This window comes from Pongo abelii, chromosome 13 (assembly GCF_028885655.2).
Source record: "Pongo abelii isolate AG06213 chromosome 13, NHGRI_mPonAbe1-v2.0_pri, whole genome shotgun sequence".
Lineage (NCBI taxonomy): Eukaryota > Metazoa > Chordata > Mammalia > Primates > Hominidae > Pongo > Pongo abelii.
In genome coordinates this window covers 101,913,195-102,201,552 of record NC_071998.2, presented here as the reverse complement: position 1 = coordinate 102,201,552, position 288,358 = coordinate 101,913,195, and the positions used below count along the sequence as shown (strand labels likewise).

The 288,358-nt window shown below is 38.4% G+C and overlaps 1 protein-coding gene and 1 non-coding gene across 18 annotated transcripts; one reads left to right on the top strand and one right to left on the bottom strand.

Annotated features, from left to right (window-relative positions):
- The first annotated feature begins 66,638 nt into the window (after positions 1-66,638).
- Positions 66,639-236,200, top strand: LPAR1 (lysophosphatidic acid receptor 1). Of its 17 annotated transcripts, none has more exons than XM_063714355.1 (7): positions 67,098-67,188; positions 69,617-69,697; positions 69,804-69,913; positions 133,843-133,920; positions 135,178-135,325; positions 164,978-165,725; positions 233,742-236,200. In XM_063714355.1, exons 5-7 carry the CDS (start codon positions 135,281-135,283, stop codon positions 234,041-234,043), a joined length of 1,095 nt encoding a protein of 364 aa, XP_063570425.1. In that variant the 5' UTR covers positions 67,098-67,188; positions 69,617-69,697; positions 69,804-69,913; positions 133,843-133,920; positions 135,178-135,280; the 3' UTR covers positions 234,044-236,200. The 17 variants fall into 17 exon arrangements, with proteins under 17 accessions (XP_003777472.1, XP_009243011.1, XP_054376413.1 ...); XM_063714352.1 differs by lacking the exon at positions 67,098-67,188 and adding an exon at positions 67,570-67,673; XM_054520438.2 differs by lacking the exons at positions 69,617-69,697; positions 69,804-69,913 and adding an exon at positions 101,395-101,469 and having other exon boundaries at positions 67,067-67,188.
- Positions 204,437-204,545, bottom strand: LOC112135104 (U6 spliceosomal RNA). The gene has a single exon (XR_002916402.1). It is a non-coding gene; the product is annotated as a U6 spliceosomal RNA (small nuclear RNA).
- Positions 236,201-288,358: the final 52,158 nt, after the last annotated feature.

Genomic DNA, 288,358 nt, shown 5'->3' with positions numbered 1-288,358 from the left:
AGTGGGGAAGAGGTAAAGAAGTAGTCTAGGCAGAGGAGCAAGCCAGCCAATACATAATGTCTAAAACTGACAAATCAAGGAATATCGCTCTAAACATGCTACTGAGATATATGGAAATAAATAAAATAATTCACTGAAATAAGTAGTTGTCTTTGGGTAGCAAGAAATGGGAGAGAGCTATGGTACAAAAGATTGTAATTTTGTTTTTTGTTTTGTAATTTACTCTTCTTTTTGTCACAAGCCTTATTAACTTTAAGTTATGTGCAGGTATAATTTTGAAAAAAAGACTACATTTAATATGTGTTAAGATAAAATATTTCAAGTGAGCATATTAATACAAAGGAAATAATTTTGAGTTTATAAGAAAGAAGCAGGATACAAATTGTATATCCAGTGTAAGTTTACCCACTAAAACAACAAAAAAACCCCAACAAATCTAAATATGGGAAGAAAGACGTGAGAGTAATGAGATTGATGTGATTATTTTTTCTTTTCTATAATTTGCCTTGATAACAAATCTTTCATGGGACAAAAACCAACAAAAAACATTGCTGAGCGAATCTGAAACAAGAAAGCTGGCAGAAAACATTGCTCCCATGATACCCTGAGCTGGCTCAATGGCTGTTGCCAGGTATCACGCTCAGCATCCACAAGGCTTTGATCTCTGAACTGTATCAAAGGATAACAAAAAACCCATTTCACAGCCAGGCACAGTGGCTCATGCCTGTAATTCCATCACTTTGGGAGGCCGAGGAGAGTAGATCATTTGTGCTCAGGACTTTGAGACCAGCCTGGGTAACATGGCGAAAACCTGACTCTACGAGAAATACAAAAATTAGCCGGGCCTGGTACACACCTGAAGTCCCAACTACTCAGGAGGCTGAAGTGGGAGAATCGCTTGAGCCCGGGAGGTTGAAGCTGTAGTGAGCTGTGATCACGCCACTGCACTCCAGCCTGGGTGACAGAGTGATACTCTGTCTCAAAAACAAAAACAAAAAACAACTATTTCAGGTGTAGCAGGTTGAATTGTGTTCCCCCAGAAGATACATCTGAGTCTTAACCCCAGGTACCTGTGGATATAACTTTATTTGGAAATAGAGACTTTGCAGGTATAATTAAGGATCTTAAGATGAGATCATCTTGGTTTAGGGCGGGTCCTAAGTCCAATGGCTGGTGTCCTTATTATAAGGAAAAAGAAAGGGAAATTTGAGGTACACAGACACAGAAGAAACACAGGGAATGAGTCCAGGTGAAGATGGAGGCAGAGATTGGAGCTTTGCAGCCACAAGCCAAGGAACACCAGGAGCCACCAGGGAGCTGGAAACGGCAAGGAAGGATTATTCACTAGAACTTTTGGAAGGAGCAAGGCCAACACTTTGATTTCAGATTTCTGGGCCCAGGTCTGTGAGAGAATTAACTTCTGTTGTTTTCACCATCGAAAATGTGTGGTTCTTTGTTACAGTGGTCCTAGGAAAACTAACACAGCAGGCTTATGCTGATGGAGCAGATGCAAGCCTGCGAGCCAGCATGGATTTCCCGGGAACCTTGCTGTTTGCTAGGCCACGTGCTGGCCTCACAGCTGGTGATGAGAAGGCGAAGACAGAGTCAGCTTGACCAAGGCACTGTGGGCTCTGTGAAAGCCTTTGGCTTCATCTTATGCACCAGAACAGACCACTGAAGGGCTGTTAAGGTGAGTTCTGTGCTTTAGAAAAAGAACTTGAGAGTGTGGGGGTAGTAGGAAGAATGGGTTGTAATGGGGGAACTGGAGAAACATCAGTTAGGACAGAGTTTCATCTGGGAAGTGTTTGGCCCCCGTACTGAATATCTTAAAATCTTGGCCAGAACCCTATGATGTCTGAAGAAGAAAATCCAACATGTCTATTGCTTTCATGATATAAATTATAAGAAAAGGAAGCATGAGAAAATCTTTGCTGGTAGAATTATGCAAAAGAGAGCATGGTAAAACATGGTAGAGTGATGGATTTTAAAAGGTTAATAACAATGCACTTTGGCTGGCACAGTGGCTGACGTCTATAATCCCAGAACTTTGGGAGGCTGACGCTGGTGGATTGCTTGAGCCCAGGAGTTTTAGACCAGCCTGGGTAACATAGGGAAACCCAATCTCTACTAAATAAATAAATAAATAAATAAATAAAATTAGCCAGGTGTCATGGTACACACCTGTAGTCCCAGCTACTCAGGAGGCTGAAGTGGGAGGATTGCTTGAGCCTAGGAGGTTGAAGCTGCACTGAACCGTGGTGGTGCCACTGTACTGTAGCCTGGGTAATAGAGCAAGACCTTGTCTCAAAACAAAACAAAACAAAATGCACCTAATATTTTCTGAATGTTTTACTCTGTATTATGCCAAGTACTGTTTGTTATTGCATTTAATTCTTCAATGGCACTATGAGGGACTGTTATTAATTTTATTCATGAGGATTTTGAGGTTTAGGCTTGGGTGAGGTCACACAATTAGAAGTGGCAGAGCTGGAACCCTAATTCAAGCAACTGTGTTCCTTAACTGTTACATGGTACTGCATTCCCTCTGAGAGGTTTGTTACGTGGACCAAAGAATGGGCCAGAAATTATAAGGGTTTGAATGGGGGCAGTGACAATCAGTATTGGTGGAGGGAAACAGATGGGGGGCTATTTTAAAGGTCATATCTATGGGACTTGGTGACAAATTGATTGGGAAAAGGGGAGTTTAAAATGACACAAGCAGAGATATTATAATTTTTTTCTTTCTCCTTTTGAAATAGATGATATTCTATTTCAAATATTAAATTTTCTACAAATATTAAAAATTTTTCAAATATTAAAAATTCTACAGAGTCAACTCGATACAATCTGCCTAAAGCAGTTCACTGTATCTTGAGATACAATGGGAAAAGGCCAAATCTCATCTGAGGCACAGAATGAATATAATTCCATGGAACCCTATTCACCAGTGAATTCTGTAGCAAAGATGATATAAAATCAATTAACCACTCACCAGTTTCTCTCATGGATAGCTGGATACCTAGAGAACTTGTAAATAAGTGAATCCATTTTACATGACACAATTGTGCATCATCCAATACACTTCATTGCAAAACAAGACTGATTTTTTTTTTTGGCCAGGTGTGGTGTCTCATCAGTAATCTCAGCACTTTTGGAGGTCAAAGTGGGAGGATTGCTTAAGGCCAGGAGTTTGAGACCAGCCTGGGCAACATTGTGAGACCCCCATCCCTACAAAACAATGCATATAAAGACTGATTTTGTTTTCATTTAACTTCATCTTGGGGAATTACTGGCACATATTTTTATACCACATTAAGAATTACCTATACAAGGTCAGGTGTGGTAGCTCATGCCTGAAATCCCAGCACTTTGGGAGGCCGAGGCTGGCAGATCACTCGAGGTCAGGAGTTCGAGACCAGCCTGGTCAACATGGTGAAACCCCATCTCTGCTGAAAATACCAAAATTAGCCAAGTGTGGCGGCGCATGCCTCCAATACCAGCTACTCAGGTGGCTGAGGCATGAGAACTGCTTGAACTAGGAGGCAGAGGTTGTAGTGAGCTGAGATTGTGCCACTGCACTCCAGTCTGGGCAACAGAGTGAGACTCTGTCTCCGGGGGAAAAAAAAAAAAAAAAAGGCCTGGGTAACATAGTAGGACCCCATCTCTACAAAAATTTTTAAAAAAATTAGTTCCACTGGTAGTCTAGTGGTTGGTATTCCGCGCTGTCACCGCTGCGGCCCGGGTTCGATTCCCCTGTTCAGGAAACTAAGAAAAAAAAATTAGCCAGGCATGGTGGTACATGCCTATGGTCCTAGCTTTTTGGGGGGCTGAGGTGGGAGGATTGCTTGAGCCTGGGAGCTTGAGGCTACAGTGAGTTGTGACTGTGCCACTGCACTCCAGCCTAGGTGATAGTGAAACCCTGTCTCAACAAACAAACAAACGAAAATGCAGTGGCTCAGGCAAGTAATCCCAGCACTTTGGGAGGCCAAGGCAGGTAGATCACTTGAGGTCAGGAGTTCAAGACCAGCCTGGCCAATATAGTGAAACCCTATCTCTACTAAAAATACAAAAATCAGCCAGGCGTAGTGGCAGGCACCTTTAATCCCAGCCACTTGGGAGATTGAGGCAGCAGAATTGCTTGAATCTGGGAGGCAGAGGTTGCAGTGAGCCGAGACTGAGCCACTGCATTCTAGCCTGGATGATAGAGCACACTCTGTCTCAAAAAAAAAAAAAAAAAAAAAAAAAAAAAAAAAAAGAATTGCCTGTATTGGTTTGTTAGGGTTGCTAAAACAAAGTATCATACCCTGGATAGCTAAAACAACAGAAATTTATTTTTTCACCGTTCTGGATGCTGGAGGTCCAAGATCAAGGTGTCATTAGGTTTGATTTCTTCTGAGCCCTCCCTTCTTGGCTTGTACATGGCCACCTTCCAGCTGTGTTCTTCCGTGATCTTTCCTCTGGGCATGCGTGTCTGTGTCCAAATCTCCTTTTATAAATAAATGGATTAGGGCCCACCCTAAAGAACTCATTTTAACTCAATTACCTCTTTAAAGACGTTCTTTCCCGTGATAATTACATGCTGAACTCCTGGGGGTTGGGACTTCAACATAGGAATTTGGGGAGTGACGGGAACACAATTCAACCCTTAACATTGCCCAGGGTCACAAAGGTTAGAAGGGATGATAAGATCCAGTCACTCAGGCCATTTATATCATCAGAACCAAGCCAAAAGTGACTTCACTGTGGGACACTTAAGAAAGTTACCTCCCTCTTCCTTATTACGTGGCCTGTTTCCCAGGGCTAAATAGAGATTTCAGTCATTCTTTGGCTTTACTGAGAGCCATGGGGACATCTACATCTGATATTGGATGAGAATATGGGTGGGTGGAAGTTGAAACGATTGTTTGTTTAGATACGAGTAATGGAGAGGCTGAATGAAATGGTATGATCTCAGAGGGTGGGTTGGAACTGGCAGGATACTTTGAAGGTCAGTCCTATGGGGCTGTTGGAGTTATGCCACCTGTCCCCTAGTGCAACTCTTCCTATTAAAAGTCTTCACACATTCATCAGCTTCACATCACAGAAGAAAGGCTTCCTCTAACCCTACATATGACTCAGTCTTAGGGGAAAAAATGTTGGAGGGATGTGTATATTTCCCAATAAAACCAAGTGAGGGAAAAGTTTTTTGCTACATTTTATTTGATCAAAATACATATTTCCAACAAATTTGCTTTCTAATTAAAAAAACCACTATAATAACCTTCTATTGTTTGGAATCTTTTTTCTCCCTCCACAGTCTGCTCCCCTGTTTGATGAATGGCCTTCTTTTTCTGCATCACCTGAGGCCTACATATGAATGGTTCCCAAATCTATCTACTGCTAGAATTTTCTCGTAAGCTTCAGGTGCTTATTGCCAGTTCCCTGTAGGTTTTACCACCTGACTACTCTGCCGTGTTGCTCAGGCTGGTTTCGAACTCCTGGCTTCAAGCAGTCCTCCCGCCTCAGCTTCTCAAAGTGCTGGGATTATAGGCATGAGGCACCACACCTGGCTGGTTCATGAAACTCTTAATTACCCAGTTACTCAGATGAAAAACTTGGAGTTGTACCTGCTTTCTTCCCACCTCTCATCTCCCCAATCCAGACACCAAATCCTGCTGACTGTGTGTCTTACACATTTTCTGGCTGTGCTTTCGTCTTCATTCTATTCAGTTTAGATCCCAACCATCTTTCACTGAGACTTCTCCATTTGCTTCTGCATTTGCTTCTCCAGATGGCTCTGCCTATGCCACCCACTGCTGTTTTCATTGGCACTCCAAACCTACGGGATAAATCAACCTCCTTAGCCCAAAAGTCCAGCCTCCCATCCTAGGCCCCACTCCTTATCCTGCATCTTATCCTAAAACACATCCTTTTGCTACAACTATTCAGAAGCAACTTGCTGTTGCTTTAATGTAGCCTGATGTTTCCTGACTCAAGGTCATGGGCTCATCTGCAGTTTGTCCTTGTGGCAAACTCCTGTTTCTTTTGCAAGCATCATGTCCTTGGGATGCCTTCTTTGGTCCACATAGCCTGAACTTGATGCTTTTCTGTGGCTTGTGGCATGTTGTGTGTGTCCTTCACTTCCATTATCAACTCAACTAGACTGATTTCCTTGTCTGTCTCATACATTAGATTTTAGATTCCTTATACCTAGGAATAGTTTTATTCACCTTTTCACCACCAGCATCTAGTCTGTGGATGTCATATAGTGGTCTCTGTGGGTATATTGAATAAGTAAATGTGAAAATGCTTTGAAAAGTTTTAAATTTGATGGAAGTATTGGGGGTTATTTTTACTTTACAAATATTCCTTAAACATCTACAACAAGCTATTGTTTTATTGCAAGACCAACAACAGAATCAGAGTTAGAAGCTTCAAGTGCAGGCTGGGCATGGTGGCTCACGATTGTAATTCCAGCACTGTGGGAGGCAAAGGTGAGCAGATCATCTGAGGTCAGGAGTTCAAGATGAGCCTGGACAACATGGTGAAACCCCGTCTTTACTAAAAATACAAAAATTAGCTGGGTGTGGTGGCGTGTTCCTGTAATTCCAGTTTCTCAGGAGCTGAGGCAGGAGAATCACTTGAACGTGGGAGGTGGAGTTTGCTGTGGCCAAGATCGCACCACTCCACTCCAGCCTGGGCAACAGAGCAAGACTCTGTCTCAACAACAACAACAACAAAAAGAAGCTTCGAGTGCCTGTTTATTGTCTAGCTGGGCTAGCTGTAGTAAGTTTTCTCTACTGTAAAATAAGGATAGTAGAACTACTTAAGCCAGTTGTAAGAATCAAGTATGGTAATGTGGGCAGAATTTATTTCTAAACTATAAATACTATTCTATGAATACATGAGTTAACCACTATGTTCCATTCTTTCTATAACTGGGGATACACACACATACACACACACACACGACTTTTTTGTACTTCATCTTGCTTGACTATCTTGTGTAATGTTCCCTTGAATAGTAAGAGGGTAGTTTTGTCATTTTCAAGGGAGAGCAGTTTTTTTATTAAGATTAGTCCTCGTTATTCTACTCATCATATATCAATGCAACTGAATATAAAAGTGCTGCTCAAAAATTCAACCTGTTCTCAAAAAAATATGAAGATGAAACTGGATCCTATTTAGAGAGAATTGTTGTAAGCCACAAAAGTCAGTGATTGAGTGACCTGAGCACATATCTTTATTTCACCTGAAAGAACCAGTAGGCTCACAAAGCCTTTTGATCTTTTGAGAGCAGGTGGGAGTTAAACACTGATTTTGGACCTAGAAATGAAGAACAGCTTCTCTTCCCACCCCCACAGGAATTTTCTGTTTTTACACAAGGCAGTATACTTCCTGGTGTATAGAAAGTGCTCAATAATAAGGTGGCCATACCTCTCGTTTTTTTCAGAGATGTCCTGTTACGAGTCTGTTGTCTTGGTGGAATTAATACAGCACCCCTTATACTCTTTAAATTGTCTGTTTGGATAATAAATTGTATGTTCATCTCAACCCCCGTACATATTGAATAAATGAATGAATGAATTCTTAGCCTCATTCGACCTGAATAAAACAAACATCTTAGTGATAGCACTGTGTATCATGTCTAACAGAAATTTGACTAGCAGTGTTTTACCCACAAGCATAATTCGACTATAGAAATAAAGATTCAGGTTTCCTAACAGAGAAGTCAAAAGATTCTTCTCTCTCCCCACTTCTCTCTTAACTTTCCCCATTTTCTTATTTAAAAAAATTAACACAGTGATCAGACCTGCCAGAGCCATCAAGCCATTCATGATGTTAAGTTGAAGGGAGCAAAAGGCTGTTGTGATGGAAACAGAGACCTTATAATCACCAGATTTCGGTGTTATTTTCTTATGTGGGATTTTAAACTTGAACCTGGTGGTGAGATTTGTAACATTTATCTCCAAATTTAACATTGGCTCCATTCGATCAGGACTTCGAGTTGCCTAAATCTGAGTTTCAACAATGGGATTAATATTGTGGGTTTATTTGGTTTGCCCTTTGACCCCTCCATTTCAGAACACCTAGAGATCATGGGACAACAAGTCCTTTCACATGTGTAAAACAAACAACTGCTGGCCCTCTGGGAGACTTGCTAAGAATAAATGCACATTTATAGAGGTTCTTTGAATACTCTAAAGGCAGGAGCCCCATGCAGGCAGAGCAGCACTGCTAAAATCCTCTCCTCCAGGCAGAAAGTGTGACACAAGCGCTCCAACTAGCATTAACAGAAGCTGGCAGGCCAGGGGCCCTGTAGTGGACTACAAAAAAAAAAAAAAAAAAAAAAAAAAGCCCTGTGAAGCTATGGGTAATTGCTCCCAGGTATTTACTTAACACCTGTGAGCCGGGGCAAAGGAAAGTTTATGGGGTAGGATCCTGCTAAGGAAACAAATGCCTAAGGGAATGGAGGAGGCTAATTAAGAAGGAAAATCAGAAGCCTGCAGGGATTTCATTTCCTTAAGTGCTCCAGACAATGGTGGGCTGATTTACCAGGCTCTGCTGATGTCATCTTGGGTTCCTACTTTGGGTACAAATTCCCTGCTAAATGTTAGCCCCCAGGCATTTGAAAACATCTGTTGCCCCTGGGACAGCGTATATAATCAGGCCTCCAATCTGAAGCCAGAAACTGTAGAGAATACAGATAGAGCACTAGGCTAAGCGTGAAGGGAAAAGGTCCTATCTCAGATTGGCAGCTAGATCAGATAACCTAAGCAGATGTGAACATAGGATAGCACACAGGGAGGTGTCGCAGGGTGTCAAAGAGCATGCAGTAAAATGTAGAGCCAAGAAGTACTAATAAATAGTAACTGAATGTCTCAGAAATCATTACATGGGTGGGGGTGGAATTGGGACAGTCAGGATCAGAGTTATATGAGGAACAATAGGGCACCTGTTCTGTGTGCCCTTCATAAAGGAAACATGGGGGCAAGGTCTGCAGAGTCCTGGTCAGCAGACAGGTGCACTGGGATAAGGGTGGAGAGAAAAGCAAGGTTCAAGCATGAGTTCAAGTTGGTCGAACAGATTCTTAATGGTTAGTGCAGATTCTTAATAGAGGCCTCCAGTTGGGAAGTAACTTATCTGGCTGTGCCTGACATCCTGAATTATCATTAAAAATGGTACTTCTTAAACGAAGAGATAAATCAGACTCATGTGAATTGAGAAGTCACCTGAGCTCTTGAGTGATTTTCCAATGGCTTCTCAACTTCTTGTTTGGAATTTGTCTCTTAAGAGAAGGAGCTTCACATTCTGTAATCCAAGATTGTTTCAAGAGTTTGAAGACTTATTCTAACATGCCTGTCACCTTACAAATGACTTGTCTTTGCTTATTTTGATACGGAGTTCAAGAGAACATTTGTTGGGCTAATAATTACTGAGGAAGGGGAACATATAAAGTGGTTACAACCTGGGCTTTGGATACAGATGGAAACAGATTTAAGGAACTGCTTTAGACACTTTCTAGGCCTTTTCTCATCAATAAAGTGAAGCTAATAATGTCGAGGGGTTAAATGAAATTTAAGCTTGTGTCTTTATATAGTAAGCCCTCGTCGAATGAGACCAGATGCTTTGTAAATGGATTTATTAGGAAAAAAATTACTGCTGCTCCTTGCCAGTACTGGAGACTGAGATCTGGATTTCCCTGCTTTCCTTACTCCAGTCATCTTTAGGGAGTTATCATTTGGTCAATCGTTGATAGACTGTGGCTTTGCCTGACAATGTTCCCCTCTGCCTGCAAGCTCTTTCATAATAGAGAGAAATCTCATTAAGTGTCCCAGAGCTGGTCTTGACCTCTGAGATGGGTAGGTAGAGATATATAACCCTCCATATCTTATGTTTAGGCTGCACAAATTCTATTATCATAGTAAAAATAATATTGGAGCGCAGGGGATTCAAGGGGCAGTGAAAACACCCTGTATGATACTGTAAGGGTAGATACACGCCATTACACATTTGTCTAAATGCACAGAATGAACACCACCAACAGTAAACCCTAATGTAAACTATGGACATTGGGTAATTATGATGTGTCAACACAGGTTCATCAATTACAACAAATCTACCACTCTGCTGGGGATTTTGATAATCAGGGAGGCTATGCATGTGTAGGGGGCAGGGAGTATATGGGAAATCTCTGTACCTGCCTCTCAATTTTGCTGTGAACCTAAAGCTACTCTTTAAAAAATGTCTTTTAAAAAATCTAACTTTTTTGAATATTTACTGCATGCCAGGGACTATCTTAATGCTTTAAATTCATTTTCTTGTTTAATCCAATAATGACTCCATGAATGGTCAATATTAAATGTGTATTCTTTGTTAAGAAAAATCAGATATAGAGAAAAATAAAAATAAAACCTCAAAAAATAAAAAAATTTTTTCAGGGGGTTGTCAGAGGATTATTTTAAATTGCAAGCTCCTTTCCTATTCTGTAGTCATTAAAAATATCATTTGATTTACCAAAATTCTATATACAATTTTTCTGCATACATCTTTTATATAAGGCAAGGTGCAGTTAAAGATTTTAGGTTTTGGACAGTGTTCTTTCAAGTCAAGTTCTTCTAATTCTTTAACCCAATGGGTGAAGAAGGGAAAGGAGGCTGGTCCGATGGGTTATCAGAACTTATTAACATTAGTGTCACTAAAGTTGGAAGACAATCCCCCACTGCTAAATTTGACTGGCTTAAGAAAAAGGAAGGAAAGAAAAAAAAAAAAAAACTTCAGGAGCCTTGAGAAGAAGCAATTAAAAACCCAAAAGGTCTTTCTCTTGGGGTTTCCAAGACAGTGCTCACTGAGGCACATTGCTGTTCCCCGGGCAACTTGGAGTTGATGAAACAAGAAGTAGCCTGCTTTGTACAGAGCTTGAGCTTTACTGCTCATTCCTAAGAATTGTGCCATGCAGTTTCTCCTTTCTCTCTTTCATCAAACTTTGGAGCTCCATGTTGTGTGCCACCTGCATCACTTCTTTCTGCTCCCTAACCCTTGCTCTGAGAACTTACCCACTCTCCTTTTTCTCCCGTGCCCATTAAAGTCTACTCTCCTATTCTTTTGTCATGCTAAGGCAGTGCTTTTTAAAATGTGGTACAAGAATCATGCATGTTGGTATTCCAAATGGGACTTAAAAAAATGCAGATTCTGGGCCCCATTCCAGACTTACCAAAGAAAACTCTCTGAAGGGAAGGCACTCCGTTGTTGGTTTGCAAATTTTGATAACCAATGCAGAAAATTAGAATAGAGGGTTCTTTCCCAGGGAACCTAATGATTTAACAGAAATGGTCACTTTACACCAAAGACTACTAAAGTAAAAGAAGAAAAAACATCTTTTTATGGCAGTGATTCTCAGCCTGGAGTTTATATTAAAACCCCCTGGAAAGATTTAAAAAATTGTTTGAAAAACTGCCCAGGCCATACTCAAGACCAATTATATTAGAATCTCTGGAGAGAGAATCCACACTCAAGAGCAATCATAATTAGAATCTCTGGAGAGAGGATCCAGGCATCAATATTTTTGAAAGCCTTTCTAGGTGATTTTAATGTACAACCACTGTGAAGAGCTACATTCTCTTCTGCAGAGCAGAAGGAGGCTGTGGAAAAATAGAGTAATGCTTCTCAAACTTAATGTGCATGTGAGTCACCTGGGGATCTTATTAAAATGGAGATCATGATTCTGTGGGTCCGGATGTTGCCTGAGAATCTGTATTTCTAACAAGCTCCTGGGTCCTCAGACCACACTTTGAGTAACAAAGCACCGAGCCCTTGTTCTCAAACCTTAGATTAGAATCAGCAGGGGGGCTTCACAATAGGTTGGTGCCCCAGCTGCACTCTAGACCAATTAAATCAGAATTTCTAGGAGTGGGATCTAGGCATCAATGGTTTTATAAGCTTCTCAGGTGATTCCAATGTACAGCAAGGTCTGGGAACCAGTGCAGAAGAGGGGTGGTCAATTTTTATTAAGTCCCACAGAAGATAGGAGATTTTAAATATACTGAAACCCAAAAGAGCAGAGGAGGTTGATCCTCTGATAATTGCTGATGTCAAAATCTGGCATCATGGAATTTTTAAAATCTTAATTTGTTTCACTTGGTTTATGAAAAAATTATTGTTTTCCCCCTTAGGATTTCCACCTTCCCCACCCCTCCCTTGTTACACCCTCATGGTGGGTGAGTACGCATGTGTTTCTTCAATTTTCTGGTCCCAAGCATGCCTGGGATGAACTTCATGCCCAGTTAGCTTGTCATATCACATTACTTTGCTCAGACATAGGCTAAGCTGGCTTTCTAAATAAGACATCAAGTCCAGAAAATTTAAACACATGTGGGGGTCATAGGAAATCTGTTTAAAACAAACACTTTGGTGCTCATGGAAACAAGAAGTTTAATGACATTCTCTAAGAAAGCTGTCTGGAAGGACTCCTCAGAGCTCTCAAATGGCTCTTGGTTATCAGTTGCTGGGAACATCCCAACTGGCAGGAAGCACATCAGTTTGATGACATGTAGGGGCTGTTAGACGGAAGGATTTTAGAATTTCGCTCCGTGTTTAACTCCATAGGGACATGCTTCTCTCTGTGATCTAACAGAAAATCTTGTTTTTCGAAAAAGGAGTCCTAATAATAAATTCATACCAGGGCTGTTTGATTTGACCTTCATCTTTTCCCAGTTTGTGCTAACATGGGTCTTGTCTAAGTTCTGTAAGTGAACCCCATTTTTCTTCTAAAGTTATTCCAGCAAATGATATAACCAGGCAAGCCTTACCTCATGATTTTTATGCCTCCTGTAGGATATGACATGCAAGTTTCCTGACTCCCTTGCCTGTCTGAATCCTCTGGGTTCTGTCTTGTGATAAAGGTCTCAACACAGTATTCCACACATTTCATGCTCTCCTCTTCGCAGAAACAGGCTGAAAAAGACAGCATGCTTTCAGGAGAGTCCCATTGAGAGAAGATGGACATGGGGTAGTACAGAAAATGCTAATTGAAAGAATAATGATACTATTCTTGAAACCTATAAGCAATTTTCTTCATGCTGAGAAGTGACAAGGGAAGATTTACAAATTCAAAGAATCTGACTTTGTTGACTTCAGAAAATCTCACTGTATCCCTTTTGCTAAGACGCCAGAGGAAAGGGCCTTTTGCCATGATTCCAATAAGTGTGTCCTGCTCTAGTTACAATAGTCCCACCTCCCGGTCCATGCTGAGTCACTGCTGAAGTTTTTAGTCATGGACGGTCAGAAGCCAGTCTGTGTGAATTCTCCTGGCCCCTTCTGGCTTCACCATCTCTTCCTCTTTCTCTAACTCTACTTCTCAGAAGACAATGCTCCTTGGTTTCTAATTTTCTAGAATCCAGAATACTCCCTCCCCTTTAGGGAAGTGAAATAGGGACTCTGGAGATATTCCACGCCCTGACCATCAAAGACAGAGGGAAGGGGTCAGCCTGTGGCTAAAAGCCAGGGGAGATAAGAACCAAGGCCAAGGTTGAATTTCTCTCTGAACTAACCCTCAACTCTGACCTAGAATGTCCCCCTTTTGAGGTTCTTTGTCATAGATGTAGCAACAGCAATGCAGAATCCCACAGAGAGGTCACAGTGTTCTTGTTCTTCCCATTAATACAGGCCAGGATCAGGGACTTTAATTTTGAGATGAACCTCTCACACTTATCTTAGTAAACCTTGTTGCTGAAGTACAAGGTCTCCGATACATAAACTCTCGAGTTTAATCAAATATTAAAATGAGGCTGGGTACAATGGCTTACACCTATAATCCCAGCACTATGTGAGATGAAGATGGGAGGATTGCTTGAGCCCAGGAGTTCAAAACCAGCCCAGGCAACATAGTGAAATCCTGTCTCTAGCAAAAAAAAAAAAAAAAAGATTGAAATGGCAATTATTCCTTTGTGTCTTTCAGAACTAATCTCAGAAGAGTCACTGAGTGTGGTGTAACATGCCCTTTAACTCTGTGTGGCTGAATATTAAGACAATGTTCTCTGTTTTTCTATGCAACCTATAAGTATTGTTAAATGTTGATTATATGAGAGCTTACAGAGGGATCTCTAAACAAGAAATGCCTGCCCTTAAGTATAGACAACACCTTTTGGGAAAGAAGGCACACATATGTGAAAAGATGAGAGAGTGCAACAAGTATAAGTGGAGGGAGTCACCCCTGTGGGCTAAATCATGGACAACTTTGGAGAGAGGTTTTGGAGAAACCTCTGGGGACTTGGTGTTCAGGGGCACCCTTATAGGGATGTGGAAGGGTGATATATGCAATCCTGATAAAATCTCTGTAGATGCAGAAGTGGATTTTATATGACATGTATGATCATATATGTATGTATCTACACATATGTATGTATGTTATGTGTCATAGATGTTGGACTCTATAAAGGCTAAACAATTTTAGGGACCAGCCCCACAGGGTCGGTGAGTTTCTCCCTGTGTGCGGCGACGAGAGAGTGTAGAAATAAAGACACAAGACAAAGAGATAAAAGAAAAGACAGCTGGGCCCGGGGGACCACTACCACCAATGCGCGGAGACCAGTAGTGGCCCCTAATGTCTGGCTGTGCTGTTATTTATTGGATACAAAGCAAAAGGGGCAGGGTAAAGAGTGTGAGTCATCTCCAATGATAGGTAAGGTCACGTGGGTCATGTGTCCACTGGACAGGGGGCCCTTCCCTGCCTGGCAGCCGAGGCAGAGAGACAGAGGAGACAAAGAGAAAGACAGCTTATGCCATTATTTCTGCATATCAGAGACTTTTAGTACTTTCACTAATTGACTACTGCTACCTAGAAGGCAGAGCCAGGTGTACAGGATGGAACATGAAGGTGGACTAGGAGCGTGACCACTGAAGCACAGCATCACAGGGAGACGGTTAGGCCTCCGGATAACTGCGGGCAAGCCTGACTAATGTCAGGCTCTCCACAAGAGGTGGAGGAGCAGAGTCTTCTCTAAACTCCCCCGGGGAAAGGGAGACTCCCTTTCCCAGTCTGCTAAGTAGCAGATATTGTTCCTTGACACTTTTCGCTACCGCTAGACCTCGGTCCGCCTGGCAACGGGCGTCTTCCCAGACGATGGCATCACCACTAGACCAAGGAGCCCTTCTGGTGGCCCTGTCTGGGCATAACAGAAGGCTTGCTCTCTTGTCTTCTGGTCACTTCTCACTGTGTCCCCTCAGCTCCTATCTCTGTATGGCCTGGTTTTTCCTAGGTTATGATTATAGGGCGAGGATTATTATAATATTGGAATAAAGAGTAATTGTTACAAACTAACGATTAATGATATTCACATATAATCATGTCTATGCTCGAGATCTAGTGTAACTCTTGTTGTTTTATATATTTTATTATACTGGAACAGCTTGTGCCCTTGGTCTCTTGCCTCGGCGCCTGGGTGGCTTGCCACCCACAAACAATGACTTACATCAGATTTTTAATTAGGAATTTAACTTTAATAAAGAGTTGTTCAGATTTTCATTTTTTGCATCAGTTTTGCGAATTCATTTATTTCAGCTAAATTGACATAAGCGATTTCTAATTATTTCTTCTTCTTCTCCTTCTCCTTCTTTTCCTCCTCCTCTTCCTCCTTCTTCTTCTTCTTCATCATCAATTTTTGAGACAGAGTCTCACTCTGTCATCCAGAGTGCAGTGGCACAATCATGGCTCACTGCAGACTTACTTGACCTCCTGGGCTCAAGTGATCCTCCCACGTCAGTCCCCCAAGTAGCTGGGACTACATGTGCTTGCCACCATGCCTGGTAAGGGGTTCACACTGTTGTGCAGGCTGGTCTTGAACTCCTGGGCTCAACTAATCCCCAAATCTCTAGCCTCCTAAAGTGCTGTGATTACAGTCATGAGCCATCATGCCTGGCCCTGAGGACTTCTTACTATTTTTAATGTCAATAGGATTCATAGTGATCTCCTTTTTTCAGTTCTTCTGATATTGGTTATTTGTATTTTCTCTTATTCTTGATCAGCCTGATGAAGGCTCTTAATTTTACTAAACTTTACAAAAAGTCAACCCTTAATTTCACTGATTTCCTCTCTTTTTTTTTTTCTCTTTCATTGATTTTCGTTGTTTTATATTTTTTTCTTCTACTTACTTTGGGCTTAATTTTGCTCTTCTTTTTCTGATTTCTTAAGGTGGTCACTCGTGATCAATTTTAGTCTTTTTTTTATTCTAATATAGGCATTTAAAGCTATATATTTTCCTCCAAGTACTGCTTTATCTCATCTCTAAATTTTGGTATCTTATATTTCCATTATCATTCAATTCAAATTATTTTATAATATAATTCCTTTGTGATTTCTTCTTTCACTCATTGCTTTTTTTTTTTCCCCCCAGAGACAGGATCTTGCTTGCCTAGGCTTGACTGCAATGATAATGTCATAGTTCACTATAAGCTCGATCTCCTGGGTTCAAGCCATCCTCCTGCGTTAGCCTCCTGAGTGGCTAGGACTATAGGGATGCTCCACCATGCCCAGCTAATTAAAGAATTTTTTTTTTTTCCATAGAGATGGTGATATGGTTTGGCTGTGTCCTCACCCATATCTCAACTTGAATTGTATCTCCCAGAATTCCCATGTGTTGTGGGAGGGACCTAGGGAGAGGTAATTGAATCATGGGGGTCAGTCTTCCCCATGCTAGTCTCATGACAGTGAATAAGTCTCATGAGATCTGATGGGTTTATCAGGGGTTTCCACTTTTGCTTCTTCCTCATTTTTCTCTTGCTGCCACCATGTAAGAAGTGCCTTTCACCTCCTGCCGTGATTCTGAGGCCTCCTCAGCCATGTGGAACTGTAAGTCCAATTAAACCTCTTTGTCTTCCCATTCTTGGGTATGTCTTTATCAGCAGTGTGAAAATGGACTAATACAGTAAATTGGTACCAGAAGTGGGTAGTTGGGGGTGGCCCCTGAGGAGAATCGATATTATTTTGCCTGGCAACTGCCTCAGGGGAGGCCATCACTGTTGCCTCTGGCAGAGCCGGGTTCATCTCCTCAGACAAAGGTGGAAAGGCTGATGGCAGCATGAGTTGGGGAGGGGATGTTGCCACTACTGGAGATGGGGAAGCTGTTTCTTCTGGCAAAAAAGCTTCATCAGAGTTTACAAACTCAGCATCCCCAGCTTCATCAGGGTCCTCCCACACATCCCCATTCCAAGTTTCAGGGTCCCATTCTTTTCTAATCAATGCCCTCACTTTAACCGTAGATACCTGGCGAGGCTGTGGATGCGCCTTTCATTGCAGGTCAGCCACGCGCATGATAGAAGCTGTGTCTGTCTGTTTTTCCAATTTCAGCTGTTTCTCTATAGGAGATAAGATTCTCACTCAGGGCAATCTTAGCAGATTTGAGGCTCAGTATCTGCTTCTGAAGCCAGGAGACAGAATCCCTGAGTTCATCATTTTCTTTTATCACTTCATCCGCTGAACTTAGGAGCAGCCAACCAGCTTCATTACGTACCTTGGCTCTCCACATATGGTCAAAGGTGTTATGCACAGAGTCACTAAACTCCTTGTCTCTCATGAGTGGTGAATCAGGAGTGTCAAATGCATTCATTTTGCGTAACTCTAAACAGTTTATGCCAAGGACTATCAGTGTTTTCCATACTATTAGAAGTAGAGTCCTTAACAGTTTTGGGTCTAATCATATTAAGCAGCCAACTCCAGAAACCCCAAAACCAACGAAAGAACTCCATCCTTAATATTCTGTTCCTCTAAAACCATTCCTGGTACCAAAATCTGTATTAGTCAAGGTTCTCTAGAGGGACAGAACTAATAGGAGATGTATATATATATGCACATATACATATATACATATATATACATATATAGAGACATTATCTATCTATCTATATATATGACTTTATTAAGTATTAACCTACACAATCACAACTTCCCAAAAATAGGCTGTCTGTCAGCAAGCTTGAGGAGCAAGGAGAGCCAGCCCAAGTCTCAAAACTGAAGAACTTGGAGTCCGATGTTCGAAGGCAGGAAGCATTCAGCATGGGAGAAAGATGTAGGATGGGAGGCTAGGCCAGTCTCACCTTTTCATGTTTTTCTGCCTGCTTATGTTTGCTGGCTGTGCTGATTAGATAGTGCCCACCAGATTAAGGGTGGATCTGCTTCCCCCTGCCCACTGACTCAGATGTTAATCTCCTTTGGCAAAACCCTCACAGACACACCAAGGATCAATACTTTGCATCCTTCAATCCAATCAAATTGACACTCGGTATTAACCATCACAGATATGTTATTGCTATGTTGTCCATACTGGTCTTGAACTCCTGAGCTCAAGTGATCCTCCCATCTTGGCCTCTCAAAGTGTTGAGATTACAGGCATAAGCCACCATGCATGGCCAGCTCATTGATTACTTATCGTGTATTTTAAAATTTTCACCTAGTTGGATGTCTTAGATATCCAATTCTTTTTTATTCTTTTATTTAATTTAATGCCATTATGGTCAGAGAAATCCTCTTTGTGCTTTTAATATTGTTAAATGTATCAAAATTCTTTTCATGGCTCTAAGTATAGTCTATTCTAATAATTATGTACACTAAAAAGAATGTATATCCTACTGGTATTGATTGTATTGTTTTAGAAATGTCAGTTGATAATGTTGATCAAATAATCTATGTCTTTGCTGATATTATGTCTAGTTCTATCAATCGCTGAGACAGGTATGTCAGCAATTAAAATCTCTAACAATATCTCTAGTAATTAAAATCCATAATTGTGAAACTGTCTATTTATTCTTTATGTATTTTGAAACCCTATTACTGGCTGCATACACACGCATAGTTCTTATGCTTTTCTGATGAATCAACTCTTTTATCATTATGAAATGTTCTTCTATATCCCAGGTAATATATTTAGTCATGAAATCTATTTTATTTGATATTAATGTAGACACTCCAGCCTTCTAATGTTTACTATTTGTGTGATACATCCTTTTCTATCTGCTTACTTTCAACCTGTATATGTTTTCATGTTTAAAGTGTTTTTTTTTGTGGACATGATATAGCTGGGTCTTGTTTTTGGTTTAATTCATTCTGACAATTTTTACATTTCAATTGGAATGTTTAGTGTTTCAACATTTAATGTATTGATATGATTGACTTCGGTCTACCATTGTATTTTGTGTTTTCTACATGACTTCTCTGGTTCTGTTTCTTCTTTTCTGCATTTTTTGTTTGGATCACGCTTATTTTAATTTTTTTTTGAATTCCATTTTATTTTCATGGTTAAATACTATACTTTGTGTCATTTTTAAGTGGTTACTATAGGGATTCCAATATACCTCTTCACCCTTTTACAATCCGCTTATGGTTAATAATGTATTAACTCATGTAAAATATAGAGACATTGCAAGCTTTTAAAGTCTATGTACTTCCTATCATTTATGCTATAACTGTTAAATATATTACATCTGATTATATTACAAAACTGATAAGACAATGTTATAATCTGTATCTTAAATAGTTTTGTGGTTAATAAAGAAATTGGCTGGCATGGTGGTTCATATATGTAATCCCAGCAGTTTAGGAGGCTGAGGCAGGAGGATTGTTTGATCCCAGGAGTTCAAGACCAGCCTGGGCAACATGGTGAGACCCCATCTCTACAAAACATACTAAAACTAGCTAGGTGTGGTGGTGCATACCTGTATTCCCAGCTACTTGGGAGGCTGAGGTGGGAGGATCATTTGAGCCTGGGAGGTCAAGGCTGAATGAGCTGCAATTGTACCACTGCACTCCCACCTCAGCAACAAAGTGAGACCTTGTCAAAAAAGAAAAAAAAAAAAAAGAGAGAGAGAGAGAAAGAAAGAAAAAAAGGAAGGAAGGAATGAACTAAGAGGAAAAAGTCAAAAAGAAAAAAAGGTCTTTTGCATTTGTCCAGATATTTACAGTTTCTGATGCTTTCCATTCATTTCTGAGGATGCAGATTTCAATGTTGTATCATTCTCCTTCAAAAGAAACTGCCCAGTCAATTTCTTTATTAGTCACAGAGCTATTTAAGATACAGATTATAACACTAGACAAATGCAAAAGACCTGTTTTTCTTTAGATACATGAAGAATTTCCTTTAGCATTTCTTGTAGTACAGATCTGCTGGGGATGAATTTTCTTAGTTTTCTTTTATCTGAACATATCTTTATTCTACCATAATTTTTTGAAAGATACTTTTCATACATATAAAATTGTAGGTTGACAGCCTCCTCTGTTCTCTCCAATATTCTAAAGACATGGTTCTACTCTCTTCTAGTCTCCACAGTTTCTAATGAGAAGTCATCTAATGTTTGGATTTTTTATTACTCTGTGTGTAGTATGTCATTTTTCTCTTGTTAATTTAAATATTTACTCCTTATCTTGAGCTTTCAACAGTTTAACTCTGATATGCCTCAGTGCTACTTTATGTTTATCATGCTTGGTGTCTATTGAGAGTGTGTGGTATCTGCAAATTTTTGTCTTTCTTCAAATCTGGGAAATTTCTAGCCACTGTACCACATTCTTTCTTTCTCTCCCCACTCCCTTTCTTCTTCCCTCCTTTTCCCTCTCTCTTTTTCTCACCTGCCTCTCCATATTACAATAACATATACAACCATGTATCATCTAACAGGTCCATGAGTCTGTTCATTTTTAATTATTTTTTTTCTCTTTGTTCCTCACTGTGGATAATTTCTATTGCTCTACCTTCAAATTTGCTTACTTTCTACTGTCATCTCCATTCATCTGTTAAGCCTACCAAGTGAACATTTTATTTTATACACTGTATTTTTTAGTTCTAAAATTGCCATTTGTTTCTTTCTTCTTGTTTCCATTGCTTTACTGATATTTTCTATTTCTCTGCTGAGATTTTTATCCATTGTAAACATACATGTATATATACATATATGTTTATATATATGTCTATGTTACCTCATGAAGATAGTTATAATAGCCATTTTAAAATCCATGTATTTGTTACAACGTCTAACTCATTTTGGGGTCTGATTTGTTTTTTTTTTCCTCCTTTACTACAGGTCCCACTTTCTTGGTTCTTTGTTTTATGGGTAATTTTGGATTGGATTTTAGATATGATTAATGTTGACTTTTGGAAGCATGTGGAAGTCTTGGATTCTGTTATTTTTCCCTGGTGGTTGGCTTTTTTCGTTTGTGTTTGCAAGTCTTTTGTTTGTTTGTTTGTTTGTGTGTTTGTTTTGCTGGGTGCAAACTGCAGACTGTTTCGTGAATAGCAGCTCTAGTCTTTGGTTCAGATCTTTCAAATTTATCTGAGCTATGTTGTTATTGTTGTTGTTTTATAATTTCAACCTTTATTTTTAGATTCGGGGGTGCAGGTTTGTTACATGTATATATTGTGTGATGCTGAGATTTGGGGTACAATTAATCCCATCACCCAGGCACTGAGCAAAGTACCCAATAGTTTGTTTTTCAGCCCTTGCCAGCCTACCTCCCCACCTCTAGTAGTCCCCAAGCTGAGCTACTTTGAATCTGTTCTGCATATGCATGGTTTAGGGGTCAGTAAATGATTTGGGTAGAAAAACGTTGTAGAATCCCTTCTCTAGCTCTTTCCCTCCCAAGATTCTTCCACTCTCCTCAGTGGACACAGTTTCCTGACTTCACTCTTACGGTTCCTAGGCTAGAAAGATAGCAGTTTTTTCATAGTTACCCCCAATGCCACTTAGCACATTGTGTAGACTGCACTTAACCTAGGCTAAAAGCCATGGCAATGCAAATATAATATATAGTCATGTGACACATGATGACATTTCAGTCAATGACAGACTACATGTACGACAGTGGTTCCATAAGATTATAATACCATATTTTTACTATACCTTTTCTATGCTTAGATACAGAAATACTTATCATTGTGCTAAAATTGCCTATAGTACTCAGTACAATAACATGCGGTATAGGTTTGTAGCCTACTAGCAATAGGCTATATCACATAGGTTAGGTGTGTAATAGGCTATACCATCTGGGTTTATGTAAGTATACTCTATAATGTTCACACAATGATGAAATCACCTAACGATGCATTTCTCAGAAGGTATCTCCATCATTAAATGATGCATGACTGGGCTCATGAGGCTCTTCATCTCCCCTCCTCCAAATAAATGTGCCCTCATCACCAAAATCTTTCTCTGTACACTTCTCAGTGGTTTACTTTTGTATTTTTGCAAGTTTTATAGTTTGTTTTCTTTGGGAAGAAGCGTCATTCAATGGGAACTATTTGTTACAACCAGAAGAATTCTCCCAATTATTTTAAAAAGAAATGTAAAAACCAAAAAATCTTTTACAGTTAATACCACATTTGGCATATTTATCAAGTTTACTTTTATGACCCTTTATATTTTGCTGTCTTTTAAATTTACTGCCAAGTTTATCATATTACATTATTAAAATGATTAAGTTCTGAGCCAGAACCACCAGCTAATGTATTCTTGGATTCTTGATGCTCAGAAAATATAAAGTAATACATGCTTACTATTTACACTGTTAAATTTTGGGTTAATTTGTTACACAGCAACAGACTACTAATATGGTCATTTAACATAGTTATAATTGCTGTTTTTATGTCCTTGTCTGCTCATTCTATAATCTCTTTCATTCCTGGGTCTGTTTTGTCTTTTTTTTTCTATCCAGGCTGCTGTAACACTGGGTCTGTTTATATTTTCTAATTTTTTTAAACTTGTTTTGTAATAAGAGTTCCAAATAAGAAGAAGAAGAACAAGAATTTCCATACTTCTTGACACATATAATAATAATTTTTAAAAAGTGTGATAATAGAAATCAGTTGCCTGTCTATACATTAACAATGAACTACTGGAAAGAACTTAGGAAGACAATCCCATTTATGATAGCACCAAAAAGAAGAAAATACTTAAGAATAAGCTTAACTAAGGAGGTGAAAGATTTATATACTGAAAATTACAAAACAGAGATGAAAGAAGTTAAGCAAGACACAAACAAATGGAAAGACATTCCATGTTCATGGATTAGAAGACTTAATATTGTTAAAATGTCCACATTACCCTAAGTGATCTGCAGATTCAATGCAATCCCTATCCAATTCCAAAATACATATTTTACAGAAACAAAAATATTCTATAATTCATATGAAACCATAAAAGATGATGAATGGCCAAATCAATCATAAGGGTGAAGAATAAAGCTGGAGGTATCACACATTATGATTTCATAATATATTCTGAAATGATAGCCTCTTCAATAAATGATGCTGGGAAAACTGGATATCCATATGCAGATGAATAAAATTAGACCCCCATCGCTCATTCTATAAAAAATCAACTCAAAATGGATTGAATACCTAAGGATAAAACCCCAAACTATGAAACTATTAGAAAAAAACAGGGGCAATGCTTCAGGACGCCGGTCTGGGAAAAGATTTTATGAGTAAGATCTCAAAATCACAGGCAACAAAAGCAAAATGAAAGCCGTATCCATTAAGCAGTCACTCTTGATTCTCTCCTCTCCATATTCCCTGGCCACCACTAATCTGCTTTCTTTCTCTATGGATTTGCCTATTCTTAATATTTCATATACAGTATATTGAATTCTATACTATTGTAACTTGTTGTGTCTGTCTTCTTTCCCTTACCATAACGTTTTCAAGTTTTCATGTTGTAGCATGTATCAGTACTTCATTCCTTTTTATGGCTGAATAATAGTTCATTGTATTCATATACCATATTCTGTTTATGCATGTATCAGTTGATGGACATTTGGGTTGTTTCTACCTTTTGGCTATTGTAAATAGTGTTGCTATGTACATTGATGTACAATTTTTGTTTGAACACCTGTTTTTAGTTCTTTTGAGTATATACCTAGGAGTAGAATTGATAGGTCATGCAGCAATTCAATGCTTAACTTATGAGGAACAAACAAAATGTTTTTCATATTGGCTGTACCATTTTACATTCTACTGGCAATGATTTCTCCACATCCTTGCCAATACTTTTTATTTTTCATATATTTTTATTAGGGCTATTCCATTGAGTATGAAATACTCTCTCATTGCTGTTTTGATTTGTAATTACCTAATGACTAATGACATTGAGCACATACAGTAATTTGTTATTGGATGCTGGACATTATGATTATTACCTTGCTGAGTGTCTGGATTTTGCTGCCTTCCTTTAATCAATGCTGGATTTTATTCTGGAAGGTGACAAATATTTCTAGATCTTCTTGATCTTTTCAAGGCATTGATCTTTTCAAAACCCTGTTGGAGCATGTTTAGGTAGCATTTACTCTAGAAACTAACCCCATTTCTAGGGGGTACTGATTATAAGGTGCAGATTCTGATAAATGTTCTGAACGTTCAGTGGTGTGTCTCCATTTGGGCTGGTCAGAACTGAAATGCCCCTTGATACTGAGAGTTCTGGTAGTTCAACTTATAGCTGCACATTAGTTTTATTTCTCTAGTAGTTGCTCTTGTTTAGTCTCATCCTATAAATATACAGCTTATTATGTGGTTAAACATTATAAGGTTTATGGAGCAATTTCTCTATGAAACTTATTCTTTTCTGCTACTCCATACAAATTTTAGCCATTTTGGCCTCCTTGAACTCTGATCTCTGTGTCCTCAACTTACTAAGACTTCTGGGCGGGTACAGTGGCTCACGCCTGTAATTCCAGCACTTTGAGAGGCTGAGGCGGGTAGATCACTTGTGGCCAGGAGTTTGAGACCAGTCTGGCCAACATGATGAAGCCCCATCTCTACAAAAATAAAATAAAATAAAATACAAAATTTAATTAAATAAAAAAGACTTCTGTGTTGTGCTTGGATTCCCCCTCCTTGAGTCTTCATGTAGAAAGCTGGGGTAATCACTGGACTGCACTCATTTATTTCTCTTCTTTCAGGTATCATAGTCTTGTGCTGCCAATCATATAATATCAAAAAATAGTTGTTTTATATATTTTGTACAGTTTTCTAGTTGTTTACAGTGGGAGGGCTAGTCTGGTACCAGTTACCCCACCATGGCCAAGGATGAAAATATAAAGTTTATTTTTAGGTACCAAATCACAAGAGCTAGAAAGCTTCTATTCTAAAGCTCCCGTTCATCTGAAAACCTCCATCGCCTTTCATTGGTTAGAGTGGGGTAATTAATATGCTTATATCCGAACCAAACTCTCTGGTGTTCAGACTACTAATTGTAAACCAATCACTCTGGCAAGGTGAACTATATTCCCTAATTTGTTTAATCCTATCAAGGCCTGCTCTTGAAACTGGAGGTGGAGTCAGGTGACCTAAAGTATTTGAACCCCATAATGGAAGAGTGGATACCTGAACTAAAATTATGAATAATGTTTAGTTGAAAGAAGGATGGATTGTATTTTGAATATAGGTAACACATATTCACTACACTCATTTTATAAATGAAACCAGAAGGACAGAGAGGTTAAGTGAGCTGCCCAATATCTCAGAGTTGATAATGACTGAATTAGGGCTTAAACTCTCACCCATTTGACTCCAAAGACAATGAGGATGATGGAACAATATTTGAATAGAACTTTGCAAATTGTAAAACACTTTATGGAACCTTTTATTTTAATTCTTTCATGAATCCAGTGGTTTAAACAAGCCAGACATTGGCTCCATTTTATAGTTGAGGAAACTCTGTCTTAGAGAAGTAAAGAGACTGATTCAAGAATACATGGCTTGTGTAGAACTGGGACTAGAACCCAAACCCTAGTTTTCTTTCCATTGTATATGATCATTCCAACATTCTTTTAGTTATTTAGCCCAGTTTTTGGTCTTTGCCCTTTTTCTCACCTGTTAAAAAGAATAGATTCCAGAACTTCCTTGCAATCCATTTTTTTGGTTGTTTTTTAATTTTATAGCTGAGTTCCTTTCACTGGGAGTTGCAAAGCACATAATGAAAGATAAAATAATGTGTTTATTTTATCCCTTTTCTTGGGGAAAGGTCTTGGTTAATGGGATAAGTTAGCTTCTCTTGGCAATTTGAGATAATCAGAAATTGATTACTTGAATCATTTTAATCTCTATCATTTTAATCTTTTCATGCAGAATTAAAGATGGTCATAAGTCATGAACTACAGACAAGAGTTGCAGTACATTTTTTTTTTTTTCTAAAAGACAGTATCTTAGAAAGAAGGGTTTTGGAGTCTGAGAGATCTCAATTAAACCTCAGCCCAGCTACTCAGTCACTTAACTGTTTTAAGCCTTAGTTTTCTCCATTGTGAAATGAAGACAAGAATAAGCTCTTGGCAGGGTTATTGTAAAAATGGAATGAAATAAATTTCCTGTGTAGCACCATTAAGTAGTCGATGTTCAATAGTGATAATAATTATTTTCTTAATTCTGTGAAGAATTTTGGTGCTTTGGAGCTAGGGCACTAACTCTTATCTCTGCCAGGTCCTTTTTCCCGGCCTCCTTAACACGCACCAGGAAGAACCTCAGGGTCCTCAAGTCTTAGAAAAGCTGGTTAGGTAAGGCTGGGCGCGGTGGCTCACGCCTGTAATCCCAGCACTTCGGGAGGCCGAAGCGGGCGGATCCCGAGGTCAGGAGATCCAGACCATCCTGGCTAACACGGTGAAACCCCGTCTCTACTAAAAATACAAAAAATTAGCCGGGCATGGTGGCACGCGCCTGCAGTCCCAGCTACTCGGGAGCCTGAGGCAGGAGAATGGCGTGAATCCGGGAGGCGGAGCTTGCAGTGAGCCGAGATCGCGCCACTGCACTCCAGCCTGGGCGACAGAGCGAGACTTTCTCAAAAAAAAAAAGAAAAGCTGGTTAGGTAAGATGGTTACCTTCTCTTAGCCTGGAAGCTGTAGTTAACCCTGACCTTTGAGAGTAGAGCGGAGGGTAGTTAACAGGTGCTAGAGCCAGATTGTCAGCCCCTGGCTCTGGAACCTTGAGCATCTTTCTAAGCTTCAATTTCAACATCTGTAAAATAAGGATGTGAGAATAAATGTATCTATTTCCAGAATTAGTTAAAAAGGAAATGAGATAATCTGTGTAAAATATTCAGTGGCTCACACATAGTAAGAACCCAAAAAGTCCTGCCATATTGCTGAAATTGGAGAAGAACTTGGAGTGGAGAATGAAGATGATTTCTTGGTTCTCCATGAACACTGCACTTAACTCCCAATATATAGGGTTTCCCAACTAGATTGAGCTACTTGTTAACGTCCCCTAATTGCCTACATCATCTTTTTTTCTTTGTTTTTTTTTTGTTGTTGTTTGTTTCCCTAAGGGCCACATTTCCCCCACCTCCTCTCTGGATATTGAACTGCAGAAGTTGTAATAGGTACATGCAATAGGAAATGCTATGCAGGGCCGATTGACTCTGGCTAAAGCCAGGAATTCCCCAAAAGAGGATGAGAAAGGTTACTGAGTTAGAAAATGTGGCAAGCAGAAGATGTTGAGGGGCATGGAGTAGTGGCCACAGGGAACTTGTGGAAATGATGTTAACGCAGTGGTGAGAGCAAAAGTTTGAAGACACTGGGAGGGTAACTATGAGGGGCAGAGTAAAAATACATTTCTAGGTCTGAGAATGAATAAATGAGTCAAGAGATTTAAGGAGATCAGATAATAAATTTAACTAGTGGCAGCCCAGTGGGATGCCCAGTGGGAAACAGAGGAGTCACAAAAGGTTTCACCACCCAAAGATCTTGAAAAGAAACTATTTATTTTATTTTATTATTATTATTTTTTGAGATGGTGTCTCCTTTTTTTGCCCAGGCTGGAGTGCGGTGATGTAATCTCAGCTCACTGTAACCTCGACCTCCCAGGTTCAAGCAATTCTCTCACCTCAGCCTACCGAGTAGCTGGGATTACAGGTGCCTACCACCACGCTTGGCTAATTTTTGTATTTTTAGTAGAGACAGGCTTTCACCATGTTGGCCAAGCTGGTCTCAAACTCCTGACCTCAGGTGATTCACCTGCCTTGGCCTCCCAAAATGCTGAGTAGGAAACTGTATTTATTGAGCAGCTGTTATATGCTAGTTAGTGTCACATATATGTCACCTCACATAATCCTCACAGCAACACTGTGGGGTGAGTACTCTTATCACATCCATTTTGAATGAATAGAAGTGCATTTTGAATAATAACTTTTCAAGGTCATATAACTAGTCAATGTTAGAATTAGCCATGTTATTCCATTCACTTTAAGATAGTTACTTGCCTTCTGAAAAACCTGTAAAATAATTCATTATATTTTATTTTATTGATACATAATGTACATATTTTCAGGGTGTATGTAATATTTTGATAAGTTCATATAATATATAACAATAAAATCAGGGTAATTGTGATATCCTTCACCTGAAACATTTCTCTTTTCCTAATGTTGGGAACATTTTAATTATTTTCTACTGGCTGTTTTGAAATACACAATTAATTATTGTTTACTATAGTCACTCTAGTGCTTCATCAAACAGTAGGCTTATTTCTTCTATCTAACTGTATTTTTGTACCCAATAATCAATCTGTCTTTATCTCACCCTCCGCCATCCCTTTCCTAGCTTGTGAAATAATTCTATTAGAGGTGACAACAATTTTATATAAACAAGAATTAAGTAGATACATGATTGCTAAAAACCGGTCACTAAGAGAAACAGCAGTAAGTGGAAAGTAAATTTGTCATAGTGAGGACAATGATTGATAAGCTAGGAATTACATGCACTGTAAATGCCAACTTAGAAATAATCTAAAATTATTTGAGCGTTCAAATGAGGACTATGTGCATTAGAATTGTTTTTAATATAAAATTTACCCTCTTCCCACAACACAAGAGTACTCTCTACTAAATCTGGTATCTGAAACTGAAAGTATCCAGAGAATTTGCTGCCCCACCAAAATCTCCTAGTAGTGAGATTTTGATGTGTCCTGATTTTCTACCCTAGAGCAAAGGAGGACTGTCTTTAATATTTCCCCATGATCTGCCTCTGAGAATAACATTGGGGATGAGAAAGTTAGGTTCTTACTCTCTGCAGCAAAAGAGCTTTGTAGAAGCAAGTTGAGGATTATTTGTTTGTTTGTTTGTTTGTTTGAGATAGGTCTCACTATGTTGCCCGGGCTGCTCTCAAATTCTTGGACTCAAGTGATCCTCCTGCCCCAGCCCCTGACAGTGCTGGGATTACAAGAATGAGCCACGACTGCACTCGGCCTGGGGAAGTATGTAGGACTGGGTTCACTCTCAGGTATGATTTAGCATTTTTTGTTTTCAGGAAATAGAGAGATGCCTTTACACTAAGAAGAGGAACTCATTCTAAAAATCTAATGATTCTTTTTTTTTTTTTTTTGAGACAGTCTCACTCTTGTTGCCCAGGCTGGAGTGCAGTGATGTGATCTCAGCCCACTGCAACCTCCAGCTCCAGGATTCAAGCAATTCTCCTGCCTCAGCCTCCTGAGTAGCTGGGATTACAGTTGCCCACCACCACCACGCCCAGCTAATTTTTGTACTTTTTTAGTAGAGACGGGGTTTTGCCATGTTGGCCAGGCTGGTCTCAAACTCCTGACCCACCCACCTCGGGTTCCCAAAGTGCTGGAATTACAGCCGCTGTCGTGAGCCACTACGCCCTGACAAATCTAATGATTCTTTAGTGTTGTGATGATGAATGTGCATAGGGCAGGGCTGTCTCTTGTAGTCAATGACCAGTCCCCATGGGCAGGGCTTGGATTATAATCCCCAGTAAGCAAGAAGAGGAAGTGAGTAAGAGAAAAAGTTGATGAAGAAAGAAAAATACTGACAGGTTCCAGATTTCCTTTGTTTTTCTTTCTTTTCCTTTCTTCAGCTTAGGGTGGGAGCTAAATCACAACTTTCAAAAGGTCAATATAAATGTTATTCCTTTAGGGCAACAGAGATGGAATCCTTAAAAATAAGTAAAAATAACCAAAAGTAGACATCTTTTGGAGAATTTTCAGTTCATGGACAGTCCAGAGAGAGTTGTAGGATTTCCTTTCCATCCTACCAGAAGCATACTTTTATTGTCTTCCCCACTAACAAATTCTAATAACTGCTACCTAAAATGGTGGAAGTACAAAAACAAAAATATCATGGCAGCACAGGTCAAATTTGAGAAAGTTACTTTTCTTACACATTGTATGGCTGTGGGAGGAAATAGGGATATAAACCTGTGGAGAAATAAATGTCTTGGTATAAGAATACACTTAACAAGGGGGAAAGAAGTGACAGCCTGTGAGATTTGCTACCTAAGGAGAAAAAAAATCATCTGCTGTCTTCATATCAGGCTTTCGCTCTCCTTTCCAGGCCAAGAGTATGGCTAAAAGTTATTTCTTGCTGAAAGGCTGCTGAGGGAAGGGGGAATCCCATAGTTCCAGGGCTTGATTCCTGACTAAAACATTGTCAGTTCAAAACTTCTAGCAGTTCTTTGGTTTTGTGTGTGTGTGTGTGTATGGTGGGAATTAGGCAAACATTTTTTTGTTATGGGAAGACCACCACAAATACCCTATTCTGGATTGGAGAGGAGAGAGACCATGTAGTTTCAAGGAACTAAAATACTCTGCTATTCCTTTTTTTTTTTTTTTTTTATGGAGTCTCGTTCTGTTGCCCAGGCTGGAGTGCAGTGGTGCTATCTTGGCTCACTGCAACCTCCACCTCCTGGGTTCAAGTGATTCTCATGCCTCAGTCTCCCAAGTAGCTGGGATTACAGGTGTGTGCAACCATGCCCAGGTAATTTTTGTTATTTTTAGTAGAGACAGGGTTTTGTCATGTTGGCCAGAATGGTCTGGAACTCCGGGCCTCAAGTGATCCACCTGCCTCGGCCTCCCAAAGTGCTTGGATTACAGGCATGAGACACCATGCCTGGCCAATACTCTGCTATTCCTTTTGACTTCACTGAGGATAGAGTTGGATCTTTGCAGATTTTGTAACCTTTAAGAAAATGTTGCTTTTTAAATATGATTTAGACTGTACTGTTTCTTAAATTTATTTATTATTCTTATGAAGTGTGTGTATGTGTGCTTTCATAGTTATCCACAGGCCACTGGGAGTGGGGTATAGGACTAGGAAAGACCAAAAGCAATGATATGATCAAAGTCTCCCAAAGATCATACTTAGAAACTCATGGTGCTAATTCAGTTAGAATAACCTAGACTTTTGGAAGTATCTTCAAGTCTGACTATTGTATTCTGAAGCTGATAGGCTTTAAATATATGTTTCCTCTGAATCTCACGTTGAAATGCAATCCCCAGTGTTGGAGATAGGGGGCTGGGTGGGAGGTGATTGGAGCATGAGGGTGGATTTCTCATAAATGATTTGGCACCATCCCCTTGGTGCTATCCTTGCAATAGTGAGTTCTTGTGGGATCTAGTTGTTGTAAAGTGTGTAGCACCTTCCTCTCACTCTCTCTTTTGCTTCTGCTCCTGCCATGTGAGATGCCTATTCCCTCTTCACCTTCTGCTATGATTAGAAGTTTCCCGAGGCTTCCCCAAAAGCTAAAATTGGCACTATGCTTCCTAAACAGCCTGCAGAACCATGAGTCATTTAAACTTCTTATAAATTACCCAGTCTCAGGTATTTATTTATGGCAATTCAAGAATGACATAATACAGATGCTTTTGGTATAGAAGAGAAGTTTCCATTGAAGAGACTCTTTGCCATCAAGCAAGAAAATAATTTAGACAGTTTTAACTTGATCATATCAGATGTGATTTTTACATGTTAACAATTTCTAGAAAATGTAGGTTACATGAACTAGTTGTTAGATATTGAAATTAGAAAATATTAAATGAATTCATATTATAATGTTATACTCTTTTGAACTTTACTCAAAAAGAATCTGAATTCTAGAAATGCTTCTTTTTTATTAGGTAGAGCAGTAACTCTGAACTTGTTTTTTTCTTTCTCTTCCTTTTGTAATAATTTGTTTTACAATATCATAGCAGATGTTTGTAATTTTTTGGCTGCCCAATTTGAACCCTCAACCTATATTTGGAAACTGCTTTATATCTGAGTCTTGGTAGCAGGTTGAACCTGAGAATGTTTCCTAGCAGAAGAGGAAATTCTTGCCACCTATAGTTACTGTGCATGTGTGTTTTAAATGAAAATGGAGCATTTTATTTGTGGCCACTGAGAAAAGAATTATTAGTCAAAAAGTCCCTTTCCAGATTTTTATATTGATCAAATAAAGTCACCGAATATACATTTTATTGGTTAGTTAAAATCTGGAATATATGCAATTAGAAGATGATCATTCAACTTTACTAGTGAGCTAAAAAATATTGAATAATGATTCTCCCTGCCTACATATTGGAATCACTTGGAGAGTTATAAAAAATGCTGATGTCTAAATACTACCCTAGAACAAATTAAATCAGTATCTCTGTGGTTGGGATCTAGGAGCTGGTATTATTCCAAAGCTTCTCAAGGGATTTTAATGCACAATCAGGTTTGTGAATAATTGCTTCAGAGCAGAGGTTAGCAAACTTTTTGTAAAGACCAGACAGTAAATATTTTAGGCTTTGCAGGCCTTATAGTCTATGTTGCAACTACTCAATTCTGCCATTGTAGTGCAAAAACGGCCACAGACAATACATAAATAAGTGGGAGTGGCTGTGTTTTGGTGAAACTGTTTACAAAAACAATCCACAGGCCAGAATTAGCCTACCAGCCATGGCTTGTCACCCTTGACTTAGACTAGAGAGAAGGACAAGAGGATTTTTTACAGAAAGAGAAGCATTTTAGCAATGCTGCGGTAGTACCTTCTGTCTTTTACACTATCCTAAAGATGTTGTTGGTTCATACCCAGAATGCTTTGAAATAAATATAACCTAAATAACAGCAGAAATTACCCATGTCGGAACTTAAACATATGAAAAAAAGTTCAACATCACTGATAATTAGAGAAATGCATCTCAAAACCACAATGAGATACCATCTCACGCCAGTCAGAATGGTGGTTATTAAAAAGTCAAGAAGCAACAGATGCTGGCGAGGCTGTGGAGAAATAGGAACACTTTTACATTGTTGGTGGGAATGTAAATTAGTTCAACCATTGTGGAAGACAGTGTGGTGATTCCTCAAGGATCTAGAACCAGAAATACCATTTGACCCAGCAATCCCATTACTGGTTATATATCCAAAGGAATATAAATCATTCTATTATAAGGACACATGCATGCATATGTTTACTGCAGCACTATTCACAATAGCAAAGACATGGAATTAGCCTAATGCCCATCAATGATAGATTAGATAAAGAAAATGTGGTACACATATACCTTGGAATACTATGCAGCTATGAAAAGGAATGAGATCATGTCCTTTGTAGGGACATGGATGGAGATGGAAGCCATTATCCTCAGCAAACTAACACAGAAACAAAAACCAAACACCACATGTTCTTATTCATAAGTGGGAGCTGAACAATGAGAACACATGGACACAAGGAGAGGAACAACACACACTGAGGCCTGCTGGTGGGGGTGGGGGTAGGGAAAGCATCAGGATAAATAGCTAATGCATGTGGGGCTTAACACCTTGGTGATTTGTTGATCTGTGCAGCAAACCACCATGGCACACGTTTACCTATGTAACAAACCTGCACATCCTGTGCAGAATCCCAGAACTTAAAAAAAGGAATTAGCCCTGTCCTCTTGTCCTTGAAAACTTACATAAAATCTAAGAATCTCAACTCATGGCCCATATCCCAGGGACTTGGGAAATACAGATTTTAGCCCATGGTTTCACTTATATTCTCAAGATTACTTCTTGTTCCAAAATTGTCTGCATCACTTTTCCTATGGCTGATCTCTTCTCTCTCTTCCATGACAACCTTTATTTCTCCCCTTAATATGTGCATAGCAGACTCTCCTGAAGTTGTGAGGCAAAGAAAGATATTTATCTTACAGCAATACAAACAACTTAAGTTTGATTATTAATATGTCCCTTCTAAAAAGCCTATTGGCCACCTACGGAGTTTCCCCAAATATTGACATTAAATTATTATAATCAAACTATCTCTCATATTAAAATGATAATTTTTATTCTATGGCATGTAGAAGAATATAGTGCTATATTATGACAACATATGTCCAAACTGGGGTACTATTTCAGTTTTAACAGTAACTGTTTAGATTCATAAACACGTTATCATAGACACACACAAACACAGAAATCCAAACAAAGTAGCTCACAAGGTATATATATATATTATATATATCTTAATCAAATTATATAGTGTATACATCTTATACAAATTATATTTAAATAAAATAGGATATTCCATATTCTATATAGAATAATATACTATGATAGTATATATTATAATATTAATGGTATATATTACACTACATATATATTTTTTATATACTATGTACATCATAGTATATATAGCATATCGCATGATTTCATTTGAATATAATTTTTTTTTTTTTGGAGACAGAGTCTCACTGTGTCACCCAGGCTGGAGTACAGTGGTGCCATCTCAGCTCACTGCAACTTCTGCCTCCCAAATTCAAGAAATTTTTGTGCCTCAGCCTCCCAGATAGCTGTGATTACAGGCATGCATTACCATGCCCGGCTAATTTTTGTATTTTCAGTAGAGACGGGGTTTCGCCATGATGGCCAGGCTGGTCTCGAACGCCTCGGCCTCCCAAAGTGCTCAGATTACATGCGTGAGCCACCACTCCCAGCCTGAATATAATTTGCTTAATGAAAATAAATTGTTAACTAGGTGGTAAGGCATCAAGGAATTACTATCCTTATTTTAACTTTTTCAGAAAATACCTGTAACAAAAGCTGAAATTTCAAGAGCTCTTAGCATACAAAAAATGGGTCAGAACCTTGCAAATGGTATTAAAGGGTAGAGCATAACCTTACTAAAGCCAAAGATGGAAATGTGGGAACAGTGGAATATGAGGGTAACAAGAAATTTAGCCTGAGAGAAATGATGATGTTGAAAGAGGGAGTAGCATGGTGAGAATTAAAAGTGGAATTCAGCAGATAGTGCCAAGCTATATGTGCACAGTGAACTTCGTGATTTGCATTAATGAAAAGGTCTGCAATTGAGAATTTATTATAGAATCTGTATTTCAAAGCTCGAAGGGAATTTGGAAGGAAAAATCACATTTACCAAGGATGAACTATGCACCGAGCATAACATTTTCATACAGGTATTTTCAGGGAGGCAATACCTTTGAAGCCTGTTCATATAGATGCAATTCTTGGCCCTGCCACCTTTAGTGGCCCTGGAGAAATTAATTAACCTATTTAGTTATTTGGTTCCTTTCTTCCTTTCTCCCTTCCCTTTTTCTTTTCTTAGAACTTAATGGAATAGACTGGGCTCACTTTCTTGGAGTTTCTTTTACTCTCTTCTTTCTTATCTCCTTTTTCTCCCTCTCTTCCTCTCCCTCTCTTTGTCCCCCTACTCCAGTTTCCTCATGTATATATATATAGAGAAAGTCTTCTTCTTCTTCTGCTTCTTTTTTTTTTTTTTCAGACAGAGTCTTGCTCTGTTACCCAGGCTGGAGTGCAGTGGCGTGATCTTGGCTCACTGCAAGCTCTGCTTCCTAGGTTCACGTCATTCTCCTGCCTTAGCTTCCCGAGTAGCTGGGACTACAGGCGCCCGCCACCACGCCCAGCTAATTTTTTTTGTATTTTCAGTAGATATGGGGTTTCACCGTGTTAGCCAGATGGTCTTGATCTCCTGACCTCGTGATCCGCCTGCCTTGGCCTACCAAAGTGCTGGGATTACAGGCGTGAGCCACCACACCCGGCCCAGAAAGTCTTTTGCAAGAATTTTGTGTGAATAAAATTGAAGCGATTCTCTGAAGTGTATGGAACATTGTAGCTACCCAGTGGATGTTAATTTTCTGCTATCCTTTTAATAGTTTAGAACACTGAGGCTTACAGGTTAGGTGTCATCTTCGATGAAGAGATTTGGCCAAATTTAGGGGTTTTATTTATTTATTTCCCTGGTTTGATACCCGCCTCCCCGCACCTCAATTATACTTTGTCACCACTCAAGTTTGAATGATGTTTACTAGGTAACCTGAATACATCTGGTGATGCCACATCACTAGGCAGTTTCTAAAAAGGCAACTATTCCTTTCTGTTTCCTAGAAATGTGTAAAAAGTAGTCCTATCATGGAGACAGCAAGGCAGATGACCAGTCAACTGTCCCTGAAGGTACATAATTTAATCCGGTGATTGAATTAGATAGAAAAAAACTGTAAGATATTGTTTAGTAGGAAAGGACAGGCACTTAGATGATCTGAGTAGAACAGTGTAAGTATTTATTAATGAAAAAGTGTTTCTTGATGGGCCACTGGGATGGTGGAGCTAAGCTTTTGGAATCTTGTGGCTATAATATGAAAGCTATTTTTTCCAACTTTGAGATAATATTTCATCTGTCATTTTCTGGCATAATTGGACATTAAGAAGACATTAAACATTGAGCTCACTGATTCAGATTCACACAGAATAGAAGCTTCAAAAAGTCTCTTTTCTTGGGAGAGGTCAAGCTTATCTAAGCACTCTGAGACTCGTGTGGTATTATTCACGCTGGACAGATGCAAAAGGGCACTGGCTCAAACTCCTTCTCTTTCTCCATTTGTTTTTTATAGCAAAATATACAAGGATGACCATGCCTGTGTATTGTACAAGTCAAGAGCCATGTGACTTGTGGTTTTATGAACTTAACTGGTAGCTCTTTCCAATGGGTAATATCCACCCCGCTCCTAGGAATATACCCTAGGGGCAGATACGTAAATTTGTTGATGGCAGACATGAGACATAGTACCCTTTACTGAGGCTGTGGTCCCAGTGGTCAGACAAGAAACAGACATGCTGAGTGGTGTGCTCTCAGACAGTAAATGGAAGGACTGATGTCACTTGATAGTCCATATTTCACAATAAGGCACGAAGTCTAGCTCTCTACCCTTCAGAACTGAATCATGCGCACAAGCCTAAAAAAGGAAAACTAAAAGCAGAACATGAAGAATATGTTCCATTATAAGCTCAGGAGGGGGGTGAAAAGTTTAAGCAAATGAAAAACAGAATCATTGTCAACGGTTGGATATTGTGATTCACATACAAATGCACCAACTCATTAACCAACTGCCAATTGTCTTTTGGAGGCAGAAGAAAATATTACAAGATATAAGATGGATATTTAGCTAGTTTTCCTTAGCATAATAAAATGCAGGCTTTCGATCTTTTCCAACTCTTATGTGCTGTGGAGAAAGGGTTTTAGTAGAGAGTGAAAGAATAGATCCCTGCCACAGGGACACAAGCTGGTATAATCAGAGGAGGGAAAAGACCGTATTATTTAGGATAAACAAGAACGGGAGAGCAATTTAATTGGTTCCTGATGTTCCACATAACACAGGCCAGGGCTCTTAAAACCCAGTGGCTTATTTTTATTTGTGAATATATTTGAGTTTTTAAAAAATGGGTTTTCTGGCAGGGCGCAGTGGATCATGCCTGTAATCCCAGCACTTTGGGAGGCCGAGGCAGGCGGATCACGAGGTCAGGAGTTTGGGACCAGCCCTACCAACATGGTGAAACCCCGTCTCTACTAAAAGTACAAAAATTAGCCGGGCGTGGTGGCATGTGCCTGTAATCCCAGCTACTCAGGAGGCTGAGGCAGGAGAATTGCTTGAACCCGGGAGGCGGAGGTTGCAGTGAGCCGAGATTGCACCACTGCACTCCGGCCTGGGTGACAGACTGAGACTCCATCTCAAAGACAAAAAACAAAACACAAAAAGTCCCACAACAACCGGTTTTCCATCTGTGTTGGTGGAATTCCAGTCAAGGAACTTCGATCCTGGCTGCGTTGATCTTGTGATCACCTTTCAAAACTATAAAAAGTCTTCTCTTTTCCTTTATGTAAAAGTACTTCCAGCCAATATTTAATATGAAAGGGATGTTTATCAGACTTGGGATGGGCATATTGGAGCTATTCAGAAGTTGATGCTTTCTTTCCCTGTCTCTTCTTTTTCTCATATACACACTTTTTTTTCCCTACCAGTCTCAGTGCCTTAACTATATTTCCTGTTGTGGATTTGTACAACTGAGAGAGGTATAGGCAGAAATAAAGTTCTTTTAAAAGCGAGTGAGAAGACTAAGAATTAAAGGGGAATTGCTGCGTAAGAGAGAAATGTGCATTAATTCAATTGCAAAACCTCTGACTGACAGTGAGCTGTGATTATTTCAGAGAGCTGACAATTTCAGTACTGTGTGTTTGCCAGATCTTGATCTGAAGTCCAGACTTAGAGGCGGTATTTGGAAGATAATTCTCAGGGGTGCTGTTGTTACATTTTTTTCCTTCCTATCTCTAGGAAAGCTATGTCTATAAATTATTTAAATTCAGTAAATCAAATGGGTTTCTTTGTGAACTTTTGCAAATAAAAATGGAATTCGTTATTTTAAAAACCAACTGAGGATGATTAAACAGTTTTTTCACATGAAAGAAGTATCTAGTTTCTGGATCACGAAGCCTCATGACCTGAGACAACTCTAAAGCATTACATGATTGTATATCTAGAAAACCCCATTGTCTCAGCCCAAAGCAAACTAACATTTTTCAATCCACTTTCCCCATTTTTTTATAAGCTGTGATACTCATGAGTTAACTTACATATAATTAACATGTTTCTGATACAACGTAAACATACTTGCAGCGTTTGTGTTTATCTCAACCTTTAAAACAAAACACTCAGTGAAAGACATGCCTCTATTTTAAGAAAAATAAATTTTTGTCAACGTTAATTTACAAAATAAGACACAGTAGGATGGATATTTTCATGTCAAAAAGAATTAATTACTTGATCAAAAAATTACTACACAATTTCTTTAAATTACAGACTCTGGCAATACTATTTAAGTATGCTTTTACTAACCATAATTTCATCAACATGTAACTTTTCAGTAACAGATTGCAATAAAGGATCACAACCTTCTAATTAGTTGCGTTTTAACTGTTTTTAATAAAACAACCACAGTCTTTGCCTGTATTACACTTCTGCAACCAACAGTTTTTAAAAAGATATTTTTCCATACTCTTCTAACACAGAACTCTAGTATCACATGGAATATTTAAGCCTTTTTTCATAACGTCTATAGGATGGAAGCTTTCTTGAAAGATAATGAGCTAGTAAAATTATGGTGAAGGATAAAGGTGCCAGGACAATGTCAGCTTTTAAATATCTATTTATCATACATTCCAGATGATAGAAAAGAAATGCTGGAGCAAGAGGTCAGCTGTTTTAATGTTTCTCTCTGAATCAAAGAGGGGAGGGGACTTTATGGATCCCAGCTGTGCTTACTTTCGGGTTTCCTGGCTCGTTACCATTCCGTGTTCTGTAGTCTACATGTCCAAAGCTCAAGGGAGATTTTGATCCAGCAGCTCTTGCACAAGTTAGTTTTCTTTTCTTTTTTAAAATAAAGAATATCAGATACTTGTAATGCTTAGCATACTGCCATGATGCCCTTAAATGCCAGGCCAAGGCAGGGCAGGGGTGGTGGTGCAGGGATTTGGGGGAGACCAGGAAAGGAGGAGATGGGGAGAGGCTGAGAAAAGAGAGATGAAGAAAGAGGGGATAAGAGGAAGAAAGACTCCCAGAAAGTGAGCCCAGTGTGTTCCATTAGGTTCCAAGGATAGGAAAAAGGAAGGGAGAAAAAAAGGAAGGAACCAAATAACCAAGAATTGAGAGGACTAAAGGACCTTATGAATTTTTTAACCTCTTTTCCAGGACAGTAGTTCTTTTTAAAAAATTTTTTTTTGAAACAGTCTTGCTCTGTTGCTCAGGCTGAAGTGCAGAAGAGTGATCTTGGCTCACTGCAGCCTCGACCTCCCAGCCTCAAGTGATCCTCCCACCTTAGCCTCTCTAGTAGCTGGGACTACAGATGTGCACCACCATGTCCGGCCAATTTTTCTTTTTTTGAATTTCTTGTGGAGACAGGGTTTCACCATAATGCGCAGGCTTGTAGGTCACTAGTTCTTGAGTGTTAGTATGCATCATAATCATCTGGAAAACTTATGAAACGCGGACTCCCAGGACCTGCCCAGAGTTTCTGATTTGTTGGGATGGGGCTGGCGTCTGGGAATCTGCATTTGAACAAGGAAATATTTAATAGTAATACCAGTGTTGAAAAGCAGTTCATACAGGTATTGGAGTCTTGGAGAGGTTGCTTGAAGATGGGCTATATGCACTGGATGAAGTCACATACACAGAAAGAATGAACATTTCAGATGGGAACTAGAGGACACGGGGGGAGAAGCGTCTAATGAGCAAAACAAAAGTAACAATAATGAGATGTGGGAGAAGGGGGGTTGAAAGAGGAAGTGAGTAGCTACAGAGATCCATTTTAGATTGTAATATCTAGATTTGCCTACCAAAATGAAATAGAAGATGACCATGTTGATGTTAAGGCATTCATTAAATTAGAACTTACGGCTAAATTTCTTTATCACGTGGTCACATATCCCAGCATTTCTTTTTGAGATACTTACTGCACAACAGAGAAATCATAAGAAAGTACCATCAGAAGTAAATGATTGAAATAATTGCCCTTATTCCCAGAGAGGAAGATGGTATTTCAAAGTAGCTGAAGCAAACCCGTTGCAGAAGAGATAGGATCAAAAAATTCACCTACAGAAGGATAGAAGCCTGTTATTCTCTGCCTCAAAAAAGAAAACTTCAAAGTTCAAGTGCCTGTTTTAAGGGTTTAGAGATGAAAATGGTACCTTGTTAGCCACTGATGATTACAAAATTTTTATGTATAAAAAACTTGGAGGCAGCAATAGTGTTGGAAGGAAGCCTAAAGTTGGATTCACACAGCACTTTACCTAAGTTTGAGAAAGTCAGCTGTTCCTCTCAAAGAATAAGGGGTGACGGAGATTACTGGTATTGGAGTAAGCGTGGGTAAAGCTATCCTAGTCTCTTTTTTTGGTGTGCCAACAAGGATACTATTCCGTGAAGCAGATTCACATGTCTCACTAAAATGTCCATAAAACCACAGAAAAAAAATGAAAACATGAGTCTTCGAAAAGACAAACCATTGTCTGCATTCCGGAGGGAACTCTACATAGACTATCAAGATCTCGGAATAACCTATACACATCTCATCACTGCAGCCTCTTTGTTTCAACAGCATTCACTTGCACTGGTCTGCCAATCTCCTTAGTGTCCTTATGTCCTCCACAGGAAGGCATGTGCTAATGTCAGGTGCCCCTGTATGGCTCACACAAATGTGGGAAGCCATCTATCCAGCCACTATCTCAGCCAGTGCTGCGTTACAGCTCTCATACGTTGTTGGACATCACATTGCCCAAGTGTAGTTACGGGTTCCCCTAGTCCCAAGAAAGCACTCCATGAGCTCCAGGGTTCTCAGTTTCCCTGACACCTTTTCTTTTTTGGGTGTTTTCCTCTGCTCTAAGAGGAGGAAAGTGAGGACACTGGTGTCTGATTTCATCCTCTCCTTTCTCTCAAAACTGCTAGAAAAAGAAAGGATGGACTTTCACTCTTTCCTATGTGGCAGGGGCTTTGTTGAGTGCTATCTACTTTATACTTGTAATGAAACTCTATGATCAAACTAGTGATTATGTAAGTGAGAACTCAGATAATTTAGGCAATCCCCTTCCTGCTGGTCAAAGCCATTTGACAGTCAGAAGCTGAACATTGACTGCTTTCTTTCTCTTGCGCTCCTGCTGTTAACAGTCCTAATCATCCCTGACTATCACCCAAATGGATCCTCAAAAAAGGAAAACCACGTTAAAATAGTTCAAAAAATAATTTTCATATTGCATATTTTCCCCAGTTTATAATTTTTAAAAAACATTCCTTGTTTTCATTTATAGGCATTTTAAAATGTTGTTTAATTTAAATCTGTCAGTCTTTTCCTTTAGGCTTTCTTCCAGTGGTGCCATGCCAAGCCATCCCCAAGTCAAAAGATTTTTTAAAAAATCAATCATATATTTTTCTAATGCCTTTGTATGTAATGTAGGTATTTATTTCATGAACAACCACTGCAGTACCCCCTATCTTAGTAAATAATATTTCCTTTCTTCCTGTTGTTCAGGGCAAAACTTTGGCATCATCTTTAGTCTGTCTTCCTCTTATGTTAACATATTCAATCCCTCAGCAAACCCTCTTAGCTTTTCCTTTGAAATATATTCAGAATCCAACCATCTCTTGTCTGGTCAATTGCAGAAGCCTCCTAAATGGTCTCCTTTTCCCTGCCCCATGGTAGTCTCTTCTCAACATGGCAGGCAGATTGTTTTTTTAATACATGTTATTTTTCTGCCTAAAACCTACCAGATTACCGTCTCATTCAGAGGAAAATCCAAAGTCCTTCCCGCGGGCTGCAAGGCCATCTGTGGTCTCTACCGCAACATACACACCAACTCCCACCACACCCAACCTTCTCTGACTTTCTCTCCCAGACTTCTTTCCCTTATTCCTTTCTCTCCAGCTATGACCTTGACCTCACTGCTGTTCACTGAATAAGGGAAGCAAACTGCCATCTCAGGACTATTGCACTTGCCTTCCCTTCTACCTGGAATGCGCACTCCTGTCCCTTCCTCCTCTTTATCTGCTTTCCTCAGGTCTCTCTTCAAAGGCCATCATTACAAAAGCTTGTTACTGATCACTTTATCTAAAATAAGCACTCACAACACTTATTGCTACCTGACTATTACTTATTAGTGAATTTTCTGTCTCCTCCCATTAAAACAGAAGCTTGAGGGAGAGCTGTGTTTTGTATACTGTCATATCCCCAAGGTCTAAAATGGGACTCTACTACCTTTATTAAGATGTCTTTTTAAAAATATGCCACATTTTGGTATGATTTATGAGTAAAATTACAAGTCACTTTTAAACACCTAAAATTAATTTTATGTACTTATTTTTAAATTTCATAATAATGGAATCTACTCTGTAATGTTGCCTTTAAAACATTTTAATCTATACTTACGTCAGATTGGTTTGCACTTTGTTTTACTGTATTAAAATCTCCTTGTATTTCTAATAATTTTTGCTTTAGATAGTTTAAGGCAATATTGCTTGAAGCTCAAAGGTTCACTACGATACCTTTTTGATAAATTATGTCATGTATTCCTATGAACTGTCCAGGTTTACCTCATTTAATTTTTTCCTTGAATATTACTTAATCTGATCTTAATAATGCCACCCATGAGTTTTTAAATTAGCATTGACTTAGTACTTTCCCATCCTGTTTATTCTTAAACTTATGTTTTCTTTTCATTCTAGGCATGCTTCTTAAAAACAGCAGACTTTTAAAATTCACTCAACCTTTAAAAAAATGTTCAAACTTGTTTTTATTGCTACCATCCATGTGTCCTTCAATTATTTAGAAAGAAATCTCAGACATCATATCATTTTACATTTAAATATTTCAGTTAATATCTCAAAAAGAATTCTTGTAAAACATAACTATAATAGTGTTATCACACCTAAAAATTAATAATAGTTTCTTAATATCATGAAGTACTCAATTACAATTCAAATATTCCAATTGTCTGTCTTTTTTCTTTTACTTTTTTTGAGGTAGGGTCTTGCTCTGTTGCCCAGGCTGAGTGCAATGGCATGATCTGAGTTCAACTGCAACCTGCGCCTCCTGAGCTCAAGCCAACCTCCCACTTCAGTCTCCTGAGTAGCTGGGACTAGAGGCACATGCCACCATGCCCAGTTAATTTTTGTATTCTTTATAGAGATGGGGTTTCATCATGTTTCCCAGGGTAGCCTCAAATTCCTGAGCTCAAGCAATCCACCAGTCTCGGCCTCCCAAAGTGCTAAGATTACAGGTGTGAGCCATCATGTCTGGCTCATTTTTTGAAATATAATTTATTTGTATCAGAATCCAACTAATGTCTAAGCATTGAAATTGGTCAATATGTCCCTTAAATTCTGTTTAATCTAAAGGTCCACCTCTGTCTCTGATTTTGTTTTTCTTACTCCACCCTTTAAATTCCTCACCTAAAACTGTCCCAGAGTGAGTTGTCAAGAGAGAGCCCTTGGACTTAACAACGAATGGTGCATTTCACTGGTAGCCTCTCATTTCTTTTACATTTTCCAGGTTTCATCAACATCTTGGACCAGAGTCAGGTGGAACCAGAGTTAGATACAAACATCATCTTTCCCTGCTATGTCTGCTATGTCCATGGCTTAGTAGTGATTTCACGAGGTAATATGTATAATCAGTGAGAAGGACGTATAGTCATTTACATGAACTTTCTGAAAACTCTTACCTTTCTACTTTCTCTTATTATATACTGAGGTTGGGGGAAAAAGTGTTGTTAATAGCTAGGACATATTATGCCATCTCTTATTACAGCTTGTAAGTCTGCCCCCACTTTTTAGCATCTTTCTTTAGAAAGTGCACACTTGGAAGCTCTTTACTTTCAGCTGTCAACTTTAATTACCCACTTTTGAAAAATGAGAAAACTTATACTCAGCACCATATCAGTTGCCATAAAGCAGTTGATCTCCCATATCTTTGCTTTATATTAATAACAATAGCTAACATTTATTAAGTATTTTATGTCAGACCTGCAGAATTTTGCATAAATTGCCTCATTTAATCCTCATGGCAATTCAGTAACAGAGGCACTACTAGCTCAATATAATAGGTGAGAAAATTGACACCTAGAAAAGTTAACTAAAGCAGTATGAGGCTAAATAGCTAAACAGTAGTGGAGCCATGATTTGAACTCAAGTCTTCTAACTAAATGTTCATGATGCCAGCACAATGCTGCCATGGTCATACTCTGTTCTAGGAGAAGAACAGTGTATACCAGTGGCTCTAACTCATTAATTTGATTTCCAGACTTCTGCTACTTAATTGGTTTTGCTTTTCTTTGTTGGCAGTCATGTTTTTAAATCTATTAGAATTCATTCTTCTTTTCCAATTACTACTTTCTAATACATTCTAATGGAAGTATGTTTTTTATTGTATTTATGCATTATCCAGTAGATTTTATCGGAAATGCCACTTCAAAATTTTTAAAGGCCTTATTTAGTTTTCTTCATTACCATTGTTTCCACTGAGGCCATTTTTTTCTGATTTTAAAAAAATTTCCTTTTCTTTTCTGGTGACTGATTCTTTTCTTTCATCTGGTGATTTTTCACTGACCACTTACTTAGGAATGAGGATTAGAATGATCAGCACCAGTGGGCTTCCCTAACGATCTGGATGGATTGTGTTTAATATTCTTTGGTGGGGCCCTTCCCTCCTTTCCTTTCTTCCCTTCTCTCCCTTCTTCTCCCCTCCTTTCTTCCCTTCTGTTGCCTTCCCTTCATGGGCTTCCCTAACAATCTGGTTGGATTATGTTTAATATTCTTTGGTGGGGCCCTTCCCTCCTTTCTTTCCTTCCCTTCCCTCCCTTCTTCTCCCCTCTTTCTTCCCTCTCTTGCCTTCTCTTCATGGGCTTCCTTAACAATCTGGTTGGACTGTGTTTAATATTCTTTGGTGGGGCCCTTCCCTCCATTTCTTCCTTCCCTTCCCTCCGTTTCTTCCTTCCCTTCCCTTCCTTCCTCTCCCCTCCTTTCTTCCCTTCTCTTCCCTTCCCTTCATGGGCTTCCTTAACAATCTGGTTGGATTATGTTTAATACTCTTTGGTGGGACTCTTCCCTTCTTTCACCCCCTTTTTATGAGAGAGGAGAGAAGGCTGTGGTAAAAGATTCAGAAAATGGGAGTATTAGAATAGGTGTTAAGCTGCTGTAAAAAAAGAACCTCAAAATACCGGGACTTAAATAATATACCAATTTATTTCTCTGTCAAGTAATAGTCTAGTAGTGAGTAGTCCAGGTTGGTGGGGCAGCTCTCCTATCTTCAGTTAGTCATTTAAGGACATTGTTTCTTCCATCTTGTTGCTTCTTCAATCCCTATGGTGTTATTTTAACTGGCTGAAATTAGATCAAGCTAGAAGGAGAAAGTACAGTGATGAAGGGCAAGCAATTTCGTTTCATGCAAATGATACAGAAGCTGCTGCAGACATCTCTTCCACTCACATTCTTTCACACACCTCTTCCATTTCCATTGATAAGAACTAATCACATGACCATAACTGGTTGCAAAGTAGGCTGGGAAGCGGAGGCTAAAACTGAATATCGCTGTGCCTAGCTAAAATTCCACTACTAGGGAAGAGGAGAAGAAAAGATTTCTGGTCACCACTAGCAGTCTGCCACACCAAGCTGATATGTAACAGATCTCTTTAAAAGTATGCAAAGCCAGGTCAATAATGTTTCTCTAAGAGCCCAAAGTCATCTATGTGGCTCACAAGCCAAAAGGTAGTCTCTGAAGTCTGGTGCAGGAGCACAAATGGAACCTCTTTGTTACCACCATAAAACTTAATTGGTTTTTAAACTGTTGAAATAATTTTCTTTTCCCTTCATTCCCAAAGATTCTGTGCAAAAGTGCAGAATACTTTTTCTGATGTTCTAAAAGGTAGCAATCTAGGCTATTTATTTAAATACCCTAAATGAAGAAAGTCTATTCAGGGATATCCTCAAATCCCAACTCTTGTTCTCTCCAGAGCCTTCTTCAAGTGCTCCATTGTTTCCCTTAACAAAGGAAGACAGAGAAATTCTCCCCAAAGGGGCCAGGGACTCTTGGTTCTCTTCCTTCTGTTGGAACTCCTTGGATAGCAAGAGAAAATTTTAAACTCTGAAATAAAAATGGGAATGTATTGGCTTATGCAATGTAAAAGTTCACGGAACAGACAAGAAATACACCTTGATCCAGGGTTTCAAAATAGGTCATCAGGATATGTCTCCTAATGTTACTTTTCTGAGTGTTGGCTTAGCCCTTTGGCAAGTTCTCATTCATGGCGGTCTCCAACATTTCAAGTTTTTGGTTTCACAGCGCCAATTCTATTTTATTTTATCATTATTTTTTGAGACAGGGTCTCACTCTGTTGCCCAGGCTAGAAAACAGTGGCATGATCATGGCTCACTGCAGCTTCAACCTCCCAGGCTCAAGTGATCTTCCCACTTCAGCCTCCTGAGTAGCTGGGACTACAGGCACATGCCACCACACCTGGTTATTTTTTTATTTTATTTTTTTTTGCCTCAGCCTCCCAAAGTCCTGGGATTACAGTCATGAGCCACTGCACCTGACCTCAACAGCCCTAATTCTAGCAAGAAAAGAGAATATACCACTTTCTCATCAGCTCAAGTGAAAGTACCCAAGATCATTAGCATAGACCATTGGCTCTGACTGGATCACTGGTACCTCTTAGAATTTTTCAATTCCATGATCACACTGAATGTTCTTAATGGCCAGTACCACATCATCCACATCATAGGCACCCATAAAGAGCAAAAGGTTAACGTCACACAAATAGTAGAAAGGAAAATCAAGGTACTGTTAGCAGAAGGGAGCTTGGATGGTAGGCAACAAAATAACAACATATGTCCACTACTCATCCATTTGTCTATGGAGTTGACAAATCTGGCTAATCTTAGGATGACTCTTAAATACTTGCCTTTGAATAAGGATGTTCTCTAAAGCCCTTTAAACTACTGAGTTTCCCTGAGTCTTCTTCTTGCAGTGTCTTATTCCAAGTGTTTGTGGTTATCATGTCCCCATGTTCTTTCACTTTCATGGCATATGTCTTCCCCCTAGGACCTACTGATCCTGAGTAATATCACAATAATGACCATGTTGTAAAACTCCTTGTAGTGTTAATTTTATAGGTCACTTCCATTTTCTGTAACTTCATGCCACACTTCATTTCTTCTGCAGATGGATATTTTTTTAAATTTCATGTTTCACTTTAAGAAAATGGGGGTACACCAAGATTCATAGCAAGATAGTTTGTAAAGAATTTTGGGGCTAAAAAACCTTTATTTAATGAACAGAATAATGGATCTCTCCAACATTCTTTTTTTTTTGAGACGGAGTCTCGCTCTGTCGCCCAGGCTGGAATGCAGTGGCGTGATCTCGGCTCACTGCAAGCTCTGCCTCCCGGGTTCATGCTATTCTCCTGCCTCAGCCTCCCGAGTAACTGGGACTACAGGCACCCGCCACCATGCCCGGCTAATTTTTGTATTTTTAGTAGAGATGGGGTTTCACCGTGTTAGCCAGGATGGTCTCGATCTCCTGACCTCGTGATCTGCCCGCCTTGGCCTCTCAAAGTGCTGGGATTACAGGCATGAGTCAGCACGCCCGGTCGGCTCTCCAGGATTCTTTAAAGACTGGACCTATTGATAGGTGGTTGTATACCCTGGGGTTTTCTCTAAGGCTTGGAATAGACAAGCCATTTGTTACAATAATGCCAAGGCTCTGTTGATACTGATGAGGAATAAGTGGGGAGCAGAGAATTTTGTTTTACCGTTGTTCTTTTGCACAAGATAGATTAGTTGGGACTTCCACAATGTGGTGTGTAGCGAGGTGGCTAAGAACACAGACTGTATCAAAATCCTAGTTCTGCCACTTACTGCCTACTTGATCTTAGGTAAGTTACTTGACTTCAGTATTCCTTATTCTTCAATAAAATGGAAATAATAACAGTATTCACATCACAGAGTTGTGATGCTTATAGGAGTTGGTGTGTATAAAATGTTTAGAGTAGTATAAGAACTTGAAAGTAATATAAGAGCCAGGTAAGGACATAGTGAGAACTTTGTTAGTGATTATTATTTTTCATGAAAATTCCTACATAAATATTCAATGAACAAAGTGAAAGAAGTGGCCGGGTGAAGTGTAATCTCATTCTCATGCCTGTAATCTCAACACTTTGGAAGGCTGAGGCAGGAGGCTTGCTTGAGGCCAGGAATTTGAGGCCAGGAGTTCGAGACCACTCTAGACAACAGAGAGAGAATCTATTTCTACAAAACAACAACAATAAAATAAAATAAAATAAAAAGTTTAAAGTGAGAGAAATATGCAGTAGTAAGTTCCTTGAAGAAAAAACCAAAGCACAAAACCCAGATTTTCTTGTTATGAATTCTGCCTAAGTTATCCACTTCTGAGTAAGAAGGTGGAAGTAGCATACTAACGGAAAAACAGGCTAATGAGCTTACCCTAGTTTCACATTCAAGAGGTGGAATAATTTATGGGAAAGCTTTCAAAGCTTCCAAATACTGCAATCAAATCACTATACGGAGAAAGCTACAAAATCAAATTCCAAACAATGAAGACATCAGTTTCTTAATGGAACAGTTCCAACCATCTGGCATTCATATGTTGTTTGTAGGGGTGGTTATTTTACAGATATGATGACCCAGTTCCACCTCTGGGCAAGAAGCTTTCATGAAGGAAGTTTACCCTGGCCACTTGTGGCTGGTTAAAATAACCAGAAGAGTTTTCTTTCCTTTTTTTTTTTTTTTTTAACTGTGCTATCGTTAATATTTCAAATTTGGACCTTTTCCCAGCAAAACACAAAAAGAAGAAGCTTCAAATATATTCATAGAGTGCAAGAAAATGAGCAGAAGGAGATTTCAATGTTTCAGAAAGAAATTTTTTCTTCAAGGCAATTTTTTTTAAAAGAAGTGCCTTATTACATAGGCTGGATCCAGTATTAATGATAATCAGTTATTTTTACTAAACAGGTTTAAACTTTGGATACTTTTTTAAAACTACACCTTAAAAACGGACTTCGGATAAAACTGGAATACAAAAAGCAAAGACAATTCATTTTCCTTTGGATGCACTGCCAATTTTGTTAGCCTAGTGTCTTTTCCATTTACTATGGAACTTGACCTACAGTCTAAGGTTCAATTGTTCATTTAAAATTGATTAATTCAACTAGTATTTACTGTACAACTAGAAAGTGCTAGATACTGAGGTAGGCATATTTAATGGAGTGCAAAAAAGTGGTTTTAAAGAAATTGGAACAGGCAGGTTGTGAAAAGGGTAGGTTGGTACAAAATGTTAACAGCATGAGAGATTTTTTTTAAAAAGATAACCAGATAAGATGAAAAAGAAAATGGAAGACAAAAGGGAGACATGCAAGAAAAATTAAAATGCATTCTAAATAAAATCTATATTGGAGTAATTAAAGAGAAAAATGTTCTGGATAATAGTAACGTGGATTTTACAGATTATAAGCTCTCCTAGGATGCAGTGGGGAAAGGCAAAGAGATAAAAATGACAAGTGAGTGACTGAATGGAGAACATAGATCTCAGAGCCAATATATGGATAAGGCTGTTCTTGAAGGAGACTGAAATGAACAAAAGCAACAATTAAATATATGGTAGAAGAAAACTTTCCTGAACCTATTTTATGAAGGTTTATATGCTTATTTATAATCCTATTACACAAAGACCTATTTGTGTAGATTTGAAGGGGTTTCTTAGTTCCAACATAGTTTTTTAAGAGAAGAAAACATTTAAAGATGTGCCGAGACTAAAACATAAATTATTGCTGGAGTGCATTTGGGCTGCTATAATAAAATGCACTAAAATGGGTAGCTTTTAAACAAAATAAATTTATTTAAAACCGTTCTGGAGGTTGGGAAGTTCAAGATGAAGTCACCAGCAGATTTGGTGTCTGGTGAGGGCCCATTTCCTGGTTCACAGATGGTACCTTCTTGCTGTGTCTTCACATGTGAAAGGGGTCAGGGCATCTCTTTGAAGCCTCTTTTCCAAAGGCACTAATCCCATTCATAAGCGCAGAGACCTCATGATTTAATTGTCTCTCAAAGTTTCTACCTTCTGATATCATCACCCTGGTGATTAGAATTCAACATATAAATTTGTGGGTGACACAAATGTTCAGACCATAGCAACCACCCAGGAGGCCTTGTTGAAAAGTGTAAAGATTAGCCCAAGCAACTGAGTTGTGTACCAAGTCGAGAGCATTTAAAAAGTAGTATTAAGGGCTGGGTGCAGCAGGTCATGTCTGTAATTCCAGTGCTTTGTGAGGCCCAGGAGGAAGAGTCGCTTCAAGGCTGGAGTTTAAGACCAGCTTCAGCAATGTAGTGAGACCCCATGTCTACAAAAAATTAAAAAGTAAATTTAGCCAGGTGTGGTGACATGTGCCTGTAGTCCTAGCTACTCATGAGGCTGAGATGGAAGGATTGCTTGAGTCCAGTTCGAGGTTACAGTAAACTATGATTGTGCCACTGCACTCCAGCTTGGGTAACAGGGTGAGGCTCTGTCCCAGTAAATAAATAATAAAAAATAATTATTAAAAAGGAAGAAAAAAAAACAAACTGAGCATTCAGCACCAGAAAGGAAAGAGGATAACAACATAAACCCAAGGAAGTCAGTAGTTAAACCCAAGGATTTGACTGTAAGCACAATAATTAATGAGATACACAACAGTAAAATGAACAGCATTGATAAATACATCCTGGATCTGATTTTGCAAATTATTTTTTAAAAAAGTATCTACAATACTAGGGTAAACAAACGGATAAAATACAGTAAGCGAATACCATTAACAACTTCAGTTCAGGCAATTTGAAGTCTCAACAAAAAGATTATTACATGAAAATTATTTAAAGATAAATAGAATAGTAGCTATGGAAAAGACTTGTTATAGGGTGAGTTCTCAGGAAGTAGATGGGGGAGATTTAGGAGTGCAAAGGGTTCACTGGGGAGTAACATATGTGAAAGGAAAAGGTAGAGAAGCAGGATAGGGCAGGGGATGCCATCAGATCATGATGCAGACCCTACAAAGTCTTTGCTATCCCAACGTGGATCTTGGGAACAAAGATGGCCCATTAGAGAAGCTTCTCATTGGGCCCTTGCTCAGTCATTGGGCATGGTACACCATGAGAAGAGCATAATCTCGGCTGTCACCTCTTGGCTCATTCATTGGCTGAAAGGATGCCCTGAGAGGAACATGAACCCACTTCCGAAGCTACACAGGACCCTGAAGGCGCTAAATACCATGGGCTATTAGCTAACTACATTCTTTGCAGCTGGTCAGTGTGTTTTCTTGAAAGAGATCTGAATGGCACATTTCCAAGTCTTCAATAGTCTACCCCTTGCTCCATGTGGAGCTATTTCCCCAAACTTGTTGAGGCAGCAGCACCTCCAAGTGTCTGATGGGCCTGTTTTCCTGCAGGAAAACTTAGAAGAGGAAGACTAGCAGGATGAATGTCAGGCTTCATCACAATAGTTGGTCTCAGGACCAAATATAGTACTCACCCTCTTCTTCCCTTATTATACATGCTAATTCTCTAAACCCTCAGTGAACACCACTGCCAGTCTTGCTAATGTACCTCATAGTGTGACCCAAACCCTCATTCCTCACAGGTCTGTGTTTTTGTAACCGTACTCTTCTTTAGTTGTGATATTTGTCCATTCATAGCCATAGCTGGACAAGGAAGTACCAAGAGGCACCCAAGTGGGTCCTGTGAGTTTCATAAATCTTCCTTCCTGCCCCCATTTAATTACAGCAGCCCTATCTCCTCCTGTTAATTATCAGGGTGAATTATTCCTTGAAAGGATGGTGATTGCACTTCTTGTCTGCTGATTTCCAGGCGTAAGGACCACAATTTGCCCAGAAAACGACCATGGCTTGTAGTTCAATGGGAACTTTGCAAGAGTGCAGAACCTCTAACCCCGAAGAGCTTAAAGTTGTGTGAAGGGAGGCACAAAGTGTCACAGGGAGTCACTGACAGTGATGATAAGTGGGGTCACTTCTGCTTCCATCTTCTTGGCCCATGGACCCATGTATTTTTCCTGTTAGTGGCAAAGCACTGCATAAACATCTCTGATCCAATGCATATACTGCATCTGGAAAAATAGTTCCGTATTCTTGCAAGATACTGTCCCAAGTTGGTGCCTTAGCTGCGTCTTCATCGAAATATTCCATCCTTTAGTAGGAAACTTCTGGATGGTGCAGTATGTGATAAGCCCACATGCACCTTCTTCATTGTAAACTAAATGCCCTGGTTGAATGTTGCATGGTATTCCATGCCTGTGAATCAGGCATTCCATAAGCCCTGGATAGCGATACTGGCTGAGGCCCCAAGGGCAGGAAAGGAAATGACATATCCAGACTAGATGTCTATTCCTAAGAAAATGAACTACTAATCTGTCCAGAAAGAAGAGGCCCAACCTAGCAATCTTGCTACCAAGTTGCTAGTTGGTCTCATTGAGGAATCTAGGGGCTGAGCTGGTCTCTGTTGTTAGCAGTTTGAACGCTCAGAAATAACACTAGCTAGATCAGCTTTAGTAAGTGGAAATCCATGCTCTTGGGTCCATGCAGCCTCCCTCTTTGCCATGGTGGCCACTTCATTCATTTGTTCATTGTGTTAGCACTGGTAGCGCTGCTGACAAAGGCTGACTCAGTGTTCCTGCTTGAGAAGATAAGCAGCAATTCTACCTCTTTCCTCTCCTTTGCCTGTTGGAAGAATTATGGAAGCGGGGGCCAGGCTCTCGCCTGTAATCCCAGCACTGTAGGAGACTGAGGCAGGTGGATCACTTGAGGCCAGGAGTTCAAGGCTAGCCTGGCCAACATGGTGAAAACCTGTCTCTACTAAAAACACAAAAATTAGCCAGACATGGTGGCACACACCTATAGTCCCAGCTACTTGGGAGGCTGAGGCAGGAGAATCACTTGAAGCTGGGAGGCGGAGGTTGTAGTCAACCTAGATTGTGTCACTGCACTCCAGCCTAGCCAAAAAAGTGAGACTTTGTCCTAAAAAAAAAAAAAAAAAAAAAAAATTATAGATGGGGAGGATCATGTTCATTCAGGTTCATCTTGGGATTGATTATGGTACTCAATTTAATACACTTGCCAAACCCTAATGGTCAGATCCATGCTCTCTCAATCTAAATTTCTACAAGTCAGTGCAGATCTCTCTCTGGGAAGAAGTCCAGTAATTTCTATTGTTAATCTTTCAGAAAACTAAAGTCTCAGAAAAAGGTTTTAAAGATAACTTTTCATACTCCTTCCTTTCTAGATATTTTCTTAGAAATTGGAAATAAATTATCCTCATCAGCAAATCCTAGTAACGTTCAAGTGCTATCACTTTCTTTCTTCTGATCACATTGCATCTTCCCAAGGGGTTTAAAGTGTGCTCTGTTACTGTTTCAAACTCATTACAGTCAATTTATATTCTGCAAATTAGCAGTGATTTCTGCAAGGTCACCTCTTGTCTGCATAGTAATCCTCTCCAGGTTGTAACTGTCTTATACCAAAGTGGTTCTTACTCTGGGATTTGTAATCTTTCCATGGTGCAGACATGAGGTGCCTAAGGGTTCCTGGCAATCATGGATGAGGACTCCACACTTAGTGGGTATTATAGGCTGAAACATTTCCCTCTCTAAATTCCTATTTTGAAATTCTAAACCCCAGCACCTTAGAATGTGTCTGTGTTTGGAGATAGGTCCTTAAAACAGTAATTAAGGTAAATGAGGTCATACGTATGGGTCCTAATTCAATATGACTCATATCCTTATAAAAAGAGGAGATTAGGACATAGATACACACAGACCAAGGGAAGATGAAGAGAAGATACGAGGAGAAGACAAGCCAAGGAGAATGGTCTGAGAAGAAACAACCCTGCCAACACCGGGATCTTGGACTGCCAGACTCCAGAACTTTGAGCAAATAAATTTCTGTTGCTTAAGCCAGCCATTCTGCAATATTTTGTTATACTAGACTTATCAAACTAATACAGTGGGTTTATTCCTTTTTTATTTATTTAAATTATTTTTAAAAATAGAAACTAAGCTGGTATTGAACTCCCAGGCTCAAGCAATCCTCCTGCCTTGGCCTCCCAAAGTGCCAGGATTATAGGTGTGAGCCACTGAACCTGGCCAGTACAGTAGATTTGAATCACCATCAATAAACTTAGATATACAAGAGTATTTTTCTTTATTTCAGATTAAATTCCTGCTCTGGTACCCTTATTCTTCAGAGTTAGTGGGAAAACAGGAGCTCAGCTCTTTTGGAGTTTTCTTTCATTCTTAGGGAAGAGTTACACATACCTACTCAGGTCAGTCAGCATTCCAGAGTTTTCTGTAGTTGCAACATGTTGGAGAAGGTCCAGCTAGTTCTGGTCCTTAGAGGTTAACTTTGCTACTTCATTTGCCCAAGTCCATTGCCATTATGCCATTCACGGGACATGAGCATCTGTGACTAAGCTATTCTAGGGCACATCTACCTAAGAATTCCTATCCCTTGAAGTCTTTTATTCTCCAGGGTCTTGCTGTCCCCTCAGCCTCACTGCTGGGAAGCAAGGCAGATGAGCTGTCTGCTCTCAGGATACACAGACCTCTGTTTATCACTCTTTCACTTGTAGAATATCTGTTTTTAGTCTGGGGAACTAAGGTCTATTCATACCACTTTTTAAATCCCTTTCTCCTAATCTTTCTGTAAAGATTTTTGGCTCTTCTGTTTTCTGTCTGCCATGTACTTTCCTGAGCAATAAGCACAGAGCATATTACTATTCAACAACGAGAGAGGGAAAAGTGGAAGTACAGGGAGAAGACAATATGGAATAAGAATCTCAAAATAGAGTCCTGTCAATTAATTTTTCTATCCCACTACAGACAGAAAAACTATACACACTGATTATCAAAGTATATTTTATGGTTACATGGAATTAGGATGCTATCTATGAGAAACCACAAGCTTTATACATAGGAACAAACTATTAACTTGTTTCTTATAATTTGTCTTAGGACATGTTTATCGTGTGTCTTGGTTTTACCTAGGAGTACAATCACTTTCTGCTGTTAGGTGTTATAGTGATAATACGTGGTTAATCACAACAGTAGCCCCCAAAGGATCTAATGGCTGAACATTATTCCATAATAGTTTGTTTTAGAAATATTATTGTATGGATAGACCCCAATAATTTCATTTGCCCCTTTTTTTTTTGAGACATAGTCTCGCTCTGTCACCTAGGCTGGAGTGCAGTGGCGTGATCTTGGCCCACTGCAACCTCCACCTCCTGGGCTCCAGCAATGCTGCCTCAGCCTCCTGAGTAGGTGGGACTACAGATGGTGCCACCACACTCAGCTAATTTTTTTGTATTTCTAGTAGAGACAGCATTTTGCTATGTTTGCCAGGCTGGTCTCGAACTTCTGGCCTAAAGTGATCTGCTGCCTTGGCCTCCCAAAGTGCTGGGATTACAGGCATGAGCCATCACAACCTGCCTCATTTGCATTTAAAAATATATTATTGAGGTGTAATTTATGAACGATAAATTCTACCAATCTTAAATGTTCAGTGCAATGTCCTGCATCTTGCTTTATGTGGTGGTTACATATCCCCATGTTAGTGGGATACATATACCCATGTAACCACCACACAAAGCAAGACATACAGGATATTTCCCTAACTGCAGTTTCCTTGTGTGCCTCTTCAGTCAATCTCCACCCCAAAGGCAATCAATGCTCGATTTCTTTCATCATAGATTAGTTTTTTCTATTCTAGAGCTTTATAAACATGAAATCATGTAGTATGTACTGTTTTGTGTCATTTTTTGCTCAGCATGTTTTGAGAGTCACCCATATTGTGTATATCAGTAGTTCATTCCTGATAGTGCTAACTGGTCTTCCATTTGTGTCTTTAAAAAAAAAAATCACTGGAATGTACTCTGTTTCTGTATCTGGCAGAGTATATGTTGGCCTCTGAAAAATGCAGGGGTTTGGCAGGGCCATTCAGTTAAATATAATCAGTGCCTAATCCAGCAGAGTTTCTGCAAAGGTGTCACTTCTCTAACTTGTCCACTTATAGTGAGTGCTCACTGTAGGGGCAGTACATTTGAGTCTCTCCTTTTCTCTGATCCATCCATGATCTAGGCTACAGGGTGTCATTGAACCCCTGAGATTACGTTCAGAAGGTGGGTGAATATATGCATTAGTTAAGCTAAGATTCTCACAATTTAATGGATCAAGGAAATTTCTTTTTTCATATAAGAATCCATAGTGGGTATCCATGTTAGCAGAGAGGTGCTACACCTAAGGATGCTTAGGTGTCAGGACTATGGCTGCTTATTATCTTCAACTCATGGCTTCCAAAGTTGGTGTGGGCATCACCATCTTAGCCAGAAGGGACACACAGCACAGGGGAGCACCCATGGGAGGATTTTACAGGTAGTCTCAGAACTGGCAGAAGTCACTTATGCTCACATTCTACTGGAGAGAACTGTTACATGTCCTCAACTATCTCCAAAAGAAGCTGGTGTCCAAGAGGGCAAGAATGGATATTGTCACTAGAGGCCTCTCCTACAATATGTATATTCTACATTTATCTACAGCTTTGATTAGGTTCTCAAAGGGACGGGTCTATACCCAGAAATGTTTCAGAGCCTGCTGTAAGGGCACGTGGGCACTGCTGCTTCTACCTTGCCCTAGAAGGTATACTGGGCCATCAAGGCAAAACACAGAAATGACATAAAATACACATAACGTAGGAAAATCCTGCTGTTGCACAGGATGACATAATACTGTTCATATTCCCTGGAATACTCATTGCAGAACTTGAGGCCGACATCCTATGAGCTACTAGATCTCACAAAAATCCAGCATATTAGAACAAGCCATATTTTGTTTGAAAGAAAGGAGCAATTTTTTGTGGTATTTTTGTGTCTTTTGTAAGAGATTCTTCTCTACCCCAAAGTGATGAAGATATTCCAAAAATGTGGAAGTTTCACTTTGCAAATTTAGGTTTTTAATTCATTAGGAACGTTTTTTAAAAAAACTTATTTAATACTCATTTTATATATAACAAAGTAACTTTTTAATTAATTAATTAATTTTTTAAAATTATACTTTAAGTTCTGGGATACATGTACAGAACGTGCAGGTTTGTTACATAGGTATACATGTGCCATGATGCTAAGATAATTGGCACTTTATATAGAGGAAAAAATATCAGATCCCTATGTCACACTATTTTTTAAAAGGTTCTTACAGAGGAAAAAATATCAGATCCCTACGTCACACTACTTTTTAAAAGGTTCTTATAGAGGAAAAAATATCAGATCCCTATGTCACGCTATTTTTTAAAGGTTCGTATAGAGGAAGAAATATTAGATCCCTATGTCAAAACCTGTGTTTAAAAGGTTAACAACCTTTTAAAAAATAGTGTGATGTAGAGAACTGATTTTTTTCCTGTATATAAAGTGCCAATTATCTCAGCATCATTTATTAAGCAATAATGTATCTTTTTTTTTAGCTTTTAAGTTCAGGGGTACATGTGCAGGTTTGTTACATGGGTAAAGTTGTGTCATGGGGGTTTGTTGTATATACTATTTCATCACCCAGGTATTAAGTCTAGTACCTATTAGTTATTTTTCCTGATCCTCTCCCTCCTCCCACCCTCCACCCTCCAATAGGCCCCAGTGTGTGTTGTTCTCCTCTGTGTCCATGTGTTGTCATCATTTAGCTCTCACTTATAAGTGAGAATATGTGGTGTTTGGTTTTCTATTCCTGCATTTGTTTGCTAAGGATAATGGCCTCTAGCTCCATCCATGTCCCTGCAAAGGACAAGATCTCATTCCTTGTTATGGCTGCATAGTATTCCATGGCGTATATGTACCACATTTTCTTTATCCACATTTTCTTTAGTCCATCTGTCACTGATGGGCATTTAGGTTGATTGCATGTCTTTGCTATTATGAATAGTGCTTCAATGAACATATGTGTGCGTGTGTCCTTATAATAGAATGATTTCTGTATTCCTTTGGGTATATTCCCAGTAATGGGATTGCTGGGCTGAATGGCATTTCTGTCTTTAGGTCTTTGAGGACTTGCCACCCTGTCTTCCGAATGGTTGAACTAATTTACACTCCCACCAACAGTGTACACGCTGTTTTTTTTTTTCTCCACAACCTCACCAGAATCTGTTATTCTTTGAGTTTTTAATAATAACCATTCTGACTGGTGTGAGATGGTATGGTACCTCATTATGGTTTTGATTTGCATTTTTCCAATGATCAGTGATGTTGAGCTTTTTTTCATATGATTGTTGGCTGCATGTATGTCTTCTTTCGAAAAATGTCTGTTTGTGTTCTTTGCCCACTTTTCAATGGGGTTGTTTGTTTTTTCTTGTAAATTTGTTTAAGTTCCTTATAGAGGCTGGATATTAGACCTTTGTCAGATGCAAAGTTTGCAAAAATGTTCTCTCATTCGGTAGGTTGTTTACTGTGTTGATAGTTTCTTTTGCTCTACAGAAGCTCCTTAGTTTAATTAGATCCCATTTGTCAATTTTTGCATTTGGTGTCTTCATCATGAAATCTTTACCTGTGCCTATGTCCTGAGTGATATTGTCTAGGCTGTCTTCAAGGGGTTTTTATAATTTGGGGTATTACATTTAAGCCTTTAATCCATATTGAGTTAATTTTGGTATATAGAGTAAGGAAAGGGTCCAGTTTCAATCTTCTGCATATGGCTAGCCAGTTATGCCAGCACCATTTATTGAAAAGGGAATCCTTTCCCCATTGCTTGTTTTTGTCAGGTTAGTCAAAGATCAGATAGTTGTAGGTGTGCAGTCTTATTTCTCAGTTCTTTATTCTGTTCCATTGGTCTATGTGTCTGTTTTTGTACCAGTATCATGCTGCTTTGGTTACTGTAGCCCTGTTGTATAGTTGGAAGTTGGGTAGGGTGATGCCTTCAGCTTTGTTCTTTTAAGCAAAATCATCTTTGATGTACGAATTTACATGGACTTGGACATTTACATGTAGTTGCTTCTGAATTCTCTTTCACTACGTTATTTATCAGCCACTGCACCAATACCACATTTTTTTTTTTTAAATTTGAGAAAGAAGCCTTAGACTATCTTGATAGCTGGATGGAAAATTTTCCCTCCTTAAGCTTCTCCATAATTCTCTTGATTATTCTTGGCTTCTTAGGCTTACCCCTGAATTTTAGAATCAAGTTGTCAGGGTCTGTGAAAAACCCTATTGCAATTTTGAGTAGATTGCATTACGTATATTGGAAGTTTTGCATCCACAAACATGGTGCATATTCAGGCCTTTTTATGTATTTTAATAAAGTTTTATAATTTTCCATATAGGCACTGTACTTTTCTGTTAGTTTTGATTAAAGTTATAATAAAGACTTGTTGCTAATATGGGCCAGGCACAGTGGCTCATGCCTGTAATCCCAGCACTCTGTGAGGCCAAGGTGGGCAGATCACTGGAGCCCAGGAGTTCAAAACCAGCCTGGCCAAAATGGTGAAACCCTGTCTCTACTAAACATACAAAATTAACTAGGCGTGGTGGTGCATACCTGTAATCCCAGCTACTCAGGAGGCTGAGGCAGGAGAATGGCTTGAATCCAGAAGGCAGAAGTTGCAGTGAGCCGAGATAGTGCCACTGCACTCTAGTCTGGGCAACAGAGCTAGACTCCATCTCAAAATAAATAAATAAAAATTGTTGCTAATATTGAGATGGTATTTGTTCCCTTGACCTTGACCCCCTTTGTGGACAGGAATGGAGTGGCTCATTTCACTCAGCCGGCAGTCTATGGATGGCTAAGTGTTAACAGCTCAGTGAAGGGTCAGGGTGACAGCCTCCTGCACCTGCCCTTTTTGACACTGAGTTCTTGTTTGGTGTCCAGGGAGAATCAGGTCAAATGAACTGTTTAAAAGATGAATGCAGAAGACTTTATTGAGCAGTGGAAGTGGCTCTTGGTGAAAGGGGAGCTGGAAAGGGGATGGTGCGGGAAAAAGGTGATCTTTCCCTGAAGCCCAGCTGTCTCTGGCTGGGCTCCCTTCCGAAACTGCACCCTCTGAAGTAAGCCACATTTATCCATAGCCTCTGATGCTTAGTTGCTTCTCTGCTCGCTGCTTGGCTGCTTGTATCCCTGCCAGTCAGCTGCTTGTGCTTCTCTTTTCCTTTGTTTTTCTGCCAGCTGGTCTGGTTTTTATGGGCACAGGAGAGGGGGCAGGGTGAGCCAAAAGGCAATTATTTGGGAGGAAAAATGGGGTCAGCTGTTTTCACTTAGGGCCAAGGTTCCAGGCTTGAGGGTGGGGTTTAGCCAGAAGCCCAGCCCTTCAGGATCAGCTGTTTTCACTTAGGTTAGGGGTTCCAGGCTTGAGGGTGGGGTTTAGCCAGGAGCTCAGCCATTCTGTATCAATATGTGTGAGAGGCGTTTCAAAAAATATTTTTTTAAGGGGGTGTGGCTTTTTTGCATATTGATCTCATTCAACAATGTTGCTAAGCTCTCTTTATTAGATACTTTATTGGATTTGCTTGAATTTCTTAAGCAGACAACTATATAACCTATAAATCATACTTTTCTTGTCTACTAATTTTCATACCTTCTAATTTGTTTTCCTTGTCTTATTATATTGACAAGTGGCTTCAGTACAATGTTGAATGGAGATGGCAAAAGCTATCTTTGTTTTGTTGCCAATTTTGAAAGAAAAATGTTGAATGAATTAACATTAAAAATAATGCTTCTGGAGTTGGGTTATTGGTAGCAACGCTTTATCATGTTCAGGAAATTCCTCCCTATTCCTACTTTGCTAAGATAAAAAAATGAGTTGTGAATTACTTTACATTTTCATATATATATGTACATATATATGTTTCATATATATAGATGAAACATATATGACATATATATGAAACATATGACATATATGAAACATATATATGACACATATGAAACATATATGAACATATATGTACATACACATGTACATATATGTACGTATATATACATACATATGTACATATATATGTACGTATATATGTACATACGTATGTACATATATATATTTTTCCCTAGAGTCTCACTCTGTCACACAGGCTGGAGTGCAGGGGTGCGATCTTGGCTCACTGCAACCTCCACCTCTCAGGTTCAAGTAATTATTTTGCCTCAGCCTCCTGAGTAGCTGGGACTACAGGTGTGCACCACCACACCCAGCTAATTTTTGTATTTTTAGTAGAGATGGGGTTTCACTATGTTGGTCAGGCTGGTCTTGAACTCCTGACCTCGTGATCTGCTCACCTCAGTCTCCCAAAGTGCTAGGATTACAGGCGTGAGCCACTGCATCCAGCCACATTTTCTAATATTAAGCCATCTTTACATTTATGGTATCAACCCAATATGTTTATTATGCATATTGTGAAAACACATTGAAATTGGTTTAATAATACTATATGTAGAATTTATCATTTTTTATTCCTTATTAGATTGGTCTAGTATTTTCTTTTCTATGGCTTTGTCAGGTTTTGGTATCAAAATTTTATTAGCTCATAATGGATTGGGGTGCTTTTTTTCTTTTTCTATGCTTTGCAACCATTTGAATAGAGGTTATTTGTCCATGAAGATTTGGTAAGTCTTACCAACCAAAACTTTGAACTTTTTTGCATATTTATTTAGAAATAAGAATTTAAATTATTTAATGGTTTTAAATACATTTGTATTATTTTTGAATTAATACAATTTTATAACTTATTAAAAAGTATTTCAGCTCTGTAATTTTGCTGGTTTTCAAGTTTTAAAAATACTGAGCTTTGTATTATTTAAATATTTTGCACATAAAGTAAAATTTTCTTGATATGTTTATCATATATTTAAATGTACTTTGGCCAGGTGCCATGGCTCACGCCTGTAATCCCAGCATTTTGGGAGGCCGAGGTGGGCAGATCACCTGAGGTCGGGAGTTTGAGACCAGCCTGACCAACATGGAGAAACCCCGTCTTTACTAAAAATACAAAATTAGCTGGGCATGGTGGCACACGCCTGTAATGCCAGCTACTCGGGAGGCTGAGGCAGGAGAATCACTTGAACCCGGGAGGTGGAGGTTGTGGTGAGCCAAGATTGTGCCATTGCAGCCTGGGCAACAAGAGTGAAACTCCGTCTTAAATAAATGTATACTGTTTTGCTAAATTACATTACAGAGAGTTTGCATGAATTTATACCTATATTGCAAATATCATTATTTAAAAGAAATCTTTGTCAACAAAGGAAAATGTAAAATCATGTATTATTTTAATTTTCATCTTTTATTGAATTAAAAATTAATTTATTGAAGAAAGTGTTTCAGCCAAGTTTTTTAATGTTCATAGTATTCTTAGGATTTAAAAAATTCTACTGAAACTGTAATTATAATCTCCATATTCATGGCCTTGTTTCTTTTCTCTTGTTTCATTGTCAATTTTACCAGAAATTTATCTATTTTACTATTGTTCTATAGAACTAGGTTTTTGTTTTGTTGACCCTTTCTATGATTTCTTTGTATCCAGATCCATTTTTAGCTTTATAGTTGTATATATAACACACATTTTTTTTTCCTTTTCCTTTTCTTTCTTCACTCTGTTTTAGATCTAAGCCTTTTTTATTTTGGATGAGGGAGACTACAGAGAAAGGATTTGCTAGCCTTGACCTACTTCTGATATTACCCAGATTATTCACGCAGATGTACGTGATAAGAAAAAGGTGAACACAGAGTTACTCTGTTTGGGGCTTTCATTGCAGCCTAGTCCTTGAAGGAGGCTGCTGCACGCAAACCCAAATTCTCTCCATTCTTGGAGTCTCCTTATGCCACCTGTACTCTGAAGAGTGTTATTATTATTACTTTTTACTAAATTGGGCTGCCCCACCCACCTTTGCCGCTGGCCTTTTAAAATAGAAAGGTTTCCTAAGGAGAATGCTTTTTTTTTTTTTTTTTTTTTTTTTTCCTCTAGCCAAGGGGAAAAACACTGGAGAGGCACAAATACCCCATTTCAAGGAGGAAGAAAACTATGCCTGGCGGCATCTGCAAAACTTTCCCGAAAAGGCTGAGTTCTCTCAGGGTATTGTTTCACCAAAATACTGTCTTTGAATCAGTCTCTACCTTAATAGACTGGAGGGAAAGTTTCCAGCAGATCGTTTTGCTGATAGTTTTGATTACTCTCGAACAGAAAATTTCAAAAGCTTTTTGCCGGAAGGAAGCGAACAGAGGGAGGAAGAGAGAACTCTTCCATGAGTGTGCCATGACTGGGGAATCTTTTGAACAAATAATAGTGCCAAAGGCAGTGACAGCCAATTTTTCCACCCTAAATGCTTCTCAAATTATAGTCCTTGGATCACTAGCTTATATCAATAGTCTGACAAAGTCTATGGTGTCCTTCCAGATATTAATGTAAAACCTGAACTTGAAATATCCATCACAATGTTTCATTTTGCTGAACTTTTTCTGAGACACAGTCTTGTTCTGTTGCCCAGGCTGGAGTGCAGTGGTGCAATCTTGGCTCACTGCAACCTCTCCCTCCCAAGTTCAAGAGATTCTTATGTCTCAGCCTCCCGACAGCTGGGACTACAGGCATGCACCACCATGCCGGCTAATTTTTGTATTTTTAGTAGAGACAGGGTTTTAGTAGAGACAGACATGTTGGCCAGGCTGGTCTCAAACTCTTGGCCTCAAGTGATCTGCCCACCTTGGCCTCCCAAGGTGCTGGGATTACAGGTGTGAGCCACCATGCCTGGCTTCATTTTGCTGAACATACATATATATATTTAAAAAATTTAAAACTTTTTAAGAGACAGGGCCTGGCTGTTGCCCAGGCTGGAGTGCAGTGGCGGCACAATGGCAGCTCACTGCAGCTTCGAACTTGTGGGCTCAAGCGCTCCTTCGCCTCAGCCTCCCAAAGTGCTGGGATTGCAAGCATGAGCCACTGTGGCTAAGTATATTTTTTGTCATGTTTGACAGCGCCAGCTGTCTTTGGGTCTTTACCTCTGCTGAAGTCATTTGAAGAAACAAGTCTAAAGAAATACTGCTTGGCAGAGGGTAGGAGAGAAAGGTTAGGACAGAAAGCATCAGGATGACTCTCCAAGAAAGGGAATGTCTGAATGACAAGAGGACTACAGACAGGAGAAAACATTCAATAAAATTTATCAAGGTATTCTTTGTTCCTGTTGAAACCTCATCATCAATGTTAGTGTCTTCAGAAGCCCACTGAAATATATTATTTTACTTTGATAAAAGACAACTTGGAACCATATAAAAGACTGCACTAGTACCATTATTCCATTTTACAGATGAGAAAAGTAGCTCATTTGGAACATAATGAGCTAGGTTTTATGGATTAATCTAGATGCTGAACTGAATTCTGTATTGTATTTCATTTTCTCTGTCCTTTTCCACTGGATGTACACACCTACATTTAATTTTAAAGTTATCGATCTAAAGCTGGCTGCAGAAGCTGTCTCATTCAGACAGGTCCACGCTTGTCAGGAAGACAGGTCTGTCCAGGCAGACCTTTCAGTTTGTTCTATATTTCATTTCAGGCCACAGCAGACCAAATAAAGAGGAAATGAAGTGTTTTATAGCAAATAACTTACTGTTGAATACACATGTCTTGTACGGACAGGCCTCCCAATTTGATGTTAGAAGGGGCCACAGAGTAGTTAAGATAGCTAATATGTAGTCAAAACAGAAGCAACTGTATTCCTTGAGAAGGTAAGAGACAAAATCAACATATTGAAAATATTCAAGTTGAGTGGTAGGTAAGAAACTCCTTTTACTTTACCTTTGATTTATGGGGAAAGGCTAAACATGGAAATAATTAATTTTAAAATGTCTTTATGTTAGATATAGAAGTATTGGTGTTAAGAAATCTGATAGTAAGTAGAGTGTATAGGAAGAAAGAGACGGGAAAATTAGCTAATAAGTGACTTTTTGACTTGAGTAGAGCTATGGTTAAAAATATATGGAAACCTCTTTCGAGTATATTTTTTTCTTACCAATATATACTTTTTATGATACTTAGATTTTATAGTGAACATTTGCCTATTCATCCCAATATAATATTTCTTATAGTTTGGTATCAACCCCTATCATTATTTGTGAGATAAGGGAGTGGTTTGTATTCATGGGTACACATATTTATACACATTTCTGCATGCTGTACACAAACATAGTAGCATTGTGCATGAACATATTAGCACTGTGCGTGTACAATTTTTTCACATAGTAGGTTGTTATAAAATAAATCATATATTGGTAGGAAAGGTATAGAAAGAAAAGTTATTTAAAGTGGATTTTTAAAAAAGATTCGAATGATTTTTTTTTTTTAAAAGATTAGAACCATTGTTTTAAAAAGGAAACAGCTTTAGATAGTAAATTATTTACAGCCAGGACTCAGCCCTGAGCATCCTGTGAAAACCACAGGAGCTTGGTCAAGGTTCTAAGCAGTCACCGGTGGGAGATGGTCATGGTCCCCTTACAGCATAACTCACTTGAGGCTTGAAAAGTTTCCGTCCAACTACGGTTTGCAGTGACCTTTCTCTTCTGCAAAGCCCACGGTTACCGGGTGGCCACCACCAACATAGCCCCGCCTCGCTGTCCTGCGTTTCTCTCAATCAGATCAGTCCTGCCGAGTCCCCATGCCTTACTGCTGGCGTGCTGTGTCCTCTGTGCCATTTCAAGGCGAGGGCTCAGGAAACTTTTACTCACACGCTGCTATTTTTGATATGCGGTGGCCTTAGCTGTGGAGCGAGAGGCCGATAATTCTGATCACTCCGGAAATCATGGGAAGCCAGAAGTGGGAGATGGGTGTGGTGAGGTGGCGTGGCTAGGGAGACCCCATTGAGTGGGTGTTGTTATAAGACCCGGGCGAATCCTTGTGGCTGCCACTCTCCTGAGAATGATGCCTAGGCCTTAGTGCCGCGCCGCTCCCACCCACACCTCCAGGTGTGCAGTCCCCGCCCTTAATTACTCTCACTAAAATTGATAGTTTACACTTGCAAAGCTACACTGGGAAAGCGGAAGAGAAATTTATAATCATGGATATGGAGAACTAGGGGAGCAGACACACTTGCTTTGGTTTCCAGATCCAGTGAAGTGAAAAATCAGAACTAGAAACGTATGCACCTTCCTAGCAGCAAAGCCGCCTCTTCGTTCTTCGCAGCCTCCAGTGCAGGGCGGCGCTGGGAGAAACTTTGCGCCTTCTGGAAACTTTAGAAAGTGAGCCACGAAAGAGAGGCCACATTTCGGGGGTTTTGCGGGCCCCGCGATGTTTTCCAGAGCTTTTCGAGTGGGAAGAGGAGAGCGACAACGTAAAAATGCCCCGTGCCGGGGCGTCCACCGGAGTCCTACCAGCTGTCTGGCGCTGGGGTGAGCTCAGGAGGGGCGGGGGTGGGACCCGAGCTGGCGGCCACGGGTCTCCCGCTGCGGGTGTGTCGGCTCGGGGGCGGGGCAGGGGAGGCTGCTGAGATAATGAATGGGAGGCTAAGGCCACCCCCCAGCCCCGGCCCTGCCACCACCGTGGGCTGTCGAGCCAATGAATGGAGGAGGGGGCGCAGAGGTCAGGGGCGCTGGGGGCGCCACACCAGGTATGGGGTCCAGCTTGGGAGCGGGGAGGGCGGACTCTGGGGGTTCGGGAGTTGCTGACTTGTGCTACGTGGAGCAAGCAGAAAAGAAGGAAGGCGGAGGAAGAGAGGCGGCTGGCGTCGGCGCTGCTCCTCTGGCCCTCCCTCTGCGCCCCCTCCTCCTGTCAGCGCGCCAAAGCCGGGCAGTAGGGGCCGACCAGCGGCTGACGCTCCCCGAGTGGCGACTGCGTCTCCAGCCCCGCTGCGGAGCTCGGGCCGGATCTGGGGCGGCCAGGGCCCGGAGCCGCGGAGCCCTCCCCGCCGCCCGGCCGAGCACGGGACCCCGGCGGGGTGGGCGCAGGGGGCGGCCCCGCTCTGGGCGACTGCCGAGGGGCGGGCGGAGGGCCGGGCTCGGCTGGCGGTGGGGCGGGAGTCGCCGGGACTGGGCGCGCGGCCTGAAGCCAGCCCAGGGGCGGCAGGAGCGGGACGCGCGGCGGCGGCGAGCGCAGGTAAAGGGGCCGGCGCGGCGTGTGGGGACGGCGCCCCCTGGGCGCGAAGCCAGAGGCCGCGGCGACGGCTCGGCCCGCCACACGGCGCGTTGTGCTCACACTGTTCCGCCGCGGACGGGCTTTGTGGTTGGGGGCGCGCGTGCGAGTGCCAGTGAGAGTGTGGGTGCGCGCGCTGGGCCGCGGCGCGGGTGGGTGGCCGTGCGTTCTTGCGAGCCGGCCTGCAGGAGGCGAGGCTCCCCTGGCCTCCCGCACCCAGCGGCTGACCGAGCCCCGGGAGGGAAGTTGCCGCAGCCGCCCGGGCCGCCGGCCCTCCTGTCCCGCGCCAGGTCAGTGCGCCCCGGGGCCCGCCCAAGTGACACGTAGGTGGCCTCCGATTACCTGGGTCTGGGTGGGTGCGCGGGAGGGCTTGCGAAGGGCCCTCGAAATTCTCCCAAAACCTCGTCCCGCTGGACGGGCACCTCCGAGGGATCCCTGCGCCTCTGGGGCTCCCGCACCTCTCGCTTCCCACTGACGACTCGGTTGTCCCCCACCACCGGGCTGAGGACTTTTAACTAAGTTTCTGTCCAGCCGCCTAACAAACGTGCTTAGCAAGTAACAGGAGGTTGTAAGGCAAGGGAGGGACCCGGCTTTGAAAGTTGATGGTTTTGAAATCGACGGCTCCTTTGACTTGCGTAGGACTCCTTTGTGGTGAATGGATTTAAAGTTTATTCTTGTTTTTCTTTGCTGCCATTTGGTCTTTGCAATGTGAAGAGTGAAGGCATTCAGGACTTGCTGCTGCCTGCTGTCTGGGGCCTGAGGTTGTGGCTCTCCGCTTCTGCTCTCCTCTCTTCATTTTTGTTGAAATCCGTGGATTTTTTCATAAATGCGGGTGCTGGCTTGTTTCACTATGGACGCGTCGTTTCCTATGGGTTGGATAGATATTGGTAAACATAAATATTGAAAATGTAAATGATGATCACAGCGAAATCCTCTATTCCTTCAGGCTCTAACAGTTTGTTTGTCACGTATTTGCATAAGTGTGTTTGCTCAGCTAAGCATAACTGGTAAGCCAGAGGTCTGTGATTCAGAGCCTGCAGTTCTGGTTAAGGGGAGACTGTGCACTTGGAAAATGCGAAGTTTTTTAAGAAGTTATTCCCTTGCCAGATAGAAGAGTGAGTCCCAAGGAAAAAGGATGTATGTTAGAGGTATGGTTATTTGAACCAAATTAAACATCATTAAAATACACAGGGAGGTTGAATGTCACCTAGTTGTTTCTGCCCTTGATTTCCATATCCCAGTAGGAGCGAGTATAATTGCCCCAAATGCAAAATTATGAATAATAATCAGCATTGTAAGTATATTAAGGTTGCATTTTTTTCTTGATACTTGTCTAATTTGAGGATAAAAACACCAAGTGGCAAGAGAAGGAGGTAGCTTGAGGCAGGAAGGCACGGGCGAGGAGCGAGGAGGGAAGGCTGGGTTGTCATCATCCGAACCCGCAAGGCACACCACGTCCCCTAGCGGCGCGACCTCAGCCAGTCGGGTCAGCTCAGCTCCTGGTCTCTGTCTCCCCATCCGGAAAATGGAAGGGGTTGGTGATCGTTGCTGTTACTTCCAGCTTCCCAAATAGCTAGAAACCGGTGGGAGGTTATCTTATGTTAGAGCAGTAGGAAAAGGTAGGAGGGGGAAGTGAGAGGTCCGGAGGGCCAGGAAGATGGAAGAACTCCAGCAACAGAGGATGCCTGGAGGAGAAAAATCCTTGAGCTGGGAGCTCATTTCCTCTGTTTTTTTTTTTTCTTTTCCTCAAGGGACTCAATAATACTTTCCCCCGCTCAGATCCATCTCTTGTTACCTTTATTATTTAAAGCTTGTGAGTTTTCTTAGTTAATGCACTAAGGTGAGGTCAAGGTGATCCTTGACTTCTACTAGGCATCACTTGACCCATTTGCATCATTGTCTCTCAGGGGAACAGCTCCTGCCCAGGTCTGTGGGCACTCAGCATGGATTTCAGTCTCCCTGTGAGTGATGGGAAAGAAATAACAGAGGTAAGAATGTAAGTGGCAGCCCTTTCGAAACTTCTATTTTTGTTCAAACCTAATATTTTCCAAAAAGTAATTTGATTTTTTTTTTTTGTTTCAAATTACACCGTAGACTCTGCAAAGTTTTACTGAATCTATTCCATTAGTGACCTACTGGAACATTCAAAGAATAAAAATCTCACTTGCTCAGTGTTTTTGATACACAGTGACATTCAGTCTGAAGTAAGTGATATTTAGGGCCAAGAATCATTTCAAATGCTTAGTATGGAAAGTTGCAATCTGGGCAGAATACACTGTATCATTTTCACTGGGAAGCTCCAAGTATTCAGCAGATAACAGAACTTTTAGAATTTAGTTTGAGGTCAAGATTTTAATGTCTGTGCTTGATGTGTGGCCTGTCTTCCTTTTCTTTGATGTTTTGGTATCAATATGCCTACACCCTTGAGGAACATTATTTATTTTAAAAGCTGAACTGTGATGTAATAAAAACTTAAACATTAGCTCTTGGTTTAAAGTCCAATAGTCTTCTCTGGCCTTAAGTCAGCATCATACTACTGTTTGGTTTCTTATTTTTACATATCATGTTACCCTCTTATTTAAATATCCCAGGCCAGGTGTGGTGGCTCATGCCTGTAATCCCAACACTTTGGGAGGCTGAGGCAGGAGGCTCGCTTGAAGCCAGGAGTTTGAGACCAACCTGGGCAACATAGTGAGACTCTGTCTCTACAAAAAAATAAAAACATTAGCTGGGTATGGTGGCATGTGCGTGTAGTCTCAGCTACTTGGGAGGCAGAGGAGGGAGGATGGCTTCAGCCCAGAATTCAAGGCTGTAGTGAGCTGTGATTGTGCCGTTGCACTACAGCCTGGGTGACAGGAGAGACTCTGTCTCTTAAAAAAAAAATCTTAGGGAAAAATATTATGGATGTTTTAGAAAGTTGAGAGAAAAGGAGGCAATTCTATTTCAGCAAACAATTATTGAATTCCTTCCATGTGGTAGATGCAAGGATGGTGAAAAGGAAGCTCCAGAAAGAACTGCAATGCAGCGGGGAAAGATGCAGTGAGCCTCACGGTTTATACTGAATATGTATATGCAGTGTTGTGTAACTGGGTGGTAGCATAGAGTCCAAGAACTTTGGCATGCCAGGGAATGAAGAATTACATTTTGATTCAGGGGACAACTTTATAAATGTGGCTTGAAGAATAACATATCTTTTAAAAGATGAATGGTGGGAGAATGAAGACGAAGTGAGAGTGTGGGGTGATGAAGCCTGGAAAGTTACAAAGGGACACATTGTGGGGGAACCTCTGATGTTATTTTAAGGAGTTGTGCTACATGGGGTTAGGGAGATGAGGAGGAAGTATTACATAACCTCAAGATGCAGAAAGACACTGAGTAACACATATTGGGGCAGAGTGAGGGGTACGATGATGGACGGAGGACTGGGCTTTTATTCCATTACAATCTGTGTAACTTATGGCTGCTACGTTTTAAGACACTATTGCCAGTTTACTCAAATTATATAAAGGTTGTAGAATAAACTAATAAGTGGTTCCTTCCTCCCTACTCCCCGCAAATTGATAGTGCTTTATACTTTTGAGAAATTGAATTTAGTAAAAATTAATGATGCTATTGTGTTATATAGCTGGACCTTGTGGAGCCTTTTGAATATGTGGGGTTGAAGTCATTCTGCAGGCACAGAGCTGTCCAAGAAAACATTTTTTTTTTCCCTCTCTTTTTTGTTTAGGGAAGGGCTTGCTGGTTAATGCTAACTTAAACATGACTCTTCTGGCAGCTGGCATTCTTGACCCTGTTTATGTTATACATGGTATTTAACCACAGTGATTGGGTATTTGCAGCACAGAAGAAAAAGAATTATTATTAGTTTGAAACCGGCATTAATGCCTCTGTAAATGATAGGGCAAGGCAGTAGATGGAAGGAGAGAGGGAAGCCAAGTAGCACCCTCGGTACTGCAGTGAGAGATGACATAACCATGAGAATTCTTTAAGTTTAACTTCCAGTAGAAGTAACTTGCTTTCTATATATTTTAAATCCCTAGAGCTAAAGCATTTAACTCGTTATCTTCACTCTGTGGGATCCATTTGGGAGAGGTATTCAGGAGCTTTATAGGTTCACACTTGCTCCCCAGTACCTCTGTGTCACAGGAGGATATACATCGGTTTTCAGTTGCATATCAGAGGTGGAACTGACTTGGATGTCTTTGAATTGCTGTGGAATATGGAGATGCTAGGGTACCCAGGAGACAGACAGGAAAAAGAAGAGGCTGGGCACGGTGGCTCATGCCTGTAATCCCAGCCGAGACGTGTGGATCACCTGAGGTGAAGAGTTTGAGACCAGCCTGGCTAACATGGTGAAACCCTGTCTCTACTAAAAATACAAAAAATTAGCCAGGTGTGGTGCTGGGTGCCTGTAATCCCAGCTACTCACGAGGCTGAGGCAGGAGAATCACTTGAACCCAGGAGGGAGAGGTTGCAGTGAGCCAAGATTGTGCCATTGCACTCCAGCCTGGGAGGACAGAGTGAGACTCCATCTCAAAAAACTTAAAAAGAAAAAGAAAAAGAAGGTGGCTGAATTTCTTTCAGTTGCCTTGTGAATTCAGTTTAATGAATGATCTTCCCAGCAGTTTGTTTTATCTTCTGCAAGGGGACTTATGTTTGGCATGTTTAATAAATTAAGTTAATTAAGTTGGAGAAGCCCGAGGTTAGTATACTTATTTTAGGATACATTTTTGGTGGGAGAGGAGGAGGGGTGGCGTGGTGGTGGTGATGATTTTATTTAAACTCCTGGGCATTTTTTAGCAGGTTAGTATGATTTCAAAGTAGTGTTGTTGTATTATCAACTTGTGGGGCTGGGCCAAAGAATATTGTCTTAATACTTGCATGTTCCTGTCATCTAATCAGTGCTATACAAACTTTAACCCTGAAGTCCATGTAAAATTGTAATTATTTTTTTCCAGAAATGAAAGAGAACTATTTTACTACATTCATGGATTTAGGCTATAATTTATTTTATTTTTGTGGTACTGTTTAAAAAAAGTGATATAATGACAGGGCAGACCCTTAACTTTAGTCCAGTGCTAAAACAAACATGCAATAAGCCTGCATGAGGCAGGGCAAGCTGTGTTTGTTGTACTATGAAAATAAAGGAAAATGTTTTCAAAACCAGCCTTTTTCTCTAAAAGAAAAAAACTTTGACTAATAATACCTGGCCATGGGTGGGATTTCCAGCTGTTGGTTGAAGGAAATTTTGTTCATTATAGCCATTATGTGTGCTATGTTTCTTAGAGTTTAGGATTTGCTATGCTGAGATTGCTACTGTGAACCGTGCCTTTTTTAGCAAGTTTCCCTATATTCATTACCTTATGTGTCTAAACAGTGCTCTAGATTAGAGTTTATATCGATCTGTTCTACTAAATTTTCTTCCCCTATGTCTAGGTGGTTCTCTTTGACCAACCCTTAACTGCTCTGATTCTGAAATTCTGCTCTAAGTGAAGGATATTCCTGGGTCTTTGGAGGGAGAAATGGTTCAGGAGCAGAGGAAACTTTTTTCCCCCCATCTCAGGAGCACTTAACTGACTGCCTGCTATATACCAGGCTTTGTGCTAGTTACTAGGGGGGAGTGTGAATAAGGCAGGATTCCCACCCTCCAGGAGGAGCTTACACACGATTAACAGATAATTACAATTCAGTGTAACAAGTGTTATGAGAGAGATGACTTTGCGGGAGCACCAAGCGGGGCACTTGACCCTCAGCGGTGAGGTGGTGGAGGTCAGGGAATGCTCCTGGAAGGTTAGGATCCGGAAGGACCCTGGGAGATAAACCAAGCCTAGAAGAGGTAAAAAAGGGATCAAGAGGCTTTCTATCTCCAGTTTTGCTACTCCTGGGTACGTCAAAGTGCCTCTCTTTTTACATCTGGAAAATAAGAATAAGAACTGATATCTGGTTGGTAATTCTAGTTTTCATTTACTATGTGTTCCTTAATCCTTTATATTACTCTTTCTTCCATATTCGGTAGGCATTTGTACCCACCCTGTACTGGGAAGATAGCACTGCAGGAAACAAGATGTGGACAGACCCCTTCTGTCATGGAGCTTGCCTTCTATCATATGACATTAGTAAGAGAAGTTCTTTTAGAATGCCTTCAAACTCAGGCATATCATATGTATCTTGTTATTCTTCCATTTTAGGAACATTTTCTCCAAGGTAGTCTCAATACTTTGAGGTGAGTTGGCCTTTTCCTCTTAGGGAAGGAGACCACAAAACCTGGTAATCTCGTTTTCATTTTATATGCTTGAAATATTTTGCTAGGATTTATCGGTTTTAAAGTCTAGAGATAGACATAGCTGTGTTTTATCTGTAGCCCTGCCTTGCTTCCATCTCATTTTCCCTATTCTTACTTTTAACTCAACTTGTGTTTGAGATTCTTTGCTCAGTGTATGGTTTGCTTTCTAGAATAATTCAAATCTAGTGCCTGTGGAAAGTCAGACTTATTTTTTATTTATTTGAGATAGGGTCTTGGAGTGCAGTGGCATAATCCTGGCTCACGGCAGCTTTGACTTCCTGGGCTCAAGCTATTCTCCCACTACAGCCTTCCAAGTAGCTGGGACCGCAGGTGTGTGCCACTATGCCTGGCTATTTTTTTCTTTTTCTTTCTTTCTTTCTTCTTTCTTTTCTTTTCTTTCTTTCTTTTTTTCTTTTTCTTTCTTTTTTTTTTTTTTTAAAGAAATGGGCTCTCACTACATTACCCAGGCTGTTCTCAAACTTCTGGGCTCAAGGGATCCTCTCACCTTGGCCTCCCAAAGTGTTGGGATGACAGGTGTGAGCCACCGCATCTGGCTAATACTCATTTTGAAGTCACCCTGTCATGGTGCTTTGCTTCACGAATGTATTTCACTTATGATCTTGAAGTCACTCAGGGATACAAACACAATAAAATGCATCCCAACCAGAAGAAGGTAGCTGCATTCATTTACAAAATTTTTTTTGCAATGATTTAAACACTATAGATGTGTCTAAAGTAAATGTAAAAATCTCTCTCTGCCACTTTAACCTTACCCATCTGATATCAGTTTGTTCCATAGTCTTCCATCATTGTCCTTTTACTTATACAAACCTACAAAAATTAATATTTGTGTATATTTATGTGTGTGTGGGATGAGTGTGGATATGTTTATACATACTCATATGTATGTTTGTGTGTGTATCTGTCTGTGCCTGCCTCCATTTTCTTTTGCTTTAGAGAGGCTATACTTGAGGCTGCCATCAAGAGTGAGAAGTTTGAAGCTGGAAGAGCTGCATGGGCCCTTCTTGAACTGGTGCAGCATAACATCACTCAAGAGTTCTTGTCAGAGTGATAATGAATGTCTGGCTATTATAAACGGGAACAAGAAAACTATTTCCAGCTGTGTGACAACCAAGACGACAAAAAGCATTGCAGAGAATATTATTGCCACAAGGACCCTGCTTCATCTGGGTCTCAGACGACGGGAGGAGAGGCATTTTGGAGCATGGGTTTGGCATCTGTGAACCTTTTGTTAGGTAGAAAACAAGGCCTGGATGAAAGGCCTATCAACCACTTCTGGAGCAGAGAAGATAGGTAGAGTTATTCATTATAGGCAGGTTTCATTGTAGGAGTATTCAATGAGGACCCCCGCCTTAGAAGTCTGTAATCAGCAGATGAGAAGGATGGTGTGTTCTTACTAAGAGAATAACACAACTGAAACAGAATTGCCTTTTGTTAAGGGGATGCTTTGCCTTCTTGGACTACGATTGTGGGGAGACGGATTATTGTCAAGTAAATGAGGCATTCATTCTGTACCCACTATTTATTGTAGTTCCACAGAGAACTGCTTGCTTTACTTCCTGACTAGGCACAGAGAAGTAAAGGTTCAAAGGCTAGGACAAGATGACTGACTTTTCCAGATTCAGCACAATCTGTTCTCTGGTCACTTTGAGATGCTGTCAACTTAGTTTCATGCAACTGATATCTTGGAGAACTTGTGTGTCCTTATGTATGGCTGAGGACACTAAATTTTTTTTTTTTTTTTTTTTTTTGAGGCAGAGTCTCACTTTATCACCCAGGCTGGAGTGCAATGGCACGATCTTGGCTCACTGCCTCCTGGGTTCAAGCAATTCTCTTGCCTCAGCCTTCCAAGTAGCTGGGATCACAGGTGTGCGCCACCATGCCTGGCTAATTTTTTTTTGTATTTTTTGGTAGAGATGGGGTATCACTGTGTTGGCCAGGCTGGTCTTGAACTCCTGGCCTCAAGTGAACCACCCGCCTCGGCCTCTCAAAGTGCTGGGTTTACAGGCACAAGCCACTGTGCCTGGCCTGAGGACAGTAAAATTAAAAAAAAATTAAGAAAGTATGGTCCCCACTCTTGAGTAGCTCATGAACATGGAGTGATATGGACTCAAATGATTAAGATCAGGTAGGTAGTGATGAATACCGTAAACCAAGGTTCAAACAAAGAGCTGTCTGCATAGCTGAGGATGGAGAAGGTAAGTCAGCCTTAGAGGAGGGAAATGACTTGCAGCAGGATGCCAGCCTCGATGGTCTGTGGAGCTCATTCCATGCAGAAGAGTAATGAGGAAGACTCAGTGAGTGACAGGCTTGGGGAGGAGTGCCTGGAATTGACAGTTTGTGGCAGGAAGTGGTGGGACCAATCCCGAAGGTTGTAGAGGTAGAAGGGTACTGGAGACTACTGTGGACAAAAAAGGGCATGTTGATGCCATTACCAGACAGGACATGAGAGCATGATGATTGGTGCAGTGAGGCTTGTTAGTTTTAGACATGTCTAAAACCATGCAGGCAGAGATTTTCAGCTGGTAGCTGGCAATTTGAGTTTGAAGTTTAGCTGAGAAGTCAGTTGGCAGTATTCAGGCATAATTGCTAAATGTAGAAGTAAATGCCAGTAAAATGTGTGTGATAAGCTGGAGAGCACTTTTCGAGTGAAAAGATTGATATATTTTAACAAGGACAAGGCTTATTTCAATTCTTTAGGTTATTTTCTTTAGCAGATTAAAGTAGTTTTATGGGTTATCAAGCATTTGTTGAGGTTTTCCTATGGCCTCTCTTGATAGGTGGTCCTGGGGAGATAGGAAGGAAATGGTGCAAATTTCAACAATATCCCATTGGGGTGAACAAAAAATCCCTGAAACAGCCCATTCCAGCTATTGTTATCTGGAAAAAAATCCTTACAATAATTACATGGTGATTTGAGGTCTGGGGGAAGTTGCAGATATAGTTTTAATTTACTGTAGGACTAGAGGCAGTGAGTCTCATATTGCTGTCATATAAAAGATAAACCTTCCAGAAGAACTTTGGAAATTTCAGTAGCCTAAAGACCACGCTTTGAGAAACTCGTAAAGGCTTGTCATAGAGGTTAAAAAAAAAAAAGTCTTTTTCTAATTAAGAATTTATTTTCACTTTAGAGAATTTTATTGGCATGCCTTCTTGCATGCAAGATAGAAAAAAGACAAGTTTATTCCTAGTTTTCTTTTTTCTAAGCCATTATGATTCTTTTAAATTATACTCATTTCAATTTGATAGGAAAAAACAGTATATGCTCATTTTAAAACATGTGGGATGTGCAGGGATTCATGTGTAGTTCCATCACTTAAGATTGACTTTCTTGCTAGGCATGGTGGCTCATGCTGGAAATCCCATCACTTTCGGAGGCCAAGGTGGGCAGATCACTTGAGGTCAGGAGTTCAAGACCAGCCTGGCCACCATGATAAAACCCTGTCTCTACTAAAAATACAAAAATTAGCTGGATGTGCTCTCTTGAACCCAGGAGGCGAAGGTTGCAGTGAGCTGAGTTTGTGCCACTGCAGTCTAGCCTGGGTGACAGAGCGAGACTCTGCCTCAAAAAAAAAAAAAAAAAATTCTTATTCCATTTTGGGATAATTTCTTGCAGTTTTAAAAATATTTGCTTTTACGGAATATTTAACAGCATTCTCCTTTGTATCATAAGTATGTACACAGGCCATTAAAATCTTTCATTTTTAATTTCTAATGACTACATATTAGTCACACTATTTAATGTGTGTGTGACTAATTAAACATACCTAATTATGTTTAGTCATTCCCTTTCTCCACTTGCTTCTTTTTGTTTTTGTTTTTTTTGTTTTTTTTTTTGAGGACTTGTGTTTCTCTGCCCATATTTCGGCGTTGATGTTCCCAGAGTTCTATCCTTACTCTAAATGATCTCCATTTTTGAGCTTATTCACACAGTGGACTGTGGTTTCTTGGTCTTTGTCCTTCTGCCTAGGACATTCTTTCCTAGGTATCCACATGCCTGCTGTCATTATTTTCATGTCTTAACTCAAAGGTCAACTCCATACTGAGGCCTTCTATCACTACATTTAAAATTGTGTGACATTTCCTGTCTACCCAGCTTGCCTGATATTTTCTTCTCCATTGCACTTTTCTTCTGACTTCTTAGATGAGGACAAGACTTAAAAAAAATTGTTTTTATTTTCTGCTATTTCCCCAAAATATTTTTCTTGTTTTGTTTCTTAAAGACCATGTCTTTCTCTGTCACCCAGGCTGGAGTTCAGTTGCTCAATCATAGCTCACTGTGGCCTCAAACTCCTGGGCTCAAACCATCCTCCTGCTTCAGCTTCCTGAGTAGCTGGGACTATGAGCACATGCCACTATGTTTGGTTATTTATTTATTTTTTGGGTAGAGACAGGGTCTTGCTGTATTACCCAGGCTAGTCTCGAACTCTCACCTTGACGTCCCAAACTGTTGGGATTGCAGGCATGAACGCTGCACCTGGCCTGTTGATTTGGGGTGGAGTGTTCTGAAATTGAGGCAGTAATTAATAGCCTACCAACGAAAAAAAGCCCAGGACCAGACAGATTCACAACTGCATTCCACCAAAGGTACAAAGAGGAGCTGGTACCATTCCTTCTGAAACTATTCCAAGCAATAGAAAAAGAGGGACTCCTCCCTAGCTCATTTTATGAGGCCAGCATATCCTGATACTAAAACCTGGCAGAGACACAACAAAAAAGAAAATTTCAGGCCAATATCCCTGATGAACATTGATGCGAAAATCCTCAGTAAAATACTGGCACACTGAATCCAGCAGCACATTAAAAAGCTTATCCACCACAATCAAGTCGGCTTCATCCCTGGGATGCAAAGCTGGTTCAACATATACAAATCAATAAATGTAATCCATCGCATAAACAGAACCAATGACAAAAACCACATGATTATCTCAATAGATGCAGAAAAGGCCTTCAATAAAATTCACCCTTTCATGCTAAAAACACTCAATAAACTAGATATTGATGGAACATATCTCAAGATAATAAGAGCTATTTATGGCAAACCCACAGCCAATATCATACTGAATGGGCAAAACCTGGAAGCATTCCCTTTGAAAACCGGCACAAAACAAGGATGCCCTCTTTCACCACTCCTATTTGACATAGTATTGGAAGTACTGGCCAGGGCAATCAGGCAAGAGAAAAAAATAAAGGATATTCATTCATACAGGAAGAGAGGAAGTCAAATTGTCTCTGTTTGCAGATGACATGATTGTATATTTAGAAAACCCCATCGTCTTAGCCCAAAATCTCCTTAAGCTGATAAGCAACTTCAGCAAAGCCTCAGGATACAAAATCAATGTGCAAAAATCACAAGCATTCCTATACACCGCTAATAGACGAACACAGAGCCAAATCATAAATGAACTCCCCTTCACAATTGCTACAAAGAGAATAAAATACTTAGGAATACAAATTACAAGGGATGTGAAGGACCTCTTCAAGGAGAACTACAAACCAGTGCTCAAGGAAACAAGAGAGGACACAAACAAATGGAAAAACATTCCATGCTCATGCATAGGAAGATATCATGAAAATGGCCCTACTGTCCAAAGTAATTTATAGATTCAATGTTATTCCCATCAAGGTACCATTGACTTTCTTCACAGAATTAGAAAAAACTACTTCAAATTTCATATGGAACTAAAAAAGAGCCCGTATAGCAAAGACAATCCTAAGCAAAAAGAACAAAGCTGGAGGCATCACACTACCTGACTTCAAACTATACTACAAGGCTATTACTGGTACCAAAACAGATATAAAGACCGATGGAACAGAACAGAGGCCTCGGAAATAATACCACACATCTACAACCATCTGATCTTTGACAAACCTGACAAAAACAAGCAATGGGGAAAGGATTTCCTATTTAATAAATGGTGTTGGGAAAACTGGCTAGCCATATGTAGAAAAGTGAAACTGGACCCCTTCCTTACACCTTATACAAAAATTAACTGAAGATGGATTAAAGATTTAAATGTAAGAACTAAAACCATAAAAACCCTAAAAGAAAACCCAAGCAATACCATTCAGAACATAGGCATGGGCAAAGGCTTCATGACTAAAACACCAAAAGCAATTGCAACCGAAGCCAGAATTGACAAGTGGGATCTAATTAAACTAAAGAGCTTCTGCACAGCAAAAGAAGCTATCATCAGAGTGAATAGGCAACCTACAGAGTGGGAGAAAATGTTTGCAATCTATTCATCTGACAAAGGGCTAATATCCATAATCTACAAGGAACTTAAACAAATTTATAAGAAAAAAAGAACTCCATCAAAACGTGGGCGAAGGATATGAACAGACACTTTTCAAAAGAAGACATTTGTGCAGCCAACAGACTTATGAAAAAAAGCTCATCATCACTGGTCATTAGAGAAATACAAATCAAACCACAATGAGCTACCATCTCACACCAGTTAGAATGGCAATCATTAAAAAGTCAGGAATCAACAGATGTTGGAGAGGATGTGGAGAAATAGGAATGCTTTTATACTGTTGGTGGGAGTGTAAATTAGTTCAACCATTGTGGAAGACAGTCTGGTGATTCTTCAAGGATCTAGAACCAGAAATACCATTTGACCCAGCCATCCCATTACTGGGTATATACCCAAAGGATTATAAATCATTCTACTATAAAGACACATGCATACGTATGTTTATTGCAGCACTATTTACAATAGCAAAGACTTGGAACCAACCCAAATGTCCATCAATGATAGACTGGATAAAGAAAATGTGGCACATATACGCCATGGAATACTATGCAGCCATAAAAAGGATGAGTTCATGCCCTTTGTGGGGACTTGGATGAAGCTGGAAACCATCATTCTTAGCAAACTAACACAAGAACAGAAAACCTAACACTGCAGGTTCTCACTCATAAGTGGGAATTGAACAATGAGAACATGTGGGCACAGGGAGGGGAACATCACACACCGGGGCCTGTTGCGGGGTGGGGGACAAGGGGAGGGATGACATTAGGAGAAATACCTAATGTAGATGACGAGTTATGGGTGCAGCAAACCACCATGGCACATTTATACCTGTGTAACAAATCTGCACGTTCTGTACATGTATCCCAGAACTTAAAGTGTGTGTGTATACACACACACACACACACACATGCACATATATATATAAATATAAATATATATAAATATGTGTATATATAAATATATATGTGTATATATATATAAATATATATATGATGCCCAGCACACTGTATTAGCTGCCATTTTCATTATCTTCATTGGTAAGTTGAATCATATGAGATTGCTGGTATTTGACTGCTCTTGACCTATAAAATGGTAGTTTTGTACGGTTCAGTCTAATATTACGCCCTTCAGGTTTATCTGGCCAGTTGCATCTTCTGCATTTCCTGAGTTCAACTCAGGATTTTTTTCTACATTTGTTAGAGAATCTATCTTGTTGAAGTTCAAAAGGTGTGGTATGCATTGTGCATATGGTCCCAGAACCTGCTTCTTACCCATTTTTTGTACTATGTAGTTAGTGGAAATAATGCCTTGACTTTGCCTGCTTTTTCCTCATATATTTTTAGTGCTATTGCCAATTTTTGTCTTTGTGTGCACCTTCTTGAGCATTTTAACTGGAAATTGTGATGAGATTTATTGGGACATTTAGTTGAGTGGTTTTCAAACATTTTAGTCATGACCCATAGTTAGAAATGTTTGTACATATATATGAATGAGACATTAGTTTTATATACTACACATAGTAAACTCTGACATTTTCTTTTCTATTTTTTCCTATGATAATTTGTTCATTTTCATTTTAAAAAGTACTAGTTACAACTCATACATTTTGAAAACACTGATCTGGTCATGAACTGCAGTTTGAAAGACACTGATCTAGTCTGTTGCTGTGCTGTCTAAAATCAGGTTCATTCATTTTTCAACATCCATTTGTTAGATACATTATCGGTTATTTTGCTAGTAGCTGGGAATAGAGTGATGAGTAAAGCAGTCGTTATCACTGGTGGCATGAAGCATAGAGTCTAGTGGGATGGAGCATATGAACCAAAAAAAAATCACCCAAATGTATAAATACTCTGCATGATAAATTCTGTGGGGGAAAAGAGCAAAAGCGATTAAATGGGGAACCTCATCTGACTTTGGGGGTGATTCAGGATTTCCCTGGGGAACCGACATTTGGTTAGGTCTGCAGATGAGAACGTGTTAACTCTGTGAAGGACTGAGCAGGGGTGTGTGCATGGGATTGTAGAGTCATGGAAGAAATAGTAACAGAAGCAAAATAGAAAACCTGAAGGGAAAGACAGGTGGAAGGCAATCTTCTTTGTTTGATGAGTTGGCATTTTTTGTGATACTTAGTAGGCCTTCCTGCTTGTGGCTTTTTTTTTTTACTTGACAGAAGTCAAGTAGGAATGTCAAGGATTTTTTTGGGGAGATGGGTGTTAGTGTTTGTTGAAGTAGTTTTGTATTAGAGCAATACAGTATATTGCTAAATAGCAGGGTTTTTTGTTTTTTGTTTTTTGAGATGGAGTCTTGCTGGGTCACCCAGGCTGGAGTGCAGTGGCGCAATCTTGGCTCACTGCCAGCTCCGCTTGTCGGGTTCACGCCATTCTCCTGCCTCAGCCTCCCAAGTAGCTGGGACTACAGGCGCCCGCCACCATGCCCGGCTAATTTTTTTTTGTATTTTTAGTAGAGACAGGGTTTCACCGTGTTAGCCAGGATGGTCTCGATCTCATGACCTCGTAATCCGCCCGCCTTGGCCTCCCAAAGTGCTGGGATTACAGACTTGAGCCACTGCACCCGGCAATAGCAGGGTTTTTTGAAGGCTTGCTCTGTATGAGGAGCTGTACAAAGTTGTGTTTGATATGTAGGAGAAGTAGATTTGGTTGGATTAAAAAATACTTTTATATAGTATAATTACCAATTTAGTAACTATGCATAATTTGTAAGAAATTATAACACTGAAGTTAAGTTTTGGTAAGTGAAGATCAGATGGTTGGGTGAGTATTTCATTGCCTTTTGTTGATTTGAATGTTATGGTAGGAATTATTGCTGCACTAGGATTTTTGTTTTTTTACCTTGATAGGATTTTCGTGTTCATTCCCCCCACCCTCTTTTAAAACTGAATAGTTTAAAAGAAAGATTTTAAATTAGAAGTCCATAAAGTAAGTTGGAGACCACATGAGATGGGAGACCATGATTCAAGTGCCAGTTCTTCCACTGCTGCACATGGTACCCTTGACAATACCCAACCTTTGAGGCCCTGGGAACCTTGTCTTAAAATGGAAGACTTGAAATCAGTTTGCAAGAATCATTCTCCCAGTGCTATTATTAATATTAAGTGCCTTTATGCTTTCTATTTTCAACTTTGCTCTGGCTGTTTAAAGACTTGGCACCCCACCATTTAACTAACCTAGTCCAATAAGCTCAGGCCAAACTTGGGAGAACTCCAGGTATTTGCATCTTTCTGTGTCTTTGTGGGGTCAGGCTCAGGTGGCACTAATTCCTTCACATTGGGCAACACTACTAATGCTTCTCATTAAAACATGGAAGAATGGGCGAAGATTAGAATTCTCTTGAGACTTTTTTTTTATTTTTTTGTGACGGAGTCTCGCTCTGTCACCCAGGCTGGAGTGCAGTGGCGGGATCTCTGCTCACTACAACCTCCACCTCCCAGGCGGTTCAAGCGATTCTCCTGCCTAAGCCTCTTGAGTAGCTGGGATTACAGGTGTCCGCCCCCACACTCAGCTAATTTTTGTATTTTTGGTAGAGATGGGGTTTCACCATGTTGGCCAGGCTGGTCTTGAACTCCTGACCTCAGGTGATCCACCCACCTGGGCCTCCCAAATTGTTGGGATTACAGGCATGAGCCATCACGACTGGCCTAAATCTTTAAGACTTTATGTCATAGTTTGTAGTTTGACAACACTTGAAATTAATTTTTATTATCCTTTCAGATTCAGCAAACATGGAAAAATATGATTATCTTATGTTTATATGCTAGATACTTGCTTTGGAGAAATATGCAGTATCTAAGTTATATATAATCCACATTTTATAAAAACCCATTGGATGAGGGTGATATTATTTTTAAAAGATTTTAAAGGGCTAAGGAATCGTATGGAAGATGAATTCAATTTTGATGACTATACCAAGTTTAAGGAATATTTTATAAGAAATGGGCTTATGTGAAAGAGAATTAAAGGTACTTGGCAATTCAGCTTTTCTTTTTCCTCCTAGCTTTATTGATGTCTAATGACAAGCAAAACTGTATTTAAGGTCTACTTATGATGATGATATACATATATACTGTGAAATGAGTACTATTAAGTATCGTCACCATGCTGTACGTTAGATCCCCAGAACTTACTCACAACTGGAAGTTTGTACCCTTTGACCAGCATCTTCCATTTCCCCCACCAACTCAGCTTTTCTTACCAGTATATTAAATCATTTGATTCAAATACATTTCAACATTATTTTCTGTAATTCAATATATTCAGTCTTTCAAGTTCATTTATTGTAATGTGAATATGTTATTACACTTGTTCTTATTTTTTGTTTAGAAATCGAGGGAAGAAAGATGAGACGCATGCTTTTTCTGTTTGTCGGAACTCTACTGAATTCCTCATTCATAGTAAAATATTTACTCAGGAAGTCCAGGTAACTCTGGAGATTTTACTTAGTGTGTTTTGGTGCTGATTCATCAGTTGATTTTTTTTATTTCTTGTTGAATATCTTCTTAAGCTGATTGTTATATGGAAACCAGCCAGGACTCCAGGCTCCTGATCTGAGACAAGGCAGGGGCAGGTCACACAGGCACAGGCAATGTTTGGCAATGTGTAGGTCCAAGCAGGTACTAGGCACAGGTGCTCAACGCTAGTACTAGAAACAGGTTGGGTCTGAAGGGGTTGGGGTCATGGGGTTAGGGTAGATTCAAGGTAGACAAAGCCAGGAAGAGGCACAGAGCATGTAGATGCCTGGCCTAGAATTCCACAAAAGGCATTCTGGATAGCCCTAAGAGAGAAGTGGTGTAGACAAAAGTCTAAAGCTCCCAGGGGAAATGTATTTTCAGAGTTGGAAGCATCAGTTGAACTTCTCTGATTGTTCAAGGGAATCTCAATACTCAAGCAGGGGTTGAGTCACCATGACCTTGGGAAAAAGTCCCAGCTTCTCTTCAAGTGTTTGGCCATCTTAAAGTAGAGGGCTTCGAAATCACAAATTCTCATCTGATTCAGGGATTAAGAACCTTGTTGAACACTGTTTCTCTAGGAGCAGGAATTAGCCGAGGTCTCATGACTAAATGTATTCTTTCTACAAGAGATTTATTATAAAACATATTTAACATTTGCTATGGACTGGATTTTCTCCCTAATATTCATGTTGGAGCCCTAACCCCTAGTGTAGCTGTATTTGGAGATAGGGCTTTTAGGAGATAATTAGGATTAAATGAGATTATAAATGTGGGGTCCTAATCTGATGGGATTGGTGGCCTTATGGGAAGAGGAAGAGAGAGATCTTTGTCTCTATACACATTCACCAAGGAAAGGCTGTGTGAGCAAACAGTGAAAAGACAGCTGTCTGCAAGCCAAAAGGAGAGCCCTCACCAGAAACCAACCATGCTGGCACCCTGTATTACATTTGTAGCCTCTAGAATTATGAGAAAATAAATTTTTGTTATTTAAGCCACCTAATGTATGGAACTTTTTTTTTTTTTTTTTTTTGAGACGGAGTCTCGCTCTGTCGCCCAGGCTGGTGTGCTGTGGCGCGATCTTGACTCACTGCAAGCTCCGCCTCCCAGGTTCACGCCATTCTCCTGCCTCAGCCTCCTGAGTAGCTGGGACTACAGGCGCCTGCCACCACGCCCGGCTAATTTTTTGTATGTTTTTTTTTTTTTTTAGTAGAGACAGAGTTTCACCGTGTTAGCCAGGATGGTCTCGATCTCCTGTCCTTGTGATCCGCCCGCCTCGGCCTCCCAAGGAACTTTTTAATGGCAGTCTAAGCTAATACAACATTCCATTAATTTGGGCAGGGAATAAAAGTAACTCTGTCCAGTAGCTGTTCAGCAGAAAATATACTCTATCATTTACCTGCCTAACTCTCTTCCTTTTTCCTTCTTCATCCTGTTTTAATGGCAGAATAACTCAGTGAGTAAAAATGTTTCAGTGAACACGTCTTAAAGTATTTAAAACTGTTCAACTTATTTAAAACTAATTGTTTTTATATGAAATACTGTTTATTATCTTTTAAAATATCTCTGTTATTATTATTTTTAATAGAGAAGGGGTCTTACTATGTTGACCAGGCTGGTCTCGAACTCCTGGGCTCAAGCAATCTTCCCAAAGTGTTGGGATTAGAGGTGTGAGCCACCATACCTGGCCCTTAGTGTATTCTTAAAAACATTAAAAAAATTATTTTTGAAATCACATTATGGCAATATTTAAATAAACAAACCCACTTGTATTTGCAGTTCCCTAATGAATATATTTGTTATTTAGTCATGTTAGTTTTATGGCCTATTTCTATTATGTTCTATTTTATGGTCTACTTCTAGCTAGAGGTAACAAATGTGTGTTTTTATTTCTACTGATCGTTTTTTAACACACTGTTATATAAGGCAATATAGTCTGAATCATATTTTTAATAGCCTGATAATAATCCATTAAGCTGTGAAACTGTTCATTCAACCATTGCCCTATTTTTACAGTTTTATTTCCTTTGTACTTGCTGTTTTAAAAAGCATTGTACTCAACTTTTATGTAATTTCCATAGACTGATTAAGAGTGAGATCACTGATTTGAAAGTAATGTCATTTGGTTTCCAAGTAGATTTTTAAGGTAGTTTAAAAACGTAACTTTCAAAAGTAACACCTGTTTGTGTTCATTTTTAGAAAACAAAGAAAAATATAAAGAAGAAGAAGGAAAAAGTACCCATACTCCCCACCTAGAGATAGCCATTGTCAAGTTTATGGGATATTCCCTTCTAATATTTTCTCTGTAAATTTTCTCTAGTTGGAATCCTACTGGGCATAATCAGTACTTTGTCCTTTCTCTTAATAGTATGCAGTAAATGGAAGTGATGTTAATTCCATTCAGCTACTGCTATAGTGAACTCACTTCAATGAATATCTTTGCAAGCCTATTTTTGCATTTCAGGTAATTTCTTTAGAGTAGATTCCTGGTAATATAATTTGTTGCCTTAAAAGGCAGGGATGATTTTTATGGCTAGAGATAGAAATGATTAAATTGATTTCCAAAACAATGATAATGCTTCATACTCCTACCAGCAGAGTTTGAGAAAAACTTAAAGGTGGAAATTAGTATAAGTGAAATGTGAAATGATCAGAGCAATGGGAAACTTTAATAATAATCTGTCCTGGATGATATTGGCTAGACCTCATTGGTGGATGTTCTTTCCACTGTGGTGATATCTTTCACTCATCCACAGTTTTGTCTTCTAACAGAGAACATTATGTTTCAAGCTTCCCTTAGTTTTATGTCCTTTAATATGCTGCGAAAAGGTTTTTTTTTTTTAGACAGAGTCTTGCTCTGTCGCCAGATTGAAGTGCAGTGGCACTGCAACCTCCACTTTCTGGGTTCAAGGAATTTTCCTGCCTCAGCCTCCCTAGTAGCTGGGACTACAGGCGTGCGCCACCATGCCCAGCTAATTTTTGTATTTTTAGTAGAGATAGGTTTCACCATGTTGGCCAGGATGGTCTCGATCTCTTGATCTCGTGATCCGCCTGCCTTGGCCTCCCAAAGTGCTGAGATTACAGGCGTGAGCAGCTGCGCCCAGCCAGGTTTTGTTTTTAACTGTATACACTGCATCAACTGATGGTAGGGTATTCCTGATGAGTATACTTCTGTGAACTAACTGGTTAACTACTAGAAAATGGAGCAAGTACTCTAAAAATGGATAGCAAACATCATCACTGGCCATCAGAGAAATGCAAATCAAAACCACAATGAGATACCATCTCACACCAGTTAGAATGGCGATCATTAAAAAGTCAGGAAACAACAGGTGCTGGAGAGGATGTGGAGAAATAGGAACACTTTTACACTGTTGGTGGGACTGTAAACTTGTTCAACCATTGTGGAAGTCAGTGTGGCGATTCCTCAGGGATCTAGAACTAGAAATACCATTTGACCCAGCCATCCCATTACTGGGTATATACCCAAAGGATTATAAATCATGCTGCTATAAAGACACATGCACACGTATGTTTATTGCAGCACTATTCACAATAGCAAAGACTTGGAACCAACCCAAATGTCCAACAATGACAGACTGGATTAAGAAAATGTGGCACATATACACCATGGAATACTATGCAGCCATAAAAAATGAAGAGTTCATGTCCTTTGTAGGGACATGGATGAAACTGGAAACCATCATTCTCAGCAAACTATCGCAAGGACAAAAAACCAAACACCACATGTTCTCACTCATAGGTGGGAATTGAACAATGAGAACACATGGACACAGGAAGGGGAACATCACACTCCGGGGATGTTGTGGGGTAGGGGGAGGGGGGAGGGATAGCATTAGGAGATATACCTAATGCTAAATGACGAGTTAATGGGTGCAGCACACCAACATGGCACATACATACATATGTAACTAACCTGCACATTGTACACATGTACCCTAAAACTTAAAGTATAAAAATAATTAAAAAAAAAAATATATGTATTTTGTACTTTGCTGGATGGAATTTACAAATATTTGACCTAGAATTTTTACATTTATGATCATGAATGATACCTGTAAATTCTTTTTCTTGTATTGGCTTGTCAAATTCTGATATCAAGGTTTTACTGCCTTGATAGAATGAGTTGAGAACTGCTGGCTTTTTCTAATTCTCTGACGAAGGGTGTAGGTTTGGAATTACCTCTTCTGTGAGTTTGGTAGAATTCTAGGTAAAAATGTCTAGCCTTGAAATTGTGTGTGTGGAATGATCTTTTAAAAATTATTGGGCCAATTGTTAAAATGGCTATAGTATTATTCAGGTTATATTTATATGTAAATTTCATATAAAACATATACATATATACATATAATACCTGAAGAATCATTTTAATCATAGTCATTTCATCTAGTTTTGAAAAAATTTTGGTATAATTTTGCTTATAACATTTTCGTTCTTGATCTGCATCACAGTTTGTTCCCTTTTTGAGTCCTAATATTATTTATTTGTGCCTTTTGTCTTTTTGTCCTGATCAATCTCTCTGCAAAGTTTGTCAACTGTATTATATCTTCATTGAGTAAACTTTTGGCTCCATTGACATTTAAAAAAAAATGGATAGCAAAGAATTAAAAACTAAATCGTAATTATACCTGTGCTGGTTTAGTGTGTATTTTGCATATTTACCCCCATAAGCTTAGTTTTCTTCTAGATGCCATTGATATTACAGTCAGGGACCACTTTTGTGCCTTGGGGAAATAGAGTGAGCTTCCTTAGGAGGTAATAGATTTGCAGTTTCACCCATTACTGGAAGTAGTCATATGTAATCCAATTAAATTTGACATCTAATTAGTGATGGAGGCCCACCTTCAAAAAACTCAGACTCGAGGGATGGGAACTGAATGAAGATGCCATGTGATAAATGCAATGTTGGAAGTTGGTTGCATGTCTATTTTCCTACTAAATATAGTGAAATTTAATAAGCATAGGAAGGAAATGGGGTAAGAGGAAGTGAGAGTGTGAATTTAAGCAGAGACCAAGACCAAGGGCCCACCTTAGGGTGCTATTCATGTATTAGAAAAGGGCCACACGTTTTGCTGTTCTTCCTTATAGTTGACATGAAGAGGGAACTCAATGAGCTGTGTTACCCAGAGAGCCCATGAAGATAAGGACTAACCAGAGGGGACAACTCTTCATGTGCTGGGAGAACTCTTCATGTGCTGGGAGGAGAGAGGATTTTATCCATGGTTCTCCAAACATTAGATACTTTAATGTAATGAGTCGTGTTTCCAAATACAATCTTACAATGAATGTGACAATGGGGTTAAAAAAAATTGTATTGCTCAATATAGGTTAATGGCATAATGCCAATTGCTTATCTCAGAAATGCCATTCTGTAAGAGCCAAAGCAAGGCAGTTCAGACAAGCAGCTCACTGCTGGCTCTGTCCAAGGATAGACATTCCACATTCTTTGTGGAATGCTGAATTAGATACTTTTCAGGATGTTCCCTATGAATATTACTTCATGCAAAAGGATATTTTTGATAAGAACTGAGTAGCAGTAAGTTCAAAGTTATTAAGCTCAATACTGCATCCTCTCTTTATGGTCAGTTAAGTGTGGGTTCCTGTGCTTTAAGCATTGGCTTGACTGAGAATAGCATGAACAAAGATCAGCCTATGAGCACGGATTTTATGGAGTCTTTTTACTTCAGGGAGTAGAAGGAAGAGAAATGAAGGCTCTAACAGTTGATGCCTTTGGCCAGAGTTTGCAAGACTGGAAGTCTATGTGCTAAATGAATTTGGCCCCACATACAGTTTATTTGTTCAGGTCAAGTTTCAAAAGTCAACATAGACAGGTGGGCATTATGATTGTTCCTCGTGCAAGTGTAGTTTCTGTATCATGGAAGTTGAAGATCTGTTTTCATTAGGCACTTCGTGTATTTATGATACCTGTGGGTATTTATGCTTGTGACATTTGCTGGTATATGGTCACAGTGTAATGATGTATGTGTAAGTTCAGAAGCAACATAGAGGAGGTGGTGATTAATCTGGGTGGGGAGTAGGACCCATAAAAGGCTTCATTGAAAGGCTGTGACTGGAAAGATGAGTAGATATTTGCCAGGCATAGAATTTGGACAAGGGAGGGTATTCCAGGAAAAGCCAAGTGCATATGCAAAGACAGTCGTGGATTAGCATTATATGTTAGGGGATTTCTGAGTAGATCCAAAGTGCTGGGGCTTAACAAGCAAGGTGAGTTATAGCCTAAGCCAGAAGTACCTGAAGGACTCAGTTTGCCGTGCATGAGGAGGCTGGCCTTGGGGCAATGGGGAACCATGGGAAGGTTTGAAACAGATCATTGCCATACTAGATTTCTGTTTTAGGAAGGTTATTCTCCAAACACCCAGGAGAAATAGTTGCAGGTAGAAGGGACTAGAATAGCTTTTTAAAAAAAGTTATTTATGAAAGCATATTTATTTTTCCTCCATTTCACTGACCTATATAAATTTTTATGGTGAGACATTTGAAATTTACTCTTATTTTGAAATATACAGTACATTATTATTGACTCAGAATTAATAATACAGTACATTATTATTGTGTATGATTGCACAGCAGTGGATCTCAGAAAGAAGCTATTCCTCTTGTCTGTCTGAAACTTTGTACCCTTTGATCAACAACTCCCTATCTCCCACCCCGCTGTTCTTCATCCCTTGCCCCCAGCCTCTGGTGACCATCATTCTACCCTCTCCTTATTGGTTCAACTTTTTAAGATTCTCCCTGTAAGTTGAGATTGTATAGTACTGAGATATCTTAAGAGAGATAATTAGGGCTTGAGTTAAGGCAGTAACAGTGGGTTTGGAGGGAAGCAGGTAGATACGAAAGACATTTAGGGGGAAGAATTGATGCAACTTGGCTATTGAATAGATATGGTGGGTGAGGGAGTGGGAGGAGTGATAGTGAGTGGATGACAATGCCGTTGAATGAGATGAAGTAGGAGAGAGTAACAAGGACATGGGAAGTGTATTTATATTAGATTGCCAGGGCTGCCATGAAGTCCCATGGACTGGGTGGCTGAAACAACAAAAATTTATTTTCTCACAATTCTGGTGGCTGGAAGTCATAGAGAATTGTGAGGACTGTTTTCTTCTGAGGCCTCTCTCTTAGCCTTGCATGTGATGGTCTCCTCCCCGTGTCTTCATGTGGTTTTTCGTCTGTACCTGCCTGTGTCCAGCTTTCTTCCTCTTATAAGGACACTAGTCATATTGGATTAGGGCCCACTCTAATGACCTCATTTTAACTTAATTACCTCTTTATAGACCCTGGCTCCAAATGTGGTCACATTCTGAGGTACTGGGAGTTAGGACCTCAACATATGAATTTCTCGGGGGGACACAGTTTAGTCTAGAACAGGAAGGATGAGGAGTTTGGTACATGTTGAATTTGCAAACCCTATGGAGTATGTAGGGTGGTGGTGGTGGTTCTGTAATGCATTTGGATGTGTGAGAACACAGCCCAGAAAAGAACTCTAGATTTGGTATTTAAAACCATGGGCATGGATAAAATTGTCTTCACCAGTAATACCCAACCTTGGCTTATTTTAAGAAGACCTGGGGGAGCTTTTGAAACATGCCATGTGCAGGGGGCTCACTTCAGGCCATGACTCAGTCTTTGAAAGAGAGGCCAGGGCAGACACCTGGTCATTCTAATGTGATCCAAGGTTGAGAGGATGGGTCTAGTGTAAGTGTAGAGAAGAGATCTGAAAGAATGGCTCGGATCATTCAAGTGGTGGTTGGTAAGAGAGAGAGAAGGATGGGAAGGATGAGAGTCTGGGGGGCTTCTTGCCTGATGTCCATCAACTTCTCCATGATGGATGTGCAAACTGGGGAGTTCCTTTGAGGGGATTTAAGGCTTGGAACAGGCACTGAGAGAAATGGCAGCATTGATGGGCTTCTCTTTGTGGGCTCATCTGAGATTAGAATGCATTCATTAATAGTGACAGCTTTACCTTGTCCTTAAGTTTTCCCCACAAGGCCTCTGGAGGTTGTGAATGGGAGCAGAACAGGCAGTTTGGAGTTTAATCATGATTGCAGTGTCAAAGGGCAGATTGGCAGAAAGGAGTATAGGAGGTAGCAGGCTGGTGTGAGGGGAGCCCAGAGGGCTGACCATGGTATTTAGGCTGGGCATTGTGAGAATTGACCTTGGATAGGGCTGGTGAACAGGAAAGAATGGAGGGAGCAGGAGGCTGGGTATTTGGGAGGGCTGAAATAATGTGTATGAGCGCAAACAGCTGCATAGATGCACAGTTTCAGCTATAAAGGAGGATTTTGAAGTGTCACAGGCAATTCTGAATGATGAGGGGCTAAGTGGTATAGTCAATTCAGAAACTAACTTGACAGGTCAGACTGTTGGGTGTGATGAAATTGCCCTTGATAATGACTTGCTTGATGATTGAGTTGTTCGCAAGAGGGAATGAAGGTTGGGGAAACTTACTAGATAACCTTTAAGGTTTCTTCCAGCCTCAGGATTTAACAAAATGTCATTGTTTTGTGTCACAGCTCCCTGATCTCCCTTTTTTTCTTTTTCTTTTTGGAATCAGAATAGAGCAATCTGAAAAATGCCATCTAACAATCCCGTTTTTATTGATCCCATTGTAATTGTAAATGTTTGACAGGTTATAGCCTCTTTAAATGCCTTTGGAATCCATTAACGCATGTTTCATAGAGTTCACACAGGGTAAAGTGGTACTTTGGTCAGAACATGCTTTGCTGAATGTCACTGATTTGTCTCTACCACACAGCTGGCTTCTGAGGCTTATAATGGGCAATTAGGACAGGAAGGAGTTACTTAAGTTCTTTTTAAGGTAACATTAATTGGATTCATCTCTTACCACATGGTGAGGGTCATGGTTATTACATTTACCATTTTGGGTTTGGTGTTTAACCTCTTTATTGTGGATTGGTTGGTTCTGGACATTTTCAGATTTAGTTTTGTGGTAGGATGTTTTGTCTGTAGTTTGCAGTTGTATTTAGAACTGGAATGAAGTGTACTTTTTAAAACTACGACCCCAACAGCAAAAAGGATTTTACAAGCACTTTTGGCCTTCATTGTTAGAGTGTCTTCTTGTTCTATGAGGAAATAAATTTGATCTTTATCCTGGAATTAAAAAAAAATCCTTGAATGTATTTTTTGTTGTTCTTGTTGCAGCAAATGGAGATATCAGCGACTTTCATGATGAGTTTGCTTATTTAGGGGAAAACATTTTCTGAATCACATAAAGCTTAACATTAACAGAAGAACATTTGAAAATTAAAATTGTAAGAGTGAAATTCTAAACCTTTCACAAAGTTACAGGCTGAATCCAGCTGGTCTGCCCTGTCCAGTCACAGGAATTGCCCCTTACTATTACATGAAATTTTCCTTCCTTCTTCCTCTCCTCTCTCTTTCCTTGCCTTTTCCTCTCCTCTCTTTTGGCATATTTCTCTCAATTGAACAGTTTCTTAGTTTTTTACTACCAACCTCAAAGGATCAAGTGTGAATGAAATAATTGCTTTATTTTAGGCTCTTTATTTTGCCCCATCAGCCCCATTTAAAACTCTTTCTCATCCTCCTACCACATCCCAGATAATTGTTTTCTTCTTTAGGGGACAAGCTTGGACTGGAACTGAAAGATGTGATTACCCGGGTCTCGTTCTAATCCCAGCTTTACCATCAACTGAGACCAACCCAGGTTCACTTCTGCTTTTGTGGACTGCCAGGATACTGAGTGTGTGTGTGTGTTTGTGTTTGTGTTTGTTAAAACAATAACAATTTGGCAAGCATAGGGTAAGGCATTGGTTTTCACTGTTTACTGTCATCAGAAATGCCAGAGATGTGTATTTAAATGCAGAGTTTTCAGCCTGCTCACAGTGTTCACGATTCAGATAATTTGGGAAGGATCCAGGACTCTGCATTTTTTGTTGGTTTGTTTGTTTGTTTTTTTGAGACAGGGTTTTGCTCTGTTGTCCAGGCTGGAGTGCAGTGGCATGATAACTGCTCATTGCAGCCTTGAACTCCTAGGCTCAAGCAATTCTCTTACCTCAGCTACCTGAGTAGCTGGGACCACAGATGTGCACCACCATGCCTGGCTAATTTTAAAATTTTTTTTGTAGATACAGGGTCTCACTATGTTGTCCAGCCTGGTCTTGAACACCTGGGCTCAAGTGATCTTTCTGCCTTGGCCTCTCAAAGTGTTGGAATAACAGGCATGAGCCATTGTGCCTAGCCGAGACTCTGCATTTTTAACAGACAACTGGTGGGTCACATGTTCTTTGAGAAACAGTGGATTTGGAGACTTTAGTTATTATTATTTTCCATCTCACGGTAGCAGCATTTTTCAAAGTTGGGCCAATTTGAAATGACTGTTTTATCAAACTGTAGACATTTTTTTTTTCATTATAATGTGCTCTCTAAACACCCCATATTCAAACATTAAGAACAAGTGGGCTTCATCATATTCTGGACTGGTCAAAACTAGCCAGCAAGGGCACCATATTGTGTTTTAGGTGTCATCCTTGAAGGATAGAATAAATCAGCTATCGTATTCTCAGTGAAAAGTGGAAAGAAGTTGTAAAGGATCTGCAAAATAGAATTATGAGACAGAGGAAAGAAAGAAACAGACAGTCTGATGTCTATCTTCATTGGCCAGATAAGCTTTGAAGTGTTTAAAGAATGGGATTCAGTTTGGTTACAAAAGAGTAGCTGGGTCCCAGGGATGGGTTTTTCAGTTAGGATAATCTGAACTACATTTGAGAGAGAATTTCTAGCTAACTGCCTGTCCAAGGATCTCATGGCTGGCCTTGGAAGGTAGTGAGCTTCCTGTTATTGGAAGTGTTCCAGCATACATCATAGAGAATAGATTCTGCAGTGACTAAAGGATTGGATAAGATGTAGAACTAGATGACCTCAGAAGTTTTCTTCCAATCATGAGATGCTATAAATTTTATGAATAACACACTTAAAATAGCTTTAAGACACTCTACACGAATTCAAGGCTGAAATAAGACTAGTTAAACTATAATCAGTCAATTGATTATTAAAACCAAGCACAGACTTACACCCACTACACACACTTATGCCCACAAATGATAAATGCCAGGATAGTTTGGATTGCCTTTGAAGTTTATTATTTGCAGGTGTAGAAGCTCTTAAGTTTTAGTTTGTAGTGTTTCTAAAAGTGAGGCATTCTCTTGAACTGTCTTTGATGATTTGATGTTTATACATTGTGTCTGCTGTGAATTTGGAAAGCACTGCAGAATCACTTTTTCAAAGATCAGAGGAACGTGGGATAGAATAAATTAAGTTTTTGGCTAATATTTGGTATTCTTCTTTAGGGATCTGCTTACAGAGATCTGTTTCTGGAAGGAGAAGGGAAGTCATGACGTTTTATGTGAACTCAACTGGGCAATGTGAGGTTTTCCTATCATTAGCTAATAATATACATTTAAAGTCACATGGAAGTGTGTTGCCTGTGATCCGAATTTTTATTCCTAAATAAATTAGAGATTAAAATCTGTGGTTTCCAGTTCAAGGGTAGGGTACCAAAAAAATTTGTCTGATGTGGATTTTTATGTCATTAAGAAAAGCGGCAACAGCTAAGCATTATTGACTTTTCCCTTTTCTTGGTTGCACAGGTCCTTTTCCCCTATCTTGAAAGGCGGTAGTAAATGTTGACTTTTTGCCTCTAATTCACCTTAATGATTGTACATTTTAACATGTTTTAAGATAGGTGGTTTTAGCCCCTACCTTATTTTCCTGGTCTTCTTGCTTCCACTGCTCTGGTTCCCAAGAATCAAAATTGAGGCCAGATGTATGTTAACATCAAGAAACTCTGACTGGCTCTCTTGTTCTCTCCCTCCCCAGATAGTAATGCAAGAAGGGAACCTAAGATACCAGGAACAGCCACTGTTAACATTCTCCTATAATTTCTGCCTGTTATTCCTCTGCAAGACCTTTATGAGAGCTGAATGTATTTTTGTTCTGTGTTTTAAAATTTTAACATTTAAAGGCAGTGCTTTCCCCTCATATTGTAAGTCTCTGAAAACATTGTATATAAATATATAGATATATTGCATATTTGTTTTCAATTTTAAAATGAGATTTTCTTGCACAAAGGTTTGTACACAGTTCTACGGCCAACTGACCTATCTATGTATCCACATACATATATATATCTTTTCCTAATTATGAAATGAGAAATGAAAATATGTAAAGTGTAAACTATATAAACAAAAACAAACGAGAATTTGTAAAATATGAAAATCATAGTAACTTAGCATCCATAATAAAATCTCTATTAATGTTTGTAAGTACCAAGTCTTTTCCCCTCCATATTTGGACATATAATTTATTCAATTATTGATTAGAAATTATAGGTAAAAATCATCCAAATCATGCAAATTCTGAAAAACTAGAAATAGCAGCTGTTAACAGTATTGGTATATGTCCCTTCATATAGTCAAACACATATATATATATGCGCAGTATTATTTTCTATTAATTTTTAAATAACTTTTTTTTACTATAAAAGTGATTCATATATAATTCAGAACCCCTGGAAAATATAAAAATGTAAATAAAAAATGGACTGAAATATTTCCACTCAAACATAAACCAATCATTTTTACCAGTTCTTCCAAATATGTACACTTATGTCTGTAAACCCCACACTTTTCAAAAAATAAAAATGACACAAGTGTATATTGCTTTGTGGCTTTTTAAAAAATATTTAGGAATGTATCAAACATTTTTGTGTTAATAAATGCTCAATAAAATTTGTTTTGGTATGAATTTTTTTTTAAATCTCATTCCTGACTCTAAACCTCACTTTGAGATTTCCCATCTGTGCCTCTGTGTAATTTGTTTGTAGTGATGGTCCACTTTACTAATTATCTCTTCAGTTGCACTTAATCAGCTTTATTACTCACCTACTGAATTTCTAAATTGAAATACTGTGTTTTTATATTTCTAGGAACCCTGTTTCTATTTTTATTTTAGGAACCTTGTTTACATCTTCTTAAAAGTTGTATGGTTATTTTTAATATATTATCCTTTAATATGTCCTCTTTTACTTTTAAACTGATTAAACATTTTTATTTTATAGTCTGTATTTGATAATCCCAGTATCTGTAGACTTTGTAAGTCTGTTTCTGCTATTTGTTCTTTTTGATGACTCTTGTAAATGTTGACTTGTTTCTGTATGTGCTTTGCGATCCCACCCCACTCCCCGCTTTCCCAATGTAAGCTCATGTTTCTAGGAACTTTTTCTCAGGGAATTCTTTGAGAGCTTAAGGTGAATCAGTTCAGAAAGAATTTGTTTTTTCTTCTGTTTGATGCATTAAAGGCACACTCAATCCATGTCCACATCAGGTTGAATTATTAGCTTGAGGTTTTTGGGTGGCTACACCAGCAGTATGAATTCAGGTCATCCCCAGTTTATTAAGGGCAAGTGTCCGGATATAAATTCTCAGGGGCAACTCTTTCCTACCTAGATCCATGTGTGAGACAGTCACATTTTCTGACCCTCTCCCTGTGTGACGTGGGTCAGTATTTTTTCTATTAGTTCAGCTGTTAAGGGTAGGATGCCCCAGCTTTTTGCAGAGGTCTTTGATCTGACTTCCATTTTTCACTTGATTTCTGCTTTTAAAAGCCAAAACTCAAGGTCACCTGGGATTATTGGGATATAATCAGCTGACAGACTCCCTAGTTTATTATTATTATTTTTTTCTTTTCCGAGTTGATTTCTTGATTATTTTTGCTTCTTGGGAGATTCATGACTTTTGCCAACTTGGGTAAACATTTACAGAGGTGGAGGTGTATGCTTGTGTATGCATACACACACAGCAGTTTTACACGTTTTTGTGCTAGAAGAGTTTTCACTGTATTTTGCTCTTAGTATTCTGGGAAAAGACGTCTGTAGTGTGACTTTTAAAATAGTAGGACATATTTTGTCCTTCAAATATATTGTTATTAATAAGATTTTTTTTTTTGAGATGGAGTCTTGTTCTGTTGCCCAGGTTGGAGTGCAGTGGCACAATCTTGGCTCACTGCAACCTCCACCTCCCAGGTGCAAGTGATTCTCCTGCCTTAGCCTCCCGAGTAGCTGGGATTACAGGTGCCCACGACCATACCGAGCTAATTTTTGTATTTTTAGTACAGATGGGGTTTCACCGTATTGGCCAGGCTGGTCTTGAATTCCTGACCTCGGGTGATCTGTCTGCCTTGGCCTCCCAAAGTGCTGGGATTACAGGTGTGAGCCACTGTGCTCGGCATCTTAAATTAATACCAGTTCTCGCAACCTTAAGGTTGCTTTCAATTTCACGGATAGAGTTTTGTAATGATTGTCCTCAATAGGTATGTTAGCACAGATTGCTGATTCTTTTCCAGTGATAAACATCTTGAAGTAGAATTGCTAGGTCAAACGGTGTGTTTGTCTGGCTTTTGATAAATATTGCCAAAATCATCCTTCAGGGACAGGATGAGATTGTTCCATGCTGAAACCCCTGATCACAGTGCTCGAAAGTGCAGCAACTTCATTAAACTGAATATTATAAATTTAGAAAGATTGTCAATGTGTTGGGGGCAATGGCATTTTATTTTTAAAATTAGATTATTTAATCACTTTAAGTTAGGCACAATTTTTTCTTATGCTCATCGACCATTTGTATTATTTCTCATAAATTTCTTGTGAATGTTTAGCAACCATTTTTCTATTAGGATGCTCATCTAAAAATTTACTTGTTTAAGCTATATATTTAATACATATAATTTTTGTTTTTAAAACTTTACGAATGTTAACGGTTTATGATGTGATATAAAGCATTTTTTCATATATGCATTTGTTTAATATAATGAAGCTTTAAATGTTCAGGTAGTGTATTAGGCCATTTTTATACTGCTGTAAAGAAATACCTAAGACTGGGTAATTTATAAAGAAAAGAAGTTTAATTGGCTCACAATTCTGCGGGCTCTACAGGAAGCATGGTGCTGGCATCTGCTCGGCTTCTGGGGAGGCCTCACAAAATTTACAGTCATGGCAGAAGGTGAAGGGGGAGGAGGCACCTCATGTGGTGAAAACAGGAGCAAGCAAGCACCACTGAAAGAAAGAGAGAAAGGGAGAGAAGGAGTGAGTTAGTTGGGGTGAGGTGACACATACTTTTAAATGACTATATCTTGAGAGAACTCAGATCACTTACCACCAAGAGGATGTTCCAGAACCATTCATGAGGGATCTGTCCCCAATATCCAAACACCTCCCATCAGGCCCCAGGTATAACACTGGGGATTACATTTCAATGTGAGATTTGGTTGGAGACAAATATCAAAACTATTTTAGGTAGTTACCTTTATCAGTCTTTTCTTTGGCCTTATGCTAAAATAGCCTCCTCTCAATCTGTGACTATATAAACATTCTACTATATTTTCTTCTAGATCTCTTAAGGCTTTATTTTTCATACTCAATTCTAATGCATAAACATTTGTTTATGTGGTGTAAAGATTTATACCTTATACCCCTGTGAATTTATTTGAGTTGGCTTGCCTGTGTACCTATTTGGAGGTGTGATTTGGATCAAACCAAATTATTTGGGGTTTTTTTTGTGTGTTGAGTCTGTAACTTTTGAATATGTAATTACCATGGCATGGAATTGGTAATACAGATGTTTGCACAGGCAATGGTGAACTCCAGATTCATTATGGAACAAGCAGGTGAGTGTGTTAAGGAAAAAGGAATAAGTTAAAAGATGTGCCAAGACAGAAAGTTAATTATAATGCATAACCTTTAGGGATCATTTCCCCACCATTTTGTATATGTTTCTTTTTCTTCCTAATGGCCATTGGGAATGGAATGTGTGGGATTGACTAGGAAGGCTCTTGCATCATCAGGATTTTCAGTGACTTGAGAAAGCTGGGAAGATTATATTAGCAGCACTTTGTGTCTTGTGTACAGCCTTTTGCATGCATGCATGAATGAAGAAAATCACTGGACAGGAAATAGTTTTGTTAGAATACTTGTGCTTTTGGGCAAACCAATTCTTCAGTTCATTTTTCATTTCTAGTGGCTGTATGCCTTCATTAATTCCTCCTTTTCTTGTTCAATTACCCTTTATTGAGCACTGTCTATATTGCCAGGCACACTGAGCATTAGGATAAAGAAATAATTATAGTGCTGGCTTTATCCTCAGGAAGCTCAAAGTCCAGCAGTTGTCTCATAACTGAATAGGGTTTAGTGTGATGAATGTTATGACTTATGTGCAAGGTACAGAGGTGATGGCATATAGCAGGGCACACCAACGCACTGCTGATGATGTGTGTGTGGCAGTGATTAAGAAGGAGACTTCTGAGACATCAGCTGGACATTGGAAGATTGAAAGATAAAGGGAGTTCACCTTGTGGATAGGCAGTGGAAGAAGGCATTTTAATTGTGGAAACAGAATATGGAAGGCATGAAGTAACATGATGTTTTCTAGGAACTCCAGGTAGTTCTGTTGGTAAATAATGTAAGACTTGCTAGTGGGAGGCAGAGGCTGGATCAGGGGAGGTCTTGGGGAATGTACAAAGGAATCTGAACTTTGCTTCCTCCCTCCCAATTCTTCTTCTTCTTCTTTTTTTTTTTTTTTTTTGAGACAGGGTCTCACTCGTTGCTCAGGCTGGAGTACAGTGGTGCCATCACAGTAGACTGCAACCTCCACCTCCTGGGCTCAGGTAATTCTCTCACCTCAGCCTCCCGAGTAGCTGGGACCACACAGTCACACGCCACCACACCCAGCTAATTTTTTTCACCATGTTGCCCATGCTGGTCTCCTGAGCTCAAGTGATCCACCTGCCTGGGCCTCCTGCAGTGCTGGGATTACAGGCATGAGCTGTCACACCCAGCCCACCTCCCTCCCAATTCTTAACAATTGAAAGGATTTCCACAGTTTTGTTAGATCATTGCAAGAGGTTAAATTGGAGAGAGACAGAGAGAAATGAAATGAGATTAGAGATAGAGACCCTTTTTTTTCTTTTTTTTTTTTTTTTTGAGACTCTGTCACCCAGGCTAGAGTACAGTGTCGTAATCATGGCTAACTGCAGCTTCGACCTCTTGGGCTCAACCAATCCTCCCGCTTTAGCCTTTTGAGTACCTGGAACCACAAGCACACGCCATCACACCTGGCTATTTTTGTTTGTTTTTTGTAGAGATGGGGTCTCACTTTGTTGCCCAGGCTTGTCTCAAATTCATGGGCTCAAGTGATCCTCCCACTTTAGCCGCCCAAAGTGCTGAGATTACAGGCATGAGCCACCATGCTCAGCCAAGAATGGATTTGAATCTATTAAGTTGGAATGTTGGACTACATTCTGGAATGGGATGCATAATTAATTATCACCAGCCTATAAGTGTCTGTGGAATTGATTGGTATGGATAAGATGGCCTAAGGAGAGTAAGCAGAAGTAGAATAGGAAAGAGCTAAGTACAGAGCTTGCAGGTAAGCCAACATTTCCTAGTCATCAGAGGAAGAGGATCCTGCAAAGAGGCTTGAGAAAAGGCTATCACAAAGTTGGAAAAGAATCAAGGGAGCATGGTGTTGTGAGTAGGGCAAAATTAAAACGAGTGATCAATGATGCAAAATGCCAACAAAGGGTCAAGTAAGGTAAGGACAGAGAAAGATCCTTTTTAGGGGTCAGTGATCTTAAGGTTTTGAGTTGGGATGGAGGAAGCCATGGTTCATCATATAAAAATGTAAAAGCAATAAGCACAGTTTCTTCAGTATCCTAGGCCTTGAAAAGGGAGGATGGGGTAGGGGACGAGAGACAAGGAAGAAGTTGGGGTCAAGGGAGTACTTTTTCTTTCTTGAATAGCAAATCTAGCATGTTTATATTCTGAGGACTGGGAACTGAGGAGAGAACAAAACTGAAGCCACAGAAGAGAGAATAATTGAATGAAGTAAACTGCAGTTCAAAACAAGATGTGGCCAATTGAAGACTAGGGTGAATGGGAGAGATATCTTGCAAAGTCATTGTTAGCCAAAATTGGTGACGGTGACTGTCACTGGAGGATCAAGACGTGCATTTCACAAATGTTTATGAGCACAAAGAACTATGGCAGCTGTGTACTGGATGAAGGATGGAGCCTTAATTATGCCCTCATGGAATGATTAGTTTTTCTTAAGTCTGAGTTGTTGGGATGAACTTCATTGAGATAGTTAATGTGACTTTGACACTACTAACAGTATGAATATTACATGTTAGTTGGAATAGTGGTCCAAGACATATGCAAATAAATTCAGTCATTTCTGAGTTATGAATTCTGAGCCCAATTATTGTTACCATTATATTTTTGTTTCTGTGAGCCATATAAATCTGAGATACAGCTGGAGGTTTGGGGGAATAATTCCTAGGATATGTGGCTGCAGCGTCTCCCCTTAACTCCCACAAAGAATGGTTTGGTTTTCATGGTCCAGCTCCTTGGGATGGTGGAGGAGGAAGCTTCTGACCTGGCCACACTGCACTGGCTCATGGGTGACTGACCTTTCTGTGATTGCAGCCACCACTTTTTAGTCCCTGACCCCCAAATAATAGTTCACTGTACTTATCTTCCTCTCCCCAAAGAGAAGGAGATTTTCCTTCCAAATAAGAAAACTCTTTAGGGCATCCTCAGGGATGCCTATGTGTTTGTAACACTTTTAGCACCCAACATAGCCCTTTCTCTTTTGATTTGTGGTTCACTCTATTAAGCAAATTACATTAATTGTCCCTAGAGAATGGGTTCTAAGTAGATTTGTGTGCCACCCTGCTGGTCTCACTGTTGCCTACTTTTACTTGAGATGCGAGGGTGCATGTGTTGACCCTGTCTTACTGTGGAGTGTTCTGGCTTGCCTACTAAACTCCAGGGATAGGGACAACCATAATCCTGCCTTCTCTGTTTGTGACTGAATCTCTGTGGTTTAAATACTTTATATAAAACTTACACATTTCATCTGATTAATAACAGCTATGCAGGAACATTCAATTCTGAGGCAATTTTAATGTAGTCATTGATAAAATACAAACTATCATAATAAAACTGTTTAATTTACAGTTGATTCCACAGGATCAGGGGATTTCCATTTCAAATGAGCTCCTGATGATCTGCCTGGATTTCCCAGAATTTCTCATCTGGGTATACAAATTAGGTTTCTTGTAACCAACACTTCATATTTTATTTTTATTTTTTTTTTTGTGGAGATGGGGTCTCACCATGTGGACCAGGCTGGTCTCAAACTCCTGGCCTCAAGCAATTCTCCTGCCTCAGGCCCACAAACTGCCGGGATTACAAGTGTGAGCCACCATGCCTGGCTCCCTTCACATTTTAAAGAGAAGTTACACCTACAGTGCTTTCGACTTTTGATGGACACATCTTTCTAGAGCATAGTTCTTGCATTTCTCTTTTATTGAAAGTTGTTAATTGCTTTATTCCATTAGCCTTAGCAGGAAAAATCCTATCTCTGGAGTTTTAGGTCCCTTGGTTTATCCTAATTTCGATTAGGAATAAGAGAATACCTACCTATTCAGCTCTCAAACAGCAATGAATATTGCACTGTGTTCATCCTCAGTATCTCCCATTATTAGTTTACATTCTGGACACTTTTTCTATCTTTAATGATAAGTTCATTCAGAAATATGTTCCCACATTGAGCCATACTTCTGGTTTTGTGTGATTGTCTGGCACCCCATGAGTAGTGTCTGTTAAAATTAAATGCTTGTTTTGCCTCGAGAGCTAGAATACATACACATATTACTGTGATTTACTGTTAAGTGTGCAGATTGAGGTGGTTTAGAAGTTTAAAATTGGTTTCCGAAGGGAAATTTACAAGAAAAGTATAACAGATGAATATGTGATTAGAACTGCATTCCTTTTTTAAGTAAATTAAACAGTTTTATTATGATAGCTTGTACTTTATCAATGACTACATTAAAATTGCCTCTGGAATTGAATGTTCCTGCGTAGTTGTTATTAATGAGCTGAAACATGTAAGTGTTATATAAAGTAAAAAGAGCTTTAAACCAAGGAGAAAGTCTGAAGATAGAACTTTAAAAAACCACTGTTATTTCCAGGTAAAATATTTAATTTCCAAAGAAGGTTAGCATATGTTAAAAGCTAAATCTTATTCTGCATTTGTTGGCTACATTTATATGAATTTTTATATGGAAGTTCCTATCCAGGGTATTTATTAGTCATTTTGGAAGTTTTTATCCAGGGTATTTATTAGTCAGCATCTTATATGTTCTTTCAGAAGCTGTATGTATTATTTTTAAAAATAGAATTCTAATTGAGCTTTTAATCTGTCTGCTGAATCAGGAACATTACATGACTTTCTTTGGAGGGGAAGGAAGCCAGTGGTTAGTTTTAGGTATAAAAGAGATCTTCAAGCACGATCTTTTTAACTTCTTGTTTCTGTATCATTTCAGAAAATAGAGGCAGCTTTCCCTACATTAGATTGTTAGCACAGAATAACAGTAGAAGGGTTCAGAAATGAAGCTAAAAGGAAATAAGAGACTAGCATGATGCTGGAGTTCCCCTAGGCCAGTCAAATTACGTTCAGGTCTTTAGTCCATCTGGATGTTAGTTCTGTGTATGATATGAAGTTGGGGTGTCTGATTAGGTATATTTTTCCTTTTGCCTTAGAACCATTTTTTTTTCCAGTCCCTTTATGTTCCCACTGTAATGTCATGTGTATCATTTATGTAAGACTGTTTTGAAACTTTGTGTACCTCTGAATGTCTAGCCTGGAACAATTGTCACATTACCTTCATTACATGGCTTTTAATATGTCTTACTCGTTGGTAGGTCAAGTCCTCTATTTCTGTTCTCTTAATTTGTCTTGGCTATTTTGGTCCTTAGCATTTCACTGGAAAATTAGGAGCAGGTTTATCTATAGACTTTCTTGGACTTTGAATTTGAATAATCATTTTGATTGCAAATAAGGGCAGTTTTGACTCTTTCACTCCTTACATGTTATTTATTGTTGTCTTGTTTCATTGCATTAACTAGGCTGTCTAGAACTGTGTTGAATAGTAGGAGTAATAGTGAGATTCTTGTTATTCCTGATATTGAAGAAAATGCTTCTAAAGAGAACCCTATTCCTTTCTGAGGAGTATTATTTAAAACAGCTCAGCATTTCCATGTGTTTGATTTTAGCATATTAAAACATAGGAAACATGCAGTGAACAAAAGGGGTTATTATGAGCTTAGTGTACTAGCTATCTTAATGTTTTCATTGTTGTAGAGGCATTTAGTTAGATTTAATTCTGACTCCAAAATGACTGACCTCTCTGGAGACTGTATTTTGTAGGAGAAAATAAGAGTATTTCCATTTTAATGGAAAAGTGGCAAAGCTTCCTTCCACTTCGTAATTTTTGTGGACAGTATTCCAGCACTGTCCAACAGATTTTTGTGATAATGGAAAATGTTGTATTTCTGCACTGTGCACATAGGAGAGCAACTATCATATTGGACAATGTGGGCCTAGACTTTGGAGTTCTAACCATGCCCCGTTTACTAGCTGCGCAGGTTCCTGCCTGGTTTCAGAAGGCTTATTCTTTTGGGCTAGCACAGCTCACACTGAGGCACGTGGCTGGGGGAGTAGAACAGTCCTTGCTGGATTGCAGCCATGGCTGTCCTTTTAGCCTGATGCCTTTGTGCAAGTGAGCAGCTGGCACCATTGACAAGGGTGATCCTGGTGACTACCTCTGGAGGCTCTGGACCCTGACTGCTGAAACAGGAGAAAAGCCTGGCCCCATGCCCCTAAGAAGTCACCTGATCAAAGTGGAGCCCGTTGTTTCCCTAGTCACAAGTCAATACTAAGAGGTTTGGCTAGTGACAAGGAAGTTTTTCATGTTAGAATTCTTGTACCCAGCTCTTTTAGAACTGGACTACTGTTCTCCCATATTCAGGAGGCCATGAACCAACCAGTAGATTGTTTATTGTGCTTACTGATTTATGAAAAAACTTCTTTGTACAGAGCTTCTGAAAGGGGTAAGAGAAAGGGAGAATAGCAGTGTTATGGACTGAAGATTGTGTCTCCCTGAAATTCATATGTTGAAATCTCAGTCTCCAAGGTGATGGTGTTAGGAGGTGATTAGGTCATAAGGGCTCCACCTTCATGAATGAGATTAGGGGCCTTATAAAAGAGACCCTACACTCGGCGTGTTGACTCACACCTGTAATCCCAGCACTCTGGGAGGCTGAGGCAGAAGATTTGCTTGAGCTCAGGAGTTTGAGACCAACCTGGACAACACAGCAAGACCCTATGTCTACTATTAATAAAAATTTTAAAAAATTAGCCTGGTGTGGTGGTGTGTGCCAGTAGTTTCAGCTTCCTGGGAGGCTTAGGTGGCAGAATCACTTGAGCCTAGGAGTTTAAGTCTATAGTGAGGTATGATCGCACCACTCCAGCCTGGGTGACAGCAAGACCCTGTCCTAACATACTCTTAGGAGTTTCATTAAATGTGACCCCAGAAGAGCTCTCTAGCCCTGTTTCCACTTGTGAGGCTAAATTGAGAAGATGGCAGACCACAACCCCGAAGAGGCCTCATCAGAGCCCAACTCTGTTGACACCCTGGCCTTAGACTCCCAGCCTTCAGATCTGTAAGAAAGAAATGTTTGTTGTTTAAGCCACCCAGTCTGTGGTAGCTTTCATAGCAGCCTGAACTGACTAAGACAAGTGGATAGCTGTCTGGTTGTTTTAGAAAGCAGGGCTGCACAGTGTGGGGATGCTGCTGCTACTCATTCCTGCTCATTCCAGTGTTCTGGAAAATGAGGTAGGGTAGGGGAGGTCTGAACCTTCTAATTTATTTCTAGCTGTTCTTATTTAGCAATTAAAGCATTCATTGGACACCAGTTGCTTTTAATTCAGTTCCATCTGCACTGTACTTAATAGATATTACTCCCAGGTTCTTATAAACGGCTGGCTGTTATTCTTGGTTTCAGAGCTATTTTGAGTTTTTGTCTTCATTTGTATTTTGACTGGAAATTGGGTGTGGACATATTGGGGAGTTGGGGCTGACGTCATCTTTATTCAGAAGTCACTTTATGACCATGTGCGGGATATATTAATTTCAGTACAGCTTTTGATCTTAATAAAATGTCTCTGGGTTGAGCTGACTGATCGCGAAGATTTTAAACTTTAATGTTTCTTAAGAGGATTGATACAGCCATCCAGAGAATAACATAGTATATAGGAGTTATCTTTTGACAGATCAAGTTCCATTTCCAAATGATATAAAACCCACCTGTGTCCACATCCTTATGCCGTCTTTTGAATCTATGATTTAATAACTTAAGAAATCTATCTATGCATTAGATATTGCCTTTCCAGTAGAGCTATATGGTGTGATCTTATGCTCATGAACAGAAAATGAATTTAAGAATCCTCAGACCTATTGGCCAGTTCTTTTCTTTAAAGAGAACTTGCTATTGACTTTGTCAAAACTAAATATGTTGCCTTGGGCGACATCCTCCAAAATTCAGATTCAGACGGATTACACTAAATAGCTTTATGCTACAGATCAAGTCATATAATGTGAAGGTACATTTGCAGCTCCCTTATTCTTGTAGACGCTTGCCGGGATGAAGTTCTCAAACTTAACATGCTCTTAGGAGTTTCATTAAACGTGTGTGTGTATTTTTAATGTCCAAGATTTATAAATGGTAACACCTGCCCTCAGTTCTTTTTTGCACTGGTCCATGGTGTTTCAGTTACAGTTTTTATTGAATAATTCAAAGGTTCTCTCCTAAAACAATATTTCTGGCAGTCCTTATAATTGACCAGGTGGAATGACCTTCAGTTTGGATGAAAGTCCAATTTATTTATTTATTTATTTATTTAATAAAATGCCAAATTTGCCTTTTCTGCCAGGTATTAAAAGCACTTAAAACTGTTTCTAATCAACAATACTGAACACTTCAGACACTTATCAGAGACTTTAGTCTTGAATTATATATTATTTTAAATTATTATTTCCAGTTCTATTAAAGGCCATGTGAGGCCACTGATTTATTAAATGGATAGTTTAGTGAATGGTTCTTAAACTGTGGCCCCATGAGCAGCACCAGCATCACTTGGAGACTTGTTAGTAAATGCAAATTCTTGGATCCACCCCAGACCTACTGAATCAGACATGCAATGGGGTGGGGCTCATACATCTGTGAACAAGCCCTCCAGTGAATTCTGTGTGCCACATATTACAATTTGAGAACCACTGGTGTAATGCAGTAGTTAACACACTTAGCTTTCAACCTAGACCCACTTTGGGTGCTTGTTAACATACAGATTGTTGGTTCTCTCTCACACAACATCTTATTCACCAGCTTTGGAGAAGACACAGGACTCAGTGTTACTATATTCTGCAGTGAAGCTTGCTCTGCTCACCTTGTAACATATTAGATCACTTACTAGCAATAAATGTAGAATATAATACATTTATTCTAGTCAAAGTATCTGTGAAGAACTCTGATTTAAGATAATGGCATGTAATCAGACATATGCTTCAGAATTAAGGAGACTTAAAAAAATACAGGTGTCTATGTTCTACTAAATCAAAAACTCTGTTTTGTTTAAGTCTGGTTTTATTTTGTGTTTAAGTTTCATGGGTGCTATATCATCCAAGAACCATTTATTTTTATCTTCAGCTTTCATTGAGAGTTGATAGGAGAAGAAATAGCCATATTAATATTTTTGTATATTTTATACCATTTGATAACTCTTACTAGGATTTAGTAGGAGAAAATAACATCTTTCTCTCTCTCTCAATAGTTAATATGCAACTCTTCGTTTTTCCTTTTGCTTTGGTTACCAGAGAGCTCAGAGTAAAATTTTGCACTCAGTTTTGAAATACCTATTTCCCTTGCTTACTTTAATCCATGACTCTTGTTCTTTATAATCTTCTGTAACCTATCTGAAACTTATTTGGAAGTAGATGGGGCCCCCAAACTAAGTAAATGATGGAATATCTGCCCTTTGCTTTGAAATGGGCTTCTTGATTGACTCTTTCCCAGCTTGGGGTCAGTGTCTTCTTTATATCATCCTTCCTTTCATAGACACAATGCAATCGTTGGTAGCCTGACTGTGTAAGAGTTAATGTTTCCCAATACCAGGCACTGACATAGGCAGTAGGAAAAATCTGGTTCATTTTGTTTCAAAATACACCATACCACGAATAAGTACAAACAGCTGCAATTTGGGCTTGGGGCCAAAAGAAATCAGTGTGGTGCTATAAATTCCAGCTGAGAGGAGGAGTTCATGTAACTTGGATCAGAGATCAGTCTCCGTAACGAGACCATCAGACCCCAGAAGGAGAAGGGTCCTTGTATGTCACTTCAGTTACCTCCACAGCTACCACCAAAAGAAACTGGGGTAGTTCTTTGGAGAGGTGACCTTTTAGAAATCTAAAATTATACCCTTGGAGCCACTTCTCTGCAATGGGCTGAACACATCACATTTTATCCCTTGCCCCCAGCACTATATTACTGTAAAATGGGGAAATCTGGGAATACAAAAGATTTAGAGACTTGCCACCTGCTCATTTTATCGCTATGACTTGGCTTAAAACAACAGTCACTCTAACCTCAGCCCTTTGGCACACTGCTTCCTTCTCAAGCCCCAGGAAATTCTTGGTCAGGTCTCACCCACAGCCACTGAGTCTGGTTGTTTCTTCTTCTCCCAGATTTTTTAGGGAATATCGGTTTAGTAAAACTTATTTTTTTGTAAGTGGACTCCTTTTGTATCAGAATTCCTTTCCTTTAAAAATATTTTTATATTTATTATTATTTTTTAAGTAGAGATGGCATCTTGCTATGTTGGCCAGGCTAGTCTCGAACCCCTGGTCTCAAGTGATCGTCCTGCCTTGGCCTCGGAGAGTGTTGGAATTACAGGCTTGAGCCACCACACCCAGCCCAGAATTCCCTTTCTAATGTCATAATGCCTTATCTCTTTTTTGGAGTGGTCATCAAATCCCTTTTCACACTAGTTAGAAGTTTTCTGTGTGACATTCTCCATTCTCTACGTATTTGGACTATTCCACTGTGTTTTTCTGGACATGTAGGACAGCATCTTTCAGGCCCATTAGCAGATAGAAGTCTTTCAAGTGGGGCCTCACAGCTGTTTTTAGGTCTCTGGTTGGTTTTTAGGTCATGTCTCAGACATAGGGGCTTTGTGGCTACTTTGTGGTTTTACTATCTCCTCATAGTTTATTAAAAAAGAGGCTCCTTTTCCCTTACATTTTCTGCTGCTTTCCTGATAAAAGACTTCAGCCATTATTTTTAAAAGTGTCTGCTATTATATTTTAAACGCTTTCATAACAGGAAAACAGGAGTTAACCACTCACATAAGTTAGAGAGGGGACCCCCCTTTTTCGGTGATTTTCATAGTTACTAAATCATTGTGAACAGAGAAAAGTCACTTAATTCCCTTTGCTTCACTTCCTGATTTCTTCAACACAGTGGTAACATTTGAGATATTATTCATAGAATTGTATATCAAAGAACGAGGCCAGCTCTTTCTTGGTGCCCCCTCAAGCTGGTAAAATCACGTATGTGACTTCTCAGGAAGCCAGAGTATTTACATATCCTTGACCCAGCTGGGAATAATTCATCCTCTAGTACAATACTAGTTTTCTTTAGATTCCCCTCTATATTTACTGTTTTAGACAGGTATTGCCAAGAGGGTTTTCAATGAGGAAGAATGGTAGTATGCTGGGAGCAGGAAAGGAAATGAAATTAAGCGTCTCATTATTTTTCCCATGCTGAAGTAGATATTAGGATTGTATTCCACAGGTCTTATATTCTTCCCCCTCCCCACCTCAAAACTTCAGGCAGGATGTATAAGCCTAGACTTAGGTTGTATACTGATTTTTTTTAAGCTTTTATCTCCAGTTTAATTAGAGGCTGGTGAAGGAAACTGGGTTTCTTATTTGGCTCTCAAACTTTGAAAATAAACAAAACTTTCATATATTTGAATAGCACATTGTGGACCACACAACATCTGGAAGAGATTAGACTCACTGGTAGGCAGAAGAAATTTCATAATGTACCATCTTCAAAGAACATGGTACCTCGTCACATTTCTCATGTGACATGTATCCTGGAAACAGAAGTACTTAGGGCCACATTGCTGGAGCATCTGCCTTTGTCTTTGTTTTGTGTTGAACATAAATGTATCTTTCTAATACTATGATATTTCTTTAGCTTTTTTGAAAACACAGCTAAACTTGGTACGATGCTGCCTGCACTGTTGACTGTGGTCTAGACTTCTCCTTTTTCAGAAGACCTATTTGACTTTTGGCAACGTGCCTCTTAGAGTTTGTGATTTGTTTGAGACATCTTTTCCTGTCTTCTCTAAAATCAGGCACATGTGTGTCTGGGGTAGTCATGTACTTTGTAACACTCACTTCTAGCCAGATCTTGGGGATGTCTATTCTTATGGTTAGTAGTGACACATGAACCCTCTCTTCCACTTAAAATTATTTTATGTAAGATGACTGCTTCTCCTTCTATCCCTGCTCCTTTCTCTCCTCCTCCTCTACTCTGCCTCCCTTAAACTTATAGAAAAGTTGCAAGTACAGTAAAAAAGTGTGAAGAACCTTTTATCTCCCTAAGTCAATTGAGTGAATTGTTTACACTGATACTCTAACATCTTCAAATACTGTGTTTTTCTCACAAACAAGCGCATTCTTCAACATAGTCACAAAGCAAGCACTGAAATCAGTAAATTAACCCTGTTATCTTACTATCGTCTGATTATCAGATCCCATTGAAATTTTCCCATATTGTCACAGCAATATCCTTGATAGTGAAGGATCCAGCTCATCATCTTGCATTGTATTTATAATTAGGTCTTTTCTAAGTCTACTTTATTATGGAATAGTTTCTAAGTTTTTTCTTGGCTTTTATACCCTTGATCTCTTGATTATAGGCTGTTTATTGTGTAGAATGTTCCTCAGTGGGTTTGTTTCATGTTTCCTGTTGATTAAATTTCGAACTTTTGGCAGGAATATGACAGAAGTGATATTCTCATTGCATTTCGTCAGGTGGCGCATGCTGTCGATTTGCTCCATTATTGGTGATGTTATTTTGATCACTTGATTAAGGTGATGTCTTCCAGACTTACTTACTGTAAAGTTACTATTTTGCACTTTATAGTAAGTATTTTCTAGGGAAGTGTTTGAGTCTCTGTAAATATCAATTTTTTGGTCAAACTTTTATTTATATTAAAATGAACTTATGAATTCCTTTTTTATTTTCAAACTTAGAAAGAATTAGACCAGTGAGTACGTTTCAAACTAGTTTCCTTGTCCTTTTTACATGTCTGCATAATTCTTTAAGTGCTGTCTTAACTGTCTGCTCAAGATGACCAAGGCATCATGTATTTCCCTAATCTGAGGAACAGACATATCTCCAAGGAGCCTGGCACCTTTCTGTAGAGAATGGTGTTAAGAGACGAAGATGTGAGTGTTAGTTGTGTTCATTGTTATTGGGATATCACTATTCCCAAGCTTCTCACTGTGCAACACACACATTGATAACTGTTTTTATTTCTATTTCTATTGAAAACCTCTCTCCTTCTCTCCTGGATTACCTCTCTCTTTCTCTCCTGGTTGACCCCTCACCTTTCAGGCTTTGACACAAACTCTGGGCTGCCTTCCCATGGGGACATCCTCTTCACCTCACTTAGACTCTGACACTCTGCGTTGGGCTGCCCTTGCCGCCACTGAGGAACATTCTACACAATAAACAGCCTATAATCAAGAGATCAAGGGTATAAAAGCCAGGAAAAAACTTAGAAACTATTCCATAATAATTTTTAAAAATTAGTTTGTGGTATGAGAACACATGGACACAGGCAGGGGAACATCACACACCGGGGGCCTGTCGGTGGGTGAGGGGCTGGGGAAGGGATAGCATTAGGAGAAATACCTAATGTAAATGATGAGTTGATGGGTGCAGCAAACCAACATAGCACATGTATACCTATGTAACAACCCTGCACGTTGTGCACATGTACCCTAGAATTTAAGTATATTTAAAAAAATTAGTTTGTGGTTAGTGGTCATATTTTCTTGTATGCCAGAGTTTTCCATTTAAGGAGAATGTTCTTTAAATATTACATTTTAAAAAGTTGTAAAATAGCGTTTTTCTTTAAGACTTATGCTTTCTTTTAATTTTTTCATTGATAACATAGACTGCATATATTTAAAGTATACAATTTGATTTGTTTTGACATATTCATATACTCTCGAAATTATCACTGCAATGAAGATGGTGAACATATCCAGCACTCCTCAACTTTTCTCCTGTTTGAAATCCTTCCCTCATGTCATTCTGCTCTTGTACTCCCAGGCAATCACTTAACTGCTTTTGGTCACTATAAATTAGTTTGCATTTTCTACAGTTTTATGTAATGGAATCATACAGTAAGTGCTGTGTTTTGTCTGGCTTCTTTTACTTGGCTCATTTTGAGAGTGATAGATAGTATTATGCATACCAGTAGTTCATTTGTTTTTATTGCTGAGTAGTCTTCTGTTTTATGGATATATAACAATTTGTCCATTCATTTGTGAATGGACATTTGAGCTGTTTCCAGTTTTTGGCTATTTACAGATAAAACTACTAGAAGCATTTGTGCTCAAGTCTTTGTATAGACAGATACTTTCTTTTCTCTTGGGTAAATACCTAGGATTAAAATGGCTGAATTGGATAATTAACTTTTAAAGAAACTGTCAGATTATTTTCCAGACTGATTCTATCTTACATTCCCACATCAGTGTGTGAGAGTTGCAGCTTCCTTAAATCATCACTGACACTTGGTATGGTTGGTTTTTTCAATTTTATCCATTCTAATAGTCATGTAGTGGTGTTTCATTGTGGTTTTAATTTGCATTTTTCCTAATTGCTCTTCTATGCTTATCTGCCATCCGTATATTATCTTTGGTAAACTGTCCCAATCTTTTGCCCCTGTTTGAATTTTGAAATTTCTTATATGCTTTGGATACAAGTTCCTTATGGACATGTACTTTGAAAGTATTTTCTCTCAGTTTGTGGTTTGCCATTTAATTTATTTAACAATGTCTTTTAAAAAGTAAATTTAAATGAAGTTCAGTTTTTCAATTTGTTCTTTATAGATCCTGCTTTTGATATTTTGACTAAAGAAAAAAAAACTTAAAGAATTTAAGTTAGTTTTATTCAGAAGTCTTACTGAGAGCTATAGACTGACTGAGGACTACAGCCTGGGAGGAGTCTTTCAGAAAGGTTCTATTGGCCAGGAGTGGTGGCTCACGCCTGTAATCCCAGCACTTTGGGAGGCCGAGGTGGGCAGATCACCTGAGGTCGGGAGTTTGAGACCAGCCTGACCAACATGGAGAAACCCCGTCTCTACTAAAAATGCAAATGGCACATACCTGTAATCCCAGCTACTTGGGAGGCTGAGGCAGGAGAATTGCTTGAACCCGGGAGGCGGAGGTTGCAGTGAGCTGAGATTGTGCCATTGCACTCCAGCCTGGGCAACAAGAGTGAAACTGTCCCAAACAACAACAACAACAACAACACAAACCAGAAAGATTCTATCAGACTGCTCCAAAATAGTGTTTCAGCTCACAGTTTATATACAGGTTCAGTACATATAAAATCACATCAAAGTTTGGGTGCAAGAGTCTATCTAGTTATAGATTACAGAAGTGTAATCACTAACCCTGTCAGGTGTTCTCTTATGTGTAGGAAAAGGCAAGGACTAGGGCCATTTATCTTTTAAGGAATACAGTGACTCAGGCAAGAGCTGGAGGGAGGGAGGCTCTGTTCTCTATTCTGTTTTGTCTTCAATGCACGTTTCTGGAGAGCTACACGTTGTCACAGAGTCAGGGGCTTTGGGAAAGTATGTTGACAAGCAGAAATGAGCAAATATGTCTTCTTACATTTGTTACTTTTGCTCACAGGTATCTTATCTAAGGAAACTTTGCTTACCCAAAGTACACAATGATTTTCTCATATGTTTTCCTCTAGAAGTTTTATGGTTCTAAGTTTTACATTTAGGTTTATGACCCTTTTCAGTTAATTTTTGTATGTGGTATGAGGTATGAATCAGTTTGTTTTTTCAGTTTGTGTTTTTGCTTATTGATATCTAATAGTTCTACCATGATTTTAAAATTGTGACTTCATATTTAAAAGTGGAGAAAAGGCTATACTACACTGTCTTAATCATTTATTATACTTTTAATGTCTCTGACAGGGACAATAGTAATGATCCCTCTTTGAAATTTATTATTAGTCATTTATATCTTCTCACCTTTTTTCTTGACTAATCTGGTTAGAGGGTTAGCAATTGGATTGATGTTCTTAAAGAAACATCTTTTGGATTTGTTTTATAGTTTCTATATAATTATCTACGATTTTATTTTTTCCTGCTTACTTTGATTTTAATTAAATTATCCTTTTCTAGTTTCTGATGGTAAAAGATAAGGTCATTTATTTGAGACTTTTCTTCTTTTCTATTATAGGTGTTTAATGCTATGATTTTCCTCTTTGGCACTGGTTTAGTGACATCCCACAAATTTTGATATGTTTTGTTTTCATCTTCATTTAATTCAAAATATTCAATTCAAAATATTTTTCAATTACCTCCTTTGACTTCTTTGATTTATAAGGTATATACAGATATATTACTTAGTTTCCAGTGTTTGATGATTTTCCAGAGATCATTCTGTTATTGATAATTTAAGTGTGGTCAGAGAACAGACTTTTTATGACTCAAATTCTTTTACATTTGTTGAGACTTCTTTTATGGCCCAGAATATGGTCTATATTGGTACAGATTTCCTTTGTTCTTGAGAGGAATGTGTAGTCTGGTGTTGGGTTGAGTCTTTTCAAAATGTCAAATTAGATCAAGTTGACTACTTGTATTGTTCAAGTCTCTTATATCCTTACTGATTTTTTCTGTTCTGTCAATTAATGACTGAGGCGTATTTATCTCTGGCTATATTTGTGGATTTGTTTATTCCTCCAGTTACTGGTTTTTACTTCGTATATTTCGAAAATCTGTAATTAGATGCATATGCTTTTAGGATTGTTATGTCATCTTGATAAAGAGACTCTATCATTATGAAATAACTTTTTTTTTTAAATCCCCGGTAATATGTTTTGCTCTAAAATCTACTCTGTTAGATTTTAATATTGATACTTCAGCTTTGTTTTGTTTAGTGTTAGCTGGGTATTTCATTTTTTTATCCTTTTACTTTTAATCTATTTGTGTCTTCATATTTAAGGTATGGTTCATGTAGGGAGCATATAGTTGTGTCTTGCTCTTTTATCCAGTCTCATAATCTATGCCTTTTAATTGAGTTGTTTAGACCACTTACATTTAATGAGTGTATATATATGTGTTTTCATATGGTTATGTTTAAATCTATCATCTTGCTTTTGTCACATTTGTTCTATTTTTTGGATTTGGTATACTTTATGATTTCATTTTATCTTCTTGTTGGATTATTAGCCATAATTCTTTATTTTGTTTTTAGTGGTTGATTCAGTGTGTGCAGTAGGCTTTAATTTATCGTAGGCAACTTTTTGACATCGTACCCCTTTATGTATAGTACAAGAACCTCACAACAGTACAGTATACTTACTTTACTCCCCTGCTTTTTAAAACTTTTGTAATAAACTCTATTGTTATTATTTTAATTATCTTTTTAGAACAACTTTATTGAGATATAATTTAATACCATAAAAGCCAGCCATTTAAAATTCAATAGTTTTTCATGTATTAAGAGTTCTGCAGCAGTGGCATGTGCCTGTAGTCCCAGCTATTCAGGAGGCAGAGACAGGATCACTTGAGCACAGGAGTTTAAGGCCAGCCTGGGCAACATAGCCAATCCTTGTCTCCAGATAGATAGATAGATAATGTGCAATCATCCCTCCAATCAAGCTCAGAAAATGTTTATCATTCCAAGAGAAACCTCATATTTGTTTTCAATCACTCCCTATTTATCCTCTTCCAAACTCCTGAAAAACACGAATCTACTTTCTTTCTCATAGATTTACCTATCTTGGACATTTCATGTAAACAGGCTTATACATTTGTGGCCTTTTTTGATTGGCTTTTCACTTAGAAAAAAATGCACAATACTGCATGTTGTAGTATGTATCTTTCTTTCCTTTTTTGTTGCTGCTCAATAATATTCCATTGTTTGAAAATACCATATTTAACTTTATCCTTTCAACAGTTGATAGACATTTGGATTATTTCTACTTTTTGATGATTCTGAAATGCTTCTATGAATATTCTTGGAGAAGTTTTTGTGTGGATATATATTTTCAGTTCTTTTGGGCATATACTTAGGAGTGGAATTGCTGGGTCATATGAAAATGCTATTTAATATTTTGAGGAACTACCAGATTTTCACAGTGGCTGCACCTTTTATATTCCCACCAGCAATGTATAAGGGTTCCAGTTTCTCCACATTCTTACCAACACTTGTTATTATGTCTTTTAAATTATAGCCTTCTTAGTAGTTATGAAGTGTGAATTTGGCTTTTGTTTCCCTAATGGCTAAAGGATATCCAGTATCTTTTCATATTCTTGTTAGCCGTTTGTCTATTTCCTTAGAAAAAATATCTATTCAGATATTTAATCATTTTAAAATTAGCTTGTCTCTTTGTTATTGAATTGCAGGAGTTCTTTATTCTGCATACAAGTCCCTTATGATTTGCAAATATTTTTTTTTCTATGAGTTGTTTTCAATTATATTTTTAAGATACTTATATAATAAAATGGTTTTTATATTTATCCATGTTATTACTATTAATATTTTTGGTATCCTTCATTTCTTTATGAGGATCCATATTTTCATGTGGTATAATTTTCTGTCTGATGAACTTCTTTTTAACATTTCTTATAGTCCAACGTCTGCTTATGATGAATTCTTTCACCTTTTATATGTTTGAAAATGTTTTTGTTTTACTTTCACCTCTGAACATTTTTTAATGTGTATAAAGTTCTAGATTGATAGTTCCCCCCACTTCCCATTATTTTAAAGATGTTGATCGCCTGTCTTTTTGCTTGGATTGTTTCTGATGAGAAATCTGCTGTCATTCTTATCCTTGTTCCTCTCTATGTGTCTTTTTTTTTTCTTTAATCCAGTGACTTTAAAGATTTTATTGCTATGGTTTTGTAAATTTGATTGTGCATTTTTCTTTGTTTCTTGTGCTCATGCTTCATTGAGCTTGTTGAGTCTGTGAGTTTATAGTTTTTATTTTTAGCCTTGTTTTTTCACTCCCCCTTTTTCCTTTGGGGACTCCAATTACATGTACAGTTGACCCATGAACAACATGGGTTTCTACTGTGCAGATCCATTTATATGCATATTTTTTTCCAACCAAATGCAGATCAGAAATACAGTATTCATGGTATGTGAACCCCACAGATATGGAGGGCCAACTTTATATATATATATGTATGTATGTGTATATATATATGTATATATGTATATATATATGTGTATATATGTGTATATATATACATATATATACGTATATATATATACGTGTGTATATATATATGCGTATAAACACACACACACACAGGTTCTACAGGGCTGTATATATACACGTGTGTATATATATAGTGTGTGTATATATATATACATACACGTATACATGTATACGTGTATATACATACACGTATCACGTATACATGTATACGTGTATATACATACACGTATCACGTATACATGTATACGTGTATATACATGTGTATATATATACGTGTGTATGTGTGTGTGTGTGTGTGTATATATATATACGTGGGTGTATATATATATATATATATATATATACACACACACAGGTTCCACAGGGCTGTCTGTGGTGTAACTGCCCAATGGGTTCTCCTTACCTACTCCACAGGTAGAACTGATTTATCAAGACAGGAGACTTGCAATAGCGAAAGAGTTTAATTCATGTAGAGCCGGTTGAATGGGTGACTGGAGTTTTATCACTCAAATCAGTCTCCCCCCAAATTTGGAGACTGAGGTTTTTAAAAAATAATTTGGTGGGTAGGGGGCCAGGGAGTAGGGAGTGTTATTGATGGCACTGGAGATGAAATTATTGGCAGTTGAAATATTATATAAATATATATTATATAAACATATGTATTATATAAATGATAATACCTATTATATATGCAATATATTATATAGAATAAACATAATAATTGCATAGATATATAATAGTTGAATTGCATGTAAATGTAGTTTTAATAACAAGGTTGACAAGTACTGTATTACTGGATGCTTAGATTGTTCCTAAAATTTTCCTATCATACATGATATTGCATTAAGCATCCTTATGGCAAATTCTTTGTCCTTTATATTTTTCCCACAGTATAAATTCCTAGTGGTGGAGTTACATGCCTTCTGATTCAGCATACTTTTTAGGGTCTTGATGCAAACCATGCATATACACACGTATCCCTAATATTAGCATTCCAGAAAGGTTACAACAGTTTCACCTACACCAGAAATATATTTAAGTGCCTATTTTCCTACTTCGTATACAAATACATCCGAAAACAATCTTTCAAGGATAACTTTCTTATGCTGAGGCAGTTTTAAATCACAATCCTTCAAGCACTCAGTATCGATTTTGATTCATTCTCCCAATGGTGCTTGAATTTTAAGCTACTTGAAAACTTAAATAATGGAAGATGTCTCTGTTAAGAGAACCCTCTGCTGTTGAATGAACACTGTTATTCAGGGCTGAATCACTTTACTTACCACAGCCACAGACTTCTATATTCTGACTAGCTATTTCGACACTTTGTTTCCACCCCCATTGGTCTCTTTTCTTCCCTATTTTTCTTCCCTTCACTTCATATATTCACATTCCTTCTATTTTAGGCCATTTGGGAATTACTATTTTTTTTTTTAAGAATAGTTAACTTTTTAAATTTTTGTTTTATATAGAGTTTCACTATATTGTTTTATATAGAGTATTTTATATAGAGTATTTTGTTTTATATAGAGTTTCACTATATTGCCCTGGCTGGTCTCAAACTCCTGGGCTCAAGCAATCCTCCGGCCTTGTCCTCTCAAAGTGCTGGAATTGCAGGCATGAGCCACCACACTTGGCTGAAAGTTACTTCTGATGTTAGAAACATGCACTTACTCTCAGAATGAAATATTTTTCAAGACTCATCTGTGGTTGGAAGAGTCTAGGCTGCCTGAAGCTTGGTTATAGAGGTTGTAATTGTCCTTGTTCTGAAAACTATGGACTGAAAACACCCCAGCTTGGTACAGTGGCGCCCTTGGTAGAAATGTATCCACCCTATAGGGTGCTTCTCCTGTAGGTGGAAATCCTAATTCTAATTTATATCTGCATTGTTCTGGGTCCCTATGCAAATGGCTGAGGCTCATGGCATGCACACACTAAGAGGATCAAGAGTTTAGAGGACTCTGGAAAGAAACAGGGTAGAATGAAGTCTGTCTCACTCAGAGTAGAATTTTACTTTTCAAGAGGATTTTTTTCAGTCTTCTTTGTTGAATCCTCTTCATTTCCCCTTAAAATGTAGATCTCATTCCTTCTCTTCTTGCTCTCTGTCTTCATAACTGATCACACTCCCTTGAGTTCAATTTTCTCCAACTCAGAAATCTGTAGTTCCAGGCCGTTCCTGATTTACTACTACTAAGTAGAGATTTTCTCCCATTTTCTAAGCATTGTAACACAAACTAGCTTGACCTTGAGGCTAAACAGTTTGACCAATATATCCTTTGCCTTCATAGTGACACTTATTCTAAGATAGTAATCTCCATGATTTGAATTTTACAATTCTTGGTTATTTTGGTAAGTGTCAGGATAGCATTCCTCTCCATCAGGATCACTTCTAAAGTGAAAACTATATAGCTGGGAATACAGTCTTTGAAATTAAGACAGTGAGTTTACTTATATAAGTTTTGGCCAGTTTCTCCAGCTTCTAGAATACTGGGCCCCGACCTGATAAAATACATGTAAAATGGCACAATTGTGTTAATTGTGTTTCTCTCTCTGCAGTCAGTGTGCACAGGATGGGCTAGTTGTATTTCTTCCTTGGAATGCATTAGCTCTGTGCCCTGTAGAAAAAATGATAGACTTTTAGACCAATTTGAAAATAAAAGGTCTAATTGAAAAGCTGGAGAAGCAAATGAAAAGACTGATCTTATTTGTGGAAAAGGATTTATGAACATGAAATATATTGTATCCTGTGAGTACACTGAAGCAAGATCTTAGGCCTGACACTCTGAAGAAGAGAGGAAAGCAGCCACAGAGAGGAAAGTAGCCTGTAGCCACAGGTGGCAATGGTATTTTAAAACAAAATATAAGGTAGTCATTTGGTTTCTCAAATGCATTTCTGATTTCTTTGTTCTGAATCTGCATGTGAAGCAAATGGACCCATAGCCTCCTTCATCCCAGCTGAACCATTTGCTTCACTGTCAGTGAAGGGGATAGAGTCAGTGGTAGGGATAAGTAACCCAGATAAAAAGTTTAGCATGGCCATATCTCTGTCATCCTGTTTTCCCCTTTCCTTTTTCTTTTTGATTCTTTAAACCAGAAATTCTGATTTTATCAACTTTAGAAAAGAAACAGTATTGATTGGCTCCTTTCTCAAAAGGTGAAGGATGTTCTCCTTTTTCTTGTGATTTTCTGGAGTTTTCATCTTAGCTTATTAGTTACACGTATTTCAACTGTATAGCTTTTTTTTCCTATTAGTTAAAACAGCATTCTTTTTTTTTTTTTTTTTGTCACCATTACTATCACAGGTATTCTGTGCTTATCTGGATTGACAAGCTACTCTTGCCAGAGGTTTCCTGAGCACATTATTTTGATTTGTCATATGAATAGTTGTACTATGTCATTGAGCAAATTTTTCGGGGAGAAATATATCTTAATTATACCATATGATCCAGCAATCTCACCAAGTATATACCGAAAAGAAAGAAAATCAGCATATTGAAGAGGTATCTTCACTCTCATGTTTATTGCAGCACTGTTCACAATAGCCAAGATTTGGAAGCAGCCTAAGTGTCTATTAATAGAAAAATGGATAAAGAAAATGTGGTACTTATGTACAATGGAGTACTATTCAGCCAAAAAAGGAATAAGATCTTGTCATTTGCAACAACATGGATGGAAATGGAGGTCACTGTGTTAAGTGAAATAAGCTAGTCACAGACAAACTTTGCATGTTCTTATTTGTAGGAACTAAAAAAATTAATTGAACATATGGAGACAGAGAATAGAAGGATAGTTACGAGAGGCTAGGAAGGTGGGTTGGTTAATGGGTACAAAAATATAGTTAAATAGAATGAATAAGATCTAGTATTTGGTAGCACAACAGGGTGAATTTATTGCACATTTTATAATAATTAAGAGTATAATTGGATTATTGGATTGTTTGTAACACAAAGAAAGGATAAGTGCTTGAGGTGATGCATACCCCATTTACCCTGATGTAACTATTACACATTGCATGCCTGCATCAAAATATCCCGTATACCCCACAAATATACGCACCTACTTTGTACCCACAAAAATTAAAAATAAAAATATCAAAAGTGGCTTGATTTTGTTATTGCAGGTAAACAAAGGCTTGATTGGCTGTAGAATTTTTGAATCATTCCATATTTCTGACAAAATCTTGAAATTTATTCCTTCATCTTATTTGTTGGGGTGAGGTTAATGGCTGTGTCCAGCCCATTTTTTTCCCATTATGATTTGATTTATTTTCCCCATTTGATTTTTTTAATGGGATTTCTTTTAATTTTTAAAGCTTATTAACTTAAGTCTTTTTCAGTTATCATTTACTTTATAGTTTTCCTGGAATTTGTCACACTTTTTTTTTAATCATGGTAAAAATACACATAACATAAAATTTACCCTCTTAACCATTTAAGTGTACAGTTCAGTAGTGCTAAGTATATTCAGACTGCTGTGCAACTAATCTCCCGAACTCTTTTCATCTTGTAAAACTGAAACTCCATACCCATTACACAGCAATTTCTCATTCATCCCTCTCCCCCAGTCCCTGACAAGTACTACTGTACTTTGTCTCTATTAATTTGACTACTCTATTAGCTGCCTCATATGTGTGGAGTATTTGTCCATTTTTGACTGGCTTATTTTACTTAGCGTAATGTCTTCAGGGTTCATCCAGGTCATAGCATATGCCAGAATATCCTTTTGAAGGCTGGATGATAATCCATTGTATGTATATACCAATTTAGTTTATGTCTGTTCATCTGTTATTGAAAACTTGGGTTGCTTCTACTTCTCGGCTCTTCTAGATAATGCTACTGCGAACGTGGGTTTACAAATATCTCTTTGAAAGATCATTTTCAATTATTTTGTTATATACCCAGAGGTGGGATTGCTCAATCTTATGGTAATTCTATTTTTAATTTTTTTAGGAACCTCTATACTGTTTTCCATAGTGACTGTACCATTTTTGGTCCCACCAGCAGTGCTGAAGGGTTCCAGTTTGTCCACATCCTTGCTAATACTTCTTTTCTTTTTTGATAATGGCTATTTTAATGGGTGTCAGATGTTATCTTACTATTTTGCTTTGCATTTGCATTTTACTGATGATTAGTGATGTTGAGCATCTCTTCATGTTTGGCCGTGTGTGTGTGTGTGTGTGTGTGTGTGTGTGTGTGTGTGTATACATTTTTGTAGAAGTGTCTACTCAAGTCTTTTGCCTAATTTTTGAGTTGTTTGTTGTTTTTGATTTTGAGTTGTAGGAGTTAAGAAAGTTTACTTTTATCACTAAGTAACTTCTGTTCCATTTATTTTTCTCAAGTATGCCGATTATGTTGAATCTTTATGTTCTCTGATTTATATCCATAATTTCTTTTTAAATTTTTTTATTTTTATTTTTTATTATAATACTTTAAGTTCTGGGGTACATGTGCACAACGTGCAGGTTTGTTACATAGGTATACATGTGCTATGTTGGTTTGCTGCACCCATCAACTCGTCATTTACATTAGGTATTTCTCCTAATGCTATCCTCCCGCAGTCCACCACCCCCTGACGGGCCCCAGTGTGTGATGTTCCCCTCCCTGTGTCCATGTGTTCTTATTGTTCAACTCCCACTTGTGAGTGAGAATATGTGATGTTTGCTTTTCTCTTCTTGTGTTACTTTGCTGAGAATGATGGTTTCCAGTTTCATCCGTGTAGGGACACGGATGAAAAACAAAACATAAAAAGGACATAAACTCATCCATTTTTATGGCTGCATAGTATTCCATGGTGTATATGTACCACATTTTCTTTATCCAATCTATCATTGATTGGCGTTTGAGTTGGTTCCAAGGCTTTGCTATTGTGAACAATGCTTCAATAAAGATATGTGTGCATGTGTCTTTATAGTAGAATGATTTATAATCTTTTAGGTATATACCCAGTAATGGGATTGCTGGGTGAAATGGTATTTCTAGTTCTAGATCCTTGAGGAGCTGCCACACTGTCTTCCACAATGGTTGAACTAATTTACACTCCTACCAACATCCCCACATCCTCTCCAGCATCTGTTGTTTCCTGACTTTTTAATGCTCACCATTCTAACTGGTGTGGGATGGTATCTCATTGTGGTTTTGATTTGCATTTCTCTAATGACCAATGATGGTGAACATTTTTTCATAAGTTTGTTGGCTGCATAAATGTCTTCCTTTGAGAGGTGTCTGTTCATATCCTTTGCCCACTTTTTGATGAGGTTGTTTTCTTCTTGTAAATTTGTTTAAGTTATTTGTAGATTCTGTATGTCCACAATTTCTAATCAATCTAGTAAATTCCATTATTGTAAGCACATGTACTTTTTCCCAAGCAAGACTTCCATGGCACCAACTTGGTTTTCTGCAGTGGCACTTCTGTCTTTTGTAGTTTAAAATTTTTGGTTTCTGCAGTGATTTTTTTTTATTTTCTTAAAAAATTTTAAAATCAAACTTGTAAATGTTTATAATTTAAAAATATATAGGTAGATACTTTATTTGGCAAACAATGCTAGCTATCACTTTTACCATGTTCACTATATTGTTCACAGTAGCATAAGTATTACTCCAGGTGTCTTAGGTATATTAATCAATTCAATTCTTACAGTCATATGTGGCAGCCTTACTATTATTATACCCATTTTACAGAGGAGAAATCTGAGGCAAGGAGACATGACATAACCTGCCCAAGGTCACACTGGCAGGACAAGGATTTGAACCTAGGCAGTTGGATTCCCTAGCATACTGTACTTGTAACTGCTATGCAGCACTGCCTCTCTTCCTCCTTTTCTTAAAAAAAGAAAAGAAAAGAAATGTATGTGCTTTATTTGATTTCTGACTCAACCAACCAAACTATTAAAAGTTGTAAGAAAATCAGGGGATTGTGAACTTACTGAATATTTGATGATATCAAGTACCTCTGGTTAATTTTTTAACTGTGATGATGGTAAGGTAGTTTCCTTATAAAAGAGTTCTTTTAAGGACAAAACAGCTAAATATGTAAACATAAAGTTATTTACAGCATATGTATTATGCTATTTACAGAAGAAATTAAATGATGCTTGGGATTTGTTCCTCTATATTATCTTTAAATATATTCATTTTAATTGACATACATTTGTACATATTTATGGGATACAGTGTGATATTTTGATACATGTATACAATGTGTAATGATCAAATTAAGGCAATTAACATATCCATCACCTCAAACCTTCATCATTTCTTTATATGGGTAACAGTCATAGTCGTCTCTTCTAGCTATTTGAAAAAATACAATAAATTGTTGTTTGCTCTAAGTCACTCTTCGGATCTATAGAACACTAGAACTTATTCTTGCTATCTAGTTATAACTTTATATATCCATTAACCAAACTCTCCCTATCCCTCCCTGTCCCCTAGGCTTCCTAGTATCTAATAAGCACTATTCTACTCTCTACTTCTGTGAGATCAACTTTTTTAGCTCCCACATAGGAGCGAGAACATTGCAGTATTTATCTTTCTGTGCCTGACTTACTTCGCTTAACATACAGTCTTCCAGGCTCACCCGTGTTGCTGCAAATGACAGGATGTATGTAATTTAAAGTGTCAAATAGCTCTGAGGCTTGCCAGGAAAGAGGAGTCCTTGCTCCCTTCCTACAATTTTACCTTCCCCAGAGCTACCAGTTTCAGTTGTTTTAGCAGCCTCATTTGACATTTGCATTGAATTTGTAAGTTTTTTTTTTTTTACTTCTTTTTGAAAATTTTTAAAATTGTGAATGATACGTTTTGAAATATATACTTTGTGGAATTCTAAGGTTTTTATTTGTTTTTGTCTTACTAGTTTTGAATATTTATAAATGTACCATGTGCAAAGTGTACCATTCACATACTCCTATCCTGAACCTCCTTGTCTTAGTATAGTTAGGTCATGATTTTGACTAGGCCATTATTCAGTGTTAATAGGATGATGACCTTGTTAATGCCGTTCATACCTGAGCCATGTAGAATTCTATGAATCCTTTTCCTCTTCGGCAAATTTTTTGTTCTATTTAAACTAATTGTTCTTTTGATGTTTGCTTAGTTTTCTATGTGCTTTTTACTCATTCAGTCCTAAACGCTCTTGGTTATCCAAATCTCCTCTTGATATACTACTTCTTGAGTCTTCTTGTGTATCACCCAAGGATTTCCCTTCACAATTATGCCAGGAATTCCTTTTTTTCTCCCTCTTGTATTGGACTCCTGTTTCCTGTATCACATGCCTGTCTGTTTCTTAGTTTCCTCCCTGTTTTGCAGAAGAACATCTGCCAATAGAATTCTAGGTTGTAAACTGCTTTCCTCATTGCGTCATTGTCTTCTAGTTTTCAGGGTTGCTGTTGAAAAGTCCAAAGACTTTCTAATTCCTAATCCTTTGCTTATGAGCTTCCCTGCCTGCTTTCTGATATTTTATAGGACCTTTTTAATATCCTTACAGTTAAAAAAACACAACTCATCATAACAGATCCTGTGTTTAATGTGGGCATATTGAAATCAAATGAAATGGGCAGGTAGGCACTCAGTGGGCCCTTACAGTCTACACAGTTATGACCTTACATTTTAGGAAATATTTTGAGTTAGTCATTTGACTTCACTCCCACCCCATTTCCTTTATTCTTTTATTCTGGAATTCTATTTGGCTATTAGACCTTCGACTCATTTTGTAGCCTTCTCATTTTTACTGTTCTAGTCTCCTTTACTTTTTTTTTTTTTTAACTCTACATTTTGGGCACATTCCTTAAAGTTATATTCCAATCTGTCTACTGAATTTTTTTGAAATTCTTAAAAATTGACATATAAAATTATATGTATTTCTCATGCACAACATGATGTTTTGAGTATATATATATATATAGAAATATATATATAGGAATATATATATATATAGGAATATATATATATTGGAATGGTTAAGTCTAGCTAATTAACAAATGCATTACCTCACATAGTCATCATTTTTTTGTGGTAAGAACAGTTAACATCCACTCCCTTGGCATTTTCCAAGAATACCATATATCATCATTATCTACAGTCACTGTCCTACATGATAGATCTGACCTTATTCCTCCTAACTGCAATAGATCTGACCTTATGCCTCCTGTCTAACTGTAAATATGTATCCTTTGATCAACATCTTGCCAACTCCCTCTCCCCACAACCACCCCAGCCTTTGGTAACCACCACTTTGCTCTCTACTTCTGTTGGAACAACTTTTTTAGATTTTGAATTACCACTTTTTAAGCATCCTGTTTTTGTTTGAATAAGTGCAACATATTCGTCTTGATGTTACTATTGTTAAACCTATTCATCTGCTCAGATTCCAGAGAGAAAAATCTTTCAGTCTCAGGCCTTAGATGATGCAAGACTGGCTTCAGATGCTGTTTAGCTCTGATAGGCGGAAGAGATAATAAGAAAGAAGACAAGCTTCAGCTCTGAACTGCCTGTATCTTATCTTGTTCCTCCAGGTTTGGGCTTCAGGAATTTTTTCTATTTTGTTTCTATCAGACTATAGGGCTCTCTGAAGAATGATACACAGTCTGAAAAATTTCCCCATTTTATCTAAATTGTTGTATATCTGTAATAGTTTCCTAAAGTTTTTAGAATAAATTTATCCTTTCCTGGTTTCAGCATTGATGGTTTCTTCTTTCCTCCTTTATTGCTTTTCGTTCATCTATTCTGTTTTGGGGATGAAGACTTTAAAATCTTTACCCACGTAGCTTCCCCCAACTACCCGTGAAAAGTCTGTTTTATCTTTTGCATCACTAATTTTATTTTTTGCTTTTTAAAAATATTCTACTTTCTGCTTCATTGGTTGCTTTTATTCAAGTTCATAATTCAGATTTTCTTTTCTGGTTAACACAAACTCTTTTCTGGTCTCATTTCTTTCTATGACTACCTGCTCTATGTGCAAAGATTCTACTATGTCCCCTGGAATTTTAAGAACATGGGCTAGAAATTTTCTGTTAATAGAGTTTTCTCTTTTATGTAGTATATCTATTTCTTAAGTAAATATTTGCTCTGATTCTAGAATCTTCCCCTTTTTTGAACCACAGTGTGTTCTATTTGCCTGGTGGATTTAGATTTTTCTCCTTTGCTTATCCTTAGGGAAGTCAATGCATGTTCAGTATTGGGTATTGCCTTGTTTTCTTTCCTTCTTTCCTTCCTTCCTTCCTTCCTTCCTTCCTTCCTTCCTTCCTTCCTTCCTTCCTTCCTTCCTCCCTTCCTTCCTCCCTCCCTCCCTCCTCCCTGTCTCCCTCCCTCCCTCCCTCCCTCCCTCCTTCCCTCCTTCCTTCTTTCCTTCTTTCCTTCTGTTTTAAAATTTTACTTTAAGTTCCAGGATACATGTGCAGAACATGCAGGTTTCTTACATGGTGTACATGTGCCATGGTGATTTGATGCACCTATCAACTCGTCATCTAGGTTTTAAGCCCTGCATGCATTAGTAACCCTGTGTTCTTTCAAGAAACTTGTATGAGTCACTATTTGACTCAAGTCCAGACAAAGGTTACATTTGTAGTAGATTAATTTACCAATTATGAATTCATATTCCTGTGAGGCCTGGGAAAAGAGCCAGCATCAGCTCCAGAAGTAATCAAAGGGAAGTTTGCCTCAAACCAAAGACTTTGTTTTAGGTATTTGGTGTGGCACTCAGTAATTAGCAAGGTCATTGTCACTTGGCATGGCTGCCCTTGCCAGGAGCCAGCTGGGAGTGTCTTTTTCCCACGTGTTTTCCGTGGTAGTCATCATGGCCACCTGTGAAACAGAAGTAAATGCAGCCAGAGGTTACTTGCTTGACTGGCCTCTGAAGCCAGGAATCCTTTTAAAGGAGTTAGTGTATTTTAAGTGTACCCCAAGTCTTCCTGGGCTTAGTTCCCTCAGCCCCCATCGCTCTGAACTAAGGATATCATTATGGGTTTAGTGGATTCTCATTTGCTTATTTTCTGGTTGTGCAGTTGCAGTTTCACATGAAGAGGATATCGTGTTTTAGTCCTTTTGTCAACCTCCCATGTTGATTCTTTCAAGTATATATTTCCGGACGTTTAAGATCTACCTGTAGTTTCCAGGGCTAATTCAGGATATTCGTCTCTTATAATCAACTGGTCATTTCTTTGGTAATCTGGCACAAAGAAATAAGCTTATAGCTTTCTTATTTGGAAATTTTTGGAAATTGTATTTTATATATGTGATTTGAATCCAAGGGGGGATATTGAGGGAATTTAGACCCAGTGATTGTAAAGGAATGGATGAATGATCCAATAAATAAATAGATGACAAAGCTCATCTTTTGCAGGTGAGAGGCATTAGAAGTAATTTTACGGTTTTGAGAAGAGAAATATAGATGAGAAGAGATGCCTAGGAGAATAGAAAATGGAGACAACTAGGAAAGAAGAGAAGAGGCAACAGTAATGCTCCAAGGGCAGTTGGAGAGCCTGATGTCAGCTGGGCAAACCCACATTGCTTCATGGTTTTCTGTGGCTAGAACACAGTTTTGAAGCTCAAGCAAAGGAAATGGAGAGTTAGGTTGATGGCAGGCTGGAAGAGTTGCAGAACAGGTATCCAAGTACTTGGAAGAGTTCAGAGGGGTGTATTTCTTAGTCTCACTCTGTTGCCCAGGCTGGAGTGCAGTGATGCGATCTCGGCTCACTGCAACTTCTGCCTCCCGGGTTCAAGCAGTTTCCTGCCTCAGCCTCCTGAGTAGCTGAGATTAAAGGCGCCCGCCGCCATGCCTGGCTAATTTTTTTCTTTTTTTTTTTTTTGTATTTTTAGTAGAGATGGGGTTTCACCATCTTGGCCAGGCTGGTCTTGAACTCCTGACCTCGTGATCCACCCGCATCAGCCTCTCAAAATGCTAGGATTACAGACGTGAACTACCACGCCCAGCCAGGGGTGTATTTCTTTAAAAATTATTGTGCAACTCTCTAGTTGACAGTCTGGGGCTCTGGTAAGGCGGGGGTTCATCTGTCAAAGTGAACCAGCTTACTCAGCTAGATACTGCATGGCATGATTACTTAGGGTAATGTCTTTTTTGTCTTGTTTAGTTCCCCCATGATTTGTGCAGTTTTGTAAATAAGTTGAGAAGTAAATAGATTTCATGATATAATTTTAAGACTTCACTCCCAAGAGAAAACTGATTTATACCTTTGAAGTTATGTCATTTAGCCCTTGTATTTGGCAAAGTAACCATATACTATTTTATAAAGCGTTCTTGTAATGTGTGAATAGGTTCAACAAAATTAGATGGGTCACATGTTTTAGGAGAAGGCAGTTAATTTTCTGTCTTATTTTCTTCTTGAAAATGTGAAACTAACAATCTGTCATGTTTATTAGGCATCTCAAGGAAATGACACATCCAAATGAGGGTTAAATGATTAAAATTTTATATAGATGAGAGGAGCACAAGGTTCTCTGTCTCAGGGTTACTCTGCAGGTCATCTGACTTTCATCCTACTTTCTCCATTTTTTATCTGACATTTTTGCTTAAAGATTCCATGTGCTTTCCATCTCTTTTTAATCTTTGATAACATGGAGTATTGGCCTATGGAAAGAGTATGAATCTTAGCATAGGCCCTGGTTCAGACCTCAGCTCTTTCATTTCCTGACTGTGTGACTGTGGGTATGTTGCATAACCTCACATACCTTTCAAAGCTTCAGATGTCTCCTCTGTAAAATAACTGAATAGTATCTGCCTCAAACTCTAGGGGAAATGACTGCTCCAAAGCTCAGCATCCAGTGGCCTTTCATTAAATCCCAGTCTCCCATCTTTCCCTCTGCTGTTGTTAGTAATAACGCCATATGACATATTTGTTTGGTGGATCTCATCCATTTCTATATCACTTTCCTTACTCTAAGCTAGGTGCCTCTATTTACCTTTCAGGCAACTGTCTATATTCTGAATATTGAAAATATTTTAAGGTTATATTGCTTAATGACATAGCTTGGTGAAATGATATTGGACCTGAGCATATAGTATGTGTCCTTAAGAATGGAATCTTATGTGCTTGATTTTTTGCTTTTTAGTTGTTATTGATATATTCATTTATGTCACATAGAACAAGATAATATGAATTATAAATACATAAGAGGGAGAAAGGAAAAATGAAAGTAGGAGTGGGCAAAAAACAATGCCAGAAATAATAAATACGTGAGAAGGAGAAAGGAAAAATGAAAGTAGGAGTGGGCAAAAAATAGTGCCAGGAATAAGTTCAGTATAAAACAGTGCACTGTGGGGTTCCTGTAATTTTCTTGGGTAGGTTTGGCACTCTAGCAGTCATCTTGAAAAAAAAAAGGTCCTGTATACATATGCTTTTCTCTTGGGTTGTTTATTTACTTTCACAGTGTGATAAACAAGTCTCATTTGTTCCTAAAACTGGGACTAAGGAGAATATCAGTATTGTCACAGGGCAGCTGTGGAATTCGGTGTTGAATGTCATGACAAGATAGCTTGAGAACTTTACTACTTATTTGTCAATGAAAATAATTGCTGTAATGGGGGAAGAAAATAGGAAGGCTCTACAATTCTAAGCAGCCAGAACCTAAAGTGATTGAAACTATAGTATCAAGGATGCTGCACAAAAATGTAGCAATTAAAAATTTAAGCTTATAGAAGTTGCTGTCAAACCTAGATTATTTCTTAGAAAAGCAGCACTTCTGAGCTCCTCATTTGCCCGGTATCCCTGAGCTAATATAGGGTAGCACCATGGGATTTGGGGGACAAAGGACTTGGATTAAATGTCCAACTCCGCAGTTCCTACTGTACAAGACTTGGATCTTGTGACCTCTGGTTCATTACTTTTACTATTATGAAAAGTATCATTTCCCAATAGTTTAAAAAGTGTTCATGTATCATCTTGCATGTTGGTGAAACTAGAAAGTATATTTACAGACAAAAGCTCTTTAAAGGCAAGGTTGGCTTAGTCTTACTTTTTTTTTTGATACGGAGTCTTGCTCTGTTGCCCAGGCTGGAGTGCAGTGGCACGATCTCGGCTCACTGCAACCTCCGCCTCCTGGGTTCAAATGATTCTCCTGCCTCAGCCTCCTGAGTAGGTGAGATTACAGGCGTGTGCCACCACGCCCGGCTAATTTGTATATTTTTAGTAGAGATGGGGTTTCACCATGTTGGTCAGGCTGGTCTCAAATTCCTGACCTCTAATGATCTGCCCCCATTGGCCTCCCAAAGTTTTGAGATTACAGGCATGAGCTGCTGTGCCCAGCCAATAACGTCTTTTGAATAAAAGAAAAGATGTTGTTGGGGGTATGAAAATCACCGGAAAATGAAAATGTTTCTTAAAAATAAAAGAATTTTTAAAAATTATTTTCTTAAAATGAAAAATTTTTGTCTTCTGGACTAAATTGCAGTGTGGAAAGAGTCACATCAGCCTTTGGACAGAACTAAGGCCATGATTTGCTACAGGGAAGTTAGCATCTTTCTGAGTTTTCTTAATGAACATGTGAATAAGAGATTTGGTTATACTTTGTGCTTATTTAGCATCCTCTCTTTGAGGATGTCAAAAGGATTTTAGAAATGTTCTCTTTCTCACACAGGTGGACGTCTGATATATGAAGCTCCCCATCCACCTATCTGAGTACCTGACTTCTCAGGACTGACACCTACAGCATCAGGTATCTTGCCTTTCTTTAGTCTTAAAAGCGGTAACTAAGTTCCTTGAGGAAATACAGGCAGGGAACACATTCACTTCATTATGTTTCAGATAGGCCTGGGAACTGGAGTTGCTGCTGTAGTCCTGGTTCTACCATTAAATGTGTGACTCTAGTCCCTTTTCTTCTCTAAGCCTCAATTTTTTCTTCTGCAAATAGGTGGGATTGGACTGGGTGATATCTAATCACTTGACGATATTATGGTAGTCTACCTTTATCCGAAGGTTCACTTTCCACGGTTTCAGTTACCTGCAGTCAAACTTGGTCCAAAAATATTAAATGAAAAATTTCAGAAACAAACAATTCACAAGTTGTAAATCGCACACCGTTCTGAATAGTGTGGGTGAAATCTCATACTGTCCATGTGATTTGTCCCTTTGTCCTGCGTCTCCACACTGTGTACGCTACCTGCACATTAGTCACTTAGTAGCTGTCTCTGTTATGTACAGGGTTGGGTACTATTCACAGTTTCTCTTTCTTTTTCTTTTTTTTTTGAGAAGGAGTCTCGCTGTGTCGCCCAGGCTGGAGTGCAGTGGTGCCATCTTGGCTCACTGCAACCTCCACCTCCCAGGTTCAAGCAATTCTCCTGCCTCAGCCTCCTGAGTAGCTAGGATTACAGGCATGTGCCACCATGCCTGGCTAATTTTTGTATTTTTAGTAGAAATGGGGTTTTGCCATGTTGGCCAGGCTGGTCTCAAACTCCTGACCTCAGGTAATCCTTCCCCCTTGGCTTCCCAAAGAGCTGAGATTATAGGCATGAGCCACCGCGCCTGACCCACTATCCAGTTTCAAGTATCCACTGGGGGGCTTAGAATCCACTCCTCAGATACGTGGGGGTGGTTACTGCATTCTCTTTGCCCTCTATGTAAGCCGTCAGCTCTCCACTGTGGATTATTCAATTCCTTTATTATTTAATGGCAGGATGGCTTTTCCCCCCGACTCACCCTCCCCAGCTCTGCAACTTGAAACTCTCTTCCCAAAACATCTAGCTGGGATGTTGGATTCAAACCTATGAAAATTCCTCAACTTAAGAGTATTTGGACAGATAGCATAGAAGTCGTGGCTTTTAGACCTTAGTTTTTCCCTACCGGCTTTCTGTTTGCATTAAGCTAGTATTTGACACTTGACATCTAGGGATTCTTACCTCCTTTGGCCAACGGTACTTCACACCCATATGCTAGTCCTTTTATGCTAAATGTGGGTTTTCCTGTTGTTTTTCAGGTACACAGCTTCTCCTAGCATGACCTCGATCTGATCAGCAAACAAGAAAATTTGTCTCCCGTAGTTCTGGGGCCTGTTCACCACCTACAACCACAGAGCTGTCATGGCTGCCATCTCTACTTCCATCCCTGTAATTTCACAGCCCCAGGTAAGGGCTTCAAACTAGCAGAGGTCTGAGGTAATCATAAGTTTTTCAAATATTTAAACTGGGTTTCAGGAAGTGTGTTTGACACTAGGGATCATGTATATCTCTCTCGCTATCATTTGGTGCGTATTTGAATAATGGTGCTTTTGTGAGTGAGGTGCCATTTAGTTCAGGAAGCAGCTGGAACAATGAACAAGTGATTTTAGTGAACTGGCCTCTGTTTATAGGAGGCTTTGGTTTTCAGTGCTTAGGATGCCTGACTGTCATTACAGGCATCAAACTCTAAATCAAAGTAAATCAGTGGTAAACCCTGCTGCTTTTCCTCTCTTGGTTTTTTTGTGGGCCGGGGGGTGGGGTGGGCTTTAATGAAATATATCAGAATGGATCTAATTTTATAACAAGTTTTCTGAGGGCTGTCTTGTTGTCCTCCTCCTATACTTACTCTTTTGCCTTGACCTGTTCTAGGAACTTTGAAAACAAAATGCAATTCCAGAAACTTCTGAACAGCAATCGTATGAGTTATTTTTTTCTGTCCAGTGAAGAGCAGTAATACGGCAGGGACATGGTCTTTGTTCAGATGATTTTACAGCCTGATTTAATCAGGCATTTGCTGGACTCTTTCAGATTCACCAGGCATCAGGGTACAATGTGGAAACAGACTTTGGAGTCATAAGGCCACAGTTCACATCCCTGCTCCTCTGATTGCAGGATGAAGAGCCTTAGTCATGCCAGCCTCTCTCAGCTTCAGTTTCCTCTCATGTAATTGTTCCTGTCATGATGGTTACATGGATAAAATGATGGTTCATACGCATGAGGCATACAGAGGTGCTCAGCAAGTATAGTTTCCCATTTACTCTTCATTTATCTTCTTTCTATAGTGTGACCTCCTTTCTCATTTGTGACAATCGTTTTTTGGCCAACTTTATTTTTATTTATTTATTTTTTTGAGAGAGAGCCTTGCTCTGTTGCCCAGGCTGGAGTATAGTGGCGTGATCTTGGCTCACTGCAATCTCCGCCTCCTGGGTTCAAGTGATTCTCCTGTCTCAGCTTCCTGAGTAGCTGAGATTACAGGCGCCTGCCACCACGCCCAGCTAATTTTTGTATTTTGGTAGAGATGGGGTTTCACCATGTTGGTCAGGCTGGTCTTGAACTCTTGACCTCAAATGATCCACCTGCCTTGGCCTCCCAAAGTGCTGGGATTACAGGCCTGAGCCACTGTGCCCAGCCTCGGGCAACTTTGAAGAAAAAAGCATACTTTCAAGGAAGAGTCATATGATTGAAATTTGAACTTGATACAGAACATTGTTCCACACTGTTTTTTTCAGTATGATTTTGCAGGCTATTCAATTTTGTATGTATTTCAGTAGAAGTTTGTGTGTTTGTGAGAGAGGGAAAGAAGAAGGAGAGGGAAAAAGGAGAACAAGGGGCATTTTTCCTTCATGTAGTATAGTGTTTTCTCCTCAGCACCATTTGGGATGTCATCATTGTTATCAACCCTGGGATTTTATCATATGAATAAAGCCCTTTATTCATATCATACGAATAAAGAATAAAGTACTAAGGCCTTTAGTATTATTTTCCAGAATGTTTAGTGTTACCATCGTCATATGCATTCCTCTTTCTGATAAGTGGACCATTGTCCTTTCAACACTTCATTTACTTCGGGTGTTTGGTTTCCCTTATCTTCAATAGACTTTTTTGGTGTCTGAGAGACTTGGAGAATGGGCAAAGAGATTTAATGCCTGTTACCTGAGGTCACCATTTCAAAGTCCACTGCAGCTGTTCCCATGTAATGACTCTTCTTAGTCCTTTTGTGAACTGAGTTAGGCTAGTGCAGGTTTTCTGGACAGGGCATTTCCACATCCCAGTGTTGCTGCTGTCATCTGTCAGCATTTCCAACAGTATCTTCTTATCTCTATACATCTCTGTTACACAAGTGCCTATCAGCTGGTGAGGAATAGAAGTACCTCTGAATGACTCATTTAATTAAAATGTTTAACACTGCCCAAAGGAGAAAGAGGTTCTATTTCATACAATCACTGGGGGGAAATGTGTACTCTTGTAAATTCTCTGTGGGAAAGTAAATTGGTACAGTCACTCTGGAGGGTAATTCAACAGTATCTATTAAAATTATACACTTCTGCACATGGCCTGCTCCTGTCTTGGAATCTACATTAGAAAAACACTCACACATGAGCCCAAGGAGTGTATAAAGATATTCACTGAAGTATTGGTTGCAAACCAAGAAGTACAAAATTTTGTGAATATCCAGTAGTAGAAAGACTTAATGAATTCAGGAATGTGGACATGATTGAAATACTATTCAGTCATTTTATTTATTTTTCCTTTTTTTTTTTTTTTTGAGATGGAGTCTCGCTGTATTGTCCAGGCTGGAGTGTAGTGGCACGATCTCAGCTCACTGCAACCTCCACCTTCTGGGTTCCAGCGATTCTCCTGCCTCAGCCTCCCAAGTAGCTGGGATTACAGGCATGTGCCCCCATGCCTGGTTAATTTTTGTATTTTTAGTAGAGACAGGGTTTCACCATGTTGTCCAGGCTGGTCTCAAACTCCTGACCTCAGGCGATCTGCCCATCTCGGCCTCCGAAAGTTCTGGGATTACAGCCATGAGCCACCACGCCTGACCACTATTCAGTAGTTTTAAAATGAGGATGTCTACACAGCTATATATTACTCCAAGATATCGTATGGAGGAAAAAGAAAGCAAGATGCAAAATAGTACTTATGGGAAGATACCATTAAAATTCTAAAACAAGACTGTGTATTTTTAGGGACAAATATATGGTACATTAATGGAAATGGATAATGAAAGTCCTAGAACATACATTCTTAACATAGTGATACTGCCCCAAGAGGACAAAAATTGGGTTTTGGGAGATGAAAAAAATCCCTCCAAAGCTTATACCTCTATCCAACAAAATCTTATTCCTTAGTATTTAGTTTTTTCTCATTAGAGAAAATTTAAGTGTAATTAATTTTTCTCCTTAAGGATCACTAACGAGAAAAAAATATGGCCAAGAAACATTGGTTTCTTGAGGGAGGCACATAGGCTCACCAGCCACCCTGCTTCAATTTGCTAATTACCTGAGCCTGGGGGGAAGGTATCCACCCTCTTAGTGCCTCTATTTCCTTACCCACAGAATGAGCATAGCAATAATGAAGCCAACCTGATAGGGTTATTTTAAGGAGGAAATGAAATAATTTCTATAAAACTCAGAATAGTGCCTGGCACATATTCTGGGCACATATTGCCCAGTGCATGTTAGCAAGCATTGTTATTATTGCTCGGCAAGCCTTGTGGCAGGGCTGGGGGATACAAGAATAAATAAGAGAAATAAGTTTTGCCCTGCCAGAGTTTAGAGATATAGTGGGAGATATACAGATAAAACAAAAAGTTGCAACGCTTTGTCACCCATGCAGGAATGCACAAATACAGGAAGTATGGGTGCTCTGGGAGGAAAGTGGAGACCCAAGAAAAGATTTAGAGGATCAGGGAAGGCTTCTTGAAGGAAGACCGCTAGGCTGAGAACAAATAAATATGAGTTATTTTGGTAAAGGAGAAGAAAAAGCATAGGTGAATGTCAAGTGTCCCAAGGTGAGAGAGAGAGAGCAAGAGCAAAGCATTTAGAATTTTGTTTTGGATGGTTGCACTACAGTGGGGCATGATATCGTAAACAGTGATGTCCCTAGAGCCACCTATACCAACTCACAGAGGCAGATTGTTAAATTTTCAGGAATTTTGCAAGCCAATTGACTTCATGCTAGCAGCTTGAAATCAGCCACATGGAATAGTTACACTGCAGAAATTGGCAAATGCTAGAATTAGCATAAATGGGTTAGGTTATAAAATTGGAGATTTTACAAGGTCTTTCAAACCTTATTAATGAATTTAACATTGATCTTAAAAGAAGTTTTTGTTAGCTTAATGGTCCCGGCCTTTGAAATAGACCTGGGTTCAAGTTCTGACTTTCGATAATTGTTTTATTGAGCAAGTTTGTTAATTAACCTTAACCAGGGTAGTTCCATTATTCTCACTGTATTTTGGGAATGGTGGCAGCCTCTGATGGCTGGGGAACTAAGCACATGGGGAAGGAGTCAGCTATACACTTGGGCATTAGGTCATAGAGACAGATAGCTTCTTCTGGAGAGATGCAGACCATTGGGTCACTTGGTTCCCAGGATCCTTTGGCCAATGATGGGCCTCTTAATTATATGTCAATTCCTCACATGTAATTTGTACAGTCAAATTTAGTCCAAGGCTGACTCGCCCTTGCCCCGAAGCTTCTACTGATGTCTTCTCCCTTATTATCAGTTTTGCCCAGGTTCAAAGAAGGTAAAAATAATTTAGATATAGCATCTTCTTAGGCAAGCATAATAAGCAGCTCACTCAGTCACCTTAGCCTGGTATTGTTTGGCACATCAACTTGCATTATTTTCCAGTGAATTCAGGGACCTTGTAAAGATAAATCCACATTCAAGTGTGAAAGGCTTGAAAATCCTTTTCTAAGGCCAAAACAACAATTTTTTAAAAAAGCTTTTGGTTTTGTTTGTTACTCTATTCATTGGATAACAAAGAGCATTTTTCTAATCAAGGCTGCCTAATACTACATATAAACGAATTAATATGAACAAATAGCTTGTGATTGTTTCAAACAATAATAGGGAAGAAAGCTTGCGTTGTCACGCCTGCTGGGATTGCTGTTTAGTTAGTTGAAAGATATGCCTTGTGCTTTGAAATGGGGCAAGTTTGTATTCTCTGCTTTACCCCTGCCTTGACTCTGAGACAGATTTTTGTTTTCTCATGCTGAGAGAGCACCTAGCTCTTACAAAGCTAGGTGATGAATACTAAGACGAAACTGGACTAGCAGCAGCAAGAAGATGCTGTGTTTGTAGCCGATTTGTAATTCTGCTGATCCAGACACTGAAAAAGAGTTTTCTTATCCAAAGGAAACTCCCGGGATGTATTTGCAGACAGGAACCTGTTCATCATTAGGTTGAGTTAATGTGTTTGTGTCCTGTGGATATTGGGGGCATGGGGATAGGGTAGGAAACCAAACAAACTTGCAGCTCTCCGGAGCCATTTTCTGTTTCTAGCACTGTGTTAAGCATTACCCTGTGCTTGATCAGGTTACTGTGGATAGAAGTTGGATTAAAAGTTTCGTTTTCATTTTTCATGAAAGAGTTTATTAACTCAGTACCAGAGTGAGCAGTTTGGCTTCTCTCAAACCTAGGATGATATTAGAGGCCAGAATAGGTATCTGAGAACCTAAAAGATATTCAGGTCTCACACCTGTGATTCCAGTAAGGAAAGACTCTTCTTTATCAGTATTTTTCAAGGTGTATCACTCTGTCTCTCATTTGTTATATGACCATTTTGTTATTTTTTAATTTTTATTTTTATATTTATTTGAATTTATTTTATTTTAAAATATTTTACTTTAAGTTCTGGGGTACATGTGCAGAACATGCAGGTTTGTTACATAGGTATACATGTGCCATGGTAGTTTGCTGTACCTATCAACCCATCATCTAGGTTGGTTTTTTTTTTTCTTGAGATGGAGTCTCACTCTATTGCTGAGGCTGGAGTGCAATGGCGCAATCTTGGCTCACCACAACCTCTGCCTCCCAAGTTCAAGCGATTCTCCTGCCTCAGCCTCCTGAGTAGCTGGGACTACAGGCATGTGCCACCATGCCTGGCTAGTTTTTGTATTTTTAGAAGAGATGGGGTTTCACTATGTTGGCCAGGCTGGTCTTGAACTCCTGACCTAGTGATCCGCCTGCCTTGACCTGCCAAAGTGGTAGGTTTTAAGCCCATCGTCTAGGTTTTAAGCCCGCATACAATAGGTATTTGTTCTAATGCTCTCCCTCCCCTTTTCCCCCACCCCTAGACAGGCCCTGGTGTGTGATGTTCCCCTCCCTATGTCCATGTGTTCTCATTGTTCAGCTCCTACTTGTGAGTGAGAATATGTGGTATTTGGTTTTCTGTTCCTGTGTTAGTTTGCTGAGAATGGTGGTTTCCAGCTTCATCCATGTCTCTACAACAGACGTGAACTCATTCTTTTTTATGGCCGTGTAGTATTCCATGGTGTATATGTGCCATATCTTCTTTATCCAGTCTATCATTGATGGGCATCTGGGTTGTTTCCAAGTCTTTGCTATTGTAAATAGTGCTACAATAAACATGCGTGTGCATGTGTCTTCGTAGTAGAAATGATTTATAATCCTTTGGGTATATACCCAGTAATGGGATTGCTGGGTCAAATGGTATTTCTGGTTCTAGATCCTTGAGGAATCACCACACTGTCTTCCACAAAGGTTGAACTAATTCACACTCCCACCAACAGTGTAAAGGTGTTCCCATTTCTTCACATCCTCTCCAGCATCTGTTGTTTCCTGACTTTTTATTAATCGCCATTCTAACTGGTATGAGATGGTATCTCATTGTGGTTTTGATTTGCATTTCTCTAATGACCAGGAATAATGAGCTTTTTTTCATATATTTGTTGGACACATAAATGTCTTCTTTTGAGAAGTATCTGTTCATATCCTTCACCCACATTTTGATGGGGTTGTTTTTTTCTCTTAAATTTGTTTAAGTTCCTTGTAGATTCTGGATATTAGACCTTTGTCAGATGGATAGATTGCAAATTTTTTTTCCCATTCTGTAGGTTGCCTGTTCACAACCATTTTGGTTTTAAGCCAAGAACATAAAGATATTTCGATCCCTCCAAGTGATTTCCTGTAGCTTTCATTGAAGATGTGAATTTGGGTAGATTTTCAGTGTCTTAGTTAAGAGATTGTTCCTCTAATTCTCATTCAGTGTTCTGATAAAACGTGATTGCGGCTGGGTGCTGTGGCTCACGCCTGTAATCCCAGCACTTTGGGAGGTTGAGACCGGTGGATCACCTGAGGTCAGAAGTTCGAGATAGCCTGGCCAATATGGTGAAACCCCATCTCTATGGAAAATACAAAAATCAGCCGGGTGTGGTGGTGTGCACCTGTATTCTCAGCTACTCAGGAGGCTGAGACAGGAGAATTACTTGAACCCAGGAGGCAAAGGTTGCAGGTTGCAGTGAGCCAAGATTGGACCACTGCACTCCAGCCTGGGTGAAACAGTGAGACTCTGTCTCAAAAAAAAAAAAAAAAAAAAAAAAGTGGTGTCTGCTTGTTGTCTTTTGGAAGACACTTTTTTTTGGACATCCTTACCAATAGGTACTCTCAACAAAATATGTATTTTCAAAATCTATGTTTTAGAAGGTTTTATTTCTGATATTAGAAAGTGGATTTTTTTTATCAAAGCAACTGAATTTCACATTAAATGGGTTGTTTTTTTTGAGGCTGAAAGATTCATCTTTTTGGATAGAACTTTGTACTATGGCAGTTTTCAGACATTCACAAAAATAAAAATAACAATCTCAATATAGCCAACACCTAGATTCAGTAATAACATTTTGACACACTTGCTTCACTTGCTCCTTTTTTGGGGGATGAAGTATTTTAGAATCCCTAGCATTGTCAACTTTTAAAAAATCCCCTTATGTTAATACGCATATCTAAAAAATAATTTGCTTGAATAACCACACTGCCATCATCACACTTAGCAAAAGTATAAATAACTCCTTAATATCACTTGATACTCAATTCATATTCAGGTTTCTTCAGTTGCTTTTCTAAAATGTGTTTTTGTAGTTGGTGGGTTATTTTTGTTTTTTAAAAACATTGATTAGATCAGTTTACTCTTCTGCATAAAATGATTCAATGACTCTTAAGGTTTAAAAAGGCAATTCCACTTCCTCTCTTTATTTTCTAAGTGAGAAAATAGATTGAAATTATAACTAGAATATTTCACAACTGAAGAATACAAAAATGAGACACACAGAAGGCTCCAGAGTAAGGGAATTCATACAATGTTTGCAATTATTAAATTATGAGTCTCTGAAGTAAGGGATTACAGATTATCTTGATAGTGCTTTCTTTCAAACTAAAATGTGAATAATTAATTGCAGTATGAAGTATGTTTCCAGTGCCACACGATAATTTTGTCTAACATAGAATTGAGAAAAGGTAATGCATGGGCATAGACCCAGGTGGATTTTGGTTCACATCTAGACTGTTATACACCATAGCTAGGGGATCTTCAATACATAGGTCTTTTTCAGCTTTATTTTTTAAAATCTCTAGAATTCAAATAACATACACTGTGGTCACAAGTTTAAATGGCAAAAATAACTGCTAAGTGCTTTGTATAGTATCAGCCTTTTAATAGATACCTGATGTATGTTAGTTCTTTCCCTTTTCCCCATGATTATTCTGGAAGTTCTTTACAGGGAGAAAGAGGTAACTATTACATATGGTCTGTGTATGTTGTATGCCAGAAGACCCATCAAAGGAAGGCCATGTGGGATAAACACTCTATGGAAAACTCCAACGTATTGCCAGGAATAAATGCATGTGGAGATAAACATTGAGACTTCTGACTTCATCTTGAACCGTGTTTCTATTAGAAGTTAAATTTGTTCCCATAATGCAATTTAAATTCATCTTGTGCCTCCTTTTGTGTTTATAAACTCAGATAAGGTTTGAGAAGAGATATTATTTTGGAATCTGAAAGCCCATTTTGAATTTTCTATTCATAAGATGAAATTGTACAGGGGCACCTAGGGTAAACCACATATGATACCTTTCATGTTTGTTTATTTTTCTTTCTAATACATCCTTTTTAATTGGTTTAGTCTTTAATGGTTAATGGAGCTACTCCTTTATCTTTCAAAGTGGGTCTGGCTTTTTCCCACTTCTTGTCCATTAGGGAACTGTTTGCCCAATCTCCTTTTCATACCCCTAGATTCTCCAGCTGTCTTTCTTTGAACTTTTGTTGCAGCTTTGCTGTGAATACACACTAAGGTGGGACAATGGCCTGCTGGTTTTTTTCCACCTGAGAAAATCATAATTATAGAGTCCAGGGGATTTCTGTCTTTTAAGATCTGTACCTTGCCTTAATAAGACTGTCATTTAAAAAAATCAATCTTTCCCTGCTGTGTGATAATATTAATACTGCCATTTGGTAATTGCATAACATCACTTAAGAGGTGCCCTTAAGTTAAACTTATCCCATTTCATGCATGATTGTGTTAGGCAGGCTCAGGCCAGGAGAAAAGCAGAAGTGGGTTGATACTTGCTTCTCAGCATCAGAGAATATGTTTATTAGAGGGCCATGGAGCATATTAGTTTCTGAAAGCATAGGTTGGAAATAAAGCAACTTTCAATGATTCAGACAACTTTTAGTAGCAGGAATTCCAATCTTGCAGGAAGAAGAGTAGGGTGTGTGTGTTAGTGAACTAGGTGGCTGATTTCAAAGTCAGAATGTCCAGCAGGTAATATCGAAACATTTGCACTTAGATGAGTTTCCACCACGAAGCATAGGAAGGTTTTGGAGTGGAGCAGGTGTAGGCCCCAACTCTCAGGGCTTTGCATACTTAGAACTCTGTTTAGTATTACCTTAATCGTGGTTGATCAGGTTACTGCAGTAACCTGGTAAAGACAGTGGAGGAGAAGACCCAGGAAGCATCCCAGCTGAATGGCACAGGTCATAGTGCAGGGCTCACCTCTGACATGCTGGATTGTGTAGAGCTGACTGATGGGAACTTAGGAATGAGCTGTCATGGTCAGATGTAGATCCCACTTATGTAAGATAGGTCAAGATGGAGAGACTTAGCCATAGATCACTCCACTGTCTCATTCAAAACTAGCTGGAAAACTAGGGCAATGCTGAAGTTGCAGAGGGGAATTCAATGCTATGGCAGTGGAGAAAGAAAAGGCAGGAGAAACAAGGTGGCAAATGATTGTGAGGATTATAGTCATCAGTTGCACCACAGTATTTTACTCTTTCAAATGATGTATCATGAATATACATGATATGGTTTGACTGTGTTCCCACCCAAATCTTATCCTGAATCGTAGCTCCCATAATCCTCATGTCGTGGGAGGAACCTGGTGGGAGGTAATTGAATCATGGGGATGGGTTTTTCCCATGCTATTCTCGTGATAGTAAATAAGTCTCATGAGATCTGATGGTTTTATAAAGGGCAGTTCCCCTGCACACACTCTCTTGCCTGTGGCCATGTACGATGTGCCTTTGCTCCTCCTTCACCTTCTGTCATGATTGTGATGCCTCCCCAGACATGTGGAACTGTGAGTCCATTAAATCTCTTTTTCTTTCTTTCTTTTTTTTTTTTTTTTTGAGATAGAACCTCACTCTGTCACCCAGGCTGAAGTGCAGTGGCATGATCACAGTTCACTGCAACCTCTGCCTCCCGGTTTCAAGCAATTCTCCTGCCTCAGCCTCCCAAGTAGCTGGGACTACAAGTGTGTGCCACTACGCCTGGCTAATTTTTGTATTTTTAGTAGAGACGGGATTTCACCATGTTGGCCAGGCTGGTCTTGAACTCCTGACCTCAGGTGATCCACCCGTCTCAGCCTCCCAAAGTGCTGGGATTACAGGCATGAGCCACCACGCCCAACCCTAAACCTCTTTTTTTTTATAAGTTACCCAGTGTTGGGTATTTCTTTATAGCAGTATGAAAATGGACTAATACAATACATTTACTCATAGGAGTCTTAGGAGCACATTTGGCTTTTTTTTTTTTCCCCCTTAAAATGGTTATAAATGAATTGCTCTCAGTATCTGAAATATTAAGTGCTGCTTTTTAAAAATTGTATACGTTTATTGCTGTCTCTTAGCTTGTCACAGTAAAAAGATAGTTTATAGAGATAAGCTGTTTTGTAATAAAAAAGGACAATAATGGAAGGTAGTAGAAGATAATAAAAACTAAAATAGATACAAAATTCCATTTTTAAAATTGAAATGGAATAAGTTTATAAGGAAATATATTGTTATTAGCCTTTCAGCAAAATGGGCTAATGGAAAATAATTTTTCATTTTTGTCAGTATGAATTATTATATTGTTTTGACCTGTCAGTTCAAGTAAGGCTGCATTTTAGAGCTGGCATTTGGTTTATGAAGGTTCAAGTCTTCTGGGTTACCTGATTAAAAGTTTCAGGAGAATAGATGTCACAGAAATAGAGTTCTCAATGTTCAACATATAAAAGAAGGTGATCTTTTTCTCTTTGTTTTGTGGATGAGTAAATTAACATTCCCTCCCACTTCTTCCTCTCTCTCTTAATGGCTCAGACTGAATTCAATTTCTTTCTTTCCTTTTTTTAAAAAAAAATAAATAAAGCAAGATGAAATGCATACAGGGAGTTATAATGCAATAACATAGCCATTACCAAGCTTTGTAGAATGTTAACATTTCGATGTAATTTCTTCAAGATAACAAGTCAGTAATTACAGATAAAGTTGGAGCCCTTTTACTCCTTCCTAATTCCATTAGCCTCCTCTTTGCCCAGGCCATTAATTGATACTTATCATCTCTCTGCATGTGTTTGTGAATGTATACATATGTGAGAAAAACATAAAAAATATATAGTAGGCTTCTGCGGTTTATTTATTGATACATAATATTTGTACATGTTTACAGGGTACATGTGATATTTTATTACACACATAGAATGTGTAATGATCAAGTCAGGCTCTTCAGGCTATTCATCACCTCATGTACTCATTATTTCTGTTGAGATGTGTTGGGAACACATCCATGTGTTCCTATCCATATCAATGTGTTGGGAACGTTTTAAGTTCTCTCTTCTAGCTATTTGGAAATATACCATACATTTTCGTTAACTATAGCCACCCTACTCTGCTATCGAACGTTAGAACTTACTCCTTCTATCTAACTGTATGTTTGTACCCATTAACTAACCCCTCTTTATCCTCACCTCCCCATTACCCTTCCCAGCCTCTGGTAACCACCATTCTATTCACTATACATGAGATCAATTTTTTTTAATCCTATGTTCATAGATCCCATGCCTGGGATATTTGTCGTTCTGTGTCTGGCTTATTTCGCTTAATATAATGACTGCCCCCCACTCCATGCATGTTGCTGCAGCTGACATGGTTTCATTCTTTTTTATGACCAGATAGTATCCCATTGTGTATATATACCACATTTTCTTTATCCATTCATTAATTGATAGGCACTTAGGTTGAATCTGTGTCTCTGCTATTTTAAATAGTGCTGTGGTAACACATGAATGCAGGTATCCCTTTGATATACTGATTTTTTTTCCTCTTCTACTTTTTTTTGTTTATTTTTTTGTTTGTTTTTTGAGAGAGGGGCTCACTCTGTCACCCAGGCTGGAGTGCAGTGTTGTGATCTCAGCTCACTGCAACCTCCACCACCCAGGCTCAAGTGATCCTCCCACCTCAGCCTCGCAAGTAGCTAGGACCACAGATGTGTACCACCATGCCTGGCTAATTTTTTTGTATTTTTGGTAGAGACGGGGTTTCACCGTGTTGCCCAGGCTGGTCTTGAACTCCTAAGCTCAAGCAGTTTGGCTGCCTCAGCCCCCTAAAGTGCTGAAATGATGCCCTTCCTCCCTTCTTCCTTTCTTCCTTTCCTCCTTTCCTCCCTTCCTTCCATCCTTCTTACCTTCTCTGTCTTTCTTTCTTTTTTCTCTTTTCTGATAAATAGCCAGTAGAGGGATACCTAGATTATATGGAATTTCTGGTTTTAGTGGTTTTTTTTTTTTTTTGTAGAGACATCTCCATACTGTTGTTTTTTTTTTATAGTCGCTGTACTAATTTACATTCCCACCAACACTGTATAAGAGTTCCCTTTTCTCTGCATCCTTGCCAGCATTTGTTATTTTTTTGTCTTTTTAATAATAGCCATTCTGGCTGGGGTAAGATGATATCTTATTGTGGTTTTGATTTGCATTTCCCTGATGATTAGGAAAGTTAAGCGTTTTTTTTCATATACCTACTGGCCATTTGTATGTCTTCTTATGAGAAAGTGTATTCATATCCTTTGCCCACTTTTTAATGAGATTATTTGCTTTTTTTTTTTTTTAAAAACTCTTGACTTGTTTGAGTTCCTTCTTTGTATACGCTGGATATTAGTACCTTGTCAGATGAATAGTTAGAAAATATTTTCTCCCATTCAACCAGTTGCCTCTTCATTCTATTGATTGTTTTAAAACATTTAGTTTAAAATAGTCCCTTTTGCCTGCTTTTGTTTTTATCTGTGCTTTTGAGGTCTTAGCCATAAAATATTTGCCTAGATCAATGCCCCGAAGTGTTTTCCAATGTTTTATTTTAGTAATTTTATAGTTTGCAGTCTTAATAAAGTCTTTATCTTGAGTTGATTTTTATATATGGTGAGACATAGGGGTCCAGTTCTATTCTTTTGCATAAGGATATCCAGTTTATCCAGCACCACTTATTGAAGAGGGTTTCTTTCCTCAATGTAGGTTCTTGATGCTTTTGTCAAAAAATAGGTTGGCTGTAAATACAGGGATTTATTACTGTGTTTTCTATTCTGTTCCATTGGTCTATGTGTCTGTTTTTATACCAATACCATGCTGTTTTGGTTACCATAGCTTTGTGATATATTTTGAAGTCAGATAGTGTGATGTTTCCAGCTTTGTTCTTTTTGCTCAGGATTGCTTTAGCTATTTAGGCTTGTTTTTGGTTCTGTATGAATTTTAGGATTGTTTTTTCTACTTCTGTAAAAAATGACATTGGTATTTTGATAGCGATTACATTGAATCTGTAGGTTGCTTTGGGTAGTATGATCATTTTAACAATGTTAATTTGTTCGATTTATGAGCGTGGGATGTCTTTCCGTTTGTGTCCTCTTCAGTTTCTTCCATCAGTGTTTTGTAGTTTTCCTTGAAGAGGTCTTTTCCCTTCTTGGATAAATTTGGTCCTAGATATTTTATTTTATTTTTGTAGCTTTGGAAAGGGGATTGCCTTCTTTATTTTTTTTTTGGATAGTTCATTATTGGTGTGTAAAAACACTATTGATTTTTGTATGTTGATTTTGTATCCTGCAACTTTACGGAATTTATCCAATGTAGGAGATTTTTGGTGGAGTCTTTAGATTTTTCTAGATATAAGATCATGTCATCTGCAAAGGGGGGCAATTTGCCTTCCTCTTTTCCAATTTGGATGCCTTTATTTCTTTCTGTTGCCTGATTGCTTTGGCTGGAACTTCTAGTATTATGTTGACTAGGAGTGGTGAAAGTGGGCATGTTATGTTGTTCCAGTTCTTAGAAGAAAGGCTTTCAGCTTTTCCGTATTCAGTATGATGTTAGCTGTGGATTTGTCATATATAGGCTTTATTAGGTTGAGGTATGTTCCTTTTATGCCTAGTTTGCTGAGAGTTTTTGTCATGAAAGAATGTTGAATTTTATCAATTTTTTTTTGCATCTATTGAGATGGTCATATGGTATTTATTCTTCATTCTGTTAATATGATGTATTGTGTTTATTGATTTGCATATGTTGAACCATCATTGCATCCATGGGATAAATCCTACTTGATCATGGTGCATGGTGCATGGTACATTATTATTATTATTATTATTATTATTTTTTTTTTTTTGAGACAGAGTATCGCTCTGTCACCTAGGTTTGAGTGCAATGGCATAATCATAGCTCCTGGGCTCAAGGGTTCCTCTTGCCTCAGCCTCCATGTAGCTGGGACTATAGGTGCACACTACTATGCCTTTTTTTTTTTGTAGAGATGGCATCTCGCTTTGTTGCCCAGACTGGTCTTGAACTCCTGGGCTCAAGTGATCCTCCCACCTTGGCCTCCCAAAATTCTGGGATTACGGGCATGAGCCACTGAACCCAACGTGGTATATTATCTTTTTGATGTGTTATTAGATTCAGTTTGCTGATATTTTGTTGAGGATTTTTTCCATCTATGTTCATCCGGGATATAGCCCTGCAGTTTTCTTTTTGTCTTGCATCCTTTTCTGGTTTTGATATCAGAGTAATGCTGGCCTTGTAGAATGAATTAGGAAAAATCCCCCCCCTTTGATATTTTGGAATCCTTTGAGGAGAATTGTGTTACTTCTTTGTAAGTTTGGTAGAATTTGGCAGTGAAGTCATTTAGTCCTGGAATTTATTTTGTTGGGAGACTTTTTATTACTGATTCAATCTCATTATTCATTGTTGGTCTGTTTAGGTTTTCCACTTTTTGATTCAATCTTGGTAGGTTGTATGTTTCTAGGAATTTATCCATTTCCTCTAGGTTTTCCAGTTTGCTAGTGTATAGTTGTTTATAACAGTCTGATGATCTTTTGTATTTCTATGGTATCAGTTATACTGCTTTTTTTTTCATTTCTAGTTATATTTGGGTCGTCTTTTTTCTTGGTTAGTCTAGTTAGTAGTTCAATTTTGTTTATCTTTTCAAAACACTAACTTCTTGTTTGGTTGATCCTTTGTATTGTCTTTTAAAGTCTATTTTATTTAGTTTTGCCCTAATCTTTCTTTCTTTATTTTTAAAATATTAACTTTTATTCTCTACTACACATAGTATTTTTATTATTATTATTATTATACTTTAAGTTCTGGGGTACATGTGCAGAATGTGCAGTTTTGTTACGTAGGTATACACATGCTATGGTGGTTTGCTGCACCCATCAACCCGTCACCTACATTAGGTATTTCTCCTAATGCTATCCCTCCCCTAGTCCCCCAACCCCCCAACAGGCCCCCATGTGTGGTATTCCCCTCCCTGTGTCCATGTGTTTGCCTTGTTCAACTCCCACTTATGAGTGAGAACATGCAGTGTTTGGTTTTCTGTTCTTGTGATAGTTTGCTGATAATGATGGTTTCCAGCTTCATCCATGTCCCTGAAAAGGACACGAACTCATCCTTTTTTTAGGCCCTAATCTTTATTATTTTTTTTCTTCTGTTTATTTGGGGCTTGATTTTGTTCTTTTCTAGTTTTTTGAGATACATTTTTAGGTTGTTTATTGGAAATCTTTCTAGTTTTTTGATGTAGGAATTTATTGCTATAAATTTCCTTCTTCGCACTGCTTTGGTTGTATTCCATTGGTTTTGGTATGTTGTGTTCCAATTTTCATTTGTTTCAAGAAATTTTTTGATTTTTTTCTTAATTTCTTCCTTGACCCAATGGTCATTCAGTAGTATTTTTTTTTTTAAATTTCATGTATTTTTATAGTTTCCAAAGTTACTCTTGTAATTGATTTGTGTTTTTTTTTTTTTTCTACTGTGGTCTGAGGAGATGACTGGTATGATTTTTATTTAAATTTGTTGAGACTTTTTTATGTGGTCTATTCTGGGAACTGTTCCATGTGCTTATACAAAGAATGTATATTCTATAGCAGTTGGATGAAATGTTCTCTAAATGTCTATTAGGTCCATTTTTGTGTAAAGTGTAGTTTAAATCCAATGTTTATTTGTTAATTTTTTTCCCAATGCTGAGAGTGGGGTGTTGAGGTCCCCAACCATTATTGTATTGGAATCTGTCTCTTCCTTTAAATCTAATAATATTATACATCTAGATGTTTCTGTGTTTGGTGCATATGTTTAGAATTGTTACATCTTTCTGGATTGATTCCTTTATCATTATGTAATGACCCTGTTTGTCTCTTTTTACTGTTTTAATTTAAAGTCCATTTTATCTGACATGTATATAGGTACTTGTGTTCATTCTTGGTTTTCATTTGCATGGAATATCTTTTTCTGTCTTTTTACTTTCAGTCTACATGTGTCTTCACAGATGAGATGAGTTTCTTGTGGGTAACAATATAGTTGGATCACGTTTTAAATCCATCCAGCCAGCCTGTATCTTTTAAGTGGAAAGTTTAATCTGTTTACAGTCTTGGTTGTTATTGATATGTGAGGGATTATTCCTGTCATTTTGTTAATTGATTTTTGGTTGTTTCATGTATCCTTTTTCCTTTCTTTCTTATTGTTTATCATTGTGGTTTTGTGGTTTTCTTTAGTGGTAACATATGAGTTCTTTCTCTTCCTCATTTGTGTGTTTGCTCTACCAGTGGGTTTTACACTTTTGTATGTTTTCATGATGGTAGAAATTATCCTGTCACTTCCAAGTGTAGGACTCCCTGAAGCATTTCTTGTAGGTATGGTCTAGTGGTAATTCCCTCAGCTTTTGCTTGTTTGGGAAGTACATTATTTATTCTACATTTATGAAGGATAACTTTGCTGGGTATAGAATCTTTACTGGCAGTTTTTTTGTTTGTTTGTTTGTTTCCTCCTTCAGCACTTCAAATGAATGTGTCATCCCATCCCGTTCTCTCCTGGCCTGTACAATTTCTCCTGACAAATCTGTTAGTCTGATGAGGGTTCCCTTATAAGTGACTTGGTGCTTTTTGTTTTTCTTGTGGTTTTTATAATTCTCTGTTTGTCCTTGACTTTTGACAGTTTGATTATTATGTGCCATGGAGAAGACCTTTTTGGGTTGTATCTGTTTAGGGATCCCTGAGCCTCCTATATCTGGATGTCTAATTCTCTTGCTAGACTTGGGAAATTTTCAGCTATTATTTTGTTAAATAGGTCTTCTATCCCTTTCATTTTTCTCTTTGCCTTCTGGAACATGTAAAAATCAAATATTTGATCAGTATATTGTGTCCAATATGTCACATAGGCTTTGTTCATTTTTTTATCCTTTTGTTTCTCTTTTGGTCTGCCTGGCTTATGTCAAAAGACCTGTCTTCAAATTCTGAAATTGTTCTCCTTGATCTTGTCTGTTGTTGAAGCTTTTTGAATGTATTTTGTATTTCTTTCAGTGAATTCTTTAGTACCAAGATTTCTGTTTGGTTCTTTTTAATGATATCTGTCTCTGCTAAATTTCTCATTTATGTCCTGAATTGCTTTTCTGATTTCTTTTTATTGTTTAATCTGAATTCTCTTATAATTCACTATTTTTTAAAATATTATTATTTTGAATTCTTTGTCCTGGATTTCATAAGTTTCTTTTTCATTCAAGTCTATTGCTGAAGAATTATTGTGCTCTTTTGAAGGTGTCATATTTCCTTGCTTTTTTGTCTTTCTTTTGTTCGCATGTTGATAATTTGCACATCTGATATAAAATTTTCTTATTCCAGTTTTGGGAATTTACTTTCATAGGGGAGGATGTTTTCCTGAAGATGTATCTTTGGTGTTGGTTGTGTAGGTCACTTTGGCTTTGATTCTGAGTATGTGAAGTAGTGTAGTCTCCATATAATTTCTTTGGCTGTAAATGCATCAGCAGTGTCTGTAGTTTTTTTTTTTTTTTTTTTTTTGAGACCAAGTTTCACTCTTGTTGCCCAGGCTGTAGTGAAACGGCACGATCTTGGCTCACCACAACCTCTGCCTTCTGGGTTCAAGCGATTCTTCTACCTCAGCCTCCCAAGTAGTTGGGATTACAGGCATGTGCCACCATGCCCTGCTAATTTTGTATTTTTAGTAGAGTTGGGGTTTCTCCATGTTGATCAGGCTGGTCTTGAACTTCCGACCTCAGGTGATCTGCCCACCTCGGCCTCCCAAAGTGCTGGGATTACAGGCATGAGCCACCACGCCTGGCCTATGTGTCTGTAATTCTTTAAGTGGCTTAGGGTGTGGTTGATTGTGGAGGCTGTGGCAAAGGTTTGCTGGGGCCGGGGATGTCAGATGGGTCAGTCCTGAGCCTCAGTAGTGGCAGTTGCAGGCTGAGCATGCCTGTTCTTGGTATATGCTGGTACCAGTGTAAGAGGTCCAGGCAGGCTGATTCTTGAGCCTACAGGCTTGCTGTCAGGTGTGGTGTGGGAGATGAGTGTCAGGTGTGGTGTGGGAGATAGCGGTATTAGTGATGGGGCAACCCTGTGGGATCCAAGTGGTCCATACTGTGTTGACAGTGGCTGCAACAGGCTGGGAGGGCCAGTCGCCAGGCCTGCAGGTGGCACATACGTCTGTCTGCCAACTGAGGTGATGGTGGCAGTTTGGGTGGGCCCATCCTGAGATCCCCAGGAGATGTGCTCAGGTGCCAGTGGTGGTGGTTGGGGCAGGGTGATCCCGAGTCCCCTGGATGGCATGCTTGAGCACTGGACGTAGACAGTGGAGCTGGGCCAGGTGGACGTGTCCTCAGGCTCCCAAGTGCTGTGTGCTGGTGCTAGCTGTGGTAGGCAGGGGCGGGGTGATCCTCAGTTCTGTGGTGGAATGCTTGGTGGGGGTGGCAATGGCTGTGCTGTGGTCCTATTGCTGGGGAGGGCGGGGTTGCTTTCAGTGGCAGCAACCATAGGCAGGTGGTTGGAGAGCACGTGCTTCAGCCCCAGGTGGTGGCTATAAGCAGAGTAGCCTTTCCTCAGGGCACTTTTAAATGTGTTGTAGCCCTGCTATTGTGGGCAGCAGAGTTGCTGCCAATGGCAGTCAGCTGTGATGGTAGATGTAGGCAGGAGGTGTCAGTGTAGCTTCAGATATGTGGAGAGAGGAGGGTCTTGGGCCCCTCGGGTAGATGCGGTTTGGTGGGGGCTGGGTTCTCAAAGTGGTGCTTTGCTGTAGCTGCTTAGGACTAGAGGGTGAGGGGGAAGGTGGGAATTGGCATGAGCTCCGTCTCTGGAGTAATGCTGTTGCATGGTCTCCAGGCAGCTCTCTACATCAGTCTCAGGGCCCTTGTGGGTTGAGGGGCTCTCCTGTGGCTAGGACTGGAGTCTGTGGTGGGATTGTGGACCACTGGGGTCACTTCTCCTTTCTGTGCATGGAAGAGCCGTTCCAGGCTTCTCGCCAGTCCCAGAACAGCAGGCTGCCTTGCTTCCCTCTTCTTCCTTGCCTTAGGTGTTTCCTGTCACTCTCTGTTGAATTCTAGTACTTTCTTAGGTGGTCTGTTTGAAAGTGTGATTATCTACTCGCTATTTCCGTTCTTTGTGGAGGAGGTGAGTACCAGATGCCTCTAGTCAGCCGTCTTGGCTTCTGCAAGTTTTTAATATTCACAAGAATAATGTACTGCATGCATCCTTGTGCAAATTGCTTCAGTCATTAGCATATTTAAAGCTATACTTTGTTTAGTTGAACTGCTTTATATCTTTCTGGTAATACTGTGATTTATTCCTTCACCAGTTGTCAAATATTTGTGTTGCTTTTGATATTTTGATATTTTAAAAGAGTGGCAATTGGAATTCTTGTGTCTCTCCTTAGGCACATGTGTGATTTTTTTTTAAACTAGGGTTAGAATCTTTTGATTTAGTGTATGAACATGTTCATAGTTAATAGTTTTTGCCAAACTGTTTTTCAAAGCTATTGTACTAAATTTTACTTTCACCAGCACTGTAGGACTGACCTCACTGACTCTTGACATTTTCCAACTTGGTAATTTTTGCCAACCTGATGAAAATAAATTGGATCTCACTGCAGTTTGTAATTAATTCTCTGATTCCCTGTAAATGTAATTTTCTTTTCTTGTGATTATTGGCTCTTAAGGTTTTCTGTGAATTGCCTATCCACATCAGTGCCCCTTTCTCTATTGGATTGTTTGGCTTTTCCCTTTTTGACTTGTAAGAAGTCTTTACATTTCGCTGTAGAGAAAGTCTTTCTTATGTGTGTTTCTAAAGTTTCTACTAATTTAGTTTTTCTTTTCAGTCATTAGATTTTGCAGCACAGAAGTCTTAAAATTTTGATTAGTCAAGTTTTATCGATGCTTTTTGGTCATATTTAGAAATATTCCCCTCTTCAGAGCTTATAAATATATTTTTTCATTTTCTTCTTAAAATTATATTTTATTATATGTATATTTTCATATTGCCTGAAATGGATTTCTGTGTTTAAAATAAATATTCAGTTTTTAAGTATTTTTACGTGAATGAACAGATATGTCATTTTCTCAATTGATGGGTAAAATCATATCTCTCATATCAAGTTATAATATGTGTGTTTCAGGCTCTTTATTCTGTTCCACTGGGCTATTCATGTATTTCTATGCCAATATCACAATGTCCTAACTACCATCACTTTAAAATGTAGTATTCAATAAGGCATCTAGTTATTAGTTTTCTAGTTGTCTTGGGTATTGTTGTTCTTTTGTGCTTTCATATCAATGTTCAGGGAGTCTGTCAAGTTCCATGAGAAACCCTTTTGGGATTTTAATTTTATCATGTTAAATTTATATATTGATACTGGGAAAATTGACATCTTTACATCTCTATTCACAAAATATTTTATTTCTTCATTTATTTAGGTTTGCTTGTATGCTTTTGTAAAATCAGACTTATTCCTAGATACATTAGAGCTGTTGTTACTGTAAATGTGTTCTTTCTTGAAATAATAACTAGAATTTTTTTTCTGGTATTTTTATAGGAGCAGTTGATTCATATGGCTTGATGATTAATTCAGAAAATTTTTTAAACTGTCTTAATACAGTTTGTTTATAGGTGTCTTGCATTTTCTGTGTAACTGATTATATTATGTGTGGTTAAAAATAAGGTTTTAAAAAAATTTCCAGGTTTTTTTTTTTTTTTAGACAGAGTCTTACTGTGTCACCCAGGCTGGAATGCAGTGGTGCTATCTCCGCTCACTGCAACCTCCGCCTCCCAGGTTCAAGCAATTCTCATGCCTCAGCCTCCCAAATAGCTGGGATTACAGGCATGTACCACTATGCCCAGCTAAATTTCGTATTTTTATTATAGTAGAGATGGGATTTTGCCATGCTGTCCAGACTGGTCTCAAATTCCTGGCCTCAAGTGAGCCACCTGCCTCAGCCCTTCACTGTGCTGGGATTACAGGCATCAACCACCACGCCTGTCTTTGTTTCTGTTTGAAAGTGAATGCTTAAATATGACGTGAATGTTTTGAAAGCGAATGCTTAAATATGACAATTAGTGTACATGTTTGATAGCTACTTTTCAATAAGTTAGGGAAATTAATTATCTTCTAATTATAGATTGTCAAAATATCATGCAAGTGTATTAAAAATTGCCAAGCACATTTTCTGTGTCTTTTGAGATGATCATTGGCTTTTTTTCTCTCTTTCAATTTGTTAGAGTGGTTGATTATGTAACCAAATTTTTTAAATGTTAAATCATCTTTGCATTCTGGAATAAACCCTATTTAGTCATAAGAAATTTATATACATACAACCCATTTAGTCATACATACACACACCCTATCTTCTGTGTGTTTGTGTGTATCTTGAAGATACATATTTGATTTACTTGCATTTTATTTAGAAACTCTCATTTATGGTGTTAAATTAGATTAACTCATAATTCATGTTGTTCTTACTCTGCTTGTTTGTTCTTGTAAGATGATTCTACTGGCTTCTTATGGGGTAACCAAATAAACTTGGAAAATAATAATAGCAAGTAATTTTAGGTAGGCTTCAGAACAAATGGAAGTAGAATGTTGAGCCACATTAACATGTAAGATGGGAGTGGAGGCACTGGAGAGAAAACATATCAAGGGAAGAGGATTACCTTTAGACTTCTAGTCAAGTATGCATGTTAAAATATTAAGACTAAGCATTAAAGAATAGAAACAATGTATAACTCTTGAACCAATAGAAGTGGAAAAGGGAGAATGCAGTCAGTTCCGTTTTGTCTTTAATCATTTATTATCTGACATTCTTGGGTCTAATCCTGCTGTGGACTGTTCTGGGGATTCTCACATGTAGCATCCTCCTGTGTTTTTTTTCCTTTTGGAAGATGAGTTTATATTCAGTGGGGCTGGTTTGAGAGAATCCCATGGTCTCATCCTCCAGAGAAGTTTGGTGTTCACTAGTGTTAGGCGGTGAGTAGGAGGAGCATGGGGACATCACCAACTCAGGACCTTGGTTTGTGTTAATTTCTTCTCCTGAGGGTTCTCAGACTTGACAGGTAGTCTAAGTTCAGATCGCAGCCTTGTGTGATTTATGGGACTAGAGTCATGATTTCTTAAGGGACTCTTTATTTATTTTCCAACTTGGAGCCTGAGCTTGACAAAACTTCCTTGTTCTTCCCAGTGCAAGTAGGGATATCTTTTTTTTTTTTTTTTTTTTTTTTTTCCTGATCTACACACTTACTGATATGAAGATCTTAGAGACTGCTAGCTTGGTGGGTGGGTCTCAATTCCAACTCACTGCCTCAGTCAAGCCCAAGGGCTCATCTTCTGTTTCCCAATAGTATTAAAGCCCTGTCCTCATGATCTCTGACAATCTGCTGCCTGGACAGCCTTTCACCTTGGTTTAAGTTCCCTCTTAGCTTAGCAGTGCATCTAAGGACTATTTATTATACTTTATCCAGCACATCTTAGTGTTTTTAGTGAATTTTTCCATTCCTTCCTCTTAGGACTGACACAGAATTCTCTTCGGAAATTTGACAAGTATGATGATGTGTACCTTTTCTCAGCATGGTAGACAATGGGCTATAATAGATAAAAAGTACTTTTATTAACTTACAATTTATGTGTTGCACAGTTTCTTTTTGCATATGTGTATATCACATTGATATACATTATTATTTTACAAGAAGTAGCATTTTATGTACTTTTTCAGATAAATGTCCTAAAATTTACTAGTTGCATATTCTTCAGCAATTTTAAGTACTCTAGTTGAAAATCATTTTTAGTGGATATCAGTATTGTTTTGTGGCCCATTTTCTGGTTATTGTGACAAAACATCTCACTTTTTAAAGTGTCTAATTTGAAGCTCAAAGAAGGGTGAGGACTTTTTTCTTGTTAATAGAGACTTAATGGAATTTAATTAAATTCTATGCTGTCTCTTTTCTAATCTTTTTTGGAGAAAGAAAATAGGCCTGATTATTTTGATTTTAAGAATAAGAATTTAAAAAGTCATAGAGGTCATCCTTGCCTTAATTTACAAATGAGACAATTAAGATTCAGAACAGTTTTGGAACTTATTGAAAAACAAATTAGCTGGTTGAACATGAGAATCAGAAAGAGATCTGCTTAACCAAAGCTACAAATCAGGCCCCCGCCCCGGCTCACTCTATTGTATTTTAACAGAAGTAGAGGAAGTAAGTTGGTTTGATTTATATCTTATTACTAGTTCTTTATCAGCATAGATTACAGTCTCCCTTAGAGTATCTCAGTAGAGTACATATTTACATTCATATCTAAATACTAAATCACATTGGTGTAATTACTAGCATGTGAGTTTATGCCAACTGTTCCTTCTTCCTTTTGGCTAATGAGTATGTAATTGTCTTTCAAAAGATGAAAGAACACATCAGATGTACTGTGAGTGGCTCCATGGCAGGCACTTGGGTGCACAGTCGTACTCCTAGAAGGCATAATGCAGTGCTATGCCCAACCTGGTATCCTATAAACGTTCATGAATGTGTGCATGGATGAATGAAGTGCATGGTGAAGGTAAACACCATATGTGACTCTTTAGAGTTTAGGCTTGGCAGATTTGTTGTAACTTATTTTGAGATCACACAATAAGGTGAGGTAAATTTCTGAGATTTGTAACATCTATACTCTATAGAGCAGCCAGTGAGATCACTTCCCTCGAACCCTATCATCGTAAGACAAAATAATTGGTGGATGAGAAAAGGGCGTGAATATGAACTTCTCTTTTTCAGTTTTGAGGACAACTGAATTTGGGAATAATGCTATCTTATTGATGTTTTTGTTTCTTGGGCAGGGTAAAATTCTATAACTTCGTATTACAGAGAAGTTTCTAATTGTAGTGATTTGGATTTTATAATGAACTTTTTGGAAAAGTACTTATTGGACTTTGTATGAGTGTATTTTTGTTCTTCCCAAAATTTCTTGCAATAAATATGAGCTACTTTCTAAAGAGGAAAAAATCATCTATAATCTCACCTACATAAATTTTACAAAATTGTCATTCTGTGTATTGCTTATGCTTTCCTCCTATTTTGCACTCTGTTTTTCTCCAGTAATACAAAAAGTTGCCATTCTGCTTTAGTGTATTAATTATTCAGTTCAGTGGTTTTTGAATCAGCATATTTAAATTTATTTTTGAAAACTTGTCACATTTAAATCGTCTCATTTTTACTTGAGTAATAAGAGAAAATTAATATGTTTACATTCTGCTTCCCCATTTCAAGTTTTTATCTACACAGTAAGTAATTTTAATCCCAGATTATTATTAAATTGCTATTTTATTAATAGGTATAGCTTCTTTCAATAATTATTTTTGATATTTGCTTTAAGTTTTATAACCCTATGAAGAACAATTATTTAGAATCATGTTCTGTGGGTTTTAATGCCTGCTGCCAGGGTCTTGTATTTATTGTGTGTGTGTGTGTGTGTGTGTATTTGTTTTTTTCTTTTCTCATGAGTTAAATAGTATATAAACTTTCTCTACGAAGGAAGTGTAGATGAAATGTAGATGGCATTCTTTCTGAATACTCACATTTCTGTGACTGTTCTTTATTGTCCTCATATGAAAACATCAATGTAGTTGGCTGTGTATCTCAAAAAATTTCTCTGCATATTGGGTCTGTTCTGATTCTCTCTGTCTTTAGATATTTGATTTGTTATTTATTTTTTTCTCTAAACTCTTACAATTTTTCTTTACCATTGAGATCCCAAAATCTCATCAAGATACACCTACATTTTAGTTGCTTTTAATTAACTTTGTTTTGTAATCTATATAAATTTAAATCAATAATCTGAGACCTTTCTTTTTAGGCAATTACTTGTCTTCTGTTTGGAGCTGTGTTTCTTCAGGTTCCTTCTAATCTTTCTTGGATCCCTGGTGCATCTTGAATTTTTTTCCTATATGTGCCTTCTTTTCTTTTGTTCTTGTCATCTCTGACTCTTTTCTGAGTGTTGGGTGAATTTCTTAAGGCTTCTACCTGCCATTTCAGTTTTCTGGAATTTTTATACTTGCTTTCATTACCTGCATTGCCATTTTTAATTCAGAAATTGTTTTTCAGTTTGTTCTGATAGGCACAATAATGGCTTCCAAAGATATCCATTACTTAATCCTCAGAGCGTGTGGCTACTACCTTGCATAGAGAAAGGGACTTTTCAGATGTGTTTCAGTTAAAGATGTTGAGATGGGGAGGTTCTCCTAGATTTTCGGGTGGGCTCAGTGTAATCACAGGGGTCATCAAATGTGGAAGAGTGAGAAAGAAGATTGAGTGTCAGTCATGTGAGAAAGACCTGACTAGTCATTACCAGCTTTTGAAGATGACAGGTAGCCATAAGCCAAGAGATGTAGGCAGCCTCTAGAAGTTGGAAAAGACAAGGAAACGGATTCTCCCCTCGAGCTTCTGGAAAGAAACACAGCTTTGCCTTCTCGGTGATTTTAGTCCTGTGAGACCTATTTTGGACTTCTGACCTCTCGGACTGTAAGAGAATAAATTTGTATATTTATGCCACTAAATTTATAGCAATTTGTTAAAGTAGCAATAAAAAACTATTTTTGTGACGTTTTTACTGATTTCTTTTGTCTTCATAATGGCTTGTTCTATTTTCAGTGTTACTATGTTAACAAAACACACTGAGGACACAAATCAGAGATGTCCCATCATTTAATCTTTTTCTCTTTCTAGCTCTTCTTTTTTTCACCTCCCATACATCTGCTTCAGTGGGAGGTGATTTCTTCTTTGGTGGGAGATGAGTGGCTACCTCCTTTGATTACATTTTTCCCCATTATGTTCCATAATTATTTTTCTGTCATTATAGCCCTGACTATCTTATTGGCCTATAGTCCAATTGCAGTTAAATTGGATTCTCTCTGAACCATGTAGGTTTTCTGCCTCAGTCTATCGGCTCCTGAAGAAGTAGGAAAGCCCATTCACACTGCCCTTCTCACTGTCATTGGAGGTGCTTTCAGGGTCTCCACTGCTTATTCTTTTGACCTGTTGCTTTCTGCAGACAATAAGAGAGGAGGTTTAATTCCTCTATCAATTCAGTCCTATTGTCATAAAACTAACTGAAATTCCTCTCACTTCTTCTCAGGCATATTATACACTCCCAATTTTTAATTCCTGGTGCTAATATTTAGCTGCTAATTTTCATGAAATATAGAGTTCTTATCCAGAATCCTCTTAGTATAGGATTTTAAATCTGAAATATACCTTATGTATAAGTTAGTCCAATTTCCTCATTTCACAGATGATAAAATTGAGTTTCAAAAATCATTCAAGTTTTGTCATTAAATATGTATGGTTTTTATGGTATTATAGTCAATTGTTGAGAGAAAAGAAATGGCGTAGGACAGGGCACTTTTCTCTACCTTTAGAGAAAAATCTGTCAGTTGTACTTATCTTTGTACATTGTGGCTTAAAGAGATAATTTATACTTTTTAATTTTGCCATCCTTAACTTTATCGTTTTTCTCTATGGGAAAGGCTAAGAAGCTGCATATATCTCTGCTTAACTTTGTTGCTACTTGGTGTTCAGAAGTTGGAATGCTGTGAAATAATATACGCTTGATATTTGGTTTAAACATTTCTTGATTCAGAGAAGGTAAATGGTTATAGAGACTAATGAAAAGAACAGACTTTTATATTTGTCTTGACAAAGTTTTAAATATCCTTTGCAGAAAGGAAATTTGTAAAGTTTAAACATTTTTGGAAATATCTTTAATTTTTTAAGGAAATCAATATGTATTTAGCATGTAGTCCATAGAACAGTTGGATACTATACAACAATGAATAAGCAAGCTAGAATCTCTGCATTTATAGGGTTTCATAGCCTAGTGTAGAGGGGATCAACAGACAGATAATTAAGCAATTATGATACAGTGATTCCCTGGACCAGCAGCTTTGGCATTACTTGGGACCCTATCTCAGATCTACTGAATCAGAAGTTCTCGCGGGGTATGTCAGCAATAAGTGTTTTACAAACTCTCAGGTAATTCTGATACAAGAAACCACTGTTTTCACTGTTGAGAACCAGAGTTGAGAGAGAGAGCACAGCACATTAAATAGAGCTGAAGCTGAGAGTTTGGAGTCATTAATATCTTGAGTTGAGGCTGGAGAGGCAGGTAAGTAAGGTCTGATAAGATGATTGAAGAGTTTAGACTTTTATCTAATGTGCACTCATAAGCCCTTAAAACATGTCCAGTGGGGAAACAGCTTGATCAACTTTGTCTTTTTTTTTTTTTTTTTTTGAGATGGAGTCGGGGTCTTGCTTTGTTACTCAGGCTGGAGTGCAATGGCATGATCTTGGCTCACTGCAACCTCCACCTCCCGGGTTCAAGCGATTCTTTTGCTTCAGCGTCCCGAGTAGCTGGGATTACAGGTGCCCACCACCATGTCTGACTAATTTCTGTATTTTTAGTAGAGAGGGGGTTTCAGTATGTTGGCCAGGCTTGTCTCGAACTTCTGACCTCAAGTGATCCACCCACTTTGGCCTCCCAAAGTGCTGGGATTACAGATGTGAGCCACCGTGCCCTGGACTGTGATCTCTTTAAGAAGCAGACAAGTAAAGAGATAAATAATTATTCAGTGTATCAAGTATAATGGTTGAAGCATAATCTAAAGGCTATTAAAGTCTAGATAAGGAAAGAGACTTTAGATGCCTAGGTAAGTGAGAAGACTAACCACTTAAGTGTTTCACATTGTTCTTGGAAGTTTTAGTGTTTGGTAAACATTTATGTACAACCTATGGATATTCAGTAGAATATCTGATCAAAAATAGGTTAAAAGTGTCATATGTTTTGGGTAATTTATTAGATGCAATGCAAAATAAAAATGAAAAAGTAGAATATGAACTATCTTCAAGATATATTTTTTAATTTTAGGGGTCCCAGGTAAGCTTAGAGCTTCAAGAAGAATGACTTACTCTATGTGGTGTATAATTTTCTAATTTCTCTTTTGTTACTTATTTTCTAATTTTGTTTAAATATATTATATATAATTACATATTATATAATAATTATATATTATTATATATTATGATTATATAAATAAATATATATTATTTTGTTTTAAACTGTCTCAATCCTTTTTAGATTTAAATGAGAATATAAATAATAAGCAAATATATTCTTATCAATGATGTTGAAGAATAAATAAACATGTTATTTATTTTCTCTCCACATTTTAAAAAATATGCTGCATCTAATCTAAGTATATTTTACTTGTAGAGCATTGTCAAAGGGTCACCTGCTCTTTGGAGATTACGTTGGGTCCTCCAAAAAGAAAAAAATTCTCAAATGTCATAGATTGGTTGACGAGAGTCCTATTCTGAGATTAAGGAGTTGTGGGGGTAGGCAGTGCTGACCACAGGAATGTTGAGCAGCAAATGCTGGCTTTGGGCAAAAAACCTTTGATGCACAGTGACTTGTTTGAAATGTTTGGAATTATGGTCCTTGTGGGAACCTGCATTACAAAATGTCTGTCCCACATGGAACATACTGTGTGAGAATAGAAATGCAGAATAATAGGGCAATGATACCCTATCTAGAAACCGACTGTGTTTACAGATTCCCTAAATAACAGGTCAAATAGATTTTATTATGGTAAATATTCCAATTGCAATGTTCTGCAAAATTTTTGTCTGTCTCATGTATTTTAAGCAAGATTTCTTGGCCATGTGGCTTTTGTAGTAGACTTCAATGACATAAAACCACTAAGCAGAGACCTTGTCATTTATTTAACTTCAACTGTCTTTAATCTTGAGGACAGTAATATTGTGAGAAACCTTGGAGTTTCAACATAATCACAAGATGGTATGCAGGATCAAATGTTCAAATTATTTGCTTTTGTTTTTCTGTTGCATGTACTATAAAAGTCTTGTGTTATCTATATAAGCTTTAAATTTGGACCTGTGGCTTCTTTTTCATCATCTTTTCTCCTTTTTCTTTTAGTTTGCAGCCATGAATGAACCACAGTGCTTCTACAATGAGTCCATTGCCTTCTTTTATAACCGAAGTGGAAAGCATCTTGCCACAGAATGGAACACAGTCAGCAAGCTGGTGATGGGACTTGGAATCACTGTTTGTATCTTCATCATGTTGGCCAACCTGTTGGTCATGGTGGCAATCTATGTCAACCGCCGCTTCCATTTTCCTATTTATTACCTAATGGCTAATCTGGCTGCTGCAGACTTCTTTGCTGGGTTGGCCTACTTCTATCTGATGTTCAACACAGGACCCAATACTCGGAGACTGACTGTTAGCACATGGCTCCTTCGTCAGGGCCTCATTGACACCAGCCTGACGGCATCTGTGGCCAACTTACTGGCTATTGCAATCGAGAGGCACATTACGGTTTTCCGCATGCAGCTCCACACACGGATGAGCAACCGGAGGGTAGTGGTGGTCATTGTGGTCATCTGGACTATGGCCATTGTTATGGGTGCTATACCCAGTGTGGGTTGGAACTGCATCTGTGATATTGAAAATTGTTCCAACATGGCACCCCTCTACAGTGACTCTTACTTAGTCTTCTGGGCCATTTTCAACTTGGTGACCTTTGTGGTAATGGTGGTTCTCTATGCTCACATCTTTGGCTATGTTCGCCAGAGGACTATGAGAATGTCTCGGCATAGTTCTGGACCCCGGCGGAATCGGGATACCATGATGAGTCTTCTGAAGACTGTGGTCATTGTGCTTGGTAAGTTCTGTCTTGACTGTAACTTACTTTGTAGATTCTCAGTGACTTAACATAAACCACATTATTTTATGACAGAGGTAACCAACAGTACGAATATTCACCAGGTAATTCACCAGGAATTACAAGGGGATGAGGCACCTTTATATTAAATGTCAGCTTATGAGTCTTCCTAAAATTATAGAATTAGCGTTAGGGAAGCATGGGTCTCAGTGGTGCAGTATAAATGATGATGATGTAGAAGATGTCATTGAAGAGTTTGGCTATCTAATATTGAAAATACCAGAATTACCAATCAAACTCTTTTCGTTTTTCTTACAGCCTAAATTGTGAAACTTTTGCATTGTGGTTTCTGTATTACATATTTTCAGACAGAAAGTGCTTTTGTAGAATATGAATATGCTTCCATATATAGTTATTTTTGTTAGTCTATTCTGTAATTGTTACTACATTATAGGTAGTATATCAAGGTTTTATATAGATTTACTGAACAAAACAGATTGGAATTAATGATATTCTCTGACAGTCATCTTCATGAAAACTTCCTTCTTTTCTATTAATTTTCTATTTGTAGTAATGGAGGTTAATTCATATTTCAAGGTGAAGAGCAAGATTTGTAGACTCAAATACCTTCTGCTTTTAAATAAGCATTGTTTTTCTTGGATGAAAAATTCATAGTAGTGATCAAGAAGAATATATTCACATATGTGTGTAGAAGGTAGTTCAAGAGCACCTACTATGTTCTACGCTCTGTGCTGGCTCCTGGAGATAAACCCATGAAAAGGACAGATACAGATATTTCCTTTGGAGCTTAGAGTAGAGTGAGAATTTTTTAAAATAGTTACCCAGTGGAATTACACATTCTCCATAGACTATATTCAGGTTAACGTTTGATCACATTAAAAAATCTTTTTTGAAAACCTTTTATCATTTCATCTTTCCCTATGGAAATTGAAAAAAAAACATTTTATCACCTCCTCTTTCCCCACAGAAATTCAATGGAAAGTTCCTATAATTCTCTGTGCTCCAATTTGTATAGCATTTTTGAGTGAATGTAACATGGGATTATGTGGCTTCTCTGAAACTCTGGGAATTACCTTAATTTTAGCCACTGGAAGGAGACAGGGTCCTGCTGATCATTATATAAAGTAGTATTCAGATTGATGCATAGGTCTCGTCTGTTTCGGTTAGGATGAATGCATCATGGACATCATTTTCAGCTGTACTCATTGTTAACCCTCTTGTAGACCTGTGAGAATAGCAACTAAGCCTTGGGATCATTGACACACCTAAAACCCTGCCTAACTAACTGAAACACTGAGGACCCCATCACCTCAGATATGAGATTGTCTTATTGCATCCAATGAAGATTAGTAGAACTACAAAAATGGTTTCTCTGTATGTTTATTAACAGGACCTTAAGCACACCTGTGCCACAAGGCCACATTTTCCATGATGTGGATAAAACACATCTTTGTTTACCGTGGATGCTATTTTTGCATGAAATAAAACATGAGACATTAAATAACATGAGACTTTTTTTCTGTATTGACTCAGATATTTATTTGCTGATGATCTAAATGTTGGTTGACATTTTTTATATGCATGAACTTTTTCTATTACGACAAGTGCTACTCATAGTTTGCAGAATTGCCAGCAGCAAATGACTACTGAACTTGGACTATTAACCTGCCAAGTTCTTGTTTTAATTTTGACCTTTGTATAATATCTTGTATATTCCAGTGTGCAATGTACTGAATGATTCACATACTTTTGTGCCTCATTGGGTTGTTTTTCAGGTTGAAATAATCATTTTGAGGCTATAGGAGCTAGTGTTTCAGTGTACATTTGCCCTAAATGCCACTTTCCCATGCCCAACTACTACCACTACACAACCACTAACTTTAAAATAACAGAAATAATATTTAAACTAGTGTACTCCACAAAGATCGAATGCAGTTGACATCTCTGGAATAAAGAGCATGATTTTTAAAGCTGTGAGATGGAAGAACTTTCAGAACATGGAAAACTCTGTCACGGTGATAGGTGAAGGTATTTGGTGAAGAAAGATGGGAATACGATTGTAATATAGGAAACAGAAATTAAATGGACCATAGCCTTTTTGAGAAAAGTAGCGAGAATAAGAGAATGGGCAAGGAGTGGTTGGAAAGTTTAGAATGGGGAAGTCACAATCCTAACAGATGTTTTTTCAAGGCGTGGTGCCTAATGCCATTCCTACAATATGCTCCCCTATTTGAATTGTAAGTGTCCATCCTTAGATAGGCATGGTAACATGGGAGACATGGGTTGGTCTTGTCATAATGTAGGGAAACCCCAAAATTGGGGCTCAGCCTGAGGGAGTTCTTGGCTCTGCCCAGGAAAGAATTCAAGAGTGAGCCAACAGTGAAAGAAAGCAAGTTTGTTAGGTTAACAGTATACAGCAAAATGACCACTCCATAGGCAGAGCAGGGCTATCTCATAGGCGGGGTAGCACAGAACAGCACTAATGGATTGCTGGCTAGTTATATTTATACCCATTCTTTTTTCTTTTTCTTTGAGACAGGGTCTTGCTGTATCACCCAGGCTGGAGTGCAGTGGCATGATCTTGGTTCATTGTAGCCTGGACCTCCTAGGCTCAAGCAGTTCTCCCACCTTAGCCTCTCATTTAGCTGAGATTACAGGTGCATACCACCACACCCAGCTACCCAGATTTTTTTTTCTTTCTTTCTTTTTTTTTTTTTGTAAAGATGGGATTTTGTCATGTTGCCCAGGCTGGTCTTGAGCTTCTGGGTTCAAGTGATCTTCCTGCCTTGGCCTCCCAAAATGCTGGGATTGCAGGCATAAGCCACCATGCCTGGGCCCCCACTCTTTTTTTTTTTTTTTTTTTTTTTTTTTCAATTTAAAGGTTTTTATTATTATTCCTGGAATACAGGGCTTCTTGAACAATGATATTTTTTTTTCTTTTATTATTATTATTATTATTATTATTATTATTATACTTTAGGTTTTATGGTACATGTGCGCAATGTGCAGGTAAGTTACATATGTATACATGTGCCATGCTGGTGCGCTGCACCCACCAACTCGTCATCTAGCATTAGGTATATCTCCCAGTGCTATCCCTCCCCCCTCCCCCCACCCCACAACAGTCCCCAGAGTGTGATGTTCCCCTTCCTGTGTCCATGTGTTCTCATTGTTCAATTCCCACCTATGAATGAGAATATGCGGTGTTTGGTTTTTTGTTCTTGCGATAGTTTACTGAGAATGATGATTTCCAATTTCATCCATGTTCCTACAAAGGACGTGAACTCATCATTTTTTATGGCTGCATAGTATTCCATGGTGTATATGTGCCACATTTTCTTAATCCAGTCTATCATTGTTGGACATTTGGGTTGGTTCCAAGTCTTTGCTATTGTGAATAATGCTGCAATAAACATACGTGTGCATGTGTCTTTATAGCAGCGTGATTTATAGTCCTTTGGGTATATACCCAGTAATGGGATGGCTGGGTCGAATGGAATTTCTAGTTCTAGATCCCTGAGGAATCGCCACACTGACTTCCACAAGGGTTGAACTAGTTTACAGTCCCACCAACAGTGTAAAAGTGTTCCTATTTCTCCACATCCTCTCCAGCACCTGTTGTTTCCTGACTTTTTAATGATTGCCATTCTAACTGGTGTGAGATGGTATCTCATTGTGGTTTTGATTTGCATTTCTCTGATGGCCAGTGATGGTGAGCATTTTTTCATGTGTTTTTTGGCTGCATAAATGTCTTCTTTTGAGAAGTGTCTGTTCATGTCCTTCGCCCTGGGCCCCCACTCTTAATGCTGGATATAATTAAACAAATTATTCATGACCTTCCTGGAAAAGGGGTGGGGAGTTCCTGAAACCATGTAAGGTTAACTTCCAAGTCATTGCCATTGCATTTGTAAACCGTCATGGTACTGGTAGGAATGTCTAATGCAAATGTATTATGATTCCTGGTCCTTGCTGGTTTGGATTGGTTTGTTTGCTACATCCTGTTTTGATCAGCAGCATTGTGAAAACAAGTCCTGCTGGTCTCCCACTTCAGTAGGAACGAGAATTCTGGTCTACTCGAAGTTCTTCTCTTTGTAAATTAGTCCATTGATAATCTGGTTATTTTACTTTAGTTTGTGTACATTTGGTTTTTAGTATTTGTCTTCACTGCCAGATTGTCAGGTTTGTGAGGGCAGGCAGGATTGTAATGATTGTTTTCTCCACGTTGCCACATTGCCTGTCACGGCTATCTGGTACAAAGTAGGTAGTCAATAAATGCTGAGGGAATGCATGTGATGACAAAACCAAGTTTCTCTGCCTTCAAAACTGAAAACCAGAGCCGTAGTGAATTCACTACAGTAAATGCCACTTTATTCAGCTATGTGGGAGTCAAACCTAGCGACACCTTTATGTTCCATGCCTTCTAAAATACAACAGCCTGGAAAACTGGCTACAATGGGTGCTCAGTAAATAATATGTTTGTTTTACTTCCATTTATTCTGGGAATGATTACTCAGTTTCCATTTTCACTTCATCAAAATGATCCCTGGGTTTTAGACCTATTCAGTCTTCATGATCAAGAGAAGAATTTGTTGGTCAGCAACTGACTTGTTATGAGTCAACTTATATTAAAATAAAGTCATCTTTGAGATTAATGATGGGCAATACCAATGGCTGGTTTTTAAGCATGATCTTGTATTAAGTTGCTTTTGAGTGAGTACTGGATCTTAATAATTATTTTTAGTTGTGAAATACTTATCTGGCATAAATCATGTGCTACCTTAGAAATTAGTATTTGTAAATTACAACCCTATGGAGTATAGGTATTGTTATTGATTTGTTACCCTTATTTTCCAGATGATAAAAACTGAGGTAAGGAGAGGTTAGGTAACTCTCCCACAGCCACACAGCTAGGAAGTCTAGGAACAGGGATTCAAGGTCAGGAGCTGGGATTCAAGGTTGGGCACTTGGGTTTCAGAACCCATGTGTTTTTCCCCTCCATGTTATTCTGCTTCCCTTTAATCAAAACAACTAGCAGCACATGCTGTATTTAGTTATAACATTTGAACAGCAAGCAGTGTGTGCTATTAAATTGAAACACTGTGATCTCATTTGTTTCTGTTGAAACTGCCTAGCTTTGCTGCCTGGGCTTTGTTTCCCTGGGCAGAGAAAGCTTTTAAGGGAGCAATCTTTTCTTCCTTTTGCTTCTGATGACTCTCATTTCATCCACCCTTTTCCACTGTTTCGTGTTGCAGCAGCACTAACTGATGGCTTCTGATTGAGGGAGGATTTTGTTCAAGGTATAGTTAACTTGAAGGTTCATTGCCCTAGCATGAAGTCATGTAATCCCTCCCTAGGCTTGAAGTCTCCCTACTTGACATTTTACCAAGAATTCCTTCTGAGTCGTTTCCACTATTGAGTCAGAGTGGCCGTCAAGATGTTCTTCCTTATTTGACCATGGCATGTCTTAAATTATAAGTCCTTTCCTTTTTGGCTGTATTCTTTGTGATGACACTTCTGTCCAGGATACTTAGAGAGGAGGAGATCCAGAATTTGAAAAGAGAAAATCATGGTTAAGATGTGAAGTTTTTACATCTGAGTCCTGGGGAGAGACATAAAGTAAAATGAATCCAGGTGTGGCTTACCTCTTTGGGGAAGAAGAGGGAGACACTGTTTTTCTAGTTTGTTCTGGTTGGAAACGATCACCATGGAAGCTAAATTACTCCTTATGTCTTACATTCTCTGTACTAGGGTCAGTATGCAGCCCTACTCTTCTTGTATTGTTTATAATCTTACATCAAGGAGTTACATTTTCCTCATTTTACGTTGAGGGAACTGAATTAGGATAGGATAAATAACTTGTCTAAGATCATTCTTTTTGTAAGTGGCAGAACTGGAAATCAGCTGTCAGATTCTTGTAGACCATGCCTTTTGGCCACAGGACACTGACTCTTCACATACCATGGTGACCGTCACCAGTGGTGACGAAAGTGGCGGGAGTCAGATAAGTTTAAGACCATTGTTTTCTTGTTCACTCTGATGAAAGATTTAATTTGGCTACTATCCTATTAGCAAATCTATATGTGCTTCTCTTTTCTGTTTACTTCAACAAGCATGCTGTTGAGTGCTAATTGTGTGCTAAGGGATAAAAGAAAAAATTCTTTACAGAGCTTATGATGTAGTAGAGGAGACTAAAAAAGAGCTGCAAAGCACTCGGGTTCATGTGCTAGTAGAGGTATGGGCAGAGAGTGATGACAAGTGGAGGGATGGGAGGGGCTCCCAGAGGAGGCAATCTTGAGCTGAGTCTTGCTGGATATAGAGGAGCTTGCCTTACTGTAGCATTGGGTGGAGGAGAAGGTGACCAGTTCATGAGCAATGATGATCACCTTTGAGGAACTGAAAGTAGTCAGGTGTGATTAGCATCTAGTGGATATGCCGGATGGAGTTTTGACAAGAGGGTCAAAACCTTTATAACATACTGAGAAGTTTGAGCTTCTGTCTGTGGGAGATGGGAGATGGTGAAGGGTTCCCCAAGATCAAATTACCACCAATTCCTTATAGGCAGAGTCCTCACATAATGTATCATCCAAACTGAGACGCTTTTGGGAGTGAAAACAGGCACTAACTGTTGGGAATCTGGGATGACAGGTGTAAATCAAGACTGTTAAGGGCAACCTAGGACGTATGGTCACCCTCATCTGAGGCTCTGCTCTCTGTTCTTTTTTTGTTTTAGAGCTGGGGTTTCACCATGTTGCCCAGGCTGGTCTTGAACTCGCGAGCTCAAGTGATCTGCCCACCTCAGCCTCCCAAAGTGTTGAGATTACAGGTGTGAGCCACCATGCCCAGCCAATATTTTTTTCTAGGTTCTCTTTTAGCTTTTCAAATGCAGCTCTCAACACTGGACTTGTATTACTGTGTATAATTGGCTTTTTTTTTTTAAGGCTGGAGTTGGTCCAGATTTAGAATTCTTAGAACTTGAAAGGATCCCTAAAAATTACATCATCCAACTCCCACATCTTACAAAGGAAGAGACCGAGACCCCAAGGTTAATTGAGAACTTCAGGTCTTAGTTACCTCATGATCCAAGCCAGGATCTAAGTTTCCTGACTTCCATTAAGGTGCTGTTTTTACTGCCCCTGCCTTGTTCAGTCCCATCCACACTTTCCATCTTCATCTTTTCTGGGAACTTCAGCCATGTATTTATGTGGCTAGCCAGGATTAGGTGTAAACATTGTGGCTGCGAAGGTAACTGGTTCTCACAGAAAGAGTTTCCTTGAATAGGTCTTCTTATAACCAATTGGTAATCTCCCTCCCTAATGAAACCTTGAAAAAAGTAATCTGAAACCGAATCACTTGTACATTATTAGCATCACATAGAGTAGCTTTTCACATATATTAGCATCCTGTTAGCTTTCTTGACAACAGCATTTATTACTATTTTTCATTCCACTTGGTTTTTATATTAAGTTTGTGCTCTCTCTCTCTCCTCTCCTCTCTCTCTCTCCTCTCCCCTCCTCTCTCTCTCTCACACACACTATGTGTGTGTGTTTGTGTGTGTGTTCACTTATATTCACTGAGTCAGGGCACCTCTGGAATCTACTCTTTGACAAGAACTATCTGGATGATTCTGGGCAAGTTACTTTCCCTGTGTGTTATTTTTTTCTGTAGGATAAGGTGACCAATTTGATTTCCGAGATTACTTAGGATTCTATTTATTCTATAAATAAAATTATAAGGACAGTAACTACTGTGGATCAACCATGTAGAGCTTTCTAGAGGAAAACTTGAAAGGGGATTGGGACAAAAATAAGGGACTATGATTCTTCTTTGTATGAACAGTGCATCCCACCTTCTTTTTTATTTTTTAAGTCTAGTCAAGTAGAACAGTGGGAGTGGAGAAAGAACTTCTTTGTTCTTTATCTTTGTTGGTTATAATCAATTAGTTGTACACCTCCCTGCACTCGGACCAGCCGTTACCTTCTCTAAAAATAAGCTTTTAGATGCACTATCCCCCATTAAAGGGAGTGGCAAGTGTATAAAGGATCCTCTCAAAGAGATGAATCTGGGGGCTTTACTTTCCTGTGGAGAGCCATGTGGCAGGAAGGGAAGACTTCCCAATTGGTCCTGTTGCTAGGGGCAAGGAGTGGACACAGAGTCTCTTATTCCCTGGCCACAGGTGACCAGCTACACATTCTGTTACTCTGAAGAGGAACTAAAGCTACCCCATGTCTCCTCAGGTCCCAGTGGCATCCCTGTAAAGGACTCTTTGAGGAAGAACCTGAGAGAATATCCATGAGAGCCTCGATTGTTTGGCTAGCCACTAGGCTGCTTGGCACCATGGGTGGTGGCCAGGAGACAGTCCTTGCAAAAGTCCCACAGTGCTTCCCAGACCCCACACCCTGGGCTTGGGTCAAAACAGAAAACAACTTTCAAACACCAGCTCTTTATACCCTTTTGTTGCCCATCTCCATTCAAATATTTTTTCTCAGAAGAAACGTTTAAACAGAAACAGAAACCAAAAATACCACATGAACCTAACAGAGTTCCTTTTGAAGTGTGGACAGAGGAACCAGAACATGAAGCTCTTATTTTAGGTCTGTTGAGAGTGATTCAGGCCTTGTCTGACCGAGACTCTTGTTCATCCAAATACGAATGTTGGAAAGTCATTTACTTTTCCTTGTCGTTAAAGGTAATAAATGATGCAAAGATTGCTTAAATGAATTGTGGTGACCACTGAGAATCACTGTTGCCTAGGGGTTGAGAGTTTAGATTTGGAGTAAGATAGGCCAGAGTTTAAAGTTCAAATCCTGGCTCCTTGCTTACGAGTTCCATAATCCCAAATAACTGACTTAACCTCTCTGAGTCTTGGTTTCAGAATTAATAAAGTAAGAATTGTAGGGCTTTTCTCAAGTGGTTATGAGCATTAGACGAACGGATTTATGTAAAGCACATACATGTGGCTTACAGAAAACACTTAATGGTAGCAAGTATTATCATTACTCTCAGATTGTGTCCTCATGAGAATTCCCCTCCTTTTTCTTTCTCTTGCTCTTTTTTGACACACCCACATCCATTCACATCTACCTACACACCAAGTCCATGTATAATTTGATGTTTGAGATGGTGCTTCATTTCTATGAATGGTTAAATGGTGTTGACTATTAAAATGAACTTTGGAATGTAACAGGCCACTTTGTCAATGTCTATAAGAAAGTCATGAGCTCCATTCAGATGGATCTGCAGTAGTTAAGGCACAGCTGAAAGCCCAGGCATCATCTAGGGCAGTGGTCCCCAACCTTTTTGGCCCCAGGAATCACTTTCATGCAAGACAATTTTTCCACAGATGGGTTGGAGGAGGGGGGATGGTTTGGGGATGAAATGTTGCACCTCAGATCGTGAGGCATTAGTTAGATTCTCATAAGAAGCACGCAATCTAGATACCTCACATCTGCAAATCACAATAGGGTTCACACTCCTATGAGAATCTAATGCCGCCACTGATCTGGCAGGAGGCAGGGCTCAAGCAGTAGTGCTTGCTCATCTGCTGCTCACCTCCTGCTGTGCGGCCCGATTCCTAACAGGCCATAGACTGGTACTGGTCCATGGCCTAGGGGGTTTCGAACCCCTGATCTAGGGCACCGTTCTGTTATTCTGTTTCCTTTTGATCACCAGTGAAGGGCCATGTCTGGCATGTATGGAAGAAATGGCAAATGGTTGGAGTCATGAGACCTGATTGCTGTTCTCTAGCCGGTCCTAGCCTCACAGTGTGACCACCTATGAATCCTTTAGTCTGGGATTCATCGTCATTTACTTACAAAGAAAATGATATTTATTAATAACTCCTAATCTCTCACTGCTACCTCATGAATCTCTGTGAAGAATCATCGTGGCTGTTCTATGATGCCAGGGCTTTATTTTACTTCCCAGCACCTAGAATAGGGCCTGGCACTCTAGATATTTGTTGAATGACTACATGAAATATACCTCTTGTTCTGGATTGGGAGTTTTACAGGTTGCCTAGTTAGAATAGTAATATACCCAGGTAGCCGAAAATTCAATGCAATTTAATAGTGGGTCCCATTCAAAGAGATATTTGCCATAAGGTTGTTATAATTAAGCAGCTGTAACTCCTGCCTCTCAGGACTTTTTTTAAGGATAAGTTCCAGTGCAAACTTCTTGCATTGCCAAGTCAATCCTAAGCCAAAAGAACAAAGCTGGAGGCATCACGCTACCTGACTTCAAACTATACTACAAGGCTACAGTAACCAAAACAGCATGCTACTGGTACCAAAACAGAGATATAGACCAATGGAACAGAACAGAGCCCTCAGAAATAATGCCGCATATCTACAACTATCTGATCTTTGACAAACCTGAAAAAAACAAGAAATGGGGAAACGATTCCCTATTTAATAAATGGTGCTGGGAAAACTGGCTAGCCATATGTAGAAAGCTGAAACTGGATCCCTTCCTTACGCTTTATACAAAAACCAATTCAAGATGGATTAAAGACTTAAATGTTAGACCTAAAACCATAAAAACCCTAGAAGAAAACCTAGGCAATACCATTCAGGACATAGGCACGGGCAAGGACTTCATGTCTAAAATGCCAAAAGCAATGGCAACAAAGGCAAAATTGACATATGGGATCTAATTAAATTAAAGAGCTTCTGCACAGCAAAAGAAACTACCATCGGAATTTTTTTTGCAAACTTGTTAATAATAGTTTATTTTGTCAGCAAACATGCATTGAAGTCTTCTAGACTCTGTTAATGAGTATGACTGCAAAGATCAACAAAAATATGTATCCTGCTTTCAAGAAGCTCTCATTGTAGTAGATAATGACAGATAATTTAAATAAGTGCAATATAACATGGTAAATAAACACAATATAATATGACAAAATAGGCAAAGTGCTATGTGAATGCTGTATTTCACTGGGCAATGTCTGGAAAAGACTTCAAGATGAAATTGATGTTGGAATTTCATCTTAGATGATGTATAGAAGTTTGCTAAGTAAGCCTAGGCAAAGGAATTATTTCTATTAGATATTCTTTATACCCTGAATTGAATGAAATATTCAATTACTTTTCTTATATTGTAATTAGTATGTCACTTAGCTATGACAATAGCCGTTGTTAGGCATGTACATCTTGTATAAATCCTTAGAGTGGAAAGGGAAGCTTCCAGAATTGTCAGACAATATTTACTTATAACTTTTTGGCTGCATTTTGCACTGGCATAATATTCACTTTTTTTTTTTTGTTTTTGTGACGGAATTTCGCTCTTGTTGCCCAGGCTGGAGTGCAGTGGCGCGATCACGGTTCACTGCAACCTCTGCCTCCCGGGTTCAAGAAATTCTCCTGCCTCAGCCTCCCGAGTAGCTGGAACTATAGACATGCGCCACCACGCCCGGCTGATTTTGTAGTTTTAGTAGAGACGGGGTTTCTCCATGTTGGTCAGGCTGGTCTAGAACTCACAACATCAGGTGATCCACCCACCTCAGCCTCCCAAAGTGCCGGGAGCCACCAAGCCCGGCCCAATATTCACTTTCTTAATTGACTAGAGATAGCAATTTGACATCATCAAACTGGTTATGAAGTAAATGGGTTTTGAATGGTTACTAACCTATAAGGAAAGGGAGTCATTTATTTTTATTTCTATTTTTATTTTTATTTTTATTTTTTGAGATGGAGTTTTGCTCTTGTTGCCCAGGCTGGAGTCCAATGGCGCAATCTCCGGCTCACCGCAACTCTGCCTCCTGGGTTCAAGCGATTCTCCTGCCTCAGCCTCCCGAGCAGCTGGGATTACAGGCCACCACACCTAGCTAATTTTTTGTATTTTTAGTAGAGACAGAGTTTCTCCATGTTGGTCAGGGTGGTCTCGAACTCCCAACCTCAGGTGATCTGCCTGCCTCGGCCTCCCAAAGTGCTGGATTACAGGCGTGAGCCACCACGTCTGGTGGAAAGGGATTCATTTCTATATGTCAGATTAACATCCTATGGAGAAGAAGAAGGGATTGACAGTGACGTGTATGTGTTTCAGGATCTGAAAGATCATTGCCAGGAAAAGTCAACACCTATACCTGAAACATAACGGGAATATAATTTTCTATGGTATTTTACAGTCTGTAATGGCCTGGTTGAGGTTTCAGAATGTATTCAGGTATTTTTTGTTATTGTTACAGCAGTAGAATTCACAGGCAGCTATTTCATCTGGAAATGTATAGTTCTATTTTTCAGGGGTTTACGTTCTTTGCAACTCGAAGCATCATTTCTGATTTCCTGATACAGATTGAAAAAATGAGAATGAACATAGGCACACACATGAATTGACGAATTTAGCCAATAAAAATAATTGCATGGGATATACTTATACTAAAAAAATACTTTTTTATTTGAAATTAAAATTTAACTGGGTATCTTGTGTTTTATCTGGCAACTATAACACACACACACACATACACACACATTATTGGCTGGGAAATACAGCATTTTAGATAGCAATCAATTCTATATTACATGGATTTTCTCCTTTGTCTTATAGGCTTCCATATTATCCTGGAGTTCAATTTAACTACACAAGAAGTTTCACTTATTTACTATTTCTGCATTTTATTTTGAGTTGCCTTGAAATAAAGGATTGTATTCAGTTTATAGAATCTTGTTTTCTCAGAAATTTTGCTTGCTTATGAACAGGTAATGTTGTAAACTTCTATGTCAAAATTGAATTTTTCCCTTCTGTTACATAGTCTTTGTCATGCTCTTTGAGAAAAGCATTTTAATGAAATTTGTTTTTTTCATATAAACAATTTTTTTCTTCTGTTGGTACCTTTGATGTTTTTTTTCTTTGAGGCCTAACTAGAGCCTGTGCCTCTGAGAAGCTACTTTCTGTTCATGTATTTTAGTGAAGATGATAGTGTCTAGACTGAATGTGGTCATGGCTCTACTTAAACCCTGGCAGGGCTTCTGCACCCATAGAGGAGTTATTATAATGATCCAAAGCAAATATGAAGTTCTAATAGGGTGACACAGCAATAACAGGGTCTTTTTGAAGAAATGGGATTTAATCTGGCATTGGGAGACTGGAAATTCATGGCTTCACTTATTTATTCTGTCCAAGTAGACTTTTGTTGACACAAAGAACACTGCATTTTAAGTTGGGTTTTCCATGAGTTCATTCTAAACAGGTATTTCTGTGCTTCAAAAAGCTTCTCATATTTATATTGCAGGCATGAACTCATTCACTCAAGTTATTTTCCTTTCTCTTGGGAGAGAGAAGGTAGCCACTTAGGAGCCTAGCCTTAAAGAACATGCAGAAAAGATGGATGAAGTGAACAGTCAAGAAGCTTTTGCTGTAGCCAGCAAGTGATTCACCATTTTATGCTGAAGGGATTGGGTTTGCTAACCTTGCCAAGCACGTGATACTCCTTTGTATATTGGTCCAGTCTGAGAGGAAAGACCAAGCTATAAATTGAGGAGCTGGAATCAGTGAGTTTCTGAACTAAAGCAAAAGAGACTGTATTTAGACATTCATTAAAAAGTGTGTGTGTGTATATGTATGTGTGCGTGTGTATAAAACGATCAGATGGTAGAGATTAGAGCACTGGCTTTGTTTAATTTGGCAAATTCTAATGTTGTAGAAGAAAAGTAAAGATGTTTTAATTAAAAACACTATTTCTAAGCCACCATACATATATTCTAGAGTACCAGTATATGAGAACTACTTATTTAGAGTGGCAGAGCATGCTATAGAAACAAAACTTCAGTAATTCTAACTGTAGTTATGTTATTATATTAGCATAGTGAGATAGTAACATTAATAGAATTCCTTAGTGGAATTTCTTAATGCTTCAGTTCAATCTAAATTAGTATTAATACTTTTAAGGCAAGAAATCTGCCTGAAAGCATTTGTAAATTTAAAAAGCATTAAAATTAGAAGCAGAAACAAAAAATATTCATTTCTATGTATTGCTCTATCTATATTATATAACTGATTTACTACCATTAAATTATAAAATATTACATGTTCAGTGTATTGTCCTTCTGCAGTTACTGATTTATAACTTTAATAGTAACAGATGTAGCTTTATTACTAGGAAGCTTATTGAGATCATGGGACATTTTGACCCATTGTTTTGATTAGACTTTGAGGACATTTTTGTACTATCTTTATAAATATGGATATTTAAATCAGAATTACAGTAACATTGATTTTTATTGAGAAGACATTTCTAGAGTATATATTATTAATTCACTTTAATCCCTTCAACATATAGCACAGTTAAAATATTTCTAGTTTGCTACAATTTTCAGGTATAGCTAAAATTTTCATAAGAATAAAATCTTTGTGTATGTCACCCAATGAAGGCTTAACTTATTGATTAGTTTTTTAACATACCAAATTGCAGTAACTAAACCATCTACTATTGTGAGTTATTTTTCCTCTCACATTTACTTTTCCTTGGCCTTATTTTACAGCTAAATTTTATTAAAAAGATTTGATTCATTTTTGAATCAAATCAAATTTATTCTAATATGTAATAAACTTTATTGCATGCAGTTTGGCTGTTTTCAGTTTTGTTTTCAATTTTTCCTACTTTTCTTAACTTTTCCTAGGTCAATATTTTTAGTTTTGAGAGTTTCCAAAAAGAAAATATAATAATAATGGTTAACATTTGAGTGCTTACTAGTTATCAGGACTCATTAAGTCCTACTTTGTCCCACATTGAGTATAACTGAGCAAGAATCTTAATCTCTCTAAATTTCAGCCCCTTCATCTGCCAAATACAGAAGATATATTTTTGTGAGGATCATATTGGATAATGAGAGAGTTCTTTTTATAGGAAGTGCCACACAAATGTAAGCTATGAATGTTTTCGCAGCTGCTACTTATAGAGCAGTGACCCAAATTAAAAAAAAAAAGTGTGGAATGCTAAGTAAAAAATGTGATGTAGTGTAGTTGCAAAGGCGTTAGCTGTATTCTGATTCCAGATTTGCCACTTACTAGTTGGATTGACTTTGGGCAATCCACTTAACCTTTACGACAACTTCTTTATCTGTACCATGAAGGACTTCGCTACGTCAGTGTTTCTCCAGGTGTGGTCCAAGGGCCACCTTGCATCTGAGTCACCTGGGATGCTTGTTTAAAGGCTGATTTTTGGGCCTCAGCCCAGCCTATTGAAGCAGAATCTTTGTGTTGGGATTCAGGCATCAGTACTTACGTCACACAAACCTCGACAATGACTGTGTGAGGAGTTGCTGGCTTTGGTTTAAATTACATGGCATTCAACCTGTCCTTGCTCAATTTTAAAATGCTTTTCACCTTTTCCACTGAAATGGGTACATTTTTGATACTGTGAGTATCCGTGATTGCCCCAGGCACGTGAGTTTGCACACTTGCTTTACCGGGGAGAGGATCAGAAGGGAAAAGGAAAGGAAAGGAGCGTTAGGGAAAAAAAAAAACACAAAACCACTAGGACAAAATTCTTGGCTCTTGAAGAGCTGTCAAAGAAAATAGATTGTTTCACACTAAATAGACTTTCCTCTCAAAATATTTGAAACATCCACACTAATTAGTTTTATCACCCTAGGAAAATTTGTCACCTGTAAATTAATGTCTGAAAGTCATCCAATCTACTAAAAGGTATCTTGAGAAATTATGGGGTATCTAAGAATGTTTCAAGTAGGCATATGATTTTATATTATCCTGAGGAGAAACCATTTGTTTCCCCCAAGAATGAGGATGGAGCAACAATGTTTGTTTATTTTTGCATTAACCTAATACAGTTGTTTGTGTCTGCATGGAAACTTTTGTAGAAAAAGGGTAAATCAATCATTTGCTTGTTCATAGGCTTTAATTTCTTCCTGAGTCAGCATGGTATAATCTGAAGAGCTTGGGAGTTGGAGTCACATGTCCTTGTGTGCAAAAACCCAGTTCTGGGCCGGGCGTGGTGGCTCACGCCTGTAATCCCAGCACTTTGGGAGGCCGAGGCGGGCGGATCACAAGGTCAGGAGATCGAGACCATCCTGGCTAACACGGTGAAACCCCGTCTCTACTAAAAATACAAAAAATTAGCCGGGCGCGGTGTCGGGCGCCTGTAGTCCCAGCTACTCAGGAGGCTGAGGCAGGAGAATGGTGCGAACCCAGGAGGCAGAGCTTGCAGTGAGCCGAGATTGCGCCACCGCACTCCAGCCTGGGTGACAGAGTGAGACTCCAACTCAAAAAAAAAAAAAACAAAAAAACCCAGTTCTGCTGACATATTAATTGTGTGACCTAGAGCAGTATATTTGACCTTTCTGAGCTTCTATTCCCATCTATAACTGGGTAGAGTACTCTCTCCCAAATGAGGAGATTGTTGAGAAACAAGTGCTTAGCATGCTGCCCGGCACATGCTGCGGTGAATGTAATGTTCTCATACTTTACCTGTGGCTCACATACATGAAAGGGCCACCTGTGGCCTGCTGTGATTAGTGGTTGGAGCTGCCTTCCCAGGATGGTCATTCCTTGAAGTTATCTAGCTTCTTTTATAGGCCTGTATAATGATGAGTGACATTTTCCCATTCTCTGCCTGTACAAGGTGATCTGAGGGTTCTATATGGGGATTCCACTCATTAGTTTGTATATTTATCCAGAAATTCATCCTCTAGTCATTCATTCAATCAATGAATGTAGAATCCCAGCAGGATTCTGTAAACTGTCATCTCTCAGGATTATGAGACTATCAGGAATATGATGTTCTATCAGGACTATGAGACTATCAGGAATATGATGTTCATACAGTCTTCCAAAGCCAGGCTTGAATTGTCTATATGGTAGCAATGATAAATGGTTTTTCAGCATCTGCTGAAGCATCTTGGATACACGGACCAATGTATCCCCCTGGAGGCCAGACAATCTTTAGATATATGGACTATTTTATATATATAAAATTAAATATATATTATGTCATATATCTATATCTATATCCAAAATCTCAGAAAAAAACTGTATTTTGTGGTGCCATCCACTAAGCCTGTTTGTCTCCTTGGGTGCCATAAAGAGCACTGCAACTATATACAAACCAATTCAGCTTGGGTAGCATATTGCCTATTGTGTGATGGGAAAACAAATACCAAAATGTATAATCCCTATTCACTTACAAATATGACTAAAATACAGGGAGAATGGGAGTCAGACTCATGGCAGATGTAATTATGAAGCAAATATGGCCCTGACATGCCAATGCCTATAGTCTGGTAGGAAGGATGGCACATATACGTAGATAATTATTGAGAAAGGCAAAAGGTGACAGAAGTACCATAAAAGAAGTACAAATAAAGCTGTATGAGAATTTAGAAGAGAGAGACTATCTTGTTGGAAGTAAAATCAGGAGAGCTTTATATAAATGAATTTTATGTATGACTTGGCTGTTGACATATAGGTGATGTTTAGGGAATGAGGTATTAGACTGCATTTACCTTGTTAAGTACTGAATCTTATTTTAATCACATCACATTTCCTCTTTTTTTTTTTTTCTAAGAGATAGTGTATTCCTATGTTGCTCAGGCTGGAATTGAACTTAATGGGCTTTAGTGATCCTCCTGCCTCAGCCTCCTGAGTAGCTAGAACTGCAGGTGCATGCCACCACACCCAGCTTACTCTTTTTTTGATTAGCAAACTAATGCATATTCATTAAGGAAAAAAAATCATTTAGAATTTTACCTTTCATAATTAACCAAAATATTAAATTGAATATACTGTTTCTTTCTAGTCCTTTGCTAATTAATAGTTTATTCAATTCATATAATACATACCATTTTATAGATTCTTTAAAAGATTGTCTTGAGCATTTTTATGCCATTAAGTAATCTTTGAAAGTGTGATTTTTCTACCCAAAGTTCGGTACATTCATATGATGATATATATAATCAATAGACATTTAAGTTTTCTTTTTTTTTTTTGCTCTTATAATAACATTAAGATAAATATCTCTTATGATTCCTTCGTCACAGAGTAAGGAATCATAATGACTTATTGTTAAATGTTCTTCAGAAAGCTTGTGCCAATTTATACTCTTATCACAAGGGGATTGGGAGTCTTTTGTCACATTCATGACAATATTGGATTTTTTTTTAATGGCACTAAATTACAACCATTTGTGTTATCTTTATTCATGATGATAAACATTAGCAAACCTAAAAAAGAGATGGAAACTTTTTAAGGGTTTAGAAACCAAGATAAACAAAAATAGGAATGTATGTGGCCACATATAAATATATGTACTCCTTTGAAGTACTTTGTTCCATGTGAAAGTCTAGTGTATATTTACTTCTTTAGAAATCCAAAGGCCTAACAGCTGAACAAGACAGCATGGTGATTAACAGTGTTACTTTTGAAGTCCCAACTTCCTGGATTCTAATCCTGACACTACTGCCTACCAGCAGAGTCCACTTGAGCAATGTATCCAGTTGCTGCAAGCTCCAGTTTCCTTGCCTGTTAAATGAGAGACACAGAAGAAACAGTAAAACCTCAAAAGGTTAAATAAGATTATTACACAAATGTTTCCTGACTTAGCGGTGGGGTTACATCTCCATAAACCCATCGTAAATTGAAAATATTGTAAGTTGAAAATGCATTTAATACACATAACCTTGGAACATCATAGCTTAGCCTAGCCTACCTTAAACATGCTCAGAACACTTACATTAGCCTACAGTTGGGCAAAATAATCTAACACAAAGCCTATTGTACAATAAAGTGTTGAATATCTCATTGATTTATTGAATACTGAAATGAAAGTGAAAAACAGAATGGTTGTGTGGGTACCCAAAGTACAGTTTCTAAGGAATGCGTGTATCACTTTCACACTGTCATAAAGTCAAAAAATCCTAAATCAAACCATTGTAAGTCAGGGACCTTCTGTATAAGATGCCAAGTATATAAGTACTTGGTAGGTACTATTATAAAATACATGATACATAACTTGTTTTCATCAGATTATCATATTGCCATGCTGAAATCTAAAGTCCCTGAATTAATCCTCATTGTGGCAGATCTTTATTTTGTCTTGAGCAGGACCAGATCACAAGGGTCAGGACCCATGATGCTTCTAGGACTCAGTGGGGCAAGTCTCCTTTGTATTGAGTGGTGTTGCCATGTCAAAGCATGGACACAGGGAGGAGAATATCACACACCGGGGCCTGTTGGGGGTTGGGGTCTGAGGGAGGGATAGCATTAGGAGAAATACCCAATGTGGATGGTGGGTTGATGGGTGCAGCAAACCACCATGGCATGTCTATACCTATGTAACAAACCTGCACGTTCTGCATATGTAGCCCAGAACTTAAAAGTATAAAAATAATAATAATAATAAGACCTTGAAAACAGATATGCAACTCACTGCTGAGATCCTTTACTTTTCTATCTTCCCTAGACAACTTTAATCCCTAAGTAATATTCCCATGACGTCTCAGTTCAGTGCTCATACTGTCTCAGTTTTTTTACGGTGCTCCAAAGCTAAAAGAAATACCTAACAGTTTCATTTATTAAATCAACTTAATAAGTATATTCAACTTAATTAGTTCATTCAACTTAATACATATGTAGGCCCTAATAAATTAGTAGCCATTTTGTAAAACAAAACCATATAATTGAAAGAAAGAATTATTATTTTTATCTAATTCTTCATATTTACTAAGGTATGTATGCACCTGTTGGGCACTGCACAACTTCTCAAAACTTGAATTCAGATTGGAAACCACCATCTTCATTTTCTGTTCCACACTGAGTTTTATGTTTACACTTCATTTTTATTATAGCAGATATCATATTGCAAGGACATGATGTCATTGAAAGGAATGTAATGCCATCTAATGTTGAAGCGCTGAACTACTTCATGCTAGTAGTTCAGAGGGTGTCTGACAGATGTCCAGTGTTAGCTGCCCTCAAATTAAAAATATCTAGTAGTATTCCTCTGAATTCACTGTGGCACCCCAAGGTTCCTGGGGGCACAGTTTGGGAACCAGAGCCTTACAGTATTTCTGGTTTCTGGCTTTACTTCAGTTTTGTTTTCTTTTGTCTCATTGACTCAGTTCCTACTTTTATTTCTTGGTTCCAGCTCTCTGGTTACTTTCTCCGTTGCTCAGGTCTGCTCTCTGCGTAGTCACCATCAAGCAGCAGCTGTCTCTGTAACTTCTGGACCTTTGCAGACCTAGATGCAGCCCCGTAGGCTCTGATGTGGTTTGGTAGCTGGCTGTAGGTCAATCGATGTGTTCTAAATTCTACAGGACTTCTTCAGTTCACAACTCCAGGGAGCATTACGTCCATCATAACCTGCCCTAATGGCATGCCTTTCATGTGGCTGGCCATTAGGTTCTGTCTGTGGCGGTCTCCCTACAATGTGGGTGGGATTGTGCTCCACATCAGGTCTCCTAGCTCACTAGGAACACTCTCTGCTTTATAACAACAAAGACCACCTGTATGCTGAGACCACATCTCATCGCTCCTTTTCTTGGAGTATCAACCCGGAAAATGTATTTGAAACAGTTGAGTGGTTAATTGTGGACTCCGGATTAACCTGCTTAATTTTTTTTATCATAGGTTTACTACTTACTCTTTAACTTCCTGAAACTTCAGATTCCTCATCTGTAAAATAGAGATAATTGGTTTCTTTCATGTGAGAATCAAATGAAAAGTTATGTGTTGACCTTTAGTCAATGTCTGACATTTATTAAATGTTAACTGTTACTGTATTTTTCTGACAGTAATTTTGTAATTTACTTTTAACTATTTTAATGTTTTTAGGAACAGAGTAATAAACTACTGGCTCTTAAAGTTTAGTTTGTCAGTTCATGAGAGGAAACATAAATATTGAAAGGAAAAATACATTCATATAATTTTTTTTTTAATTAAACTGAGATAAGGTCTTGCTCTGTCACCTATACTGGAGTACAGTGGCTAGATCACAGCTCACTGCAGCCTCAACCTCCTGGGCTCAAGCCGTCCTCCCACCTCAGCCTGTTTTTTGTTTTTTTTTGTTTGTTTTTTGAAACAGGGTTTTGCTGTGTCACACAGGCTGGAGTACAGTAGCGATCCTTGCTCACTGCAGCTTCAAACTCCTGGGCTCAAGGGATTCTCCCACTTTAGCCTCGTGTGCGGCTAGGACAATAGGCAAGTGCCATCCGTCTGGCTAATTAAAAAAAAAATTTGTTGTTGTTGTTGAGATGGGGTCTCATTATGTTTCCCAGGCTGGTCTGGGACTCCTGGCCTCAAGCATTCCTCCCACCTCAGTCTCCCAAAATGCTGAGAATACAGGCATGGGCCACTGTGCCTGGCCACGTTTGGTTTATATATACTACAGTATCTTTGTAGACATATGATCTGTGATGATTCTTTTGAAATTATAGGTATGATAGTGCAGATAGTGTTTTACCCATTTTAGAGATGCTAAAACAGATTTAGAGAGATGAAGTGAATTACTGAAGGAAATTCAGTATTTGCTAGACCCCATACCCTAACCTAGGACTTGTAGTTTCAATGCTGGTGCTCATTACTTGCTATTTTGTTGCCTTTAGTATTTCAAAAGGTAAAAACAAAAGAGGAAGGGAAGAAAAAAAGGAAAAGAAGATTGTTATTATCTGATGTGTTTTTAAACAATGAAAATTTGCTATTTCTGCTGTGTCTAGTATATATAAGTATTATAATGATTTTAATTAGTGCATAAAAATCACAACAGTTGAAAAAAATTGCCAATGCTCTCTCATTAGAAATAATTTCAAAAGATAAATTGCTTATCAACCTTACTTGAACTATGCATCCAAAGCATTGTACTCATCACTCAGAAAAGTATAATGTAAGCAATGGTAAGTTTGATTTCCAGTTGACAGAAAAATGCTTCAGAAAAAGAGACAAACTTTCCCTTCCCCCCATTCTCTACTTTTCCAAATATTCAAATGCCTAAACCTTCCACCCATGCTAGAGCTGTTGCTGCCTAACCACCTTCTGGGCACAGTGGCATGGAAATACATAATCAGGGTATAATTTTATGCAGGGCAGAGAGAACATGCTATTATGGAATCAAGTCTCAGCTGAATAGCCTGGCCTTTGGCTGTGTTTTGATCTCAGTGCTAAAATGGAAATGAAACGTTGCCTCCTCCTCTGTGGCCTATACAAAGTTTGCCGATTCTTTGCTCATTTAGTGATTTTCATGCCCAAGTAGGTGAAGGGAGAACAACTACGTACATAGACATGCAGCTTTGGGGTTGAAGGCATTGATGTGTGTGTGCTGAGTCACTATGACAATCTAAAGAGGACTCTCTGGTGGCTGATTAGAAAATTGTGGAAGTTACAGCCTGTCTGGGTTAAACATTTCCTGGTTTATTGGAGGCAGATTTCCTTGGGCAAGCAAGCATTGAAACCCCCACAATGGTGTCATGTGTTGGTTCTCCAGCGAAGCATTTTGGATATGGTGACAGCTGCTTTAGTTTAAGTATCTGGAACATCTAATGTGGGAGAACTTGGCTAAGTGATGTGAGAAGTTAAGAGAGGAGTCTGAAATTTCCATTACATTTTTTTCTGTTTAGTTGATTAAAAGGCAATTCCCATGCAAATTGTCTCTGTCTTTAGATGTTGTATTCATTTTCTATGCTACGTCACAAATTGTCACAAACTTAGTGGTTTAAAACACACCCATGAATTCTCTCTCAGTCTCTGTAGGTTAGAAGTCCAGGCATGCTTAGCTAGGTTCTGTGCTTAGGGTCTCACAAGCTGAAGTCTGCACACCAGTTGGGTTGCATTCTCATGTGGAGGCTCGACTAGGGAAGGATCTGCTTCAAGTTCCTTAGGTTGCTAGTAGAATTCATTTCCTTGTGACTGTAGAATTCATGGCAACTTGCATCTTCAAGGCCAGCAATGGGCAGAGGCGGGGGGTGGGCAGAGGGAGAGAGGGAGGGAGAGAGAGAAGGATAGAGAGAGAAATCTGTACTTCTTCCAGTCTCTGGCCTCTGTGAGAGCCCACTTAAGTAAGTCCAACTGACCCAGGGTAATCTCCCTTTTGAGCAATTTATTGTCAATTTAATTACATCTGCAAAACCCCTTCACTTTGGCTATTTAACAGAACCTAATCAAGGGAGTGGCATCCTATAACTGTATTCTATGGCTAGAAGCAAGTTACAGGTTCTGCTCACACACAAGGGGAGGGGGGACTACACAAGAGTGTGACTTATTTTGGAACATCTTAGGGTGTGTCTACCATAGATGTACCATTTTGAGTACAGATGGGAAAAAAAAAGTTTTAAAGGAATTGATGTTGTTAGGTTGAAGGCTAAAGGATGGAATGTTATGTATTTAAATGTATACTTAGTTTTTAAAAAGTTTGTGCCAGGAATATTAGTCATCTGTTAAAGAATGTATCATCTAGTACTTTCTTTTTGAAGTTTTCTCTAATTTTGGCTACAGAGACATTACTCTTTTCTGAGTCTCACATCTCTTTACCTGTTCCTTCACTTCCCCTTCCTTCATCCCTTCTGTTTGTTTTTGAAATGCTGCATCTTTAACCTGACAGTTCCTTCTGTCCACTCACCTCAAGGATGTTTAGAAATCTTATACTCAGACCACTTACTTCCTGAACACAGTGGCATGGAAACACATAATCATGATGTAATCATGAGCCTGTAGATAAGCCAGCTGCTCTGTTGGGTTCAGGTTGTAACCTGAGTGCCTGCAGAATGGCCTGTGGGTGAGAGACCTTAGATTGTTTCAATCTCACTGTTAAAATATAAATGAAAATTTATTTTCTTTTTGGTATAGGAAACATGCTGGTTTCATTCATGTTGGGTGGTTCTTTTGTCCAATAGCAGTCTTACATAAACAGTCTTACAGAAGTGTACAGAGTATATGCCTGTTTATTTATACTTAATCTTTTATTTAAAAAAGCATTTGGCTGGTGCAGTGGCTCACACCTATAATTCTAGCACTTTGGGAGGCCAAAGTGAATGGACTGCTTGAGCTCAGGAGTTCAAGACCAGCCTGATGACATGGAAAAACCCCATCTCTACAAACAAACAAACAAACAAACAAAAAAAAGTTAGTTGGGAATGGTGGTGCATGCCTCTTGTCCCAGCTACTTGGAAGGCTGAGTTGGAAGGATAGCATGAGGCCTGTAGGTGGAGGCTACAGTGAGCCATGATCGTGCCACTGTACTACAGTCTGGGTGGCAGAGCGAGACCCAGTCTCAAAACAAAGTATTTAAGACAGCTTAAAAAGATGCATTCAGTTCAGAGGACAAAGTTGAGTTTAAAATAAGCAAGAAAAAGGAGGCAAAGGGAAAAAGAAATCTAAGAAACTGACATGGAGTCAGGTAAAGACATACTTTCTAGCAGTTAATGAAGATGTAAAACACAATAAGGTTCATGATTTGGTGGCCATAAAGTAAATTTAGGAGAAATAGCCCTTCTAAGTACTGAGTCCAAAGAGAGATTTCTCATTTGGGTATTGCTCTGTGATGGATGCATCAGCTATGATGTGATGTTCTGGAGAGCTCTACATTCTTTATGGCACATTCAGTACCATGTCCCATAAAGTCATGCCATATCATTTCTCAGTGAGGGTTGGTGGTCTGTAACCAAAGTGCCGTTCAATGAAAGCAATTCTGTGGGGCTTAAAGATATAGCCCAGTCATGTGGCTTTCTAATATACTGGTTGGCTCCCTCAAGAATCAGGTTTAGCCTAGTGTTTCTTAGTCTTATTAAAAACGTATTGCCCTGCCCCTGAAAAGCTTAAGAACTTTATTATTATTATTATTTTTGAGATGGAATTTCGCTCTTGTCACCTAGGCTAGAGTGCAATGGCACAATCTCGGCTCACTGCAGCCTCCACCTCCCAGGTTCAAGTGATTCTCCTGCCCCAGCCTCCCAAGTAGCTGGGATTACAGGCATGTACCACCATGCCTGGCTAATTTTTTTTTTTTTTGTATTTTTAGTAGAGACGAGGTTGCACTTTGTTAGCCAGGCTGGTCTTGAACTCCTGACCTCAGGTGATCCACCCGCCTTGGTTTCCCAAAGTGCTGGGATTACAGCCATGAGCCACTGCACCCGGCCAAGAACATTTTAAAGTTTTGTTTTTCATACCTTAGCTTATATTTGAAAAGAAGTTATTTTATCTTCCAACTACAAAGTTGTTACAATATTGACAATATACACACTCAGCACTGGTTATTCTGCTGTATCTGCCCTCAACAACCTTAAAAAAAAAAAAGACTTTATTTTGGCCTGTCCAAAAGAATGAATTATATAGTTCTCCATGCATATTGTTACAGTTATTTTTTCCGAGTTTAAAAAATATTATCTTTATTGCTAACATCTGGATATACCTTTTTTATAATTTCTAGTTAAAGTCAGTGGAGTTTTTTTAGGGGGTGGTTTGGGAGTAATTAGCATTCTCTAGAGAAAACTGGAGGACTTTAAAAAGACATCTGCCTCATTAGGAGACTGTTCCACCTCAGCTACAAGAAAGAAGAGGAAAAAAAATCATGGCCAACCCAACGGTTTCTGCATAATAATAATAATGGTCTTCCTACGGAGGGTCTGAGTGATCCAGGCCACCTGGGTCTGAGTCACAAAGCCTGCATGCAATACTTATTATTCATTAATTTATTTCTGGTTATAAAAGTAAATCGTATCCTGTGTCAATGTTTTATAGTATACAGAATCATTTAAATAAGATACAAAAGTGATTCTGAACTTGACCACCACCATTTTGACATACTTCCATCCAGTGTATTTTTTTCTTGTGTCAATATAGCATAGTGGCTAAGAACAAAGGCCTCTGGAGACATCCAGATTTAGAGTAAGATCCCAGCTCCGTCATTCCTAGCTGTATTGCCCAGAGAAGTTTCTTCACCTCTTTGAACCTCAATATCCTCATTTGTAAAATACAGGCAGTCCTATCTCATAAGGTTATTGCCAGGGATTACATGAGAAAGTATATTCAATGAGGTTATTAGCACAGTGCCAGTTATATGACAGACCTCAGTAGATACTGGCTATTGCATGCTATATGTGTGTATACATGCATTTAAATGTATATAGTAGTGTTATATAATTGATATCATACTCAAGGTTCCCTTATCCTTTAAATTTAACATCTAACATTTTACCATAAGGTTATATCACTCTATACTTACCTGTTTGTTTGATTTTAGTCATTCATGTTATTACCATGATTTTCATATTGATAATTTGATAACTTATTATATTGACAGAAGTAAGAAGTAAGACACTCAGAAGTAAGCAAGAGAGGAAAAGAAGGCACACTTGTTCAATTTTTCTTCTTTCTCAGGGTAGTCAGTGTTTCATTTTTGATGATAACATATGGAAAAATAGCTAAAATCTACATCTAAGGGATTTAAACCATTCATATCCATTTACATCTTCATAATTCCAGAAATTTATTCTAAGAAAAATGAACATGTACAAACATATGATTGTGGTTATATGTGTACATACACATGTGGACATATGTATGTGTGTATATACACATGTACACATTTTGTATAATATGTTCACAGATTAAATTCTAGAGATGGAATTACAGATACTTTTTTGTTGTATATTCTTTTTTTTGAGGGACAGAGTCTCACTCTGTCTCCCAGGCTGGAGTACAATGGCGTGATCTCGGCTCACTACAACCTCCACCTCCCAGGTTCAAGCGATTCTTCTTCTGCTTCTGCGTCAGCCTCCCAAGTAGCTGGGATTACAGGCACATGCCACCACCCCTGGCTAAGTTTTGTATTTTTAGTAGAGATGGGGTTTCACTATGTTGGTCAGGCTGGTCTCCAACTCTTTACCTCCAGTGATCTGCCTGCCTCAGCTTCCCAAAGTGCTGGGATTACAGGCATGAGCCACCACACCCGACCTGTTGTGTATTCATTTTCAAATATTCTACAATACGTACTTCTTATTCTCATGATCATAAAATAGCAAGAAATATTACTGTTTTTAAAATGAAAGAAGATAAAGAAAAACTATGACTCATAAGCACACTTTAGAGAATACAATTATACAGGGTGTTTAAAAACCATCAAAATTATCCTTAAGGACAATGTCTGCATCTTAAATGAGAGACCTCCTAGACTGCATGTGCGTGCAGCTTGCACAAAGGGGCACTCACTATCATTCTGATCATTAAATTCTTTTTTTTTAACTTGTGAAATCTGTTTTATTCAAGTTTCTTTCAAGCCAAGTGGCTAGAAGTAAGGGTAGGTTTCATTTTTGAGTATGAGATTAGCAGTTGACTTAGCTCGAGAGCTAAAACATTAATTTTGAAGCAGGAAAAGTAAAACACAGAAGTATCATCTCAGCAAGCAAAATAAGCTTTTTTTCCCCCCCTTGAGTCTTTAATGAAGAAAGGAAGGGAAAAGAGATAAAAGGAAGCCTGTCTCTGCGTACTGTACTAGGCATCTTCCATGTCAGTATCAGCATTCTGCCTCCCTCGATAAGACTCTCAGCCTGGGAAAGAAGGAAACCAAGAATTATCCTCACAGCCAGAATTGTTCTAGAAATTTTGTGGAAACACATTTATTAAAGACTGATATAGTTTGGCTGGGTCCCCACCCAAATCTCTTCTTGAATTGTAGCTCCTATAATTCCCATGTGTTGTGGGAGGGACCTGGTGGGAGATAATTGAATCATGGGGGTGGGTCTTTCCCGTGCTGTTCTGGTGGTAGTGAATAAGTCTCATGAGACCTGATGGTTTTACAGGGGGAAACCCCTTTCACTTGGCTCTCATTCTCCCTCTTGCTTGCCGCCATGTAAGATGTACCTTTTGCCTTCCACCATGATTGTGAGGCCTCCCCAGCCACATGGAACTGTGAGTTCATTAAACCTCTTTTTCTTTATAAATTATCCAGTCTCAGGTATGTCTTTATTAGCAGTATGAAAACAGACTAACACAAAGACATTTGTGTATACAGTGATAAAATGGTTTAAAAGTTAGGGAGACAGCTACATAAGACAAAGGGAAACAGGATTAGAATCAGGCAAAGGAGTTTGTAAGTTCTCGGGTGTGGAGCTTGCTTTCTCCTGGAAAGAGTTGTCTTTTGAGATGCTGGCATCCTTTGAGGACAGGAACCAAAGGAAAAAAGCAATGAGGGAACTTCTTTTTGTCCCAAATCACCTGCCAAAAATAAGTCAGTGATGCTTGTCAAGCTTGGACGTGTCTTGTTCATACAGTCTGGTAATAGCCAGCTTTCTTGTGGAAAAATATAGCAGGCACCCATTGAACTTCTTAGACATTCTCTCCTCTTTGAGCATGTAACCTTTCATCTACATTCTACAAAATAGCCACTTTGATCTTCCTGCTCAACAATTTAAATGGATCCCCACTGCTTAAGAAGGAAAGCAGAAATCTCTTACCCTAATGTTCTCATCCTTCCAAAATCATATTGCAGCCTGTCCTTTAGTCTTATTTTCCATAACTCCACTTCACTTGGTTTGTTCCATTCAGAATGTGCTTTTTGTTTGTGGGCATACTTAATTAGACTTATCTGCTGGTCTACTCTGATTATTACATAGTTTTGTAATATCTAAAGCTAAAAATGGATATATATACTTACTAAAATGAACTTGATACATATGTGTGTGTACATATACATATATATATAAATATGTTTCATCAATACTTTTGCAAAACTTTCATTTAGAGACTTTTAGAAACAAATTGTGTGTATGTATATTATGACAGGTTGACACTGATTTTAATTTCTTTTAGGATAATGAACCTTTCTGATTTGGCTGACTTGTAGTAGTGGTAAATACTACCTTTTGGAAACCTGTACTTAATCTAACAGATGCTCTAAAAGTCTGTACTTTCTATGCAGCATGGTCTGGCAGAAAAATGCTTTTGGAGTCAGACAGCTCAACACCTGAGTTATGTAAACGAGAGGTATCTACATAGATACATAACTAGATTCCTAGATAGATGGTATCTATTATATTCCAGATGGTTTTCTAGGTCAGGGAATATAATGGAAGATCTGGATTTGAATACAGACTTCAGTTTCAATGGAGCTTGACAAGTCAATTACTTTCAAGTTTAAGTTCCTCCTCTGGGAAATAGCACAAATAGCACACATGACACCACTTCGTAGGATGTGCTAAAGGGTAACTGGCTTAATGCTGTTAACCTCTTAACCTTGTTCCTATGACAGTGCTTTCTGAGGCTGAAAATCTGATCTTCCCAGGTTTGACCAGTTGCTCTGTTTAGCTAAGGTCAGCCCGTTTATTATTTGGGACAGTCCCAAGAGAGGCAAGATTAGCATCCTTTGAACTGAAAGGAGCCGTTCTCATCTGGAGGGTGAAGAAGGAAGAACAGAGTGTCCTGGTGGCATTTAGAATGGAATCTCTAGCCCTTCTCCTTGGACACTGTTTGAGTAATGAGAAAACTGTAATATGGAGACACTGTCTCCAGCAAGAAACTGATGGCTATATTTCAATAGTTTGTTCAAATTTAGACCATGCCAGCTTCTATAGTTGGTGAAAGCCTGAATATCCAAACACTATCTCCATTAATAAAATCTCAATGTTCCCAGAATGACGAATGTCTGAAAATGGGTTTTATTGTGAAAGGAGAAGCTCATTTGGTGTTTCCTCTTCTCTCTTTGCTTTTAGAAGAAAAAAATGAGAAAACTCTATAGTCAGCCAAAAGGTCTTTGCCCCTTACTAATTCTTTTTTTAAAACTGTCATGAGAAGATAGGAGTTTTAAAGTTTCGTATTCTATCTCTGGGTCAGGGATCAAATATTTGCATTTGTAAAGAAATCAGAATTGTCTTTGAGAGGTGGAGATTCCTGGCAATGTTCAAGCTCACAAGTTGCACAATTCTGTAATGTGAAGTACTTCTAGTCACCTCGATGATGGAGAGGGTCACAGCAAAGAGATCTGGCCTCATGGGTGGTCAAAAGTAGGGTGTGCTTAGAAAGAAGTTGTTTTTCTTTCCATTTTCTATTATTAAGTATTTAAAAACTGTGATGTAGTCGCATTGTTTCTGCATTGATACTGTGCTTTCCTTTCTCCCTCCCACAGCCCTCAGTAACCCAGACGTTTATTCTTCTATCTACCTACCTTCGCTTCCTATCACCCAAGGGTTTCTGCCTTTTAGGTTTTCTTTAGACTGAGATACTGTCTCCCTAGCCTTTCTGCTTTCTGGCTGGCCCTTAAAACAATCACCCAGCCCTTTTCTGTATTATAAGTGTTAATTCTGATCTCAATTGGGAAATAGGCACATGGGAAAGATACAGGCATACCTTGGAGATATTGCAGATTTGGTTCCAGACCATTGCAATTGAGCAAATATTGCAATAAAGTGAGTCACACAAATTTTTTGGTTTCCTGGTTCATATGATAGTTATATTTGTAATATAGTCTATTAAATGTGCAATAGTAGTATGTCTTAAAAAAGTATGTGCATACCTTAATTTAAAAACAGCTTATTTCTTTAAAAATGCTAACAGTCATCTGAGCCTTAAGTCATAATCTTTTGAAAATACTTTTTCTTAAATTAAAAAAATTAAAGTATCTTAAGTCTCCTTCTTAATTTTTTTTTCAAATCCTCCACTATTTTTTTAGATAGGATCTTCCTCTGTCACCCAGGCTGGAGTGCAGTGGCACAATCTTGGTGCATTGCAGCCTCTACTTCCCAGGCTGAAGCAATCCTCCCACCTCAGCCTCCCAAGTAGCTGGGCCACAGGTGTGCACCACCATGCCTGGCTTTTGTATTTTGGGTAGAAATGACACCTTGCTATGTTGCCCAGGCTTGTCTCAAACTCCTGGGCTCAAGCAATCCACCTGCCTTGGCCTCTCAAAGTGCTGGGATTACAGGCGTGCACCACATGCCCTGCACAGGTCATGATCTTTTTGCTGGTGGAAGGTCTGGCCTTGATGTTGATGGTTGCTGGCTGATGACAGTGGTGGTTGCTGAAGATTGGGGTGGCTGTGGCAATTTCTTAAAATGAGACAGTAATGAAGTTTGCCACATTGATTGATTCTTCCTTTCACAAAAGATTTTTCAGTAGCATGTGATACTGTTTGATAGCATTTTACCTACAGTAAAACTTCTTTCAAAATTTGAGTCAATCCTCTCAAACCCTAATGCTGCTTTATCAACTAAGTTGATGGAATATGTTCAATCCTTTGTTGTCATTTCAACACTGACAACCAGAATATATTCTGTCTCCAGAGACCACTTTCTTTGCTCCTTCATAAGAAGCAACTCTTAATCCATTAAAGTTTTATCATGAGATTGTAGCAATTTAGCTACATCTTCAGGTGCCACTTCTAACTCTTGCTCTTGCTCTTTCTCCCAAATCTGCAGTAACTTCCTCCACTGAAGTCTTGAACCCCTCAAAGTCATCCATGAGGGTTGGAATCAACTTCTTATAAACTCCTATTAATGTTGATATTTTGGCCTCCTCCTATGAATCATGGATGTTCTTAATGGCATCTAGAATGGTGAATTCTTTCCAGAAAGTTTTCAACTAACTTTGCCAAGATCCATCAGAGAAATCACTATCTATGGCAGCTCTAGCTTTACAAAATATACTTATTAAATAAGACTTGAAAGTCAAAATTACTCCTTGATCCATGGGCTGCAGAATGGATATTGGGTTAGCAGTCATGAACACAACATTAATATCCCTGTACATGTCCATCAGAGCTCTTAGGTGACTAGGTACATTGTCAATGAGCAGTAATATTTTGAAAGGAATCTTTGTTTCTTAGCAGGTCTCAACAATGGGCTTAAAATATTCAGTAAGCCATGATATAAACAGATGTGTTATCCAAGCTTTGTTGTTCCATTTATAGACTACAGGCAGAGTAGATCTAGTATAATTCTTAAGGGCTGTAGGATTTTTGGGATGGTAAATGAGCACTGGCTTCTGCTTAAAGACACACCAGCCACTTTATCCTCTAACAAGAGAGTCAGCCTACCCTTTGAAGCTTAGAAGCCAGGCATTGACTTTTCCTCTACAGCTATGAAAGTCCTAGGTGGAATTTTCTCTCTGTACTTATTGGTCAGTTATGTTGTGAAACTAACCTGCTCTAAAAATAACATTTGGGCTGGACATGGTGGCTCATGCCTATAATCCCAGCACTTTGGGAAGCCGAGGCAGGTGGACAGCTTGAGCTCAGGAGTTTGAGACAAGCCTGGGCAACATGATGAAACCCTGTCTCTCCAAAAAATGCAAAAAATTAGTCGAGCATGGTGGCAGGCACCTGTAGTCCCAGCTACTCGGGAGGCTGAGGTGGGAGGATCACTTTTGAGCCCAGGAAACAGAGGTCACAGTGAGCTGAGATCACACCACTGCACTCTAGTCAGGGTGACAGAGCCAGACCCTGTCTCTAAATAATAAATAAATAAATAAATAAATATTTAATAAATGAAGCAAAACAAAAAGATCACTGATCACAGATCACCATAACAGATATAATAATGAAAAGTTTAAATATTGTGAGGATTACCAAGATGTGGCACAGACACCAAGTGAGCACATGCTGCTGGAGAAGAGGTGCCACTATCCTTGTGTGATACAGGGCTGCCACAAACCTTCAATTTCTAAAAAATGTAATGAGCACAGTGAAATGAGCTGTGCCTGTACAAGAAGGTGCTAGGATCGTGTAACTTATACTGTTACTGAAACACCAGGAGTTTGGTCTAGGGCCTGCTGCCTGTTGCACTGAAAGTCAATCACTGAGATGCCAATGTGATGTCAATCAATGAAATGCGAGCACAGTGAAATGAGCTGCTCCTGTACAAGAAGGTGCTAGGATCATGTAACTTATACTGTTACTGAAACACCAGGGGTTTGGTTTGGATCCTGCTGCCCACTGCACAGAAAGTCAATCACTGAGATGCCAAGCATTGCCAAGGAAGAAGGCTTTTCTTGGGTGCTGCAGCTGAGGAGATGGGAGCTCAGACTCAGATCCATCTCCCTGACTGACTAAAACCATGGGTTTATATAGAAGGGAAAAAAATAGTCACAATGTGTAAGAAATAGGAACTAGGGAGGGGCAACGAAGCAATCATGATGAGTGAGGGATATGGCATTTGGTACAGTGATCTGGTGAGTTTCACTTCTTTGATACTTTTTTGAGAGGCCTGAAGGTCCTTTCCCGAGAAAGGAACTCAGATAAAATAAATATAAGTTTCAAGCTTTAAGACAAAAAAGGTCAATTTCTATGTTTATCCAAAAGAACAGTCTATGGAACGATGGGGTTGGTTTCAGTACTACCCTGGCATCTGATTGGTAGTTCTCTTGTCCCTTCTGAAATGGAAACTATAAGACTCCTTGAACATTTTTCTCTATGTGACCACACCAGTTCTTCTGAAAGGATGCTGGTCACATCTGCCTTTTCCCTTCAATATAGTTCTTTCCAGCAAGGGCAACTCCAAGAGCTGGCCCTTTGCATTTTCAAGGCCTCCTAGGAAATCGTATTCATGTCAGGGAATTTCTGGTCCACAGAAGAAAAGGTACTTCCTCACAGTGCTTCGGTAACTTCACTAACTAATGAATCTCTCTGAAAGACCAGAATGTTCCATTCAATGCAGTTACTAAAATGTATTTTTCCTTTAAGATTATTCTGCTTTATATTTCTCTTTGAATTTCTCTTGAACATAATATGTGACAAGAGACTAATTTCAGTATTAATTTCCTGTTTTAATACTTTATGATGAAAATAATTGTAATTCAGTACACTTAAATTTTAATAAAATAGCATCTAGACAATAACTTATTAGTATCAATTTATTAATATATAGTTAATTATAATATATTAATTAATATTAATTTATTAATAGTTTATTAAGCATTAATGAATTATAAAAACACTTAAACAAATGTCTTAATATTTTAAATAATTTAAGTAAAATATTTTAAAATAGCTTACTATTTATAAACATTTAGATATTTAAAATTAATAATACTTTAGTTCCTAGTTTAAATAGAAAAATGTTCCTAAAATATGCATAAGGGAAAAAAAGGAAAAGAAAAACACACTGATTATTTATTTCCAAAGAACAATTAAACAAGAAGCAACTGATGAGAAGCAGAATTATTTGGGTTGGATATAAGCCTTAGCCTCTGTCTTCTGTAGTGTAATTTTCTTATGAATCTATTTTAGCTTTTCCCTGAAATCAGAAAAGCTGTGTGTGTGTGTGTGTGTGTGTGTGTGTATGTATGTGTGTGTGTGTGTGTTTTGTCAAAGGTTAAGTCTTTCTTTTTTGATATGAAAGTTTTAGAACAATTAAACTGATGTAAATCAAATTACTGTTCTTTGAATAGCAAGCCATCCTTATGCTCTCTGTAGTTCCTGCTTTTTCTGTTTTAATCTCTGCATTATTATTAATAAAAATTATTTTCTTCTATAAAGATAACATATAATTAGTACAGATATATTGGGAAATATTAAGAATCAAAGAAAGAAAATAGTAACCTGTAGTCCCACCATGCAAAGACAACACATATCCTTTATCTGAGATTTTCCTGTTGTCCAGACATGTGAATGTCAAGAGAGAATATGGAATTAATGAATCAAAACAGTTCCTGTGAACTCATATAGATGTTGCTTTACTGGACCCTGATGTTTAACATTGTTACAGAAAAGTCTGGGGTCAGTCTGATTATTCTCCCTTTACAGGTAACCTGTTTATTTTGGCTGAGGTGATTGTGTGTTCTTTATTCTTATAATTTATTCTCTGTTCCCTTTCTTTCACCAGAGTCTGTTCCATTAAAGACCAAGAACGATTACCCCTTGCCTTTTTACAGAGCTAAGAATATTAGAACCATCAGTGGCTCAGGGCCTGTCAAGTCTCCAGTGAGTCATTCTAGGTTGTTCACCATACATTTCTGTTCATCTTAGTTTCTCTCTGTTCCTCTCTTGATTTTTTGCCGGACAGAATATTATGAGGAATATTTATTGTTTGTGACATTAGGGCCATCAAATTCTTAAATAAGATTTAGTCCTTTCTCAGAGGTAGTATTATCCTTTTCTCCCTTTTGTTAAAGTGATAATATGCTCAGTGTAATTTTTAACATTTTTCAAATACATATCAACTTTTGAAATTAGATAGTCGCATGTAATACCAGAAAATGTACATTCTTAGAATTTGTTCTGTTCTTAATTCTAGATTTTTTTAAGTTACAGAATTAAAATGTTAATCTGAATCCATTTTGCATCAATAAAGGATTTTTATATCATAATTTTTAGAAAGTTCCTTTATCCTTAAGTTGGCCTTCAAAGCATATATATCCAATGTCACTCCATAGAAACTTTGATTTTGCAAGTATATAGTTCATTTACTTTATGTGATATATTTGTTATGTTTTGTATTTGCTGACTATATTTATGCATTTTAGGTGGAAAAGCATTTTAATTTAAAAAGTTTCATTCTAGAAGAAAATCGGCTGTTTTAAAAGTATTTTGATAACTGGTAATGAGCCATAATAGTATTATTGTTGTGAAGCATTTTATTTTCCTGAGTGTAAGAGTCAAACCCAAGAAAAATATTTTAATATGAAAAAATATTCTACCACACAATGATCAGAATATGTACTTTTATTAGATAATATTTTGAGGTGACCATTTTGGCATGTGTTTGGTTGATACTAAAAATTAAAAGTTGAGCTTGCATTTCTAGCACAGGCTAAAATTATGGAGATGAAACTCTCAATGATTATGTGTCTTTAATCAGAATTTTTCACCCAAAGAACACATGGCTTGAAATAAGTTTTTTAAAAACATCACCAGTGTCAACATTATATTATACAAATTAAGAAGTAGGATATTTTCCTTTTTTTAATGAAACACAATACACCAGGTTGGGAAGGGTTAACATTGTCCTACATGTAATAGAAGATAGAGAATGGTCCAGCAATGTAGTCAGATGGTTGATTCTAGAGTTCCAGGGATCTTAGAAGTCCCAAACATAAGCAGGGAGAATTTTGGCTTTAGAGGTAACATCTATCTTGTCCATAGAACTTGACATATTTTTGTGCCACAACTCTTTACTAATCTGATTTCTTGAAATGTTTTACTTTGTTTCCAAATCCATTTCTACCTATGGTAAAGTTTCTGACAAAGAGCATGCTCCTGGATTATAATAGCTACTGTAGAAAGCTTATTACATGTCACATGTTTTAGATACAGAAATTCATTTGGTTCTTACAGCACTGCTATAAATTAGGTATTACCATATCCTTTTCACAAATGAAGAAAGTGAACCTCAGGGTATTGAGCCAGGACACTCAGCCAGCAAGTGCACACACTGGCATATTCTAGCCCAGGTATGTTCACCATTATCTGTCTAGGAAAAATAATTCCATAGAACATAAGAGACTGAGGAAATGTATAGAGCCTTTTAAATCCTTACATATTACTGATAAGAAAATGCAAGACTTTTAACTTTTATGGTAAATGGTGCAATTAAGGTGTTTATACTTATTTATAAAACATAGCGGGCTGGGTGCCGTGGCTCACACCTGTAATCCCAGCACTTTGGGAGGCCAAGGTGGGCGGATCATTTGAGGTCTGGAGTTCGAGACCAGCCTGGCCAACATGGTGAAACCCCATCTCTACTAAAAATAATAATAATAAAAAAATTAGCTGAGTGTGGTGGCACACGCCTGTAATCCCAGCTGCTGGGGGAAGGTGAGACAGGAGAATTGCTTCAACCTGGGTAACGGAGGTTGCAGTGAGCCAAGATCATGCCACTGCACTCCAGCCTGGGTAATAGAGCGAGACTCCTTCTGAAAAAAAAAATAGCAAAGGCATATTTTGTTTTAAATGCATTTCATTGTGCAGTGTACCCTACCATCCATATATGACCTAGCACTTCTTAAAGACAAATTATCTTGCTACTCATGCAGACTTGGAATAGGACAGCACGGTAAACTGAGGAAGAAGTGAGAGCATGTTAAGTTGGTGGAACATGATCGGCATCAGCCAATTTTCATAAGTTCCTTTAGTTCCAGGGATTTGTTATAGTTGATCTAAAAGGATGCTGAATGAACAGCAGTAAATAGTTGACTCTGCTTTGCTTATTGGTGTTCCCTACCAGAGGTGGGAAAGAAATGAATAATTCCTCTAAGTGGAAATGGTCCATGCTCCAGTAGGTTTATGCTACATTTGAAGTGTCTCCCTTCTGTCACTTCCTCTCCTCTCTACTCTGGGGTTTGTGAGAGCTTGGAGTGTGTCATACAATATCCTCTTTGGATTGTGAACTTTCTTGCAGTTTTCAGAGCACTTTGAAAGATATCTGAATCATAAGGGATAACATGGGATGGATGAGAAGAATTAAAACCTGTAATAATGTATAGAATTATCACTGGGTGTGGTCCAGGTTGTCCTTCAGACCTACTTCTCCAGCCACTCCTATTTCAAAGATGTGGCAGTTAAGGTCCAGGAATTTCTGGTGATCCTGATTCCTAATTAAGAGTCAGAAACATGCTCCAGTCTAGTTCTGTCTCAGAATGGGGTAGCTCCTAGTCTAGGACTTTGCCATGAACAACTTAATACTTTTATTTATATTGAGTCATTTAATATGCAGAATCCCAAATAGATATTGAGGACTTTTGGGATTATACCTCGATTTATTTATTATATCTTTGAATATACCTCTTTGAATAGTTTTCCTTTTGGTTGCTGTCTCATTACAATACACATGTGACTTATCACAGTCTACTGATATCAACATTTTACCACTTTGAGTGACACATGGGGGCCTTATTTCCATTTAAATGCTATTACCTTTCCCACTTTTAAATATTATTGTCTTGAGTATCAGATGGTGTTATAATGTTTGTTTCAGTCATCTAATATATCTTATGAAACTCATGAGGAGGATCATCTATCGTATGTAGCCATATTTCAGCTTGTTTTGTTGTTTTCTTTCCTAATGCTCCATGGTTCCATCTTCCATCGTTTTCTTTCTGTTCAAAAAACTTATTTTAGCCATTTTTAAAAGGTCTGCCAGCAACACAGTCTTTTTGTTTCTTTCATCTGTTTCTATATTCCCTTCATTCTTGAAGTATAGTTTTCTTGGATATAGAATTTGAAGATGACAGTTCTTTGTTTTCAGCACTTGGAAAATGCACCTTTTCCTTCTGGCCTATATGGTTTCAGGTAAGAAATCTGCTGTTATTGGAGTTGATATTCCCTAATAGGTAATGTGTTGTTGCTCTCTGAGTGCTTTCAAGACTTTTTTTTTTTTTTTTTTTTTTTTTTTTTGCAATTCACTTATCAAAATTTTAATTATGAAATGTCCTGGTATGGATTTCTTTGGGTTTATCCTGTTTGAGATTTATACAGCTTATGAATCTGTAGATTTATTTTTTTTGCCAAATTTAGAAAATTTTAGGCCATTATTTTAAAAATACTTTTTCAAGCCCACTCTCTTTTTCTCCCTCTATTCTGGACCTCTGATGATGTGAATATTGAACATTTTGTTATTGTGCTACAAGTCCTTGAGGGTCTGTTATTTGTCGGTTTTTAGTCTATTTTCTTCTTGTTCGTAGTGAGTAAATTTGGTAATTCTGTTGATCTGTTCTCAGGTTCACTGATTCTGTCGTTTGTCACCTTCATTTTACTATTGAACCCACTAAGTTTATATTTGTTGTACTTTTTAGTTTTATAATTTCCATTTGGTTCTTTTTTTAATTTCTCAAAAAATACGGAATGCGTCACGACTTTGCGTGTCACCCTTGTGCAGGGGCCATGCTAATCTTATCTATGCTGTTCCAATGTTAGTGTATTTGCTGCTGAACTGTGAGCACCGTGGTTCTTTTTTTTATAACTTCTAGTTCTTGGCTGAGATTTTCTATTTTTTCATTTGTTTCTAAATAATCTGCAATTACTCATTACACCATTTTGAGGATGGCTGCTTTAAAATCTTTGTCAATAAGTTCTTCTGTTTCATCTCTGGGTTAGTGTCAGTTGTCATTTCACAGTCAAGTTGTGATTTTCCTGATTTTTGGTTTGTTGGCTAATTTTTCATTCTATCCTGGAATTTGGCTATGCTGTTAGGAGACTCAGAGTCCGATTTAAATCTTTTGTTTTAGTAGGCAGTCATCCCATTTAGGTTTAGCAAGAAAATCCTGGCCTAATTTTGTGGGCTGTGCATCCAATGACAATTATATTTTCAGAGACTGTGGTGCTATTTTGGTCTTCTTGGTTTATCTGGGGCTGCTAGGGTTCCTCCTGGTATCTGCTGGTGCTGCCTGAAGGGGTGGAGCTCCTGGGTAGAGCCTCATGATGCCTCTGATGGGGGTAGAGGGAATACAAACAGATATCCTGGAGACAGGCACTAGTGCTGAGGACTGTCCCTCTCGCCAAGGAGAACACTTCCCAGGTGGAGCCTTTTTTTGTGGCAGGATCCCCTTTGCTAGTGCTGCAAGCCACCTGCTGTTTCTCATTGGAGGAAGGGAGTCTTAGGCTTGGTGAGTAAGGAGAGTGCTTTCCTGTCTCCTTATGGTCAGCAGGTGTTATTAGTCTCACGCTGCTAATAAAGACATACCTGAGACTGGGTAATTTATAAAGGAAAGAGGTTTAATTGACTCCCAGTTCCACATGGCTGGGAGGGCCTCAGGAAACTTACAATCATGGTGGAAGGGGAAGCAAACACGTCCTTCTTCACAAGGCAGCAGGAGAGAGAAGTGCTGAGCAAAGTGGGAAAAGCCCCTTATAAACCCATCAGATGTCGTGATAACTTACTATCACAAGAACAGCATGAGGGTATCCACCCACATGATTCAATAACCTCCCACCAGGTCCCTCACAACGCAGCATTATAGGAACTATAATTCAAGATGAGATTTGGGTGGGGACACAGCCAAACAATATCAGCATGGCTCCTGCTCCATTTTCCCTGGCTAGTACTGCTGGCCAGCCTGGTAGTATTATTGGGACTCCCCTTTGGTCTGAATGGGAATGAGCCTATTTGGGCTGGCTACTAGGTTGAGGCTCTAGAAACACTGGGCTTTGGTGACCTTCTGTGAGGTTGTGGGTTGTAAGACACTGTCACTATGACATTCCTCTAGTTGTAGGGTCTCTAACCATTTCACCTTTTGGAGTTCTCTGGCTTCCTTTTTTGTTTTTTCTAGGGTTTATGTTTATACTTAGCTGGGAGGAACAGGGAAAAAGTATCTGTACCATCTTGTCCAGTCCAGAATTCTTGTGCAGGGACTATTTTTGGGTAGAGGTGGGGTGGGAGAAGACCCTTAAGACTACTCATTATAGAAAAAATTAATTTAGTTAGTGGCTTTGTTTCAGTAGAAAGTTTTCTATTTTTCTACCTTTCATAATTCCTGTAAACAAAACTGAAATGCAGTCTACCTGCCCTCTCTCTTCCCTCTACTTCGTAATCATGCTGTGATATGGTTTGGCTGTGTCCCCACCCAAATCTCATCTTGAATTGTAACTGCCACAATTCCCACATGTCATGGGAAGTACCTGGTGGGAGGTAATTGAATCATGGAGGTGGGTCTTTCCCATGCTGTTCTCATGATAGTGAATAAGTCTCACGAGATCTGATGGTTTTATAAAGGGCAATTCCCCTGCACACACTCTCTCTTGCCTGCTGCATGTAAGACATACCTTGCTCTTCCACCATGGTTGTGAGGCCTCCCTAACTATATGGAACTGTGAGTCCATTAAACCTGTTTCCTTTATAAATTACCCAGTCTCAGGTGTGTCTTTATTAGCAGCATGAGAACAGACTAATACATGCTGCCTCTATGGGCTTCAATGAGCTGAAGTTCTTATATCTTTAGGAGCGTGGAGGAAGAGTTAAAGCCTCACTTTCAGTTTTGCTACTCTTGTCGTAGTGGGAACGTGAGTCAACAAATACTCTATCTTCAGGCCACCCCTTCTCCTTCTGCCTTCCTCCTAATCGCCTCTTGTCAACTTCACCAAGCTTAACTTCACAGGCTGGGAAAAATGAGCTTTTAAAGACAGTTAGTCAAATCTTATATGTCAAACTCAAAAAGAGAAAGAAACCCTAAGTGTAAATGCCATCTGGCTTTATTTACTCATCCGCCCCCTTCTCAGAATCACTTTGAGCAGATGCATGCTTTCACTCTAAAGAGCAGTTTATAGGAACAGATTGAAGAAAAGATTTGTTTTAAACATTTCAGCACGATAATTAGATTCAATTAAATTTGTCACTAAGTGTTCTGTAACTTAAGATGCCCTAGCCCTTGGCACATATGAGCAAAAATCTAAAAAACACAGGGAAGGTGCTGATGAAGGTTTTGGATGAGGGTTCAAGTAGCCAAATACTACCTTCACTTTTAAGATAAATCTAAAAGAAAATTTTTAAAGTAGTAAATATAACTCTATAAAATACAAATGGAATTCTTAAATTTCAGGAAACACCCAAAGATTCAGAAATGAATCATATTTCCTCATTTGTTGGGCATTAAAAATGTAATTTTATACTAGTGATAGCAACAGGGTCAAGAAAGCTTGGGTATGGTGCCAGAAACTGTAACATTAAAAGTAGAAAAACTTGATTCTTCCTTAGATGAATTTATGTGTGACTAGAAATGCTATGAAATGTTCTCAGGTAGGAAAGTACTTGCGGCACAGAAGAAAATCCCTGTTCTCTAGGATTTTGGGGGAAAAACTTTATCTTAAATTATTTTAGGTATGAAATCATTTACAATTGTAATTTTTATTTTAACATGGTGGGAGTGAGAAATATGGACCACTAAGGATGCTCACATCCTTATCCCTGGAACCAAAAGAGACTTTTCAGATGTAATTAAGTTAAAGGCCTTGAGATAGGGAGGTTTTATGCTGGATCATTGGCTTTGAAGAAAGAGGAAGGGTCCATGAGCAGTGGAAGCTTCTGGAAGCTGGAAAAGTCAAGGAAACTGATTCTTCCCTGGATCCTAAAGAAAGAATTACAGCCCTGCTAACACTTTGATTTTTGCCTAGCAAGGACTCACATCAGATTTCTGACCTCTAGAATTATAAGATAATAAATTTGGGTTATTCTGAGTCACAAAGTTTTGTGATAATTTGTTACAGCAGAAATAGAAAACGAATACAAATAAGTGAGTTATTTTTAAGAGGGTTGCTATTTGTCTCATATAACTTTTTATGTAAAAGCATTATCTACACTACTGACTTTGCCCCTAGGAAAACATTTGGCAATGTTTGGAGACATTTTTGATTTTCACAATGGGGGCGTGGGGGTGGTGTATTACTGGCACTGAGTGGGCAAAAGCCAGGGGTGCTGCTAAATATCTTACAATGGAATGACCAGTCCCACAAGAAAGAATCATCTAGCCAAAATAGAGAAATTCTGAGCTAGGTTAATTTATATACTCAAAGCATGTAGGAAATTGAGGCTTCCCTATTCAGTTTGCTCTAAACTAACTGCATAGTCTAGAGCTGCACTGTCCAATAGGGTAGCTATTAGACACACATGTCTGTTCAAATTTAAATTAGTTACAGTTAAACAAATGGAAAAATTCAGTTTCTCAGTTGCACTTATCATTTTTCAAGTGCTTGATAGCCATATGTGCCTAGTGGCTACCATATTCAACAGCTCTGATATAGAACATTTCTATCATTGTGGAAAGTTCTATTGAGTAGTGCTGGTCTTCTAGACTCTTGCTACCCAAAGTGCTGTACATGGATGAGTAACATTAGCATTACCTGACAGCTGTTAGAAATGCTGATTCTCAGGTCCCACTCCAGACCTACTGAATCAGAATCTGTATTTTAATAGATCTCTGGGTGATTCATGTACACAGTGAAGTTGATAAAGCACTGGTCTAGGTGACTTTCTCTTGCTTTCTTCCTCTCCCTGTCATTTCCTTTCTCCTCCCTCTGCTACTCCCTGCACTTACAGTTCCCGTGTAGCTACATAAATACTTTTCTTTCCAGCTTCAGTTTCTAGTTTCCTCAAGCCAGGTCTGTGTATTATTTCATCTCTATATTCTCCCAAAGACACTGACTACATTGCATTGCATAAAATAGCTGCTTGATATTATTTATGGATCGAATGAACTTCTGAAAATTCTTGATGTAGATAATTTTCATTTTAACTGAATGGATGGCTGCCACCATTTTTACTTTGTAATTCAATTCAAACATTTCCTAGAGTGTCAACTATGAAAAAAGATAGCCATTTCAAATATCTAGAAATTTCATAGTAAATTGAAGCTTCCTAATGATTTCACAGTGTGAAGAAGAGAACTCATCCTAAGTATCCTATATTCTGATTCTTGATGTGTAACAAAATGTAGCCAGTATTTCCATTCTTAACATTCCATTCTTAACATTAATTCTCCAGAGCAATCATTTGTGTAATGGAATAATTTGTGTTATATTTTTAAAAAACAATTAGCCGATGTTTGTCCAAGGAACCTAAGGGGATTATCAGGTTTTTGGTATTTATCAAAATCTATTACTTTATATGATGGTTACAACTACAAGGAATTATCTCATTTTTTTTCTTTGCAAGAATGCAGTGAAAACACTCATAGGATGTTTTGGAGTTAAGGTGACACACATTACGTGAAAGGCCTGATTTTATGAATACTGCACCTTACAGCAAAAATAAGAATTCACTGCTACAAAAAAGGAGCAAATTAAAAATTCTAGTTTAATTAGACAGAGATTTCTCAGGCTGTAAGTGATCTCCTTCATTTTGCAGATGAGGAATTTGAGGCCTAGAGAAGTTGGTGCTAGTCAAAAGATCAAACCGTTGCATGTTTTGTGGAAAGGACAATATTGGAGGCTTGCTTTTAAACATAGCTGTCTTCATCTCGTAAACGTGTGCTGTAAACCGGATGACCCTTGAGGGCCTTGCAACTTTTAAAACATTTTAAATCCGGTTCTCCCACTCCAAATATAGCGTTCGTATAGTTTCATACTGCCTGTCTGTAGACTATTTCTGTCTGGAGAAAAGGATGGGTAAATGGATGGAAACTGTCACTACAATACTAGTACAAAAGTTAGATTTAAATTCATGTTTCTTTGCACACGGTAATCTACATAAAAAAGTTTTTACTTCATATGTACATGAATAAAAGTGCCAAGTTATATTAATTCTCTGATAAAACAGTTTTGTAATTCCAAAGCTACTGGGCAAAGTCCAACAGACACATATTTTTTAAATTTCTAAAAGCAAAACTAACACTGGAAAAAACAACTTGGTCCAGAAATATTGGTTTGTATTGCTTGGAATTGTAAGCATTGTGTTGTTTTAAGGTCCTTTTTACCCTTCAGGATAGAGCCATGGCTTTCACTGGATTCCCAGAGGCACCAATGTCACAGAAATGAGTCACTAGTTTTCTCAACTCTTGAAATACGCATCTGAAGACCAGTGAAAATCTGACTTGTCAAGACTATGATTCTAATTACTAGGGTTTCTTGAGCTCACTGTTTTTGCTATTAAATATTTTCTTCCTTCCTCCAGAAATTCTGTGTTTGAGGATTTTATGTATCCCTTGTGAAATAACCCCCAAATAATGAAAATTCAACAATACAAAGTGATGCGGAGACAATGCTCCTTGACGACAGTAGTGTAGATATCTGCTCATTCAAAAAAAAAAAAAAATCAAAGGCCTTATTTTAGTCTATATCTATTTTTTTCTACTTTTCAATGTTTCTCCCTATCTTTCTAGAATTAGTTCTCCAGTTGTCTTTTTCCTTTTACCTTATGTTGTTTTATCTTCAAAGACAGTGTGATGCAGCTTAGTAAGGATGCTATGATTTGAAGAACACAGATGCCTCTAACTTAGGGAAGAGGAAGCCAAATGCTGTTCCACATTCAGATAAACAGATGAATGGATGCAAAAGTTTCTCCCTATAAGATGTGTTTGTAGTTCTGATGCATAAGAACTTTGCCAGCATGCTAAGGGGGTTGAAGGGTACTGTATTAGTTTGTTTTCACACTGCTGATAAAGACATACCCGAGACTGGGCAATTTACAAAAGAAAGAGGTTTATTGGACTTACGGTTCAACATGGCTGGGAGGCCACACAATCGTGGAGGAAGGCAAGGAGGAGCAAGTCATATCTTACATGGATGGCAGCAGGCAAAGCGAGAGCTTGTGCAGAGAAACTCCTGTTTTTAAATCAGATCTCATGAGACCCATTTGCTATCATGAGAACAGCACAGGCAAGACCCTCCCCCATGATTCAGTCATCTCCCACGGGGTCCCTTCTGCAACACATGGGAATTATGGGAGCTACAAGATGAGATTTGGGTGGGAACACAGAGCCAAACTATGTCAGGTAGGAAGGCAGGATTCAGGAAAATAAATTTCTCTGTCTGATTAAAGAGTTCACTAAATCACGCCTGTAATCCCAGCACTTTGGGAGGCCGAGGCGGGCAGATCATGAGGTCAGGAGATCGAGACCATCCTGGCTAACACGGTGAAACCCCATCTCTACTAAAAATAGAAAAAATTAGCCAGGTGTGGTGGCAGGTTCCTGTAGTCCCAGCTACTCGGGAGGCCGAGGCAGGAGAATGGCGTGAACCTGGGAGGCGGAGCTTGCAGTGAGCCGAGATCGCGCCACTGCACTCCAGCCTGGGCAACAGAGCAAGACTCCATCTCAAAAAAAAAAAAAAAAAAAAAAAAAAAAGATTTCACTAAAAAGTTGCATATTCAAATACAAGTCACTTAACTCACCCCCTCCCAAATTTTAAGTCATGCTTCAGTGTATTATGTGTTTAGTACAAGTTCATACAGTGCTTAAATCCTAGTCTTCAATCTAGTAACCTCACTATGGGTAATCCTTAGTGTACTATTCTTGTGGATCCTTTCCTTTGTTTTTCTTGCCTACTTAAATGTAGGGTTACTTTCTAGATCATACCATGGAGTAGTACAATGGGGAATGTCTTAAAAATCAAATACTTAAGTGCAAAACACAAAATAAGGTGTAATTCAGTAACAATCAGACTAAGCAAATAAAAAACATTCTGAGGTGCCTTTTAAATGTTTCAAGTGTGGGTTGCCCCTGATAAATTTAATTAGGCATTATAAAGAGATAACATATAAATGCATTTAAAAGATATAATTCCACCTCAAAACTTTACATAGTTAAAAATCAAAAGGCCACAAACGACCTGAATAAATAGCAGGAGTCTGAAAAACAACTGTCAAAAAGAAAATTGTCAGAAATGTTTTTGAAAATATAATGAGGGCCCTAGAAAGTATCCAGCACAGTTAAAAATCTGTCGTGGTAACAAGAATAATTATGAGCAGGACTTGAGGTTCTTCATTAGCATCATATACCTGGATTAAATGGAGCAAGTACATTTCTCCCTCTGATCTAAACTGGAAGCGAGCACTTTACTGGTTTACAGCTAAAGGATGACAAAGGAATTGACCCAGCTTACATCTTCCCGAACAGTTTTTCACTCTGTAAGCCTGATCTGATTAAGATTTTTGACTAAGAAATGGATACGAAATGGATGGGTAAATGGCATGAGAAGCAAGAGAAATGCCCAGATGTCCCAAAGGCTGTCTTTCCATTCTTCATGCAGGGCCAACATGAAGCCCCTCTGGGCTGCATCTGGTTCTCTTTTGTTGCTACTTTATTTCTTAGGAAAATTATTTTTATTGTTTTTTAGCCAGAACTGTTCTGCAGTGAAATTCTCTCAGTGCTGGCCTTTGCCCAGCCGCCCAGCTGTTTCTGGAGGGTGGGGTCCAATCTTACCGAGGTGGCCAGAGTGCATCCAGCTCTGAACACCCCCCAGTCAGTGCTATGTTGTCTGATAAGTCTCCAGCAGACCCTCCCGAACTGTAACCTGTGACAAACAGAAATACGAGGCCTGTGTGTTCACTCCCTAAAGAGTTCCCTCCCTGGCTTATCTATTTTCCTCAAACATCTCAACTAGGTCAGGCCCTGTCATTAAAAACAAGTGGGTCTCCCCTAGTTTCCCAGCTAAGAAGATCTGGCCTCTGCCTTAGGTCCTGACTAGGGGGCCCCGTGCTGCAATAACTGATTATGCAGCCCACCCAGCCTAGTGGCCAGGCCCCAGTGTCTGCTCCACAGAGGAGAGGTTGGAGCCAGCCACCCAGAACCTTTGCTGGCTATGCCTGGCTGTGGCAGCTGTTCTGGCTGTGCAGCTCTGAGCATGCTCAGAGTGGGGCGTCCACTACACCCTGTCTTCCCAGGCTCTCTAAAGCCAGAAGGATTTCATCCTTTTCCAGAATGTGGTACTTTAGCAGGCTGAAATAGTCCATTCCTCTTAGAAATTGTTCCCCTCTACTTGAAGAATAGTAAAATAAAGGACCATTTAAACTTTTAAACTTGACTCTTACCTCAAATTCTTTTTCAAATGAGATTGGGTCTAAAATTAAGAAATTAAAAGCAAATATTCATTTTATATTCTTTTTTTATTTTTTAAGACTAGGTCTTGCTTTGTCATCCAGGCTGGAGTGTGGTAGTGCAATCATAACTCACTGCAGCCTTGACCTCCTGGGCTCAAGCAATTCCCCCACCTCAGCCTCTCATGTCGTTGGGACCACATGTGTGCGCCACTGCATCTGGCTGATTTTTTTTTTTACTTTTTCTGGAGGTAGGGTTTCACCTTGTTGCCCAGACTGGTGTTGAACTCCTGGGCTCAAGCGATCCTCCTGCCTCAGCCTCCCAAAAGGCTGGGATTATAGGTGAGAGCCACTGCACCTGCCCCTTATTTTTAATTTTAAGCAAAAAGGGGACTGACTCTGAAGTTCAAGAAGTCATCAAGAAATGCTGATGGGTTACTTCAGAATTGTTTCAGATTAAAGGACAGCCTGATGTCACTCTGTGACTATGGTAATGGCATAGTAGGGAGTACAGCTTCCCACTTTGCTATCTCTAGGTTGGGAGAACCAATAACAGTTCACCCAAAATATCCACATTTCTTGGAGGCTTATCCTTTGGGTATTCACTGAAGAAGGAAAGGAAAGAAATGAAGGGAACCCATTAGGTGGCCCTGTGCTTCGTACTCCACTTGCAGTGTCTCATTCAGTCCTCACAATAGTGCTGAAAGTAGATCATATCCCCATTTGACAGATAAGGAAATTGAGGCTGGGCAAAAGTGAGTAACTTGTCCAATGTCCCATATGCAGTAAGGAAAAGAAACAGTATCTGACCTCAGGTCTGTCTCTTTCCTCCTATAAAAGATGAATACATACCTTTAAAGTCCTCCAAGTTACCCAGCCTCAGAGATTAAAATAAATTTTATTTCCAAGATACCTCTATTCTTCTTCCTCCCCACTAACTAGCTTCTTGAGTTCCCATGTGAATATTGTCATTCATTTCCTTAATTATTAAAGAAAAACATGTTTCTTTTCTTTAAACTGGTAAATAGTGTTTAATAAAGGCTTTATCATTATTTTAAAAACATTTTTAATGAAGTTCTTTCCATTGAAGCATTTCTAATTTATTCTAATGAAGCATTTCCAAAGAATAAAGAAAAGTAATAATTTAGGGTTGGTTATCTACATCAATATCATTATCAAAGTCCACTGTCTGTCCTCTTTTTTCCTCCTGCTTAGACCAGGGAGCATAGTAGATGAACATCATGCGGGCCAGCACACTGAGGCCACGTGTAAGCAGGTGGAAAAATTATGTGCATGAAACAGACAGTCCCATACCACTTTTGGTTACAAACACTTGCCCTGGATGAGAGCAGGAATTGAGACCAAGTTTGTGTCCCAGTGGGTTCCAGGACTTTTTTTTTCCATCAATTTCCACCCTGTCCTGGACAGGCTTAGAAAAACATGTTTCTTACCCAAAAAAGTTACAAAAACAATGTTTACATTAAAATTTAAAGTCCATGCAACTGCCCCTGGTTCCTCAAGGTAACTACTGCCAATGATTTGGTGTGTATCCTTCTAGACATTTTTTGTAATGCACATAGGGTATATATGCATATAAGTACCTATAGCAATTTTATAATAAGTGACCTATTGTACCTGATGTAACTTTATAGACTTAATGTAATGTGCATCTCTTCCCATGTGGGTAAATATGATAGAGCAGTGCCAATCTGCTTAATGGCTGCTTACTACTCCACTTATGTATACTATCAGTGGATATTGAGATAGTTTCTAATTTTCTACTGTTATAAATATTTCATTGAACATTTTGTGGTTGTATTTTTATAGCTTCTTCAGGTATATCTGGATGATACATTTCTAAAATGGAATTGTTAGGTAAAAGAGGACATTGTACATTTAGATATTGCCAAATTGCCCTTCAAAAAGATGGTCAAATGACTCTTCTATCAACAGTATATGAGTGTGTCCATTTATGTATTACCATTATGTCACTAGTAAGAGCATTTTAAATCTTTCCCACTCTGCTACCTATTCTTTTTAAGATCAGAATAACACATTTAATACTGATGAGCTTTAGTTCTGAAGCCAAAGTGCTTGCTAACATTTCATCCGTGGATCAACAGACTCAACCACCCAGCCACAGATATTGCTGGACAATCATGGGTTTCCCCAGTAAGGGTGCAGCCTGCACCACTAAGCTTATTGAGTGTTTTTGAGCCAGCCAGCCTGCCTGTCTGCCTGCCTGCCTTCCTGCCTTCCTGCCTTCCTTCCTTCCTTCCTTCCTTCCTTCCTTCCTTCCTTCCTTTCCTCCCTCCCTCCCTCTTCCTTCCCTTTCCCTTCCGTTTCCCTTTCCCCTCCCCTCCCCTTCTCTTCTCCTCTCTCTCTCTCTCCCTCCCTCCCTCTTTCTCTCTCTCTGTCTTTCTCTCTCTCCTCTTTCTCCTCTTTCTTTCTTTCCTCACTCTGTCACCCAGGCTGGAGTGCAGTGGCATGATCTCAGCTGACTGTAACCTCTGCCTCCCAGGATCAAGCGATTCTCCTGCCTCAGCCTCCCAAGTAGCTGGGATTACAGGCACACGCCACCTCACCTGGCTAATTTTTGTATTTTTAGTAGAGATGGGGTTTCACCGTGTTGGTCAGGCTGGTCTCGAACTCCTGACCTCGTGATCCACCCGCCTTGGCCTCCCGAAGTGCTTGGATTATAGGCATGAGCCACTGCTCCGGCCTGAGCTATGAGCTACTTTCTACAGGAAATGAGAAGAAACTACAGATAGTTGGTGCTGGCCTTTCTAGTGTTGGTCAATCTCTTCCTCACTCTCTCTCTCTGTCATTCTCTCCTTCCTACTTTATTGAACTATAATTGACATATAACATGTTGTTGCATATATTGACAGTTGGTTTCTATTACTGACTAGTATTCCATTGATTGGAAATACTACTGTATATTCACCTGTTGATCTGTGGATGGACTTTTGGGTTGTTTCTAGTTATTGACTATTACAAATATTTTGCTCTGGGCATTTTATACACATCTTTGTGTGGACATATTCTTTCCTTTCTCTTGGATAAATATTGAGTAGAATGGCTGAGTCATATGATATGTGAATGTTTAACTTTTGAAGAAGCTGCCAAACTGTTTTCCAAATGATTAATACCATATTACATTTTCAAGAGCAGTGATGAAAGTTTCAGTTCCACTATATCCAAGTCAACATTTGCTAGGGTCACTCTTTTAAATTTTAGACATTCAGTGGGTGTGCAGTTGTATCTGTTTGTGGATTTAGTTTGTATTTCCCTGATGACTAGTGAAGCTGATCACCTTTTCATGTGCTTAATGTGCCATTTATACATTTTCTTTTGAGAAGCATCTATTAAACTATTTTACATTTTAATTGGATTATTCATTTTATTATTGTATTGATATATAATGGGAATCTAACTTTTATATCCCTGCCTCACCCCAAAGTCAAATTATTCCAAGACTATTTATTGAGCATTTAATCTTTTCTTCATGTTTTAAAATATGTATTAGATTTTGTTATGCAGAGATCCGTTTTTAGATTCTAATGTGTGCCACTAATCTTGTTTATCCTCCTGCTAGTACCAAACTAGCTTAAACCTGTGGCTTTATAGCATGTTTTAATGAGATAATCCCCTTTCATTAACTTGCCCCCACAAATGCATTTAATATACAAACTAATTTTGAAAGAATTCCTATTTTAAAAGTATTGAATCTTCCCCTTCAAGAATATGGTACTAGCTCCATTTATTTAGGTATTTTTTCTTAAAAGTTATGTAATGTTCTTTATTGAAGAATAACATACTTTTGCTAGATGATGATTATCTTGCAAATATTTATTACAAGAAATCCATTTAGTTTTGTACTTTAATTTATATATGCCCACTTTTCTGAGTTACAAATTTTTTTCCAATAGTTGATTGAATAGTTATCAGGTATTTTAGTTTTTCTATTAACAAGTAGGCAATCTGAAGACAACTTATTTTCAATTGTTTATCTTTTTTTTTCTTTTCTAGCTTAATTCATTGACTAGAATGTCAGTACAAATGGATATCCTTTTCTTATCCCTTATATTAATGGAATACTTCTAGTATTTCATTGTTAAATAAGATTTCTGTTGATTTCTAATAAGTTTTCTGTAGTTTTCCCCTATTCCCAGATTACTAAGTGTTGTACTTGTAATTATATTTTGATTTGTTGGTGGTGGTGTTTTATCTTCCTTTTAAAAAAGCAAATGTTGAATTTTACCAGGCAAGTCATTGGTGCTAATATTTTTTCTTTTTTTTTAAATTTTATTATACTTTAAGTTTTAGGGTACATGTGCACAATGTGCAGGTTAGTTACATATTGTATACATGTGCCGTGCTGGTGTGCTGCACCCATTAACTCGCCATTTAGCATTAGGTATATCTCCTAATGCTATCCCTCCCCCCTCCCCCCACCCCACAACAGTCCCCAGAGTGTGATGTTCCCCTTCCTGTGTCCATGTGTTCTCATTGTTCAGTTCCCACCTATGAGTGAGAATATGCGGTGTTTGGTTTTTTGTTCTTGTGATAGTTTACTGAGAATGATGGTTTCCAGTTTCATCCATGTCCCTACAAAGGACATGAACTCATCATTTTTTATGGCTGCATAGTATTCCATGGTGTATATGTGCCACATTTTCTTAATCCAGTCTATCATTGTTGGACATTTGGGTTGGTTCCAAGTCTTTGCTATTGTGAATAGTGCTGCAATAAACATACGTGTGCATGTGTCTTTATAGCAGCATGATTTATAGTCCTTTGGGTATATACCCAGTAATGGGATGGCTGGGTCAAATGGTATTTCTAGTTCTAGATCCCTGAGGAATCTCCACACTGACTTCCACAATGGTTGAACTAGTTTACAGTCCCACCAACAGTGTAAAAGTGTTCCTATTTCTCCATATCCTCTCCAGAACCTGTTGTTTCCTGACCTTTTAATGATTGCCATTCTAACTGGTGTGAGATGGTATCTCATTGTGGTTTTGATTCGCATTTCTCTGATGGCCAGTGATGGTGAGCATTTTTTCATGTGTTTTTTGGCTGCATAAATGTCTTCTTTTGAGAAGTGTCTGTTCATGTCCTTCGTCCACTTTTTGATGGGGTTGTTTGTTTTTTTCTTGTAAATTTGTTTGAGTTCATTGTAGATTCTGGATATTAGCCCTTTGTCAGATGAGTAGGTTGTGAAAGTTTTCTCCCATTCTGTAGGTTGCCTGTTCACTCTGATGGTAGTTTCTTTTGCTGTGCAGAAGCTCTTTAGTTTAATGAGATCCCATTTGTCAATTTTGGCTTTTGTTGCCATTGCTTTTGGTGTTTTAGACATGAAGTCCTTGCCCATGCCTATGTCCTGAATGGTAATGCCCAGGTTTTCTTCTAGGGTTTTTATGGTTTTACATCTAATGTTTAAGTCTTTAATCCATCTTGAATTAATTTTTGTGTAAGGTGTAAGGAAGGAATCCAGTTTCAGCTTAATTTTTTCTTAATAGTGTGGTGAATTGCATTAAGAGATTTCCTAGTGTTAACCCTTTTTGGTTGCATTCTGCTAATATAATGTCGGATTCGATTATATTCACAAAGTTGACTGGTCTATGCAGTTATTCTCAAGGAAAGGTGGTACTTCCTGCTGACTATTCTCCAGGGACATTTGGGAATGTGAGGGAGTAGTTTTTGCTGGCCACAATGGGCAGAGTGCTAAGGACCCTGGAATTCATGGAACAGTTACATGCAACAAAGAAGTTTTTCATCCCCAAAGCCAATTCCAATCGCATTGAGAAAAACTAATCTATAGCTTTGTGGAGGGGAGATTTGTTTTGTCTATTTTTTATAGTTTATTTTAGTCTCTTAGAATGAATTGGAATTTTTTTTTAAGTGTTAATGCTTGGGGAACAATATAAATTCCATAGGAAGTAATATGTTCCTTAGTGGTTTGATAAATTTCATCCACAAATCCATCTGAATCTGGTGCCTTTTGAGGGGGGTGAAGGAACTTTTTTAACGATTATATTCTCTATGTTTTTTGTTTTGAGTATATTCAGATTTTCAAACTATTGCATCAATTGTCATAGTTTGTTTCCTTAGAAAAACATCAATTTTAGCCATATTTTCAAATTTATTGGCAAATAATTTCATGTAACTTCTAGTTGTGTGAACTTCATCATCTATGGTTATCTCTTCTTTCTAATCTGTTTTTATTTTGTTGATCATATTTATAAGACATTTGTCTCTTTAGTTGTTTCTTTAAATACCAGATTTGTTGTCTTAATCAAGTTTATTATTTTTTATTTACTATTTCAGTAACATGTTTTAATTTCTTTTTTCCTTTTGGGGATGTTATATATTTTTGCTCAACTTCTTGAGTTAAATGTATGGTTCATTTCTTTCTCATTATTTGTATTCATTTGTAAAAATATTTTGGCCTCTGAATGCAAAACTGTGCTGTTAACGGATTTCTAGTCTGTTACAGACATTCCATTTGGATATAATGCAATCACTTAATTAGGGTGTGTGATTTGTACTACTAGAACCAATAGTGATTATTTTGTAACCACAATATGCTATTTGTACAGCAAACAAACCTAAAGCTGCTTTGAATTTCCAGCAGCTCAGTTGGTATCCTGTTGTTATTAACAATTGTAAACTCAATTACAATTTTACAATTAATTTTAAAGTAATGATTTGTGACAAAAATTCTAGTAGTGAAAAATACACAGTGAATCTACTTTCTCACCTCAATCTTTAGCCATGGCAATACTAATTTCTGATGTAGAATTTTTTAAAATTATCTACATATATAAGCATAAGCAAGTGTGGGAGGGCACGTGTATATCTGCATATACACACTGAGTATATGCACCTATTCTTACCTGACTTCTTTTCACCAACTTAATGTCTTTCTTTCTTTCTTTCTCTTTCTTTCTTTCTTTCTTTCTTTCTTTCTTTCTTTCTTTCTTTCTTTCTTTCTTTCTTTCTTTCTTTCTTTCTTTCTTTCTTTCTTTCTTTCTTTCTTTCTCTTTCTTTCTTTCTCTCTCTCTCTCTCTCTTTCTCTTTCTCTCTTTCATTTTTCAAGACGGAGTCTCACTCTGTTGCCCAGGCTGGAGTGCAGTGGTGCAATCTCGGCTCACTGCAAGCTCCGCCTCCCGGCTTCACACCATTCTCCTGCCTCAGCCTCCCGAGTAGCTGAGACTACAGGCGCCCAACCATGCCCGGCTAATTTTTGTATTTTTAGTAGAGACAGGGTTTCACCTTGTTAGCCAGGATGGTCTCGATCTCCTGACCTTGTGATGTGCCTGCCTCGGCCTCCCAAAGTGCTGGGATTACAGGCGAGAGCCACCGCACCCAGCCAATGTGTTAACAATGGTTTTGTAAAACATACTAATTCATGCCCATAGCCACTTTTCTATTCTCTTCCAGTAAAACTGCTTCAAAGAGTTGTATATCCTTGCAGTATTCAGTTTCTTTCCTGTTCTTTCTTGATGTTACTCCAAGTCAGGAGTTCTCATGACTCCACTGAACTGTCATCAGTGACCCTCTTGCCGCTAAATTCATTTTTTCAGTTTTCAGGTATTTTTGACTTTTCTTGTTGTCTCCAATATCCAGTCTGTTAGCCATACATATCAGCTGTATGGTCAAAATGTGTCTATGATCTCCACCTTCCCGCATTCAAAGCCACCATTATCTCTTGTCTGATTTACTGCGTGAGTTTCTAGCTGCCCTTCTTGTATCCACACTTGCTCTTCCATAGTCTCCAAATATTATTCCCCTCTAAAATGTATCTTACTTATTTTGTATTTTGTTGATTGTCTTTCTCATTTCTCTTGGAACCTAAACTCAATGAAGGCAGATTTTTTTTTTTTTTTTCTGCTGGGTTCATTGCTGCATCCCTAGTCACATAACTAATTAAATAATTACATTGTCTAATAAAATAAGTACAAAAAGAAGACATTGTTTCTATGAAAATTAGGTGAATGCTTCGTTAACATTCAATTAAGGTAAATTGGGGGAAAAAAAAAGAGCTGATGAAAACAACTGTTGAAGTTTGGAGAATCCATAAAAACACTCCACAAGGTTTTTCACTGAAATTGCTTTGCAAGAATTTTCAGTTTTGACTCTATTCTGGGGGAGCCAAATTGGAAGTAGTATGGGATGCTTAATTGGGGTGGCTTTTGCTTCCAATATGACACAGAACTCCAGTCAATGCACCTGTGTTCAAATAAAAAACCTTGACTCTATGTCAAAACATTGGTAAATGAATACAAATTTATATTTTTAAAGAAGATGTTTAAAGTATCATTTTTATGTTTTGTTGTTCTAAACACTGTTAGATGCATTGACTATTATCCTCCGTTAAGGCTTACTGTAGGGCATCTGATGATTTGGTATCAGTAAAGGCAGACTATCTAAACTGGTAGAATTGAATAGGATTCTACTTTATGGGTGCAGTGTACCTTATTTTACTTCTCTATTTATGGTTATCTATTTACAGTTTTTAAAATAAAGAATACTGCAAATAATTCTTTGCACATGCATAATTGTATTGTGTGTAAATATATCTATAGGATAAGTTTCTATCAGTGATATTGTTGCAGTTTATTTTGACAGCTTTAGAACTGATTGACTTTTGCTTAGGATTTATGGGCTAGTCAGAATTTGCTTTGTGATATTTAGACTTGGTGTTGTCAATTTTGTCAGCTAGCCTTTTTACTCTACACTTGTAGTTAAAATAATTGAAATTTATGTAGAAAAAGTTTGTTTATGATTTTGAATCTGGACTTCTGTAGCCTAAACACCCACTTCCCAATTGAATAATTGTTTTTATAACCTTACTTTAAGGATTTTTTTTTAATTTATAAAAGTTTTTGATAAAGAGAGATATCTTAGACAGATAGCTATCATATTAGAACAGACCATACCTCCTTTCTGCTCTGCCAAGAATCTGTGCTTCCTAAAGATCAATCCAGGGCATTTGGCAGCTATAGGAGATGTAACTAATCTCAAAAAGAATGACAATGACCACATTTACAGTTAATACTGTTCTTCTTTTCATGTCTTTTGGCTATTAAAAATTATATTTCTATAAATATAAACATTTTTAGGTTACGTAAATAATTCACAAAGTTTTCTCAATTTGCTTTTAGATTAAATTTTTAATATTTTCCTCATTTTGATAGTAAGAAAATGAATTGTAAATAAAATTTCCATTACGTTTCTCTATCCTTGAAGTTTGTCTCTTGGGTAATACATATCTTGTGATTCATGAACTGCACAGAAAAAAAATCCACAGGATTTTGTCAGCTACATTCTATGAGCATTTTCAGCCAGATTTCAGTACTTGTTTAGATTTATATTATTTTGGGAGAATCTTAATTTGTAGTTAAAAAATTAAATATGTTGCAAAACCAATTATAAACTTCCTGTTAATGTTGAACTTTTGCTAGGGAAAGATTCTGAGGGGAATTTCCTTTATCCTTTTAAAGGGATAAATATTATTCAAATCACCTTAGTAACAGTTGGACCACAGTCATGCAACTAGTTTAGTATCACTTTCTAAGTTAGATGGTGTTGGTCTGGAGTTGACAACATTGATTTTCTGTGAAGTTTATGATTTATTATTTTTTAAATAAGGGGAAAATTTTGCTTTTTAAGACATTTGCGATTTATCACTTGGTTTACGAGGCAAAATAGATTTAACCATTTTGAGAACTGTGAGTTATTTTCTATGTGAAGAATATATGTGGTACCATCGTTTTTGATTGGGTTTCATAGTGCACATTATGTAAAAGAAAACAAATCTTACTGTCTCTTTTATGATACAGCAAAGTGAAGACTGAGGATCCTCAGTGTGCATAGTGCATGCATGTTATGTGTGTGTTATGTGTGTATGCATACATATGGGTATATATATATTTTTACAAGTTTAAAAATAATATCAGTGACTTGAAAATAGTAAAGGCTTACCAGATAATCTCTTTGTAGGCCTTGGAGTAGCATTGTTTTTTTTTTTTTTTTTTTTTTTTGGTTATTGATGGGTAATAATGCTCTGGTAAATCAGTCTTTTTTTTTTTGAGACGGAGTTTCGCTTTTGTTGCCCAGGCTGGTGTGCAATGGTGCAATCTTTGCTCACTGCAACCTCTGTCTCCCAGGTTCAAGTGATTCTTCTGCCTCAGCCTCCTGAATGGCTGGGATTACAGGCATGTGTCACCACGCCCAGCTAAATTTTTTTTTTTTTTTTTTTTTGAGGTGGATTTTTGCTCTTGTTGCTCAGGCTGGAGTGCAGTGGCACAATCTTGGCTCACTGCAACCTCTGCCTCTCAGGTTCAAGCAATTCTCCTGCCTTAGACTCTGGAGTGGCTGAGAATACAGGCGCCTGCCATCACATCCGACTAATTTTTGTGGTTTTAGTAGAGACAGGGTAATACCATGTTGGTCAGGCTGGTCTTGAACTCCTGACCTCAGGCAATCCACCCGCCTCAGCCTCCCAAAGTGCTGGGATTACAGGCATGAGCCACCATGCCCAGCCTAATTTTGTATTTTTAGTAGAGATGGGGTTTTATCATATTGGTCAGGCTGGTCTCAAACTCCTCACCTCAGGTGATCCACCCACCTTAGCCTCCCAAAGTGTTGGGATTATAGGCATGAGCCACTGCGCCTGGCCTGGTAAGTCAGTCTTAACCTCAGTTACTTCACCCTAAGACAGAGCTGGGTAGAAATCAGAAGACAAGAATTAGGAAAAAAGGAAGAGGCAGTGACCCATCTTAAGGTTTAGACTGTATTGTTGGATTGCGAGTAAATTAAAGCCTTTCCTTTTTTGTATGCTTATAGACCTCAGGGGTCACATTCTATTCCTGAGAATAGTAGCTACCATTGGTAGTGAAGTATGTGTGCATGCATCCTGGATCTAATTAGGTGGTTGTGCTGCTTCCATATTTTTGGAACATTATTCTGACTTTATTTGTTCTATTTGTAGATAAGAACATTCGGAGGAACACATCTCTCCCCATGTAATTATCTCATTTAGAATTTGCCTACTCAGATGGCATGGCTAAATGTTTTAGGTACAGGGAAAAGCTGACTTTGGTGGCAATTTTTTATGCTGTCTTCTCAAATTAAGAGGGTCCTCTATTCAGGAATGTTTCCTGCATAATGAATAGACATTCCTTGAAGCATGATGACCCCCCACCCACTGCATTTGAATGTAGAGCAACATCTTACATGGAAAAAGTGATAGTATAGGAAGCACAAAATAATGTCAAATAAACTCTAATTAATAGCTTCACAGATTCAAGAAGATACTGTATTGACTAAATTAGTACACATTACTATGTAAAAGGATCATTCAGAGAACAGTGTTCCTGAAAATAAAAAAAATCTGATCGCCTGCCCTCCTTTATCCATTGCTAATAAACAGACAAACCAAAAGTCACTACCAAGTAGTGAAATGGATATAGCTAAAAATCAAATATTTGACCTTGAAAATAAGTCCATGATATCACCCAGGATACCAAATAAAAAGTAAAGTGGTAAAAATACAAATGAAAAATTAAGAGACGTCAAGGATCCATCAATTTTTAAATGTAGGTTCCCAAATATCCAATATTCATTGTAAAAGAAGTCTCACATGAACAGAAACAATGGAGAGAAAAGTACTCAAAGTGATAGGATATTTCCTTAATCTAAAGGAAATATCACGAATGTGAGACTATAGATAAAATTGCCAATCAAGGGCCAAGCAAGAATTATGAGCAAAGCCAAGACATCATATTCTAGTGATATTTGTGATCTCCCAAAGTTAATGAAAGACATAGTGACAGTTTCAGGTAGGAGAGGATGAGAAAAATATTTGGTTAATGGCCTAGGTTTGTAGCTAGCTAGCCAGATCCTTGTTCTTTCACTTATTTTTTTTGTTCATTCAACAAATGTTTATAGAGCACTTACTATATGCCAAAAATTTTGTTAGGTTATATAGACACAGTGGAGTAAAAATAGTCTGATGACAGAAGTGAACAATAATCACATTGTAAATAAAAATAAATTACACCTGTGATAACTTCTACCATGGAGTGTTTTATAATGCTGAGAGCATATTACAAAGGGATTTTTGACTTAATCAGGGAAGGCATCCCAGAAGTAGCGGTAAGTAAAGTGTGAGTAGGAATTAGATTGCGAGGAGAGAGAGTAACACGTACAAAGGCCCATGGTTAGGGGGATTGTGATAGACTGAAAGGACTGGAAAAACTCATATGTCCAGAAAGCAGACATGCAGTGCAAGACAAAGCTTGGCAAGTAAGTAAGGACCCGTACTATGTAGGTGTTTTACACAAGAAGAGTGGGAATCATACATCAGACTTCTCATCTGCAAGACTAAATACTAGAAGACAGTGTTCTGAGAGAAAATGATTTTAAGCTTATGCAAACTTTCTAGAAAGAATGCTCATGGATACACTCTAGAAAATCGGGGTGGGGGAGGGAGAAGAAAAGAAATTCCAAAAAAAAGATGTACGTTAGAAGAAACAATGTACCACCTGGGTATGTAAAATAAGCAACCCTCAATGGAAGCTGAGAAGCAGGCCTAGAAATCAATGGGTTCGATTGGGTTAGTAAGTCAGAGGGCTGCAGGAAATGTCTTTGGGGAAAAATTGTATAATTAAAAAGTTGGAAATACATCTGAGGCATGCTTCTGCTGTAATAAACTATGTGTTTCTTATCTGTAACAAAAGAGAGAATATAAAGAGAAAGCAGTTAGAAGTTCAAGGGAAAAAAGAAATCTGTTCAAAAGTCATGGTGTTGAATCTGTTTTTCAGTAAGAGAATTAAGGGCATCACATTTATGATGTCTAGTCACATGTTTGGGCTTATTCTTGACATTCTATTTATGTGTGTGCATTTCCTTGCTTTTGCTTCTATTTCTTTTCCTTTTGATAAATTGAGTTTTCTTTTCAAACTGTTTTGTTCTTCCTTCCTTTTAAAAAAATTTTTCTTTGTTTCTTTAGTGGTTTGAGTGGTACATCCAATATCTATTTTTAATAGTGGCTAACTTTAAATTTTAAAAACATACTTTAAAAAATTCAAGATATAGGCTGGGCACGGTGGCTCATGCCTATATTCCTAACACTTTGGGAGGCCGAGGCGGGCAGAACACTTGAGGTCAGCAGTTCAAGACCAGCCTGGCCAACATGGTGAAAGCCCATCTCTACTAAAAATACAAAAATTAGGCATGGTGGCATGCACCTGTAATCCCAGTTATTCAGGAGACTGAGGCAAGGGAATCACTTGAATCTGGGAGGCAGAGGTTGCAGTGAGCCAAGATCATGCCACTGCACTCCAGCCTGGATGACAGAGTGAGACTCAGTCTCAAGTAAAATAAAATAAAATAAAATTCAAGATATAATTCGGTATCTACAGTAGCCCCCAAACAAGATAAAACTTTTAGCAAACTTTCTACTCTTCTGCCTTCTCTTCTTACCTTTTACTTAAGAAAAATCAAGACTTCTAGTTTCGTGTTGTTAAAATTTCTAAATTTATAAATATCTGAATATGAGCGAGTCGAATATATAAAAAACACAAAAAGTAATATGACAATCATCTAATGACCGAACATTAAAATCAAACATGCTAACATTTTGCGTAATTTGCTTCAGGTCTCTGAAAAGAATTGTAGCTATAACCAAAGCACCGTCCCCCACTCCTTCCTCCTGCCTGTCGTCTCAGAAGTTGTCCGGAAATTGCTGCTGCTTGTTCTCATTCATGTGCTTGCACTTTTATCATATATCTGTGCACTCATTTAAAAAACCCTCACACTTTAATTTGGCCAGGTAATACAGGTTAAAATTATAGGATACAAATTCTAAACCTTCAAAAGTGTGTAGGAATTGTTCCACCATTCTAGAAGTTGGTCTTCCAGGGTCTTCTTTATGCCTCTTTGAATGTCCTATAGCATCCGTTTAAAAGACCTTACACACGGTAGATGTTAATGTTTATTTTCCACCCATAATTTAATGACATTTCTACTCATTAATTTTTCTTGTTTGGGATGTATGTACTAGGCGCTTAGCTATGACTTGCTAATTCATCCAATGGAAGATATTGAGTGTCTGCTGTCGTCAGACAATATTCTAGATTCCAGAGATACAGACAGGAAAGAGGTAGCATTCCTTCCTTCATGAAGTTAATATTCTTGTTAAGGGAAGATAAAACAATAAACATGTAAACCAATAAATACAATAATTTTGGGTATAAATAAAGGATATATCATTTGGCTATATCATCATGTGATGATAATAAAATGGGAGAATGTGGTGATGGTGGTGGGCTGTTGCTTTGGCTAGGATAACCAAGGATAGCCTTTTTAAGAAAGCGACATTTAATAAGTAAATAGACATAAAAAGCTGCAGAGAGAGTACTCCCAGCAGATGGATCTATAAATGCAAAGATCCTGAGACAGAAATGGGCTTTGTCTGTGTGACTGGAACCTCGTAAATGAGGAGCGAGTGGAAAGAGATGAGATCCAAGAAACTGGCAGGGCCAGTCATGTGTAGGGCATTATGGATAGCAGTAAGGATTCAAGTAGGAAGACTTTGGAGGGTTTTAAGCAGGAGAGTGACTTAATGCAAATTGATTTATGCTTGTTTTGTACAAGCTGGACTTTAGGGAAGCAGTGTGGAGGAAGAGGAATTGGTTAAGAGCCTGTTGCAATTGGCAGATAAAAGGTATTGCTCACTTGGCTAGGGTGGTAGCAGTGGGGAAGTGGTTTTTCCTGGCTTTTCAGCACCTGAATGGTCTGTAAGAATGGCACTAGCATACAAGTCATTTCAATGTGGACTTTCCAATGTACAGTTGCAGGATGAGAGTTAGCGTCTGTTGTAGGGTATGGAGCTTGTACGTGCGCGATACACACTACTTAGTGTTAAGGAGAGTACGCCAGAGGGAAGGCAGCTTTGGCATTCTCTTGGGTACAGGAAAGTAGCATTGTGGTGATCAGGAGAGTCTAATGAAGCTAAAACTGTCATCCAGGAATGTTAAAAAGAGAACATAATGAGTATTCTGCTCTGCTTTAGAGCTCTGTATGGTGTTATTATCCTTCTCTAAAAGATAAATGTTGCTCTCAAGAGTGAGTAATGAAAATACTAGAGCACATCACACAATAAATGAAATCATGAAACTTTAAATGTATGCAACATGTGCTGTGACCAGGAAGGAATGGCACTGTTGAACACCAAACTAGATGGAGTAAAATCGGTATCACGGTGGAAATAATATAGAACAATAATACTGCGGAGATATCTCAGTTAAATTATATAGTTTCAATAGTCAGGAAAAAAGATTTTATAATTAATCTGGGTTATTCTTTTAGAAAAAGCATTAATCTCAAAAAGCCCATCCACATACACCCCCATTATAATGAACCCTTAGCTGCAAGACTGAGGAAGAATAAGCTTTGCATCTGTGGCCTATTTTTCTGACATAGGCTCTGTTAAGATACATAGCATTGAAGGATTTCATAGCTAACTATGTATTATGCGTGTACCTTAATAGCAGAAATCACAATGTAACTACAGAGATGAACTAAAATTTGATTAGATTCTGGGATACCACGCTGCCTGACCTGAGGGAATAAACAATTTAGGGAAAACAGAAAAAGCAACTTAGGCACTCACTTATTTTCTCCCTTGATTCCCACCCCAGGTCTCTGAGATAGGACTGTTTCTGGGATCCTCATTTGAAAAACAAGAAGAGTGAGGCCACCTTGGGCACAGTGCTGATGTAGAATTGATTTACCTTGACTTGTTTTGGATCTGTGGGATGTCTGGTTCTTTTGTAAAAACACAACTTTGCCAGCCAGACTAGAAATGCTTTCTGTGTTTTTCATCAAAAATCTTGGACACTGTCTCTAGAGGTCTTCTCTGGCAAGGACTGTTTTCCTCTTTAACTTTGGTTCTTGCATTCCATATGTAAGCAAAGCTCAACTAGTTAGGAAAAAGTCATTCTAGAAAAAAAGACTGTAATTGTGAGACCAGATGGTAAGCATTATTCAGCTGATGAGGTTGGGTAGATTTGAGGGAAGGTGTGGTAATATGATCTCGATCTGCAGCTGTGACCTGTTGTTCCAAAACAGCCTCATTCCTCCCTGCCTTTTGCGTCTGCATTCCAGCACCTCTCCCTCCATCTTTGTGGGCATTGGGGTCCTCACAGATTGCTTTGACAGATGCATCAGGGAGGAATAAAGCTTGTTCAGGGAAGGACAACCCACGGATCTGTTTTGAATATCCTCCACCCCATGTTACTTGTAATATTGGCAAATCAGGGAGAATATAACCACTTTTGTTCAGCATGCTGTGAGACAGTTTCCCGTGACACAAATTGCCATGAGCCTATTTACATGTAATTAAGGCATTCCCATTTGATGTCTTGCAGGTACCTCAAACTAAATACATACTGAACCCAGCTCATCAGCTCTCTTCTTCTCCTTACCTCCCTTAACAAAACACCAGCAAACATTTTCTCCTGTGTTTCCTCCTTCAACCAAAGTGAACATTTAGAAGTCATTCTAGACTTCTCTGTCTCATCCATCTCATGGAGTCCGTCTCCTAAATACTTCTCTAGTCCTTCTATATCTCTTCCCAGTGCTGCTGTCCTGATTCTGGCTTTCATTATCTCTCTTCTGGAATTTGGAAATAGTTTTGCCTTTACTTTATTTTCTTCTTCCACTCTGTCACCAATGTTGTGTCTTAAATGAAAATCTGACTAGTAAGGCCAATGAGATTACAATCCCATAGTGGGAGGGGTGGGTGAAGGTCTTTATTTTTTAAAGAAGCTCTGCAGACTGTTGTAATGTGTGGCTAGGGTTGAGAATGTATGCTGGACTGGACAAATTTCAAATATCTTAGCCAGATATACAAGACCTTTGTGACCTTGGACATCTTATCTTCTGCTACTTCTGTTTCTGACGTTACAATAAATAACCACACTTCTTCTTCCTTTTTTTTTTTTTTTTTTTTTTTGAGATGGAGTCTTGCTCTGTCACCCAGGCTGGAGTGTGGTGATGTGACCTCGGCTCACTGCAACCTCCACCTCTTAGGTTCAAGTGATTCTCCTGCCTCAGCCTCCCAAGTAGCTGGGACCACAGGTGTGCGCCACCACGCCTGGCTAATTTTTGTATTTTTAGTAAAGATGCGGTTTCACCATTGTTGGCCAGGCTGGTCTCGAACTCTTGACCTCAGGTGATCCACCCACCTCGGCCTCCCAAAGTGCTAGGATTACAGGCATGAACTCCCGCACCGGGCCCTTCCTCTTGCTTTCATACTGTTGCATACCATTCATTGGTGTTGTGCCTGGGTTTGTGGGATTCTTCTATCAGAAATGTGCTGGAAATATACAAACTACTCAAAGCACTATGACTACTGAGTACTATATTTCATTCCCCATCTTGGTAGGTGATGGCATTGACCCATGAGAACCTCCAAAATGATTTGCTTCTCTATGTTGTCTCTCTATTCCCTCTTGTTATCTTCTTCATACCCTAGGAATCTCTTTATAATTAGGATAGTATTGTCTCAGAGCCTTTTGACATGCCAGCTCTTCCTTGTCCAAAACACATTTTCACATTCTGCCCTTGGAGAATCTATCCTAGGGCTCTGCAACACCAGCTGCCACAAGTCTATGCCACTCATGTAAGTCATGGTGGTCAGGTAGATGCGCAGTTTATAGAGGGCTTTTACAAGTTGTATCTCAGTTTGATCCTCACTGTGCCATGTGGAGGAGGCGGGGAGCTATTATTTCTCCACTTCAGAGGTGCTGAGATGGAGGTGTTTTAACTCTTATCAACCTTTCAGGTGTATGCTGAACTCTCTATAGATTACATGTTGATGGGGTCCACAATGCACATCTCAAGTCCTATAACCTGATTGAATTATGGTTAGCTTCTTATTATTAAAGGGGTTTAGGTGTGGCTTATTATTGTTTTCAGAAGCTCAAGGGGAAATCCTTAATTTGAGCAAACTTCATTTCAGAATATCCATTCATTATGGGTTAGGAGCCTCATCCCTTGAAATTTTCCAGCCCCCATTTTCCTTTTCTGTAGTGCATCCTCATCTTTTGGTCAGTTTGATCCTTGAGGCCTCTGTGAAATAGGAGGGGGAGCGGGGCGCAGAATTTCCATATGATTGGTTTTAGATGTTGATTTCTGAGGCCTGTACTGTGAGTCACTGAAATTATTGGATTGAGTCTTGACGATCCAAACACAGAGCGTTGGGACTGTGTGGTTGGGCCTAATCCTAGTACAAAAACCAGTTCCTTTCAGTGAAGAAGAAAAGGGAGAGGACTCTAGGTTCCTCAATGAAGCATCCATACATAGTAGCTCCTGTGTCAGGCTGTGGTGTTTCCCACTTCCTGCCTTCAGTCTAGCAGGGTTCCTTGCATTTCTTGGTCTAAAAGTAAGGCTCATGGGCTCTTTCTGGAAAGATCTTACACCTTTTAAATTTTAACATGGGAAGAAATTATAAACAACAAATGACAGTATTTGAATTCTCTCACTTTTGAACAAAGTCAAGCAGCTTAAGTATGTGAGAATAAAGATATTCCCTTCTGTTGCCTAGGAGAAAAAGATCATTTTATTTAAAATCTAGCTATTGAGATGCATGTTCCTTGTGTCTAATCAAGTTCTGAATTTGAACTCAATTAGAGCTTTGATAAAAGAAAGGGGAAAGGAAACTTGAAAGAATGCTGTTCCATTCATGAAGGGACTGTGTGTTTTTAGTTTCCAAGTAAATGGCATAATGGGACCATGCATTTTCCATCCAAGCATTTTCCATCCTGAGAATAATTCCCTTCCTGGCTTCTCAATGAATAATGCATTATTTCTGAAACCCAAGAGGCATTCCTTTGATTTTCCTTTATGTTTAGCTTTCTGAGTGATTTTCAAGCAAGGAAATTCAAGGACTTGGAATGAATGCTTTATTAACATTTTTATTGAAGTTCAAATTGCTCCTTGGCTATTATCTCCTGATATTTGAAGTATTTTTTTCTCTCCAAGGAAAGTCTAAGGTATTGTATTTATTAGAAAATGAAGTACCTTGGCCAATCTTCAAAGTGAACAGCAGTTTAAAACCAATACACATTTGTGTTGTAGAACAAAGAGCTTTATGGGGGTACTTTTCTCCTTTATTTTCATTTCCCTGCTGAAAAGTTTCACAAAAGAAAGCTCAGATTCAAAAGTGGGCTGTTTGGAGACTAAATCTCATTTGTTTACATTTTGTGAAACTAATTCCTTGAGGCTGGACCAAATCCATGACCCCAGTCTAAGCCTGCATCCACCAAAGCCAGCGCCATTTAAATCTGAAGATGCAAATGCCCTTCTGGTATTGCCCCTACTTCCGCTCTGCCTGATTACACATATGTAGCCTGCCTGATTACACATATGGGGCCCATTAGGTGAGGTGCAATGGGACACAGTAGTGCCCACCGCTGTTGGCTCATGTTCTTTCAGTAGAAGATCCCCAGCAGAGTCTGGAGTAACACAGTGGTAGGATTTAATGCTAGTTTACGACCTCCATTTTCCTGGGATCCAAATGATGAGTGATTTCAGAAACTAAATGAAGTAGAATTAAGCATCTCATCTACATTTTCATTCCTCTTACAGTTATAGTAAAATTGTAATGATTCAGAATAATTGGGGGAAGAAAGAGAACAAAGTTGATCTAAATTAGTAAAACATCTGAAACATTAAATTTGGTTTAAAATATTTAGTGTTATCATTTTCAAGAAGTAGAAATGTAATATTTTCTAGAGCTTGAACTCTGGAGGCAGCCTCTAAGAGCAGAAACTCTGGAATTTTTCTGCTTTCCAGTACTGTGGCCTTGAGCCCGTTATATAAATTTTCTGGGTCTCAGTTCCTTCATCTGTACAATGGGGATATTAGTTTCTATGTCATATGGCTACTGTGAAAATTCAATGAGTTATTACTGGTAAAGCATATGGGACAGCACTATGTAGGTAGTTGTTGAATAAAAATAAAACATAGATCTTTTCATTGAAAATCACAATTTCCAATACAGATTGAGTGATTATTTCCTTAACACTCGTTTAATCCATACAACAAACCTTATGAGGTGTAACTATAATCATCTGCATTTTTCAGATGGGAAAATTAAGGAAAGAAAGTAGTTTGCCTAAGTTTACCTGGTTTATTACATATCACACAAGGATTTGGGCCCAGACAACCTAAATCCAGAAACTATGCCTTAATTAAACATTAAAGGACACTTATCATTCGTGCTTATCTTTTGCCTGAAAATAACACTGCTATTAAAAACCATGTTGTTATGTGAGGTGAAGTGTTTCCTGAATGCAGTTTTTCATATCTCAATTGCTTATCAAACTCTTTGTGTATTGCTCAAAATAATAATCATCAATGTCTCATAATTACTTGATTTTAGTAACATCCAAAATAAAATTTTAAGTTAACTATCGTTAAATTTTTTCTGATTATCTCAGGAAATGAATATTTCATTTGCGACAATGATTGGTGGCTTCCAACTTCAGTATTTTTATATTGAACTGAAATCATTTCACTTTATGGTCGCATGTTTTATAATATTTTTTCATTCTCTTTTTAAAAATCCTCCTGATCCCTATCCTTGTCCTTGTAGGGGCCTTTATCATCTGCTGGACTCCTGGATTGGTTTTGTTACTTCTAGACGTGTGCTGTCCACAGTGCGACGTGCTGGCCTATGAGAAATTCTTCCTTCTCCTTGCTGAATTCAACTCTGCCATGAACCCCATCATTTACTCCTACCGCGACAAAGAAATGAGCGCCACCTTTAGGCAGATCCTGTGCTGCCAGCGCAGTGAGAACCCCACCGGCCCCACAGAAGGCTCAGACCGCTCGGCTTCCTCCCTCAACCACACCATCTTGGCTGGAGTTCACAGCAATGACCACTCTGTGGTTTAGAACGGAAACTGAGATGAGGAACCAGCCATCCTCTCTTGGAGGATAAACAGCCTCCCCCTACCCAATTGCCAGGGCAAGGTGGGGTGTGAGAGAGGAGAAAAATCAACTCATGTACTTAAACACTAACCAATGACAGTATTTGTTCCCAGACCCCACAAGACTTGATATATATTGAAAATTAGCTTATGTGACAACCCTCATCTTGATCCCCATCCCTTCTGAAAGTAGGAAGTGGAGCTCTTGCAATGGAATTCAAGAACAGACTCTGGAGTGTCCATTTAGACTACACTAACTAGACTTTTAAAAGATTTTGTGTGGTTTGGTGCAAGTCAGAATAAATTCTGACTAGTTGAATCCACAACTTCATTTATATACAGGCTTCCCTTTTTTATTTTTAAAGGATACGTTTCACTTAATAAACATGTTTATGCCTATCAGCATGTTTGTGATGGATGAGACTATGGACTGTTTTTAAACTACCGTAATTCCATTTTTTCCCTTACATAGGAAAACTGTAAGTTGGAATTATCTTTTGTTTAGAAAGCATGCATGTAATGTATGTATGCAGTATGCCTTACTTAAAAAGATTAAAAGGATACTAATGTTAAATCTTCTAGGAAATAGAACCTAGACTTCAAAGCCAGTATTTGTTTAGGTTATGAAGCAAACAATGCTCTAATCACAATATTAACTGTTTAATTAAAATGTTGTAACAAGTATAAAACAGGGAATGTAAGTTTATTACCAAAGTGATATATATTCCAAAAAAGTCATAGAAGATGAAGCACTGTAATATTGTTCCCACATATTTAAAATACCCAAGTACAGTCTAATTACCAGTATATCAGAGGAAAATTTTCATAGTCTTTGTTAAATAATATACTCATCATAGAAAACTTGAAAAATGCAGAAATGTATAAAAAAGCAAAAATGATTACTGACACTATCACAACCCAGAAGTAACCACCTTTAAAAAGCAACCCTCATGTATGCCTGTATGTGTATTGTATACTTTTTTTTACATAATTGGAGTCATGCTGTAAACAGTTTTATAAGTAGATCTTTTTCATTGCAAAATTGCCACATTTTCTTATGGCATTAAAAATTTTACAAAAATATAATTTTAATGGCTATATTATGTTCCATTTAATGGATGCAACTCAGTTTATTTAACCATTCCCATGTTGTTAACTATTTAGGTTATTTCTAATTTTCATTATTATAAAGTTGCAGAAATTTTGTGTACATAAAACTTTGTCCATATAATTGATTATTAGGACATATTCCCATGAAGGATTCTTTTTTTAAAAAAATGTGAAATGTCATCTTGTACTTATCCCTTTCATAAAAAGGGATTTCCTGCTTTTGTACTGCATGGGTGGCAGTTGTGAGGAAAAGCCAGTCAAATGACCTTTTAACAAAAGAAATGCGGTGGTCACTTTAGTTGAGAGTGACTTTTTAATATAACAAGATCAACTAGAAGAATTCAACTGTCTCAAGAATCAAGGTACCCCAATATATCTCGCAATTCCAAACTTTGTTTGAGGACTCGCTATCCAGCTCTTGGTAGCCACACCTGCAATGTGAAATTGAAGAAAATGCAAAGAAACCAAATGTGCCGAGTGAATAAAGGATTGTCATATCAATTAGTGTGGATCCATCTGTAGCAAATGGGTTGAGTGTGTCAGTATGTGGTTGGTTACTGTGTATTCGCCAGGAATCACCCCGATAGGCTGCCGCCCTATTAGGTGATACCTGTTTAATACATTGTCCAGGTAGACCTGTAGTTGCATCAGTTTGCTGTAACAAGTAACCAGTGAGGTAACACAGTCGTGAAGCAGGTCAGGGGAGGTCAGGAGGATGTCTGAGAGAAAGAAGTCTGGGAGATGAATGGCTGTCTAGGAAGGAGGATGTCAGTGCACGGTTAGTGTTTGAGCAGAGGGCAGACTTGTAAAGTACCTGTAGTGAAAAGAATGTGAGGACCCAATTAGCAGAAAGGTGTTTGCAGATACTTTATACAAAATACAGAATACTTTATATTGGAAGTGAGAGAAATGAACTTGGACTTTTACACATGTGCATATTTTTCTGGAGGCTATATGGATTATTTGAAATGAAAAGCATACTAATTGGACTTTAATAAATCATTTTCAATCAGCGTTTGGTAATGTGTGGTTCTGGTCAGTGCTATTTCTCTTGTTCGAGAGTCTTCCAGCTTGCATTGCGTGGGTGTTTTTCCCACTATGACCTCCTTTATCTCTCTGTAACAAGGGCTGCTTAACCCTGAGGCGGAGCAACCATGTGCTCCCCCAGCCCCCAACTGCTTTTTTTCAATCTGAGTAATAAATCTTGCCAATGTCTGGGAGATGGTAGTTTATGTTCCTTGAGAGAAGACAATTTATTAAGATGGTACTTTACCTCAACAGGATAACTGTTAGAGTGGGTTTCTTTTTGAAAGACTCTGATTTTACAAAAAATTTTGACAACTTTATGAAACACTCTCACTAGTTTATAAAGTCACAGTGGTATTTCTACTTATAGGTTTAATAACCAACAAGATAAAAGTTATATATATATCTTCCAATGTTATAACCATTATAACATTTTCAGTATACCACTAAGGTGTTGGAAAAAGATAAAATATTTATTCAAGTGAATGTCTCAATGAGGATTCGGAAGAGAATTCTGAACCTTTAATTTTAGGTGGATATAAGATTGTTAAAAATCAAATATATTTGAACTGGTCTTTACAAATTAGCCACCCCTCACATATTCCTCTTTTTAAATTAGTGAAACCATAATTTTCAAGACCTAAAACCGCAACTAACATATAATTAATGAATCTTATCAGCCTTCCTTTTCTCCTTCCCAGTTAGCTATTGTTTTAGGTTCCACTGTTCATCTTCCAATTTATTCCAGAATTCTCTCAACTTCTGAAATATTATATACTGCTTCTAGCTCTTTCCCTTAAAACCCAGAGTGTGCACTTATGCTAGGTAAAAACTGTAGAAACACCTCTTTTATCACATTCCTTCACTATAACAAAGTAAACAGAACATTTTAATGAAAAGAGCTTTTGAAACAAAGTGCTAATTGTTTCATATCAACTGAGCTTCACCTGATTCCAAACCCCATAAGAATTAGGGATTATTTGTGGGTTTAGAATGGTGGTTTGTGAATGAGGTTGGACACTGCATGATAGAAGAGATGTATGTAACTAGGAGCCAGGATGTATTGTTAATCTTCCTAAGCAAGGGCTGTTCATGTTCTAGCATTCACCTGCATCCTGTGTAGTCTACACAGCAAATTCTCTAATTCTTCTCTTAATGTTATAAAGCTCATAGTCATAGACTATTAGCAAATTATTAAATTATAAACTTAAATAATAAATTATTAGCAAATAGTCTATGACTATGAGCTTTATAACTGAATATGAACTTTAATGATGTGACATGTAATGACTATTTGAAAATATGCTGGATTTGTGAACTAAGGCACATCAGTCGAATCCACTTATTTTTGTATGACCTATCAGCTGAGAACAGGTTTTACATTTTTAAATGGTTGGGAAAATATTTTGTGACACATGAAAATTATAAGAAATTCAAATGTCAATGTACATAAATAAAGTTTTATTGGAATACAGCCATCCTTATTAGTTTATTAATTCCCTATGACTGCTTTTGTACAATTAAATACTAGCGCAGAGTGGAGTAGTTGCAACAGAGACTATAACGGCCCTCAGAGTCTAAGATATTCACTCTCTTGCCCTTCATTGAAAAAGTTTCCCAATCCTTGATTTAGAAGATTCCATTTTCAATCATGCTATCCTCATTTGACTATGGATGTTCATTAGAAGAGGAAGAAGGAGAAATTGGGCACAAGCTTCCTTAATCTAGCTCTAGCCTCCAGAGAGAATTCTGAACCCAATTTTTTATGCTAAAGACAAATTGTATTTTGGAATTTATGGAAAAGCTAACCAAATTTACAGATTTTTGTGAATAAATTGCCAACATGATGCCCCATCAGCCCTGAATACTTTCTTATGTAATTCCTACAGATAAGGACATTCTCTTTCATAACCTCAATGCAATTATTAAAGTCAAATTAACATTGATACAGAAACTATCATTTAATTCACAGATCCCATTCAACCTTCATCAATTTGTCCAATAATGTCCATTATAGCAAAATAACCTAGTCCAGGCTGACTGGTTGTATTATCTTTGAGTCTTCTTAAATCTTCAGCAGTCTCTTCTTAGCTTTTTCTTGACCTTCATGACTTTGTCACTTAAAGATCACAGGTCATTTTTTAGAATGTCTCTCAACTTGGCTTGTCTGACATTTTAAATTGTATTTGTCATTTATCTTTAACAAAACAAGAAAGAAACGCGCTGTGTTTCTTCTGACCACATCCCATCAAGCAGCACATCATGTTCATTTGTCCTATTATGTACTTTGATTATGTAGTTAAGGTGATGTCTAGTAGGTTTGCCACTATGAAGAAAACAGATACCTGTTGCACACATACCCTCAATCATTTTTTTCCTTTGTAATAAGCACCCTGTGGAGAGGTAATTGGGACTATGTGAGTATCCTGTTCCTCATCAAATTTTAATGTCTAGTTTTAGCATCCATTGATATTTCTTGGATGAATTAATCATTATTCTGATAGTTGCCAAATGATGAATTTCTAATTCTCTTTTCAAAACGTATTAGCATTCTTCTGTGAGAAACTTTTTCTCTCATTTATTCACTCATTTATACCCGTATGAACTCATGGGTTCCTGTTTTGTTTAATTGCTTATACTGCTACTGTCGCTTTCCAGTTAAATCTTTCCTCTTGAGATAATTGTAGATTCACATGCAGTTCTAAGAAATAATATGGACTGATTCCATATATCTTTTACCTGGTCTCTCCCAGTGGCCAGTATCTCACAAAACCGTAGCATAACATTACAACCAGGATGATGACATTGATATAATCAAGGCATAGAACCAGGATGATGACATTGATATATCAATGATGACATTGATATATAAGGCATAGAACAGTTCCATCCACAGAGGTTCCTCATGTTGCAATTTATAGCTTCATCCAACTCCCTTACCCCCATTCTGACTCCTAGCATTCACTAATCTAGTCCTCATTTCTTCAATTACATTTAATAATTTTCTCATGCTAAGACTCATAAGACTTCTCTGTAACAATGGGTGTGGTGCTGATACTTCCCTAGAGTTAACAGACAGGGAGAGAGAGTCTCTATACACTTGAACTATAGAATATAGACTATATATAGTCCAGAGAGAAGCCATGCAAACAAATATTTCAAGGAATACAGAAATGAGTAAAGTAGAAAGTGGAAGTATCCCCTACAGTTTGGAAGTTAGACCACAGATAATCTGTTGCACACATGACCTGATAAACAGACATTCACAAAGTGATTTTACTTTTTTTTTTTTTTTGAGACGGAGTCTTGCTCTGTTGCCCAGACCGGAGTGCAGTGGCACGATATCTGCTCACTGCAAGCTCCACCTCCCAAGTTCACACCATTCTCCTGCCTCAGCTTCCTGAGTAGCTGGGACTACAGGCACACCTGCCACCACACCCGGATAATTTTTTTGTATTTTTAGTAGAGACGGGGTTTCACCGTGTTAGCCAGGATGGTCTTGATCTCCTGACCTCATGATCTGCCCACCTTGGCCTCCCAAAGTGCTGGGATTACAGGTGTGAGCCACCACGCCTGGCCGTGATTTTACATTTTTGTTTGTTTTGTGGAACTCTCAACGTCTCTTTGGCATCAGGAAAGCCAGACTTCATTTTGTTTCATGTGTGACATTGTTTATAATTTGCATCTTTTAACTTGCATCTTTCATGAAAGGAATCTTTGTATTTTCTATTGTGAAGAACATATAGTGCTAAGTAGTACTTAACACTTGTTTATGTAAATGAAATGTGTGAACTACAAGTAAAGGCATGCTTAATCAAGAAACGCTCTTTAATTCCACAATCCTGATAAAGGGTTTCCTTCATGTTTAAGAATATTACAGTCAAAATTAAGTCGGAATAATGTAAAAAAAAAAAAGCTTAAATCCTTTGATGATATGTTCTACCAATGTGTCTGTGTTTTCTGAGTAGTAAACTTATTTTGCTATGCTTTGGGAAAAATTTTAATAGCACTACTGTGCTGCATGGGTAATGGGATTTACAGCTCACAGAAAACATTCATATAATTTGTATTTTGATCTTTGTGATAACTCTTACACATGAGGAAACAGTCTCAAAGAAAAAATTGGGTGTCTAATATTTGTTGTTTATAGCATTATTTGATGGCTAATTACGTATTCTTTATATTTGTAATCGATAATTCCTTATATATATTTATCTATTGTGGCTCCCCAAACAAATTATGAGTTCCTTGAGAAGAGGTATGATGTTTTATATATTTTTTAATCCCTCAAAGAATTTAGCACAGTAAAAGAGAAGAAAACATGATGTCATTAACAGGTACATGAACTGTGCTGTGCGGTGTTCATATTATTGCAGGCATGCCTGTATTCCAAGCTAGAAAACAAGTTATTAATATTTGAGAGTAAGATAATCTTGTGCTTTCCATTACCTTTTTATTATGCCAATGACTAGAACAAAACTAGAAATATGGTGTCACTCAACAGTTCTTAAGTGAAAATTTTATGACCATAATTAGATGTGGTAGTTGATGTTACCACTATCTACCACTCATTCTTTGACTTATTCATCTACAAATATTTTTTCAGAGTCTTCTGTGTATCAAGCTCTTACGATGTTGCTGTGAATGTGATAAGCAAGATCTTTAATAGAACTTAGAATTTAGTTGCAGCGAAGGAGAAGAAAATAAGTTCAAAATAAAAGTACAAATTGTATTAAGAGTTATGACGGAAACAATGGCATGACATAGAAATTAAAGGAAAATAAAATGGATGGTGGAAGGTAGGGAGAAGAACTATCTTTGAAAGGATAATTTAGAATGCTCTGTCTTAGAATGAGAACTGTCCTGTCAAAGCCACTCACCTTGAGCCTGAGTTGCACAGAGGTGTACCCCTGTCAAGCTCTTGAACTTGCACTCACTCTGGTAATCAGTTCACGTCAAAACAACCCATTAGAAAAATTGGCATGCATCTAGCATATGCAGATAGGAATTTCAGACAAGATGTGTAAATGCTTAGTGAGAGAAAGCATGCCATTTGGGAAAGAAGGGCAGGTATAGACTGTGAGGACGAGGCTTGAAAGGCAGGCTGGCGTGATGACTTGAGTGATTTTGGAAGTGATTTTATCCTTGAGAATTGTGGGAAATAAGCTAAAGGATTTAAGTTTAAAAAAAAAACCACACAATCTGGTTTACACTTCAGAATAAATTGGAGAAGAAAGACTGAAGGCAAAAGATAGGATCAGAGGCTGTCACATTAACTGAGACAAAAGATGAAGGTGGCGATGGAGGTGCAGAGATTAATGGATTCAGGGGTGTTTGGGATGCGGTGATTGTTTGGATAAAGATGTTTTCTCAAGTTATGACCTTGAATACTGGATGGATGGGAATGTGATACGTTGAGATAAGGAACATAAGAGCAATTTTACGGAGAAAAGATAATGAGTAGAGCCTTCAAATGAGAATTTTGTGGTAGGAAGGTGGCTTTGTGAAACTTGAAGCTCAGGATATATCCCTGGACTGAAACTTAGATTTTGGAGTCTGATTTTTTTCTGCTGCCATCTTGCTATATTCTTCCCCAAGATGAGAAGTACACAGCCTCTGATCTGCTTGAATAAGAAGAAGGGAATGAGCTAAAACAAGGAGAAATAAAAAAAGCAGAACTTAATATCTGAATGTATTATCCAGAAACATGTGAAGCTGTTTCTTTTCAACAAAATAAGGTTATGTACCATGTATTTGATTTTTAACTTGATAATACATTATAGATATCCATCCAAGGTTTAAGTATGTGTCTGCCTTGCTCTGCAGTTGAAGTAGAGATTATTACAGGTCATCAATGTTTTTTTTACCCCTCTTTCCTGGACTCTTGGAAAGCTACAACTCTGTTAGGCAGGTTTGTGCAACTAGTTATGTCCAGTGGGCTGTGAGTGGATGTGACATCTGTCATTTCTAGACTTGATGAACTAAAATACCCCATGCTACTTTTCAGATCTTTTTTCTCTCCTCCTCCACCTTCCAAAAGCCAAAAATAGAGGCGGCAGAATAAGAGAGTGACATCCCCATCAGCTTGAGTGACTATGTAGAGCAAACTCCCTGATGTCTCATATTGAATGGACAGCATTATCAAGTCTGAAAGGAAAATAAAATCTCACTATGAAAATCACTATGCCAAAAGGGAAAAATTCAGCTGAAATCTAAGTCATGCAAGAAACTGCTTTTCCTTTTGTCCCTAAGCACACGGCTGCAGAGAAAAGGCCAGATATCTCCACAGGTAGCTACTCTATGTTCACCTTATCTTATGTAAAGTGCTGATTTACTGAGCACCAGACAAACACATAATTGACTTTTCCCCTACCTGCTCCTTTTTTTGTGCAACACATTGATTCAGTAATGTGACCACACCTTCTCTCTTTCCCCTCCAAACTGCGTTTCCCCTTTAAATACTGAAGCTTTTTTCTCTTTGGAGAAAGGCACACAGGACAGACTGTTTCTGTGATTTCTGTGTTCCTTTCTTCGGGGGATGGCCTTAATGTTGACAAAATAAACTTCTAAATTGAGAATTGTCTCTGATAATTTCTGATTTACACAAGAAATAAGCATGTGCTCTGTTTTCAGTGAGATTTTGTCATTCGTTACTGCAACATAGCTTATCCCAACTGATAAATAGTATTCAGTCTTGATGAGCATTAAAATTGACTTTTGCCTTTTCCTGATTATAGGAAATGGACATTTAATTTTTTATTTTTTGTAAAGCATACCAAAGTGCACTCCAAAAATACTGTACCAGTTTATAGTACCATAGTGTATGAGACTACCTTTTAACCCATCTCTTCATCAGTATTGGATACTATCAGTCTTTTAAGTTTCTTTAATTAAAAAAGAGTTTGGCCAAAAACCCCCAAAAGACTTGTAGGTTAAACAACACACTTCTAAATAACACATGGGTCAAAGAAGAAATCTCAATAAATTTAAAATTTGAACTAAATAAAACATCAATTTGTGGGATGCAATGAATGCGGTGCTTAGAGGGAAATTTGTAGCAGTGCATTCACATACTAGAAAAGAAGAAAGATCTAAAATCAATAACATTCCTCCTTAGGGAACTTTTTTAAAAGAGCAAATTAAATCCAAAGCAATCCAAAGAAAAATAATAAAAATTAGACAGAAATCAATGAAATTGAAAATAGAAAGTCAATAGAGAAAAATCAATGGGACTAAAAGCTGGTTCTTTGAAAAGAGAGAAAATTAACAAACCTCTAGCCAAGCTAAGAAAAAAAGAGAAAGTCTCCAAATTACTAAGATCAGAAAAGGAAGAGGGGACATTACTACAGATCCCATGAATATTATAAGGATAATAAAGAAATACTATAAACAACAATTCTATGTCCACAAATTTGATAACCTAGATTAAATGGACCAAATCTTTGAAAGACATCTGCCAAAACTCACACAAGAAGAAAGATAATCTGAGTCAACCTATACCTATTAAATACATTAAATCAGTAATTAATAACCTTTTAAAACAGAAAGCATTGGACCCGTGTGGGTCTACTAGCGAAGAAGTCTGCCAAATATTTAAAGAAGAAATTATACCAATTGTCTATCATCTCTTCCAAAAGACATAAACAGAGGAAATACTTCCTAACTCAATTCTATGAAGTTAGCATTACCCTATACCCAAACCAAAGATATTATTAAAATGAAAACAATATCTCTCATGAACATTGATACAAAAATTCTCAACAGAATATTAGCAAATTGAGGCCAACAATGTATAAAAAAATACACTATGACCAAGTGGATTTTAATTTGGGCATGCAAGGCAGATTTAACATTAAAAAAATCAATGTAATCCATCACATCTATGGGCTAAAGTAGGAGAATCACATGACTATATCAATAGATGAAGAAAACCATTAGACAAAATTTAATATTCATTCATGATAAAAACTTTCTAACTAGGGATAGAGAGGGAACTTCCCCAACTTGATAAAGAACATCTGCAGAAAACTTACAGCTTATATCATACTTAATGGTGAGAAACTAGAAGCTTTCCCAATAAGATAAAGAGCAAGGCAAGGCTATCCCCTCTCACCATTCCTTTTCAACATCATACTGGAAGTCTTATCTAATAAAATATGTTAAGAAAAGGAAATAAGTTTCAGAAAGCAAAAATAAAACTGACTTTAATGATTGCCTAAAAAATCTGAAGAAACTGACAAACTCCTAGAACTAATAAGCTAATATAACTATAACTACTAGGGAATAAAAAAGCCCAAAATACTGGCAACAACAAATGCTGGTGAAGATGTGGAAAAATTGGAACTCTCATTCATTGTTGATGGGAATGCAAAATGGTATAGCCACTTTGGAAGATAGTTGGCAGTTCCTTACAAAACATACTCTTACCATATGACCTAGCAATAACACTCCTTGGTATCTATCTGAATGTGTTGAAAATTTATGTCCACAGAAAAATCTGCACGGAATATTTAAAGCAACTTTATTCATAATTACTGAAACTTGGAAACAACCAACATGTCCTTCAGTAGGCGAATGGATAAACTATGGCACATCCAGACCGTGGACTGTTATTTAGCACTCAAAATAAATGAGCTATCAAGCCATATAAAAACATGGAGAAAATTTAAATGTAGATTACTAAATAAAAGAAGCCAAACTGAAAAGTCTACATGGTTGTCCAGGTCTCTTAGTGTTTGTGGGGATGGTGGTGATTGTGGATGAAATCATTTGTGTTAAGAATCTGTCATGTCTATAGGGCGAGGCCTAGTTAAGAAGAGGGTTCAGAGGAGCCTGATTAGAGTAGAGCTTCGTCAAGGAGAGAGCCTTTGTCTCTTCCTCCAAGGCCAGTAATCCAAAAAAACCAAGGCAGAAGTGGCTGTGTCTTTCCCAAGCTAGTTGGGAAATCACATCTATCACTTCCATAATAGTCCATTGGTCACATGGTCAGCTCTAATTCAGTGTGCAGGGAATCACCCTAAGGCAGAAATACCAGGAGGCAAAGATCATTGGGTGCCATCTAGAAGTCTGGCTACAACAGTTTTCACTCTGCTCTCCAATGATTTATGTTTCTCCACATGCAAAACATACTTCTTCCCCCTTCCCAGGGTACCCAATAGTCTCTCCTTTTACAGCATCATCAAAGTACAAGATCTAACCATTTGTGTTTCTACATATGGATGAGGCTCTTTGACTGTGGTTCCTTAAGGACAACCCCTCAACAGGGTTTCTCTCAATATGAAGACCTGTGAACTAAGGAGAAATAGTTATCTGTGCCCACACCCCCAACCCCATCTCCAACAAATCAAATAACTGATGTGACAGGGATCAAAAGAACCACTATAGACATTCAATAAAGGAGAGAAATGGAAGACACATGTAGGGAATCCATTATGCTATCCAACAAGAGAGCTATTGGCAGTTCCTTGATTATAACTTAAAACTTGGGAATGATTTTCCATGGTTATTAGTGCCACATTCTGAGTTCTTGTTTTGTCATTTTAGTTTTCCTATCTTCTCTATGAAAGTTAGCTTGTGTTTGCTACTAAGTTGTTTTCTTAGCCTGCTTTCAGACTGTAGAAGTCTGGGCATTCAAACGTTCTTTGCATTTGTGCTGTGTCTACTTCAGTTAAACCTGACAATGATTCTGATAATATATTTACCTTAAAACATTGTGGGTTTTCTATGAGTTTTATTGAGGTTTACTCCATTAAACAAAAGTATCAACCACTGAATAACAGATCCCTTTGAAATAAGACCTTTTTATTTTGGCTTTTGCTGAAGCTGCTGAGAAACAGAATCTTTTAGTTTCTTAGAAGCCCTACTGTTTGAATGATTCTTGGAGGCATCAACTTAGACCTTTTCCAAATCTGAACAAAATGTTTTACAGTCACAAACTTAGCTTCATTTTTAGATCATGTTTTCTTGAAATTGCCCTCAATTTGTTCTTTGCCTGAAGCTATTTTTTGCTTAGCATCATTTTCCATTGTTGGAAGTGGATAGTTTTCAAACCAAACAGTTCCTGGATCTTTTATATTTAACAGCACTTTCTTTAGCTCTTCTATCTTCTCTTGCATTTTACTATAAATGGCAAAAAGCAGGTAGAAAAAACCTCCAACACCCCATTTGGAAATTTCCTTAGCAAAACCACTCAGTTTATAGGTACCTCTTTTACTTTCCAAGTTACTGTAGGTGTCAGCACTGCTAAACTTTCTGCCCCCACCTGAAAAGGATTTCCCTTCCTTCTAGTTTCCAATATCATTTTTCTTGCTTTGCCTTAATTCTTCACCAGTAGCAGCCTTGAAGTCTGTCATTTACAACTCTGGCTTAGAAATTTCACATGATCATTTCTTCGGTATTTGTGTTAGTCTGTTCTCTCACTGTTATAAAGAACTGCCCAAGGCTGGGTAATTTATAAAGGAAAGTGGTTTAATTGACTCACAGTTCCACAGGTGCTGGGGAGGCCTCAGGAAACTTACAACAATGGTAGAAGGGTAAGCAAACAGGTCCTTCTTCACATGATGGCAGGAAGGAGAAGAATGAGAACCAAGTGAAGGGGGAAGCCCCTTATAAAAACATCAGATTTCATGAGAGCTTACTATCATGAGAATAACATGAGAGTGACCACCCCCGTGATTAAATTACCTCCCACTGGATCCCTCCCACAATACATGGGGATTATGGGAACTTCAATTCAAGATGAGATTTGTGTGAGAACACAGCCAAACCATATCGTTCCATCCCTGACCCCTCCCAAATCTCATGTCTTCACATTTCAAAACAAAATCATGCCCTTCAACAGTCTGCCAAAGTCTTAACTTGTTCTAGCATTAACTCAAAAGTCCAAGTCCAAAGTCTCATCTGAGACAAGGCAAATCCCTTCTACCTATGAGCCTGTAAAATCAGAAGCAAATTAGTTACTTCCTAGATAGAAGGAGGGTACAGGTGTTGGGTAAATACACTCCTTCCAAATGGGAGAAACTGGCCAAAACAAAGAGGCCACAGACTACATGCAAGTTCAAATTCTACTATGGCAGTCATTAAACCTTAAAGTTCCAAAATGATATCCTTTGACTCCATGTCACACTGATGCAAGAGATGGGCTCCCATGGCCTTGGGCAGCTCTACCCTGTGGCTTTGCAGGGTATAGCTCCCCTCCTGGCTTCTTTCACACGCTGATGTTGAATGTCCATGGCTTTTCCAGGCTCATGGTGCAAGCTGTCAGTGGATCTACCATTTTGTCATCTGGAGGATGGTGGCCCTCTTCTCACAGCTCCACTGGGCAGTGCCCCAGTAGGGACTCTGTGTGAGGGCTTCGACCCCACATTTTCCTTCCTCACTGCCTTAGCAGAGGTTTTCCATGAGGGCTCCACCCGTGCAGCAAACTTCTGCCTGGACATCCAGGCATTTCCATACATCCTCTGAAATATAGGCAGAGGTTCCCAAACCTCAATTCTTGACTTCTGTGCATCCACAGGACCAACACCATGTGGAAGCTACCAAGGCTTGGGGCTTGCACCCTCTAAAGCAATGGCCCAAGCTGTACCTTGGCCCCTTTTAGCCACTGCTGGAGCAGCTGGGATGTAGGGCACCAATTCCCTAGGCTGCACAGCTGGGAGGCCCTGGGCCCGGCCCACAAAACCATTTTTCCCTCCTAGGCCTCTGGGCCTGTGATGGGAGGGAACGTCCCTGACATGCCCTGGAGACATTTTCACCATTGTTTTGGTGATTAACATTTGACTCCTCTTACTTTTGCAAATTTCTGCAGCAAGCTAGAATTTCTCCCCAGAAAATGGGTTTTTCTTTTCTATTACATCGTCAGGCTGCACATTTTTCAAACTTTTATGCTCTGCCTCCTCTTGAACACTTTGCTGCTTAGAAATTTCTTCTGCCAGAATTTGGGCAGGGTGGCTCATGCCTGTAATCCCAGCACTTTGGGAGGCCAAGGCGGGCAGATCATGAGTTCAGGAGATCAAGACCATTCTGGCCAACATGGTGAAACCCTGTCTCTACTAAAAATACAAAAATTAGCTGGGTGTGGTGGCACATGCCTCTAATCCCAGCTACTCTGGAGGCTGAGGCAGGAGACTTGCTTGAACCCAGGAAGTGGAGGTTGCAGTGAGCCAAGATTGTAACACTGGACTCTAGCCTGGCAACAGAGCAAGACTCCATCTCAAAAAAAAAAGAAGTTTCTTCTGCCAGATACTCTAAATCATCTCTTTTGAAGTTCAAAGTTCCACAGATCTCCAGGGCAGGGGGAAAATGCTGCCAGTCTCTTTGCATAGTAAGAGTGACCTTTACTCTAGTTCCCAACAAGTTCCTCATCTACATCTGAGACCACCTCAGCCTGGACTTTATTGTCCGTATCACTATCAGCATTTTGGTCAAAGCCATTCAACAAGTCTCTAGCAAATTCCAAACTTTCCCACATCTTGCTGTCTTCTTCTGAGCCCTCCAAACTTCTGCCTGTTACCCAGTTCCAAAGTCACTTCTGCATTTTTGGATATTATTACAGCATCACCTCACTACCTGGTACCAATTTACTATATTAGTCTGTTCACACACTACTATAAAGAACTGCTTGAGACTGAGTAATTTATAAAGGAAAGAGGTTTAATTGACTCACAGTTATGCTAGATTGGGAGGCCTCAGGACATTTACAATCATGGCAGAAGGGAAAGCAAACATGTCCCTCTTCACATGATGGCAGGAAAGAGAAGAATGAGAACCAAGCAAAGGGGGAAGCCCCTTATAAAACCATTAGATCTTATGAAAACTTACACACTATCACCAGAACTCATAGAGGTAACTGCCCCATGATTAAATTACCTCCCACTGGGTCCCTCTCAGTGGGAGTTCTTTATGGGAACTACAGTCCAAGATGAGATTTGGGTGGAGACACAGCCAAACCATATCAGTGTTCTAATATCTTGAATAGTTTCCTCTGCTGGAGCCCTCCGAAGTTCATTCCCATGCCTATTCTCATCTTTTTCTATCATTTTTACTATATGCTATCATCTAGTTCCATGATTTTAAAAACACCTGTACACTGACAACTGTTAAATTTTTGTCTCTAATCCTGTGTAGTCTCTTGGGCTCCAGGTTTATGTTTCCTATTGTATTTTCAAAATTTTCCTCATTTTTATATAGAAGCTATTTTATATTAGGGGAAATAACTCTATTAAAATATTGCAAATATTTTCTCAAATTTCACACCTTTTGATTGTGTTTTTAGTTTTTGTTTAGATACACATCAATCTTTTCTTTATGGCTTTTGTTGTTTTGGTGTTTTTTTTTTTTGGCTTGTTTAAAGAAGCCTCTTCTCCTCCATGATAATTTATTTTTCTAAAATTTTATTTTTATTTTTCTAAAATTTTGTAGCTCTGATTGTTATACTTTAGATACTTATCAATCTTGAATAAACTATTTTTAAAATTTTGCCTTATAGTATATTTATATATGTGTGTGTGTGTATGTGTGTGTATACAAACATGTATATATACACATACATACATATATATTTGTTTTGGGAAACTTTCATTGGTACTAGTGATCAATTTTCTACTATTGTTCATTTTGTTTATGAAAACTTTAAAACATTATTTTTGTTTGTTTGTTTGTTTGTTGAATGGAGTCTCGCTGTGTCACCCAGGCTGGAGTGCAGTGGCACAATCTCGGCTCATTGCAACCTCCACCTTCTGGGTTAGAGCAATTCTCCTGCCTCACCCTCCTGAGTAGCTGGGACTACAGGTGCACACCACCATGCTCCACTAATTTTTGTATTTTCAGTAGAGACGGGGTTTTCCCATGTTGGCCAGGCTGGTCTCAAACTCCTGACCTCAAGTGATCCACCTGCCTCAGCCTCCCAGAGTGCTGGGATTATAGGCATGAGCCACTGCACCTGGCCTAAAACATTATTTGATATCTGGTAGGACTAATCCCTCTGAATTAGTTTATATCTCTAGTGTAATAGTTCTGGCTACTCATATATAACATTTCATCTGATTACAAGTATAACAGTTGTTCAATGTAGGAAAACGTAAAAGTGGGAAGAAAGCAAAATAATAAAATATTTTCAAAATAAAACAAAAAATAAATATCACTTGTGGTTTTCCAGCTATGGTAGAACTACTCTTTATATGAAATTTTGGGCTGCATTTGAGGTATAATCTCTACCTCTACAGTCGAGGTAGAGACCGCTAGTGGTCCACCCAGTATCCATTTATTATCTCCTTTGCTAAGAAAGTCCTAATCCTCCCTCACAGATAAGGTTGGTCATGTGTCATAGTTCAGATCTTTGAGATTTAAGGAGAATCTGCTAGGTAGAGTTTTTAAGAAAGTTCTTTAAAGAGGGCTAACTCAGATGATGTATACTGTTTTGCTCTTTGCCCTTCCCCTTCTTTCTGGAATGTAGACGTGATGGATCAAATTATCTTGTGACAGCTGTGCAAGCTATGGACTCCCTACATTAATGTTCTTCATGATATAAGAAAAGTAAAATCACTAATGTGTTTTTCACATTTCTGTTAATCACAGCTGAGTGCATTTCTGTTTATACATTCGTTATAGCCTATGATAGATCTCTACTTGTGTTTTTCAAAAATAGAATCATACTTTACCTTCTTTTTTTCAAATTTCTTTTGAATGTTTCTGTGGTTCCTAGTGAAGCGTTTATTTAACTGTGCTAAACATATGCTGCATGTTTGAGAAAGTGGTAAAATGAGAAACATATGGCACCTATCCTTACAGAGCTTACAGTCTAGAAAGGACATCCATTGGGAAAGTAATTATTTTATTATTTTTTTTTACACTCTTGGAAAGGAGAGAGTGGGTTGACCTCTGCGAAATGAGATCAGCCAGGTGAGTAATTATTACAAGTGAGGATGTGGTAACCTTGTCTAAGAATGGGGTTGGGGTTGCAAACAAGGCTTGCCTGAAAAATGATTTTAAATTTTACAGCTGAGGACTGTGTAGAAGTTATTTAGGTGAAAGGGGCACATGGGAATGCAAATGTAATGTCATGTGTAAAGTTTTTAAAGCATGTATTTAAGGACTTGAATGGTTACATATGTGGAGCACGTAAAACAGGGGCTGGAGTTGGGATAATTATTCGTAACTATATTAGGCTGACCCTATAATTCATGCTAAGGAGTTTTTTTTTTTTTTTTTTTTTTTTATTCTTGAAGGCAATGAGCCACTCAAAAGTTTCAAGATAGGGAGAAAAATGATGAGATAGGCAATTTCAAAACTTGCTATTTAGATAACTGTTTAGATGGGGCATGAGTGGATGGAAGGAGAGCAATTGGATGCTACTAATGTATCTGAAATGAAAAATGAAGTTAGCTTGAGCGAGGTGCTGGTGGTGTGCATGGAAAGAAGTGGGTGTATTTTAGATATATTTAGGAGGTAAAACCAACAAAGATTTAGTGATTGATGAAATGAGGTTTATAAGAGAAAATGAAAAAATAGGAAAATCCTCTTGCTTCTGCCTTAAGCAATTGCATGGGTAGTGTTGCCATTTACTAAGATGGGAAATTTTAGAGAAGGAACAGATTTGGGGGAGGGTGGGGAGAAGAATATAAGTTCATTTACAGATGTGTATGGTAGTAGGTATCTCTGGAACATCCAAGAAAAGAGGTTGTGTAGGAAGTTGAGTTGTACCAATTGCACATACAGGACTTGCTTTAGAAGAAAGGAGTAAGTTTGAAATAAAAATATATAACTGGCATATAGATGGCACTGGAAACATGAGCATGTTTGAGATTTCTCAAGGAAAGCATGCAGAGTGAGGAGAAAAGAAAAAGCCAAGAGCAACCCTGGAGAATTGCTAACATTTATGGTTAGAAAGGAATTCATCAAAAAAGACTGAAGAAAGTTATCACAGTGGCAAAAAAGGGGGAAGAGAGTAAGAGGAATCCCATCGTGTCAAATGTTCCCAAGAGATTATACAAGATGAGAAAAAATATAGCTTCTGGATTTACCTACAAAATTGTCATTGGTGAGAAAAGTTTCAGAGAAATTATGGAGAAAGAATCTAGATTGAATTAAGTTGTGATGTGAATCAAAGGTGAAAAATTGAAAACAGCAAATATAGCCAACTTTAAAAAGATTGATATCTAAAGGAAGAAAAGAAAATGGTTGTAATGAAAGAAACAGGTGTTTGATGGATTATCTATCTATCTATCTATGATTCGAATATAGTTAAATGCTGGTAGGAAGAAACAATTGATGACACAATTGGGGATTACACAATATCATAAAATTGTTGATTAGGAGGAGAAAATGACTTTAAACACAGGTAGAATAAATGATCTTATTTAGGTAAGATGCAAGTAGGTTTGTAGAGTTTGTGATGTAAAGTCGAATAGCTCACCACTGATGACTTCTATCTTTCCTGTCAATTAGTAGGTGAGACATTTTGTGGAGAATAAGGTTTGAGAAGAATAAAGACGATGGAAGACAGTTGTAAGCGAGTTTACTAGAAAAACCTTGTAGGATTGTCAGGAAGATTTGAAATATTTTGTTTAGTTTCATTATCATGATTAGTTCTCAAAGTAACAATTCACCAGTTTTCTGGTTGTGGTTTCTTTTTCCTTCAAAATATGCAGCATCTCAGAGTAGGCCAAAGAAGGCAGATAATTTAATGATACCAACAAGTGACACAAAAAGACAGAAATGTTAATGTTAATGAAAGGGGCAGGAGTGTTGTTGACGGGCTTAATTTGGATTCTGTGGTGGAAATGATGCTGTGTCAGTTATGGGCTTAGCTCTGAGCCACACTGGAAGATATCCAGATTACTCTATAGGACATAGAGGCCCTGTGAAGGAGTAACAGTCAGGCAAGTAAGTGAAGAAGTCATCTTAGACTTTCTAGCTCCAGTAGACACCATAAGGAAGAAAACCAAGCAACACAGCTAATAGCCACAACTGTGACATAAGAAATTTATATTTGATTTTCATCCTCAGTTTCTAGCCTAAGGGCTTCTACTGCCCTAGAAATTTCCTGTGAGATAGTGAGAGAAGTGACATATGTTATTCATAAAAAGCCCCTTTAAACTATACCTGAGTTTATGCTAATGTGGTGACTCTTGATGGGCACCTAGATAGACTCAGGATGGGGATTGGTTGCCAGAGAAATTAACCATGTGATAAGAGGGTTGGTACTTTTAGCCCCCACCCCTAGACCTCCAGGGAGAGGAGAGGGGCTGGAGATTGAGCTCAATCACCAGTGGTGAATGGTTTAATCAATCATGCCTACATAACAGAATATCCATAAAAACTCACAAGTGGTGGAATTCAGAGAGCTTCTAGTTGGTGAGCCTATTGATGAAGTGCTTGGAGGGTGGTATGCCCAGACTGGGTATGGAAGCTCCTGCCGCCATACCTTGCCCTATACATCTATCTCATTTAGCTGTTTCTGAGTTGTATCCTTTACGATAACCCAGTAATAATTTGTGAATTGTTTTCCTGAGTTCTTTGGGCTATCATAGCAAATTATCAAACCTTAGGAAGAGGTTGAGTGAGCCCCCTGACTTATAGCCTATTGGTCAAAAGTATAGGTGGCTTAGACACATGATTGGTGTCTAAACTGTTGCAGCCCTTGTGAGACTGAGCCCTAGTGGAGTCTGTGCTAACTCTTCGCAGTTAGTGTCAGAAATGAACTGAATTGTAGGACACCAAGTTTGTGTAGAGAGAGTTGGAGACTTAGTTGATATGAGAAGTCCTCTCCCATATTTGGCATCAGAAGTGTGATATAGAACATTATCAGATGAAGCCTCAGACACATGTGCCCAGTTAAATAGGCCCTCCATTTCTAGTCACTCAACTAGGTCCCCAGAGAGAGTAGAGCTGAATCAAGCCATCCCTGCTATGCCTTTCCCAAAATGCTGACACATAGAATCATGAAAATAATACAATGATTGATGTTTTATGCCACTAATTTTGAGATAGTTTATTACACAGCAATAGTCAACTGGAAAAATCCTAAGCTAACAAGGGTTAAAGTGAAGGCAGAAAAGTGCTGATGAATAAGGAGGAACTAAGAGGGCCAATGCAATGAAAGTGTCAGTAAGATAAAGAATTAAAACAAAAAGCAAATATAGGTAGTAGTCTGTTTTTTACATTATTTCTGTTTTCTCCACAGTCAGTTCTGTGTGTTTATCTTATTCCTTTTCCACATCGTTTGCTTTTCTTTAATACCTGATGACTTTGTGTTCTTCATTCATATTTAAGAGTAAGGGTCCAGGTAGATTGGTATTGTTACCTGACATGGATTTCTTCTGCAATTGTGCAGGTCTGAAGCACAGGGCTGGGTGTGGACTCTGTAAAGAGGTCTGTATAGAGCAGTTTGGCAGGTTCTACACTCAATAGAGGCATTTCACTGGAGATGAAAATATATTCTATTTCGTGACTGAGTGAAGTTGTTTTTTTTCTTGTTTTACTTTTCTAGTTCATGATGGAGGTCCTAAGTTATCTGAATCTACTTCTCTGTTTGGCCCTAACACATCCCAGGTGCTACAATAAATTATGGTGCAGTCATGCAATGAAATATACCACTTAATAGTTAAAAAGTATAATGTAGACACAGGGGAACAGATATGTTAAGATGTCTAGGATACACATTACAGAAAATATATTTGATATGAATTATTTAATAATGAAGTATACTAAAAATATATGCCTGCACACATATGCACCCTATCCTGACTGACAGATAAGGTAAAGATACAGAACATTATTAATGGTACTTACTTTTATGGAATGTAATCGGTGGGGGAATGTTTGACTTTAAATGTTGTATTTCTATATTGTTAAAGTTTGTTAAAATGAGTATATATTATTCCTGTATTTTAAATGAACACAGGCCAGTGTGGTGTCATGCCTGTAATCCCAGCACTTTGGGAGGCTGAGGTGGGTGGATCACCTGAGGTCAGGAGTTCAAGGCAAGCCTGGCCAACATGGTGAAATCCTGTCTCTGTTAAAAAAAAGAAAAAAAAAAAAAATAGCCAGGCGTGGTGGCACGCACCTGTAGTCCCAGCTACTCGGGAGGCTGAGGCAGGAGAATCACTTGAACTCAGGAGGCAGAGGTTGCAGTGAGCTGAGACTGCGCCATTGCACTCCAGCCTGGGCAACAAAAGTGAAGCTCTATCTCAAAATAAATAAATAAATAATAAAATAAAATGAATACGTATTTTTAAAAATTCGTATCATAGGAGAAGCAAGACCAACTTCATAATTTGTGGGACCCAGTGCAAAATAAAAATGTGGAGCCTATTCTTCAAAAATTAAGAATATCAGGACACCCATAGCAGAGCACTAAACCACATGCTGTCTCTTATAAGTGTGGAACCCTGTGCAACTGACTATACTGATCTATGTACGTGAAACCAGCCCTTAGGGGGAAATTCAGCCACCAAATTAGAATGATAGGAGATTATGGTCTGGCTCAGAGAGTAGAATATCTGCATAAAGAGATGTAGAGGGTGGAACCATTTCAGATTCTAAGGTGTGAGGAGAATTGGTGGTTCAGGTAGACAGGAAAACAAGGTTCATGGAGAGGAAAATATCGAGAGACTGAATGTCTAGAGCGATGACCAGGAAGTCCTTGTGAACTATGAAAGGTCCACTTAGGATGCTGGCTGGACTTAAGGTGGACGGTCCTGTTAGGATGCTGGCTGTATTTAAGGTGGAATGGAAACCTGTGAATCGGGAGCCAGAGTCTTCAATGAATCAGGGGGATCAGGAGACACATCCTGGGGGCCAGTAGATGAGAGCAACAAGAAGTATTGGAAGTTTTTGGTAGAAGGAGGCAGGGTTGCATGTCTAGAAGCAGCCCTAGGGAATGAGGAGGATGTCAATGATCAGCTCCCCACTCCCATTCCTAATGTACTTAAGTTTTATAAAAGTGAGGAGTTCAATGAAGAAATGAAGAAGGATATGGCCAAATGTGTTCATCTTTAAAACATGTAGTTGAGTCCAGCAGCATCTGTTTCATCTGGGAGCTTGTAAGAAATGCAGACTCTCAGGAGTGACCCAGGCCTCCTGAATCAGAACATGTGTTTTAACAAGATCTCCAGGCTATGTGTGTGTACATTAAAGTTTGAGAAGCTCTGCTCTAGAAAATACAATAAAAATGTTTGAGAGAAGCAAGAGAATTGGCACATTGGGCAAGGAGGAACAGAAAATTATTTTGATGAGAAAATGGAGGGGCAATTATTTTGAAATATATATTAGAAGAAAAATTAAGTTTAGGCAAGGGATATTTTTATTTTTTCTTAACTATATATAGGAAAGCTTTCATGTAGTACATATATTAACACTTTTCCATATGTGCTATGAAGGTTATCATTTTCCTTTTTAATAAATGAACCTTTCTTGCTTATTTATTCATTTATATATCTGTTTCACTTTACATAATTTTAAAAGGTATGGTGTTTATTATACCAATCTTTTACTTGAACTTTCTAGCTTCAATAGCTTGTTTAAAATTTTGCTTCCTACACTTAGGTTATGTCAATATATACCTATGTTTCCTGCTAGTAGTCTAATGACTTTTTTAATACAATAAAAATGTGAAATCATTTGGAATTTACATTTTTAGAAGGTATGAGGTATATTTTTGTCTCTCCCTGTGCTATTTTATGAAATTCTGAGAAAGAAGGAATGTTTATGGAAATTGTGTTGAAATGTTTATAGGAATTGCATTTATAGTAGAATAATTTGAAAAGAATTGACATCTAAATATTTGGTATGTTTTTCTCTTTATTTGTTATTTTTAGGTCTTTCAGTTGCATTTTAGGTTTTTTTCATGTTTTTCCTAACAATGCTGTTATTAATAAACAATGTTTATATTTATGTATTTTATATTGTGGCTGATAATTTGAATAGAACGTTTTCCCCACTATGTTCTTTAACTGATTATTGTTCCTGTATAAAAAGTATTAACTGTATTTGAAATTGGCCACCATAGTAAACATTCTTATTTGTTTGAAATTGGTCACCATAGTAAGCATTCTTATTTCTTTTAACAAACTTTTAAATTTATCACCTTGAGGAATCAGTTAGAATTCTTTTGTTGCATTAATAAAATTTTACCCTGACTAACTTAAACAAAAAAGGAATTAATTGATAGAAAATTAAGAGTTCACAAAATTAATTAAAAGATTAGAAAATTAGTCTTGGAAATAAACAGGAACTGAGCTGGGTAGCAGGAATTACAGAATTTCTCTTCTAGCAGAAACAATCTGGTCACAATATCTCTGTGGAAATGGATGGATTCTAACAATTTTTGGTCTCTTTGACTTTCTCTTCAAGATTTAGATTCAATCAAGACCTATATCTTGGGTCACATATCTCAATGTCTGGCCTAGAGAAGGACAGGGCAGGGCAGGGCTGCTGATCATAGTTTGTATCCAGAAGGAAAAAGGTAATTATTTAAATGTAATTGGGGTACTTTCAAGAAGAGAAAAAAGATACTGTGCGGTAAAAACAGCAAATGTCCACTACACTTAGGCTTTTCAGACTGATAATCATCTTGTCTACAAATGATCGTAATTTTTCCTCTTTTTATTATATTTGACTTTATTTGCTTTAATATCTCTATACAGAATTATGTGGATAAATTTGGTGAATTTTTATTTTTGGAAAATAACAATTGTTAAAAATACCCTAATTGTTCCCTGTATTAATTTATCCAAGTATACTGGAGCAAAAGTGATATGGTAAACTTCAAGTACCATATATATTAATGAGGCATTGGGAGCCTCAAATGGCCACCCAGCCCATTTAAGAGGAAGGGTGTCAGGACTCACCATCATGTTAGGTTTCAGGACTCACCATCATGGTTAAGCCATGAAGGGTTTCAGGACTCACCATCATGGTTAAGTCAAACCTAACTAAAGCACAACGTCATTGATTCCACTGGAGATATTTTCTCTCCTTAGTGACCAGAGCATTGGTTCCAAGATGAAATGGAATGGAATACAGTGGCTCTCACCTCTATTGGAGCCAATACCCACCTTTATTAACAATGTTTTTGTTTAATAAAGTATTATTATCCTGAAATGAGATTTTTAGATAATGCAACCTAATTAATTCATATCTTTAAAAAAATAGTATAATGGACAATATATAAAAGGAAATTAACTTATAACAAAATGATGTTCCAATATGTAAATGCTCAATAAATGCTACACTAAGGCAAGCCTTCAAGGCAGGGAGCACTCTGAGATTTCCTGGGGTTGGCTGTGTGGACAAGCACTGTCTCCTCCCAAATGTGTTTTGGAGCCTTCTCGTGGCAGTTGCTCTACATCATCTGAATATTGATGGGAAGAATTCAAGGCCCTGTACTTAAAATTTCCCTTTGAACTGGATTGTAACATCTTATTGCTTCCCTTATTAATTAATGAGCTGAACGAAATCTTTGAGATGCATTCATTTTATTTTTGTATCTGAGTCATGATTTTATTTCTTAAAAAATACCCACTTGGCACTATCATCTCCTTGAAAAACACGTTGTATTGCATAAATGCTGAGAGATTGTTAGTGGGTGGGACAAGGCTGGGGGTCAGGGATAGGGAAGGTGGAATTCATAGGAACTCAGGGCCTAAGGGCATTCTAGGAACCACAGACAGCAATTGTTCATCCTGCAAACACTCAAAAGCCACATAGGACCCACTACACGAGTGCAGAAGCTGTTAAACCAGATGGGACAAGCCTGGAGTCCTTGGGAGCATCCTCTTTCCAACCAGAGCCTCCTTGTTCCAACACCCTAATAGCCATGAGCTTCCCTCGTACCCAGATGCCTTGAGTGAGAGTCCTCAAGATAAAATGAAGGAGAAAAATGGCATGAGGAGCAAGTTTCCCAGAGGAAACCAAGTTAACCTTCAAGAAACCAAGTTTTAAAATAATTTTCGAAGTTACCTTGCATGAGTGAGATTGATTTTTCTTTCTACCATTGAATGGAAATAGGGTTTTATAAGAAGGCTAAATTCAGTTAAAGCAATAAAGTTAGAATATTGTACCTTAAAGATGTAACTATAAATTTTAATCAACATCATTCAAAAATTGGATGTTGACATACATATGCTTTGTAATATGCTTTTGGTTTTGTTTCTGTTTTTGTTTTTTACAAATTTGGGGCAACTTTGCATACATATACATATATATGCATCTCAGCTTTTAAATTGCCACGTGAAATTCCATTGTGTTCATGTACTGTAATTAAAATAATGCTTCCTTGGTGGCAATTTAAGTTTTTATTATTTTATTTTATTTTATTATTTTATCTTTGAGAGAGGGTCTCACTCTGTCACCCAGACTGGAGTGCAGAGGTACAGTCATGGCTCACTGGAGCCTCAACCTCCCAGGCTCAAGCAATCCTCCTGCTTCAGCCTCCCACATAGCTGGTACTACAGGCATGTGCCACCAAGCCCAGCTAATTTTTGTATTTTTTGTAGAGACAGGATTTTGCCATGTTGCCCACGCTGGTCTTGAACTTCTGAACTTAAGTGAACCTCCCACTTCAGCCTCCCAAAGTGCTGAGATTGCAGGTACGCACCACCTGGCCAATTTTTTCTTCTTATTAAAAAAATGCTGAGATAAGAATCTATATCTTTGGGCAATGATTACTTCCCTAAGATAAATTTCTAGAAGTGAAATTGCTGCTACATGTATGAACATTCAGTTTTTGTTACTACTGATTGGATGTCCTTCGAGATTTTTAGTGATTAGAGAGACCATTTTCCCATGTCTTCATCAATACTGGTTATGAGAAATCTTTTGATTTTTAGCCAAACTGGTATGTGATTATTTCTCACTTTTATTTTAGTTTTCAGTTCTTTGTTTATTGGTGAAATTGAGGGTTTTTTTTATAAGTTTATTCTTTTCTGTGCATATCTTTTATTTTTATTAGTTGATGTTTTTGTTAATTTGGAAGCTATTTATTTGTTAACATACTAGCTCTTCATCTTTCTTATATATTTTTTCAGCTTTGAATATAATGTTTTTGGCTACATAAAAATTTTTCCTTTTTTTGTTAATCAATTCTGTGTAATTTTCATTGTTTCTGAATTTTGAGACAAGATTAGACATGCTTTTCCCTCTGATTTTTAAACTTATTTGACTATCTTTTCTTTTGTTTATTTTGTGCATCTATTATTTTTAGTGACTAAATATTCAATTTCAGTGCAGTTTATTCAAGTATATTGTAAGAAAATGTACCTTTTTTCCCCCAAAAATCCAATTTTTTAACACCAGTTACAGAATTTTAAAATATTTGTAAATGTGTGTTACAGATTATGTACATCTAGAGAAAGAAAAAGAAGAAAGAAAAAGTAGCTTGTTGATCTCAACTCTTTCAGTTTAACAATTTACATATTATAATTTTACATTCATTTAATATAATTCTTAAGTCATCATAATGTTAAATATTTTAATATGTGACATGGAAACTCATATTATTCCTTTGTGTCAATATTTTTGTAGGTATTCTTACACATTTGTTCCATTTACAATTTAGAATTAATATGTCAAATCCCTAAAACTTGAAAAGTTTGTAAGACCTTTGCTGGGTATACAGGTCTATATTTTCTTTTTTATAAAGTTTGGAACTGGTATGTTTAATTTAATATATCTTAATTTATTATCTTCTACTTTAATTATGAAGTTATGATCTTATGATCTTATGATCTCCCATTATGATTGTGATTTGGCCAATCTAAATGCTTTTGACTTAGATTGACAGTTGTTGAACATTTTATTATGCAATCACATTTTTTGTTTATTTGGTTTTAGATTTCTCTAAATATTGGTATCTCCAATACTGCTCTTTTTAAATTAATTTTCCAACTCTACATTATTTTATTCTAGGCATATGTCTTATAAACAGCAGAAATCTTGTTTTTGCTCTATTATTCATTCCATAAGGCTTTGCATAATAGGGTTATTTAGTTGTTTTTTTATTTCTCTTTATTATGCTTTTGTACATCCTTGTTTTTCTTTGTTCTAATTTGCCCATCTTGAAATTATTTTTTCCAGTTACTTTGAAGTTGTCTGTTTAAAAAGTATTTTCCAAAAACATTTTAAGCTCTATTAATCATGAGATTATATGTGTGTGTTTCCCTTTTTCAGATTCAGAAATTTACCAGAGTTGTAGGTCCTTCCTATTCTTTTCTCTAAAATTCCTCATCTATTAAAACAACTCCATATTTATTTTCAGATCCGCTTTTTTTTTTTCCTAATGATGTTTCTCTTTGAAGGATTTTTTGCTAACATCTGCCAAGAAGTCCTTAGATAACTCTAGCTTGCCGGTTATGTTGCTTGTTAGGTTTTTTTTTTTTCTCCCATCTTCCTCTTTCTTTATCTCTTTATGCTGAATCATTTTTCTTTTGGCTTCCATAATGACTTTTTTCCCCAGAAAGCATACTTTGTGGCTGCTTATATGTATGAAAACATATTTCATTTTTCCTCTTACATGAACATTTTTTGGCTGAGTTTATAGTTCTTGTGTAATAATATTTTTCTTAAGAAATATTAAAACATTGCTTAATTATTTCTAGCATTAAGTGTTTCAGCAGTGATAAATGATGCTAGTCTAGTATATTATCTTGTAAGGTTTAATCTTTATTTTGGAATTCAGAAGCCAAGAGTTTTTATCTTGGTATCCATGTTCTAAATGTCTCTTGCAGGCTTGAGAAAAACTAATATTCTCCAATGGTTGGATGCAAAATTCTATATGTTTTCATCAGATCAGTCCTGCTGATTATGTTTGAAAATCTTAGCTATTTTGCTGTTTTCTGCTTTTTCTATTTACAATTGAGAAAGATATATTGATATCTCCTACTTTGGTGGTGCATTTGTCATTTTTTCTCTAGGGGTGAGTCTATGAATTTCTGCCTCATATATTTTGAGGAGAATTCATGTTTAAAATTATCTTCCTAGTGAATTAAATTTTATATTATCATATGGTGATGCTTCCTATATCTAATAATGTTTTTAATTTACATGATCTTAAAATTTGATATTAATATAATTGAATGCACTTTATCCTATCTCCAGAGAACTCAGTGAGTCTTTTTGCTGTAAATGTCAAGCAGCTCAGAGAAATTTTCTTCTATTCTTTCTTCCATTTGCTCTCTAGTGTTCTTCTGGAATACCTAATTATATAAATACTGTATCACCTTTATCTATTGTCCGTATGACTGACAATTTCTCTTATCATTTATATCAACGTATTTTTCTCCACCAAATTCTGTAATATTTCTCACAAGGATGAAAGCTCCATGGGACTGCAATTTATTTTCTTGTTATTATATATTCAATGCTTACATATGAGCCAGAATAGAGAACAGAGGAGGTACTTAAATAATATTTACTGAATAGGTGAGTGAATTTCTGGGTTGCTGTTCTAATTTGTTTTTCAGCAGTATAGTGTTCATTCTGCTATTTCTAGCCTTTTTTATTCATTTTTTAATTTTATAAATTATTATTTCCCCTAAGAACCCATTCTATTCTCTGATTTCTTACTTTCCCATAGCCATATATGTTAGTTTCATGCATTCCTAAAGCCTGTCAAACTGCACTGAAAATATGCATTGTGATCTTTTAGAAAAGTTTTTTTCCTACTTTTTCTATTATCTCTTTTTCTCTGAGAGGAGGGGCTTTGACACTAAACTAGTGATCCTTTCTATAGCAAGGTGTTTTGATGAATCTACCTTTTTTCTTCTTTTTTAATCAGTGAAGGATAAGCTTGATTTATACTGGAACTGATGTGAGCCCTTTCAGCAATAACGTATGTCACTTTTTAGTGTCCCCAGGATGGCTCAGCCTGACTAGCTACTGACTGCAGGAGTCTGAGAACAAGCTTTTCTCTGGGTATAGTAAATGGATGGAGATTCCCTTTGGTGCTTAGCAGTAAAGCTTAGATTGAGCCCAATGTTGAGGGAAGCAGAAAATTGCATGGGTCCATAGATGGATGGCAAAATTCTGTGGGTTTTTTCTTTTCTTTTTTTTTTTAATGGTATTTAAGAGTATTTTAAAGATTTGGTATTTAAGAGTGTTTTAAAGTGATTTGAATTTTTATTCCTTTTCTGGTATTAAGCTTTCTATTTTCTTTGACTTCCTTCAGAGTTTCTGGCCTACTAAAAAACAAAAGATTTGACCTTATCTCTTATGGTTCTCATTTTGTTTCTCCGCTTTGCTACAGAACTTCTCAAATTTTGTTGGGAGTCACTATTTCCATTTCCTTACAACCCATTTTCATTTCATTTTTCTTTTCTTTTCTTTTTTTTGAGGCAGAGTCTTGCTCTGTTGCCTAGCCTGGAGTGCAGCGGCACGATCTCAGCTCACTGCAACCTCCACCTCCTGGGTTCAAGCGATTCTCATGCCTCAGCCTCCCAAGTAGCTGGGATTACAGATGTATACCACCACACCTGGCTAATTTCTTTGTATTTTTAGTGGAGAAGGGGTTTCACCATGTTGGCAAGGCTGGTCTTGAACTCCTGGCCTCAAGTGATCTGCCTGCTTTGGCTTCCCAAAGTGCTAAGATTACAGGCGTGAGCCACCACCTTTTCAAATTTTTAAAAAGAAATTAAAAATTTTCTTTTTAATCCACCCTAATTGTGCTTTTATTTCTACCTCTCTCTTAAAAGCACTCTTGTCTTTCTAAATTTGGTGGTCATTTCTCTTATCTTCTCTTACTTACTCAGCAGCATTTGATGGGTTTGACAAACATCTCCTTCACTAGGCTTCCATAATTAAATGCGTCCATGGTTTTCCTCCTACTTTTATGGCTGCACCTTCAATGTCAGCCTCTCTGGTTCTTTTTCCTCTTCATAATCGCTAAATATTATAGTGCCCCAGGGCTCGTTCCTGGGCCTTCTTTTAAATACTGTCTCACTGATTTCTGTCAATTATAATAGGACTTTAAATATACCAACGTGTCTTTTAAATATATGTGCCTAGCCCATGTGCCCTCCCTTGAATCCCAAACTACCTGACAACTTCATCTTACTGTTTAACAGACCTTTCAAACCTAACATATCTAAAACAAATCACTTCACATCCATTCTCTTCCGCTGCCCCAAAATAACCATCACCTTTTCCTATCCTAATACCTATCTCAACAAACACACCCTATTAGCCATCCAGTCACTTAAGCCCCATATTCAGAGGCACCTTCAGTACCTCCTTTTCTTCATTCACAACACAATCCTGTAGGAAGTGTGGCCTGCTTTATTTCTAGAATGTAAATCAAATTCAAATACCTGCTTTCCATTTCAGTTGCTGCCTCTCTGGTCCCAGTTCCTATCATCAGCCTCTAAATTAATTTAACAGCCTCTTAACTGGTATCCCTCACCTACCTTTGAAAAAAAATAAAATCAATGTTTTAGAACAGTTTTGGATTTACAGAAAACTTATGAAGATAATAGAGTTCCCACATCCCCTATACCTGGTTTCCACTATTATTAACACTCTACATTTCTATAGTATGTTTGTTATAGTGAATGAATTGATATCAATCATTATTATTAACTAAAGTTCACAGTTTATTCAGATTTCACTAGTTTTTCCTAATGTCCTTTTTCTGTTTCAGAATTTTATTTAAGATATCGTATTTCATTCAGTTATCATGTCTCCTTAGCCTTCTCTTTACTGTGACAGTTTCTCAGGCTTTGCTTTTTTTTTTTTTTTTTTTGATGCCCCTGAAAGTTTTGAAGAGTCTTTCCCTTTGTGCTCTTTTGTTCACTGACTGCTATTTCATGATTTTGGGGCATCGTGGAAGTGCGAGAGGTATTAAAAGAAAAAGGCAATGGTTTATGTGGCTTTCGTGTCATAACCTGACACTGGAACCTCCTGCATGTTAGGTTCTCAATTACTGTTTTTCTTTCATGGGTCACTTTATGAATTCCTTGCAGATTATCTGGGGATTTTTGATCTGGCACTACTCCCTAGTATTAGTAATGCCGTCTGCATCTGCCACCTCTGATGTCTTCTTATCATCAGCTTCTGCTTCTCAGGTTAAGACTACAGAGCTCTTATCACTGAGGTCCCCTTGCCCTGGCCAATTTCTCAGGTAGAGACCTTGCAAGATGACTCAAACTAGGCTTCACTGAACTTCACTGCTACTCTGAGAAGGTCTGAAACTCTCATATAATCCATTAGGAAAATCTCAGCCCAAATTCTTTATGGATGGGTATATGAGTCCGTTCTCACATTGCTATAAAGAACTACCTGAGACTGGGTAATTTATAAGAAAAGAGGTTGAGTTGGCTCATTGTTCTGCAGGCTGTACTGGAAGCATGGCTTGGGGAGGCCTCAGGAAACTTACAATCATGGTGGAAGACGAAGGGGAAGCAGGTATGCTCAACACAGCTGGAGGAGGAGGGAGAGAGAGTGAAGGGGGTGGTGCTACACACTTTTAAACAACCAGGTATCATGAGAACTCAGTCACGAGACAGCACTAGGGGCATGGTACTAAATCACTAGAAACCACCCCCATGATCCAATCACTTCCCACCAGGACCCACCTTCAACATTTGGAATTACAACTCAACATGAGATTTGGGTGGGGACACAAAGCCAAACCATATCAATAGGCTACTCTCACATAAGCCCTATGTCTTTGTTTTGCTATCACAGGTGGCCCCAGACAAGAGAAAAGTTTTGCTCTATGGACCATCTACGTTCCAGGAGATCCATGTCGACTCTCCATGTGCCGCCCTGTTTCCCCGAAAACCATGTCCAGTTAAACTTGGGAGAAACAGTGAAAATCATGCTTGAGGAAATTTTAGGGAAACATGCCAACATTTTTAAGTATGGCTTGAGTTTCTAATTTGACTTTAAGATTGTCTGAAATATCTCTTCTATTGTTTACTGCCTTCATTATGTTTTAAATTTGGTAGTTGTGATAGTAGTCTGATATTCTTGGAATATTCTTCGAAAGCCTTGGAATATTTTCCCTTTGGGTCATAAAGGATTCATCCAGGAAATGCTTTCCAATGAGCTACTGTGAGAGGAATTCAGAGAGAGTCTGACCTGCCTTGATTAGTTCAAGGCTCAGCCTGCCTTTACCAGAGGGAGTTAGATTCATCTTTCACCCCCAACCCTCACCCCCAACACACACACAGGGGCTTCATGGACTTGCATATCAGCTTTGGAGGCATTTGGGACTGGCCAGTTGCCCCAACAGCTTGAGATATGACAGGATATAATTTAACAGGGATAGAGGGGTGTGGTTAGAATGTGTCACAAAAATGTATAAGGAAGGTCAGGTACAGAGGCCGAGAAACGCTGCTATTTGTGTGAGTGCTGGGCCTCCCAAATGGAATGACCACAGACAAAGTCTTTCAATGACTGACTTTTCTGAGCAGAAACATCTCATTACCTTTGACCAACAGGAAGTGATTAGGACTCATATCTATGCTAATTCTTAATACTTTTGGGAAGATCCACCTTGTTTACACTGTCAAAGCTCTCCTCTGAGGGGCTAATGAATGAAAATTGGAGGCTAGAAAGCAGCCAGATAAAATTCATGTGGTGCCAGTTTATAGTCAGAAATTATCAAACCCATCCAGAACTTTACTGCTAATCTGAGGACCCTCTAAGTCTGTCTACTGGTGAAGAAGAATAGAATTAAGGAGGAAAAGCAGTCAACATGAAAAGCTCTCTGGACATAGGATTTCGTTCCAGAATGAAGTTCAGAACTTAATGCTGGGACACAGGGTGCAGGCTCCCCTCCACTCTTTCAAGACAGAGACCCTGAAAGAACCGTCTACGGCAGCCAGGCTGTGACTCAGAACTGCACTTCTGATTACTCACGAGGAGGTTCTGCCCACCCAGGTACTCATTCCCCCTGCTCGTCACATACCTTGCGGTGAGGTGAAGACTCGTTCCTTTGTTTAGGTTGAGGGGATGAGGGACATCTAGTGGTAGTCTGCAACCAGGAGGACTCTTACCAGGGAACATCACTTCCATGCCAAATATCTGGAATGGAGCTCATGAAGCGAGGGCCGATTAAATATGGAATTGACTACATTTGCTTCCCAGGATTTTGCCTGTCCCTCAGTCTCAGTCAAGTTTGATAAGAAGAGGCTGTGGTCATCCAGCTGGAAGATGCCAGAGGCACAATCACAAGGGCCATGACAGGTATCCCCAGTAGAAGAAAAAGAGTGGGGAAGTTAGACTGTAAATAAAGAGTTTCTGGGATCCCCACTTAAAATAAGAATTTTTCTATGTGTGTATGTGTAGATGTGTGTGTATGTTGCGGGGTTGGAGGGGCAGTAATTTTGACTAGCGGGCAGAGAGACGTAATAAAAATTATTAAACTGTATAAGGCACTTAAGCATCCCAGCTACCCCAAGAGAAAGGTGTTTTCCTATCTGAAGTAATCTCCATCCACTGCCCTCTGAGGAATATTTCTCTCTGCCCCACCAGCTCCTGGACACAGAAAAAGGCACAGGAATAGCTGATGGGGAAGGAAGCATGGTGGCTGGGGAGAGAGATAAGAAGTTAGTCTCCACAGAAAGATAGGAACACTTTTACACTGTTGGTGGGAATGTAGATTAGTTCAACCATTGTGGAAGACAGTGTGGCGATTCCTTAAAGACCTAGAACCAGAAATACCATTTGACCCAGCATTCCCATTACTGGGTATATACCCAAAGGAATATAAATCATTCTATTATAAGGATACAGGCACACATATGTTAATTGTAGCACTATTCACAATAGCAAAGACATGAAATCAACCCAAATGCCCATCAGTGATAGACTGGACAAAGAAAATGTGGTACATATACACCATGGAATACTATGCAGCCATAAAAAGGAATAAGATTATGTCCTTTGCAGAGACATGGATGAAATTGGAAGCCATCATCCTCAGCAAACCAACACAGGAATAGAAAACCAAATGCTGCATGTTCTAACTTATAAGTGGGGACTGAACAATGAAAACACATGGACACATAGAGGGGAACAACACACACTGAAGCTTGTTGAGGGGGTCGGGGGAGGGAGAGCATCAGGATAAATAGCTAATGCATGTGGGGCTCAATTCCTAGGTAAGGGGTTGATAGGTGCAGCAAACCACCATGGCACATGTTTACCTATGTAACAAACCTGCACATCCTGCACATATACTCCAGAACTTCAAATAAAATAATTTTTTTTTAAAAAGAAGTTTGTCTCTATAGTAACTCACAGAGAATACAAGGAAGAGTTTTGAATGTACGATTTACTGTTTTTGTTGTTTTTGAGAGTTGCATGTTGAAGATTGAAAAAAAAATCTTTTTTTTTTTTTGACTGTTTCTGATGGTGCTTCCTTGAATGTGACATCATCAAAGAGCTAGGCCCACTGTATCCATGATTCATAATAGTCACAGTGTCAGCCCTACCTGCCACATCCCCCTCGCTGCTGATCCCTAACCCGAGTCCAGAATTCTGCCTCTTTTTGAATGCACTCTCCAAGCCTCAGCACATGAACCTCTGAGTCTGACCTCCCCATTTCTATGATAGAAAGGACTTGACCCTTACCTCCCCATTTTAGTATCTTAACCCATCTCCAAACTCTTCCTGACCAACCCCGTCCCTGATGCTGTCTTCCAATAGTCTACTCCCAGTGTTCCTGTTTAAATCATTCTGTCAGCCCTGCAGAGCAAGGGGCATGTTCCTGTCTTACTGTTTTATAAAGCTATATAGCTGTATATTCCCTTTCATTAGCATCCGAACAGAATACTTTCTAAATAGCACTCCTGCCATTTGGTTATTTCTATAGGAATCCCATACTGATTTCTTGGTTATTAGAAGCGGGTCATTCCATAAACAAATTATTTCTAATTCTAGGCCTTTTTTCCTATCAGCACACAGATTGTATGTATTGCAAAACATCATGCATATTTGTGATTTCCTATTAGATAAATTGATTTTGGTAGATGACGATGTCTTTGCTTACCTTCTCTCCCCTCCCCACCCACCTTACATTCAGCTTTACAGTACAGGCAATGCTGGTGATATTTGTACCAATACAGTGTTCCTTTTAGATGTCTTCAATTTAAAACCAATGAGGAGATATGCACAGGTATCCAGAAAAAAACTCCCTTCCTTTTTTTTTTCCTGGAAAACAAAACATCAGGGTTAAAGCCAAAGTTAATCAGAGAAGGTGGGTTAATTTGAATAATTAAAGCTGATGGATAGTTTTAACATCAGGTGTCTGAAGGGTTATTATGAACAAGATAGGAAAGAGATAGGGACAAGCTGTTTTCACTCATGTTTGTTAAAAGTTAGAACAGGCTGTATATGAGGCTACCAAATAGGATAGAAATCTTGAATTTGGAGATGAGGTCTGAAAATTTATCCTCTGAAAATGAAATAAAAATGAGCCTTCTCTTCTAGGCATACACTCAATAAAAAAGTGAAGTGTGTTTGCTGATAAAATATTTCTAACTCTACAGCAAATGACCAAGGTCTATGTTCAATCAAGAAAACCAGTCGGGAGTATATAACTGGCATATAATTGAAGTAAACAGTAATCTTCTCAATTGTCATGTATTGGATAGTCTGTGTGGAGTCTAGAAATCTAAAGCCAAAGAGTGATTCATGTGTCTCCAACCCAGTTTGGAGAGGGAAATGTGATGGACTGGAATGAATAGTGGACCCCTTGGTAGAATATCCCTATAGGAATACTTGGGCAACATTTCCCCGCTGCTTTGCTCTCATTCAGTGCTCACTGAAAAACCTTTCTTTTTAAATTTTCAGCTTTTGTTTGTAGATATTATGTGAGACATTTATTATTTTTCATCATAAAGTTATATTCTTACATAAAATGTTTTGTAAAATAGAAATATTTTTTAAAATCTCTTACCTTCACCCAACTAAACCCCTTTGGGCATGTATTTTCTTTCTTTTTTTTTTTTTTTTGAGATGAGTCTGGCTCTGTCGCCCAGGCTGGAGTGCAGTGGCGCGATCTTGGCTCACTGCAAGCTCTGCCTCCCGGGTTCATGCCATTCTCCTGCCTCAGCCTCTGAAGTAGCTGGGACTACAGGCGCCTGCCACCACGCCTGGCTAATTTTTTTTGTATTTTTAGTAGAGACGGGGTTTCACTGTGTTAGCCAGGATGGTCTAGATCTCCTGACCTTGTGATCTGCCTGCCTTGGCCTCCCAAAGTGCTGGGATTACAGGCTTGAGCCACCGCCACCGTGCCCGGCCTGGGCATGTATTTTCTTACCTTTTTTTTTTTTTTTTTTGACACACCGTCTCACTCTGTTGCCCACGCTGGAATGCAGTGGGCTCACTGCAGCCTCAACCTCCTGGGCTTTTAAGCTATCCACTCACCCCAGCCTCCCAAAGTGCTAAGATTACAGGTGTGAGCCACCATGCCTGGTCAGGCATGTATTTTCTATCAATCAGTTTTCTAGGAATATGTTATAAAATAACAGTGTACAAAAAAATTGTGCTTTCTGTTTTTTCACTTAACATTATATCATTAGCATGTCCCATACAGCCCAGTCAGGCTCAGAATCATTGTTTGTAATGTCTCCACACAAGTATCAAAAAGCTTGTCTTGTATAAACAACATAAAAGAATTATACGCAAACTTTCTGTGTCACCATGTGAAAAGTTTTGCAATAGAGGTTTTCCATGTCAGCCTGTCTCTCTCTCACCTATGCCAGAGGCTGAATGGTCCTCTAAACAACGGCAGTAATACCTTCTCATGAGTGTTAGAATTGGATACCCAAATTGCCTTTCTTGGCACTCATAGTGGGATTCACAGCCTGCCTATTTCTCTGGGTTTGGCGATGAGTTTGGACTGTGAGCCAGTCTTTTTATTTTAGCGTCTTCCCAAGACAGTGCCTTTCTGGTTTCTTCTCTCACAGACAAATCCCTGAGCTACCATCACGCTTTCAAGACATAGGCTTCTAGAATGCTGAGCCCTTGTTGGCACCTAATGCCTCAAACCTTTGCTCGTGGCAAAAACAAGAAACAAACAAATAAAACAAAACTCAGACAAAAGCATTGAGAAAATAAAATTATTTCTACTTGCATAGTTTTTCAAGTTACTCCAGATTTTAAGAGAGCTGGGATCCCTGAATTAAACAAGGTGAAAGTTGGTTTGTTCATGGCAGAAAATCAGATGTTTCTTCACTTGATTGTCATGTCAGTAAATAAAGGTTCGCTTATATGTGTAGTCATCAGTTTTGTAAAAGTCAAGGATAAAATTATTTTGGTTAGAGAATTAACAACTTAAGGGGAAGGGCTGAAGTCTTCATTTATTTGGAGGAATAGTACAAGGCAGGGTGTTATTACATTTTTAAGAAACTTTATTAGAAAGCAGAGAGGATGTTTTTTCCCCTATGACTAAAGTTTGAATGGCAGCAGGTCAAGGTGCCAGTTTTGCTTTCTCATTTGTCTTGGAGAAGAGCTGGCCTAAAGCATGCAGAGTGGCTATGGGAGGACAGAGAAGGACAAATAAACTACACTAAATGTTTTGGTTAATCTAAAACACACCACATAAGAAGCAACCACACCTCTCAACTGCACATACCAGTAAGGATTTATCTGACACGTCTTTTGGTCCTCTGAGGGTCAGCTGATTAGAGAAGTTCTCCATGTGTTTCTCATGATCATTCGGAGACAGGCTCAGACAGGTTCTTCTCATAGGGATGTCATAAGTTTGTTTAAAAGGGTTTGGAACTGGCACATTATTACCTCCACTTCTGTGCTATTGGCCACAGCAAAGCACAAGGGTGGGAAAGTCTACTTTGGTCATGATGAAGCCATGGCAAAAAAATATAGGCAGAGAGTGGTGAGCAAATGCAATCTATCACACCAGGGAAAGGGTAGACCTCTTTTGAAAGGAATGAATGAACTGATCCTAGAAGGATGAGAAAAGAATAAGCTTTGAGGTTTGGAATGGCGTTCCAATAGAAGAAACAATTGTAGGAAGACAGTGATACATGAAACAGCATGATGCGTTTGGGAAAATCGAGGTAATGATTGAGATGCAAGGGTTGTGGGATTACAGATGTGAGTCTAGAGGTAGAATAAAGCCAGACTATGAAGGGCCTGTGTACAAAACAAAGAAGCTTAAATAACTCTAGAGCTATGGAAAAGCCATTTAAGAGTCTCAGACTGGCCTTTGATAAAGGTCATTATGGGAGGACTATGTAAGAAAAATTGGCATGGCCCAGCAAGGAGTTAGGGAGATCAGTAGAGAGAGCAGACAGGCTGTTTTGAAGGAGGTGTCATTCCCTCTTGAATTAAGGCAATGGAGGTGGGGATGATGAGGAGCGAGGGGCTATAAACAAGGAAGACTTGATAATCTAGTGTTGGAGTCATGAAAAAAGTTCTTGCTTTTCAGACTTGCTACTCAAAGGATCATTTATAGATTAATAGCATCAACTTCACCTGAGGAGTTAATTTTCTGATTTGGACAGTATGGGGAAGGCATAAAGGTAGACGCTTAGTTCATTTTGGGGCCTGTTGAGTTTAGGTCTCCAAGGTTTGTTCAGGTGGGAATGTCTAATCTATAGTTCTGGGTCTTAGGATAAAAGTCTGGGACTTGAATCTATGGATCTGGATGAGGCTACTCAAGGAAAGGGATTTAAACCCAAATAGTTGAATATTAAAGACAGATCCTAGATGCAAAGGATGAGATGAAGAATAAAGAGAAGAATCAGCTGACAGGTAAGCAGAAAACCAGAAAGGTGGTATCATGAAAACTCAAGGAGGAAAGGTGATCAGCAGGGTACAAGGCCATGGAGAGGTTAAGTGAGATTTTAATAAAAGAGTGTATTGTACTTGGGAACCAGCAGGTTATTGGTGACATTGATAAAGCTAATTTTGGTGGAGTGATGAGCTAAGTGTCTCAGCCAGGATCACACATAATATTTAAATGACTAATTTGGGACTCAGACCAGGGATTCTGACTCCAAGTCAGTTTTCATCTGGTGTACCTCAGCAGCTACTGATGTATTTCTAAAGATAAATTAATGGGCTGACATCTTAGCCACCAAAACCTCTGTGGGAAGGAGGCTGGTAAAGATGCATAAATGACTGGTTTATATAAAAAAAAACTGGTAAGTTCATTTAGTCAAAGCTCTTGGACATCCCAGAATAGCCCTTAGTTGAGCAGATTCATGTGGGCTCTTGGATCTGCAAAGCTGAAGACTCCCTTCAGCCTAGAGCCCTGGGGTCTCCAGCAGCCTGCAAGATGCTCCATGACATTGTTACTCTGTAATTTCCTTGAAGTCACACAGACTTCAAAGGACTCTGGAGCCTTTCTTTTTTCTGCACATTTACTGGAGGTTTTGAATAGTAGGTCAGGGAAGACGGGAATACATGATATTGGCTCTTAGCTTTTCCACTCTTCCTTTGCAAAAGTTCTTCCTTTTTTTTCATGTGGGCAATAAATCCTATAACTAATAAAAGGTCAAATCATTATAACCTAAAGATCCATGAAAAATTTTCTCCTCTTCTTTCCAGTTAAAATACTGACACACAAAAATAAACTATCTGTCCAACATTGTGGTTTCAAGCATTTTTCCAGGCAAAATAGGCAAGGAAAAAGAATGTAAAGAATTTAACTGGTATGCATTCTTGGGAGGTGAAACAGGACTTAATGATTTCCAGTTCATGGGGACTGTTCAGCCTGAAAGATGAATTTGAGCTCTAACCCTCCACTCCCATTGCCACTCCCACACACGTATATCTTTTTTTTTTTTTTACAGACTTTCCATTTCTTGGATTACTGAAATGTTGCATTACTAAAGATGATTTTGAAGTTGGTTTTCTTTTATTTTTCTATGTATACAGTCTATTATATAGAAATAATTATTTTGCATTTTCTTTTTCAAGAGAAACCTCATTTTTCCTTTTACTTACTGACTGCCTTAGTTAAAACATGTAGAATAAATTCAAGTTAGGGTAATGATAACAGATATGTTTTATTTTTTATTACTTACATATGTCTTTCTTGTGTCAATGTTAGGTGTTAATTACATTTATTTCAGATAGACGTGTAAGCATTCTTCTCTTCTTGTTTACTTGTGGGAGTTATCCATCTATTTTTTTCTGCTAGAGATAGATACTGAGTGCTTTTGGGGATAGTATTTTTTCGCTATTATTATTGGTATGATATGTCACTTTGCTAGATTTATTCAAATTGAACAATCTTTATATTCCTGGAGTAATTTCTACTTATTCATGAGCTTTCGTTTTTGTAATAGAATGTGGTAGTGGCATAGCAGAGTAGTTAGGAGACTGTATTCTGAAGACAGATTGCCTGAATTTAAGTCCCAATTCTACTGTTTACTAGTTATGTAACTTAGGCAAGTTTCTCGAACTCTCTCTACCCCAGTTTTCTCGTCTGTATAGTGGGGCTATTCGCTTCTACCATACAGCATTGTTGCAAGGATACCATAGATTATGGAAGTGAAGTATTGGTGTGATGCCTGGGGTGATGGGGTGGTGATGGGCTCAAGGAAGTGGGATTTCTTTTTGGGGTGATAAAAATGTTCCAAAATTGATTGTGGTGATTAATGTACAACTCTGTGAATATGCTAAAAGCCATTGAATTGTACAATTAAAAATGGTTGCGTTGTATTATATGTTGATGCCCAATAAATATTAGCTAAGAATACTAATATTGATAACATTTAATGTTGTGATTGAAAGCTTTGGTTTTATAACAGTGTTGTGTAGTAAGCTCAACCACTTGCTAGTTGTATGATGTCAGGCAATTTACGTAACCTTTTATGTGTTCTCTCATTGTAAAATGAAAATAGTAATAGTGTCTACCTTTTGGGTTGTTATGAAGAGTAAATATATTAATACATTTAAAGCACTAAGAACAGTGGCTGTCAAATAGCAAGTTTCTAGTAAACGTTAACTTTCATTAAAAATGTTAGGTAACATTCATTTAGGATTTAAAATTTCTTTTTTTCTAAAATCTTTAAAAAATCTTTTTTTCTAAATTATATTGGTTCATTGTTCTTTTGGTTTTTGTTTTTTTAAAAGAACCTCCTCTTGTAACAAAGGAGATACTCTATTATTGTATATCTGCTTAAGAAATTATAAGCAAAACAAGAAACAAAATAAACCCACAACCACATTATTCTGAAATAGTCACTGTTCCATTTTTATAGCCTTTTTCCTTCTCACTCTCATTCTCTTTCTTCCCAGAAATATATGTGTGTGTTATGTGTTTCATTACATGTTATAAATTAAAATGTACATTGTATGTAATATATTTACTAATGTGTACTGAATATAACACAATTTACAGGAATAATATACAAAATGAGTTTGTACCCCATAACTTGTATTACCTGATTTTAAAAATCAGTGATCTATTGTGAACATCTTTTCATATCATTAAATGTCCTCTAATTCTTTTAAAGAATGCATGACAGTTCCTGTGATGCACCATAATTAACAAGCAATTATATACTGATAACTGCAGGATGTTTCCAATGCATGTTATTACACACCATACTAACATATAGTGTAATACTTCCAATACTAAAAAATATCAGTTTAAATGCCTAAACATATCTATATTTTGTTCTATTTTATTATTTGGTTCTTTATATTTAACGTATCTGAGAATTATTTTGGTTTGTGTAAATTGGTCAGCTCACCATCTAGTCCTCCTCCTTCTAATGCCTTTCCTTGCATTGCACAGGCTGGAAAACTGAAACCTGCAGTTTCCATACATCTGTGTAACTAGTGTGGCTGATGTGACTTAGATTTTGTGGATCAAATATACTTGTGGGAGATTTGATTTGGCAAGTGAGTTGTGCAGAAACTAGCAAAGGCAGTATGGCTTCAGACCTAGCCACTGTAGAAGCAATTTAGCAAGTTGGCACCAACTTTCCTAGCCCAGACCTACCATGTGGCTTTGGGAGCTGTTCCTGGAAGTACAGCCTATAGTCTCTTTTTTCTTTTTTTTTTTTTTTTCCATTTCTCTTAATGATTCCGTAAGGCCTTTAGTACCATATAATAAATTTCCTTCTGCTTAAACTAGCTAATGAATACACCGGGTTTTTGCAATTGACCTTGACAGATACATAATGGTTCTAACTTATTTTTTCCCAAGTATAATTCACTAATCCATCTTGTTCTCACTGATTTGAAATGCAAACTTTATCACACTTCATTCCTTTCAGATTTATCATATTAGTCTGTTTTTAAAAATTGACTTTTTCTTGTTTATTCTATTGCCAGTACTACACTTTTTTGATTACTGTAGCTTTATGGTAATCTTTAAAATGTGTTTGGATAGGTGCCCCCATTAATCCAACCTTTTATAAGCCCCATAGGCTTTTCTTCCAGATGAATATTTTGTCAAGTTCTACATATATCTTTGCTGAATTTTAATTATGTTCAGGAAATAACATACATCTAATAATATCAGTTATCCCATCTCAAGACATATTTCTCTATTTAAACCACTTTTAGTTTTATAATTAAAATTTAGGGGGCTTTTTGGGGTTGCTGTTGCTAATTATTTACTTCTCACACATTTATTTTCATGCTCATCAGTGGGATCATTCCCAGATTTTTTTGTAACTTTGAGAGTAACATAATATATATATTTTAACCAGCTTTATTTAGAATATATTGATTGGTACCTATTTATTTTTAACTACCTACTCACCTGAACTCTTTGATAAGTTTCATAATCTTCAGTTACTCATTGGCTAGCAGTGTAGTCAGTTCTATGAAATGATAATTTCCTCCATTATAATTCTTAAACCTCATCTTATTATGTAAAGTTATGATTAATACATTGTGGTAGATTAGGTATCCTTTAGATGGATCAGCTTTGGAAACCAGTGGGATCCTCAAGAAATCTTTATGGGTTGGGCAGTTTCCTTCAGACCTAAAAGGTATCTAACATGCTCTGTTCCTTTTCAACTATGATGCAGCACACACTTATCCATCCTTCTGTCCATTCATTCAAAGATCCCCTTGCTTAGCATGATCTTACTATTCCATATTTAGCCATAAATGATCTCATCATTTTTTCCAGTGGAAGAGAATCCAAATTTATATCAATAGGAGCCCCTGTTCTCTGAGTCCAGATCTCTTGGTAGTATCCATCCTTCCTATAGTTCTGTGGCAAAGACAGTGTTCTATTTCTGAGTACACCAGTCATTAGAATATAAAAAGAATTTGTAAGGAATTGAAAGAATGAAAATATCAAGTTAGTAAAAATGGAGGGAAACAGGCAGCTGTCATTGGGTAAATGAATCCCATGCACTTTCTGGAGAACTACTTGGCAATATGCTTCCAGATCTTTATAATGTACATATGCTATGTTAATAAAAATTATTTGGTTACAATTAACAGGAAACAACAAAGATGAGGGATTGGAGAATTTACTACAAGAATGCAGAAGTATCATAGGCAATCCAATAGCAGAGTTACAACTGGGCTTTGAAACAGGATTAGAACCAGGATACGAGAAGTGTCAAGAGCTTAGTCCTTCAGCTTCATGGCTTTGTCCCCTGTGGTTCTGTTTACCTGTACTTGTCTGTTTATATATTTTTTTGCCATGGATACCCATCATATATTCTTCCAAATTCTATGTCCTTGACAACCTATGTTCCTCTTTCACCCTGGTGTTTAGGCTCCCTGTGTAGTCACTTGGTGTTCTGAGCTCCCAATTTTCAGCTTCGGCCTGTCCTTAGTTTGGTCAACGTTTACACTTTGCCATTCTGTCTGTCTTCTCCCAGGTGTCTGATCTTAGTTTTGGGCTTTGTTCATACTTGCTTAGCAATAAGCTGTATCTGGCATTTTATCACTAAAGTGTCTAAAACAACTGCTTCAATGTAGAGATTAGTGACTTTTAAAACCTTTTTTTCTTTGAAGCCCTTGATTCCAAAATAAATTCCATTGATCTGATTCTCAGAATAAATTACTGACCTCGGCCCCCGCCCCCCCACCCCGCCCCATAATTAGGATAAGTGTTAGAACGGAGCTTTTGTACTGGTTTTGGTGTGGAGTACTTAAAAGAGAAATAGGATTTATTCAAGCACCGTTCTGGTTTGGGGCTACCAGTCTCTGCCCTAGGATACTAAGGATGTAAACCAGCTGGATCTCATTTCAGGTTTCTTGGCTTATGATAACAAATGATTCAGCTTGTGATTTTATAAAACAATGATGATACAGGAGTGCTGGGAAGGTAAGAGTGTGGTCCCTTTAAATGATAAGGAATGGGGGAACAGAAGTGCTGGGTAGAGACGGGGGTGGCCCCTGGTTAGGGCTCCATCCCCGCAGACCTAGGTGAGTACTAGCACTTCCGCCTTCTTGCCCTAATGTTGCATTTTCCAAGACCACCCTGGCCCATCACGCCCCCATCCTGGGCCTATAAAAACATGAGACCCTAGCGAGGCAGAGACACAAGCGGCAGGACGTCCTGAGGAGCACATTGGAGGAAGAAGACACAAGCGACTGGTCGTTGAGAGGACGTCGAGAGGATCATGTCGGCAGAAGGGCATATAGAACAGACACAGGCACCGGCACGCCGGCCAGCCATCCACCAGTGGGACCAGTGGAGTTCGGTGGGCAGTCGGAGGAGAGCAGCCCCTGAGTCCCCCAACTCCAGGAGAAAACCATCTCCTTTCTGGCTCCCCCATCCGCTGAGAGCTACTTCCACTCAATAAAACTTTGCACTCATTCTCCAAGCCCACGTGTGATCTGATTCTTCGGGTACACCAGGCAACCTCTGAGAGCTACTTCCACTCAATAAAACTTTGCACTCATTCTCCAAGCCCACGTGTGATCTGATTCTTCTGGTACGCCAGGCAAGAACCCAGGATACAGAAAGCCCTATGTCCTTGTGACAGGGTAGAGGGTCCAATTGAGCTGGTTAACACAAACCACCTATAGACGGCAAACTAAGACAGCACCCTGTAACACAGGCCTACTGGGGCTTCAGGAGCCTAAACATTCACCCCTAGACACTGCCGTGGGGTCGGAGCCCCACGGCATGCTGGTCTGTGTGCTCCCCTAGAGGTTTGAGCAGCAGGGCACTCAAGAAGCGAGCCACACCCACATCGCATGCCCCGTTGGGGGGACAAGGGAACCTTTCCCGCTTCAATGAGTCAACCCAAACTAAGGAATAAAGTAAAGCACTTGTGTTTAGTAACCTTCGCCATCACAACTACCACCACCCCTTTCCATGTGCATATCTGTGGTGTGTTCCTTTTTTTTTTTTTTTTTTTTTTCTGAGACGGAGTCTCAATCTGTCGCCCAGGCTGAAGTGCAGTGGCGTGATCTCCGCTCACTGCAAGCTCCGCCTCCCGGGTTCAAGCAATTCTCTGCCTCAGCCTCCTGAGTAGCTGGGATTACAGGCGCCGCCATCTCTGTGGTGTGTTTCTATTGTTAGTTACCCATCCTTATTACTAGGTTATTGGTTAAATCTTGAGCCTGGAGTGATCACTACTAGTCTGTTCTACCCTGGACAACATGTTGCATGGAATATCCTATCTTAGTTACTTCTCTGTTTTAGACAACACAAGATAATTTCACAGAACTCCCTGGCTTGCAACAGAATCAGTTTACTCTCTATGGAACTTCTTACTGTGACTTTATGATTTCATCCATGTTTTCCATTATTCTGGCTTTTGGAGGGTTATTTTTTGCTATCTGTGAATTGTAGGGTTAATGGAATTCTGTCTGTTGTATAATGTTAATTTTTCTGAGGAAAAATGCCATCTAAAAAATTACTGAAATTGTGGTGGGACAGGGTTAGAGACTTCTTTGGTTTTCGGCCAGGAAAAGGGTATCTTTTAAATGGGATGCTTTTTGAAAGACTTGCCCTCATCAATCAGAAAATCTTGCTTCTATGTTCACTTTCTGTTTACCAATATTTAACATCCCTGGGCAGCAGGAGGTAGAGTTAAAAGCTATGCACTTATAGCCTTTCTGAGATAATTCTGCTGTTTTCCTAAAAATGAAAAGCTTCATTAACTAGTGTCCAAACTGTTTATGGTTTTAATCATCATATCATTGCATGGACTGATTTTTAAAACATTAACATGTGTGGAGAAAATATTTCTAAGAAACAAGATAGGATACTTAATACAATAATAATAATCATCTACTTTTAAGTATGCTAGCAATTAATGAATATAACAATCTAAAGTTGTTAAGAATGTTTCTCATTCATTCTTGATAGTAGTTTTCCAAAAGACTGTTAGTAGTTACCCTTATTTGAGCACTGAAAGGGCTTTAGAAAAATCAACCATTAAAAATTCGCTCTGATTAACAGGCTTTCTCCTTTCTCAAACAACTAAGTGAAGTTTTAGTGGTGATTATTTTGGGGATTACTTAATTTGCCAATTGTGGTTAACAGATATTTTGTAAGGAAATTTAATTGCTTTATTCTCATAGCTAGTATTTTTTCCCACAGCCTTACAATTTTAATTTTTTTGGTTTTGGTGAACTATTCAGTACACATACTCTCCTAATCTTCTTATATGTGTGTCAGCTGCTGGTCCCTATCCAAATGCTGAACTCATTTGACTAAGCACCGCCAGGGCCTTTTCTGTGTGATTTCCCGGCTCCGTTCCCCATTTCTGGGGACTGGAGACTTCTATTTCTCCTGAATGCCTCTGTCTGGGAAAGATTATCTTGGCAAAAAAACAGGGGGACTTTGGGAAATAAGAGAAGGCAGCTTCTTTGTTGCCAAGCAGAAGTAGTGCCTCACTGACTTCAGAGAAATGTGGGTAGGAGAAGTGGGAAGCTCAGGGCGTCCCTCAGTCTTTAAAAAGTGTAAGTCATCTCATTCCTTTCCTTAAATGATTTCAGTCCCACAAAGCAAAGAAAGATGCCTGAGAGCTTGACATTCGAGCTGATCAATCTTATTTTTACATAGCCTCAGATACATGATTTGCGGGCACTAAGATGATGTTACTGAGCACTCAAAAATGAGCCATTTCATGTATTTGTCCAGTCTGTGAAACTTTGTTACCATAGCACATTACATGGTTGTCCTAGCCAGCAGAGTGGTGTTCAAATGGTATGCACTGGGGGACAGACCAGTTGTTAAAATGTTGAAATATTTCAGGGATCCTCTGTGTCTTCCTTGGGTCCACTAAAATGTCATCTGGCAAGAGGGGGCCTCCAGGCCTTCTATGGATGACAGTCTTTCTAATCTGTCCGTGCCTGGGGCATATCAATTAATAAATTCTTTGATCATCTATCCTAATACCAATCTTCATTCCAATTATTCCTTCCACCAACCCATTTATTCATTTTTAATTTATTCAAATTTAATTTATTCAACAAATGCTTCCTAATTACCTGCTAATGGCTAGGCATTGTTGTAGATGCTAGAGAAACACTAGTGAATAATATGGACAAGGTCCTTGATCCAGTGGTGCTTTCATTCTAGTAGAGGAAACAATAAACATGAGCACAATGATATAAACAAGATAATTTCATTAATGATGGGTGATATGTTTTGGCTCTCTGTCCCCACCCGAATCTCATCTTGAATTATACTCCCATAATTCCCACGTGTTGTGGGAGGGACCCAGTGGGAGATAATCGAATCATGGGGGCACTTTCCTCCATACTGTTCTCGTGATAGTGAATAAGTCTCATGAAATCTGATGGTTTTATAAAGAGTTCCCCTGCACAAGCTCTCCCTCTTTTTGCCTGCTGCCGTCCATGCAAGACATGACTTGCTCCTTCTTGCCTTCGGCCATGATTGTGAGGACTCCCCAACCATGTGGAACTGTAAGTCCATTAAACCTCTTTCTTCTGTAAAGTGCCCAGTCTCAGGTATTTCTTTATCAGCAGCGTGAAAATGGACTAATACAATGGGTGCTGTGAAGGCAGTATGAAGGGGTGGCCTGCCCCTCCACACCTGTGGGCATTTCTCATCAGGTGGAATGAGAGACTTGAGAAAAGAAAGAGACACACAGACAAAGTATAGAGAAAGAAAAGTGGGCCCAGGGGACCGGCGCTCAGCATATGGAGGACCCGCGCTGGCACGCGCTGGCACGGGTCTCTGTGTTCCCTCAATATTTATTGATCATTATCTCTACCATCTCGGAGAGGGGGATGTGGCAGGACAATAGGGTAATAATGAGGAGAGGGTCAGCAGGAAAACATGTGAACAAATGTCTCTGCATCATAAACAAGGTAAAGAAAACAGTGCTGTGCTTTTGATGTGCATATACATAAACATCTCAATGCCTTAAAGAGCAGTATTGCCACCAGCATGTCTCACCTCCAGCCCTAAGGTGGTTTTCTCCTATCTCAGTAGATGCAATATACAATCGAGTTTTACACCAAGACATTCCATTGCCCAGGGATGAGCAGGAGACAGATACCTGCCTCTTATCTCAACTGCAAAGAGGCCTTCCTCTTTTACTAATCCTCCTCAGCACAGACCCTTTACAGGTGTTGGGCTGGGGGACGGTCAGGTCTTTCCCTTCCCACGAGGCTATATTTCAGACTATCACATGAGGCGAAACCTTGGACAATACCTGGCTTTCCTAGGCAGAGGTCCCTGCGGCTTTCTGCAAGTGTTTTGTGTCCCTGGGTACTTGAGAGTAGGGAGTGGTGATGAATTTTAACAAGCATGCTTCCTTCAAGCATTTGTTTAACAAAGCACATTCTGCATAGCCCTAAATCCATTAAACCTTGAGTCGACAAAGCACGTGTTTCTGCGAGCACAGGGTTGGGGGTAGGGTTACAGATTAACAGCATCTCAAGGCAAAAGAAATTTTCTTAGTACAGAACGAAATGGAGTCTCTTATGTCTACTTCTTTCTACATAGACACAGTAACAGGCTGAGCTTTCTTTTCCCCACGGCAGTATAAAATTAATGAGATTATTGCCCAAGGCAGGGTTCATTAGGTGGAGGGGCCAAGGAAGCCTCCCTGGAGGGGAGCATTTAGCTGAGACTTAAGCAGGTGGTTCTCATCTCTGTCAGGCTTGAGAGTGTCTTTGAGAGTCTACAGGCTGCCCCTTGAGCTCTACTCCATGTGTCTCTTACATATGTCGAGAAAACAATGACTAAGGTAAAAAAGAAGGAACACATTTTTCTAGATTCTGCCTGTGTCACATTTGCAGCATCATTGGTTAAAGGCATTCACATGGATGAGCTCAGAGGCAAAGAGGAAAAGTGCCATGAAGTTAGATAATGAAGGACTTGGATAAAGTGAAGGGTGAAGAAATGGGATCATTAATACAATCAATCTACCATATATTCTTTTTGTTTATTTTTAAATTTTGTTGGTACATAGTAGGTATATATATTTGTGGGATACATAAGATATTTTGATACAGGCATACAATGAATAATAATCACGTTAGGGTAAATGGGGTATTCATCACCTCAAGCATTTATCCTTTCTCTGTGTTACAATCAAATTACACTCTTTTAGTTATTTAAAATGTATAATAAATTATTGTTGACTGTAGTCACCCCATTGTTCTATCAAATACTAGATCTTATTCATTCTAACTATACTTTTGTACCCATGAATCATCCCCACCTCCCCCACACCATCCTCACTACCCTTCCCAGCCTGTGGTAACCATCATTCTACTCTCTATCTCCATGAGTTCAATTGTTTTTTTTTTTTTTTTTTTTAGCTCCCACAGATAAGCAAGAATATGTGAAGTTTATCTTTCTGTGCCTGGCTTATTTCACTTAACATAATGTCCTTTTGTTCCATCCATGTTGTTGCAAATGACAGGATCTTATTCTTTTTATGACTGAATAATACTCCATTGTGTATATGTACCACATTTTCTTTATCCATTTGTCTGTTGATGGACACAGGTTGCTTCCAAATCTTGGCTATTGTGAATAGTGCTGCGATAAACATGGGAGTGCAGACATCTCTTTGATATACTGATATTTACATATGCCATGCCACTGAGATTTGTATGATGTTTTCTGGGTGTTTTGGTGTCTTCTCTTCCTCCTTTCCTTCCTTTCTGTTCTTCTTTTAGTGAAGGTGATTTTCTCAGGTGATATGTTTTAATTTCTTATATTTTTTGTGTATCTGTTGTATGTTTCTTGATTTGAGGTTACCATGAGGCTTGCAAATACTATCTTATAGCCTATTATTTTAAACTGATGACAATTTAACAGTGATTGCATAAACAAAGAAACAAAGAGAAAACTAATAAAAATTATACTTAAACTTTATCTCCCAGCTTTTTAACTTTTTGTCATATCTATTTATATCTTACTATACTGTCTATGTCTTGAAAAGTTGTTGGAGTTATTATTTTTGATAGGTTCATCTTTTAGTCTTTCTCCTTAAGATATACCACAATTACAGTGTTATGACATTCTGTGTACTAACTTTACCAGTGAGTTTCATACCTCCACATGATTTATTTTTGCTCATTAACATCCTTTTCTTTCAGATTGAAGAACTCCCTTTAGCATTTCTTGTAGAACAAGTCTGGTATTGATGAAATACCTCAGCTTTTGTCTGGAAAAGTCTATTTCTCCTTTACATTTGAAGGATATTTTCAGTGAATATACTATTCTAGGATGAAAGTTTTTTCCTTTAGCACTTTAAATATGTCATGCCACTCCTGGCCTGTAAGGTTTCCACTGAGAAGTTTGCTGCCAGATGTACTGAACCTCCTTTATATGTTATTATTAACATGTAAAGCTCCTTGATCTTTGGGAGTTTGATTATTAAATGTCTTGAAGTAGTCTTCTTTGTGTTAAATTTGCTTGGTGCTTATAACCTTCTTTACTTGAATATTGATATCTTTCTCTAGGTTTGGGAAGTTCTCTGTTATTATCTCTTTGAATAAACTTTTTACACCTGTCTCTTTCTCTACCTCCTATTTAAGGCCAATAACTTTTAGATTTCCCATTTTGAAGCCATTTTCTAGATCTTGTAGGTGTGCTTCATTGTATTTTATTCTTTTTCCACTTGTCTCCTCTGACTGTGTGTTTTCAAATAGCCTGTCTTCAAGCTCACTAATTATTTCTCTTGCTTGATCAGTTCTGCTGGTGAGATTCTCTGATGCGTTCTTCAACATGCCAATTGCGTTTTTCAGCTCCAGAATTTCTGCTTGATTCTTTTTAATTATTTCAATCTCTTCATTAAATTTATCTGATAGGATTCTGAATTCTTTTCTGTGTTATCTTGGATTTTGTTTAGCTTCCTCGAAACAGCTATTTTGAATTCTCTGTCTGAAAGGTCACGTATTTCTGTTTCCCCAGGATTGATCCCTGGTGCCTTGTTTAGTTCATTTGGTGAGGTCATATTTTCCTGGATGGTCTTGACGCTTGTGGATGTTCGTTGGTGTCAGGGCATTGAAGAATTAGATATTTGTTGTAGTCTTCACAGTTTGGGCTGGTTTGAACCTGTCTTTTTTGGGAAGGCTTTCCAAATACTCGATGGAACTTGGGTGTTGTGATCTAGGTCTTTGGTCACTGCAGCCATATCTGCCTTAGGGGACACCCCAAGCCCAGTAATGCTGTAGCTCTTGCAGACTTGTAGAGGTATCACTTTGGTGGTCTTGGGTAAGATCAGAGAGAATTCCCTAGATTACAAGGAGACTCCTGTTCTCTTCCCTTACTTTTCTCCAAACAAACTGAGTCTCTCTCTGTGCTGAGCTGCCTGGAGCTAGGAGAGGGATGATATAGGCACCCCTGTGACCACAACCACTAGGACAGCACGGGGTCAGGCCTAAAGTTAGCACAGCACTGGGTCTCACCCAAGGCCTGTAGTGACCACTGCCTGGCTACTGCTTACTTTTGCTCAAGGCCCCAGTGCTCTACAATCAGCAGGTAGCAAATTCAGCCGAACATGTGTCCTTCCCTTCAGGCTGGCAAGTTCCACCTAGCCCTGGGTGGTCCAGAGATGCCATCTGGGAGCCAGGTCCTGGAGTCGAGAACCTTAGAAATCTACCTGATACTGGCTGGGTGCGGTGGCTCACGCCTGTAATCCCAGCACTTTGGGAGGCCAAGGCGGGCAGATCATGAGGTCAGAAGATCGAGACCATCCTGGCTAACAAGGTGAAAACCCATCTCTACTAAAACTACAAAAAAATTAGCAAGGCATGGTGGCGGGTGCCTGTAGTCCCAGCTACTCCAGAGGCTGAGGCAGAGAATGGTGGTATGAACCCTGGAGGCAGAGCTTGCAGTGAGCCGAGATAGCTCCACTGCACTCCAGCCTGGGCAACAGAGAGACTCTGTTTCAAAAAAAAAAAAAAAAAAGAAATCTACCTGATCCTCTCTGTTCTACTGAAGATTAGCTGGCACCCAAACTACAGGACAGCTTTTTCCACTCTTGCCTTCCTTTCCCTCAAACACAGAACTCTCTCCCAGGGTCACCACTGCCCGAGGCCTGTGCTGAGTGCTGCCTGGCTACTGTCATATTCACTCAAAGCCCAAAGGCTAGTCAGTCAGCTTGTGTGATTGCCGGCAGGCCTGAGTCTCTCCTTTCAGAGCATTAGGTTCCGCTCTGGCCCAGGGTAGGTCCTGAAATGCCATCCAAGAGCCAAAGTCTGGAATCAGGGACACCAGGAGCCCATGAGGTATTGTACCCCACTGTGGTCCAGCTGGTATCCAAGGTGCAAGACAAAGTCACCTTTACTTTTTCCTCAAGTAGAAGGGGACTCCCCATAGCTATCTCAGCTGAGAATGTGCTTGGTCACACCTGAAGCCAGCAGGGCTCTAAGTCTCATCCAAGGCTCATAGCGAGTACTGCCTGGCTGCCACTGCTGATTATTCGGGGTCCAAGGGCTCTTTAGTCAGCAGGTGATTAATCCTGCCAAGAATGGGTCCTTCCCTTCAAGGAAACCATTTCCCTTCTGGCCCAAGATGTGTTCAAAAATGTTGTCAGGAGTTAGGGCCTGAAATGGGGGCCTCAAGGACTCCGCCCAGTGCCCTATCCTGCTGTGGCTGAGTTGGTATCCAAGTTCCAAGACAAACTTCTCTTTACTCTTCTCTCTCCCCTCCTTAAGCACAGGGAAGGAGCTTCTCCTAGAGCTGCAAGCTGCAGTGCCTGTAGTTGGGGAAGGGGTGACTCAAGCATTTCCATGGCCACCCCAGCTGACAACCATATATTCTCATATTGACTTTTCTCTTTTAGCTAAACTACTTAAACTTTAAAAGAAAAACTTATTTTTTTCTCCTTTTCTATAGCAACCTGTTTTTATAGTTTTGGATGCAATATCTGAATATCCTATCAAGCTTCCCTGGGAATACAAATCAGAATTTTTTCCTTAGATCTTCTCAGTTCTGTGAAAAATTGCTTTCTTCTCAGGGGTCATTATTATTTTTGTAATGTGCTCATTTGGTCCCTCTCATTGGTGTTGTGATTTGTCTTGGCTTTCTGCTAATGCTTGAGTCTCTCTTCGTGAAGGAATGGGTTGGTGAAACTCAGGCACAGCTGTGAGCTTTTTCTATAGATTTTTCCTTCAATAGAATCCTCATTTTGGAGGATTCCCCTGAATCCTCATTTTGGTATTTGGCTATTTGCTCATCACCTTTGCTCTCTAAACTAAAGCCTATGAAGTTCTCTGAAGTACCTGGATCACCAAGGGTAACTATAATCCTACCCAGATAAATTATTTACTATTATAGAGAATAGCTTCTACTTTGGTTAAATGTTGGTGCCACCCATCACTCTGTATAGTCAGGGGCCTGGAACAGAGATGCTGGCTGAGTGGAGTAGGCATTCTAGTGGCTGAAGGAGACTTCTCTGTTTCCCTTTCTACTCTCTACGCCTGCCTCTGCCTAGCCAGAAACCTCTCAAGGGCTCAGCCGTGAAGAATGGCTTCTAGTGCCTCGTTCTCTTGTTTCCTGTGCTCTGTTATCTGTCAGCCTGACCCCAATCTGCTTTCCATATTCCACATATGTTTTCAATCTGTAGTCTACTGAGGCCACAGGTATTGAGACAAACACATGTGTTTCCTCTTCCATCTTGAACTGGAAGCTTATCTAAAATGTAAAACCTCACAATAAACCCCTCCCAAATTAAGATTACCAAGCACTAAATCTTCAAGTTAAGGAATATAAGTAAATCAATTTATATTTAACATCATCCATTTTATATCATAGCATATTACTATTCATGTTTTCCTTTTTAACACAAAAAAG

Excerpts from the sequence above, each read along its gene's own strand:
- LPAR1 (XM_003777424.5), top strand. The coding sequence starts at position 135,281 with ATGGCTGCCATCTCTACTTCCATCCCTGTAATTTCACAGCCCCAG. Across the intron at positions 135,326-164,977 it reads CTGTAATTTCACAGCCCCAG|TTTGCAGCCATGAATGAACC; the intron begins GTAAGGGCTTCA and ends TTTTTCTTTTAG. Across the intron at positions 165,726-233,741 it reads GACTGTGGTCATTGTGCTTG|GGGCCTTTATCATCTGCTGG; the intron begins GTAAGTTCTGTC and ends TTGTCCTTGTAG.